Genomic DNA, 282,951 nt, shown 5'->3' with positions numbered 1-282,951 from the left:
AGGCGTGTAGCCCATTGTAAGTGCTATCCATATCGGACTTTAGAACTTCGAAAACGCAGTTACCCTCCTCACTGTGGCCCAGCAAATTTCGCCTACATATCGCAAAAATACATGCGCTTTCGTGAAGCCTGCGAGAAAAGCACCCCCTCCAGAGTACGTAATTTGTCGAAATAGACAAATTTTTGTTGGGCCAAAGCGCCGAGGGTAACCGCTTTTTCGAAATTCTAAAAGCTGATAAGGGTATCACTTACGATGGGTTACACGCCTCTCAATAAATAACAAGACTAACAGTAATAATTAAAAAGTTAAATTCTTAATATTACGACTAGTTAGAAATTTTTGCTGTATTTTGATGCGCTACACCGCTGTCAATGCTATGCCGAAAAAATAGCAGACGGTTTAGCATGGCTAAACGAGGAATATCGTGCAGTAGCTCTAGTTACGGTGGGCACTTATGGTCCTTACGTGCTAAAGGCATTTGACCTAGACACCTTTACCTGGAAGGCATTTGCCATGAAGGCCTCCACCTTAAAGGCCTTTGACCTAAAGGTCTTTACACTGAAGTCATTTATCTTGAAGGCCTTCACCCAGAAGTACTCTTCACCCAGGTGAAGGCCTGCCAAGTGTACGCACATGTCTTGAAGGCCGGCCTTCACCCAAGAGTACTCTTCACCCAGGTGAAGGCCTGCCAAGTGTACGCCCATGGCAGGTTGCCCACAACCCGGTGCACGTGGGCAGCTGTGCCCCCTGCCACAAAGCAGGCTTCAGGGACGTGCTTATGCCCGAAATCGATAAATGTGCCTTGTAGTGCTACCGCACTAAAAAGTGCTCTTCCATCTCAAAAAGCCTACTTTTGAAAATCGCAAAACACCTTATTTGAAACAACCGGCATACATTTGGTACCCAAGTGGCCAACCGGATGCCACCAAACGAGTCGACGAGCTGCTTAACCCACTCACGTGTGTTGTTTCTGGCTCATGTCAGACAGTTTTAAAGAGCACAGAAAAAAATATGTTGGTTTGTTCGAGCAGGAAAAAGATACAGGTCTAACTCCGAATACACCAAGCAAGAACGCAAGACGATACACTACCGCCTCTCACAGGTACAACAGCCACCCACCTCCTGTGAGCAGCCCAAATTACTTTTCAGCAAGGCGCCGTCGAGGCTCGCGCTCAAGACGACCTGTCAAGGTGGCGTTACAAGAATGGGCGTATAAATTTACCCACTCACCACCCGACAGCTAAAACCTTGCAAAATGGATCGAACCTCCCCCGCGTATCTCTTATGGCTGAGTTTCGCCTCACGGGAACAAACCGCCGGAAGTTGCTGCGACTGGACATCCTACTGATCTTTCCGTCACCACCACTTTGGGACGTCGGAGTCGTCACCGTACTGTGTCAAAGTTCCCCGGAAGTCAGCGCTGCTTTCACGTTGGGTCAGACCAGCCAAACAAAGATGACTGCGTAGCAGACGAAAAGAGCTTTATATACAATGTTGCCACACTGCTCACATTCTGCGAGCGCCGCCATGCGGCCGAGCGGCATGTCTGGGCTCGTGTGGGAGCGAGGAAGACGACTTTCCCGCTCGGACGCGCGCTGCTGGTCTTCTCGGCCATCCGATTAAAAGCCCCTTTTGTGTCGCCCTACGTTTGTCGGTGACAATATTTATAACATAACAGCATAAAGTTTCGGCATGTGGGCCGAAAGCATAACGGTTTCTCGAGATGGGGCTCGCTCGATGACGAACGGCGAAAACAAACAAAAACAAAGCTTTGGGTACGCTTAACCATCACCTTTAAGAGAGAACGTGATAGCGTTAACGGGTCTCGTTCGCATCACCGACTCAGTACTCATACAACGACTTATTCCTAATTAGCAGGCTCATTACTAGTCATGTACGCATCTCTTTTTCTTTCTAAGACACTTCACCAAGTCAAAGACCACAACGCATTCACTATAGATCCACCTTTATTCAGCATGAACCAGCCAGCCTTCGTGGCCTACAAGGTAACTTTACCCTGTGGCTCATGTTATGGCTACTCAACCTGATTAAGCACCCTACGGCATGTTTTTTCAATGGACTTCATAGCCTGCGGAAAACGCGCATTTTAGGCACAAAAGCTGACTCTCTTGTTTCACCCAGAAGCTATTTTAGCCGAATGATGTTCCAGCTCAGAGGCATTTGTGATGAAAGAGACTTTCTACCGGACTGGTTTCCGCTGTTGACGCCGTGTCTGTCGTTGCCGCCCTTTTAGTTGCGTTGTCTTCTATCAAGCTAGTGCACTCCACTAGCCGATTGCTTTGTAAATAATTTGTATATAGACCTTCGCTTGGTTATTTCGACCCGCGCTAAAAATCTATTTTTCCTTCACTCTCCGTAAACCTCAATGCTTCGAATAAGTCAGCCCCCTGCTTTCAACTGTACGGTGAAGCGGTTTACAGAAAAGTATCAAGCGTTCAGCCGTTTCCTTCTCCTCTCCACAAGTACCACATAACGTGTGTGCCTCGTGGTACCTAACGATATGTCTTAGTCCGCAATACTCAACAAAGAGCTTCCCCTACATTACAGTCGATATTTTCTGTGGCAATTTCCTGCTTAAACAGTGTTCCAAGTGCCGATTTTGTCATCATCCCTGTTTTCCACAAAGCCCTCTCTCTTTCTTTAACATTTTTCTTAACTGGTAATTCTTGATTTGCACTCCAGATGCTGTCCAGATATTTGCTTCTCCGTTTTGTAGTTCGCTTTCTCAATTTGTTGACATTCCTCATGTATAGTAACTGAAAACTTTCCCACTGCTTTTCCCCCATTTCTCTCAATCGCTCCTCAGATTTTATCTCACTTGCTATAGCTTCTCTGCAACTCTCGATTGACGCCCATCCCATATCACCTTGCACTCCCTGATTTGGTGTATTGCCATGTGCTCCCAAAGGAAGCCTCCCTGCGCCACGTTGTTTGATTTTTAACCTTGCTTGAACCTCTGGTCTCGCGCACAGGACTGCATTGCTGAATGTCATCACCCCTTTCCAGATCCCTCTTACCTGTTTATGACAACTGCATTCGTAATACCATTAGTCACTGCATATTTTTTATGCTCACCGCCCTCATCATTAAATGTCATGACTGCAGATTTCTTACTAAACTTGAAACCTAATCTATCTCCCTCTGTACCGCAGATGTCCATCAACCTCTGGAAATCTTCCTTGTTGTCAGCCATCTGCGTAGTCCCGGTGATGACTGTTCTATCCATAGAGTTTCTAAATATGACAGTAAAAAACTGGATGGTTCAATTCATTCGCTTTGCTTGAAAAATGGAAGGTTGAAGCCTAGACCGCTCCTGTCTATTTGAAGATTAGTTGAAAGCTAGCGCTCTCTAGCGGTTATTGGTGCACCGCATCATATGAAAAAAAAAAAAAAACGCAGCCTACATCGGTACACGCGTGGTTCGTGCAACGTTGGTTTGTGTAGTGGTGCACATGTTGTGTTGGCTCAGTGCAATGTGCGTTTGACGCCCGGTAGCTTGTGTGCCGTGCCTTAGCTTTTGGCGACATGAACACGAACGATTTCTTCAAGAAACTCTGCGTCGGGGTAAACTTCAACATCAATAAGTTTAGACCTGACGCTGAGCGGTTTAAGGTGAGATATGCATACGCCGGGAATAGCCGTGCATGAAGTCACTCTGGTGTTTCTCCGCAGATTGCAAAAAAGCGACCTGAAGATGCCGCAGGTTTGAAAGCGGAGAGTGCTGACAACTCAAAAGGTAAATATGGTTGCATTACTTATTTGTCCCTCTACATTGAATAATGGGAGCGGTGACATCTGCGCTGAGCTTTTGCTGACTTATCAAGCTGTTATTTTCTCTCTCTTTTTTTTTTTTGCTGTGGAGACGAACAATTTCACAATTAAGCAACCTTTCGGGGGGCAGGGGTGCCTTTACACCTCTTTTGCATAGCCTGTTCCTGTGACATTTTACGGGCCACAAAAATGAAGCTTCACAGTGGATACTGTCGGGTCAGCTGTACCAGTACAATGGTGCTCCAATGTGAAATTAATGTTGTGCAGGCTATTCTTTTCACTGTAGGGCTGGATAAGGTTGCGTAATGTTTTACTTAAGAACATCTTGGCATGTTCCTGACCTGGATACTGCTGGTTACTGCTGTTTCTGCAGTAGCTGGCATACATTGAACGTGACCGAGCAGCTTGGTGATATGTGCGACATTGTGTGAAAGACGGACAGAATAATTACACTTAAAAGTAATCACACTGCACTGATCATATTGATGCTGCAGTGAGATCAGGACATGGTTAATGTACAGCTCAGAGCAGACATTCTGAAACTTTTTTTTAGTCAAAGAAGTGAGATTATGAATCATAGACCAACCACAGAGCTTTGAATCCTATGAAAATTATTTACTAATGTTGATTAGAATATGATAATCATTATTCATAAATGATCTTCCTATGCGTAAAATGTGGTATTCTTAAAGAATTATTTTCATGAGTTATGTTATCCATTATTTGAGAACCTTCAGCTGGGCAGCATAGACCTCTCCGGGCCTACTTCATTATAAAAGAATGTCCTGTCCTGTCCACTTCTGTTCGTCCTTGTTTTTTTCGCGCTGCATTCTTTTACCATGTTCACTGACCAACAAGCCCAAACAGCCGCTTTAGTTCATCAGACTACTTCATTAGTGCACACTGACTGGCGGCTGTGGTAGACAAAACATTTGGCTGCTGGCAGCATGGTGAAAAGTTGAATAATTTGAACTCATTTAGTACTCTGTTGTAGTTGTGTACTTTGAAATACGTAGTGCTTTGAAAATGAAAATAGCCTGTGCAATTTTTGTCTACATTTTTATTTTTGATGCCTTTATTGTAGCTGTTACCAACGCTACCACCAAGCGGAAGGCTGATGGGGATGAAACTGGTGAACTGCAGTTACGAGTGGTACGTCTTCGGTTTTCTCCCACACTGGAATCTTCAATTCAGTGTCCAAATGTAACGTTCTGAGTGCAGCAGTGAAAGGTTTTCTCCATTTTCTTTGGTGATACAGTCGAGCCCACACATAATGAACCTGACAGTCATGCCCATGTCAAGTGGCTGGTCTTACTCGTCACGTTCGGTGGCAAAAGAGCATGGTCACTGCAGTCATAAAAAACAGCACATGGTGCCTTGCACGATTGTCGACCACAAGCGGGACCTTCCTGTTTTTTTTTTTCTTTTTTTTACCAGGTCCTTGTAAACTCAACAAGCCACTTAGTGAACATGTTGCTAGTCACTTGCACACCCTATCTAAACTACGCTTAGAGGCACACTCGCGGAATTAAGTCACACACTATCCATGCCTTGGGATCATGCCTGTAACGGCACAAGAAGGTGATTTCCAGAGCACTGCTACTTCGTATCTTCCCAATGACAAAAAGCAACCACCGATAGCTGATGTCCATGCTTGTGCGCAGAAAGACGGTAACGCGAAGCTTGCTGTGCTCTCCACCAACGCTATTCGTTGCATTTGAAGGTGTGCATTTTTGATGGCCGCATCTGGTAAAAAGTTTATTTGGCAATCCACACGTCCTGTATTTTTATTGCTTTTTAGGTAACTTCCTTATTTTCGATATTTGAGCAGGTGTCACGAAGACTTTGAGCCCCTCGTTGCTCTTCACTTCGGCTAGAAGCGGTGGTTTTGGACTGCAGGGCTGAGCCTACAGCACTACCTTGTTTGCTCAAACCAAGTTATGAGACAACAGTTGTTTGTTATATCTGAGACTCAACTCCATTGCCCTTGTACAGGTTTTCACAGTCTTACCTTGCTCTTTCGTAAGAAGGCAGTGTTAGTTGTGACTATGGCCGTTATAAGTGGGCTCAAGTGTAACTGCTCATTTCGGCAAGACCTTTTATTACCTTTTCCAGTGTGTTTTTCTAGTGACCCTCCTTCCAAAAGAGCATTGAAGCCTAAATCATAGATCTCCAGCCAGAAAGCTTTCAAAAACCTTCTTAGGGCATGTTCTACGCAAATCGTTTTTGAACAGATTAGAAGCTTCTCCATGTTTAACCTTTAGATGGTGCTTTTTATTTTTCTTCTTCTCTGTAGCTTATATTTAAGCATAGTTTCACTGCAGATAATGTTTTTTATATAACTGGTGCTAAAGTAGACACAAGAAACCGAAATATTCGGTTCCCCAAATATGGGAAAAATAGAAAACAAACCAACTCCTTGCCTTGAGCTTTGTTTGCTTCCTTGTTCTCCCGGGTGCATTAGTGCCTGAATTTTTCTTAGCAAAGTGCAGTGTAGACAAAAACAAATGGTTGTGACCTCGTGGGTAATGGTTGCGTGTGTATTTTTTTCAACATTTCCTACATCCTCATGATCAAGGAAACATTCCATTTTTTTTTTGTTGCTTTAATGTCTTAAAGGGCCTTGAAGCAGTTGTGGAAATGAGAAAAATTTTTGAAACAGTAGCAAGCAGCCCCACAAAGCTCAGTTTGGTGAAAGCTTGGTCGCTATCATCTTAGGCGGAAAATCTTCAAGCGCCGACCAATCGTTAAAAAGATGACGTTTCGTGAACAAGGCCACCGTAAGCCAGGGCCGAAACGTCATCTTTTTAACGATTGGTCGGCGCTTGAAGATTTTCCGCCATGAACATACCCGACCAAACGGGTTTCCGTCGAACCCTGGATTTCATCGCTATCATCTAAATTTTCCTCTTTAGCTCAGGTCTCATTTTGCTGTCTAAGGCTGCGCCTACCAGCAGGTCTAAGGCATTTTTGGTTTTGACCACTGGATCGTGATGCCTGCAGGCCAAGCCCAGCAAACGACAGCGCATTCGGACAAAAGGCACAGATGTCCCTGCACTGCTTGAAACCTTCGAAGAATTGGCTGATCGCTACAAGGTTTCCCGTGTCCTGCTCCGCAATGTTGCAGCCTTGGGCTACGAGACACCGACACCCGTCCAGCGCCAAGCCATTCCCGCATTACTTGAGGTATGTGCCTGTTTGTCAATTGCTCTGCCCTCAGTCTTGGAAATTTTACAAAGCAATTAGGATTTCTTGCATGTCTATAGTCATGTGCTTCCTCTTAAAGGAGTAAGGTTGCTCTCTTGTAGCTATTCTTTTTCACCTGTGCGCTAGAAAGCTGGTGCAGTTTGATACCTGTAAGTTTATGATGCAGAAGCTGTCTGGTGCTCTTGTTAAAGGACGCTTCAAATGCCTTTGAATATAACCACCACACTTGTGAACTATTGAAAGCATTACCAAAGCTTTCACGACAATTTTAATTAACTGCCAAAGCTAACGGTTCAAGTCAGTCGAGTGTTGTTGATGTGCTAAAAAGAAAGTTTCACTATTGAAATCGCTCCGCTGATGATCGTTAAAATGGTTTAGTTTAGTTTGGTTTAGTTTATGGGGTTTAACGTCCCAGAGCGACTAAGGCTATGAGGGACGCCGTAGTGAAGGGCTCCGGGAATTTCGACCACCTGGGGTTCTTTAACGTGCACTGACATCGCACAGTACACGGGCCTCTGGAATTTTGCCCCCATCGAAATTCGATCGCCGCGGCCGGGATCGAACCCGCGTCTTTCGGGCCAGCGGCCGAGTGCCATAACCACTCAGCCACCGCGGTGGCTGATCGTTAAAATGGGGCGGCATTTATGAGCTCATTGCAGGGCCAAGTGGAAGGGTACCGATACGCAAGCACTAAGTGCACTGCGTCTCTACAGAGCTGCACTTGGGCACAATTCCTCTGCCAGTACTGCTTTTCAGGCATTGTGATGGGAAGTAGAAGTGGTCTTGCCACTCTCATTGTAGCTTGAGCTGCTGCTTCTGGTTCCGACCTGTCTCATTGCGTTTCGCCAACAATGCACCACTTTGTTCCCCTTCGTTAGAGAGCTCTGTTGCCATTCTGCCAGTGGCATTCTCTAAGCTAGATGCACTGAAAAAAGACGTCTAGTACATGGAAGAATTGGTTTCAGTATATCATTCTTGTAATTTGCCTAGAATTTTGTTTTTATCTCATTATTTTTCAGCATAAAGAAAAATTACTCTTCAACAAAAGTTTCTTTTTTCCATTTGCTCCTTCTTTAGGTATTTCTAAGTAAAGAGTTCTACAATGGAGCATTTGGGTTTAAGGATTTTGATTTTTTACTTTACTGTGATCACTGTAAATGTCTTAACTTATCTGCTCCAAAAGCTGATATTTTGCAACTCTTATTGTTTATGTACTAAAGTAGTTGCATTAATGTTACGAGGTGCTGTTTCATCTACAAAAGCTGGCAGGTCTGCTAAAAAAATGCTTTTTTCCTTGCTAGCAAACTTGGAAATTGTTGATTTCTTCTGCTACAAGAAGCCTGTAGTCAGTTTCACCATTGGCTAGACTGAGGCAATGTTTTGTTTGAACACGTTCCTTATCAATACAATGTTCTGAACATTCGAATCACCCTGCGTGGAAAATTGTTTATTATGTGGGCGAGTAGCCGTTCAATATTTTTCCTGCCACGCAGGGTAAAGGTCAATGATACATGTGCTCATACTGCAGCACAGGTTTCACGTTAACATGTTCAAATGCCAGCATGTTAAGCTTTTATGAGCACCTTTCACACTGTTTTGATTGTGGATGTGTACCATTTTTGAATAGCCAATATTATAAAAAAAAAATGCCTTTCTGGTTCACATGCTACTTTGCTGTAACCAGGCTTAAGAGCAGTATTCAAGCTGTAGCGGCAGGTGCAAAAATAACCCTTAGCAGTTGCACCTTGGCATTATACTCCTATTCTCAAGCCACTGCCTGCAACTTGTTTTGTTCTTAATTAGATTGCCCTTGTTCCCCAAACGACAAGGTATTGCCTTAAACCAAGCTAGCTTGATTCTTCTTTCACTGCCTCAGTGCTCTCTTGGAAGTCACAAAAAGGAATAGCTGCGTGTGATGCTATGAGATATTGTTTGTTGTCAAGTGCCTGCCATTTATTGTTGAAACTGCATTCGGCCTTAAACCTACAGAACTCTAAATGACACGCAAAGTTCCTTTTTGTTTGCTTGTTTTTCTTGTCCCTGCATTACAACACTGTATGTACGTCTTTTACATGCTTGGTTCACTTTAAATTTGAACAAGTTAAATCACAATTTGAGGCAATCTAGACCTTCCTTTCGAGACTTTAATTGGCCTATTGAACCAAGTGATAAACGATGTGAAAAGCAATAAAAGTTAAAAAAAACATGTTAAAATGATGTTGCAGAAAACAAATGAACTGGGCATTTCTCTACATTCTCTGCAACTTTTGCACAGAAAAATTCGCAGTAATGTTGGCAGTACAAAAATTTTCTGCCTGGAATCCTGCACCACTGAAATCTCAGTGCTGTGCGATGTCATTTTTTAAAATGTGCCATTCTCACTATGTGACTTCCGCTACTAAACACGAGGAAGCTGCTCCAAATTGAATCTTCGCCTGCTACAAGGCCGGCTTCAAAATGCTCTTAGCCATTTCCCACTAGTGCATTCATTATGGTGTACCCCATAAAGTTCACTGTGATGATGTGTTGTAGCATCATGGCAATTTCTCTCCTGTTGTGCAGCGGAGGGAGGTGCTGTGCTGTGCACCCACTGGTTCTGGAAAGACAGCCGCATTCCTTCTCCCAGTTATTGCACAGCTGCAGGTGAGTTACATGGTGACTGGGCACGCTTCGTATCCTAAAGTAGCTTGAGATAAAGGTGCTTAACTCGCATTCGAGCTTAACCTGCATTCAGCTTAGTAGGACTACTAACTTTATACTTGCCTAGTGTGTTTTGGTGACACTGCAATAGAGGATGTATACCTTAGAAGGCTTTAACAAGATCCTTAGATGTGGGAATGAGCATGTCGCATATTTCTAGCAGTTTTTTTTTTTACCTAGTTGTCTTCTCATTTTTGTTTGTTCTAGAAGTCTGGCATTTATTTTAAGCTTACAATTCTTAACAGGGGGAATTTAAAAGCTTTCAAGAAGTATAGTATGTAAAGTCAAAGTATACATTGCCATGAAACTCAAAATCTGCCATTTCCATGACTGCTGAATCTGCACTGAAGAGGGCTTCTAGTTCCAGCGTCGAGTGTAAGCGTGAAATTGCATACCATTAACGTAATATACTACTGAGTCCTTTCGCTTATAGCCAGCTGGCACTAGCCTATTGAATGCAGAGAACTTTGGGTTTGTATCTACTTCTGGAGACATGAATGGATGCTGTGTTTCTTGTCAAACTATAGCTCTGATGAAGCAGTTGTAGTTGCTTCCACATTATGAACAGCTTATGTGTGTTTACGTGATGTAGACACAGAGAGGGCATAAACGACAGGACAGGGGCATCATTTATGTTTTCGCTCTGTCTAAGCCATGTAAGCACACAGGTGTTTTACAGTCCATAAACGAACTAGCCCATGAGAAAGTCAAAGTCTGCCATTGACTCTTAAGGCTTTGGACCATTGCACCTCCTGCAGAAGCCGCCGGCAGTTACTAAAGGCAAGGAAGGCAGCCAGGAGTCGCAGAAGGGTGGCTTCCGTGCAGTGATCCTGTCACCAACGCGTGAGCTGGCGCGGCAGACGTACCGTGAATGCCTCCAGCTTATCCGTGACACGGGTCTCCACGTCTACCTTCTCAGCAACCTCTCATCTGCTCGCTCACGCCTCCCTAATGCTCAGCGGAAGTTAGGTCAGTTGCAAACCTTATGCTTTTTTTTTTGTGTCCTCAGAGTACTTGTCAAACCTTCATTCATGAAATAGAATGTTGTTGTGCTGGTCTCTTTCTCTCTATAGCAAGGTAGCATGCTGTGTTATATGCGTAAGTGTTAGTCAGCCTTATATCATGCCAAAGACCCTGCTATCTAAAAGATGGAGCTTTGGAAGAATGCAGAACCCACTTTAGTGACCTCAGATACAATGGAAGTGAAAATATGGTCTCGTTTCGCCTTCCATATGCCACTATACATTTTTTTTTTTTCCTTTATAGTAAAGACACTCTAAAAAAAAATGGTTGTAGTAAAGAACATCTGGCCGCGGCGACATGCTTTCTGCGGAATGACATCGCAGCACGTACGCAGTATAGGACATCTTAGGGCTGCAGATATGTAATGGTGTAATTGTGAGGCCAGCATTCGGAGGCAAATATACATAGACGACAATAAAACAGTATATCTTGAGATGGCTTTATCACCATATTCATGAGCTGCGAGGAGAAGCAAACTTTTGGACGTCTTGGAAGTCGAAGCAAAGCATGCGGTGCGCATGGGAAAAAAAAAAACTCATGCTGGCTATGAACGTAGAAAGAAGGTGGCATGGGCCATTGGATAAGGAAAGGCAGTAAAAAAGGCATTGAGGAGTGGGTAGCGTTTGCAGCATTGGGCAGCGCAAAGCACAAGACAGCGGTTGGAAGAAACAAGGGTGACACGGCTCGGCATGTTGCCGCGCTTGACTTTGTCGTGCACGTTTCTTAAGCATTGCCTCTAAAATGACACCGAGGCCACGGAAGATGACACCATGTTTACACAGAGCTTTGGTTTTCATATGGAATAAATGTTGCGTTTTTATCCATAGGCACTTTATATTCGTGTAAATGAAGTACTTCCACAAGACCTAAACGAAATTGAAAACATGACATAAAATGTGCTAACTTAAATAAATAATTGTCACACAAAGGGTCAAAAAGACCAGGATGAAAGGTATTCCTGGGTGTTTCTTTTATAAACCAACATTGTGTTTAGTAAACAGCCAATTACCAGACAGCATCCATAAAGCCATGCCATCACCAACAACTAATATAGTGAAGACACTGATGCAGTAAAGGTTTTTGATGGTCTTAGAAAGTGAGGTGTAAAATGAACCAATACATACACTGCTAGCATGCACTTATTAGCACTGTAGCTGATCTTAATATAAAGGTGTTCGTGCGTCTCCTTTCTATTATAATAAGGTTAGTTAATGGAGGGTTTGCATTCGTGGCCATAAACTAGCAACTCTTAACTAGTAACTGCAGTTTGTTTGCGATCCTTCTCTCATGCTTGCCACATTTTCTCACTAGCCATTTCATCTTGATCCTAGCAGTTTCACTGTGAAAAAAGTTGTTTGCTAAAAGGTTTTTTTTTGCACCTGTTAACCTTGATTGTTGCCTTTTCACACCTTACAGATATACTGGTGTGCACTCCTAATCGCCTTCTGTGCCTGACGGACAGTGGTGTTCTGACGCTTAACAGGTGACCTATCATTTTGCTGCGCAGACATTGTCTTGTTAAAATTGGGAGTATATATCTGTCGTTTGAACACTTGACAGATTTTAATGCGAGAGCGTTAAAGGCTCCGTTACGCAGAAAATTCAGCGGCGGGTAGGTGGCAGGTAGGCCACCTAGGTCACATTACCTTATGGCGTTATACACCCTGCCCACCGGATGGTGAGCAAACAGCTCACTATGGGGTCATTCCATGCCAAACGTCCCAGACGTTGCACTTGACCATCTCCAATTTGCTCAAAACAATTCATGGAAACTTATCCTAATGTGCGTAATCAAAGCCTGATATATTTTTTCCGAAAAAAATTTATTTGTGAAGCGAGGGCAGTTTGAATATTTAGAAAAGGCGAGAAACCAGGCACTGCTCAATAATTAATGAAAAATTCAAATTTTCAGAAAGCACTTCACATTTTTTTTTATTGCCATTTGCACAGATTCTGGCTTTCAATATAATTCGGAGCATGCAGCTTCATACACCATAAATATATTTAAAAAATTGAAAGAAAAAAAGTATGAAAATGCATTATTTTTGTCATTTTTGTTTTAAATATGGACTTGCTCTCGAAGATTCTGAAATAACCGTTTTGTTTTTCTAGATGTCTAGTACTTATAACAAATGTTACAGGTGATGAAACTGCGTACATCGTGGTAAAAAAAATACTAAAGTTGCAAAAAGTGCATTTTGAGTCAAAACACTTGTTAATTTCACCCCGAGGTGGTCTAAGTAAAAATACAAACAATAGCGGGTTACGTAGAGTATTTCTGGAATTTTTAACGAGGTAATTTTCATTTAAAGTGAAAAAAGAATTTTTGAAGTTGAGCTCTCGCTCCGCAAGTTGCGTTGTCTCTTAACGCCTCTTCACCGCAGAGCACGACACTGCCTACACTGTGACTAGATGAAATGTAGAGTTCTTGTTCTTAAGAGAGGTGTGCACTGCACGCAAGCATTGGAACAGTGAGTATTCGAACAGGTATACGTTGTAAAAGATTTCTTAACACTGCCGGGCTGGCACATGCCCAAGTGAGCTAGTTGTTGGGTGTAGTTCTGTCGCACTCAGTCATTCTTGCCAGCACCATTGCAGACGTAAGTACCAGCATAAGAGCTTTGAACTTTCCGGTAACGCTGGTAGCGCGGCACCGGCGGCTGTCGCGAAACGCTTGTCCCGCAACGTGCGGAATTGGAAACCTTGATGAAATGAACTTGGTTCTGAATGTTTTGAGGGGCAAGATGAGCAAAGAGCACGTATCATTGGTATTGTTTGTTAGGACCTCATTGCGATCACAGTGCTGTCGGAACCAATTTTTTGTTTCCACATATTAGCATACTACCTATTTCAGCATGACAGCTTTCAGACAAATGAGTTGTCTACAGCTGAGTCTGTGCCGTTCACTTATGCAGATATTTGTTGACTTTTGTGGGCTCAGCAACCACTAATCCAAGTTTTGGACTAAAATTTTAAATGGCAAGGATGTCCGACAGGATTCGGTACTTCATTCTCACCAATTCACATCTACGCCTGCCTTAGTGGCGAACTGAACCTGGAGAGAAAATTGGAAGAAACTGCTAATTTTGTGCAAGCTGGCGATTAGTTTTTTATACTTCAGATTACGAAAACATCTGAGTAAATAAGTTGTTGTGGTTTTCAGTTTAAGTGGGCCTTTTCTGCTTTGCTTTGTCTGTACATTGGCTGCATTTATCGTAAAAGCCACACATACTTTTGTTAAAAGCTCTGTGTATTGTCTGCAAACACACCCTTGTGACCTGTAAAGGCGTTTTCATTCTTTTGGCTTTAAAAGAGGATGATTTCGAAGCAGTCATTTTTTCTGAGAAAACATTTTTGATGGGTTTTACAAGTTGCACTGCATTAAATGCTTTAACATCGTTCAGAAGCCTGCGCTGTAATTGAAAGGGCAACCTAAGTGTCATTTTTATCGCAGTATTGACTTGTAGCGCGCCCTGTAATGTATAAGTTGTAACTTTTTGAAGTGTGTTCTTGTTCAGAAAACAAAAAAAAACAGCAAAGTTTACAGCAGCAGGGATATCGGGTCAGAACGTTTCGTGGGGCCCCCTGCATTAAGCACCTCGGAGTATGCCTTCGAACTGCTTCAGCTGTTGTTGCTTTAGCCTTGTTGTGCTAGGCAGCATAGCTGGGTAACAAAACCAAGTACCATTAACATTCCTATTTGATACATTCCTGCAGAGACGCCTGCTACATAAGTGTGTGCTGGGCAAGCCTTTTCAGAACGTAATACATACATATTACGTACATGCCTTGTCAAGACACACACAACAGCATGCTCACTGCAGCCATGTTGTGATTCCTGTTCGATCAACATAGACGTGCGATTGTTGCCTGCAGGGTGGAGTGGCTTATCCTGGACGAGTCAGACAAGCTGTTTGAAAATGCGGGAGGCCCACGGGGTTTCCGCGAGCAACTTGCCAAGGTTTGCCAAGCTTGCAGTGGGAGCCCGCTGATGCGTCGTGCTCTGTTCAGTGCCACTGCCACTGACCAAGTCGAAGCCTGGTGCAGGCTTCACCTCGATGCTTTCCTCTCGCTCACTGTTGGCATTCGGTGAGTCAGCATTGTAGCTGGAGTAGCCATTACTTGTCATGGTGCCTGAACCAGTCCCTAGTCGTTCATGAGAGATACCTTTCACACTGCAGCGTCTTACAAGTGATGCGCGGGGTTCGATCCCCAGTGCCGCCAGGTATCCACCCGTGATACAACGGGTACAAGCTTTCCCTGGTCTGGTGCTCGGCTTCTTTAGGGTGAAATGTTTGGGAAATGGGTCCTTGACCCCGCCTTGAGCAGAAGAAAATACCATGTGCCATGGCGCTCTTCGGCTACAGACACCTTTGCGCCATAAAAATGCATCATCATTATCATTACTATCCTGAAAAGATTTCTCCCAGATATGCTAAAGAGGTGCAGAAAAATAAGTGTGCAATATGTTTTTTTGAAAATAAAGGTGTTTATCATTATTATTATTATTACATGCGCTGCCCAAGCCCATCTCTTCCTCTTGATTTCGACTAGGATGTCATTAGCACGCGTTTGTTCCCTCACCCACTCTGCCCGCTTCCAGCCTCGTAACTTTACACCTAACATTTTTCTTTCCATGGCTCACTGTGTTGTCCTTAAGCTGAACCCTTTTCGTTGGCCTCCACGTTTCTGCGAAGGCAAGATAACCGCTGGTCCTTAAAGGTGCACTAAAGAGGAATCTGAACTCGTCTTTCTACCACGGGAACTCTATCTACACGTTCCGGGCATTCTTAGATACTTCGAATTATTGTCCTGTGTGGCCGGTTGCCCTAATTAAATCGGATTAAACGTCACGGCTCCCGCCTTTATTTTTTAACTCAACACGATAGGAACGAGGAGTCAACCAGCGCGTCAGCCAGTCCCGTGGCAGCTTGCCGCTCTGCCATCGGCGGAGTGATACGTAAATCAAAGAGTCCACGTGTATTTTTATTTCTGTAGGCCTAATTTGCGGCTATATTGTCTGTGACTGAAATTATTTATTCACAGAAATATAAAAACAAAATAAAAGTGAATGCGAAGCCGCCACTGGACTGGCTGAAAGGCACTCCGCGCATTGGTTGACTCCGCCTACCTACCGTGTTCAGTTCAAAAAAGGGCGGGGGCTGGAATGTTTAATCCGATTTAGTTAGGGCAATCGGCCGCAGGGGATAATAATTTGAAGTTTGTAAGAATGCCCGGAACGTGTAGATAGAGTTCCCACAGTAAAAAGACGAGTTCAGATTCAGTACACCTTTAAGGGTAACGGAGTGGGTTCCAAGAGAAGGCAAGCGTAGCAGGGGGCAGCAGAAGGTTAGGTGGGTGGATGAGATTAGGAAGTTTGCAGGCATAGGGTGGGCACAGCTGGCAAAGGACAGGGTTAATTGGAGGGACATGGGAGAGGCCTTTGCCCTGCAGTGGGTGTAGTCAGGCTGATTATTATTATTATTATTATTATTATTATTATTATTATTATTATTATTATTATTATTATTATTATATTTTGCTATTTCTCTGACCTTAAATTCTCTCGTGTGATTTCTCTCTACTTGCACCTCCAGCAGCAACACCTCACTACATTGTTGTCACGCCTCCTCATAAAGGCGAGTGCCATTGCATGCAGCAACCTTAAGCTGTTCTGCATGTTAGTGTCATTGTTATGTTAGTGTACTTCCTTCAAATCCTTTAATGAGCCCTAAATCGGGTAGAGAAGCCAGCAGAACAGTACAGCAGAACAGGTGCTGCCAAGAACATTCTGTTGTCCTGGAAGCATGATGAAGAACGTGGTGTCTTGCAAAGGTAAAGTAACATCCAAACTGCAGCCACCTGAAGCAGCAAAACATTTTCACCTCACTGGCACCCTAGCCACTTGGCACATCCTCTTCCCTAACCTCCCCCAATGTCCTCAGGCAGCTACAGGCCTATTTCGCGCTCTTATGTCATAGCAGTGCAGTCGTTCTTTTCTCGCTTCTTTTATGCAAGAAATCTGCGAGTCTGCACTTGCCTGCAACTTCACTATCACAGCTAGCTTCAAACATCGTGTGACAGTTCTGTACTATGCCTTGACATTGCCTACTCTTCGTTTAGTTTCTTTCTACTACTGGCAGGGCATTTCAGGCACATGTCTGTGAGAGTAGTCATACTGTTCTCGTGATGGTTGCCAGGGCCTTTGGTACAGCTAGACAGGCAAAGCATGGTATTTTATTAAAAACTGTTGAGTTCCCTGTGAAGCATGAAACAGCAGTACTTGGTCAGGTTGATTTGCTTGCTGCACTTTTCATTTAAGATCAGATGCCCCAGTGTATTTAAGATCCTTTGAGGTTTCTGTGTAGGAGCTGGCTTGACTGTAAAATTAATTTTTTTTTCTAATGATGTATTGTAACTGTAATTAGCATCAAAAATGTAAAGCAATGAAACTTGGCTGTTGTGCACAGGAATGCAGCAGCAGACCTTGTGGACCAGAAGCTTCAGTTTGTGGGCAGTGAATCGGGCAAACTTCTGGCTATGCGTGGACTTGTCAGAGAGGTGAGGCTTCTTTGTGTAGCATTTTGCTAAAGGATACTGTCGAACTGTGTTCAGATGTTTCTTTTTTTTTTCAACTAACGGTAAGACCTCGTTGCTCCTGATCTGCACTGAAAGTTACGCTGATGACTTGGAGTATAATCTTTCAATCCGTCAGCTGTGCCGATGCATACGTGCTCACTTGTAACCGGGATAGTGGAGACTGACAGCAGTTTACAGTTAGTCCGATGATCTCTTTGCATATGGTATCTCTGCAGCCCACCTGGAGGCCTTGGAACGTGCCAGTCATCACAAAGGAAGCTCATATCAGCATTGACATTTTGTAAACGAGAAACAGATATAAAAGGATAGGGATGTTAACTCAGCATTGAAAATGTTTGTGTGATAGAAAAAATTTCCAGTTTTAACCCTAATGTGCAAAGGTGTGACAGCTTACTGCTGTGGTCACATGCTTCGCATGCACAACCACCAATCTTCGCTCACTGTTCATTTGTCTGACGTCAGCAGTGTGCTGTTCCATGCTTTCTGTGAATCCTTGCTTTCCCCAGCATGCGATGCTAGTCACTCAGAGTAGGGGTCGCAGAAAGACCTCTATCAAATGTTTTGAGTCTAACCACAGTAATGCACGCAAGGCACAGCATCTCCCGTTCCACTTTGCTCCACAAGCCCCGCTTTTGTTTGCTTCTCTTACTTTTGTGATCAAAAAATGAAAGGATCGCTGGCACCCACTGACTTTTGTCGCTGGCACATTCACAGCCACTGGTAAACTGGGTCATGGCATGGTGCTGCACTTCGTTTCCCGGCACACGCCACGGTGGCTCTTGGTGATTGTCAGTGCATTGGTTTTATGTAAGGCTTAACATTACTGCATGCCGGCTGCAGATTCCATGAGGAAATAACAAGTTATAGCCTCACTGACTTTTGCTAATAATTATTGCTGCCAATTACTAGATATCTGTTTCGGTCAACCTTGTTCTTCATAAGTGCACTTGTATTCACTTTTCAGCAGTGGTTGTTTTTGCCTCGTGCCAACTGCTGACTTGTAAGGATGGTGAGGCCCGTCAAGTGGTGTATCATTCACTGCTTTTTTCTCACCATCCCCAGTTTCCATGTGCAAACTGAAATAAAAGATTGATCGGTCGTTCTGTCGGTCGGTCGGTTTCCTTTTTATATCAAACTACACTTTGGATGTAGTATCGAACTCTGGGCGCCCGTAATCAGTCACCTAACGCCCACCAATGCACTGCTGCTCTGGCTCTGTGTAGTTTCCGAGGCAGGCACACTGCCCATCCGCTCTTCAATGAAAATGGTCGGCCAGCCTTGCTTTGCAGCACTCCTATTTGGCAGCCGCCTACTGCGCGATCAAGTACGTGTGAGCAGCTGCAGATCTACTGTGCTGGCTTCGAGAGAAGAAGGCAGCCTACAGACGCTACGAGACATCATCCTTGGTGCTCTCTTTGTTAACGTTTGGAAGTCGTGCTGCTGTTCTGCTCTCTCGACTCTAGCTGTGCCTGCATTGCTGCGCACTTGCTTTCGGTGCATCATTCCACAAAATGGCAATGAAACAGTGGCAAGCCCTGCCACTTTTCAACAAATTTGAGGTTATTTGCCAAGTTGACTTTGGCAAAGAAAAGTTGAACATTGCAGCTCATTTCAAGATTCTGAGGAGCACACTAAGCACCATCTTGAGAAACAAGCCGGCCATCAGAAACAATGTGCAAGAAAGCCCAAATGCTGATGGTCTGGTCGTTGCCTCCGCAAGCTGTCTTATGATGGAAATAAGAAACCCTTGTACACCGGTGGTTCTTGATCATCTGCGCATGAAATCTGCTAGTCTCTAGTCCCATGCTGCTGCAGAAGGCAGAGGATTCACCTACATTTTGGATGTCAAGAGGCAAAGATTTAGGGACCGCGGCTCTATCACCTGAAATGTTGTCGCAGGTCGGAACTATGCAGTCGACACAGAAGGCACAGAGAAGTGGGTACAAAATGGGTGGCCTGCTGTGAGGGAGAGGTACGAACTGTGCAACATTTACAACGTGTACGAAATTGCCCTATTTTGGTAACTGCTGCCGAGTAGGACCTTGGCGCTCATAAATGAGTAGTGTCATGGCGGGAAATTGAACAAGGACTGCATGACAGTCCTCCTCACGACAAACATGGACGGATCTTCAAAGTTGCAACCGTTTTTCATTAGCAAATTCAAGTCGCCCATGTCAACTTGAAACAAGGCTTGGATGACCAGGGCATTGTTAGAGGCTTGGCTGCGCGACTAGGACGAGGAGCTTGCAACGAGTGGGCGAAAGGTTTGCATCCTCATGGATAACTGTTCAGCATGCCATTGCGGCGTCTTGCTCGAAAACATTTAGCTTTGCTTTCTGTCACCGAGCACAGCAGCGGTTTTTACGGCCTCTTGATCAAGGTGTCATTCGTGCATACAGACCAGGCTAGTGAAAGCGCGTGGTTGAGCGGCTCTTAATGAAACTGCGGGTTAATGATGAGCTGAAGCTTAGTTTGCTGGCTGCAGTCGAAATGATCAGCTATGGCTGGCAAGATGTGACTCAAGACAGAATACGGAACTGCTTCCATCACGCTAGACTGTGTCATGAGTGTATGGAAGCTGAGAGTGCAGTGCACGTAATGCAAGATGACAGTGAAATTGCCACGCTGGGTGAAGAACTCGCTGATTTTCCACATGCTATGCCAACAGAAGTTGCCTTTGAGGATTTTTTGATGGTTGACGACGACATAATTGTGACAGTGAGCCCATTAGATTTAGAAATTGTTTCCGTATGCTGGCGTCGGGTGCCACCGAGGAGCCTTTGCCAGAAGATGATCACCCTCGCCTGATGCTTCACGAAACCCTTTCTGCTACTGATGTGCTACGACGATACTGCTCAAGAATACAGGGAAGCGGACTGGAGATCACTGAAATGATGTTGCATGTCGAAAATGTAATTCTCATTGGTAAACCTAACACAGTGTTCAGGCAAAAATCACTTCTGCAAATAGGTGTAGATTTATCGCCAATAAATTACTTTTAGAGAAGATTATTCATGGTGACTGGCATATTTTTTTTCGTCAGCCTGTTTTGCTCCACTGTTCACAAACTCTTGTATAATGAATTTGGGACTGAAATTCATTCTAAGCAAGCTCGGGTATCAAATTTTTTCATGTACTGAACAAATCGCGTTGAATCGCGCTGCTTATTATAACTGAGTTTGACTATAGCAGAAGTGCAGTACGAATCAAATCAAAAAGCAAATACTATTCGCAAACCATGTATTCAAAATATCAAATGTGCCCTCGGGTCTACTGGAAATCCACGTAAATTTTCGTTACGCAGCTGTCAGCTAGCGGGATGATCAGGTATTCAGTGCTCTTCTGCTCTTCCCAGTGGGCTTAACAGGCCTAAAGCTTAAGGGATTGAGAACATATTCTTGTTGGTGGCTGCTTTACATTGTCATAAACTTTGTAGATTCTTATGTCACAGGCATTTCTTCCTTTCTTTTTTTTAGTTTTATCTTCACCTGATTTTTTTCCTAATTCTCTGAACTCTGTGGCTCCTGCGTGTGACATACTACATGCTTTGCGTGTGTCTGCAAGTTTTGCCGTAAAAGTGCAGCACGTTTGCATATCTTGTGTGCATTTACAAACAGTACTTCTTTTGAAATTGTACCATCCTAGGTAATGATAAAGAAGGTAGTAAATTTCCTCTTTAATGTGAAAATCCTGCCTCATTCACCTGTGCAGGGAAAGCTCCAGCCTCCTGTGTTGGTGTTTGTGCAAAGCAAGCAACGGGCCAAGGAGCTCTTTGCCGAGCTTGTCTATGATGGCATCAATGTGGACGTGATCCATGCGGAGCGACCTCAGGCCCAGCGTGACCGCGTCGTGCGGGCATTTCGCTCTGGCCAGGTGTGGGTGCTGATCTGCACTGAGGTCTTGGCCCGCGGTCTGGACTTCCAGGGTGTTGGCCTTGTCATCAACTACGACGTGCCGCCGACTGTCGTCTCATATGTCCACCGTGTTGGTAAGGGACTGCTGATCGAGTTCGTGGTGCCTGCACAGGTGGTGTTGCACCAGTTCGTTTTATTAGTTTGTCCAAGCTTGTCTCTCTAAATTATAGCACACAGGTGTTTTGGCACCATTGTGAGTTTAATGAACTGTGCCATTGAATTGCAGTAGACTCTCGTCAATTTGAACTTGCAGATCTCTAAATTTCAGTTATGAGTTTTGCATGTCTCATAATAAACTCCTATAAATATTTACCATTGTTTGTCACCGCTTGTTTAGAAAGTTTTTTGGGGTATAATTCAGTTATATCAAAGTATGATTTCTGAAAACTATGCTGCTATATTGCTCCTGATGTGCAGCTTTATTTTCTGCTGTACTAAACAGAAGTTCCAATATAAAAGACACTTTTTAGTAAATCTGAAGGTGCATATTTCTAGAAATTTAAGGTAGGGAGGGACAAAGGCCTGGCTTCGTAAGCTTACCCTGCTTACAAATTATTCTAGCTTGGAAATCCCTTGAGATATGGTATATTCACACACCATGTCGAAACACCATGTGTCTTGTCTTAGTACCTCAGTGCTTACTCTGTTCATAATCACTGGTGTCAGCTTCAACTTGTTGACTGCATCACCATCATATCTCTAGGCACCAAAGCCTTTATTTAAATGATGGAGCACTGCTATAACGAGTGCCTGGTGTGCAACCCTTTGACATCTAAACTGCAAATTCTGCCATGCGTGAAGGCTTTGAGGTAATTTGCTAGACTTGGTATTAAACCCCACCACTTGTATGGTGTGTTATGCCATGGCACAGGTTCTGTCAGTAATGTGTGTCTTGAACAAGGCTTTTTTTCTCCTGACCCTGTGATGACAACGTTGTCATTTACACAAGCAGAGTTACTTCAGCCAAACATGCCTGTCACTGGCAGGTTGCCTCATGGATTCTCCTCCGCAAATCCTTGCATGATCAATCTTATGAACTCTCTGGGGCGTCGCTGTCATAGAGGCACATTTAACTTTGGTGTAGAGCTGGGCGAGTCAATACACGATTAAATGAGTGAAATGAGTAAATGAAGACCAGCACGAAAGGCTGGGCTGAGTACTTAATTGTGTCCTGTGTGCCATGTCCTCTGTGTCAGCATTACTTTGCTGGTTTCATTGTTTCAGGATTTGATTGCATATTTCTGTCATTGCCAGTATGCGTGCTCCATTTCATGGCTAATTTTTCTACTGATTTTAGCTGGCAAAACAAAAATTGCAATGGTAATCCCATTTACTACGCCTCGCAGCAACTGAAATGTTGCGCTTTTCTTCACTAGTGCTGAAGGTCACTTTTTGGTGGGAGGTGGTTATTATTACTTCAGCCAGTTACTCTGACGAGATCTGATTTCACTGCCTAATTTCATTTATCTCCCTCCTATTCACACAGGTCGAACAGGCCGTGCCGGTCACCCAGGTCATGCAATCACATTTTTCACTGAAGATGATGTGGCTGAAGGCCGGTTGAAGAGCATTGTGCACCTCCTACGGGAAGCTGGGCAGCCACTGCCAGACTACCTTCTTGGAAAGAACCCAAAGTCAGTTCATTTTCTAACCAAATATGTTATGGAAACAGAAACTGAGAGGACCATAAGTTTCACTTTAGGGAATGATGCGATAACATTAATGGCTCCCTTCAGTGGTGTGAGGTCCTCTTTGCATATCAGTTCGCCTGGGTTCTGCCTACATGTCCACATACCATGTTTACTCACATAATGAATCCACTTTTCTTCGAGAAAAGTTTACATCAATCTGGGGGGAGGGTTCATGACGTGGGCCTTTTTTTTTTTTCCAAGAGTCGAAATTTCAGAGTATGTCTGCCCGCCTGTCCATCCATCCATTTGTTCATTAACAAAAACACACAGTCGCAGTGTTTGTGTTGCCGGTATATAGCATCGTTCGCTTCGAAAATGGTTTGCTATATCAGGGTGTGATCTGGCAATTTTATGATAGTTGACGATGCTGGCCATTTGTGGCGAGATAAAGCAAACATGCTGAACACTGGACCTGCAGGCTGGGTGCGTTTTTTAATACGATAGTGTTAAGGAGCTCGTGTCAACAGAAAGTCCGGTGTCAGCGTCGTTGATCATGAACGAAAAATCCCCAGAGAAGCAACCTAGGAAGCAGGTGGGCCACCTAGGTCACGTGACCTTGCAGCGCCATCACAACCTGCCCACCATAACAGGTGAAAAAAAATTTAAAAGAAAAAACTTAAAAACCACAATGCTTCAGCTCCCTCTTTAAGAGCCCCACTTGGCGGTTGGACAATTTAAGGAAAGGAAATGAGGCCTGTACACATATCTTGACAAATGGGAATGTGGTTAAGGAAAGGAAATGATGCCTGTCTCACATATCTCGGTGGACACCCAAGCTGCTGTAAGGGAAGGAATATTTCCCTGCTGTGGGGACAATTACAACTATGTTCCCACAAACATTAGGTTTGCAGCTGCTTGGAAAGGGGCTGACTTCATTCAAAGTCCTCCTGGGAAGTGCAAACCACATGATGTATGGTAATGGTGCCTGCAAACAATGGGAAGCAAGTTCCTTCTTCCCGCATGTGTTTCCTGGGAAGATTATGGTTGGTTGCTTATTTTGATGTTGTTGTAGTAAACAAAAAACACTAGGCTAAAAATTGAATGCAAACAGCATAGCTTCGCTGTCGAACCACCTTCACAGCATGGATTGGAGCCAAAATTTTTTTTGCCTCGAGCAACCTCTTGCGACCAATCGTTAATTCAATTGCCACCTGCCATGGTAGGTAGTTTGATCACAGTCTGTTGGGCACGTTGCCACCTGGCCCTGTGGGCAGGTCGTGGTGACACCACAAGAGAAGGCAAGCATAGCAGGGGACGGCAGAAAGTTAGATGGGCGGATGAGGTAACCAAGTTTGCGCGGAAATGGTGGCTGCAGCTGGCACAGGACAGGTTTAATTGGAGAGGAGTGGGAGAGGCCTTTGTCCTGTAGTCGGCATAGTCAGGTTGGTGATAGTGACGAAATTACTCACCGGGCATAGGTGAGTTCCACATGGTGATTTATATTTGCTGGGGTCTTCTGGATCACTCCAAAGAAAAGAACACAGAACAAAAATTTGATGCCCCTGCCCATGTAACAGATGTCCCTGCAATCTTGAGAGACAACTGCAAGAGAGACTTCAGCTTGATGATTTAGAAAACCCTGACTTTGGCTTTTGCTTTTTTCAGGCAACGAGTGAGACACCTACCTGTTGCAGATCGCGAGTCCATCTCAACAATGCCTCCAGACTTCAAGAAAAAGAAATTTCATCGCAAGAAAAAGACATCAGACTCAAGTGCCTCATGAGTTTTATTGCGTAAAATAAATCTATCATGTCATACGTTCTCTTACATGGCCTTGTGTTCAACGAAAACCCATACTCGGCTAGTACAGATTCATACTGTCTTTAGAACTGGCAACCTGTCAGTGATCCACACATGCTCACCGCACCATATCTTGCTTATTGAAACAAATGGCTGACTCATGTCTAGTTTGTTGTTCACCGGAAATCTGTAAAGGTTTTGAAATATGGAAGCATCCCCCAGTCTCTTTGATTTGGTCAGTGACCATCATATTGTTTGCATTTTCCTTTGCTGTGTTTTTTGTTTTGTTTTCATCAATACAAGGATGTCACAGTTTCTTCCTTCCTATAATGGGTTCTGTGCTTCAGGAAGAAAGGCCAGGTACATTTGTCCTGATGAGTGTTGTATTGACTTGCATTTATCACATCTAACATCTTTCAAGCACTGAAAAAAAGAAAAACAAAAAGCAAGCAGAGGAAGGAAAAGCAGGGATGTTAACCAGACATATATTATTCATTTTATCGTATTATAAAATACTTTTGACATGATTTTATCCAAGTAGTTAAGGGAAAATACATAAAAGAATACCAGTGATCATGGGATCAGGGACCGATCTGTTTTGTTTTGGTTGGGTGATCTTTACTGGAGGGAGGGGAATTAAGCAGCTAAATAAATGAGAAGGCACAGGAGGTTTAAAAATGGCCCCTGTGTGGCTGTTGTAGTAGTGCATGGTGGGCTATATGTTTATTAGTATTTTTTACTTCTTCATTTGTAGCGCCAAAGTTTTTCATAGTTCTAGTTTGTTCTTGAACTTGAAATTTGCCTTTGCCTTCAGGTTCAGCCAGTGTTTGCACATATATCTTCAGCTATTTTCTTCTTGAGAAAAAAAATGCATATGCATCCTCACTTCCATTTTCTTGTTTGTTTCATTTGTTTGTGTCAGCTAAAATGCAGCTGCATGTAACACAGAAGTGCGAAGCTTCATTTTGAATGCTGGCAGCAAAACCCACCTGCTTAGAGAAAGTGTTGCTTCAGAACACTGACTGAAGCTTTTAGCAGCATTACTTTAAAAAGGCCTAGTACAGCCTTCAGCTCCTCACAGCTGCACGCTGTACACATTTCACGAGCTTTGTGTTTCACTCGGAAACACTCTGTAGCGTTGGGATATCATTCCCCTAGCCTTCACAGATTGCTGCCCAGAGCTTGTAGATTAGATATATTGGAGCATGTGTCAACGCTTAAGAAAATGTGCAGGCAATGTGGAGGACAAGTTTTACATTTAAGTTGAAAACTTAACCACGCATGAACATTACACAATTGCTTTACCTGGGAATTGTGATGTGAAGTGTAAGGATTTCCGCAGCCACGAGCGCAGGGCACAAAACACACCGTGTGACCCTCGCAGGCCTTCTGCATGACCTTTTCATACTTCGCAATAGCTGCAAGCTGCAACATGTTAATGAAATTAGCTGCTTTCGGAACACTTCTCATGCCACATGGCATGCTTTGGACACAGCTCGGCCTGCAAAACGTGCAGCATGAATGCCTCAAACATCCAGCAAAGGGCGCAAAGCCAGCTTTATCTTCATCTTCGTCATGCACTATGCTGTTGACTTGTAAACCTGCCTCTCTCTAAGGTGGCCAGAAGTTCAGTGCTGTCACTGCCATCACTGAATGAGGTACATTGCTACTACGTTCTTCAAGCCAATCTACAGAGTGCTGTACTCTTTCAGGATAAGAGACGGGTCTGTGGCCTGTCTTAAGATCTGAATGCCTGCGATGAATGGACACTCCTGCTCTCTATGCCCCAGCCCAAGCACAGCAACGCTGTCTTTTTTCTTGAGCAATTTTATATATTGGTTATAATAGCAACACTAGATGTTAATGTCTCCTGAAGACTTCCCATGAGTTGCACGTGCAACTCAATATTGCTTTGAGCTGAGCATGTAACGGCGATCCCCAGTTGTCATTGGCAGCTGGATAGAATAGCCTTATGATGACATTTTGTGAGATGCTATATCGCGAGCTGTATCAGGAGCGACAGCCAAGTATGTGGGTGCTCAGTGCTAATGAGTTAATCGATTCATTTTCTTTGTTAGCATGGGTTCCTCGATTTTTTATTCTCTTGCAACCATGGAGTTCACCTCATTTCATAAGAACACAACTTTTTCTCGCTACCTATTAAAACCGAGCAGTATTGCTGGACTCCAGGCTCAACCGTAGCTTCTCACACTTGCCTCTCATTTTAAAGCAGCCTGCTTCTGTACTACAGGCAGGTCACTGTGCCTGTGAGCAATCAGGTTATCATGCCAGCTTGCTAGTTTTCTTACCTGAACCATCCTAATGCTGTATGCTCCCCATATGCACCTTTGAATCCTTTGTTTTTTTTGTTCGCATACAAAAGAACATGAACTGCCTAACTGCTCATCTTTCCTTGATCAGTGACCACTCCATTGATAAAACCACATTGTTGACACCCAACTTGACTGCCGTTTTGAGCAGCTACTTGGAATCTTTGAACATACTGTGGGACCTTCGTGAATGAGTAAGTAAATAAATCTGGCTTTTGAGCTAGTTTATTCCTGCCCTGCTACAAATTAGCCATCCCATATATCTAGTTGCAGTACCTAATCATCAGAAAGGATGAATTCACAAATTAAAGACACTGATTCCTGAAAATTGCGTGACGAGAGTATAGCCGGATGCAACTCGATAGCAAGGCGACATATGCCCCTCAAAAGGCCCTCCACATGGACATGTCATGGCATCACAGTCAAAAAATGCCTTGTACTAATTCCAACTGCCTGCAATGCCATGCTAGCAGGTGCAATTCAGTTGACCATGGCATTGAGAAGAGGTGAATGCCATTGGTTGTAGGGCATCCTTTGAGGGGCATTTATCACTTCATTCTTGAGTTATATATCACAAATGTGAGTATCTACCTCAATTTTATGGGGGAAAGGAAAGAAACTAGGTGTTTATGAATAACCATAGTCACAATACTCTTTTTAATTGCTTTCATTTCAAGAAACAGCATTCCGACATCCTGTACTGTCGTCAGTTGTGTTCCATGTGCATGATTGTATTACACACACGATCGTATTTGTCGACAGCAAACAAAGGGTGCACACAGGAGGTCAAGGTCATTTTACTATGAGGCTTATAAGTTGGTGTAGTTGCAATGTGCATTTTTTTTTTTTGCTTGAATTATAGCTGGTCTGCTACGGTTGTGGCTAGAGTTAGTCACATAGGTCTAAAGGCAGAGAGAAATTTCTTGTTCCTGTTTTTGGCAATTAACTTTATGGAATCCCATAAAATATCCGGGGAAGAGGTAGCTCGATCATTGCGAAATTTACATGTTTTGGGGTTAGCTCTGCGAGAATCTGTTCATTGTGTGGTTCCTGATTCTCTTTTGTACTTGTCGTAGTACTGATCCCTGTTCTTTATTGAGTGATTCGTCTGCACACGTAAGAGCTCGTGAAACATACAAAATCCTGGAGCAAAGGGTGAGATAAGTGAAGGGACTAGTACACAAGCTAGTTGAAATTAATCCGGAGCTATCTGCATTCGCGTTTCTCATTGTCCCGCCTTAGCTTCCAGTGACCTTGTAGCTTTCGCACGTAATTTTTGTTTTTAATAGCACAGGTGCGCTTGTTGATGCTTTAATTCTCACATCCCACCGAAAAGCAACGCAATTTTCGCGCTGACAGCTTTTTGCTGATGCAAGATGAACCTTTAAGCACGCGCCCTTGGTGTAAAAGAATTAGTAGCAAAAATAAAACTCTCAAAGCAAAATGCTGGCAGGCTGGTTTGAATGGCATTTGCCTGTACGCTAAAAAACGAGCCGATAGCTGCGCCCGAAAGCGAAACCGAAAGTTTTCTTCATGCACACTGGATGACGCTACTTGTCTTCATCCTTCATGGATGCGAATCTTGACGCATGTGGGCAGATCTCAAGAATAAACTCGGAGAAATAACCTCGCTTGCCATGGAGTAGAATATCGCTGCTGTCTATGGACGAACACACAATTCTGCAACGCCGTTTTGAACAGTAAGGTTTCTGATCACTTCCTGCTGAGCGTACATGTTGTCGGTAGCGATTAATAGGCTTAAATGAACCTTCGGTACGCTGTGATCGCTATGTAAAGTTCTTCGTTGCTAATTTACAACTAGGATTGATGTTTTCGTTACGTTTGATCAGAACAGCAGTTTCCTCCGGCGAAAATCTTGACGTATTATGCTCTGATCTTATACGGTTGTGATTCGGCTAGCCGCTGTCTCCAAAGCTATCTTGTTTCGAAATCGACACCTCCAACACAGAAATCCATCGCCCACGCATTTTCCTAAACAAATGGAAGTAATTCCGGGGCCTGTTTCAGCGCTTCACCCAACCCCCCTAGGTATTGACGCGCCGTACGGGCGCTCGTTAAGCCGTCTGATCTTTTTCATCGGACCTCGTATACCAGCTGTTTTCGGAGAGCGCTCGTCATGTTACCGCTGGTAGTCGCCGTTCTAAAGTTTGTTTGAAATGTGACGTTTTAGTAATGCGTCTTTCAGGGCTGCTAAACTAGGTCACCTTAATGAGAGGACCCTGCGTTTCCACTGTTTCTGTGGATGCATTGAAGGAGGGGGTACCTTCGCGTGCATGAGTTAATTTGCCGTTGAATTGTGCCACCTTACGAGAATTTGGATTTGTTAGAGTGTTATTTTTTTTTCTTTGTTCAAGACGAAGCTGCACACACCAAAGCAGCATCAGCGGACATTAGTTGCGACCATAAAAACAAACAGCAATCTAGTTAAGATCGAACCTCTGTCACTTAACTGCTTTTCTCGATACAGTTTATGTGTCCTGCCGTCTTTATTTATGCTGTGTACACAAAATATATTACGATGAGCGTTCAGCTGCACATACTAGTCTGTGATTTCTCTGCCGCACTTTTTGAGTCTTTCGAAACGGTTGCAGAAACGAACATTTGACAGCATGGCCTGTGCTGTGCCAGCAGTGGCAAGGAGTCACCATGTGTGGACGACTGTCTCCTAGTGCCGTGTGGTTGGGCTGTGTCACAGCGTACCCAGCCAAAGCGCATGGCCGAAGGTGGAGCAGAGCCTACCCCACAGGCACCATATGTACTGGCTGAGTACCAGTCACTTGACGGCATCCTTGCTCCAATCAGAAACCTCACTAGAGTCAAGGTATCCACCTTTGTACTTCGGCCATACTTTAGTAGCATGCGCAATAGCTGCAGTGTTCGAGCCTGGATGACATTTGTAGCAGTGCAGTCATTTAGCACAAGCTGTTTTGAAACAATTTTTTTTATTTTTCTTTGGGCAGACTGGGACAGTACTGGTTTTTATGTATCATTTCTGGCACAGCCGTGTGAGAAAGTTTACACTTGTCCCATATCACAGTTTCTGCACTGTTACAGTGCATGTTGTGACAGCTTCCTAGCCACTTTCAACAGCGTAATACATTATAAAAACCTGTGCATTATTCAGTCAGGTGCGTTTCAGTATAAAGCTTTGTGACTTAAAAAACATGTGAAAGAGTGCACTCAGGCAGATAGTTTTTCAAGAACACAAGTATGTCTACATGACTGCAGAATATTGAACAGTATGAGAAGAAAATCGTGCACTCCTGCTTCATTTAGCATGTTCTTCTTGTAAAACGTCCTTTCAAAAAGTATCTTACTGAATACTTTTAAACATATTTAAATAAGTAAATAAATAAATAATAAGGTTTTTAGTCATATAACATAGTTTGTATCCAGCTCGCATAAGCATGGGGTCGCTTGTGTGCGAAGCTGGGCATTCCAGCAGCGTTGCAGAACAACTTTATCAAAAGGTCACTGTGAAAGGGTAGTGTATCCATGCAAAGTGCACACGTGTACCTAGCACATTTACCAAGAAAGGAGGACCAGGAGCACTGTACGGTACATACTTAAATGTTATAGTACAGAGTGAATGAAACTTGGGATTGTTTCAATTATGGCTAACCTAAGGTAACAAGTCGACAATGCATTTCTGCCGCAATGCAGAACCAGTAGTTATTTGGTTGGGGCTTACCAGCTTGAAAAGAACATATAGTGATTGGTCAAGCAGTGACTATCGATTGATGGTGGTGCCAGTGATCAAGTGCAGAAGGGAAGCAGAGAAGGTTCTTGAATATCACTGACCAAATGCAGCGCTGAGTGTCTTTTGGATTTTAGCTTTTGGAATGGCTGAGGCTCTCCGTCAGAAGAATTCCTTATCATGTCTTATTCATAGCATTTCAAACATGCATTAGGTACAAAATGAAACTGGTGATAAGGGTGACTTTTCACTGTTTCATGCGGTTAGCCTTGTGAGTACAACACTACTACTGTGTGATTCCACTATGGTCAGCAGTTCCCAGAATACAAGTTTTAAGTTAGAAGGTAAGCAGAGTTCAACATGGCACCATCATTTCCCCAGCTTTTCATACCACTTGTATTGTGCACATGCTATGCTTTATTTGAAACCAAACACAATCCTCATCCATATCTGATGTCGGAAACGGGTTTCCAGCAAAACTCTTAATAGGTGAGGTCATGACTAGAGCTCATGCGTTTTATTTTCATTATTTCATTAGCGCTTCATTCATTGCCATTGATTGGTATTCATTGCCGCTTCATTATTTTGTCCAGTATGCCTGCTTCGATGCATCGAAACGCTACCTTGCCTTTGGAGCCACGAGTGGAGATGTGTTCATGTTTTATCGAGACACCACCGCCTTCATCTCAACAATCACAAACAAGGTCTGAATCCACCGAGCTACTCGTGTTGTTTTCTTTTTTTTTTTTTCACATATCCCATTTCTGGTAGCCTGGAAATTTTGCTATGCTTATTTTCATCAGTGAAATCTGTGAAACAGAGCAAAAGGCCAATGCCATTTTTTTCTGGTTCCTTTTTTATGAGTCTCTGCCCGAAAGTTATTTTTTTGTTGGCCTTTTCTTTTCGACAACGCCGCTTTAAGTGCCCTTATTTGCTTTTGTAAAGCTATTCTTATGCAGTGTGCATTTGTCATGTTAGAACAAGTCAGTGCATCAAGAACGTGAAAGAGTTAAATTTCATTTTTGTCGTTATGAGCTGGTACGAAAATCGCCTGTGGCTGTCTCCACCATGATTGAGGAGTCTTCTGCTGCGCTTCTTATTTCCTAGTTACTGCATTCCTCCTTGTATGTTGTCAAACTGCTTCATTTTTTTAGTATTGATGCTTATTTGAGTCTAGAAAAGCAGCTGTAGATCGGGCTGTTTTTTGCACTTTTGCTTTGCCTCTTCTATTGTCAAAGACACACGGACAGGTTGAAAGGCTTTGTCCCTTGCACTCATGAGATAGGAAGCTTTGTGCATATTTCAGGTACGCATCTATTTTTATCTCAAAACATCTGTCTTCACAGGTGCTGCCTGTGCGTCTTTGAAGCGTGTGCCTTCATATTTTTTTGCCTGCCTTGGAAACAAAAAGTGTGTAACTTGTTGGATAATATTTTTAACTTGGAAAGAGTTAATGTTGAGTGAGTAATGGGCTTTCTTTGCAGTTTCCAAGTTGAGTTTTTGAACCTAAGTTGAACTTGTTATTAGTGGACTTAGAAAGGCTACTGTCAATGCTGTACTAGTGAGAGATGCCCAGGTGACATCATGAATCTTTTTCATGCCTCACATGCAAAATTTCCAAATGTGCCTTTATCTGCTCTAGGATTCAAGCGTGCATGATTACTGTGAATGAATGTCAAGATCTATTTACATTTATATGTGTGCACACTCTTACAGGAGGGTGCAGTGTCACAGGTTGCCTTGGCACCAGATGATTTTGTTCTTGGTATCGCCACTAGGTACGTGACCACACTTTGTCCCTTGAATCAGAAGTTAACTAATTGCAGCTCGTCTCTTCGGCATTTCTTGTAATTCCGCTGCAAGATATTGCTGTGTTTTTTGGCATAATAGGCGTTTGCCGTTTTGTTGTATAAGGTAGCATAGACTATTTCACCTGTTGAATTGCTTTGGTGTTCTCTGTTTCTTCATGTGATACCTGTAACCCTGCCTAAATTCACAGAGGCTCTTTTGTTTAGAAGGTGCTTACAGTATGGCATCTAACCGGCCACTTCGGCATTAGGCTGCTGAGATCTAGTTGTTCAACCCCAGCTGTGGCAGTTACATTTCACTGGAGGCCAAATGCAAAAATGCCTGTGTGCTGAGATTTCAGTGCATGCTAAGGAACCCTTGGCTACTGGAGTTTATCTGGAGGCCTTCATTTTGCTATGCAACATAGCCTGCACTGTTACTTTCGCACATAAAATCTAAACCGTTGTAGTCGTAAAGCATTGACTGGATGCATATTGGCATATTTCTGTTTGTTCGGTTTCAAATCATTGGTGCCTAGCTTTGACAGTGATTTGCTTTTGTACAGCTCAGTAGAGGGAACTTTTGAGGAGGCGGCCTCATTTGTATTGGCAGCATTGTTCAGGGCTTACAAATATGGTCCATGTTCCAGTCGTGGGCACGTCATCGTTGTGGAGCACAATGCCAGGAGACCCGCCCTGCAGGCGCAGCGGCTGCAGTTGTCCTTTGAGCACAAGGGCAGTGTGGTCACCTGCCTGGAGTGGAACGGTGTCGGCACCCGACTCTTTGCGGCTGACAACACCGGGAAGGTCTCCGTCCTTAACGTGTCCACATCCAAGGTCAGTCCTTGCTGGAACAAGGTGGAACGCTGGGATTGGAAAGTTTTCTTTCGTAGTAGCGGTGGTCTACAGGTAGGAGAAACTTGAGGGCTCGGTCATAACGGGCTGTTTATAGAACATGCTTGTGCCTACTTAAGCATCGAAGCAGCTCCTCAGTGGTTATCAAACTTACAGGTGTAGCCAGCATTTGTCAAGTTTCCGTGGTTGTTTAGTTTATTTAGTAGCTTGAGGCTGTCTTCTGTTTACACACAGTGCTTGTGGTTACTTGCGGGTCACAAAGCATTGATGTTAGTAGCATAGTTCATGCTGAAACAGATTTAAAGCGGGCAGATGTATGTCCCAAGACAAAAACAAAAGCAGGGCACAGTATATGGCGTCTTCAGCCACTGTCATATACTGCCTAAAAAATGTGCAGCTTTTTCCTGATAGTAACAAATGAGATGTACTGGCTTCTAAATCAGCTTTGCCATGGCATTTCATAACCTGCAGAACTGTTCTTTTACTTCTTATTCTTCTAGTATTTCTGTATTCCCTCTCTTATTTATCTTTGAGTTGGAAGGAGTGTATTTTGTAAGTACTACTAGGGGTGTGCGAATACTATTCAAAATTTCAAATATGAAGTGCGTATGTTTATTGTTTGCTTTGTATTCGATTTGAGAAATGGATATTAGAAAATTTCTGTATCTTTGGTAACTACTGAACACCGCTGACATTCACAAATCTGACCGTGGCAAAACCACAGTGTCTGGGCGAATTATCCAAAGATCAAGTTAAAAGTGTCAAGGAAAACAGTACAAAGGCATCCTCATCACTTTATTCTTTGTTGTTTTTTGAGTGGACTGGCCACACTCGGACACTGCCAGGCTCAGACTTCCACTAGTGGCTGCCACACTTGATGAGAATAAGATATCCAATCATCCGCATTGAACAATCTCGGTGTGAAGGCGTGCACTTTTTCTGTTTTATCCTTCCATAATGTGTTACATACTTAATGCCCACACCTAATGACACTTGTCCTGTTGCATTCACAACTCTTTTACCATGACCTCCGCCATCTCATTTTGGCCAGCTGTAATATGCGGAAAGGACCACTAGGGGAATGTCGCTTAGGGCTCCCAAATGGAGGCTGAGTCGAGGTGTCACCTGTAGGGTAAGCAATCATGTAATCATACCTGTTGCGCGATACATTGTAGTTTGTCCACATCTTACGTGCACTTAACAGAAAGCTTGACAACGATAGGAGGGCCCATCTCATGTGCCCAAAAATAGCCTGGATGCGGAGTTTTGGTTTCTGAGCTTCGCTGCCCGCTCGCTGTGACGGTGGCAGATGTTGGCTGCACATCGCCAACCGTCCAAACCATGGCCATGAATCAGGTTTGCAAAAAAAAAAAAAACAACTAGAGAAATATTAGAGAAATTGTTTCTTTTTTTAGTTCATTTTTGGATTGTGCCACTATAATTTGGACATTGGAGTGCTAGATACATTGAGCTCAGTTTTCACTTGCCGCCTTGCCAGAATATATTAGTTTTATTAGAGAGTTGAAGCATTGTGGACAGGACACGTCCGTTGACTTCAAAAGGCCCTTGGATGGCCATTTTAAAGCACTGCTTTGAAGCACTGGAAAGAACAGAGAGGTGCACTACATGTTGGGAAAGCAACTGCTATTTTAAGTAGTACTTTTTTGTTACTAGGAACAGCAGTGATGTTTGTTTATGCTCTCCACAAAGGGCCGCATTGTGCAGTCTATGAGCGGGGAAAGCATCGTGAGAAATTTGCGTAAAATTTCTAGTCCACCTCGCTTGATTTGGCATTTGACCTTGCTATTATTCGGAATTAATTTGGTTCTATATCGATTGGTGGGCCCTACTTTATAGCGTGTCTAGCGCTGTTCACCTTCAATATCTCGCGAACTAGCTCAGCATTGTACTTCATTGCTGAATTCAGTTTTTTTGCACTGCTGGCACTGATGTCAGTGGCAGTCTATGATGCGCAACATCATTTGTCATTTCTACGTCTTTTCTTGCTTTTTCACAGCAGTTTGCCTTGAAACAGGCTGTTCATTCTTTCTGTGTTGCAGGCAAGAAGTCTGTTCCAGTCACCACCAAGCACACTGATGCGCCTAGACTCTAGAGTTGTGCAGCTAAGCTTTGCACAGGATAGACTGCTGGCGTCAACGCTCACCAGATGTTACCTAGGGGACACAATCAGGTGGGCTGCTTAGACCCCTGTAAATTTCTGCATATATGGGCGGCACACTTTTGCACTGCAAAAGAAAGCAAATGTTTAAATCTGGTTAGAGTGCGTTCCTTGTGTACCTAGTTGCACATTATGTGCTGTCTAACTTTTTGGAGGCACTGAAATACTCACAGATGCTCACTGCAGTTACAACAGAAAGTATTGCCATGATGCGTTGTTTAGAATGAACTTGTGTGCAGGTTTTTTGCTGCTTTTTTAAAAATTAAAAATAGTGGGAGTCATAAGGAGGAAATTGATGACCAGGGAATACAATGGAGAGAGCAGCTAACCAGTAGCTTTTACTGAGTTGATCCTAAAGGAAGGAGTATATACAGTAGAGGAGTAGGTGAAAGAGAGCCACGGGTGTGGGATGAGGTAGGAAAATATTCTGGGGGTAGGGCTGTTGCAGACGGCACAGGACACAGTTCTTTGTCTTGCAGCGTAATAAGCGGGTTTAATTATGATGATGATGATGTAGAGGCATTAAATGAGGCACAGAACTGCACTTGAGCCCCTACGTATTTGTGCATCTTGTAGCCTGTTTTCGCATGTGTTAATGTGAGACATTGCAGAATTAGCATGGGCTGTGACCCTTTATTTGTAAGGTCACAAACAAGAACAGTCGCATAGGATGTGGCATGGAAGGTGTGTTGCTTTGTGTCTACTAGCTCATTTATCAGATAACATTCACTAGCTGTGGCACTTGTTTTGTACTCTTGTTTGGGGCTCTTATCTTTCAGTTTTGGGCCTTGAGAGCACTTTCTATTATGGGCCCCCCCATTATTTACGTTGCATTGCAAAATAGTGAGCATTGTTTCGTGCTCTGTATGTGTATATGTTCGTTCTTGATAAAGAGGAAAAAAAAATGACTACAGGGCCCGTAGGCATGCCCATAGCCATGTCTATGGTATGGTTAATTGCATTGTCTGCAATAATGTTCGGCTACTTTTGGTTTTGGTGGCTGGCCACCAAGGCTAGCTGAATATTTTTGCAGAAATTGCAATTAACCTCCAAAACTAGCTGCTTAATGAAATGCAGGATTACAGTGGAATCTCATGGATACGATTCTCACGGGCACCGAAAATAAAAATGTAGGTATTATCCGAAAATCGTATTATCCAAAATGGGCTCCAAAAGATCGCAATAATACATACTTGGCATAGAACTTGCTTTTATTAAAGCACTTTAAAATAATCTGTCACTTTGCGCTGCACTTTTTGTTTTTCAATGTCCTGCAGCAAGCTTTTTTGGAACTCGTAGAAACGAGTAGCAGTTTCATCACTGAGTTCTGCAGACGCGACAAAGCCACGAAGCGTGTCCAAAGCTTCGAGTGCACCGTCAGTATTTAATGGCTGACGATCGCCGCTGCAATCTCTGACATCTTGATTGTCATCGTCGTCGCTCTCCCACTTCAGCGGTAACATCTGCTATGATGTCTTGGACAGTCCGTACCGTATTTACACGATTGTAAGTCGACCTATTTTTTTTAGATTTGAAAATCCGAAGGGGGGGGGGGGTCGACTTACAGTTGAGAGGAAAACATCGCACTATAAGTAAAGGCGAGATAAACGAGATATCAGGCATGCTACAGCATGGTTGCATTTTTGCTGCGTGGCTCCATCGCATCACTCTTGGTGCTGGCCTTGAGCAGCTGCAATGTCAACGCACAGAACTGGCATCCCCTCCCCACGCGCGCGGGCGGTGGCCGATGGCGGCTATCGATAAACAGCAAACTGGCACCCCACACGTGGCTGCTGACTGCAGTTGCTGATAAGCGGCGGCGGCCAGATAACGCAATCGCATTCTACAGGAAGCTCAAGCATCCAACAAGTTTTCTTTTTTACTTTCAAATGCACGCTCGGCGCTCAAGGAAGGATTGATAGTTGATGGAAGGGCCGCTGTTCCAATCGAGACGGCACCCTCACTCGGAACAGCAGCGGCGCTGGGGAGTGTCGGTAGCCGACGGAAGAGCCGACGCCATTCACACGTAGTTTCTCTTTGGCTCTGACGCATTTGACTGCTGCCGGCAAGCGACCGGCACTCGTTCACGGCTACATGTAAGATGGCTGCCATTATTTACGCCGAAGAAACGAACAGCTGCCCGCCGGGCCACAAGTTGGACGTTCGCAACGGGTGATAGAGGTGTAGCAGCTGCAGCGAGGCAAAATTTTCAGCGACGTTAGAACGACGTGCTGTGGGACCGCAGCAGTGATCGCAGCAGCAATGCTAGTGAGGACGATGGCGCAAGTGTGGCCGAGCAGTCCAGTGACTAATATATTTTCGTTTTGGAATGTGCTCGCGCGCGGCAGCCGATAGCGGCTGGCGATAAACGGCGGCCACTGGATAATCCTATCGCGTTCAACTATTCAAGGCCAAGCTTAAACAACCTCGGGAAGTTTTTTTTTTATTTTTCGGAAATGTGATTTGGGGGGGTCGACTTACAGTCGTGTAAATACAGTAATTCGCATGTCGCCAGTTGGTCGTCCACCGATACAAACCCTTCTGGAGACACGTCGACGTGTAGGTCACCCCAGTCCAGGATGTTAATCTCTGCACCGTCATCTTCATTTTCCACCGTATCGCCAGACGCACAAAAAAAGCCACACTTCTTGGAAAGTTGACGATGGTTTCGGGTTTGACGCGATCCCATGACATCGCCAGAAAATGGATGGCATCAAGAAGATCCACCTTCAAGCTCGCATCTTTCTGGTCAATAATGGCCAAAAAGCGTCTGAACAACAAACTCCTGAAGTGAAATTTTACGTTTCTTATGATTCCTGCATTTAGGGGCTGCAAGTGACTGGTGCAGTTGGGCAACAGGAAGATTACTTTCACATATTGCTGCCACGAAGTATCGACAGGGTGCGCAGCACTATTGTCAAGAAATAGAAGAATATAATGGTTCCCGGCACGCATCCGGTCATCCAGAAGAGTGAGGAACTCTGTGAAAAGGGCTCCGGTAATCCATGCCTTCCTATTCGGTTTGTAAACGACAGGAAGGCACGGGTTATGCGAGAAGCAGCATAGTTTCCAGAACTTGCCAGTGACAGTAGGCTTAAGCTCCTCAGTCCCATCAGCGTTGCAGCACAACAATACGGTGACTCTTTCTTTGCTTTTTTTTTTTCCTCCTTGACACGTCTCACCTTTCATGCTGAGATTTTTCTCGGGCACAACAAGTGCGAACAAGTGCAAGCAAAACACTCGGAACACCAAAATGGCAACGAGAAATGGCAAGCACAAAGCCGACAAAACCTGCAGCGCATCGTCAATGCATGCGCCAATTGCTGCTTCTTGGTCACGTGATTTTAACGTGAGTACTATGCCTTAGGATAGATGGCGTTGAAAACCACCGGTGCGCTTCGATGCGTTTGGTGCGCGAGCTTGCGAACATTGTTCCCAGAGGCCGCCACCCTGCTGCAGGCGCTTTACTGGGGCACGACCGGACTCGAGCATACAAAGCGCGCGTCGCCGCCTCTTCAGTCCGACCATGCCTGGGGTTTCGCTCGATGCATAATTTCAGTAGCTCTGCCCACCCGCCGCAAAGGGCTGGCTCTGATGTCATCATCATCATTGAAGCGATGTGGTTCTTACACATATCTAGCAAAGGTCATGTCCAACATCGAAAATCGGCCACGAGCACTTGAGAGTTACAACTACTGCAGCTACTGTCGGATCCTGCTAGGACACTTTTGCTGCATCCTGGTGCGAAAATCGAAACCGCGCGCGATTTACAGACATTTCCGCGATCGTATTATCCAAACCCACATGAAAATACGACCGTATTAGCCGTACAAAAATGCATTACCTCTATAGGGCATCGGCCTGGAACGAAAAAAAAAATGTATTATGCCGAAAAACATATTTAGTGGAATAGTATCAACGAGATTTCACTGTATTATAAAGCTGTTCAGTATCTTTGAAGTCAGCTTTGTGTTAAAGAATGTGTCTTGGGTGGAACTTCTGTGCCTACTGTGCTGCTCAGGTGGGTATGGAATGATCCGGAAACTGTTAGACAACTCCAAAAATCTAGAGCGCAAAAGACGAAGATGAAAAGAAACAAGGCGAGACAAACACATGTTTGTCAGCGCCGTGTTTGTCTCGCCTCGTTTATTTTCATCTTCGTCTTTTGCGGTGTAGAATTATGAAGTCGAATTAACTCCTCCAGACTGTTAGACAAGTACTGCAGGCAGATATCGCACTCTGTCTTTCACGGCTTTGTTCACAGGGAAAAGTTCACGCAAGTTGGCAAGAAGCTCAGGGATGGCGAATTTGGCGGCTGTTTCTACCCGGGAAGTAAGCCTCAGGACTCCATGTGCATTTATGCAGCCCGTCCAGGATCCAGGTTGTGGCAGGTAAAGAACTGCTAACTTTTCTCTGATGCGAAAAGAATTCCTCTAAAAACCGTACCTCGGCACCATGGGGGCGGCTCAATAACACTCACGCTCGCGGCCACTCACCCTCACATCCACTCACTCGCACTCACACTCATGTCCACTCACACTCGCAACCACTCACTTGCATTCACACTCATGTCAACTCACAACCACTCCCTCACACTCATGAGCACTCGCACTCACAACCAGTCACACTCACTCTCATGACCACTAGCACTCACGACTTACTCACACATAAGCCACTCACCCTCACAACCTCTCACTTGCACTCACAACCACTCACTCACACTCATGTTCACTCACAACATTCAATTACGCTCATGTTCACTCACATCATAAGCTTTCACTGAGCCCTAGCATAGCCTGGGTTGCACAGATGTGGTGGTGAACTGCCTAGTGCGCTGTCGCTCTCTTAATTTGGCTAATTTTCACAGTTTCGGTGCTTGAAGAAAGTGGTTACTTATCACGCATCTTCCATGGCCCGATCCAATGTTACACACGTGTGCTTCCGCTTTTGTTGCTGAGATGGCGAAAGTCAGCAAAGATCGTTTTTGAATGGTGTCGTAAGTAACAGTAAGGAGTAATGACATGTCCATGATATGCATGGACGCATTAGACGCACGTGGCGACTATGAATACTGTTCGTGGTGTGGGAAATGGAGAGTGTTTTTGAAAAGATCAAGCGAGTTCCTCACGCAAAGAAAAATGTCTTGAGAAATGGTCCAAAGGGGAGTGGATGTTGTCAAATCTTTTAGAACGCCTTCTTGGGATTAATTTGGGCCGGCTTCGTCTAGCCAGAGCAAGTATGCATGACCGACATATAGACAGGCCTGCAGTGCAGTATGTTGTTTGCGATGCACATAATCTATCTCTGAAGGAGGCTTGAGAAACAGCGCGTGGTCTTTGCTTGAGGAAGACGCGTGCAGAGACCACGAGCGCATCTTTTTAAGCATAGGGAGTGCTAACACTGCAGCTATAGTTATTCCCGTTTACTCCGCTGCATTTTTGGTCGAGGAATAGTTGATAGAATACGTATGCAGCCAACTTGTGAACCATTTTGCAGTGCATGCCGTTCTGAAATGGTAGGCCTTTACTGAGAAAAAAAAACCCGATCTAGAAGTTTTTAAAGGAAATCGTATACTATTTGTTTCAAAGGATCCCTCATGCTGGCCAGATATCAGGGGGGGGGTAGAATTGCTGAAATCAGCGAGTGCAGACAGAAGTTTTTCCACTGACAATACGGAAAACGTCAAGATAAAATGGAATCGTATTTCATATGCTCGTTTCACTCGCCCAGTGCCGAATATTTTGACTCACAAATTACAAACACGCCTTGAACGTGTGCAGTGAAAGCTTGTATGCAGTTGTTGACTTGGCAGGGCAGCCTGCGTTCTGCGTATATGATACAGACGGGAACCTTTTCATGACCCTAAAAGAAAAAAAAAACTTTTGTACTCTGGGAGAGAGCATGGGAGGCCTTAGTCCTCAACTCTTTCCTGTTCTATGAGCAGTCCAGTGTCCAGCGTGCCGGCACACTTCGACCTGTTTATGAAGAGTTACCCTGTACCTCCCTCCCGCACCCCTTTTCTACCCACCGCCCCCACTTTCCTGTTCTCTTTTCCTCTCATTTTTGGCTATGGTGTGCATCGGACGGTTTTTTTTCGCTGCCTTCTCGGTATCAGCAGTTTGAACAGCAGCACTCACTTGCAGGATACTTTTGGGCAAAATGAAAACTGTCGCCCCTAGCTTGATTCTTATTAATTTTCATTCGCTTGTACTGCTTTTCTTTTGTAGTTTTTTTCTTGAGCAAAACTGTGACAGTGCTGACAGACATTATATTCTAGATCCCTTTCTCGAATATAGAAGAATCAAGTTCGAGCTGTATTTTAAACCTATTGAAAAGAGTGCGGCCAATCTGGTTCCCACCTTATATCCACTGCCGAAAATCGCCGCAATGTTTCTTCACCATCGGCACGGAACAAGCATTTCTGGAGCAGATTAGAGCATCAGATATCACCATTTCGGCTGTCTCCTCAGCGTCAAGGCATCATCATGCCTTATACTATACGTGCAAAAAATAAAAACCACATGCTCGATTTGGGACGCAGGGCTCCTTCAAGTACATGGTAGAAAGAAGAACCTATGAAGTTACCTAAAAGTGCTGTTGGTTTTCGTGCTGTTTTCGGGTTTTAGCCGAGCTTGTGCAGTGGCCAGGTTCTCCGCTTCGGCAATGGAAGGCTGCTGGTTCCGGGTCTGGTCCAGTTAAAAATTTACGACCAGAGCAGAGCTCTACAATGCACACACTCAGGCACAGAAAAAAACCTATGCGCCCACTGCAGTACTCAAGATCCCACGTTACGCTAGATGTTGCTGACAAGTGGGCACTCATTGTTTAGGCAGCAAGCATTGAAACTCTGCATAGATGCGCTCTGGCTGCGTAGGAGGCGTGACAAGAGACATCTACCTTTCTAGTAGTGGCAATGCGAAATTTGATCAAAGGATATGACGCAACCTGTTGCAGCTCATTACACCAGAAAGGACCTTGGGCACATGCCAGCAGTGCACTAGTAAGGCAAACGGCATAGAAAGATTGCTGTTCCCACGCCGGCGGAATCCTCTGCTTTGGGTGTCCAAAGACACCAGCGTGATGCATTATGCTGTCTCGAGCGCGCTCGGCAATGAATATTCGCTTGGCTCAGCTGTCAACAACATGAAAATAGCCAAGCAGGTACTGTCGTCGTGAAACACAAGTGTCAAACTTCGCTGTCGCGTCTACCCACCACTCACATGCACTCGCCACTCACGTCCACTCACAGGCACTCGCGTCCACTCACGTCCACTCACATCCGTTCACAACCACTCACATTGACTCTCACCCACTCGTCACTCATGTTCACTCACCACTCATCTCGACTCACACTCATCTCTCCTCACACTCACATCCACTCACTCGCACTCACACTCATCTCCACTCACACTCACATCCACTCATTCGCAATCACACCCATGACCACCCACACTCGCATCTACTCACTCGCATCTACTCACTTGCACTCACACTCATGTCCACTCACACACACTCACATCCGTGAGCGTGAGTGAGGAGATATGAGTGCACTTATGAGTGAGTGTGGCGACCTATGCTAAAAACACACTATTTATTTCTTGAACTTCTTTAAACAATCATTGGCTAATGGTAATTCGGCATGGCTGATGGTATTGACTATGCAAGTATTATTTTAGATACCGCTGCTTTTTATAACTCTCATTACGGCTGTGCAGCTAAGATGCCCTAGCATGTATCTCTTTGCTGCTTGTAGTTTTTTCACTTTGCTTTATCGGGTAACTATAGAACCAATAGTCGTGGCATTCAATGCAGGTAGTATGAAAGCATCCTATGTTACTGACCCAACAGTTGAGTTCGGCAATTGTTTTCTTTTTATGTACATTGATGGGAGAATGGAAGGTCAGTGTACTTATACACTTGAACCCCACTGTTGCATTCCCAGCTGTTGTGTTTTCCTTACTGCTACCTTCTCATGAGCCAGTCCCACCAAAGCTCGCACAGAAACCCATTCAGCACAAACTCTGCTGTTCTGTTGCAACTGGCTTTCCCACATGTTACATCATGAATGTTGCTTCTCAATAGTGGTTTATTCCATGCCAGCATTTTGACAGCCTGCATTTAGCGTGCGCAGAATGGTGACGCCATCTTGCACCATACTTGCGCCATCGTCCTTACTAGCGCTGTCTGCCGTCGTAATTGCTGCTGCGGTCCCACAGCGCGTCGTTCTAACGTTGTCGTGTAGCGAAATCCCGCACTTCGCAAACAGCCACATCATGACATCGCATCGAATAGCTGGAAATTTTGCCTCGCTGCAGGTGCCACACCTGTATCACCCGTTGCAAATGTCAAACTTGCACAAATGACGACTGACGAAGCACTGCATTAAAAACTTATGAAACGTGGTCGGCAGTAGTCAAATGCGTGAGAGCCAAAAATAAACTATGCGTGCGTGCCGTTGGCTCTTCCATTGGCTACTGACACTCCCCGGCGCCGCCGCCGTTCCGAGTGGCGATGCAGCCGTAATTGGAACAGCGACCCTTCCATCAGCTATCGACACTCCTTTGAGCGCCGAGTTCGCAGTTGAAAGTAAAAAAAAAAGAAAAGACTTGGAGTACGTCCATTATGAGTAGAACGCGGATGCATTATCGGGCCGCCACCGCTTATCAGCAGCCGCAATCTGCAGCCATGTGTGGGGAGGGAAGGGGGTGACGGTTTGCTGCTTGTCGACAGCTGCCATTGGCCGCTGCGCGGTGAGAGAATGCCGGTTCTGCGCATTGACATGGCAGCTGCTCAAGGCCAGCACCAAGAGCGAGGCGATGGAGCCGCGCAGCAGAAATGCAAGCACGCTTTAGCATGCCTGATATCTCGTTTGTCTCACCTTTATTTATGGTGCCATGCTTTGGTTTCGATTGTAAGTCAACCCCCCCACTTAGGATTTTCAAATTTTGAAAAATAGATCGACTTACAGTCGTGTAAATATGGTACAGGCCAAAGCAGAACTCTAGCCTCCATGGTACCACTGTGTTCGGCAGCTTCCAGTGTTGTGCTCGCGTCGACGCCGTGCTCACTTACTGGCAGCGTGAATCTTGTTGTGGCTTTTGGTGCTGATCCATTGCCACTGCAGTGCTAGTGTGAATGACCGAAGGCTCGAAAACTGAAACTATGCAGCAACAAATGCCGTGCAGGCAGCGCCGTGTAGGGTGCAGTTGTGCAGAGTTGGCTAGTGTTTTACAGTGATAGCTTTTAGGTGCCCGCCCCTGGCTTTCTTGTCGCCGTCGACGCCGGCGGCATAACCGGTGGTTGCACCGGTCAACCTGGGTCACATAAGCCTACGAGTGGCTCTGTTTGGAACAGCCACCTGCCAGTGCAGGAGTGCATCATGTGACCACTACAGCAGTGGTCACATGACTAAATGCCCAAACAGCTATAGCTGAGTCTCGTATTACATAGTCTCAGCTGTCCAGTCTTTTTTTTTTCCCCGCAGTCCCATCAGAAACGTAACAGCAGGGTTCTACAGTGTCGTGGGTGCTCCAACATGTGCAGGCGATCATGTGACTGTCTTATTGCTGCCTAGGCACTGCACCCACCATAGCAGTGTACTGAGAAACCTCTGTGGAATGGCAGGACTTCTTAATGTGTGTCACATAAGCCTGCACAAAATCACTTTGGTTTGCAAGCTTCTATATGTTGCCACATTGAAGCACTGCTTTTAAAAGTTGGCTCTTCCCACAATCCATAACATCTGATTCTGGACATCACAGTACATCAGCGCATTTGTTGCAGGTGAATCATCAGTGCACCCTCACTTGAAGATTTCTTATCATAATTTTTGTAATATTTGGCTGGGACCCTTCAGCAGTGCTGTTGGATTATAAAACGTTTGAATTTTTATGTATCTGCCATAGTATGTTTGCTTATCGGTGCTTAACTTCAATACTACTGTTGCCAGTTAAAGCAAGCTAGAACACACGAGTTTAAGAAGTGGATGGCTTAAATCATCAGCTCGCTCATAGTGTGCAGTCTTTTTATGCAGGCTGATCTCAAGGGCAGTGTGTTGAAGACTCACCAGTTCAAGGAAGCTCTTGCTGTTACACCTGTCAAGTTAGTCACATACAGGTAATCATCATGTTCATAAGAAGGGTGGGCACAATTCAATGATTGCCTCTCCTTGTTTCGTAACCCACGGTGGTGGGCCAGTAGCTTTGGTGTTTGGCACCTGATTTCAACGTCGTGGGTTCGATCCCAGCCGTGGCTGCCACATTTTGATGGAGACGAAATACGAAAACGACCATGTGCTGTGTGAAGTCAGCACATGCCGAAAAGCTCCAGGTAGTCTAAATTAATTCAGAGCCCTCCTCTGTGGTGTTCCTTGTAGTCCATGCATTGCTTCAAGATTTAAACCCCTCAATTAAAAATTTTCTTTGCTTCATATTGAATCAGTTTGATTGTGATATATTTTCAGCATATTTTTTTTAATACTGTCATTCAGGTATTGTTAAATTTTCTTTATGATTTGCTTCCACGATGTTTTCCCCTTAAGTTATACCTTTAACTTGGAGTAAATAAAATTTTTTTAAATCTTTCAGTTGTCTTGATTGATATCTGTGCATTCAAGGTACATTGCAGACCTGGTCGTTGTGTGTGTGTTAACATTCAATAGTTCGAATAGGTTTCAGGTAGGGGTGTGTGAATATCGAAATTTTCGAATATGAATATGAAGAAAAAGTGGCTTCGAATATCGAATCGAATATCTGGTCAGCACAAAAATAAATTCAGAAAAGATAAACAAGCAAACATTGTTGCTCATATTTTTTACAAAATAGTGTATGGCCTTTGCAACTGAAATAAATAAAACTAGACTGCCTGAGCACCGTATAAAAAAAAACGATGTGCGCAGAAATGTATACTACTTAATTGAACAGCATAACAGTATCTAATCTGTAATGTGGTCAGGCAAAATGAAATCCATAACATGAAAAGACTGGAAACAAAAATAACATGATGGCTAGTAAAACTTCATTAATTCGGAGTTCAAAGAACTGACAGAAATGCCCAGGCTATATGAAAGTCGATTTATAAAATGCCCCGCGGCCCCGAAAAAAAAAATACCGAAAATGCGGTAGTCTTATGAGGCGGCTCTATCGAGCAAACACCTGTAATCCCGTGACGAGCACAAAGTTTCGGCGTGCTGGAAGACATCGCGAACGTAAGCGAGATGGGAACGCGCATTGATGTCGGAATGGCGAGACTGCTTCTAAAAAAGGAAAACAAATGACGAGCAACGTGTCAGTCGGCGTCTGAAAGTGGCATGGTGCTGAGATTGGACTACTGGTGAATGCGCAGACCGACAGTTGCCATTGCAACGGGCGAGTGGCCAAGCTCAGAAGCCAAAACTACACGGCCAGGTTATTTTTTTGACCTAGTAACAAGGGCCCTCCGATCATTGTCACGCCTGCCGTTAGGCGCACTTAAGAGGTGCATGGGTTACAGTGCACCATGCAATACGCGGAATTTTTACAGGATCGCTTGCCCTGTTGTGACACCTCGACTCGCCCCTTCGGGAGCCTCATGCGAAATTCCGCAAGTAGGGTTTCCCGCATAGCCTAGTTGACCAAAATAAGATGGCGGTGGTCACGCTCGGAGAGTTAAGTTGACAGAACGAATGCCATGGGTGTGGGCATTAATTAGATAACATATTACGGAAGGATAAAAATATAAACGCGCTTTCGCGTTGCAATTGTTAGAAGCGGGTCGTCCCCCATGTTGTACGCAGCTCATTTGGTATGTGGGGAAGCCCACTTGCGGAATTGCGCACAAGGTCAAGCCTAGCGGCATCGGAATGCGATCGGTCGACGCAATAAATGATGGAGAAGAAAGAGAACAGGGCCTTTATATTGTTTTCCTGGAGCTTTAAACTCTATATTCAGATAATTTGCCCAGATATTGCACTTTTGCAACAATAAGATTTACGAAAGTCGGCGCGGTATACAATCGCTGCCCAGTATTCAGGAATTTTCGAATATTCGGAAATTCACGAATATCATTTCTCGAATACGAATATGACCCGAATATGAAACGTATTCGATTCGTATTCGAAATTTCGAATATTCGCACACCTCTAGTTTCAGGTAATATTTGCTGTTGAATTTGAATTGCTGTGCATGTTTACACTTCAAAAGTCCTTCAGTCTTCCAAGCACTGAAAATCTGAATTTTTATGCTATTCTGAAGTTGTGATCAAGCATGGTAGCATTCCTGAAAGGCGCTCACTTGTTCAGTTGGCAGCATTTTGCACTTGCCATGCCGCCCAGCTCGCTCATTTCTTATAGAGTCGATTGCCATCAAACGGCGAAAGTGCATGCGCAGTTCTGTTAAACCATCCATCTGTGTGCCACTATGTGCCTGATCTGACCCTTCAAACTGACTAGTCAACGACCATCATGAATTGCTGCTGATTTGTCTTTAGTTGCACTGTGCTGACAGATAAGAAACAGAAGGGTGTCACCATCCGGTTCATCATTTAATCGAGTGTTGCTGCAGTTTGTGACTGGGTGTTAACACGCTGGCAAGGCAAGTTAACAGGTGGTGGAGCTTTTTATGGTGCTCCCGTTAAGGTCATGCCATATTTACTCGCATATTTATGCACTTTTTTTCATAAAATTAAGGCTTTAAAAAGGGGTGCGCAAATTATGCGGATATTTCATGCTCATGTCCTAAAAAAAACTCTACAAGAGTCATAATGTGCAATGTTTATGACATATTGCCGTGTATATGTGGACCCTGTGGCTCGCACCCCTCGCTGGCCAAAAGAAGTCGACGCAAAACATAAGTTGATGCATACCCCCCCTCCCCCCCAGCCTTAGACCCACGTTACCACAATATGTAGTTCCCCATGTGATGACATGATGGCACGTGACAGCTGAAAGCAATAAACATGGAACGATACGGTTGCAAGCAAAGCCAGCAGTCAGTTGCAAATGGAGGTACAAGGTGATAAAACACCGCCCTCATATGCGGCCTGTCAAGTAGTAGTAAACAGAGCAGCCAACGGTTCGGTTGTTTGACTGTTCGGTAATTTCGGATTCTGACACGATGTAAGCTCCGCCGGTTACCCGTAGTTTGCTCTCATGGCTGTTCATACGGGAAAGCGACCATCAGCTCAAGCAAGCCGGGTAATTGGTGTGTGCACTTGACTTTTCTTTGCTGGAACCAATTTACAAATGAAGTATCCACTTTTTTTTCACATCACTCACTTGCCTTTCACAGCCGCATGCGGTGACACGGCGATGCGGTCACGTCGGATCTTTCCAAGCCTGCCCTGCACGCACCCGTGTGCATGCGGGTGTGCTTGTGCAGCAGGGAGGGCAAAATATGCGAATAAAATGTAAAAGAAAAATAAATCAGGGTAATAAATTAAGTGTGTGCAAATTATTCGAAGGTGCAAACTATGTGAGTAAATACAGTACATAATTTAAAATCACCACGAGAGACAGTATGCTGCAAGTGGGAGCAGAGTTTGTAGCCAACATCGTAGCTCATGGTGGCGGAACGGGTGAGGCTGTATTTCGTAGCCTCAGTTCTTAATTTTTTGTTTCATAGACACGCAAGGAACGGGACGTTTTGCTTGCTCTTTTGAAAATCTTGAATGGGAGTTTTATTCTAGGCTCTTTCGTTACTCCTGGCAGCAGCTATACTAATGAACAAGAGAAAAAAAAAATGGAATGTTCATGTCTTGATGTTGGCTTACTGACCGAATTTTTGTGTTTTTTGCACTGTCAGGTCTGACGTCAGCACATCTGGAAGTACATCAGCTTCGGCATCTACAGCAGCATTTAGTAAACTACTGACGGTTTGGGCGAGGTATGACAGAGGCAGCATAACATTGTTTCATTTTTTTTTTATTTTTTCACGTGCAGTGTACAGTCAAATTATTAAAATCTTAATTGTACTTTAGTTATAGTATACATGTAAATCATGACCAATGTTTTACCTGTGTCACAAAACTCCTGTCATCCATGGCACATTTACCGGTATGATGCATACTTTCTGCGCTAATGAGCATTTGCTGCTGAAACGTTTCTGCATTTGTCAGTAGGAATAGCTTAACACAGTGCTGCAGAAAGTTCTGAAATCAGCCTCTAAAATTGGTTCGAAGTGGTTTTTTGGGTGCTTTACAGTGCTCAAAGTAGTGAGAAGAACATTACTGTACAGGGTTCTGTTCCATTCCATAATCTCTATTGGATTATTGCACATGTGCATAAAGTGTCAAGTTGGTGCTGATAGAAATTCTTCCGTGCAATTACAATGCTCAGTTTACTGTTGTAGGCCCACTTCTCTACTTGATTAACTGCCATGAATTGGAAGTAACATTCCTGTAAATACTGAGCCAAAAATGTGAGTCCTAGTTTGCTGGATTAGCTTGTCACCATTGCAGCATTGGCAATTGCTCCTTCGATATCAACATGGTTATAGATGCCCATTTTCTGGCTCTTTTTTCTGGTAGTGCCCAAATATAGCATAGTGAAAGGACCACTTATCTCGCTGTTCTCTAACTGCATGTCCCGGTCGGAAGACTTGCATTAAACTTGTATGAAAGATTTATCAGCTGTGGTATATATGGTGTGTGCTTTTTTGATAACACTCCACAGAATCTTCAGGCAAGCTTTTTTTTTTTTCCTTGCAGCAATCAAAACATGCCATTTTTGATTTCATGGAGTTCCAATGGCCTTTATATTATTAATCCTCAAGCAGGAGAGATTGTACTCTGGAATGACGAGCTGAAAGGTGAGGAAATGTGCTGACAGTATTTAGTTAAATTTGGTTAAAACATGTGAAATTTTCAGGCGTTTGTTCATTTTTTGTACATACTGCCTTTTCTTCACTGTGCCATGTGCTCATGAGATATGGTTGCAGACTTCCTGTGCGCGTTGTGCGTAATCCTGCAGATTTTTGAGAAAAAAAAAATTTAACGGCGACTGCACCCGCGGCAGTACACGTGATCAGCGCTAACTGTTCCTTTTTGTGCTTTTGTAGTCGTTGTGTTTGCTTCGCTTGACTGTGTGACGATTGCATTTCTGTTTTGGGAGGGTCAGTGTGAGGCATGGGCTATGTGCGTAGGGCAGTTGCATGATCCCTCTCGAGTGGCACCCTTCCAGCCTCTGGTCACGCTCGGTGGTCACGTCGAACCTTTGCTTTAACAGCCAGCACTCTAAAAGAATTATTCCCCCCTCTTTTTCCCACCCCATTGCAGATATAAAAGACTTGAGATGTGTTCGCAACAGCATTTACATCCAGCTGCACAGTGGTGAATTTTGGGCCTGCTCCCTGCTGACGCCAGTGCAAGCCGTCTTGTGCCTCCTGCAACACAATCATGCGACACTGTGTGGTCAGTTCCTCTGTCAAAACCGGCTCCACATCCCAAAGGCTGCCTTTGAAAAGACGTTACCCAGCGAGCTTAGTTTTGAACTCCATGACAAACTGAAGGAGTCTGGTGAGATCTCTTTAGCCGAGTCTGTTGCGAAGCTGTTGTTTGACAGCTATGACATTGACATTACCAAGAGACCGTCCAAGCCAAAGGTTGACCCCAGCACAGAAGAATGCCTGGGCCCTGCATCGTCGAGTCTTGCGCAGGTCACTGTCGAGCGTGTGTCTGCAAGGCGGCGCTCCAGAGACATCCAGGGATCCAGGGATGAATGTGGAGTAGCATCACCCCGTCACGTTCGATGCCATTCGTCTGATCCAGTCAAACCAAACACACCCAGCCCAAGACCTGTTCGAAAAACTGTGCGGCGTGGGAGCGACCCTCCACCACCAGGCACGTTCGGCAAAGCGCCATCGGCAGAGTGCCCTTTGAAGCCAAAGCCGACAAAGGCTTGCAGTCCAACACCATCTCGGAGGGCTGTAGTGGGCTCTTCAAGCACTCAGAGAGAGAGGAGCTTGAGCCTAGAAGCCCCTCGACAAGGAGTGCAAGAATCTCAGCCGGCGAGGACATTATCGGAGAGGCCACGTCACCTACAGACTGCCTCCAAGAACTCGGGATTCATGGGGCTCAGTGTTGGGAGCAGGGAACAGACGAAAGCTGCAGTTAAAGGTGGTAGCTCCGGTGAAAGTTCGGACAGGGAGACGCCCGATGAGCCTGATATGTCACCGACCCCTGGGTGCTCTGTGACAGATCGAGGGGGGAACAACAAGAAGGCTTACGGGAGTGCTCTGCGGATACTGCCGGCCATTCCGGCATCACCCTTGGATTCCCCCATGAGCCCATTAGACCGGGTGGACCCGGAGGTGTTGGCCAGCATGTACGCCGAGCAGGACGTGGGCTATGAAAGTGTTTACCAGTACCTCAGCCTGGGAGTGTATGGCTCGAGCCTGGTGCCCGCTGCCTTCACCATGCGAGGCACTGACCTGGCACAACTGGCTAATGTTGCTGACCTTGCAAAGCTTCGAGAAACGTGAGTGCTCTCCTCTTCACTCGTGCGAAGGGCCATTCTGGAGACGGGTGCCATGTGTGAGGTGTTATGAACCAAAATGTGTGTGCGGCTGTCGTAAAAGGCGAAATCCGCTGCTCACACAGCAGTCATTTAGCAAAGCTGTTGACAGCGAAACTGTAAGGCAGCATGGGAGAAGGGGAGAGGAAGTGGGGGCAGTGAAATCAGTGAAAACTGTGATCATTATCAGCTAGGTACTAGTAGTAATTCACACTCATTCTGTGCACCCCAGCAAACTTTGTAATTATTCCACCATAGCCTCTGCCATCCTCAGTCGGCTATGTATCTGTTCCTGTGCTATCTGCTCAATCAGTCTGATAGACCATGGGCTATTTGATCTGTGCATCACACACCATGCCTAAGCCCATTTCGCTCTTTTACCTCAAGTAGGACATTGTGAATTCGCATTTTATTTTTTTCTGGTCTTCTTTTTGATGCTACACCTATCATTTTGCTGCGAAAGCAGGGCTACTACATAACCCTTCATCCACCTGAAAAATTCTGTCTTATGCATGAAGCCTTTTCTTTGAGCAAAAGCACTCTGTAGAGTAAAAGTATCAAAGTGAGGGTAACTCTAACTGATTTGCAGAATTGTTGCATCAGATAACTGACCGTTTTGTATTTTTTTCTATCGCGCACTGCACTGATCTCATTTCAAGCTTTTGCTACAGCGAAAGCTGTTGTAGCTTTGGTTTACCCATACAGGCTTGCATTCTACCGGGAAATCTATAGCATCAGCTGTAAGACCTTAATTACTTAGTGCACTAATTTAATTAGACAATAGTTTAATTTAATTTAGTGAATTTAATTCATTTGTCACCTGCTACAGTTGGCAGGTGGCAAAGTGGGGAGGGCAAGTGTAGAGGGAAATCAACAGGTGGCCCCGTCAGATTTCACTGGTTGGCATCAGCACGGCTGGGTTTTCTCTTACGGCTGTCGATGTAGATTCCGCGGCCAAATGCACAGCTAGCTAAACCAAAGCTATAACAACTTTCACTGATTAATGTGCTAAGCCGGTAAGCTTAGCTCCGAATTTTTTGTTGTGTGTTTTGTGCAGGTTTTGGAGCTTAGAATGTAGCCTGTAAATGCACCGCTCGTGTCGTCGTGTTTGTTCCGTCCTCGTGTTTTTCTGCGCTGTTTTACCATGGATAGTAGCCTGTAAGTAGAAATGTAGAGGTTAGTTTCAGTATGATGGGGTGACCCAGAAAGTCATTTGCAATATGGTCCATATGCCACGTGCACCATAAAGCATGGATGTTTACAGCCCTCAGTGCTGAGGCACACAGGCCTATGGTTTTGCAACCCACCGAACACCTGTGGACTTACGGAGTTCTTGTAACGTCATTGACAGAGAGGAAATAGTGTATGTGTTTATGTTGATTGTTTAATTTTTCTTACAGATACTCGGAAGATTTTTGATTATCAATTTGTGCGGTAACCCTACAAAGCAGTGAAATTTCGCTGTTCAGAAACGTGTATGCCTGATTTATTAGAAGTGAAGTATTTTTTTTTGGGCGGAGAGCATCCTGCTGGTTACAGAAGCCGGGTAGAAGAAGAAAGACTTTCATGCAGTTTTGAACTGTTGCAGCGGTTAAACAGCTTTCATTGAGTTGGCCCCTCATTCAGTATACTGTCCTTGTACAGCTCCATGTACAGCTCCGTGTGACCTTATTTTTTTATCTCAAACTTGGAAAATCTAGGCCTGTACCTATTGGTGCTACCTTGAACATCACTCATTCTGTGGGCATCATTTTGGCTTGGAAGCCTTGTTATAAGAAAAACTTTTGTAATGTTGTTGAGATCGGTAATTTGTAATATTTTTAACTATCATACCTGAATGGTCATAAAGTGACTGCACAAATTTGTGTGGTTGTCTTCACTAATGTAATGTGCATGTTCTATTATTCCTTTTTTGAAACCGCAGCGGTAGCCTAGTGGTTGAGTGGTTGAGTGCCTTGCATGCTTGAGGTGCGGGGTTCGATCCCCAGTGCCGCCGGGTACTCACCGATGGTACAATGGGTACAAGCCTTCCCCTGTCTGGTGCTCAGCTTATTTAGGGTGAAAGGCTTAGGAAATGGGTCTTTCACCCCACCTTGAGTAGAAGAAACAGCCTTGTGTCATGGCGCTCTTTGGCCTCAGATGCCCTTGCACCATAAAAATTTATGATCATCATACCTTTTTTGCAGGCTTTCATCGAAGTTGTCGAACGGCAAGGACACAATACTGAAAAACCTTCGAGGCCTGGAGGGAAAACTGAAGTACTTTTCAATGGACCAAGGTGGAGATGTGGGCCTGACATCTCCCTTGTCCGTTGTGCCAGAGAACACTCCAGGTGCGTGCCAACTGCTGAGGCTGATTTTTTGTGTTCAGTTTGTAGAATATCATGCTAAACATTCTTTTACGAATGTAGCCGAACCTGTTTTGAAGCCTGAAGAAGCCAGGAGCAAGCCATTTGCACCCAAAGATGACTTCTGGTCTTTCCTTCCTGCCGCGAGTAACACCTTCATTGAAGCAACACTGCGGGCAAGGTAAAACACAGCTGGATATTTTGGGCTTTGTTTTGTCTTTGTTTTGTTTTTGTTTTTTTTCTTCTTCCACATGAACAAAGCATTCACACAGGTCTGCATGTTTACAGCTGACGAGTTTTATTCACGGCTGCGCAGCCACAGCTTGCTACTCATGATGCATACAGCACAATTGCCGATTATGGTGTCGCTGATGTGCAGGCCGCGTACCACCACTCACTGCTTGCGGTGCGTATCGTGCGGTTAGCAATCATGCCGTCGGCAGTGTGCGGGCTGCGCTTAGAGCTCGAGGGTACGGTCATGGCTCGCGTGTTCGTATCATCTGCAGTGGCGCGAAAGAGAGTTCGGAACATCCGAAATTCCACACATTGTACACAATGCATTCCGCCCGGGGAATTTTGCGAATTTGTGTGCCATTGCAAAATTTGTATCAAATGTTTTCGTTTCACTGAGATTCTACTGTAGTAGCACCAAGCAGTTTTTTAGTGTGTTTGCGATAGGTTGGCAGTTGTTGCAAAAATCCATTCAGCAAGTTTGTACATGCATGTTGGTTAAATGGCTATATGCTCACTGGTCACAAGAAGGCCACAGCTATGTGTAAGTGGTCTCCTGCAATTGTATTGAATCAGGTCAGTGTATTTTGCTATCATTTGGCATTCGCAATACAATATTAAACTTCAGCAGACATATTTTGCTTTTTCTTCCAGCTCAAATGCCAATGACCCTGGTATCTTCTACCACGTTCCCAGCCTTGTTATGGTTCTTGAAGAATGGCTCGATGCACTACATTCCACTCAAGTCGGCGTCATCAACCGAATAGCAACCACGGAGACTGTGAAGCTCCCGTCTGCTATGAGCTACTGTGATAGTGTACAGAAGTCTCCCGAAGAGACCTTTTCTTCTCCCAGCTCCCAAGAGGATGTTGGAGTGAGTGCACAGCTCAGCCTTGTAAAATCTATCTTCACCTGTGATCCTTTTCATCTGCCTCCAGAAGTAGAGGAGAAAGCCCGGGAGTTAGCCATGCTGTGCTTTCAAACAAGTACGCTGGGCAGTGTGGAAAGAATTGCTGCAAAGGTGTCCGAACTCGAAGGTCGTGAGAAGCTCACATCGTCGGTTCATAATGGCAGCTCGGCTGCTACTGACGTGAAGCTCTCCAAGCATAGCAGTACAAACTCGCTAGGAAGCGAGGATACCTCAACACACTGCGACCTGAGCCTTTCGATGCGGTCATCGACATCCGAGAAGTACGGGTTTCACCTTTCGGAGATGCCAACTGTCGACTCCTGCAGCGAATCAGTAATGTTCCAGAGCATGTCCTCATGTGGCGGTCTCTCCATCAACCTGGACTTCCGACCTGAGGAGTCTGCGCATCAGCCCGACACTTCCTTTGTTAGGAAGACCTCTTTCAGTCAGTGCAAGGAGGAGCCAGGTGAAGAGTTTGCCGAGGATGAAAATTGCAGAGAGGATGTGGGAGACCATGCCAACTGTGCTGCCAGCACTTCTTTGCCTGGCAACTTGCCTCCTGTCCAAGGAAATGAACCTGTAGCCAAATCATTGGAAGAGATGGCAGGGCCAACAGAGGGCGGCAGCTTTGGAAACAACGAACATCAGGGTGCCATCAGTGTGAATGGTTTTGCGCCACACGAGCCGACTCAAGCATGCCAAAGAGACAATGTTGTAGCAGAGGAAGGCTCTGCAGGCCAAAGAAACTTGTCAGTTTACAGTGATATATCACCTAGTCAGGGTTCCCAGAGTGAAGCTACGTCAATGTCCTGGATGCCAATGATTGCACATAGTACACACAAGGCTGAGCCACTCAAAAGCCACACCAGTGATGCCAAAACTGCACTTTTTGTGCAGTATTACTTCCATCTTCTCGACATTGAAGTCGTGTGGGATGCTGTGCAGCTTACGGAAAGACCGTGCTTTGAGACATGGAGCACTGTAGTGTTGGGTGTGCTTCAAGGGTTGAGGGCTGCAAGTCGGCATGAAAGTGGACCCGAGCGCCTGGTTGCGATAACGCAGCAGCTTGAGAAAGTGACCAACCAGCCATGGCTGCTCCTGGCTTACCTCTTGTTGTAAGTGTACAAAGGAATCGCAATTTTTGCTCATGGGCGTAGCTTTGAAAGTCAGCTTCTGTAAATGGCAGTGTTCATCTTAACTGCAATTTTTACCTTGAATATTACAGCCTGAAGGCAGAGTAAAACAACTGCTTTCAGTTAAAAATTTCATGTTTTTTTTTTATTGCCCTGTGCACCTTGTACAATTTGAAGGGCTTATGTTTCAAGCACAGTTGCTTTATGAGAGCTCTTATTTCACACCATTCATTATTCCGTTTAGCTTCTCTCGCAGTATTGACTTTATCCACTCTTACGTTAGTTGATTCAGTGTTTTAAATAAGAGCATCCACTCAAGTGCAACATACAGTTGATCAATTCAGTCTTGCCTTACCATCTGGTAGCGGTCCTGGTTAGATTAACTGGTAAAGCCACTGTCCCTAATAGGTAGTAATCCTCGGTTTGGTCCTTGGACCAGGACAAATTTTTCTTCAACTCCAAAGTTTCTGTGAAATCTAGTGCATTTTCTTTCATAATTTTCGCCCTTATGTAATTCATGCACCCCTAAATTATTACCTTAAAAAAACTTTTACTTGCATATTTTGCACTCCCTGCTGTGCCAGACCACACTCATGCGCACGGTTGCGCACAAGGCAGGATTGGAAAGATTGCCACCATTGTGTTGCTGTGTGCAGCTGCGAAAGGTATGAGTGTCGAGGAGACGGATTGCAAGCCATTCACCTGGTTCACTCATTGTAGCGGCTGCTTTCGCGGACGAACAGTTGAGAGTTGATTTCCGGTAACCTCCAGTGCGCACCGAAATCTGAAACTACCAAACTGTTTGTTGCTTGCCACTAGTCAGCTGGGCTGCACATGAGGGCACCGTTTTATTGCATTTTATCTCTGTTTGCCTCTGACTGCTGGCCTCATTATTGTATCATTGTGTGTTTATTACTTTGAGCTACGCACGCTTCATCATGCCATTCCACAGGGAACTAAGTACTTAACGTGGGGAAGGTAGGAAGGGTATAGATGTGTCATATTTGGAGTTAGCTTTTTGTTTGTCCAGCAAGGGGTGTGAGTTGACAGGCCAACATATAGATCTTTGATGAACCAGAGCAAAAGGACAACGGACAAGTAGCTTCAGCGCTTCCATCCACGTCGTCCTTCTTCTACTTGTTCGTTGTCCTTTTGTGCTGGTTCATCAAAGATCATAGAAGACCAACTAGCCCAACAGCAAGAGTTACTCAACGTATAGGCGGCAGTATATGCTATATATTTACGTGTGGTGACCTTTGCAAATTTTTCAATAATTGTTTGTGAAATCATCTCATAATTTGCGCTCCCCCTTTTTTTGAAGCCTTAATTTAAAGAAAGAAAATGTGCAAATTGCGTGAGGGAATACAGTGTATAGCTTTCCTTTCTAGCCATAGCGCTGTGCTTGGGTAGATGCTAATGAGTAATTACTTATTTCAAATCTAGTCCACCTTGGGTGGGTTCCCCTAAGCATATTGGACGAATTCAGTGTTTAAATATCGCTTCTTTAGTTTCCATTTCTTTTAGTCTTCATGAAATGGCATTTGAGGTAAAGGGGAAAACAGTCGCTAGTGTTTTCTCGTATAACACGTCTGGAAGAATGCTTTGCACGCCTTTGCTATGGCCCTGGTCCTCTAGTTATGCTTCTGAAAATTGGCATTCAGTTCTATAAAGGGCTACAAGGCACATGAAACAATGTTAAAATTATTCTGATCTTTTTTCTATGACTTTCACATCCGGCCACACTTCTTTAAGCTTGCTGGTATGCTTCATATAGACACAACTCCTTTGATGCTGCAAATACTCTGAGCTTCATGGCGTTCTATTGCAGACTGCACGAAGTAGCACAGGAGAAAGGGGAGGACATCTTTCCAAAGAAAGCCAGCTGTCTTTCAGCAAGAGACATCCTGTACTTCACCAAGCTGTGCAAGGTGGACCCATCCCTTTTCCTCAGAGCCATGCAGAGCGCCCTCAACTGCTTTGCTCTGCCTCAGATGTGAGCACCTGGCTGTCAGCCATGTTTTGTAGCAGGCTGCTAGTCTGTGTTAAACTTTCCACGAAAAAAAAAAATGCTAGGGTTTTAACATAGTTAAGCCGAGTAGGACGTGCGAAAGTACTTGAGGCAACACACACACACACACTGCCTCATAGGCAACCACATGCTAGATCTTATCATCAGCCACTATTGGCAGCTGTGTGCAGGGAGTTGAGGGGGGGGGCATTTCCACGCGTTGATGGAGCAGCTGCACAAGACGCTCACTGCTGACATTTCGTCAAAGGTTGAGGCTTCACACATACCTTGGATTTTTCAGCTTTGCTAGTAAAGTATTGCTTTCGCACTAAGAAAAAAGAAGCAACCACTGGCCTCACTCGTCATTAAATGTAGGTTCTAGCATGAAAGAGTTGCAGTGGGTACTATGCAATGGCTAGCAATAGTGTCAGTAGCCGGTGCAATAGACAGCAGGCAGTAGAATGCAGTAGGTGGCTACAGGTGGTGGTTTTGATGACCTTGATTGCCTTGGGGACTAACGTTTGTGACTCCCCGTGAAGTTAACTTTAAAGGTGCACTAAAGAGGAATCTGAACTCGTCTTTTTACCGTGGGAACTCGATCTACATGTTCCGAGCATTCTTAGAAACTTCAAATTATTGTTCTGTGCGGCTGATTTCCCTAAGTTAAATCGGATTAAATGTTTCGGCTCCCGCCTTTTTTTGAACTCAACGCTGAAGGTAGGACGAGTCAACCAACGCGTGGAGTGCCTTTCAGTGAGCCCCGTGGCGGCTTCGGTTTCACTTTTATTTTGGTTTTTAGGTTTCCGTGAATAAATAGTTTCAGTTTCAGACAACATAGCCACAATTTAGGCCCACGGAATTAAAAACATGCGTGGACTCTGATTTACGTATCACTTCGGCGATGGCAGAGCAGCAAGCCTCCATGGGACTGGCTGAAAGGTATTCCACGCGTTGGTTGACTCCTCCTATCTTCAGCAATGAGTTCAAAAAAAAAAGGCAGGAGCCAGAACATTTAATCTGATTTAAATTAGGAAAATTGGCCACACAGAACAATAATTCGAAGTTTCTAAGAATGCTTGGAACATGTAGATAGAGTTCCCGTGGTAAAAAGACTAGTTCAGGTTCCTTTTTAGTGCACCTTTAATGTTTCTGAATTCACTTTTCACAAGCTAAAACATGTGTCTAAGCATTTCATGCAGGAAAAGGAAAAGCCATCCATTATTTTAAGTTATTTATGGCTCATCACCATGGCAGGCCTGTGGCCTTGTCATAATGGATGACCGGAATGTTTTGCCACATCTTGGGCTTTTGTCATTGTTTGCTTTGTTTTTTTGTTGCAATGGACTGAAATTTCTTTTCAGGCTGTCTTCATTTCGCAAGTACCTTGAGAATGAGGAAGTTCGGTGGGAATGGGTGACGCAGTGCTTGCAGTCTGTAAATAGCGACAGCCTCAAGTGTTCCTGCGGTGCTCCAAGGTGAGAAGTCATTCCCACTCGGTCTTGTCACAGAGAGTAGGTCACTGAAGGATGAAATGCTTTTCCTTTTGGCGTCTGAATTTGTGCGCAACCCATAATGCTTGGCGAAACTACTAGCGTTTTGGCATTGATCGTTTCCAGCTACTGCTTCTGGTCTTACCCTGAAATGGGAATATCAAAAGTCATGACAGCCTTGTTGACTGCTTCCTCTGACTGTTAGGAACTGACCGTTATTGTCATTTAGGTACATCTACCTGCTGCTGTGAACAGGCGGCAGGTATAGCCGATGTGTTATATTGCTAATTGGATCTGATTTGAAAAATTTTCTGCTTTTTAGTTAAATGGATTTCCAGATGACCTGCAGTTGGGGTAATAAATAAAATGTAAAGAAGCTCAGTTGTGGCATATGCCACAAGGCTGTCAGTGCCCAGCAAATTAAATAATGTGGCTATATGCTGTTCTTGCACATGATATACATTTTCATATAGTCTGTGGCTGTTACGAGATTTTGTGGGAGTGGTACAGGAATTGCAGTGGCTGAAAAGGCAGTTACTATCAGTAATGCATTGCTGAAAAATGTTTACGTAATAACGTACGTATCAGTTCTTGCAGAAGAGCTAAGCGAAAGAAAGAGCAAAATGTGTGACATTGTATGCTTTTTTGTTCGATATTGATTACTTTGCAGCTTGAGTTACTCTCGGTGGGGACAAATGGAGACACTTTTTTGTGCGTGTGTGTTTCAGATACGGCTCACACAAAATGAATTGGCCCATGTATGAGCACCTGAAGGCAGTGTTGTGCAGCAAAGACTGGATCTCGCAGCGAAGCTTGGAGCTTTGTCGAACATATGCGTAAGCAAAGTGCACATTCGATAGCTCTTCTCCTACTTGTAGCTTCAACTCTTGCGACAAGTGAGACTGGCTTTTTGTTTTGGCCTAGGTTTTGGCCTGGCTACCTCTGTGCCCTAAAGCACCTGGGCTTCCGGACAGAGCACCTTGTCAACGTGATACAGTTGGGAGATGCTGAGCTGCTGATGCCCGACAATTTTCTGGGTGTGTCTCCACTGCCTTTGCTTCCATTATTGGTTATGTTTGGAATCATACCTCAGAGCAGTGCAAGCTCTTGTGTAGTAGCTATGTTGATACAGTACCAATCTGTAGTTGAGTGTACTGGGAGAAAGGTAGAGGCAGCTGTGTTTTTTTTTTTTATCGTCAAATTTTAGTGAGGTAGGATGGAGAATATTGAAGCTTATGAAATATGTATGCACATAGATGGCAATTTCTCATAATCCTGTTTATTCATAAGGTCAGTATGTGGACTTGATGAAATCAAAGTCAATAGAAATAACTTTCTTCACCTTATAAAGCATTGAAGCAATGCATAAGACAGGACACAGAAAGAGAGCTGACAGAGCAGATGCTGGACTTAACATTTGTTTTGTGCGCTCTTTTTTCTGTATGCCATTTTTTTTAGACTGGTACATTCTTCTATGTGTTGAACTACCAACTTGCCCAATTCAGTTTTTAAACCATTTTAACGGTCTCTGTTCCCATTGTTTTCTAATAACTATTTCATCCTGAAAATTTTTGGGGCGTCGGAAAGCTCGCTAATCATGGCTGAAACTAACCTTCTTTCTGCATTGTGTTGCCACTTGAATGCTGATTTTTTTTTTCATGTTCTGTTTTCTTGTTTCCTGTCTTGCAAAAGAATGAAGACCATATTCCTACTAGCTTTTCCACTTTAACTTAACATAGAGTCACCGCTGTCGGTACTTTTCAAGCCAATCACATTGTCATCACAATTTCGGCATATATTTCAGATTATTGCTAACTTCCAGCGTTGGCGGCACCAACTCACTGTCTTTATGAAACCACTGCGGTGGTGTTCAGGGTTCGTGCCGGAATCACCGCAAGAGTGGAAGCTGGCGATGGAGCTGGTGGGGAGGCATCGGCCTGAGCGTGTTGTCGTGGTCATGTGCCTCTCCTGTGGCAAGCCTCACAAGTGCAGGGAGAACCAGACACCCCTGACCGTGCAGAGCATAGCGCAGCGCATGCTGGCCTCGCTGGGCTTCGACCAGGCGGCTGCGATCCTCCACGAGCTGAACCTGCCCCGCAACTCCTTGGGCCAGGGCTTCTACCTCGCCAGTGTTCTCCTCACTCTCATCGAGCAGCAGCAGGCGTGAGCTGGCTCTTTCTTTTTTAGTGCAAAAGCACTGCTTCACAAAACCTATCCGGTTCACCGAGTTCGTGCAAAACTTGACCTTGAAGGTCAAGCTTTACACAATATTGCCGCGACTGAAATTCGAACCCGCGCCGATCAGCTGCACTGACTGCTGCACGTGAGCACTATGCCGTTGCCGCAGCTGATCACGCCTCGTGTTAAACTGCAACACACTCTTGCGCTTACATTCCTTCTTGCCTTCTTCAACTAATACCAGTATCGAACTAATATGCACACTCTTGCCCTGTGCATTGCACATCATTATCTTCATCAACTAATACTAGTATCGAACTAATATTGTCGCCAAACGTGCTAATGACCCAGCAAAGCAAAACCACGAGCCAACCAGGCTAAACACATGTTTTCGCACATTTAAGTCTACTTGGTTTAACTGCGTTAAAATTCCTACCACATTTTTTTTTATGATATTTGTAACACACGGCCCACATTTTGTAATTACTCTTTCCAGGTTTATTGTCTTGCCCTTCCACCACTGGTGACTGCAGCAATTGTCATGTGATGACTGAAAATTAAGTATGCAAAGTTGTTCACTGGCTTGGATATTGAGGGCAGTGGTGACCAGTGGTAAAGAAAGAAAATAATAAATCAGCAAAAGAACTGGTACAAAGTGCAGCTCTTGATGGCCATATAATGTAATGCTGGAAAAGTGCTTGTGAGTGCGCTGCAGAGTTGGCACTTCGTAAAACAGAACACGAGCTGTTCACATGCACTGTGGCTCGGCAGTGATGGCAGAATAACCCATGGAGCATATTTTAAGGGCTCTGCACATGGTTGAGATTGTTAGTTTATTGTCCTCGTGGAGGCAGTTAAAATCAGAGGCACATTTGTTTCAGCATTAGTTGTCTTTCTAGTCACCAAGTGCTGCCAGCATGTAGCTGTCTTAGGGTCACTTGAACCACCTGCAGCTGGCACTACTACACCTCTCTGTAAACATTTTCCATTCTTGTACAGTTTTGTTCCGTGTTTGCCTCTTGCCAGTTAGGCTGTTCAGTTAGACGAACCAAGAAGAGAGCTGACAATAACACATTTGTCACATATACATGGAAAACCTCAACTGTGCTCGACAAGTGGTTCAAAATTTGACCTTGCTGCTTCACTTTCCATCTTAACACATGGCTAGTACAGTTGAACCTGGATGTAACGAACCTCCATATTGCGAATTCCTCGATATTGCGAAGTTTCTGAATTTCCCAGTGCCACCCCATTGAAGTACGTGTATTTCAGACCTCCATATAATGAAGGAGTTGCGATGGTCGACCTTGATGTAACGAACTGGCTACGTGATCAATCTGTTGCTGGTGCTGAGCCACTCAAAATTTAGCAGAACGAAGCAAAAGTTGCATGAAAATAAAGCACGAACTGGCATGAGAGGAACGCTGATCGCAACGAGTGGCTGCAGTTGACACAACGTGGCGCGCTCCAGCGCCGTTGGCGCATCTTCGGCGCTTTCTCTTTCGGAGTGTCATACCACATGGCATTTCAACAGTTCATGCTTAAAAACGGCATAATGGGGCACAGACAAAAAATAAACGACACAAGCAGTGCGCAGCCATCGCTGCCACGCGGTTGCTTGCGTGATTCCAGCGCCGGTAGGTCTTGCGCGTCAGGAACGGGGACAGCGGAGAGTGCCTGTGATGCAGGGTGTGGAGTCCGTCTCCTGGGGCAACAGCGAGGGGAAGACCAAGAGAGGGAGCATGTGGGAAGAAGCATATGCCTCCGCGGTCGGTCTATGGCAGCGGCACGGCCGTGCGCGTTCCCCTCTATACTTAGATACAACTTAAGTCTGCTGTGAAGCTCCGCCCACGTTCAGCCGCACTCACAGAATCCCTCCACGACGAAAAAGTAGCGCGTTGCTTAAATGTTTCTCGTTACCTAAACAAGAAGCTTATCGCTAGAAAAAAATTGAGCTCTAGGATTTTGATTAGTGAATTTTTTGATATAGCCAAACACTAAAAAGCTGATTTCGTTTGCTGTTGCAATTGGCCAGCGGAGTTATACAGGATGCAGCAGACGGCGGCCCAGTGTTATGAACTGCTGTTTAATTTTAAGTTGTATCCTACTATAGCTCGGTTGCGGTGCCCTCACCTCCCCAAGCCTCCCCACCCTACTCATAGCGGCGTTGCATGAGCAGTGGCAGAGGTAGCGCTGGCTGCTGCCGCAGTCGCGCTATCAGCGCAATCGCGATAGCTTTCTCTGCGTTTCTGACTTCAAGTTGCGCAGTTTTGTGTAACAATTTTCAAGGTGATTTTATTTACATTTATTTCTTATTTTGGTTTTCATTCTGCAGTGTCCTTTCGACTCTTCTTTTGCAAAAACTGCTTGTAACACAAACCTGGATGTAACGAAAAATCTTGGACTCTTTTTAATTTCGTTATGACCAGGTTTAACTGTACATGTTTGTGGGCTGGTTTCAATGCAAAATGTGAAGCAAGTGATCACAGACAGTGATGGGGCTCTTCAATTTGCCAAGCTCAGCCAGTAAGTTCGGTCCTGACATGGAGTTGCATTATATTAACTTGGTCTGGCAGCCACTGGAGGACCAACTCGTAGTCAGCTCGCTCAGCTGTCCTGGCTACTGATGTGGTCAAGTGCAAGCCACCTCCGCAATGCCGAGGGCAGAAGCTCTCTACTGTGGCATGTGCAGATGCATCTCATTGCAGTGTGCGCATATGGTAAAAATAGGCTTTTTGGATGCGAAAGAAGCGGCGTCCAGTGTTGTGTGGTGAATGGCTTTATATTCCATTTGCATTCTACAGATTTGCTGTCAGACATGAGTATCCGAATGAAAGGCGCTGCCATCTGCTCGTACCTGCCTTTGCCTTATACACAGCATGCATGATGACCCACTCTGGGAAACTTTTTGCACTTCAATGACTCACTTAAAGGTGATGGTGCTTGCATGTGCTTCGCAGGTTTTCCTCAGCATTTCTCAAAGCATGTCTGCTTTTCCTCAGCCCAGAACATGTGGAAGACCGCATGCTCTCGGCACACATCACACGATGGTGACGTGCACGCACATGTGTGTAAGAGCATACTTGGAGCTGGAGCCCATAGCTGCTGCACTCTCAGAAAAGGCCTTGAACTCCATCATTACATGAGTCTGGCGCGTGGGCTTAACAGCGGAAACATGTTTTCTGAATCTAAGCTAAGTGAATACCCTGCTGTTTCCATTCCCATCCAAATTGAAAGGAATGTACATATGCACAAAAAAAAGAGAATGTCTGTGCCTGTGGCTGGAGGCATGAGATAAGAATGCAAGAAAAGAAAACAATAAATAGAGGGAGTAGCGAGGCTGCTGTTAAAGGCAGCAGTGTAGGTTATACAGGCAGAATGTAACATGGACTAGCACAAATAAGTGGCTTCATCGCACTGAATATTAGGACGACTGCATTCAAAGCAGTGTGGGTCTCCTAGCCCCCTAAAAATGGCTGCACACACTCGCCACATCCATGTATGAGAATGCTGTCATACAAAAATTGTCCTGGTGAGTCTGGCAGCCCACTGCGAGCAGCTCGAAACCACCTAAACCAAGAAAAACCCAGTGTGTTTTGGCAGCTAGCAGAAGTGCGCTGGTGCAAGTTGGAGCTACACAAGAAAAATGAGCGCCTAGCTTCATTCTCTCTGCCCACTGGCCGTCAAAGGTGGAGAATTGAAGAGGGCCAGTTTAAGCTGTAGTCTAGGCACCAGTTTTTGCTAATGAATTCAGGCTGTTCAGTACAAAAAAAAAAAAAAAAAAACTCATTTTTTCTCTCTCTTTGTGCAAGTGTGGAAACAACAGTGAACATCAAACAGTGCCATAATGAGATACTATGTGTTGGAGATTGACACTGGAATGAGCCACATAGGAGCTGTGATGAGCTAAATGGCATTTTAGTTTTGGTGTCAAGTTGTGCGCTGACTAGCATGCGTGAACATCATTCTGCAGTGAAAATAATTTTGCGCTCAAGTGTTGCTGAGTCTACGCTGACATCCGTGTTTCTCATCTTGATGGTCACCACCCGTGAATATACTCTGAAAGAACATTGAGGGCAAATTAGAGTTGGCCTACACCGATATTACCGCATTTTATTGAGAAAGTGGCTTCTTTCACTGAATACGGAGATTTTGTAATTTAGAAAAGGTAAACAAAAAAAAATGAAATGCAGGTATTGCTGCCACCGGCCATTGTCACAAGCAAACTGTGACGACGTCACATTTCTTTTGCGCAGATCCCTGAGGCTACGCCGCACCACCGTTCACATCAAATAAGTGATGTTGGAGTCTGTTTTATTAGCCTTGATGTCATGAATTTGAATAGTGCGTCAGGAAAAAAATGTTCTGTATTTAAACTCAATTTTCTCAGCAATAAATTCATCTTTTTGCTGCCAAACAAACATCAAAGCAGCTAGAAAAAGCCATACACTGGATTTTTGCTGAGAGCAAAAATCAAATGCCATTGTCCTTGATGTCCAGAGTTGATTCGACGACGTTCTTTTTTTTCTTCGATTTATTGCGTTAGGAAACCTCATGCTACTTTATGATGATAAATTCACCATAAATGGTGATAATGTAACCTGTTGTCTCCCATGCCCACTTGTAGCTGCTGCACACATTTTGTGAGCTGAACAAATAGTAATTGTTGTGGGGTGCTGAAGAAGGAAGGTAACAACCTAATTACTACATGTTCAGCTGTTCTGCGGTGCACCTTTCTTTTTCTCGTTGATTTTAATGCTTCAGTGCTTGCCTGGCCACTGTTTTTCTGGCTTTAGCTTGGAGAGCATGTGTGCCTTCTGTGCAGTGCCTTAAGCCACCGCATGTTGTCTCGCCTGGAAAGCTACATCTGGTCACGGAGGCCCGTCACATTGCCGCCTCAGGTTGCTGATGTCCTTGACAGGGAGAAGCAGGGTCTGGCTGGCCATGATGACTTGACCGATGTGCAGGTGGGTGTGCATTGTTGGGCCGTGCTTTGCATGCACATGATTTTCTGGTTACACATTCTGGTTTGGTTTCCTCAAACTTTAATGGCTGATGTGCAGCCCTATCTGCAGAAAAGTTTCTCAGTCTGTGCTGGTGTCATTTGTTTCTTCAAGGCCTACCATTCAAAATGCTAGGAACAAAAAGTATGTGGAATCTGCCTAAGAAGTCAACATGTTTTGAAACCAAGAATTTTGCTGCGGAATTTTAATGCACATTCATATAACAGGTCTGTCATCCCTTGTTCCCCTGTATTCTTCATATCACATGCCATTGTAGAGCAAATGCCTCACGTCCAACAGTCTTTTAGGTGCGGATAGCAAAAGGTCAAGCTACCTGCTCCCTACACTGACCACATTTCACGTGGGCACGTGCATTATGGCAGGGTGCTCCTCACCTGTTCCATGGTCACAGGTATCACCAGCGGTGGTCTCAAGGCTAATGGTGAATTTTACTGGCACATCAAGAGTAGCCTGCCTGCTTTATTCTTGTGGGGAGCGTATACTCTTGATGTGCAGTTGATATACTTATGTTCTGGTCAGACCTAGTGGGGGCTGCTCATGTACAGGTAGCACTGGATGTGCAGCCTTTTTTAAATAAGAGCCCAGAGGAGTTTGCATCTGGACTGCACTGTGTGGCTCGTTATGCATTCTCAGCGTTCCAAATCTCTTGAACGTAAGAGGAGCCCTTGAACTCTGAACGTTAAGACTTCCACAGATGCTACGAAAGCCTCGCTGCATGGTTCAGAAGCAAACACCCCTGGGCCCTAAACACTTGACAAAGGCTGTATACAGGGCATCTCGTGCACTTGCTTATGTGGGATGCCATTCTGTCGAAGGACGAATCCCAACATAAAACGTACCAACTGTTTATTAGCAACGGCAGCGGACAAGCATACCCACGCTACGCTCGTCCGGGTAGCGGAAGGAAAACAGCTGCTCTTCCCAGCCAGGCAGCCTGTTTTTGTAGCCGCCGTTGGTGACGCATGCCTCGGGTGACACAGTGGTGGCGCTGTGCTTTATCGTTAACGCGGTCCAGCGTGTGGCCGTGATACGCTGGGCCGGATGATAACAAGGTAAAGGCTGCGCGAAAATATGCGCAGAGTGTGTCACTGCACTTATGTGCATCATCTCAGTAAGTTCTGCTTCTTTGGACTTAGTATGCAACAAATGGAAGCCAGTAATGATCTTTGTACATGGTCATACTTCCATGCCACTGTCTGGCTCAGTTTACAAGTGTGCAGTGATGTGAAGCTGCATCTCTGACTACAGTTTCCTGATGGAATTGTGTGCTGTGGACTGGAAGCAGCAGGCATGGGAGGTAGAAACAGTGGGGGCAAGAGGCGCCCAGTGTAGCTACTTTATAGCTAAGTTAACAGGTGCTGAAGGTGGTATAAAACTTCGATCCTAATGATGCCAGAATGTTTTTTTAAAAGTCGATATATCAGGCTTTCCAAAAGATGAAAATTGCACATAATCAGCTTCAAAAATGCTTGGAATTTTTTTATCGATTGGCACCAGATGTCTGCCTTCTTTCGGCTGAGAGAAATTTTCTACGACAAGCTGGGTCCTTACTGAGGAAGACATTTGCAGACATTTTGTTATGCTAGATTTTTTCTTTGTACGTTGTAAGATGTGCTGCCTTTCTTCCTCCCAGCTGGCAATGGTCTTAAACAGTTGTTGCCCTTGCCACATTTAGCTGTAGTGAGACGCTGTCTTCAAAATGCAGCTGCAAGGATCATATGTGGAGGAGCCCGAGAGCCACTGGGGCGGCAACATTCCTCTTCTCTCCGACTGTGTTCTCTGTGGGCTGCCCTTGGGAACTACTGTTGGTGCGCATTCTGTGGTCATGTGCCACTGTGGTGAGTATAGTTTTTTTTATGTTGTTGTTGGGATTGCATCTATACACATGCCTTCATGCATCGTGGACTATTATTACAGAATTTAAGCATGCCCGCACACACCAGTCACTACACTTCAGTCGTGCCGGTGGTTTGGCGGTGACAGTAACGCTGCCAACTTGGCGCTGTAACTTTCTTGGCAGACCTGCCGCCTCAGTCCTCAAAAGCATCGCGTGCTGTGTGGGTTTGAGGTCACTAAATTCAGGCCGCTCTTCTATGCAACAACTTCGGCGTCGGAATCGTGAAAAGGATCCATCATAACGTTGGAGCTAACGTAAACAAAGCGACGACGGTTGTTAGAGCCCTTCAACATCCAGCCGACAGTAGTTTCCATTTCGACTGCTGCTAGGCGGGAGCGCAGCACTCGCCGCCAGCAATCGCGGAGTCGTCGTTTCCATTTCCACCGCTTTACGTCACTCTTCTCCTATTTCGTCATCAGAGCCTGGAGTTTGAATCATAGCAGCAGGAAAAAGTTTTTCAACTTCGGATCCAAATCTCTTAGCAATAAATGCACCTTTTGCTTCGCTGCCAGACAAGCGGCAGCAAAGTCACAAAATGCCAAACTGTCGGATTTTACAAACAAAAAAATTTCGATAGCGTTGTCTTCAGTGTCCTTTTAATGTGCAGTTACAGTGACGTGAGCACCTACGTGCATCATTGATATCAAAATGCCCACTTATCAGTATGGTTTCACCATAGATGTTTCAGGGATGAAAATGAGCATGCATGCAGATGTGACACAAGAGAAAAAAATTATCCATTTTGACAGCCAGAACAGCTAGCGTGTTGATTATACACACATGTATCCATTACGAGAGTAAATATGGTACATATTAGTTTTGAAATAGTGCAATGTACGGATTGTATGATGATTAAGCATAGTCCCTTAAAGGTTGTATACAGTCAATCCCGGATATGTCGAAATGAAGGGGATCGTGAAATATTTTGATACATTGAAAATTCAATATATAGAAAATGGTAATAGATTACCTTATTTGTAACCTAGAAGAAAGAATACCATGTACATTCTATGTATAGAAAATGGCAATAGATTACCTTATTTGTAACCTAAAACCAAGAATACCATATACCCACACTAGCGACGTGTTTCTGGCTACGCTGTAATGCCCGCCAGCGACTTTGATTATCTACTATTTAATTGCATTGCACCAAGAAGCACTATTTCTGGTTGTGTATGTACTAGAACCTTGTTGATAATTTTTAAAATCTGGAATAAAAGTGCATTATCCAGGAATATGCATCGTTCGAAACCACTAAGGTATTGAAAAATGCGATAACAGTCAAGTACAGGACCATTTATTGACACTTAATTACATTAAAAAGGCTGGTCAGCACAGCTCTTAATGTGAAAGAGGGTTCACAACTTATCTAAACTGGCAACGGCACGTCATGCTTGGCCCGCTTCATTTGGCAACAAATTTACTTTGCAATGAGGAGCAGACCGCTCATAACTGTGTCATTACACAAAATAGTCTGCCCACACTATAATGCACCTGGCCACCTGATATGTTGCTCACTGCGCAGTTGCATCATTCCATCGCTGATGTAGCTGGTGCCATGTGTGGAAGCTTCTTGTATCAAGATGTCTCTAGCAAATTCGTTTTAATCAAGGAAACTGTTTTTGCCTCGTTATGCTAACAATTAAACATGGAAGTTATGTTATAAATATGACTTAAATAGAGAATATTGCCAATGTACAGTGTTTTTTAGAGAAAACTGTTAACTGCAACAGGGCACTGTATTTCACTCTATGCCAAGAGAGGATGTGTCTGAGCTTCGTAGCTTTCTCTCCATTGCCAAAAAAGCTTGTTAACATGTTTGCATATCAGTTTTCTTTTTATTTATTTTTTGTTTAATGCTTTGCCTCATTGCATTTATGCATTATGGAGAAGCCACTTTGGTGGTTGTCTGCCACTGTGCTTGTGTTCAAGTCGCGTGCCCCACGATTGCACTGCTCATATGTTAGCGCACTTTCTCGTTGCTACACATATCATACGACCAGAATTTGACAAAATTATGAACGTACTTGCAAGGAAATCATATTTTCCAGAAGAGAAGCAGTGCCGCTCTATGGGACATATTTAGTTGCTCATGATTTTGAGCACATGGATTGGGAAATTGTACAAACTGGTAACTTATCAACAATACTCTACTGTGCTTTCAGTTTGTGTGTTTGGCTCAAAGTTCTCAGGCGGGCCAATGAATGCGCAGGTCACTGCTTCCACGAAAGCTGTCTTCCTGGTCAGGGAGACTTCTGCGTAATCTGCAAAGAGGAGCAAGTCTGGAAGCGATGATTGCATTTGTGACTGTCAAGGTACACTCGAGTCGATGAACTGCTGCTGTGTGATTGATGCACCTGAGTCCTTAACTCCTGCCAGAATGCCTCATTGGAAGGAAAGTCTTCACGTGGTCCGGATTTTCTGCTTACCGCATTTGTGTGTGCTTCAGGACAAGAGGCAATAGTGGCACTCGACATGTTGTGTGTTAGCCCTTGCGGGTCCTGCCGTGTGTTGTCCAGACACTGTGACAAGCCAGGTTGCATTGGTGTTGGCATTTTGCAAGTTACCTGTTAGCCAGTTCAAACCACTAGGATAGGAAAGTGATGTTCCTTGCCAGAACCCAAGCGCCATTTTCACTTTGCAACATAATGGTGGGCATTAATTGCAGTTCAGGTATTAAAAGGAGTAGGGACTGAAATTCTCATAGCTGCAGTAACTGTTGTATGCCTTTCGTGATGGCAAGGATTGCTGTCATCGTGAGTATGATCAAAAATAGCTGAAATTTGCGTTAATTTCACTCTGAAGGCTCGTGGATTTTAAAGTGGCTTCTGCTGCCACACCAGTTGAAATAACCATGTTTGTGACTTCAGTATAGACAACACAACCTTGGCCAGGTGGTCCGCACCGAGCTAAACTTGATTATCTTCTTTCCTCACTCTCCTGCCTGTGGCAGTAAAGCCAATTAGTGGTTGCTGGTTTTGTCATGCTCACACTTGTTTGCAGATCTGCAGCATACAGGTAGTGGCAGACACTATAAGAAAATGGGAAAAGGAAGTATGAAATGAAATTAAAGTTGCACATTTGTGGCGCATCTTAAACAACGTGTGTCAAGCTGCAGTTTGAAGCAGCTTTCTAGCAGAGGAGTGAGCTGGCACTGCTGTCACGGCACCAAATTTGACATCAGGTTTCCTGTTGGGCATCAAAACCGTGCTAGTACATAGGAATGACAAGTCACATGCAACTAGTATCTGCTTATGGTAACCAAAGCCAAGACTGCTAAGCGTACATTAAGTTATAGAGCTCAAACTTGGTAATTCGAACTCAAAGAGGGCTGAAAGTTTGTTCACATTATGTGGAGCTCGAACTAATTGAGTCTGATTGCAGTGAGTTGCTCATGCATCATGTTACTCAGGAGACAGACATGTACGTGCGCTGCCACAATGTCAGTGCCGCTCGATCACCAAATAAAACCAGTCCCCATGGTGACAGGTGGGCAGGGAAAAGAAGTGCAGCAATATAATGTGCTGTGACGGATGCCACGATGGCATACTCGGACAGCAGGTAGTCACAGGGTTTAATGCCAAGCTGCGCCTGCAGATGGCAGCAGGAGTATCGTGATGGCATGGCAATAATCATGGGTTGAAGCGAGTGACATGATTGGTCACCATGTTTGCTTGGCACAACCCGAATTAAGAGAGTTCGAATTAACGAGATTTTGTTGTAGCGAATTATTGGTGATTGCTTGTAACACCCACGAGTGCTGTCCGCAAAGCGTCTGTATAAATTTCACAATCTGAACATTTTGTTATCACTTCTTTGAATGTGCTGGTACAAAAGCCTTTCTTTTTTTCTCTTGGCGCCCTTGGTCTTGCACCATACGGAGATGGGCAAGAGGTTTTTGATCTCTTGGGTTTTGATAACCATAATATATTATGTTCAGACTTATTTTTTGGCGGTGCTAGTTTCCTCAAGTTCTGTGTCTGTTCAAATTGACCGAACTGCTTGGAAAACTTGAGGGTTCAAAAAGTAGACAGTGGCGACTCACTGGTTCCTCAGATGACATTATTTTTAATTTTATATGTTTTTACATTTGTACATAACAGATGAGCTGCAATACAAAGTATCCAGCACTTCTGTCAGGTCCACGTTACTGTAAAAATGACTCCTCGCTTGTCTCTGTCGAGGTGCACCACGTACAGGTGCACGAACTCATCGATTTTTTGCCCTTTTTCTATGTTTTTTTTTTTACCACATATGTGTGTGTTGTGTTTGGATGCTCTCTTGTTGTTTGTGCACCTGCCTGCAGCTTGTTACGAAACAATAAGCCGCCCATGACTCTTATATTTTTATGTTTAAGAGGCTGTGAATAGTCTTGGCAGTATTAATTTTACATGACCTTTATCTGCTTTTAACAGAGCCACATATTTGTGACGAACATTTTTAACTCCTCTTTGTTGCGTTTTAAGCTGTCGTCTTTCAGGGACAGATGGCGCTTAGAAACAATGGGCTGTTTTCTAGTCGCACCATCAGGATCAAATAGAATGGCTTGAAAGCCACACTCAGCACAGACTACAGCCAAAGAAAAATTGCATTGAAAAACCGGAGCCAAGGTGTCAAGTCGTGTCAAGTTTTTCTCCTGTAGCTGTGTGCCAATGGCAGCATTTGTTTTTCTTTTTACTCATTCCTCTTGCAGGAAGTGGAGATAAACCCAGAGCACCAAAATGCATGTGCTGATTGCTCGACTCATTCCTGGTCATATTATGTGCTGCCGCTGTACTTGTGACACGATGAAAGGCCATTTTTGTGCACAGAAACGCTTTGTCACAGTTACAGTGAACTAGGTACAAGCGAGCAGTGTAGCAGTACACCTGGTACAACGTAGGTGAACATAATGGCAGTATTTTGTTCCTTTTCTCTTTGTCATGCTGGCTGTTCCGCAGACAATAGAGGCAGGTTTAGACACTTCTCCTGCCTGAACTGCTGGCCAGTTTGCGGTCATATTTGACGTGGAGCTGGAATTTTGTTTGGACTGATACTTAACTCCTCACTTGAGTGAGCGCCAATACACCTAAAATAATGTTTACCTGACTGAAAGTTAAACTGAATGTTCACTGTATGAAATAGCACGAAGTGTTAAAATTCTATGCATAGTTTCTTATATATGTTCTATGAAGAAATTATCGCCGACGGTAAATTTTTTCACAACCAGAACTACCACTAGCAAGGGTGGCTTTAAGGAGAGACGGGGAGGTTAGTTGCCCTCCCCCCCGTCCTCCTCCTCCACCTCCTTCAAGAATAATCCATAAATCTGCCCCTGACCACTACTGTGTTAAATAATTGCAATGGAGAAAAAATTATGACATCAACCTTTTTCTTACTAGTAGCAGATGCACTTTGCTTCCGAAGTTTCAAACTCCACCCCTCGGCTTGCATCACTGCAAGCTTCTGTTCTCTGTTTTGTACACCACGAGCAAATATCCAAAGAAAGTAGTAGGCAACACAGTGCAAAAGTAAATTTTATCTCCTGTAGAATTTGGACACAAACAAGCTAGCAGATTGGAAGGAGAAGCGGCTATACCTGTTGTCATTAGCAATGCAGCTGTCCATGTTCATGCCTCCTCAATCTAGTCCTTGTTGTGCTTAGATGGTTCCTAGCCATCGACTTTATAGAGGTGCTAGTTTGTCAGGCTTTTGCTGAAGGGCACACAGAAGTTGCCACGTGTTTGCCTGCAGTGTTGCACTCTGTCGTCTCAAATTTGAAATGCTTGGACTTTGCCCAACACAACATGCAGGCGCGCTGAGAAGCAAGTGTTTGTCAGAGTTGTCCTTCCTGACGAGGGAAGAAGCCACAAAAGACAATGATCACGCAAGTTGTAGTTCTGTATAAAAACATAGAAGCTCCTGTTTATTCATGCCGACTAGAAAAAAAATGCACGCATACGCAAACACACACACATTAGATTCCATCCACTTGTTTATGTACAATATTGTTCTTTTCTTGGCTGTGCACATTGGGTACCTGCATGTGCTTTCTTTTCCTCTTCCCTCCCCGAGTGTTGCGCAGATATGAATGCAAGGCTGTCTTCTGCCAGCTCATCATGCTAAGCAATGAGCAGTGAGAAGCATGATTGTGAGGAATTGCTTTTACATTGCATCATCTCATCTCCGGGGCTTGCATCCTTGTCACAGAAATAAATTACTATGTACATAACCTTGATATCCATGCTGTTTCCTTTCACAAATAACAAGTGCCTGCCTGCAAAATTCGCATACATATCTTTACAAGACAGTCTTTGCAACAGCAGGCATTCAAGCATGTAGGCAACACTTTTGTTGCTGGAGTGACTAGTAGCATGTGTACATGGGAGGCACACTTTACTTTTGTGGTTTCCTAATCAAACACCAATTCTAACGTCTGAAAACTTGGCTGGAACCAAATGGTGTCCAACTTAATTCATTTGGTTCCAGTTGTGCTTTCAAAAGCTACAACTTGAGTTTTTTGACTGCGTTAAGTTCTCAGCTACACTTGTACACCTGCCTTTACACTCTCATGGTTAGATTCTTATTTGATTCTGTGAGCAATAAGTGTTCTTTGCCATATTTTAGCACTTCACAACAATTAGCACTTGTTTTCCAACTTCCTCTCTTCATCTAGCTTCAAAGCAAAGCTTTTGATGATTCCTGTGGCACATCTGATGAGCTGAAAGCCGCTTTTTTTTTTTAGACTAATGGCCACGACATTTAAACCATGATAGACTATAGAACTGCAATGCAAAATGAGTCCCCAGAAATACAATTTCAAATTGAAAACAAAAACAAAGAACAGCAGAAGAGAAACATTCAACACAAAGTGTGTTAAAACACTCAATCTTTTTTTTTCGTATTGTGCTTCAGTTCTACTTCTTCAGGTTGTAAGAAATGTAAAGACAGGGGAAAATGATAAGTTAACAAGTGCACCCTTGATAAAATATTAAGTCTTATTTGCAGAAAACTTGTAACTCTTTTATACTGCGCCAATGACCATCATTGGCCCACTAACAATGGATGCGAATGCTTATTTCGAATGATTCTGTGCCAGTATTGAACATGCTGTACAAATGCTTCGAAGTTAGAAAACGTAGCAGTGATCTTTGAACTCCTTTGAAGTTTTGAATGCCTACCGCTGCTAGCGTGGCATGCACCCTTAAACGCGACAAACCTCGTGATTGAGTTTAGCTGTGTCGATGGTTGATTTTGTCAATGATCTGGGTAGCAATGATTCTGAGGATGCAGCCTCATCATCAGACTTTAGTTCACGGGGCAAAGGAGACCTAAGGAACGAGACCAGTACATCGGTGGCAGCACCTCTGCTGGTCTCTTATTCAGGCCAGTTTTGCTATGCTCAGCAGCTGTTTTGAGAATGGTATTAGCATCAGCGATGTTATTTGTGTCATCTTTAGAGTCTCTACATCATTTGTGCAGGATTTGATGCTGCATGCGCTGCAAAGGGTTCACCCAACTGTTCCGCCCAATGGCAAGCCCAGCCATATAGGGCCTAAAGTGATTGTTTTCTAGCTGGAGAACTGTACGAGATAGAACTTTGATTTTTTAAGAAGTATTTGCTATTGGATAAAAAGATTTTGTGTAATCCAAAGTTTCCTCAAATTTGTTTGTTTTTGAATACAAGCATGTCTTTGCAAGTGTTCAAAGTTCATCTAAAAACATTGATTTCACAAATAAAATTTGAGAAGACAAACACTTTAAGAAGATTACACTACTAAAAAGCATGCTCAAGTGACTTCCTTTTGATGTACTGCATGAAATTTTAAACCCCGTAGTTTTCTGGATAACAAAAATGAAATGATAACCCACGAAACGCGGCCATGGAAAGAGTTGAGCAGTGAGCAGCTACAGTATTATTTGCTACAGCCAGTTATTTGCTGCAAAAAGCATAAAACATAATTTGGTCGTACAAAAGGATAGCACAGTACCAATTGTAACTATACAGTGCAAGTACTTATCGCCACCTTGGCTTGTTCAAAACAAACAAAACACTGATTCTCAGTACTGAAGTACTAAAACCGACATAAGTACATGGAAATGTGTTCTACAGTGCCAGGTGGAAAATGCACTAAATATCCACTCCATTTCAGTCTTAACAGTACTCTTCCAGGAGCAATAATTGTCTTATCACATTTTAAAGTCACCCTGGCTTCACTTCCCTGAAGTGTCAAGCATCCACAGGCATCTTGAATAAGCTGCACAGAAACTTTCACAACCCTGACATGGCAGTCATGCTAATATATTATCTCTACATGAGGTAAGAGAAGTGCAGGGCACTCTGAGGGATGTCTTCATGTAAATATCACAGACTAGATTAGGATCATGTCAGCAGGCACAGTGGTGTCGCGCTGTTAGAGAACGCAGACTTTGTTTGTCGTTAAGGCCTTGAGCGTTTTGTGGCTGACAGATCTGGAACAGGAAAAAAAAAAGTGCAAACATTGGACAAACTTTCCTGCTTTTTAGTGTTGGGAATGAACAAAACAGAGCATTCACACTCCATGTGACCATGGAGTTGCAAGAGATGTTGACGCATCACAAACATGTGAAACCTGCTCATTTCTACAATCCAGTTGCCGCTGCCGTCTCTGGCCTGCCACTATGGCGGCCATGATACCATGTGCAAGCTGTCTATTGGTTAGTGGCAAGCAACCAGTTTTTCTGTCAGTAGAAATCGATTCGAAACCATTTGTGCTTTACACTTGGTTTTTCGCTGAAATCTGAGCCACAGTGGCAGATTTCGCTTGCTCTTGATGTTAAATGCACAAGCTTAAAGGTGCCATAAAAGTACCGAGGAAAGTAAATACAATCCAAGTGACAAGTATGGCTTGCAGCACCAACATTAACTTTAATGCCATGTGGTAGCAGACTAAAACCACACAATAAAAAACACACAGGAGGAGGAAATGCACTTTGATGCTGTATGATAGTGTTACAGATACTTCAAGTGGTTTGGAGCCTTGTCATACAAGCAGCAATTTGTGGCTGGAATCATGACTGCACCAACATCTTATGACCATAACTTTTGTTCCTATTCTGACCATAATGCATTAAATTCACATTTTTAAAGAGGACAAGGGTTGATTGTGCATTGTTTCCATAGCTAAGCACAGTGCAAATACCTTGTATTTTATACCACCAGTGCATAGCACCTCCGCCAGTACATGCTTTTCACATAGCATTCTCTCATGTGCTCAAGGTTGTGCCAACAGGGAGCCTTCTCTTGTTTGCTCTTGCTCTCACTAAAATCAAGGCCTTACCGGCACTTGAGCTAACTCCACAGCTAAGCAAAGCAGCTACTGTGTTGTGTATAGTATTGGTACAAACAAGGCAATTTTTAAATGCTGACGTAAAGGAGAGAAAAATTATCCAGGTTTTTACTTTTGACGATTAGTCATTGCATCTATTTGCCTTAACTAAGCCCTTTTTATTTCACCACTCGTGTTTATTTTAGTTCTTTTTTCTGCCAACAGTCAGACTTCATGCTTCAGAGTATGCTTATCTGTCACGTGCAACCCTTGTGAGGACTCTACGGGCACTGTCTGCATAACTTCAAAAGAACAAATCTATCCAGATCTCTCAAGCTCTTTGCTGACACTTTTGTTGAAGGTATGCAGTACACTTGTTGGCCGACTGCATCATTGCACGCTTGCAAGTGAGGGAACACGCATAATTGTTGTGGAGGAACAATTTTGAATAGAAACACTTATGATTATAGTTTATGGTTTGTGGGGGTTTAACGTCCCAGAGCGACTTAAGCTATGAGGGCCACCATAGTGAAAGGCTCCGGAAATTTCAACCACCTGGTGCTCTTTAACTTTCACTGACATCACACAGTACACGGGCCTCTAGAATTTCGCCTCCATCGAAATTCGACCGCCACGGTCGGGAATGAACCCGCGTCTTTCGGGTAAGCAGCTGAGCACCATAACCGCTTTGTTATGCACAGATTTTACTATTGGGAAAGCCTGTAGAGTTGTCCTCCTCAGCCACTTGAGTTATCTTACATATCCAAGGCCAAAACATTCCTAAGGCACAAATAGGTGTGCAAGGCTTACCTCATGGCAAATGTAGGTATGGATGATGAGAACAAGATGTACAGCTGGTAGTCGCAACTTTGGATGGCGTAATTCTTGTGCGTCTCTGTGCACATGTACACTTCAACAGCCTTGTGGCTTGAACTGCCTGCAAGGAAGAAATTATTTATAAGCCAGACTAAGAGAAAATGGTTGTTCAGAACAAAGTAAGGTGGCTGGCAGCATGCTGCCTCCATCACTTCAGAAGGAACTAGTTTGCCGCATGGTACACTTCTAGTTAGTGACATCCTAGCCGAAATTAAGAAGAAGAAATGGGCTTGGGCAGGGCATGTAATGCGAAGGTGAGATGATTGTGATGGTTCTTAAGGGTAACAGACTGGATTCCAAAAAAAAGGCAAGCTAGCAGAGGGCGGCAGAAAGCTAGGTGGGCGGATGAGATTAAGGCGTTTGCAGGGATAGGGTGGCCACAGCTGGCACTGGACAGGTTTAATTGGCGAAATAATGGGAGAGGCCTTTGCCCTGCAGTGGGCATAGTCAGGCTGATGATGATGACACCTCTTTCGAGGTGTTTTTTAATGTGCTCATGCAATGAGCATGTCATGTGCGTCACAGCTACTGCAGCTGACGCCACACCAATGCAACGCGCACCTGCGTCCGTGGCAGCTGCAGTGTCGTCCGAGGTCGTCTCTCGGGAGCAAAAGTATGTCGAGCTGACAAGCTTGAAAAGGGCACGCAGCATCTCCTGGCGCTTGCGCAGGCTGACGCATTTGCCGTCCTTGGTGCGACCGACCTCGTCCTCCACGGGGTGCACGCTCGTCAGGCTCCGATGCTTTTTTGTGTTCAGCAGAAGGAACCTGCAGGCGACGGTAAGTGGATTAGATGAACTGAACAGACTTTCACTGCACTCCTGGTTCAACAACATGGTGGGCAGTGTGACTTCAGTGCAAGGCATCTAGATCAGGTCATGAGTGGCCGGAGCTTCAGCCATTTATCGCGACTGATCCACGTACCGACCAATTTAGAGTTGGCATTACGTTACAAATACGACATATAATACGCTTTGGTGCCTGATACTTAAGACTTGGTGGCTCAAATGTACCGTTGCCGATGCCGTTAACTCTGCGTAACTGGGCCCGATATTTTACAGCACACTTTCTTTTCTTTTCCAATTTCATTCTTATCATCATCCACGCCAAATCAACAATCTCTGCAGTGAGGACACTGCAGTGTACTAGCAAAGTGATGGAGGACAAAAAAAAATAGGTATAGGAAGAGAATCGCAAAATACATCCTCCGGAAAAGAAATTGAGAGAACGCATGCAGCATGCGTGTGATGTCGTGACAGACTTTTAATTTGGCACAGCCGAACGGCCAATATGGTATCGCATTGCCGTTGCTACCATTGTAGTGCTTGCCTAGCCGCATTTGCCAAACAATCATAGTTGCTGTAGTAAGTGTATTTATCGTATGACGGGGCTAAATCTCTAATATTTGACGAGGTGTCGATGCCACCAGCAAATTAATTCTCGAGCTGAGCAGAGGCCCTGCTTCCATTGAGTGAAAAAAGAAAGCTAATGACTGTTACTTGAGCAGCTGAACCTGCTTTGGTGTACATCCGTGGCAATAGAAATAAGCACCCACGAGCTCACCCGAGGATGTTTTTGTCCAAAGGAGGCAGGGAGACTGTCTTCTTATCCGATGTTGAGCAAAGCGGGAAGTTCCTTGGATGCACGCTGGCAGCAGACTTGAGCAAGTCAAAGGCTTCGTTCCAGAATCTGCAAACCTGCGGCAAAAACGATGACAATGGCACGTTCAATTTTTCTGCCTTAAAACTGCTGAGGAGGAAAGGAAGCTAGGTTGCCAAGGAAGGCCGCTGTCATCATACCTCTTCCTCCAGGACCGATAAAGATGGCGCCGGCCCACACAGGAGGCACAGCTCAACACCCTGTGTCAACTGCAGTGTCACCAGCCGATTGCTAACCTATGGTGACAAGCAAAAGAAACAAGATGTTAGGCAGAACAGCGACTCAAATGGAAGGCGATGCATAGCTATACAAAAATTATCAGCCACTATTCGCTACAGCCGTAGATCTTGGACGTAATATAATGGCCACTTTTATCGCAGCCATCAATACTGTTTAATCTTGCTAAACATTTGCAGTGCTTTTGTAGTCATATCTCATACAGAGTGCAATAGCTCAGGCAAGTCCCTGCAGCTCAAGAAGGTGTGTAGAGCATATTCAATGTGTAGGGCACAATCAATCTAGGGCATATTGGCATAGTGCAGTCTGAAGGAGCACAGCAAGTTGAGCCACTTTCGATAAACACATCATCACTTTCTGCCATGGTGGAACTGACAACTGTAGGCTCACGCACCAGCGGGCAGCTGGTGGGCAGGTAGACTGGCGTCTCCCTCGAGATGCAGCGGGTGCCAGCACGGGCAGCGATGGCCAGCAGAGAGGTCTCCTCGTGGGTGAGCCGCAGCCACTGCTTGGTCGCCACGGCCACCTTGCCCCGGACCAGGAGGCAGCCATACAGGGTGTCCACCTCCTCCACAAACGTGTCCAGGTAGTGCTAAACGCAAATCAAATGGAAACTGGCTGTGAGGAAAGCAAATGCGCAGTAACGGTTCCACTTCTTGGTGGATGCCTAAGCCACCATGCTTTACCAACGCCAATGTAGAAATAACAGACAAGCACTGTGCTGTGTTTGTGTTGTCTACTCTTGTAAACTGCAACCGTGCCATGGGGGAAGGGATGAAGTACTAAGGAGTGAAATGAGAAATAGTGAAGGAGGCACCGTAGTGGAGCGCTCCAGAATAATTTTGACCACCCGGGGTTCTTCACAACTAAGAAACACTATGGGGATTTCCTCAACACCGTGAAGCTATGACGAGGCGTGTGTCTTGAAAATGTATGCTTTTCCAATAAGGGCTCAATGGAAGTCATCATACTGCTCGCTGGACTGTTGTGTGCACCTGGCACCAGCATAGTAGAAGCGGCAGTGGCAACAGTCCAGAGAGGAGGCATGTCGACATCACCCTTGCCTGATGGGAATGTTTAGAGAAATGCTTCTTTCCTTTGCATGCGTAGTGCGGAAAAGTGTACGGTGCCACAGATGCGGCCCCGCTGCGGTGGCTCAGCCGACCACGGTGGCTGCGAGGTGAAACGCTAGGGTGCCCCTGTGCTGTGGGATGTCGGTGCACGTTAAAGAGGAATAGAAATTATTCCAGAGCCCTCCACTACGGCACCTCTTTCTTCCTCTCTTCTTTCACTCCCTCCTTTATCCCTTCCCTTACAGCATGGTATCCGTTGATATGTGAGACAGATACTGCGCCATTTTGGCTCGGGAATAACAAACTAAAGACGGCAATCCTCTAAAGAAAACACTTGAGACAAATAATGCTTGCTGCCATGCACTCCCTCTTTTTCTTTGTGTGTTATTTCAGCAAAAATTAGTTACTTTTCGCGGACATGTAAAAAGGAACTGGAAGTTTCGCTAAGCACTTAGCAACATGAAACTTTAACGACAGACGACGTACCTGGAGCGCCGGGCTTTCTGTACAGAGAATGTAGTCGGTGACGCCCGTAAGGTCCGCCAGCGTGCATGCATCTTGGTCTAGTTGGCACAATAAGTGATCCACAACGGGATAGCAGCTCTGCAGAGACAGGACGAGCAAGGCAACATGAGGGCAGCACTTAATCAAACCTTGTGAATGCTCTGAACAGCCTATTATAATTTGGTGAAAGCCCCCTGCTTACAAGCAACTGTGTCCTCGAGCACACAGATGACTGAATCGACAGGTCTGCAATTTAGTTTTATTCTAAACTCGGCAATTCACAAAAAGCATTTCATGCAAAGCTACTCAAATTATCTTTACGACTTCCTTACGCTTCACCGTTACGGCCACAACATGGCTTTTTTACAACGATAATCATTTTTGCTCTTTTTTTTATCTCTGTGCATATGCATTGGGCAGTGTAATCAACGGTATTTGGAAGTTAAGGCAAAGATTATGGGGGTACAAAGTTTATGGCTGTCCATTTTTTTTGCCTTGAAGGAGGCCGATGGGCCTTTGATCTCTGTCACCACAAGCACTGTCACCACAAGCAATCTAAAAACACTGGCCGGCAAATACTGGTTGTTCACCGATCAGTAGGGAACGTCACAATGTTTGAGGCAAGCGCACTTTGATGCCACTGGATACGGGTAGAAATGCTGAGCAGCTCCTCGGAAAACATTCAGAATCATATTAACTTATGCTCTACTCAATGCCTGCAACTGAAATTTGCTAGCAGGCATCTTGCACCCATGAAAGGAATATTTACCAGGTAGCACCGAAACATTAGAATGTTACAATTTTGTTTGGGTCAAACATTATGCAGTGTTCTTAATGTTTTTTAATGTCTTTGTAATGTTACAAATAAACGTTTGGATAATCTTTCCCTAATATAAATTGAACATTCAAACAACATAGATGTAAGATTCTCGAAAGTCGTAAAGCAACCCTACATAACATGCTTGTGCTCTGCAGGCCCGCCAATTGTGATGGTACACAACTTGCAACGTTTTGCAAGAACCAACAATGGCAGCAACATTTGAGGTCCACTATACAGCTCAACATGTGACTCGTGTACACTCACCTCCAAACGGATACCATGGAGTCAAGCTTATAACCCATATCTTTTTGATGTGTGTCCCATGAATGACAGTGGCAAATTGGTAATGACCAAAGTTTAAAATAATGTGGCTGTGCATGCAATCTATGGTGAGTACTGCCTAAGAGATGCAGTTGTGAAGTACTGCTAGTTGAAAAACATTTTTACCGTAATGTAAGAACAGTGGGAAAAGTTATGGGGACCAATGCTTGAAATATATTTGTTGTGTTGTTTTATAGTTACAACTCAAAAATTATAATAATGCTTAGAAGACTGTATTAAAACAATCTTTATTTAGAGCATTAAAGTATGAGGCCACTTTTAAAAACCAATATTTTTGATATTCAATTTTTCAAATTTTCTTTAATTAAAATGCCAATTCATTCCTGAATGAACTGCAACAAAAGGAATCTTTCTAGTTAACACAGTTAAAAATATTCTTTCTCGCTTTAAACAACAATTACCTTGATAAAAATTTCAGAAATGAAAGGCAATAAACCGTTCTGTCTCGCTATTGTTTGTATTTTTACTTGGACCACCTCAGGGTGAAATTAACGAGTGCTTTTGGCTCAAGATGAACTTTTTGCAACTTTAGTATTTTTTTACTTTTATGTACGCATTTTCATCACCTGTAACATTTATTATGGGTACTACTAGACATCTAGAGGAACAAAGCGGCTGTTTCCGAATTTCCGAGAGCAAGTTGATATTTAGAACAAAACGACAAAAATGGTACATTTCCATACTTTTTTTCGATTTAAAAAAAAAGTATTCATGCCGTGTAAAGCTGCATGCTCCGAATTATATTGAAAGCCAGAATCTGTGCAAATATCAATGAAAAAATTTTGAAGTGTTTTCTAAAAATTTGAACATGTTATTAATTACTGAGCAGTGCCTTAATTGCTTCTCATTTTTTCTAAATATTCAAACTGCCCTCACATCCCGAATAAATTTTTTCGGCAAAAATATTTCAGGCTTTCATTACGCGCACAGTCCGATAAGTTTCCATCAATTTTTTTGAACAAATTGGAGACGGTCGAGCGCAACGTCTGGGACGTTTGGCGTGGAATATTGACCCTATAACATTACTGCAACTTATAGAGCATGTTTATAACAATCTAATGATCGGTGCTACCTGCACTGTTTGCGTGAATCTCTGTGCCTAAGGCCAGGGGCGCCGCCGGAGGGCTGCTCACCCTGAGGTCTCGCTTAAGCCTGTCGACGTTGTGTATCGTCTGCAGGGACTCCAGACCCACGGCCATCACCATGGCGGAGAACACGTTGTCCAGCAGCCGGTGCAGGTGCGCGTCGCTCGAGTTGTCGTTGTTCGTCACCACCAGTAACACCACGCTGCAAGGGAAAAGCGAGAGACCGCGCGTGACGTCACGGGCCCATTATGGCGTCCAACGGGCAGCAAAAGGCTCCATATTTACGGTGCGGTTCTTCGATCTCGGTCTTACTTCTCCTATAAGTACAGATCAATAAGAGCAGGTGCCCACCTGTCGTGGTAGCTTCGCCAGACGGCCTTGGCTCCCCGGGTGGTGGTGCTGTGCAGAGAAGCGCCCCTCAGCTGCGAGAACAGGTGCACGCCGTTGAGCGTGCCCACTGCGGCGAATGGGAGCTGCAGAGGCAGAAGGATTGAAAGAGGGGGCTATGAACTCTCTCCGCTCATTATCATTACGCCCGTGCACACATCTCCACAAAACGCGGCTCACACACGCTCAGGGGACACGACACACGCCGGCAGTGACGTACGTGTCAGTAGGAGACGAACACATACACTACAGGACCCTGCCAAGCAAATGGTACTATGCAAGGTACGTGTTTCACCCAAGACTGCACACAATTTTTTATTTAGAATACGCTTTTTGAGACAGATGGATGGATGGAATAATGTCCAACGAATAAGGTGATCTACCCCCCCCCCCCGACACGCAGGTCAGGGGGCGGGTGCCGCTGCCTCAGATACAGGTTGGGAGGCCTTGGGTCCCAGCAGCCTCTTCAGCCAGTTGGACGAGCAGGAGCTGGAGCTCAGGGTCCGAGCTGCGCAGCAGGGCCTCCCAACTGTCTCTACTGTCTATATTGTGCGTCCCCCCGGGAGAGTACGGGCATTCCCATATTATGTGGCCGAGGGTTCCTCTCGCGCCACCAAGATTGCATTTATCGCTCCTGGCCTCGGGGAACATGTGGTTCGCCATAACCGGGTGCGGATACGTATAAGTTTGCAGCAGGCTCCACGCGACTGTTTGTCTGTTGTCTAATTTCGGGTCTGGCGGGGGTACCAGTCTACGCTCCAATCTATAACGCTGCGTGATCCGCCATATTTTAGAATGCGCTCTCCACTCCCTCGGTCTTCGGGGGGCCCTGTAGCGGCTCAGCGGTAGAGATCTCGAGCCAGCTCGTGGGCCGCCTCGTTGCCGGGGCCGGCTTCGTGCACCGGAGTCCGTATTATTTGAATTCTCCTATCCAACTTTCTCTGGCCTAAGATTCTGGCCACTAAGGGCGAGATCCTTCCATCGGTCTTCGGGGGCCCTGTAGCAGCTCGGCGGTAGAGATCTCGAGCCAGCTCGTGGGCCGCCCCGCCTCGTGGCCAGGGACGGCTTCGTGCGCCGGAGTCCGTATTATTTGAATTTTCCTATCTAACTTTCTCTGGCCTAGGATTCTGGCCACTAAGTGCGAGATCCTTCCCTCGGTCTTCGGGGGGCCCTGTAGCAGCTCAGCGGTAGAGATCTCGAGCCAGCTCGTGGGCCGCCTCGTTGTCGGGGACAGCTTCGTGCACCGGAGTCCGTATTATCTGAATTTTCCTATCCAACTTTCTCTGGCCTAAGATTCTGGCCACTAAGGGCGAGATCCTTCCCTCGGTCTTAGGGGGGCCCTGTAGCAGTTCGGCGGTAGAGATCTCGAGCCAGCTCGTGGGCCGCCCTGTTACCGGGGGCGGCTTCGTGCGCCGCAGTCCGTATTATTTGAATTTTCCTATCTAACTTTCTCTGGCCTAGGATCCTGGCCACTAAGGGCGAGATCCTTCCCTTGCTAAAAGAGAGCTTTTTTCGGCATAGCATTGTCAGCGGTATACCTAGTACATCAGAATACAGCTTAGACGTACGTGCTAACTATCCGGCTGGTTAGCAAATATTAAATAGCTAACTTTTTAACTCTTACTGTAAGGTCAATATAGAATTAACATCTCGCGCGATAAGACGGTGTGTGTGCTCATCTCTACTCCTAGGAGGGGGATGGGCCGCACCATGCCCGCAGTTCACCTTGTTGGCACCCGCCTGTCCTTCAGGCCTGCCGTCAGGGTGCTCGGCGTAGTCTTTGACCGCAGTTATTAAAAGGTGTGTAATCCACCGTAATTAATATCCATATCAGTTTATAGAATTTCGAAAACGCTGTTCCCCTGAGGTCTGTGGCCCAACAAATTTTGACTATTTCGACTACTTTCGTGCACTATAGATCTAGGTTGCTTTGCCTGCAAGGTTCTCTAAAGCGCATATATTTTGGCGCGATGTAGCCAGAATTCGTTGGGCCACAGCGCCGAGGGTGACCGCGTTTTCGAAATTCTAAAAGCTCATATGGATAATAATCACGGTACGCTACACGCCTCTCGATAACTAAGGAGCCTTACAGTAATAGTTAAAAAGCTAACTATTCAATATTAGATAACCAGCCGGATATAGTTAGCACGTGTTAGCTGTATTCTGACGTACTACGCCGCAGACAATGCTGTGCCGGAAAATGGGCTCTTCAATCTCAAAAAGCGCATTTTTGAGAACTGTGTAAAGGCTTAGGTGAAACACCCCGTATAGTCGCATACAACTCATGAACGAAGCGGCAAATGTATATGCCCCTCAAGGGAGTCCCTCCAGCCAATGGCGTCGACTGATTCTCCCCTGGCTGATGGCGGGACAGCGCATGGTACGTACAGTCAATGAGAACAGAACAATGCCAGAGAAATTTAAATAGAATAGAATCACTACGTTACTCTAACCACGAATCGGTACACTTCACTGCTGTTGCGTTGTTCTCGGCTCGCTTCATGTAAACCTAGAAGGGGCCCGCATGACCGCGCTATTTACGGATGAGTAATCATTTTAATCGCCTTCGAAACCCTACAGCCGACGCAGTTTGGTCCACTCAACGTTGGTCTTGCCGAGGGTGCTGCAGATTACTGTCGTTTTTTTAGTCGTCTATTTTTTTCTCTACACTTCTCAGCGCCGTCTATTACCCAGGCACCCGCCCTCACAGCTCGGAAGTGGAGTACGTGCGTTTAGCCCCATTTCCTGGATGCCCTGCCCCCTTCGGTGTTGCCCCTGCAGCCTGTCCCCACGGCGGCACTGTCGCGCTCCAACTCTTCTTAAGCGCGTGATAGCGACGCTTCTCTCTATTTCCGGCTCTCTCCCCCGAAAGAAGCGCAGGGCCCACCCTCATTGCCCCCGAAACACCCCCAGGAAGAAGAGCACGACGCAAGGTGCACCGCGCGTCAGGTGCGCAGGCTCGCAATACGTGGCCGCCGCACCTGCTTCACCTCGCGACCCCGAGCGGACGCGCCACAACACCGCGGTGGGCAGGGCAGGGCGCGCCGAGCGTGAGAACCGCATCACGCCGCTTTCACGGGGCCTGCGTGTGTCCCCTCGCCCCGACGCCTCGCTGTACAACCGTGCAGCATTTAGAAGTCCGTACACCGTAGTCGGCGTCAGCTGTAATCGCAGGCAACAACGGTTCGCGATCGCCTGGCGAGCCTCCGGCTGTCGCGACTGGTCGAATAAACGGCCCGGCCGCCGCAGACACTTTTTAACGCACCAACAACCTTGCTAATCAGACTAGTAATTGGGTGACAATGCCACTTCCACATGTCGCACCGCTGCACGGTTCTAATGGGCCAAGAGAGAACGTACAGCTCCTCCACTGCCGCGGGCACCTTTGACTCCTGACGTTCACGAGACCTCCTCTCCCTTTCGCTGCCGTTGCGTCGTCGTACAAGCCGGCACGCGCTCGTGCGAGCATAACAGGCAGTGCAAGGGCATGAATGGCCAGGCGCACGATCGTCAATACCGCACGCCTCCTCGTGCAGCACGATCGCCGCTCAGCTGGTGCCCAGGACACGCTGCCAGGAGCGATGCGGGACTTTTTTTTTTTTTTTCCCCAGGCTACTCTCTCCGGTTTCTTTGTTTTCGTTTACGTCTTACAAACGACAAGGTTCGACACGGCAGGTACCGATATCGGCGACATGGTTGTGGAGGATGGATGGAAACAACTTTTATTAGACGAAAAAAAACTTCCAGAGTGGTCCCCTACTGGTACAGGAGTCCACGGGCTTGTGCTTCACATAAAGCCCGATCCACCAGCCATTTGTGGCCGGTGGGCTGAGCGGTCCGTAAAGCAGCCTCCCAAGAAGAATAAGTGGGATTAGGGAAGGGGGTTACTGCCTGTGGGGAAGGAATTCCCAAATGTAGTGGAAAAGTGTGGATCTGGGCGCGCCACAGGTGTTACAATGAGGAGGGAAGCATGAGAGACGGTAGGGTGAAATAAAGCAGCCCGTCTGTAATCGTCGCCATGTGTGGCGCTGGATAAGGGCGACAAGGCACTGTGGGGTGGTGGCAGTGTCATGCGGCTGAGTTTGTAGAATGTGGCGATTTGATGATATATAGAAAGGACCGATGTGGCCTCTTGCGCAGCGTCAATTGGGTGCCTGATCGTCCGGGGTCCGGGAGGAGAGTTCTCGGGCCAGCGCGATACCGGAGATCGAGGCATGCCCCCTAGGGATCCACGACAGAGTAACCGTTCGCGGCTAGCCCCTGACGACTGAAGAAAACACACGCTATTTGGATATGAGAAAGGAGGAAGAAGAAACCGTGCAACAGAAAAAAAAATGGCGGTCAGGACAAAACTCACGCAAACACTTCATTGTGTACCGAACAGAGGCCGCAATCGCGCAGGATCGAGCGCATTTATGGGACGCTATCAAAAGGGGCCATAAACGAAATCCATTCCTTACGACTTTTGCCCTGAAAAAAATAGAACTCAGATCCCATGAATTTTTTTTTTTTCAAACTAAATCCGCCCACCAGACAAAAAAAAAATGGTAGGGCTTTTACGCAGTTGAACCGAGTATACGTGCGAAAGCATGTGTTTGGTCTGACTGGCTCATGGTTTTGCTTTGCTGGGTCGTCAGCACGGCTGGCGACTATCTTAGACTCAGGTTAAGCTCCGATAGAGGTCAAGCCGATCTGGTCTGTTCTAGCCGCAGATGGAAGTTGATGAAGACGATGATGTGCAATGCACAGCGCGAGAGTGTGTTGCAGTTTAACACCGAGGCGTGATCGGCTGCGGCGGTAGCATAGTGCTCTCGTGCTGTGGCCAGCGATGCTGATCTGTTCGCGCCACAAGTGGTTCGGATCCCAGTCCCGGCGATATTTATTTATTCAAGGCCAAGGCTTCAGCGATGACCCGGCTTTTCCAGCTCTGGCCGTGAAGTAGAGCGTCCGCTCCAAAAGAAGAGGAGGCGGTCGCGCCCCCCACACCCCCTTTGTTAAATTCCTCCTTCCAATAGCGCACATTCCTTGCAAGAGAGCCACCACAGCGTTCAAGTGTCGCGGTTAACTAATGCTTCTCTGTGTAGCCGGGCCACGTCGAGCGAGTTTGGCAGCTTCTATGAGCGATGGCCTAATCACGGATCTATCGTGCACTCGCGCGGAAAACAATTACGTCCGAGGATAGTGAACGAGGAAAAGAAGGCGCAGCGCAGGGAGCGGCTGTCGAGGCTATCGTGCAGAGCGCTGTATGGTTATAACGATCGCCACACCGCAGACCGGCATAATATACCAGCCAACCGACACCAGAGCGAGGTATGAATACTGCGGCCAGTTATGAACGCCGACGTTGAAGTACGCCAAATACGCATTGCCATCTTCATTTCCTCTGCTGCTGAAAACTAAATGAATACTCCAAGCGGCACAGGTAATCTGCCTAGTATTGCAAATATATGGTTTCACTCTGGTCATTTGTAGGTACAATAGAGAGAGGCCTTTGTAGGACCGGCCTTTGCCAATACATGTCCAATATTGGGCCTATTAGCTGCTGACTGGGGAAGGAAGGGGGGGGGGGGGGGGTGAACAGATTGAAGGCCATATTCTTGCTTGTGCTTTTTGCTCGACAAGCTGGCGGGGACAGCAATGAGACGTCTCACGCGGCGAAACGGGATTGTTGCAAAGTGCGTCTTGCTCTGATGCGATTAAAGAAAAAAAAAGGAAACAACGCGGCGCGCTCGCGTCTCGACGCAAGCAACGTCACGCAGTGCAGCGCCGCTCCCAGTGTCGCTGTTATTTTATCCCGGCAATATCAGTGTTTTCCGCGGGGACTCACACCGGCGCCGACACGAAACGCTCCAAAATGGGGGCTTCGCTCGGCTGCGTCTTCACAGGCTCGTTATGTGTTACTACTCCCCAATTCCACGGAGACGAATGCACAATTCCGCGACTACACAAAACTTCCCAAGGGACAAGACGAGAACGTGGGAATCTGGACTCGCGGCACTTGCCCGAAACCGAACAAGCCGCCTGCCTGCCTCATCACCCGCACCGCCTCCCCCGAGGCAATTTCCGAGACTGCCAGAAGAGCAGGTCGAGTCGGCGCCGCGCATTACCTCCACGCGATGGGAGGCAGCGGCGCAAGCATTACGTTTGCCCGGGGCGGCGCTGGACGCCAAAGGAAAAAGGCGGGCGCGGGAAAGGAGGGCTACGTGAACAATGGTCTTCTTTTCCGCCGAGAGGCTGCAGGCATCCCGAGAGGTGCGCGGCTCGTCGAGGGCGTGGCACCGTCGCGCGCGCAATCGAGATGTGGGAGGAGGGGGTCGGGCTGTCTTCACAGTGAGCAGTCTTTTCTGCCGCCCAGTATTAGCGTGAGGGGGGGGAGGGGGGGATGTTTTCGTGACTGTGTTGGTTGGAAAACGGCTCAGAAGGGAGAGACAGAAGGAACGTCTCGCTCTAACCACCTGAGAAGCAGAACGGGGCTTCATATATATATGGTTTATGGGGGTTTAACGTCCCAAAGCGACTCAGGCTATGAGGGACGCCGTAGTGAAGGGCTCCGGAAATTTCGACCACCTGGGGTTCTTTAACGTGCGCTGACATTGCACAGTACACGGACCTTTAGAATTCCGCATTCATCGAAATTCAACTGCCGCGCCCGGGACCGAACGCTTCATATATATATATATATATATATATATATATATATATATATATATATATATATATATATATATATATATATATATATATATATATATATATATATATATAAAGGGAAGGGAAATATAAAGAAATTTGTGAAGTAAGTGAATGGTCCTGTAGTGAACAGCATAGTAAAAGCGCAAAAAAAAAAACGCATTTGCGAAGCAGTTACGCTGGGAGGAAGGGGTGTGGCGGGAGAACGACCTTTTGGGCGGTCTCCTCCGGAATGGGGGACGCTCTGATGGCGGCGACGCAGTAACGTCGTCGCCGACTGGGACACTTAGCAGAACGGATGCGGTGCCGTTCGAGGGTCCGAGCGCGTGGGAATGACTTCAAACGCGGCCGGCATCACCACACGAATGGCCCTCTTGCCAGTCACCGCTCTGAACGCTGTCAACGAAGGAGGTCGCGCACAAGCGCCGATGAGCTCACGGCTGAAGCATCGGGGTGTGCAGCGCACACGGCTACGCAGCACGCACAGCCTCGGTAAAAATACTTCGGGCCACATGGTTCGCTTTTGAACCGTATAGTGGAGCACCTATGGTCCTGCCCAAAACTAAAACGCCGTGAAAGGTGCGGGCGGGGGGTCTCTTCAAGCTTAGCGGGGTTTATAACGAGAGGTGTCATAAGTGCTCCGACAAACGGCTGAAAGGGAAACAATGTGGCCTGGAGACTTTTGACAAAGGTTGTACACGTGGGTTCGTGTGCTTCAGTATGCAGGTCGCTGTGCGCCTCAATCATAATCATCATCATAACAATAATCTTTATTTGCCGTCATACATTTAGATGGGAGGGCGGCGAGAAAAAAGCTCATCATCACCAGCCTGACTACACCCACTGCAGGACAAAGGCCTCTCCCATGTCTAATCCTGTCCTTTGCCAGCTGCGCCCACCCTATGCCTGCAAACTTAATCTCATCAGCTCACCTAATCTTCTGCCGCCCCCTGCTATACGCTTGCCTTCTCTTGGAATCCACTCTATTACCCTCAAGGACCAGCGGTTATCCTGCCATCGCATTGCATGCCCTGCCCAAGCCCATTTATTCCTCTCCATGCGTCTGTAAAGTTATGTTTCTTTCAGTGCCACTAGAATCGCCGGCGCACGCACTGAGGTGGCCAGAGGCAACAGGTGTCACCACTACATGTACCCCGCTTTAGCGCCGGGTAATTACTTTTGACAAGAGAGAATTGAATGTCGGGTAACCCACACGGCGTTATCACGGACCAACGAACGATCGGGATACCCAGGCAAGGGAACTGAACGCCGCTTCTAGAAATTTTGCTCAAAAATATTATTCCTCCGTCGACTACTTTCGCCGCATACCGTGGACGAAATCGGTGCGCCAGCGCGTGCAGCTTCGTGCCGTGGCAGCAGTTGTACCGGCGTGGTATTCTGTAGCGATACCTCTCCCGTCACGTACTACCTCCGGTTGCCCGTCCGCCATGAACCTGCACCACCTCGCACACCAGTCGTTGACACACATTACTCGCTATCCATTAGTACGGACGAGGCAGGCGGTAGCGACCAATGGCGGAAGAGCGGAAAGAACAAACCGGCAAAGGAATGCCAGACTTTCCGCCGGAAAGTGTGCCGGGCCGGGGCCTGTTTCCGCTCGCTCTTGACGCCGAATGGCTCAGTGCGAACACGGCATTAGTCAGGCAACGTTCTCTTTTTTTTTTTTGCTTACGGTCGATTCAGACACCATGCCACCTATCTCCCGCACGGTCTGTTTGTTGAAACAAAAATAATTAAAAAGAATGTAGCGAGGCAGACATGTCGCTGCCTTACTTTCTTGACGCGTTGACATGAAAAAGAAAACTGCATGCCGCATGACAATACACGCTACGGCTCCCTGCAGAGCAGGTAAGTACTAAGCGCAGGGGACACGCGCATTGGACGCGTTCCGTGGCCGTACCACGGTGAAGCGGACGCACGGGGCTTCCCATGTTCCTGCCTTCTATTTTACTTTCTTCTCATCGCCGCGGGCGGTGGTGTTCGACAGGAGACGAACTTTCGCGCGGCGCCGCGGTTTTTTGCGCCACCGAGGGAGGAAACGCGCGGGGAGACGGAGGAGCGGTCGCGCACCAAATAACACGGCGTGCAGCAAGCAACGCACCGGGGTCGGAGGTCGCCACCACTTCTCTTTTAACTTTTCCGAGAAGGGGATCAGCCCGCCAAGTGGGACACACCATTAGCCCGCTTCCCCCCCTCCCCTCACGCAATATAATGGCCTAACGAAGGAAACGACGTGGCGAAGGCGAGCTGAAGAGGCCTCTCTCGGTCGTCCTCTTTCCCGCTGCAGGTGTACGGCCGGCAGCCATTACCGGCGTTGTCGGCTCTGTGATCCGGAGAGCGCGCGGAGGGTGTGTCATGCTGTGTACTACCTGTGCACCCCCGGGGGGGGGGGCAGAAGAAGATACCGTTTCCTTCGGGCCTACGAGATGTCGCCCGACTGGAGGAGCTTCTCTTTCTTTCTTTCTTTCTTTCTTTCTTTCTTTCTTTCTTTCTTTCTTTCTTTCTTTCTTCTGTGTGCAGGCGCTTAAACTCGCTTTCGCAGGCTGGCGCGGCAAAGAGGGTATTGGAAATTCCTTTTGGAAAGAGCGCAACGACGCGTTCCTGGAAGAATCACTGGCGCCGCTCCGCCCTCTTCCCCCGCGGTGGCTTCTCGGTTCGCCGGAATCGTTCGAACGACATGGCAGACTCCGGGTTCGCACGAGGTTACGTGACCCCCGCATACGTAGGAAGGACGCGTGTGATTTAGCAGCGAGCGAGCCAGAGGTCAGAAGGCGCAGGCGTAGCAGGCCGCTCGGTGAGTTTCGGGTAGGAAGCGAACGTCCGGGCAAGCACCAGCCCAGCCCCCGCAGTTCAGGAGGCCGTGTAGGAGACGTGGTAGGTTACTACTCCGCATGATTATGCATGTTTGGAGGGACCTAATGCTTCAATGCCTCTACCTGAACTAGCAGGCTAATGATTTCAAGGTTTCGGGTAAGGCTAATTCTGTGCAATGCTGGAGGTGTCGGGTAGTCGGTTTACTTTCACGGTGCCAAAACAGCAACCGACACTGATGTAGACGGAAGCAATGTAAATTAGGGATGAGTCGTCAGCGGGCCTGATCTGGTCGGTTTTAATGTTGCAATACGCGCTCTTGTTCCAGTGACTTAAACTCACGGCACATGCAGACATGCTCTTAAAGAAAACCTAGTCGTCCTTTATACCCTTAGAAGAGAACGCCTCTCGAGACCTCCAGTACAGTTCCCGATAGGTAAACTCCCGTCACAAAGGGAAGAAGAAATGCGTGATAACAGCCCGGCATAAGTAATAAGGACAGTCGCTCAGAAAAATGCGAATTTAGGCACACCATTTTACGAGCCTATATCTTGCGAGGTGTGATTATACGGTTGTATAGTGCCGTTAAGTGCGAGAAATGCGACCGTAAAATACCAAATAAGGACTGAAACTTAACCAGCAGAGTAGCAGAGACTTAACCGGTTTACATCTGTTACTGAACAGGTGAAGGAGTAGCCGGGCTGCGCCACGTGAGGATACCACCGTCACCTTCGAAATGTGCAGTGAAACATGTTACGGTCATGCTCCTGCAAGATGGAACTTTTGACCTTAAAACATTCACGCACGCTCGCCGCACACTACCGATAACACACCCACAGTACAGACTAAGTTATCGAGCCAATGATGTCATTTCGGAGATAATCGGAAGTCAGGAGAGATAAAATGTGAAAGACAAAAAAGGGGGGGGGCGCAAGCTCGCCCTGCGTCCTGACACAACGGACAAGCGCACTGCAATTGTTTGAGACAGAACAATGCGTTTCTTCACAGGAACTGGAACAACCATACGGGAGACGAGTGTATTTCTTCACCAGTTACGGGCCACGTTCAACAAAAGCGCGGGCCCCGGTCATCCGGAGCATCGCCATCCGTCTAAGATGCCTACGCTGTCGGTACACACCGGCAGTGGCGGCTCATATTTCATCGACCAACGCTCCCTACAAACGCGCCCGGCGCCCGGGCCAATCTCGCGACAAACACACCAACAAACGAGGACGCGAGCGCCCAACAAACGGGCAAAGAACCCCCGACGACGTATCCTGCGAGTCACCGAACGAACAAGAACAAAGAAACACCTCCTTCTACCCTCGCCCTCCCCCCTTTCGTGTTTCGATCCTGAGCGAACACCGACCTCCGCCGTATAGTCTTGCGCATATTTCGCGTCTCACCGCCGCGCCTGCGCTCGGCTCACTAATTAGTGCCGCACAACCGACGTGCCCTGTGTTACTGGCACGGAGAACGCGCGCTATCGCAGGCCCTGTCAGGCTCATAATGCTCCGCTCCGTCTTAAAGGCTCCAGCAGCAGCAACACCGACTCTGTCTACGGTTCGGCGGCGCGTCGCTCGGTTCGTATGGCGTCCGCGACAGGATCAGATCGGAAGCGGCGATAAATAAATATTGCGCGAGCGGAGGGAAAAGCTTCGTGAGTCGCGCCAGTTGCCGGCCCAATTGCGAACGAGCGTTTCCTTCCCCCTCTTTTCTTTCTACACCTCCCCTCTCCGCCCACATTTTTTTTTATTTCTCGCGCATGCAGCGAAGTAATGAAATTATAGCCCTCCCACTGTGCTAGGCTCAAGATTTTTGACGGCTGTAATTTAAACCAACGCGCATACTCATTTCCTGTCGTCGCACTTTCGAGTCGTGAAATGGATAGCCATAAGCGATGCGGATCGAGTTGGCGGTATACTTATGTATATAATCTGCCAGCTAGGAGTGATGGAATGCCTTAGCGAAGTGCGCGCGCTTCGTCGGCGTGCACTGCTGCACGAAAAAAAAACGTAACGTCTCGCAATTTATCCGATGCGTGGAGGTGGCTAGAGCTGGGGCCACCTGACGCGTAAGAACGGTTCGTGACTTGATCGCACTGCGCGGTGAGAAAGGTAAATCGCGACATCTACAGGCATACGATATAACAATTAAACGTGCCGCACAGTCGCGTATTCTTATCTAGCGGGTGAACAGCTAGTTGGCCCCGACTTATAGCTACAGCTTTTAAACTTCACCGTCAACAAAACTGTCAGCGAGACCATAATCACTGCGCCGAAGGTGTCTCCCCGAAATTCAGTTTCCGCACACTGTCTCCGTTCTGCGTCGTAAGAATACAGAGCTTTGGTATCAACCAATCAATAGCTGAGTTCTCAAAGCTGGACGCACGTGAAAACAATTTGCAGTAGAGAAACTAGTCCGCAAGTTGACTTGACTGTGACTGATGGTCCCTCTGCGGTTAGTCTGATAAATTGTAATGATTGCTTATTTTAAGTACTAATAGTTGTGTAAACACAGTTACACAGCAAAGGACTAACGCCTACGCCACTTTTGTTAACCTGCGACTGACCAGTGACGAAAGCCAACGTGACACGCTTTATGACACCCGAAATGCTTCTTCGCTTTCATTGAAGTATCAGCTTCGGAAAATTCCCGCTGTTTCAAACCACACGAAGGGACTAACCGAACTTGTATTACCCAGCTAGAATGCTATAACGACTCCAATCTTATTATTTCCGATTCTCGTCAAGATTAGTTTTTTTTTTTTTTCGAGGAAAGGAACTAAATGGCGAAGTAACTGTCTCGCATCTCGGTGGGCACGTCAACCACGCCGTGAGGGAAGGGAAAAAGATGGCAATGAAAGAAGAAACAAAGAGGTGCCGTATAGCGGAGAGCTCCGGAACAATTTCGACCACCTGGAGATATTTTACGTGCAGCTGACATCACACAGCACACAGGCGTCTTTTGCATTTTGTCGCCATCGAGACGCGGCAGCAGGGTTCGAACCCAGGAACTCCGGATCAGTAGCCGAGCGCCCTAACCACTGAGCCACCGCGACGGGTCTCGTCAACGACCCCGGCAAACCTGCGCATCCGCTACCGCAGGGATTGACCGCTCTACGCCGCTAATGATAAAAATAGAAAAGAACTGAGTAGAAACATTCGTTGGGGAATTGTACACCATCATCATCTTCGTCAGCTTGACTACATCCATTGCAGGGCAAAGGCCTCTCCCATGTCTCTCCAGTTAGCCTGTCCTTTGCTAGCTGCGCCCACCGTATGACCGCAAACTTCTTAATCTCATCGGCCCACCTAACCTTCTGCCGCCCCCTGTTACGCTTGCCTTCTCTTGGAATCCACTCCGTTACCGTTAAGGAACAGCGGTTACCTTGCCTTCGCATGACATGCCCTGTCCAAGCCCATTTCTTTTTCTTGATTTCGACTAGGATGTCATTAACCCGCGTTTTTTCCGTCACCTTCACTCTTCCCGCTTCCGGTCTCTTAACGTTACACCTATCATTTTTCTTTCCATGGCTCACTGCGTTGTCCTTAACTTAAGCTCAACCCTTTTCGTTAGCCTCCACGTTTCTGCCCCATAGTTGAGTACCGGTAAGGTACAGCTGTTGTACACTTTTCTCTTGGGGGATATTGTTAAACTGCCATTCATGATCTGAGAGAACCTGCCATATGTGCTCCACCCCATTCTTATTCTTCTGGTTATTTCACTCTCATGATCCGGGCATTGTGTACCGACTCTCAACAACTCGCTGTTTCGGCAGCGCACGCGCCACAATTACGGCACGCACCGCTAAAGGCGCGGGCAGGCACTGCGAGGCCAACGAAGGCGCGGAAGCGACGCAGGAAACCATTTCTCTCTCATAAGTATAAGTGACGCAACTGCTAATGGCGATGACCGGTAATTTCCCGTGCAGCGGCGCTTCGCTAATTTGTAGCGTGGCTGGCGCTTTTGCCGCTGCCGTCTCTGCCTGTGCGAAGGTCGCGAGAGGTCGCGTCCGCGCGCCCGCACGCCGGAGGTGAAGGGTCGAGCTCAACGACAGGTCGTTTACACTGCAGACCTGCGCCGAGGTAAAGCCGGCTATGGAGCGACAAAGGGCCACGAGGCAGGATTTTTTTACGTGGCCCCACACAGACCGCCACGCTTGCGCACACAGATGTCACTGCGACCTGCAGGCGAGAAGAAAGACTAAGGAACAAAAAAGCGCTCTGATCTTTCCTCCGCACCGCAATCATCAGGGGTCACTTCAAACTTCAAGAGACAAACGCGGCCTGTCGAGTCTTCGAGGTGAACTTGGACCATGGCCCATGCGACTTCGCAAGTATGCATCCTATTAGAAGCCGCCGCGGTGGCTCAGTGCTTATGGCGCTCGGCTACTGAGCTGGAGTACCAGGGTGCAATCCCGGCCGCGGCGGTCGAATTTCAATGGAGGCGAAATTCTAGAGGCCCGTGTAAGGCGCGATGGTAGTGCACGTTAAAGGACACCAGGTAGTCGAAATTTCCGGAGCCCTTACGGCGTCCCTCATATGCCTGAGTCGCTTTGGGACGTGAAACCCTCGTAAACCAGCATCCGATTAGCTGCCTGAAACTGCTGGGAACTTTCTCTCTTTTATTTCTTTCTCGAAATTTTTTTTGTTTGTGTATACAAGCCAAGCGTCCCTGTTCGGCTTTGGAGTGAACGGAAGGAAAAGAGTTGGTGTGACACGGAGACAAAGCTTTGTATTTGTCTTGGAACCTGATGCCAATCGGGTATACTACACAATAAAGTCACCACGGAGCATTCGCACGCTGAAATCGGCCGGCTAACGTCCCATCGCTTCACTGTAAGGCACACCGAGGAGGAAAATCGGACGTGGGAATCTGGAAGTGTACCTGACACGGTGAAGTAGGAAAGGATATACAAACTAGAACAACAAACAAACACGCACAGAATCAGCAGCGAAATCTCACGAAATCTCTTATTAGGATGGACGTCCACTGCGTACGATTAAGCCCCATGGTAAACCACGGGAAGCTATGCTCCCGACTGCGGGGCATATACATTGTACGTCAGCCGAACAACGACCCGTGCCTGCGAAAAGCGCCAACAATATATCCCATGCATATACTATAGCCGGTCCCGTTCCTCCCGCGGGACATAATGGCTCGTTTGTCTTCACAGTTTGCGAAGCAGCAGCGGACGAGGCAATGTTCGCCAGGTCAAGCGTGCGCGCGGTGCTCTCCGAGGAACTGGACCAGCACCGAAACAGAGAGAGAGAGGAGCCCGCGCCATCATTAACCGAGGCGTGCCCTGTTTACCCGAAATCTTTCCTTCTTCCGTCTGTTTGCCGAGTTCCTGCTTACATTTTCTTCTCCTTCCTTCGTTAATGTGCGCATTACCATAGTGATGGCCGGGGCAGCCCGAGGCAGTGGGTGCCCTCCATTTTGAGCAATGCTGCGCATCCCCTTTTTATCTCCACGGGCGGCGCTACTCTTCATTCACTTGCATTCACTTTTATATTATTTGTGTCTCCCGCGCTTCATTCTTGAACTGTGCCAGAATTCGCCCTTTCTTTGTGGTGCTTCTAGCGTATACAACAGAAGACCTGCACTCTTAGCCAAAAATTGTCAGGCCATGTTCACTGTTGAACTGCATGTTCACTGATGAACTGCATCCCTAAAAACACAGAGCGTATTGAAAGGTGAGGACTGGGGCTCTCCTCACCAAAGAGAGGTTTAGAGCTCCATGTGTGCCACAACAGCCCCACTACAGAGTCTAAAATGCGAACCATACACGGCCAGAAGACTTTTTGACTCAAGCCTGTATGCGCCCAACTCTATACAGCTCAGTTTCCACTTCTGCCCTCCTTGAGCGCCAGCATTTTAGCTTGTTGACTCTGTGGCTATGTTGCAACAACTGCATTTAAATATGAATTCTTTCAATTTGCTTCTTTCTATCTCTCCATTTTTTTTATAGCTTTGAAGTAAGAAAGCACAACGCCTCGGCAGGTATGCTAAACTCATCTAGCAACTCAATTGCCTTGCTTCCGTAGGAGAGAACTTCCCGAAAAGTGCAGTGTCTGTTGAGCCTGCTACAAGCGCAAGCTTTGTAGGACAGATTCTAGCTGGCGCGCGTGTCGCGTGTGATTATTACACGCGCAGCAATAATACAATTTACTAGCTTATTAATTGGTTGTAACTTTTTTTTTAGCAGGCATCATACTGGATAGAGTCAAATTGCGTGAGTCCACCTACTCGGCGGCGGTTACCGCGACATGACATATATAACATCAGCTGGAGAGGGATCGTTTCGGTGACCATAAGGCCCGACTAAAACAGTGCGGCAACCTAAACCGACGGAAGTTAAGTCAAGTTTAACAGGTTAAGTACGTAAGCTAACTCCGATTCGCCCACAGCGCATATTTAAAGATGGCTTGTTTCGAGCCTCTAAGGAGCGATGAAACAATAAGATGGGGAACAGTGCCGGTTTGACTGCACGCAAGATGCCTTCCACTCTCCTTACTACATTTTTTTCTCTGCATTTTAGTCAGTTACGTAAATGCTCTTTTTCTTAGGCTTCTTCATGTTCACCACGGCAGCGAACACGATTGGGGCCCACTAACGCGTGCCCTATAGTCCGTATGTGTGAGGTATGTATACGAGCTCTTCTTTCTCTCTCTCTCTCCAATCTCCCTCACTCTTCCTCCCTCAAGGTCACGCTTCAGGTGGAGTGAGACAGCTACGGCGTATTTAATTCCTTTCTTCACAACCTCCCCCCTCTTCACACGGCTGCAGAAAGTAGACACTTTAGCCGTTGCCTCTGCACAAAAGTGTTGATAGCAGTAGCGCACTATCTTCCTCTTTATTACCTCCTCCCCCTACACCGCTATACCTGCTGCTCATCATTTACCGAAGCGCGCAGATGGCCATCGTGTTTGGGAGTAGCGAGGTTTGTGGAGCCCATAAAAAAAAAATGCCTATGGCCGATGATGGACAACCTTGATGGTAAGCTATGTACGCCTATGCCCTTTTCATAATCATCATCAGCTTGAATATGCCCACTGCATGGCCCTTTATGGTCGTGTATACACACACAAAGTGGTGCTTATTGCCACCTATAGAAAAATCTATGCCACTAGAGCTACAGCATCGGAACCATTCAACTGTTTCAGCTGTATATAAAAAAAATATATCTATATAGAAGGCCACAGGAAAGGTTACAGCTATTTGGACCAATTGATTACAGCCGGCCGCAGGGTACTTTTGTATGGGAAAAGCCTGCCGGCGGAATCTGCGGACGCACAGTGCATTGCAACGTGTCCGCACTCCCCGCACCGTGGTGCATGCATCTTCGCCGCCATGCCCGCGCACGGACTGCTGGTGTGCAACGCCACTGCCTGCCCCGGGGCGCAGCACCCGCGAAAGAAGAGGCGCAAAAAAGGAGCAGCTGCTCTCTCCTATGTGTACGAACAAAGCGAGCGAACGCGAGTGGCGGCCCCGTTCCAACCCGTTCCCATTCCCGAAGAGGCACTCAGCGCGGAGATACTCTTCTTCGGCCCTGAAATAAACAGCAGTAGGCACGCACGTCACTCGGTACCGACACACGTATGCCGAGCACGGGAGCACGGCTTGACCGCAGAGGCCGCGCCGATAGGAGTGCGGGCCTCGGTGCGACACTTCTTTTCTTCCCCCATCTCGGCAGTCCCTTTCCAAGAAGACAGTCTGGCTATAGTGCGACAAACCTGACCCGGTTTATAGCACCGCTTCTCACGTTGTTGCCTTCGGCGCGAGAGCCCGCTAAGTGGATGAGCCGTTACTCGCGCGAGCTTTATATAACCGGGCGTTAATTCGAGGTCGTCGCGGCTGTAATGATAAAGGACCGGTCCTTGCCGATCGATTCACCTTTTTCTTTTCACCTACGCGTCCTAACGGCCCCGCGAACGGTGCGGGGAATCGAGATCCAATTTGGCAGCCATTCTGGTACCGTGTGGCCGCATCTATGCAGAGATGCCGGGTTTTCTTCTTTCGCACCTGCAGCAATAAAAATCCGTGGCGTCGCCGGTTTAGGAGGACGCCAACAAGTCCCAAAGCATTCCGTTCAGAAAGCTGGGCCACTGGTCTTTCTGAGACTGTGGGAAGTACTGGAGGTAGTTTGACAGGGTGTAGTGTTTTCAAACGGCGTTTCCGAATGGAGACAGCCCCAGTTCGACGAGCGCTGGTTGGCAGCGCAGCATATATGCTCGGCGCCACTCTTTCGCTATTACCGCAGTATGCGCGCTATGCCAGGAAAGTCTCTCAGCAAATGATGAAACGTACAGGTTCGGTCAGAAGTCCCCAGGCCACAAGAGTCTGCGCCCGAGCTGTGTAGGAGATCACTTGCGACACCTATATGAAAGCTGCCAAAGGTCCTCAGGGACGAGAATGAAAGTCCTCTGTGTTCCATACACAGCAATTCTGGGTAAAAGCATATTTGAGCGAGAAACATTTTATGCACGCAGTTTTTTCATGTAATGTTAGGTTTCACTATAACAATATGTCCGCAGACCACCTGACGACAGTCTTGAATTTTTGTTTCCATTAACATTTCTGCTATCCTCCAAAGCGTTCCCCACTGATTTTCCATGGGAGTCTTAACTGTTGGATGCAATCGATGGAAACACTTTAAGAGAAATATTTTGCTACATATCAGAAGAATGGACCAATACCTTCAATATTTCCTTAAAAGTACCTTACAGTTTTCAAAAATTTTGTCCGAAATCGCTGGACACGAGAGATTTCGAGCTTGGGGGTTGTCTTATAACGTTACACTATGCAAGATTCAGAAGCAGACCCTTCGGCGGGTGACCCTGTATATGCGCTGTGTACAGTGTTGGAAGAAATGGGCGCTTCACGCTCTCCCCCCAACTTCATCCGGCATGCACGGGGTGGAAACAATTGTTCCTGCTCGCTCCCACGATGTACTTCAGCCATGGCGCGTTTCCTTCCCCGCATCCCCCTTTATCTTTCCTCTCTCAAAGCGCAGAAGCCTACAGCTCATTCCGCGGTTCTGAGATTCCTCCTAGCGTTTTTTTTTTCCTTTTGTTCGCTCGAATGATACGCCCAAATTAACTAGATTACCTCGTTCTCGCATCCCTGCCTCTGCAGCACGTAGTGCGTGCATACATACTACGAGAACAGCAGCAGTGGCAGCCATTAGAGCAAATTTCGCGCGCCTCCAGTTCAAGCGCATCGTGCAAACCTTCCTATTCTCGGAAGGGAAGTAGATGGGGGGGGGGGGGGGGGGGGGGGGGGGGGCAACCAAAGTAATGCCGAGCACGGTGGCGGTCCATCATGGCAGCGTCGTTTGTGCACAGCACGGGGCTGATACACTTACTGCTAGCGCGTACACAGCGCGACGTTTCGGCTCTCCCACGCCCACTTCGCTGGACGCTGGGCGGAGAGCCGACGTCTTGGCTGCATCGCTCGCTGGCGGTTCACACGAGAGTCGCTCAAGCGTCGCGGCGTCTTCGTCGTCCGCCGGCGTCGACCGTTGCCCGCGCTGGCGTACTGCGCCGGCGACGCGGAGGAGAAACTCGAGGAGCACGCGCGTCAAACTACCTATCTCTCCCTCCTCCCCCCTCCTGGGAATTTCGAGCGTGTCCGTGTGCGTGACCGTTTGCGCGCCACGCAACGCGTCGTACACGGCGGCCGTTTTTTTCTCACGGAGTCCGCCTTCTACTCTACAGGACCGGGCAGCCCAACTGGCGGCTAGAGCTGGCCGTCGGTATCTAGACGACCCGCGTTTTGTTTCCCAGGACCCGCGACGTATGCAGTCCCACCAGAGCTTCCTCGCCTTGTTTTTCTTTTCACCTCCCTTTCTTCCCGGCTTTCACTCCTTCCTCCGCAGGTGTATGGGTTTTTAGTTTCTTCATTTCCTCGGCTTACTGCGTGCATACCCCCCAAACCCCTCGTCCTTCCCCTAACACGAATACACTTCCCGCTCAGTCGTTCTTTTTTCCTTTGTAGGCGAGCTATACACGTGAACAGCACTCGGAACGCGCTGCCAGCATGTGCATGCGCTGAGCGCGGCGTCTCACGCGAACGCGTGTTGCCAGCATGTGTATGCAATTTAGATTTTTTTTTTAATAAAATTAAGCGTTGGCTCGACGTCATCAGACTACTACTTTTTTTTTCACACGTCCATATATGTGTGCATCAAAAACGGCTTCCAAGTCTCAGTGTTGAGCACAGATATGGAGCAACCGGACACCACAAGGCGCGACAGATCTATAAACCGCTCTCTAAATCCGGATCGCCAAGAAGATAAAAGTAGTTGTCTTATCTCTCAGAATTATCGTCAGGGTGCTTGAATTTGAGGCTGCTGTAAGCAACAGGCGCGACTATACACAGCCTAATGTTTTTCCCGCCGGCAATTCGTCCACCGTGACCGACAAGTATGTGGCACAATTCTGTGACCTACAGCAGTTCTCTGCAAACACCTGTGCAAGCGCCCAGAAAAGCCCCCAGCTGCCAGCGTCACCATTTGTAATCTAGTTCAGGGTCCCGAAGACTTTTTAGAAGAAACCGGGCGGTCGCCCTCCGATGTGTGCCCAGTATTCTTGCACCACCTGTGCAAGATATTAATTTTCGAGTGTCTGAACAAAAGGTACGTGTGGGCACAAAAATAACGCGATTAAGAATCTGACGCTGTCGTATAGAAAAAAACTCTAGAATAGACTGCCACAGCGCCATAACTTTCAGCGTCAGGTTATACGGCACCGTGGTACAACAACAATGCATCGCTGGCTTGCTTACAAATGAACAGCGCGCCTTCCTCCTATCCAATGATGCTTGCTCGAGAGGAGGCTTTAAACTGATTGCCTCATTCCTCACGGCACAATCGTGCCCCCGAAACGGAGGCCCGAAGTATTTCGACGACACGGCGCGATCGAGTTTGTATCTATCCCGCGGCGAGCACCGTTACGCACGAAGGGCGATTACGCTAACGGGCCCACCAGGCGCGCGCGCAAGGCAGTTTCCAAAACTAGGCCGCCGACGGCTCGAATCGATCTCGCAACGAGCCCCCTCCGCTGTGCCAAAGATGATGCTTCGTCCGTTCATGTCCCGGATTCCCACAGTTTGTTTCAGCGCGGGAGGAGGAAGAGCAGTTTCAGTCTCTCCGAAACGTCGGCGCCCTCTCGCTCGGCCCGCATCATGCTGTGCCGGTCTTTCGCGAGAGCGCGGCGAGCGCTAATCGAGTCAGAAGCACGCGCGCGCGTGCACGATGACCTGCTGGATATCTATAGCTCGCGTCGACGACGCCTTGTACATACCCACCACGACGGCGTAGTGGCGTGGCTATACGGCGTTATGGCTACATGAGAACGAGGTCGTGAGTTCGATCCCGACCGTGCGTGGCAGCACTTTAACGGGGATGGAATTCGAAAACGCTCGCCCACATGATACTTTGGCGCGCCAAAATGGATTGTCCAAATTAAATTCAATGCCTCAACAAACCACACATATCCACTGGATGTACATACCACGAAGGACCACATGTCCAGGAAGTAAAATGACATACCATTCAGCATCTATGGCATTCGTCTGTAGTAATGTGGACGTGGTGAGCATCTAACGGACATTGTTACAGACGTCCCTTGTAATTCCAATAATCTTGCACATAAGGGCCGTTTCTCCTTCCGGACTAGTTAGGTGCTGAACTACACTTCGCATACCATTCCTCCTGCCTACTCCGCCTCTTTCGTCATCTCACCACGCATGCCCACACGCGCGGCGTGGGCGACGACCGTAAACAGATATCCCCGAGCCTGCTCTTCCGCGTGGCGCATAATTTAATCCCGGGGGTCGTCCTTTCTACACACAGCCGCGCCATTGTATGGGCGCACATTGCGCATCCGTTTTTCTGTCGCCAACAACGGCCAAGTTCCGGGCTTACGCGTCTGTTTTTCCTGCTACTACTGTCGCCTTCACAAACGCTGCTTTCCCGCATCTCTCGTGCACGCCTGTCTGTGTGTGCGGATGCGTGCGTGCGTGGACACGAGAGTTTTATCCCTCTCCCTCTGTCGTTACCTCCCCCTCCGCTGCCAGTAGAGCTATCGTGGTCCGCACACGTCGCACTCTCCCCTCAGCGCGTCTCGGTGTCGGCGAAACATTTTTTTTTGTTCCCCCCCCCCCCCCCCCCCGAATGCCTGAGCGGGCTCAGCGGCAGCGAGCCGTCAGCGGGGCCAGCCGCGGACTTCCTGGCATTGTTTTCGCCTGAGCGCCGAGCAGGAACAATTTGGAGCGGCCGAGAGGAGGAAAGCGGTGTGATGACGCTCACGGCAGGGTCGCCCAGGTTTGTAGCCGAGTCTGCCGGTCGGCCGTACCAACGCTACGCATAACTGTCGTGCAGAAGGTTCTGCTGGCAACCTCCTAACGTGCGCCAATGAACGCCGGTTGGGGATCCGAATGAAGCCCGTTGAAACTGTGACCTTGAATAGAGAACTCCCAACCGGGATGAAGGAGTGACGTACTGAGCCCCGCTCCTCATCCTCCCGCGCCCCAGATGGGTATCATCAATGCTTCACCATCAGCCAGCGAGCGGATGTAGGATTTTTCGGTTACAACATCTTACGCCAGGAGCCACGCCGACGCGGTCTGTCGGTAAAAAGCCTCTCGCAGATAGCTTTACGAACACTTTCGTGAGGTATTCATCCGAGGGAAGCGGGACTCTCCCGCCCCTCGCATTTAAGCACGAAATATTCAGGCAAATTAAAGTCGCCCTTCGTTATAACGAAATAATGTATATAACAACGTCAACACGCGCTATAACGAAGCTATACAGCTATACCGGACTAATCGCCGGGCCCCTTCAAATTCGTTATAACGAGGTCCAACAGGTTCAACAGGCAGCGTGAATGAGCCGTCTGCCGAGCTCTATAGCACAGCGTCGCCTTGAAACGGCCCGGCGCCGGTCATGGTTAGCAAAGCGAAGAAAACCGCGCATCGCTCAGCTGGTCGAACTGCGTCAGCCGATCAGAGGATGGGCGCGCTCGGCGGGAGCCACTGCTGACAGCGAAGCGCGCGGCACGACACGTCCAATGGACGATGGAGAATGCTTCATGAGGATGACGGCGTTGAATAAATGAGCGCCATAAATTTCAAGCTCCACTGCACATTTTATGCTTACCTTTATGCTTCCCAATACTGGAAAGTACCGCCGGAGAAGGCCAAACAGACATAGGCTAGACTGTTTGTTAAGCTTGTCTGTCGGCCACTGCTACTAATGACGTTAAAACATTAAGTTGGGCTAGTTGGTAACGGCTTAAAGGAATCATATTCTTAGCGGTAAGAAACAGACACAACACCAAGCTACACACACACAGGACACGGTGTCCTGTGTGTGTGTAGCTTGGTGTTGTGTCTGTTTCTTACCGCTAAGAATATGATTCCTTTATACTAACGACGATACGTGCAGAAAACTCTGCGACCGCACTTCATTCTTTTTATCTTCTTCTGGCCAACACGGGACCGGTTCGCAGTCTGCCAGCCAATTATTACACACAGGTCTCCGTCGAAAACAAATCCGCCCACCGCTTCGCGACTCTACGTGTGTACGATACCTTCTGCTGAGCTCCCGTTAAATACTGAATCCACGAGCTTTCCGACCTTCCTCTGAGGCAAAGAAGTGAGCAAGACAGCTGTATCATTCACGAAGAAGTGAGAGAGATAGCTGTATCCTTCAACCCCCCCCCCCCCCCCCCCCCCCCCCGTATACTATCCGACCAGGTACAAGAGACCACACAACAGCAGAGGTCGTATGTACCTTCCGACTCATGTCCACAAAGCAAGCAACCTGTAAATGGAGCTATCGTTCTGGAAAAAGAGAAAGAAAGCCCAATTAAGACGGCAGAGCGAGGTCGAGGTCCCACGCTCCCAGGGAGAGCGTTCCTAGCGCCGCAGAATCAACGACGGACATTCCACGCGACGGGAAGATCGCGTGATAGGAGCGCACACGCGATACCCTGCGCGCATGTTGCGTCCTGGGCATGGTCCAGCGTCACTCCGTCGTAAACGACAGGCGCGCCCTCTGGATTCGTCGCTGTTGAACCCCAGGCGGTAGCCGTCGCAGAAAATAGAGCCACTCCCCACCTACAATGAAGCGACCAGGAAGACAGGCATGCAGCTGACGGTCTGGGCAGGCAGAAAGGGTCGCGAGAAACGGTCGAGCAAGAAAACGATGCCGCAACTGCCCCTCTAACAATTCGATGCGAGCAACAGGCCAGGCCCTCATCTTTCCCCGCCTTTATCGGTTTTGCCCACCTTTCTCATATTTGCTTGGCGTTGCGAGATAAGTCAACAGGGCCCGTAGTGTGCTGCGCGATGTCAGTGCCCGTTAACGACACATCAGGTGGTCGAAACCCAGGTAATCGAAATGAATCAATCCGGAGCCCTCAAAGACAGCGCCTATTTCTTTCTTGCACTACCTCCTTCATCTCTTTTTTTTTCCTTTTTTCATAAGCAATCTACTTTTATTGAAGGGCCGGGCTGCAAGACGATCGTGTGCGAAATTCAGGACGACAACATTACAGTCGGCAACAACCCTCCCCACTTGAATTAGCGCTCCTATCCCACCTATTTTCCTCGTGATAACACACCACGTGGCTTTCTGCCGCCTCCCGACAAAAAAATTCTCTTATTTTTGTTTGTTTATTTTTGGGCGTGGTGATGTGTGTCCTGCCGCGAAATACGCATTTGGTTAGCGGTTAGTTCGAATACAACGCGCCGTAACTTTCTTCGACGACAGTTCGAAAAACATGTCCCACTCGGACGCTGGCCTGCCGCGGTCGGTTTGCGTAGCTCATGGTTCAGCGACATGACGTGGTCCATTCGCGTGGCGGCGTTCAGAATGCTCATACATGGCCTCCAAGGCACGTGGCGGGGCTTAAACCTGCACTGCTGCACGATCTCGGAGATCACGCCTCATATATACGTTGCTCTCGCCCAACTCTTCCACTGAGATGTGTCGTCATCAGCAGTAAACGGTAATACGTATATGACATGACGGTCACAGACTTCATACATTGATTTCGTGTTGCGTACCTGTAGTGGAGATTAATGTTGCGTCTTCTGACCCGTATCGCAGCGCTATAACTTAGGCTGTTTCGCACGATTATTCGTAATGCACGAATACTGGCACAAGCAGCGAATATTCGTAAAAATATTCGATTCGTGGTCTATAAGGTTTTCAAAAAGTGCTATTCGCAAACCACTAGCCATTTATTGCCGATAAAAAAAAATACATTTAAAGGTGTTCCCGCCCCTCGATTCAAACTCGTGACATCTACAGCAAAAAAGGGCTCCGTGATCGCCGTGACAAGTGGATGGCGGTATATCCTACAGCCTCAGTATGGCGGTATATCCTACAGCCTCAGTGATGCGCAGTTAAAAGAGTGGTAAAGGATCGATTTGGCCGGTTACGGCGACACTTGCATTTTGTCCTTTGCACGTTCTTTTATTTTCCTTCGTAAGAGCTCTTTTACCAGTGAAAGTAACCTCTTTGTCGTTAGGACACGGTAATCTATTGATACAGGCCGACTTCGATTCCTCCGCACTGTCCCTTTAACAAGGCGGCGATTATTTGTTTTCCGCTTAATTATCCCGCATAAAAATATTAGCCAGTAAACCATTAATCCTCTCTAAACGGTCTTATGACACAGGCTTCGGCTCGCCGTGTAAAACAGGTGTGCCGTGCGAACACAACTAATCGCGTTACCGCGCGAAGCAGGTAGACCAAATTCCGCTTAGTGGGCCCAAGTTTCCAACCCGGAGGTGTGTACGGAAGCCCAGTGACACCGTCTAATTGTCGTGCACACGGTCGTTTCGAAGGCTTTCCGACCGACAGTCTATCGACTCAAAGGCCAACTGAGCGCTATCGTGCAACGAAGCAGCGCGGATCCCTATCAGAAATCTCGGGGGCCTTCAAACGGCGGCTCCGTCCACTCTTATCGGACACGGACCACGCTGGGGAATAAAATCAGAGCAGCATCATCTCTGAAAAGAAAATATGCGAGTTTAAAATATACAGCCTACATTGCACGAAAAAAAAAAAAGAGAGAGAGAGGCCCGACTACACTTGCAATACATGCACTGCAGCAAGCTTATTACCATTGTTGCCAAACAAATTAATTTCAAGAGCGATTAGTATGAACATTTTGTGTTTAACCTTTTCAGGTTAAGCTTATAAGCTGATTGCTTGCCCACCTTGAAAAATTATTGGGGCGACGGGGGCGCCACAGTGCCTTGACGTGAGATTATGGAATCTCTCGACGGCGATCTAGTTGGCCGTGTGGCAGTGAAAAAACTCCTTCGAGTTCGATAGCAATTGAGAATCTCGAAGGCTCTCGACTCAATTGCCGTGTGCCCGTGTGAGTAAAGAAGGGACCTGCCATTCAAACGAACAATAGCACCCGACGAAGAGAGAATTCCACGCGTCCGTTCGGGAGTCGCTCTACAGAGGGCAGCTCGTCGTTGTTTCGAGCTGTCGAGAGTGATGTCACGCGTGCATCCCATGCATCAGGGGAAGTCAATCCGCCTGCACTTCTCAAGTGCGACACGAGGCAGCAGACTGCTGCGCATATTGACACAGAGCTGTGACAGTTCGTGAATTACTTGTGCCTCGTTCGATTGGCTATTGTCCTGGAAGGTGGGGGAGGGGTTTTAGAAAACCCTTCGGGCCCAGTGTGAAACAGGGAATTCTCAACTATTGTAATTAGCAGCGTGGACAGCAAGGTTATCAACACAGAGCTCTTATAAAGAGACGAATAAAAATACACAGTTGAACACTCGACTCAAAAGGCACCGTTTTTTACCTCAGGCAGGCTGAACACAGCACGAAACGCGTAACGGGAGACGTGTGCAACCCGCCGTGATGGCTCAGTGGTTAGGGCGCTCGGCTACTGATCCTGAGAACTTGGGTTCGAACCCGACTGCGGAGGCGAAAGGCTAAGGCGCCCGTGTGCTGTGCGATGTCAGTGCACATTAAAGATACCCAGGTGGTCGACATTATTCCGGAACCCTCCTCTACGGCATCTTTCTTCTTGTCTTCTCTCAGTCTCTCCTTTATCCCTTCCCTTACGGCGCGGTTCAGGTGTCCGCCGATATGTGAGACAGATACTGCGCCACTTGCTTTCCCCAACAACAAATTTTCATTGCATCAGACGTATGCACTTAAAAGAGGTGATTCGAACTAAAAAAATTAACAAGTTATGTAGGCATACAATGACATCTTCCGGCAGCCATTCTTTGCTTTTCATTACGGGGGCATCCCGTAGCGACTAATGACGTCGCAACGCGACGTGGTGCGCCACAAGGTTTCGGCTCAAACGTAATGCGCAGTTTGTGATAACGCTAATAACGACAGCGGATGCTCCCGCAAAGCACCACCCGCGAGGCATTTGGCAGCCAGGAACCTCAGCATGCGTTTTCGTTAGTTTTTTTTTTTTTATGCGTGAAAACATGCCCGTCTTGATCGAACTGCGTCCTACAAAAGTACAGAGTCCTTATAAATATGGGTAATCAGCTGGCTAAGTGAAACAGTCGACGCCACGCAGTCTCAATTCTTACCAAGTCAGCTGATGTTCGCGCACCACTACACATGCTGCGAACATGTAATCTGTCGTAGTGCCAACACATGACAATCGCGCGACGTCCCCAGCTTGGCCAAGCTGTTAAGCGAAAGGAGAGACCCCCCACAGCGCACTCGCATATGCGCGCAAGCGCGCCACACGTGCGTTTTGTGTACGAACCATCGGCGCGAAACTGCCGCGGAAGACAGACTGTACACTTCTTCCAGGCGTCGTTAGTGCCACAAACAATCTTTCGGGCCGGCCCGCTATGAAACGCAGCTGCGGACGGCCGTCGTGCCAAGGATCCCGCTGTCAAAACAAACATCCCCGGCGCTCACTCAAGGCGTCTCCACTGAAGCGATCTCATCGCGTGGGCGAGCACATGTAAACGCGGGTCCGTGCGCTGTTTTTTTTTTTATGCCTCCCTAAAGCTGTAAGAGTCTAGAACGGGCGGTGGGAGTAGGACGTGTTAACAAATCTTCGCCAATGCATGAGCGCCAATTAATCGGTCAACGAACCAGCCGAACAGATGGGTTTTGTATATCTTCCTCCTTCAAACGATCAGCCAGTTAACTCATTCGTAGAAAGCTACAGACTGTAAAGAAAATGTTATCTGGCACTTCATTATAGAAAACAAGAAAAGGCACTGAAAATGTCTTTGTGCAATAATAATAATAATTGGTTTTTTGGTGGAAAGGAAATGGCGCAGTATCTGTCTCATATATCGTTGGACACCTGAACCGCGCCGTAAGGGAAGGGATAAAGGAGGGAGTGAAAGAAAAGAGCAACAAATAGGTCCGTAGTGGAGGGCTCCGGAATAATTTCGACCACCTGGGGATCTTTAACGTGCACTGACATCGCACAGCACACGGGCGCCTTAGCGTTTTTCCTCCATAAAAACGCAGCCGCCGCGATCGGGTTCGAACCCGGGTTTGTGCAATCAGCGTGACTTCACTTAGTACGGAGTACGAAGCCAGTTTCCTCAACCGTGGCAGCCGTGGCCTCGGGGTAGAGCACCCGCCTCGGCTTCGGGAGGTGGTGGGTTCGACTCCCACTGCCGCCGGGTACCCACCGGTTACTTAATGGGTACATGCCATCCCCGGCCTGGTGCTCGGCTTTATAGGGTGCATGGCATGGGAAAGGAGCCCGCGCCTTAAAATCCCAACACTGTGTGAGCGTTGCCGCGGAACATGAACGCTCGCCACCACTGCTGAGGGTCAACTGCACCGAACTGTTTTGTTTACGTGCGTCTACTTGTCTCGATCACGGAAAAGGAAACGCGGTCAGGTTCAACCTAGTTGTATAATCACTGCCGTTTAGCAGCAACTTATCGGCACAAAAAAAAAACAGCCTAAAATCTCTTCGCGTAGTTAATGACCGCTGCGGCAGTTGCTTTCGGTTGCAAGCAGCAGTGACTGCGTACAACCGCACTAAAATACATGTGTTGAATACCAGCATATTTTCATCCGATCCGAACTGGCACCGTTGTCTTGTGTCATGCAATGCATTGCGCCGCACAGCGCCACGGCACTGAAATGACAGCATGATCTAGGAGTTTTGGGATGATTCACCCAACGTGTGCCGTGCACAGCGCAGGGCCACGCACCTGAAAAACCCGCTACCTGCCCGAAACGAAGCTGAGATGGCACGCAGTGAGAACACACAGGACGAGTTGCGAAATGACATCGCAATGACGCCGTTAGGAGACGTTGCTGCGAACTTGACGGATGGACGTCGCCACAATACCGTTGGATTCCAAACGAGACGCAAGGAATCTACCGACCGCAAAAGCATAAGAACGCCACTTAAAGTGAAGTGACGGGGAAAGCATCGCTTCTAGAGAGATGCACAGGCCAACGCAACCGCCGTCGGCACTTCGGTATTTCGCCCAGCGAACTCGCTTCGTGACGTCCGCCGCTGGTGCCTCGAGAAAGGCGACAGTGTGTTTGTCGATCGTGAGGGCATCACTCACCGCTTTGACGTCTCCAATCTTCCGGGTTAGTAGCGGTATTCCACCGTCGGCAGTCAGAGCGGCCAGGTGGCCGGCCATCTTGGGCCCCCGCGCTGGCGCATGCGCAGAGGGCACTGCCGTCGCAATTGCCGAGCGCGGACGTTTACCCATGCCTCCGGTGCGCCGAGTCCCCTCCGCGAAACAGGACAGACGCTCCGTCAGAAGTTTGGCGGGTGCGTAGCACTCACAAAAGCCTTTTCATAGACACACTTTACTGCTCTTTGTTGCGGCACAACCACTGTTCTTCTGTGCTCAGACACGAATACACACTCCCAGAGCTACAAGAGCAAGCGGCGGCGATCTCTGCGGCGAGCAGCAGACGACAACGTTGGCGCGTCAAAGGCGACCGGCACTTTCCGACGTCGTCAACGACGCGGTACAAATGTCACCTCCTGCAACGTTTAAGCAAGAAAGAGCGTGCTGTACTGTGACGCTAATACACATCGTCGTTGGTGGAACTCCGAAAGCGAAGATTTAACCCGAAACGTCGGCGCCATAACCAGAGGGACCCTGCTCGAGCCGACCGTTGTCGAATGTCTCTCGCGGGAAGCGTCTGCTCGCGCTCCCGCCCCAACGGGTGCGCGCGCGAATGCTCCGCCCCTTGGAGCAAAACCGGATTGGTTGCTTGCTGTCACGTGGTGTTTTGCTGCGCCAATAAAAGCACGCACAAATTTCCCGCGGTTTTCGTGTGCGCGTTTTCCGCGGTGTCGGGGAGAGAAATGCGCGTTGCTGGCGCTGCTGGAGAATGCTTAATCTCTGACAATTTCGGCAGCTGAGACGTTACACGTAAATGGCATGAAGAGAAAAATAAAACGACATTCACAGATGCCTCGTATTCTTCGAACGGTTCCTGCAGCGCAACTTTAGTTAAAGTCTACATTTGCACATTAATTGTGGAATAAGCAGGGATGAGCTGACATCTTTAACCGAATACTATTCCAATTGCTCAAATACAATGGTGTCCACAGTTTTCGCTTTATATTAAGGCACCTCTTGGTTTGAAAGCTGAAGTGTCCGATCCTTAACCAATGCCCTTCTCTATGACCTCCTTTACAACAACGATAATATTTGGTCGTTTCAAAGCAACTTTTGCGACTGTAGAACCTTACAGTGTCGTTTGGTATTGTAATTGCCCTGGCGTCAAAAAAAAAAAAACAATAATCATCATAATTGATTAACCTTTTGTCGCAACATTGTAACTCTGAATAACTTCGGGTTATCTCGATCGTTCACTCTTGATGACGAGGTGGCATTTGAAACAATAAGCCTATGCGAATGTATACACAATATGAAAGGAAGCACTTCATTTTCACTCAAAATAGTTTTGTTAATTCGGCGTGAAAGATTAATACGGTCGATCATTCGTTCACGGAGACAATAATTAGAAAAAAAATTGGCATATTTCGCATAATATTTTGCGAGCAACTTATCATAGTGTGCAAATCAGGTGTTCCACTTTCATATCGCTTTGAATAGTGCTTTTCAAGAATCATATCTGCACGTAAGAAGAGGTTCCTCTCCTTGTGGACGAGATCAGGTGTGGTGCGCAACCGTCAGGCGTTGCTCTATACACCAGGTCTTTCATGGAATACCGCCAGGTATTTTTAAAAACAGGCTTTTTGGGGTATGAAGGCGGCTTCTACGGCAATAATACCCGCGTTGGCGGACGTAAGGAAACAGCTGAATTATGTTAATAGTTAGTCGCTTGACAAATTCCTGATAAATAACTCTTTAAATATTACATTTAGACAGCTGGCTGTGTTTAGAGATTTGTAGCCAGTCATATACAAAAATAGCCATATCAGTTTTTAAAATTTCGAAATCACGATAACCCTGGGCGCTGTGATTCGATAAAATTCGGCTATTTCGACTAGTTATGCGCACTGGAAAGGTTGCTTTTTCTGCATGCTTTTCGAAAGCGCGTGAATTTTGGCATGATGTAACCGAAATTCGTTGGGCGACAGCGGCGAGGGTAATCGCGTTTTCGAAATTTTAAAAACTGATATGTTTATTTCTGTATACGACTTGCTACAAATCTCTAATCGGCTACGACTGGCTACAAATCTAACTGCAACCGGTCGCCTAACTGTGATAGTTGAGAAGTTAATTATCAGAACTAAGTCAAGCGGCTGCTACAGTAAACTTTATTCACCTGTTTTCAGATGTCCGCAGACGCTGGTATTATTCCGCAGATGCCCTCTTCATAAGCCAAAAAGCCGATCTTTCAAAATTAGTGGCGGGCTTGCCTGCAACACCTGGTACGTGTTTTCAATACCGTTTATGACAGTAAGCTGCATACCATGTATGATTACAAAAAAGAGTGTCAGACAGAAAATCCCCTTGGTTTTTTCATGGTACACTTTTTTTTTTTTTACGGCAGTCGAGTCCTAACTGATTGAGCTATCATGGTCGCGGCCACGCACTTGGGTTTTTAATTTTGTGCGCCACAAGATGACCTAGGCTTCCCGCGACGACATCAGCAGCACTCCAAAGCTCCGACAGTTCGCCATGCGTGCACGTGCGTCTGATCCACGAGTCATTTTCCAACTGGTGATTGAGAGCCAAGATCGTTTGGCTCCTTTAGAAAAAAAAAAAGAAAACGGCGTAAGAGGGAGTGGGAGAGGTTGAAAGCGAGAAGGAATCAAGGCAACGGGAGGGGTCGCCTAAAAACCCCGCGTCCACTGCAGTGAGACAGACGCGCACAATGACACTTTCTGGCCTGGTCCTCGTGTCCCTGCCTTTCTGCTCGGCACTCTTCTCCCGTGCTCATCGCCTACGTCTTCGAGCAGACCATGGACCACGCACTGGGCGTGCAAACAATGGCCACGGCAGTCGTGAATCACGACACGAGCGTGTCTGTCGCACGGTGCGCATACCGTATGCGGGTCCCCCTTAAAGCGACGAAAACAAAGACAAGAAACAACGAAACGTGCAATAAAAGAGCAAAACAACGAAATGTCACGCAGGAGCAGCGGGCGGTGGCTCAGTCGCTCAGCAGCATCGGCGCATTGAAGACGGTCGCAGGACCGGCAGAGGCCGATGGTTTTCGCCGATGCGCGTGCAGCCTTGGAGTGCGTGAGTGCAGGCTGTATGGGATGGTGGTCATTAGGGCCCCTCCGACGCCCAGCAGGGGGGCCGAGGACGCCCGCACCATTCGTCCTGGCTGGACACAGCAGCAGCGCGCGTGTGCTGCTGTGTCCATGCATACCGGTCCTCTGCCAGGCCTACTCCCTTCGGCTCTGTGCCTTCAACACTTTCTTTTTAACGGTTCGCTCTACCGACATGCTTCTTGAGACATTTCATTCAGATATAATAGATCTTAAGGTTTTGTACCCCTGCAGTTCAGTTATATATGCTCTGCGTTTTTCGCCTTTCGTTTCTATCGTCTCCACATTGTGCGTTGAAATAAGCAGTGCAAACAACACAGCACAGTATAAAGAAGGTCGAATGCAGGATACAAAGCCAGCAAGCCGAAACGTCTGTACAACTGTGAAATACTCATCGTATACAACAAACCCAACAATTCTAGACAAAAGCAGCTTTGGACGGGAAAGGATTTATGAGCGCAATTTTTTTCGTACATTGTGAGGTTTCACTATAACAATCAATACATCCGCAGATCTCCTGTTGGAAGGCTTGCATTTTTTTTTTTGCTACTACCATTTTTGCTATCGTCAAGAGCGTTCCCCATTGGTTTCTTTCTGGCAGCCTTAACTACTCTATACGAGCGATGGCAACACCATAAAAGAAAGATTTCGCTACATATCGGAAGAATAGACCATTGCCTCCAATATTTCTATATCAGTACCTTACAGTTTTCCAATATTCAAAATTTTTGTCCAAGAATGTTGGACATGGAATGTCACAAAGACGAAAAAGAGCGCTAGACGCCACTGTCTGTCGTTTGCATAACTGACCCAAAACAACAGGAGACAAATTTAGTCTTCGAGGTTCGCTGCATCAAGGACGCTTCATGCTTGACATGGCATTCCCTGCCAACCGAGGGGAGGTCCCATGGTCAGAAACGAACTGCACAACGCTGAAGGTCGAGTTCCATGCCAGAGGGAGAATATTTCTGAGGTGGGCTGCTCTGTCGGGGCTTAATGTGCTAGCTAGCGCTTAATACGGGGCGAAGGCACCCGCAGATAAGTTGGCAAGGATTCGGAGTAGTGTACTATAAGAAAAGGCATCAAAGGCAACTGGGTGGAATGTTCAGTAAACTTTGCCTTGCTGTAAATTGAATATTATAGAGAATGGCATTTAAAGACGTTGCATTCCAACGAAAGTCTGGGATGCGCTCATCCCCAGGAGTACATCAATTTTGCGCTACCGCCAGTGGCATTCACGTGCCATCACGGGAGCTATTTTGTTGTCTAGTGCGTAACTTCAACGGTGCAGACATGAGCAAATGGCGATAATTCCATTAGAAACGCACTCAGCCTTTCACGACGCTCCGTGTACAAAAAAAAAAAAAATCGCGCCCAGTGTGACCTCGGTATACAGTAAAGTTCCGCCCACGCATATCATATGGTATGGGCCTGTCAGAAAAATCCGCAAATAAAGAGAGTAAATCAGCCAACGAGAGAGGGCTAGAAGGAGACCTTGTCCGGCTGCTTGGACCTTGAGTCCCAGAGGGCTCTGGTTCAGAGAGCGCGGGCAGCGGCTACTGCCAATGGTGTCCCGGTATGAGGACTACCACCAAGGCAATGGAGCGGTGAAACCCTCCACTCTCCTCTAAAACCCGCCCCAGTGCATCCAATAAAGTTTTACGAACACCACACACATTCATGACCGCCACAGACGGCTCCTTCGCGAAAAAGTTTACTAGTCTGATGTTGAACCTTTTTCTTGTTACCTAAACAACAGTATTGATGTTGCCAACTGCTGTATTTCTTTTTAAGTTGTATCTTACTGTAAGAAATCCGATGGCGTGAGATCCGGACTGTCGAAAATCCGTGCATGTAGAAATCTGATCACGGTTCTGTGGTTCAGATGAACACTTAATTATGTAATCCACCATTTTTTCAAAATGCTGCTTCTTCATCAGTGGCGTCACTTGCATGAGAAACTGCCGCCTGAGAGAATAAAATCCAAACATTCACGCGAAGGTAACGCCGTTCAGTTAATTTAGTCGTCAAAAATATCACGGCCCAGGAGGCTAAAATTAACTGGACTACTTTAGTAAAGTCCAGTATTCTAAGTTATACCCCTGTCACACGGCCAGTTTCAATGCCGATCGAGTCGAGGGTCTTCGAGATTCTCAATCACCATCGAACTCGAAGGAGTTGTGTCGCTGCTACACGGCAAATCTCAATGGCCATTGAAATGGTTCTCGTGTCTCACGCTACGCTTGTGTGGCGCCACAATCGCTACTTTAGATTTTACAAAAATAACAAAAATATTTGATAAATGTATACGAAATGCTTAAGTACACGCATACGCGCATGTTGTTTAATACCCTTTTAATTGCACGCACGCGACGGACAGATGCAGACACTGCTGTAGCCACTCTAATACAAGATGAGCCAAAACCAAGCCAGCCCAACTGCGTCGGAGCGCTGCTTCGTCAGGCTTAACACATGGGAAGTCGCCTTGATATCCGAAAAAGAAAAGCTATTTGTCTCTTGGAACTTTATGCGAGGGTAATAATGGGCAAATCGAAGGCGAATACAACAGCTTTTAGAACACGATATTGCTTTGAGGGATTAGCGACGAAGCTGTTATCGCTGCGAAGCGGGCGGGCAGGGCGCCGCCATGTTGTCAACGCAAAGTACGCAAACAACGCAAATACCGCAACGCTAAATTAATGCGCTTAATGCGGTTAAAACCAGTCTGATACAATTTTAGAAATATTGTACAGACTGCTAGCATTAAAGTCTAGGCGAATAATGTTTGTTCATGCTTTTGTACCTTGAATGTGTCGTGTACGAAAGTGCGCTTGGCGCCGCTCGAAGCAACGCTAGCAACCTTGGGCAGCGCTCGAAGACCCTCGAAATCTCGATGGAGTTCCGCGCTGCTCCGTTGACTCGATAGGCTATTGACTCGATCGCCATTGAAACTGCCCGTGTAGCAGCGCTCGATCGCCTTTGAGTCGATAGACTATCGGTTCGAGGGCCCTCGAAATGCCCGTGTGACAGGGGTATTACTAACATATAGTTAGTTTTCTAAGCTACTAACATACAGCGGCGAAGCAGTCCGCCTCGGCCTGTTTGGAATAAGTATCGGCGCGAAATTGAAGAACATCGCAAAGCATATAACCGGCGCCAGCCAGCAGACGCGGCTTAGGCTCAAGTCGGTCATTTCCCGCCCGCGTGAAAAACACGTAGACCAAAAGCTGCTTCCCCAGACACGCAAGGGAAACGACGAACGCACAGAGGCGCTCGAACGTGTATGCATACAGCAGAATCGCGGGGTCGGCCGCCAGGTCGGGTCGTAGCTCCGGGACGCGATGAGAAAGAGGGGCGAAGCCAGGAGGCGCATCCGGTGCCGGGGAAGGGGGGGGGGGGGGGGCAGCATAGGGGTTCTTTTCAGCCGGGGGTCCTTGAACGAGCGGATGCTCTTATTCGGCGCGTGCCGCGTGGCACGTGCGCGGCGCGTGCCGCCTGGGCTCCTTCTCAAGAACAGCTGCTCGCCTGCAACCCCCCCCCCCCCCCCCCCCGCACCCCGACGGACCCTGCCGACTAAACTTGCCCTCCACCACTCATCTCCCTTTCTCCTCGCAAACAGCCGACGTGCCGTCCCTCCATCCCGTCTACCTCACCAACGGCATCCACCTTTGCATCCTGTTCTCTACTGAAAGCTCCCGGCCGCCACAAGTTCTAGCATGCGTCACCCGTGATTTGCAGCACGCAGGGACCCCTCGACCTCACCTATCACTCCGTATCTAGCTAATATCCGTGCAGTGCTGTGGAAGTGAAAGATCTGCTCAGTCCAGTGAAGCGACAGAGACGCATCCGATCTGGATGCGGGGCTTCTTTATAGGGATGAAATAGAGTAGTCATATTAAATGCTGCTGAGAGCACGTTCTCATAAGGGTAATTAGCGGCGCAGTCGGAGCTTTCTTCACGCGTCTTGGGCAATCGACACGGCACGAGTCGCGACTATGTTCTCGAAAGGTACCCGCCTTTGCAGTTGTTAAAAATGTTTGTACAACTACCAAGAAAGCGAAAACCAAGAAATATACCTGTACACCGCATATCATTGCACACAATATATCTTCGTGACATCATCTCAACTTCACACGACAACACAATCATCAAAAGGCTTAAAACCCCATTTGGTGCCTACATGTAGTTTTGAGAACTTGACGCTGTTTTTTTTCCCGAGGAAAATGTGATTAAAAGCCACCTGATCAAAAGCCAATAAGCTTTATTTGTACACTTACAATGTATAATAATCCTTCGGGAATGTCACCCGGACATTTTTTCATCAATAATTTAAGCGCTAAATTTTATCGCAACACTGTACGTACTGATACGAATTTCATTGTGGCACTCACAGGCTGACTGCCACGCCTTTCAATTTTCTCAGTTTGCGTAGCGCTGCACAGAACTCTTGACGATACCATGGCACTAAAGGAGCAAAAACGCATGTCTCCGAATATATACGTAGTACTCTGCTGGCATATGTTGAAGCGCGAAATACGGGACCCCGGGCCGGAAGCGGGCGATCTATTTTTGTGCGGTCGCTACGGCGCTATTCCTTTACCTGCCTTCGTCTACCGACGCGACGAAGCGCCCATATTTTGTCGGGAGTCAGCTAGCCATGCGTCTGGCGGGAGATCTTTGTCTTGCGTCAGTGTCTGCGACTAATGCACGAATTGCACCTGGATCTCATTTAAAGCTTTCTTTCATTGTGCGCATAAATTCAGACAGCCGTGTATTGAGAGGTTCGCTACTAGAGTTGGAAAAATGATTTTCTTTACAGTGCGACATGTTGCAGGCTGGAGCTCTTCTGCTTGAAATGATCTCCTTGCACTGTCAGTACTTGCGTACTTGTTAGGTATGCATTTTGAATGCGCTTACATTGCACAGCAGTACTCTAGACAGGCGTATCGGTGCAGTTCCATGGCAACTATGCAGTGTTGTGAAAGTTGAGAACTAAGAAAAAAAAAAGATTGGTTTTATGGGCTTTAATATCCTAAAACGACTCAGGTTATAAGGCACGCCGTAGTGGAGGGCTCCGGATAATTTCGACCGCATGGGTTTCTTTAACGTGCGCTGACATCGCGCAGTACAGTGACTTCTACCGTTTCACCTCCATCGAAATGTGACCGCCGGGGCCGGTATCGAACCGCGTCTTTCAGGGCAGCAGCCGAGCGCCATAACCACTGAGCCACCGCGGCGGCACAGCACAATAACAAGAACCGAATAACAATGCACTGCCACACGCACAAGTGACTCCTCACCTCGCAGCAAACACGACGTAAGAATGAAGACGTATATCACTTTCACGCCCACATCCGCGCGGCAGGGGCAGAGGAAAAGAATGGGCGAAGCCCGGTGGGTGAAACGTAACGCGTAGAACAACCGGTCCTCGCTTGGTGACGTGAGCTGAATAGTTGAGCTCTCCCGTTTCCGTGCCGTCGCCGTGTCCCTTCGCTACTCGGCTCGTAAATGATGCCGATGGTATATACACGCGTTCCCCACACAATGTTTGGGCGACAATTCGACTCTGTTTGTTTGTTTATTTGTTTGTTTGTTTTTGCGCGTACAGTGTAAAAAAAAGACAAAGTGGGGTAGAAGCAAGACGAGATCGCATAAAAAATTGCGGTAGTTTGCCGGACGTAGCGCGGCAGGCTTCGAACAAACAATCGAGCAGCGAGGGAACGGGACACCACAAGCAAAACAATACCAACAAAAGCTGCGCTTTGCCGGACGCATTGTGTATCGGGTGACCGACAAACAAGCGGCCAAACAAGCGTGCCGATTTATCCGATATGTACCAGCGGTCACTGCTCGCGGGGTCGCGGTCGTGGGGCCCATAGACATCGTCATGCGGGCATCCATCAACCCGCAGCTAGTATGCGATGTAGCGCTGACCGCTGCCCACCACGACTGAAAAGAGATACGGGGGGAAGGGAAGAGTGTCGTTCGCTTTTCAATGAGTCTCGCAGAGCATCAAAGCAAGAAAAAAAATGCCGAGATATTCATACTGCTGTAAACGGTGTTGGGTTGCTTTGGACAAAGAGGATGGCATGCGACTGCGGAGACGCGTCCTCTAGAATGAGTGCGACAGAGCAGGTGGCATTGCGGAGCTGACACCAAACGACTTTATCGTATACAGTGCTTGTTGGGATCTTTCTCTCAGAACCTGCAGTGAGTTGCTTGTTGTTTGTCAACGTTTTGTTTTGTTTATCCTGCCTATATGTAAAGACACATCTGTACAGAGGAGTTGGTCGCGGCCGGCTGAGTCACGATCACTGTGCGTCAAAAAAAAAAAAAATTGTTCACAATTCTGCGTTAGTATAGAGGTGGAAAAATTGGATTTGTGGGTGGCTGCGGTGGGGACGAGCATTCATGCTGAATAAAAAATGGGTGCTTCGTGCGGCGCAGGAGACGACACCGAATGGAACGCAGATCCGCCTCTCTTTTTCTTTTATTTCGGTGACATGGGCATGTAATGGCTGCTGCGGTTCCCTGTGTGATGCTGATCCGTACATCGTCAGCATCCCCCTAACCGCGTCCACTACAGGACAAAGAACTCTCCCGTGTCCCTCCAATGAATCCTTTCCTGTGCCAGCTGCAGCCACCTTATGGCCAGAAACTTGTTCTTAATCTCATCCGCCCACCTGTCCATCTCACGCCCCCTGCTGCACTCTGCAGAGAAAAGAGTAAACAGGGGATAAACTGGCCTCTATGGCGCACGCCCCTTTTTTATAACTCGCAGTGCGCTATAGAGGACAGCTTACTCCTTTTCTACTCCTTTTATAGGCGTATTCGTGTTTAAAGATTACCCTTGTCCTGTCTTGACATCCACTCCTACCTCCGTGCATCATAATTTAATATCAACCACGTACTTTATCCAACAACCATTACTAGTGTGAATCTTGGTGACTAAAGTATATATAAAAGATGTTTCGCGATAAACTGCAGGGAATAATAGTACTTTTTTCCTCAGTTTTGACATCCTTTTGCCGAGGCCTACAACAAAAGTCGACGCATGCCGGCAGGTTTGAAGCTGCCTTGAAACACTCCTCTTCACACATGCTCTGTTTCTTTCAGCCCCTTGTCACACTCGGCGACACACGCGGGTGTCACTGATAATAAACTGCCATGGACCACTCGTCAGTTTACTTGTGTGAAATGAGACACGGGACATGTTTTCGAGCTCATCATCAGAAAGGAAGCGCCACAAAACTAGCACATTGGAAGTCCTCTTTCTACGAACTTCGGATACAACGAACGCCGTCCGCGTGACCGTCTGGTTCGTTAAAAGTGGGCCCGACTATTATACGATATGTATTTTACCGTTTTCTACCCCTTGAACTATAGCCGCCGATTAGGTCAGTTGTATGCTTTGCGCAGTGACCACCTCAACAGCTTCCAGCAGGCCAGAAAGGTCGAGAGGAGATGGTAATCCTGAGAGAGAGAGAGAGAGAGAGAGAGGGAGAGAGGGAGTAAAATGAAACCGGCCTCAACGAAGGGCGCAGCTGAAACGTCTTTAATTCATGCTGGAAACTGAATCGTCCAGTCCACAAGACCGTTGCGGCTCTACTGCGATTTACATATGTGCTACTCCGACACGGGGTAGGCCAGTGTAGGTAACAATTTTGCATTTATCTACACGTAGCCTCGAAAGTCTTCGCTTTAACGACAGACCCTTTCGTGAGGAAAAAAAAAAAAGAGAAGCACGAAAGAAGAACGTACGCACTTGTGAACTACCGTAGCGATCTGCCGGTTGCCAGCGTGTATGTTCACGGCAGTTCGCGTCCCTTCGTGGCGGGTCGAAAGCCGTGACCCTTTACCAAACAGGTGAAAGAGAGAAAGAGAGAGAAATTGTATATGCTTCCGGTGTAAACGCAGGCCACGCCGATCGAACACGCAGCGGAAGCACATTGTGTTTCTTGAACCCTGACCGAACAGCCTATATATTAATTTATTCCTCCATTGATTCCTTTCTTTTTTGGTGTAAACACCCGTGGAGCCACGCCCTGCGACGCCCCACCGGATAATCTGTTCGCGCCTTTCCGAGGGCTCGCATATGCCGGTGTAGGGCCTAACTGACGTTTCGTTGGCGCTGGAGTGAGAGGCACACAACCAAATGCCGCCAGAAGATCAGGGGCCGCATTCTCAGAGCGCCTTGCACTTGACAACGGTAGAGAATCGGCTGGCGCCTCGTATGTACAGCACCCTATCGCGATTACCGAAGTGATTTACTGGATGTGTGCCATACATTGAGGGAATAGCTTCGATCATGGCTCTGTGGCTGGCATAGCACGAGCTGCGCGAGTGCCTTGCAGAGACCATACAATGCCCTGTAAAACTGTATATGCAATCACTCTGTCTCTGTGTGAGTCTACTGCAAGACAAAAGGCCTTGAGATCTCCAATTAATTCCTGTTTTCTGCCAGCAGTAGCCACGTTGCCTAAACAAGAATTTAATCCCCTCATTTCAACTAACTCGTGGCCACCGTCATCATCTCTGCCAACATGATATGGCTACTGATTATGAAAATAACGTTAAGAACGGCGATGGTGACAATGGCCATTATTGGCTGTTATGCAGTTTGCGGGGATACATGTCAAAGCAGCAGCTTCGTCTCAACATGTGCGTTATCCTTCTACAAAATGTAAAGCGTTAGTCTTACCCGTGAAATAAACACAGAAAGACTTCTGACAACTGGAAGTTTGGCAGTGTTTATTTCTCTGACGAAAGTCTACCGCGGAAGTCCATCCGCGTACCGCATACCTCGTCCGAGATGTATCTTGTTGTCCGTCACCTTCTTGATCTACTTATCTCTCCCGGTTGCGCACACCAAAAGTGTCGTGCACAAGGCACACACGTATACGTGTGTGCCTCCAGTTCAGTAACAGGCACTCAAGCTCACACATGCACTGGTCGCCGCCTCTCCGGAGGTAAACATTTCCCGGGTCACTAGCGGATTTAAGTCGCCCGCTATTCGCACCGCCGCTTCCAGCCATGGCTTGCTCGGATACGCTACGCACATTTCGGCGTTACGCCGCCCCCTGGCCCAGACTTAAGTACACGCGTGTCTTTCGCTGCCTCGCGAGAGAGCGTGGCCTCGTTCATTCATCGGAGCGTCGTCGTCCGCCGAAAAAAAAGGAACCCCGTCACGGGCCGCCGAGTCGCCCCGAAACAGCGACTGCGTAGAAGCCAACAGCGTCAATACACACACACGCACGCACCTATGCTGGCCCTCTCCGCTTCAGCGCCCTCAGTGGAAGGTCGACGCGCTGGCGCCCTGGTAGCGAACACGCGGCTGAGCTGTGCGTATCTGCGTTCGGCTAGCACAGGCCGACTCCTTCCCTGTGATTACTGCGCACTCAGTTGTTCTTCTCGCATACTGTACACACACGCGAGCCTGGGCGGTCAGTGCTGCGGGGCCTTTTCGCCTATTTTCGGCCCCGTGCGAGACAGCGAGTGAGTAAAGGGTGGAGGACGAAGACGCGTCGTCGTTTGGAGATCGCCGAAATGGGGCGCGGCTGTGTGCGTGAGTCAGGGGAGCTTGGAAACGACGGATTGTTTCCAACTTTGGAGGTCCCTCACACTACTGTTCGCCGTCCTCGTTCGGTGTTTCTGCGCTTGCGTGCATACCTTCGAAATGCTACTCGCTCATTACTGTTTTTTTTTGTTTTTGAGCTCGATGCACCTGTCCTCGTAAAACAGTCGTTTTTTATATTTTTCTTGTACGTTTATCGGCAGCGGGTCGACACCAAACGGCCTTCGGGGATCGTTTACGCAACGTTAGAAACGAGAGCGCTTCGCTTCGAGCGGACACTGAAGAGCGGAGAGGCGCGGAACAATTGTCCTGAAAAGCGGTTTCTTCTTTCTTGCTTTTCTTTTTTTTTCAGAACCATACTTTTCAGCTATATAGCGCTGCAGCCGTCAGTGACAACACTGGCCGGATTGCGTGCGTTTCCAACGCGCAACATCCATTAGAGTGCGATTGCAAGCGGGTACAAGAAAACGGGGAACGTCGCGTATAGGCACCAAAACTACTGTCCTACACATGGTTTTAGAGCAGTCGGGTAGGATCTTACGTCGGCGGCTCGGTGGCTGTTCGAACGACACTAGTGCATAACTTCATCCCCCTTATTACCTTAATTGCCACTGAAAGTAATCTTCACAAAACTGCTTCACAACCTCTCCCTACCCCGTGCTACAAGTACGGGACGTCCTGTTCTACAGCATGCGCGAAGAATCGCTCCCAGTTTGAACTGCATAGATCCGCTCACCGCCCACAGAGGCCTCAAACGCAGCAACGCATTGATCCGGAAGCGTCACCGGAAGCGAAAGGGACGCCCTGGCGCGTTCTCCACATTCCGAAGCCGCCAGGGCAGCGTATACATCCCGGCGATGCGCCCCCTTGAACTCGGAACGAGCGAGAAGTTATCGGGGCTGGGGGGGGGGGGGGGGGGGGGGGGGGGCTGCGCCGGCGTATAGCGGAATAGATAGCACAGCCAGGCTTTGAAGGGCAGCGGTGCGGCCACTTGACCCTAGTTCCAGGACCTCCGGGACCACACCCTGCCCATGAAGAGAGTGCTGCCTGCCCCGAGGCTGTGGGAGAAGCTCGGTACTCATTACGGACCGCGCCCGCGCGTGGACAATATGTCCCGGGGAAGGCTGAGTAGCACCGCTCCATCAGGGAAACAATCTGCGCCAGTACAGATTGCCGGCGAGCGAAGCTTCGTTCCCGGAGACTGTGAGGGAAAGCCCATGATGTTTCGCTTGGTTGTGAGTGATAGGCAGGGAGGTTATTTACGTGGAGGTCGACGTTTCGTGGTATGTACACGTAGAGCCAACTACAAGGGTTGTCTGCTCCTTTAACTTCGTTAAAGATTGTAATTGTTCCAAGCAATACATTTTCTCGCAAATGGTTATCTTGGCTGACGTTTTATTTGATTTGTTTCCTTGCTACAGCTTTTTCTTGGCTTACATCGGTCAAAAATAGCTTGGTGCTTAAATCGATGCATTGTAACGGCAATTCTTAGTTGTAAACAGGGCACGAGGAAGAAATGCGAGAGACAACGCTTATTTTCAACTGAGCTTGTTCACAACACGAAATCAACATTTATAGGAAACATACGTGAATGTGTTTTCTTTAAATTTCTACTCTGCTGCATCATATCTTATTGCGCTAATTGTATGTCTGCGTTGTTTTTCGTCTTTCTTACGCCACGTTTACAGCTGACAATCCCCATTACTTTTTCATCTTCCATGAAAAAAACAAAAACAAGGGTAGAATACTCAAAGACGGAAGCGAGAGCAAATAAAATGGAATTAAATTTTCAAGTGTGAACGAGACAGCGTGGAACCATCAGGCCTTGATCTCGTACTTGCTCGCGGGGGAGGGGAAGAATAAATGATAAAGCGTGCAGCGTTCGCGAGACGCCAGTTTTCAGCGCCCGTCGATTAACCCACGCCCTTCCGAATGCTTTTCTGTCGACGTCGTCAAGTCGTAAAAGCGAGCCAGATATTCATCGCCGTGGCACTCAGCATCGACAGAAGTCTTCGCTTTTTGAGAAAGGGCGCACCAAGAGAGAAGAGGCATTTCTTTTTGCCTGTATACGATAGTGGCCTTCACTCAGACACGCTCACGGATACGCGGGACTGCGCTACATTATGTCACGAGCATCAAATAGGTGGAACCTTTGTATCACTCCGCTGCACTTTGCGCACGTTATCTCTGCCCTGCTCAGTGTCTGTCCTCTCGTCGCATACTCTTGAACGAGTGCCCTTGTCGTCACGTGGTACGAGGAAAGAGATATCTCGCTGGTCGGAAGGAACACACAAGCGCGCAGCTTGAGTGCCGAAAGGTGAACAAAAGTGCTGCTCCGTTCTATCTTTCATCACAGCAGAGTCATAAAAGAAGGGAGAGCAAAAAAGAACACCCGAAGACAACAAAGCGCCGAAGTAACGGAGGAAGGAAGATGGCGTGCAGTAAACATCGGACGGGCAGAGACAGCGATTGTCACGGCATTCTTGGAAATAGGCGCTTTCGCACGTGTATAACAACGGGGCCGGCGACGAGTAGAGGCGACCGTAAACCGCCACCCGACGGTGGGAACCGATGTTGTCCTCAAGGTCACGTCGAGGACCTGCCTCGGCACACTACCGAGCTGAGTGGGGATCTACAGAGACAAGGCCTTTGGAAAGACAAGCGGCATGACAACAACAAAAAAAGATGAAAAGTAAGAAAACTGCCGCGGGCGGCTTTTTGGGACGCCCTGGCGAAAGCTCGCGAACCGCCTCTTTTCCTGACGTTGATGCATGACCTCCGCAATCGCCATCTCTCTCTCTCTACACTCCGTGGGCGCCCGTCGACGCCTCGACAAGATTCGGGCGGGCTTGGGAGGAGGAGGGGGTCTCTAGCTTTGCCGTTGTCTTCTCGCGTGGCGTCCTGGCTTCGCTCCACAAAAGGGGCGGCGGCCGTGGAACAGTGCCGCATACCGGGGCTCCGGAGTAGGCACGAGTGGGAACAGTCTGAAATTTTGCAAGTACGCGCTGCAAGGACTTCTTTGGTTCAGTCCCAGAAAGAGGTACTCAGTGCAGCGCTAGAGTAAAGTACAGTGTGGCGTAGATTAATGATGCGGTAGAGATGGAGATGCAGAGCGCAGTGCACGCGGAAGGCGCTCGTGTGGTGTAGGCGGTAACCGTGAGGATGGTAGCAGGTGATACGGGACAGCCATTTACAAAAGGGTACGGTACCCCCTTCATCAGGTAACCAGAAAAACTGCGTCTCTGCAGTTTTGTTCTTTTTTGGGGAAAAAAAGAAATAAGGTCTTCAGGACAGCTTTTGCCAACGTCATATGTGAAGGCAATGGACATGACAAAAATCAGAAAAAAAAGAAAAGTATCCGATGACAACGGACATAATAAAACAATTCTCATACTTCGTTTAGCTCTGGAGAGAAGTAGTAGCGACGATAGCTGACACTTCAACAGATGGGGGATGGTGATAAAGAGAGTAAGAATCGCCGTGTATAGCGTAGCACTTCGGATTAATTTTAACCGCCTGGGGTTCCTCAATGTTCTCTTCTCTGCAGAGCACGTGGGCGTCTTTTGCGTTTCACCTTCTTCGGTATGCTGCCCTATACTCAGCCCGGATTGGATCCCGCAACCTCAAGCTGAGCACCAGGGCGACAAAGCCCTTTTTAGGCACCGTGGCGGATACTGTCTTGTATAATTAAACGAATTAATTACTAGTCTACAAAATCGAAGACTGCAATAAAAGCAGAGCATCCCTTAAACCAGCAGCCTAAACGACGTCTGTATACCGTCGGCCGCACCATCGCAAACTCCTCCTCGTAGCCGTTGCAGAGCGCGCGCAAATCGACCGAGTTTAAAAACGCGCCCCAGACCACGCGAGCGGTCGAACGTTGAGTCAAGCGCATTCCGGACGCGGGTTTCCCACGGAGAAGACGCCTCGGGAAAGCGGTTAGCGCGTGAGCGCTGGAAAGTCGCGTCCCCCGCCTGTGGCGTGCAAGAATGTTAATGCCCTGCCATTGACATTGTGCCGAAACAATGGCAAGCGCCATGGCCGCGTTAGGGAAGAAGGCTCGCGGACTTGACTTGCAAATAGCTGAGCGGCCGCGCTTTGCTACGCAGCGGGTCACCACCCGCGGGCCACAAGGGGTAGAGGGGGGGTAGAAACAATGGCTTCACACATCGCCGGGCCGCGGCCCCGCCGGTATTTGCGGACGGCACGGCAGAGCGCACTGCGCTGTTACAGCGAGAGGGAAGGCGGGAAGATCAAGGGCGGTATACTCCTCTTGACAGAGAACTCCATTGTCTCTCCGCACCCGCGGAGTCGCGCTGAACGGGCAACTTTCGCTCTAAACTCTGAAACGCACTTTCCTTGCAGTGGAGGAACAAGAAATGTTGTGTTCGCGATTCGGGTTCGCGGCTATACGTAATTATGGAGATCAAGTACACCTGATAAGTGTATCTGGAGAACATAGAGAAAGAAAAATGGAATTCGTGTTCGCCACTAGCGAAGGTGAGCTGCTCCTTTTTGAAAACATAGAAGCTAATTCATAAAGTCGTCATTAAATACAATTAGAGAGCTAGTGTTCCTTGTGAAGGTAGGTAGAAACAGAGAAAGAAGAGGAGAGGCAGAGAGATCACCTCCTCGTATCTCCGAGGTCTTGATTTAAATTGAATTCAATTGAATTGAATTAGCGGGGCTGGCGACGCCATCTGCGTGGCGGGACCGATCAGTGCCCAGTGCTGCATGCAGAGCGTGATGTGTGTTCCCGCTGTCTACTCGATGCGACGAGGGCGAAGGGAAACAAAGGCTGGACACGGAGAGGGTCAACCGCGCGAATGACACACAGACACGGGGCGTGCATATAAAAGGCTTATCGCAGCCGTCCGCCGAGTCGCCTGTCCGGTCGAACAATGCGGGAGCTGCTGGCTCTGACCCCGACCCCAGCGCGCGGTGGTCAGTTCGCCACGGGAGCCCCCATAAAGAGTCGGACGCTCGAAGTTTCCGTTGTGATAGGAGGCACCGTTCGACGCGCGGGCAGTCGCGTGCGTGGGCGGGCCGTAGACCCTTTCCGAAAATAGCCCTCTTGATCAGCGAACACAAATTAAAAAGAAAAAATTCCCTGCCATAGAAGAAACCCCGAGAACAGACACCGTATAGCACGCACAAGCGGGCAAGGCTGCTGGCCACTGCGGGCTCACCGCTCTCAAGCGTGGTCGTGCTTGAGTAGACACAGATGTGGGGGCGGTGAGAGGGTGGCATAGCGCCGCGACATGGCACGACAGAGTATTTTGTGCCCCCCCCCCCTTTTTTTTTTCGATCAGCACAAGTCAGGCTTATTTTTAGGATCCACACCGTTTTTAGGAACGGCCGCCTGTCATGGTCATCCGTGCTGCTTTGGAGGCTATTGGTCAAGCGGAACCATCGCCATCTGCGAGGAGAAAAAAAAATAGAATGACGCAGGGCTTCGAAAGAACAACCTTGGGTTTTCGAATCTCTTTAAGCAAGATTTACGGGTGTTATACCTACGTGACGTCGTAGTACTAAAAGGTCGAATGTTTTCAATGAAGTATAATGTCCTGATTGATTAAAATCTAGGGTTGAGAAGGAGTGTTTTGAGCCGTTTTTAGTACATTTAGGGTGGCGATTCGAAAACTGACTCTCTCGAGTTCCATTGTTTCCTTCATTACTCCACCATTTTTAAATAATGCGAACGCAACAAATTCGTTTGCTTGAAAAGTCCACTAAACAAACGTGCTATGACGCAATATCAGTTAGCGCTCTCACCGCGGGGAGTTTCTACTTAGCCTGCTGCAAGTGGCGAGGGTAATGCACTGGAAGCTTAAGATCTTTAATCAACCTAATGTAAGGTTTCAGTGGGACTTCTGTATAGTTTCCTGTTTGTGGCTGTAAGAAACACAGTCAGCGCGAAGTAATAGAAAGGTACGGATTGTCCCGACACTCGTTGGACACCGAAACGTCGAATGAATTTCAGCAGCCTTTAGCGCATGCGCGAAACGTTGTATACTTGCACAGCTGCTGTATGCAGAGAAAAAAACAAGTGGCCACTAAGCCGGAACGCAATGTCTGTGAATTTAGTTACAATATGCGGGTGGCATAGTGAGTTCCCATTAGGCGACTCTTCGAGCCCGAGTGCTCTTAAGCGCAGATGCTTGGGGGTGAATCATTTGGCGGCGGGTATGCCCATTCGCGAGCCCCTCAAAATGACCGCTGGGGAGGCGACCCCGTTAGAGTGACCTTCGACTTTAGAGCCGACCTTTGTGTTGGCATCATTCACGCCCATGCGGAGTTTCTAAAGAGCGGGCTGCTGTTGCGATCTGGTTGCTGGGGAACGGTCAGCCCTAACCTGTTCTTGACTGCAGATGAGGAGCGACGGGGGAAACCCTGCCCCTTTTTCCCTGTTTTCCAAAGGAGCGTATTTTGACGCTTTCTTAGTGTGTGCGTCCCTTGCGGCTTACCGTTGATCGTTGGGTTCTGATCAAATGCATGACGTTCGCATACTTAAAGCAGTCTTATTCTGGTAGTAAGGCTGGCACTGGCCATTATATTTGGTGATAGCACTCTCTATGATGCGTTGAAATGTCGTAGCTTTTGTCGTTCCTTACAAAGTGATCCAGCACGAGTGCAAATATATTGATCGGCATCGAAGGTTCTGGCCGCGTAAAAGTAAAGTCTAGCATTAGGCTTGCCCACATGGGAGCGTTGAGCTTGCTACCTGTCCGTAGTTGAGTTGAGTTGAGTTGAGTTGAGTTGAGTTGTTGTATGCTACTGGTGGGATTAGCCGTGCTTAGTCTGCCGGCAAACGCACCACCGTAGCGTCACTTATATGTTAATAACGACCTATAACCTGTCGGTTCTGCCCCGCTATGCGCACAGTCACTTATAATAGTACGTAACCCACTTTCGCAGTCACCATCTATGCACACATTCACTCACAGTAGAACATAGGCCACTCTAGAAGTCACCATCTATGCACATATTCAGTCACACTAGACCATAGCCCATTGCAGTGTCACCATCCATGCGCACATTCACTTACAGTAAAATATAGTCCACTCCAGAAGACACCATCTACACACAAAATCAGTCACAGTAGACCATAGTCCGTTTCTGCTGTCACCATTCAGAGACAAGATCAGTGTCCTGCAGAAATGTTAAAAGAAGGCGTGCTGCCCCCCCCCCCCCCCCCCCCCTCTTCTGCATCTCTGATTTCCACTCGGTTAGACAATCTCCTGAACTGCACTGTGAAAGGCTTCTGTCTTCTTGAAGGAAGTGAACATCACATGCCTTTCCGTGTTGTACTTTGGGCAGAACATAATACAATGTTCGATATCCCCGCACACACCACATAAAGAACATAGCGGAGACGATGCCGTGCCCGTCTTATGCATCCAGGCAGGAGTACGAGCAGAGCCCGTGTGAATTCAATGCAGCAGAGTGGACTGGGATCTTCTCAGTCCCTTGAGGGCTTGGGGGGCGCATTCTGCAGGGTACTAAAATGATCGAGCACCGTGATCCGTAGAATTGCAAGTGAGCAATGGGGAAACCATCCTTCTTCAATGGTCAAACTTCGTGAAGCGCTGGGGGTCAGTCGCATAATGTATCAATTACTTTTAATTTCCCTCTCGGCATCACAGCTTGAACGTCTCGAAGTTTTCCGTAGAAAGGGCCCAAGAAGAGCCATTGGAGTTCCTCAGGCGGCTGCGAACAAGGCAGTACTTCATGAGTCTCTATAGAAACCTTTTAGCCTTGACGCTTCTCAAAGACTACTAATGCATCTTGGCCACCTAGGAGAGAACTGCCAGGCAGAATTCTGGACCCACGCTACTTTCTGAGTGAGCTTTGAAAGCGTCGAATTCGATAATCTCGTTCGCTGGTGCGTATGCATACAAAAAAAAAAGCTGTTGAGGGATTATCGCCACGCCGCAAATGCAACCAGATGTGTCGTACACATGCCAAACCCACCGCACCAATATTGCTGTTACCGCGATGTCTGGAGATCGTCATCTCGCTTATCCTGCGGGTGCTTTGTGGGCGCCTCTCGACACCTCTCATTCTTTCGGCTTCTTTTTCCTCCCTGAAGATGGACGACGCCACCAGACGGTGGAGACGAAACCCCCCTGTGTGGATTGGGGGGAAACGGTTTTCTGGCCCCTGCAGCGTGGATTTTCGAGATGCACAGAATTCCCGGCGCTCGCGCCCTCCATCAGGATCTCGATAGAAGTCCCTCCGTCTGCGTTTCTGCTGCTGTGGAGTGGGAGAGAGCAGCTCCGACAGAGGGGGCAGCAGGCGATTCCAGTTGTGTAAACAACCAGACTAAAACAACGCAGCTTTTTCGGAGGCTGCTGAAGTGGCACGGGCAATGCGCGGGAAAAATCACCGAGCTCTTATTCGCCCTTAGGAATAGTACCTGATAAAGCGGCGCCGGTCTCTTTGTGTAACGAAAATGCTGTGAGAGATATTGTTCCTGCTTCTGTTGTGTGGCCATGACGAATGAAATGCTGTCCATGCTGTAAGGTTGGCAAGGACTCGTCAGGTACTTGTAAGTTTTTTTTTTTTCTGTGACTCCTGAGGCAATTTTATGCGAAATCGTAAAACAAAATAAACAAGAAAACCCATCTCACCCGTGATTCGATAGCCATATAAGCCAAGGCACTGACCAGTGGCAAATATTCGTGCACGTGACGGCCCATGCATGCATGCTTAACTGACGTCGGCTTTAGTTTCCAGTGTGCTGCAGTTTTATGCAATCAAATGAAATCTAATCCCGTCACATCGCATCGCATCAACCACATCAACCACATCGTACCACACCACACCACATCACACAACATCACATCACGTCACATCACATCACGTCACATCACGTCACATCACGTCACGTCACGTCACGTCACATTACATCACACCTCATCGCATCGCATCGCATCCCATCAAACGAAATTAATTTAAATCAAATCAAGTCAAATGAAATCAAAGTCGTTATTTTTTTTTTCGAACCAGAAAAGAGGAAGCCAAAGCGATAGGCCTGTAATCCTGACGTGGCCTCAGCTTCCTTGTCCAGTTTGGAAACAATGCAGTGAAAAAAGTGCACATTATACAAAAAAATATAGAATATTGCATGACAAGCAGTTACAGCAGAGCAACAAAGCATGACACGAATCCAGGTTTCGTTTGCGCTCCGAGAAAAATAAATGAAAAATACCAGACTATGCAGTGATGGAAGTAATAATGATCGCATACAATAAAGAAGAGCCATGTAAGTAATATATAATATGAAAGCGCCAGAACACAAGAATAACACAAATTGTAGAGCTGCATGCATGCAACCGCCTGAGGACATATATCAGCACAGAACGTGTCTTTGCACAGACGTGGAGACGTTCACGCATTTTACCAGTGAAACTACGATACGCCTATAAAGACAACGTACGATATCCACGTTGTATAAAGAATATTACGAAGATATGGCAGAGCACGCGAACATAGTTATAGCTGGCGTGTGCCGGGCACTGTTGTCAGAAAACACTGAAGGAGAAACTAAAATTCCCAGTCCCTCCTTTATTAGCCTTCCTTTACGGCGCGGTTCAGATGTCCGCCGAGATGCGAGGCAGATACTGCGCCATTTCCTTTCCCCAACAACCAATTTTTTTCAAACTAAAATGACCTCAGAACGAATTGCGTTTAGGCTCGACAAACTTGAGCAGCTCTGCTGCTACTGTTGTCTCTCCTTCGCTTCGGCACTCCGTCAGGATCCTGACAGAAGGTCGTCCGAGAGAGCAGAGGAGGATGAAGAATTTCTTAGTTTATTAAATCCGCTACTTCGGTCTGAAAAAAAAAAAAATGTTTTCATATTTCTCTCTCTAGCTATTCCGCATTGGCCTCTTCCTGCCCTTACCGGCTTTCGCCCGATTCATAAAAAAAACACGATATATTCGCTCGGACGAATACCAACGAAGGTTCGAAACGTAGCGAGCGAGGAGACAGTTTCCTAGAGCGAGCGCTGCTGCTGCTGCTCCAGGGGCGTAACCAGGAGCAACGGCTTGGTTGTCCGTCCCGCTCGTCGCTCCAGTCGGGAGCATAGGCTGCGGGGACCGACGATGGCGGAGAGTGGTGGTCCGTGCGCGCAGCTGGTGACGCGCACCGCGTGCGCTTTCCTAGGCACTCCGGACCAGGGTCCGCACGGAGGCCAGCGTTTCCTGCGGGCCTTCGTCGACGACCCGGGGGTCCTGACGCTGTGCGCCGCGCGCTCGCCTGACGGCCGGACGCTGCTCTTCGCCGCTCAGGTATACGAGAGCCGACTGCGCCGACGAACAGAGATACGAAAGCGCTCTGGCACTGATGAGCGTCACTAGCGCACAAGTGTCAATATTGCTTCGGAACAAGCAAGGGGTGGGAGATTGGTATTCGCCCATTCCAACAGAAGAAGCTGGCATAGCCGTGACGAGCAGAAAGTTGGCAGTTTTAGTCGTCTATAACCGCGTCCCGCAATGGAGCAGTGGAATGTCGAGGCCCATTCATTTCATTTGCCGTGTAATACCAGTGTCGCACGGGGACTCTCACGTGTCATTCAATATTGCCTCCGTTAGTGCTGCGCATAAAAAGGAAAAAAAAGAAAATTTTAGCACTGCGTAGCGCCATCAGTTATTCACCGCAGATGACCTATAGATAACAACTAAGTCACAGTGAAAGACGTAAGGTTTTTACGATCTCGCTAGAAAGAAAAAAAAGGAACAGTCACCAGTCATGCGTTGCAGGGACCACAGGAAATATGATACGTGAGTGAAATCATCAGCGTAAGACTGTACATCACACTGTTTACATTCGGCATTGGTTGTAGGCGAGTATAGGTTGGCGGGCCGCTAAAGCGTGCATGTATTGCAATTGTTTTTTGTAGTGACTCCTATGTATCTAAATAACTTGTGAATAATTTACTTGCTCCTATAGTTGCGTTTAACCCTTTGTTTGGCTTGTGTATGGCCGTCTTCAATACTTGGCTAATCACAGACGGGTTCCTCACAAATTCGCAACGAGCGCTCGATAGACACTGGATCTGTCCGCGCGGCGTGCCACGCGCGAACGTTGCCGTGGTGACAGTCGCAAACACGCGAGCCGGCAAAACCGGCGGTTCTTTCTGAGGCACTGAGCAGAATGACAGCGTAGCAGGCGGACCTCTAATTAGTCCATACTGCTGCCCTGCTAGCGAAACTTCTGCGACTGACAGCCTTGCACTATGGTTTGTTTATGGTGTAAATTTATATATTATAATATATTCTCACTTTTGGATTCGTACGCTGCACAGACGTACCTTTTCAGTTTACTCAGAATGACCGCATGGCAATAAATAAACAACGCTTACCTAGCTAGTTTAGCGAGTAAAAAAGGAACAACAAAACTGGTTGATGCGCCCATTGTTGAAGGCATGTGTGTGGTGTGCAGCTATATAATTAGCGCTATCTGAGCTGACAGCAAAGCAAAGATAGTAGTGCTGAAGAGATATAAACTCGATGTAAACTTCAGTATGTGAACTCACTAAGTCTCACAATTACCCAGAAATATTCAGCTTGACGTCAAACCTTCAGATCTAATGTGCGATGACTGACGCTTCTAGTGTCCTTTTATTTTGTGGGCCTTTCCTCGTGACATATGAGCGGGCTTTCAGAGCCTGTAAAACGCAAATACTACGCTCGATATGAATGAAAATTGCGGCTTGACAATCAAGAAAGAAAAAAGGACGAAATGTTGCGGACGAAATTCGAATATTTGGCTTAGTTTTTTCACGAGATGACATGAAAGACCGACATATCTAACTGTGCAATTTTTCTGGATATTTACCTCTGATTTGTAAAAAAATGAAACTCAAAAATAATATCTGTGCAAAATTTCCTCAATTCATTAAAGAAGAAAACGCTGCCACAGACCTCATGAAAATCGAGCCATTTTTAGACACGCTACAGCTTCTGAAAGTTCCCATGTATTTCCTATGGACACTGTCACTGGTGAACCCTCTTAATCGTTTAAGACGCGTCGATTTCTTTTTTTTTTAATCTGCCTATAGTGAATAACGTATAGTTCGTCATCGAGAATAACAATACATTTAAATCTTTGATGTCACCATCTTTTCTTTTATTGCGTACCTCAAAAATTACGGCAAGGGCCAATCTGATCAAACAGACGTGTGAAGATGGCGGCACTGGTATGAAGGTGCCGGTGAGATTCGCCTTATATGTTTGTTTTTTTTTTTGCCGGCAACTGCTCCGCTGGTGTCTCTTTCTACTACCACTGCCCCAATGTCCTTGAAAAGTTTCTAAAGCAGCATATGTGCGAACGCGACATGCATGTGTGCTGTTCTGATACATGATTAGATTACGTTGACACCAACATACAGGCCGGAGGAGAAGGTAGTAAATTCTACTGTCCAGCTTAGGTACTTTCGGTTTTCAGATATTTTAAACTCGGTGCCCTTTCATCTCTATTTTTTAATGCTTTGTTTCAACGCTTAAGTTTCACATATAAGCTTACTAGTAACATTTCCCAATTACGCATTACGTACGAGGTGCAGCTGCCTTTTCTTCTGTTTCCTAGCATGATGCCTCGCGCTTCCTAATTTCACTCACCTTTCGCCTCGCGATGTGCAGTAGTGGAGGAATAGTTGTGCTGCGTGGGAAGTACTCCGTGGCTTCACACAACTGTGATTCCCTGACAGATTAATGCGTGCGTATAAAATGGAATGCTAAATTAACGCAGCAGGTGGCAGAGAAGCGGACACGTTAACAAAAAGGTAAACTTGCATTTTATAGGATGATCACGCACACCTTAACTACGCTATCCTAATAAAATGGGCGCACATTTGTTTTGCAAACTCATCTTCAACTGAGCGTTTGCAACTGCCGGCGTTGTAAACGCTGCAGTGCAAGGTACCTAGTCGAGGTACAAAAACCCCCCCCCCCCCCTTCCCCCCTTCCTCCACTGCTGTTCATTCCTGGATATCACAGTAAACGCGCCAACTAATGAAGAACGAGCGGCCGGCCGCGTTTAAGCTCGTCAGCAACGTTACCTCGTCAGCCATGCTTTTCATATTGCAGCTGTGAACGCTTATCATGAATGTTACGCATATAGTCCCGCAAACCATGGCACAGCTTTCTAGAGACTGCAGCACGAGAAGTGTCGCAGGGCTACGTTCATGATCTAAGCAGGCCCCTTGAGCTGAGTGGGTTCTTTCTCGTTTTGTGAAAAAAAGAAAATAATTAAAGGCCAGAGCTTTGTGATATGCCACGAGAGAGAGAGAGAGACGGAAAGGCAGGGAGGTTAACTAGGCAGCGCCCAGTATGCTACCCCACACGTGGGAAGGGGAACGGAGGGAGAAATAGACAGGGGAGAGAACAAAGAGAGATGATCACTCTTGCACATGTCCGTTGGCCGTTATTTGCAGGGTACACAGGGCACACACGGATAGTTCACAACCTTGCACTCAGTCCTGAGTCCTTAAAGAACTTTAGAAGTGCCTTCAAAGCTGTCCTCTGCGATGAAGGCTTACTCCAAGGGCCCAGAATCTTGGCTTCACTAAGGGGCCTAGGGTCTAAGCGGCGGAGTGTTGCAGCCAGGAGTGCACACTCACGCTGAAACCGAGGGCAGTTACAAAGAAGGTGTTCTATTGCTTCGTCACACCCACAGATCTCACATGCAGGAGAGTCTGCCATTGCGATTAAGTGGGAGTAGGCCTTTGTGAACGCCAATCCAAGCCACAGGCGACACAACAGCGTAGGATCGCGGCAGGAGAGGCCGGACGGAGGACTAAGTTTTAGTAAGGGGTCTAGGGGGTACAGACGGCATAATGCCACGAACTGTGAGGAAAACGTGTGCTGCCGCCAAACTGCACACCGTAACGCGCGATTGCTGCGTGCACGCAGGCATCTGCGCTTCAGGATGGCGGAGATCGGCAGCTGGTGTTCTTCAAGCGGAGGCCTCAGGTGTTGACCGCCGAGAACCTGGGTGCAGTTGTCGGCGTGTGCGCTTTGCTGGCACCCTCGGTAGCAGACTCACTGGGCGCCTGTCTGCGCTCCGTTTTCCAGCCCTTGCTGGCTTCGGAGCCACTTCTTGCCACCAGCCTCGGCCAATTGCAAGTGAGTATATACACTCGGTTATTTAGGGCAACCAGAGTCACTCAGTCTGGTGCAGCCTTCACTGATATTGCTCTTAAGTGGATTTATTGAGCGTCTTTTCTTGTAGATGCGGTTAAGCTCTAATCCGTTTGTTTTAATTGGTTTTTTGGGGAAAGGAAATGGCGCAGTATCTGTCTCATATATCGTTGGACACCTGAACCGCGCCATAAGGGAAGGGATAAAGGAGGTAGTGAAAGAAGAAAGGAAGAAGAGGTGCCGTAGTGGAAGGCTCCGGAATAATTTCGATCACCTGGGGATCTTTAACGTGCACTGACATCGCACAGCACACGGGCGCCTTAGCGTTTTTCCTCCATAAAAACGCAGCCGCCGCGGTCGGGTTCGAACCCGGGAACTCCGGATCAGTAGTCGAGCGCCCTAACCACTGAGCCACCGCGGCGGGGCTAATCCGTTTTCATGAAAATAATGGACAACAGCCGCCATCGCTCTCAAGAAAGGCTGCTGGCTTACCTCGCGCTAGCTCAAGGGCTGTCGTTTAAAACCGCTTGATGAGGCTGCAGGTAAGGGGTATGCGGAAACGCATTACACTCCAGACGAGGCGTCTCTGGGCGCAAGATTAGGTATTTTGGAAGAAGGCGTATGTGGACTATGGAACGCCGCAAGTCTTTGCTTGACTCCATGTTTCTGCAGCTTTACCATTGGTGATGATTTCTAACGCTAACAAGATATACAGGGCGTTTCATCTAAGACTTTACACATTTAAAAAAAATTGAGTTAGAGAGGCGTTTTGAGTTAGAAGAGCGCTTTTTTCGGCATAGCATTCTCAGTAGCGTAGCACATCAGAATACAGCTAAGAGGTGCTAACTAGCAGACTGGTTAAGTAATATTGAATAGTTAACTTTTAACCATTACAGTTAGGGTCATTAATTATTGAGAGGCGTGTATCCCATCATAAGTAACACCCATGTCATTTTTTACAATTTCGAAAACGCCGTTACCCTCAGCTCTGCGGCCCAACAAATTTTGACTATTTCGACAAGTTATGTGCACTGGAGAGGTTGCTTTGCGTGCACGCTAATGGAAAGTGTATGTATTTTGGCGCGATGCACCCTAAATTTGTTGGGTCACAGCGCCAATGGTAACTGCGCTAAGAAATTAAAAAAAATTGTGTGGCTATTACTTACCGTGGGTTACACGCCTCTCAGTAATTAAAGAGCCCAGCAGTAATTGTCAAAAAGTTAACTATTCTGTATTAGTTAACCAGCCGGCTTGTTTGCAAGTCTTAACGGTATTCTGATGTGCCACACCACCGACAATGATAAGCTGAAAAAGCGCTCTTATAGCTCGAAAAGAGTATTTTTAGAAATTATGTAAAATATTAGGCGAAACGTTCTGTATTTTGCTGTGAGAATTGAGGGCCAGTTTAACACCACTGTTGCGTTCCCGCGTACTGCATCTTCTCGGCTGCTGCGTTCTCCGGGCCGCTGCATTCTCGTGAACCAGTCCCGCCCAAGCTCGAATAGAAACCCATGCAATACAAACTCGGCTGTTACGTTGCAACAGTGGCAGCTTTCCCACATGGCACCTTTCAAGCAAGATATGCAAGATATAGTCTTGCTGGCAAGACACCGAACTGCACATTGGTTCATGCTCGTCGCTCGCAATGTCCTCATGCAGGCCGCCCTGGGGACAGCCAGGGACGAACCAACGACACCACGTGGTGAGTGCACGTCAATGACATACTGCGCGCAATTCGCTGCCTGTAGATAGATGGGCCAACCTTGGCTAGAGAGTCAGCAGAGCAATACCGTGAAAGGCGAAAACTGACTATCAAGGGTACAATGTAGTCGCAATTTTTTTTTGGAGAGGCACAGCATCTACTTACCTTGAAGTTTGCATAGACACGTTGTAATGCACCCTCAGCCTTTGGACCTGGTTTTGTCTTATGTCACATGGGTGACCACGTCAAAAAAAAAAATCCTTAGCAGCCAAAACCGCTTGAACGTTCGTGGACGAAGGAAGCGGGGGGTGGGTGGGGGGGGGGGGGTGGGGGGGGGGGTGGGGGGGGTCGAGTAGAGATGGCGCCACGTGGCGAAACAAACAAACAAACAAACAAACAAACAAACAAACAAACAAAACAATCAAGCCAAGGGGCGGTGCGTGGTCGCGGCTTCCATTCTTTGTACTTTTCTGGCTCCCTCCGGTGTATAAGTTGAGAAAGAAAAGGAAGATGACGTTTTTAACCTCCGTTATCTTTGGCGCTACATAAGCTTTATCCAACATTTTTGCGGGAGGATGATAGGCGATTCTATAGTAATCAGTCCTTCGCTTTTCTTACCTTCAGTGCAAACATTTTCAGGGACCCTTTCAAATTTGCAGACAGCAAAAAGGTTTTACAAATAGTGCTTTCGCTAACATAGGCTACTCACACAACAACCTGTTAGCGACATTAAATAGGTGGCCAGGCGTGGGTAATAATTTCTCGTTAGGACTGATGCTTGGGCGAGTTGGTATGCCATGTTCAAGAAGAACAGCGCGAAAAGACAAGGACCACAGGATGATACACAAAGACAAGCGCTTGTCTTTGTATCATCCTGTGGTCCTTGTCTTTTCGCGCTGTTCTTCTTGAACATAATAATTTCTCAGCGTAGACAGGAAATTTGAGCAAATGAGCAACAAGCGCGAAATAGTGCTAAGGACGCGCAGTGATACGCAACGCTAGCACAGGAGCCCATCTAATAAAATTATCGGTCGTTGCAGCGTTGAGGGCGAGTTCGTAGAAGGCGGCGTGGTTAGAAATGGTTTGAAGTGCATTGTACATATATGTTTATGAAGATACGTAACATGTAAGGTATGTCTACTGCCGACTCGATAAAGCTGTAGAGGTGATGTATCACCTCCTGAGAAATTCTGTAGTGAGGAACACCTTCAAGTGTCAATCGCCAACCCTCTAAACTACACTCAAGTATCAAAATAGAGTACGAAGGGAACGTGGAAGAGTGGATAAGAGGAATAATAAAAAAAGAACATTACAAAACTCCTTTTCCTTGAGGGAGCTACATGACACCCAAAACATGAGCGCTAATCAATCATGATAGCTAACGAAAACCTAACTGATAGCCAAATAAAAAGACACCATCTAACGTACTATAGAAAGAAAGAAAGAAAGAAAGAAGGAAAGAAAGAAAGAAGGAAAGGAAGAAAGAAAGGAAGGAAGAAAGGAAGAAGGAAAGAAAGAAAGAAAGAAAGAAAGAAAGAAAGGAAGGAAGAAAGAAAGAAAGAAAGAAAGAAGGAAAGAAAGAAAGAAAGAAAGAAAGAAAGAAAGAAAGAAAGAAAGAAAGAAAGAAAGAAAGAAAGAAAGAAAGAAAGAAAGAACCAACTACGAACCGCAGGTGTGGGCGCTGTTTTTTAAGCGCGCAGACCTTAGGTTCCTGGAGTGATATGACTATGTGTTAACTCACAAGGCGTCATTGTGAGGCAATATTTATCTATTGTCGTCCCTACTTCGCCCCGATTGAGAAACTTGCGCTTTGTACCTTATTTCTTATTTGAACTTAATGACCGCGAACTAGGTCGAATATGGCTGCTGCAATTTTTTTATTTTTCGCGCGACTTGCAGACAAGGATGGAGCGGCCTTAGAGCAGCACTGGTGTGCCCTGGGCTCGGTGAGCCTGGATGACTGCGCTGACTGGCTGGACACGGGTCTGGCCTTGGCGGAAGACCTGCGCTCGTCTCAGCCGCTAGAGTCACTCCACGATGCACTGGGTGAGAGCTTATCTGTAATGGCGTCGATTAGAGAAAATGGCAAGGGTCAGAAGAGTGATCTATGCATCGGGAGTGTTGGAATTGCCTAGGAAATGCGGCACACAGCAGTGTCGATCTCTGTCCGAACACATCACTATGCGGCTTGGCGGTGCTATTTGGCTTTACGCAGGAAAGGCTGGTGCAGGAAATGCGGGCCATTGCTGGAATGAATGAGCGAGTCTAATCATATATAAAGCACCAACGAAATGAACTGAGCAGAGGAACCGCGCGGTGGCGCCACTTGTCAATTAAGTTGAGCACCTACATTTTTTCAAGTTAATCTTCGCCTTTGTGCACGTGTAATGTGCAGTGAAGCCTGTGCACAAACACGCGCACAGTTGGACGATCACATCCCTATTTCTTTTCCGTTGGAATATATAAAGCGAAGTCGCCATGAGGCAGTTCGTTTTTCATAACTGTCTCATTAAATGAACTGAGTAGTAAGGGAAGGGAAAGCCTCTGAAGGGAGGAAAATATTAGCTGCGTGAATCAGAATGGACACTTTATCCACACGAAAAGCGAATAGAGTGTGTAGAAGAAGAATCTACGTTGGGGGGGGCATGGTCTAGGGTGTGCGTTTGTAAGTTCATCGCATGTGCTCTGGTCGGTAATGCCTGTTTTTCAGTGCTTACAACCATTGCTTCAGTTCTTACTTCCAAACATTTGCCAGCGTCTGCAGTTCCAGGATTTCTTTCCAGCCGATCTTTGTCCTGAAAAAAAAAAATGCCCAGTGTTAACACTCTCCTGCGCTAAACTCAGCGAAAGCTGTCGTTGGACTGCTGTCTGCCTTTTGCTGATTTCTAAGATATACAGTAATGTCTAAGGCTTTGTAGCAGCCGGGCTACCATAAAAATCGCAACGGGCACAAGGTCACGAGCCTGGCGCTAGACATGTGATGACACTGACCTGACGTGGCCGTCACGTGATGACTCGGTGGACGGGTGTTGGACTTACGCTGTCACGTGACCGGATGTTGTTGGTCTCTGCTCTGAATTCACCGGGGAGGGCTCCGTATAACAGCCTCGAAAAAATTTGCTCAAGTGAGCATTCGGTTGGCCTTAAGAATTATCCGATTAAAGTCCCACCCGTACTTTCAAGAAATATGTTCTTACAGCGCATCACCTCATTGACGTGCACACGATTCTTATGCAGCCTGCGGCGTTGGTTACATAAACAAAGCATAAGGCAACCGTAGCCTGTCTGGTGGCGCTCGCCTACCGTCGGCAGGGCGGTGAACGCGCCCTGCGCCTATGCTTCCAGCTGGCAAGACACACCGATCCCTTAATCTCCTTCTAATCGTGCACGAAGCGGCTCGCTCATTCGCCTCCTACGGCACACGCTTTCCATGAGGAAAGTGGGGAAACCTGATGGCTGAGGGGTGGTATAGTCTGTTGAAGACCGATCACAACCGAGAACCATGTTAAGCCTTGGGCGTAGAAAAAAGAACGAAGAAAATACTGCGAGATCTTGTCGATCCTCGGTGCGACGAAGAGGTGACCGTGACAGCTGCACCACATCCACTCCCCTCCCCATAAATGAACTCACACTCAGACCCTCCTGGATGACATGAGCAGCGGCAGCACATTCTTGGGAGCGACTACAGTACCGGCAATATTGTATATGGCTCCCTTATGGGGCTCCTTATGGCTCGGGCTCTCCTAGATTACTCTTGTAGCAACAGCGCGGGCCTCACGCAGCCGCCAACAATGAGGCGCAGCTGAAGTGAGCTCGAGCCTCGCGCCGGTTTCACATGCCAGGCGGTCAGAGTCTACCAAAAAAGGCATAAAGAACACTCACCCGATAGAGCCCTGAAAGTACATCACCTCGACCTGTCTCCCGTCTTTATTTCTCAAACACTGAACACTCTTTGATCAGCAGCTGAATAAGGGAGTTTTCAGTTGAGACATCTATTACTACTGTGACGGAATTTAGCCCAAAGAAGGTCTTAGCTCCCACTGTGAAGGATTATCTTTCTCTCGTACTCCGAGGCAGGCAGCTCTGAGTTCTTTCGAACGCCATTCTCAGGGCGCGGCCTGGCGGCTCGGCTGGAGAGCCTCCTTGGCGATCTGGAACCGTGGCGCGCTCCCCTGAGCCAGCTGCAGCAGCAGTTGGGCCAGGCGCTGTCCGCGTGTGGCCGCAGCCCCAGCGCGGACTCTGTGCTTGGCGGCCGACTGCGCGCCCTGCTGCAGGCACGCACGGCGCAGGAGCAGCTGGTGCGCCTGGCGCCTCCGGCCTCCGAGCCCCTGCCGGCGCCGCCGCGCCTCTCGGACCCGGAGCCCCAGTGGAAGGCCGCTATGGCACTGCACGCACAGTGGCTGGCCCCGATGGCTGCACGGGCGGCCGCCACGCTCAGAGACCGCCTGCTCAGAACCACAGGCCTGCCGGTCAGTACCGGCGCGCGCTCCTTGAAACATTTACAGTGCCCAGACATGCCACCATCGTTGGAAACAAAATCTCAATCAGTTTTTCCCTGGGTTCTTTGTACAGCGCTTTCTAGCATGCCATCTGCTAACAGAGAAAACTGCTCTCGTTTCAACTTCGAACGCAAGGTGTCTCTAACTTCTTGCGGAAAGAGAACCGTAGCATGTCCTTAGCTGCTCACTATGATAACACAGGAACTTCGCAGGATGCGCGGGTCTCCACACTCTAAACCCGAATACGTCTATATAGGAGTAAAAAGAAAGCAAACTGTCTTTACTCCCTTTTTACGCTTTTTTGTTTAGAGTGCACTCTCCCCCACTGGCCGAACTCGCAAAGCGTTGCAAATTTGTGGCACCTCTGTAACACCGAGGCAAGACCACGAATCTTTGCGCAGAAAGGCATGCCAACTGTGTGCTCAATGCCGCAAGCCTCTTCATCTCATGCGCTTTTACGTGATCGTCCCTTGCTGCCATTACTCGTACTTAACAATGCAGACACTTTTCCGCTTGTTGTACTTCTAATGACATTCATCCATCGGAACTTATCGAAGCGTACCATTTTCCTTATCTCCCTGACTGCAGGGGTGAAATACTGCGATATATATGGCTCTGTCGCCTGATGTCGCTTGTCACTTTCGTGTGTTGTAGCCATTGTTAATGACATTTGTCAACCTTGATGAACGCGAAAAACTCGATGACAGGTGTGCACAAAAGGTGTGCACAAAAACCGGCAAGAACTTTACCAGCGACGTAGTGATAGAACAACGCTTTCCCTGTGTATAGGTTTAGCCGTGTTCGTTTTTAGGGATCATTAAAATCTCGGTTATTGAATTCTTATTCTTCTTGAAGTCTTAATCTGACTACGCAGTAACCTTACTCTCATTGACTGATGGGTCGCGCACACTTCAAAATGGTAAGTTCCGTGTGATTCATGCTTGCAGCGTGACAATTAATAATAAATGAAGCAATTATTTTCTTATTTCAGCTATTACAAGAATGCAAGTCGTACTCTGAGCTGTTAAAACATCCAGACGTGCAGGCTCAGTTGGCTCCAGAAAGGTACGCACTTGGGAGCATCGTTTACAATCGTATTCTTGCTTAATATTTAACACATCCGTACACCGAGTGAAAGCTGATAACTATTCCTGCCGAGTTCTAAATGCGCATTGTCTACTCGTAGTGGAAGACAACAGTGGCCCCTTTGAGAAGAATTTATTAATATCTTCGCACAACTCAAATATATCTATTAAAACCTCCAAGGTGCTACCGCCAAGTACAGAGGGGAACACGGCGTGGATGAGTTTTAATCAGAACATTTCACGGCGTAGCCCATTCGTTTTTGAGGAAAGGAAATGGCGCAGTAATTGTCGCACATCTCGGTGGACACCCGAACCACGCCGTAAGGGAAGGAAAGTGGGAGTGAAAGAAGAGAGATAGAAAGAGGTGAGTAGTGAAGGGCTCCGGATTAATCTCGGTGGACACCCGAACCACGCCGTAAGGGAAGGAAGGTGGGAGTGAAAGAAGAGAGAGAGAAAGAGGTGACGTAGTGGAGGGCTCCGGAATAATTTCGGCCACCTGGGGATCTTTGACGTGCACTGACATCGCGAAGCACACGGCCGCCTTTGCGCTTCTCCTCTATTGAAACGCGGCCACTGCGGCCGGGTTCAAACTCGGAAACTCCGGCTCAGTAGCCGAACGCACTAACCACTGAGCACATTCTAGTGGAGTTCACGTGCGGTGATGTGGAAATTTAGACATCTTTGGCTCATCCCTCTGTGATTCAGAGAAATGCTTCTTCGTGCCCTGAGCGACTGCGTCGTCGAGGCGAAGAAGTCCTACGAGCAAGCCTCCTGCAGCCTGCAGGGCGTCCCGGACGTCGTCAGGGACATCGTCGGTCTGCAGGAGCTTCGCACGCGGGTGAGGCGACCTTCCTATCCGGAGGGTGCAGTCCCAGTAACCTTCACATATGACTGTGCGTCATGTGCAGCTGGAGGAAGCTCAGGAAGTGGTGCGCTTGCTGCACGATGGCAGCGATGCCTGGGAACCGCTGGTGCAGACGCTCACTAAAGCGTGCGACGAGGCACGGGAGGCGGCGGCCGATCGTCTGGATGCCTGGAGCCGCAGCGCCCAACAGGTCGCCACCAAGACAAGGTAGTGTGCGCAGGAGCAAGAAAGCTGGCTTGGTGCGCACATTTAAGCCAGTTATTTTTCAAGACGATCTACAACTTTCTAACGGGAACTTTATTTTGAAGTGCAGATTTAAAAATTAGCTAGTTAGCATTTAGGGATTGTTTACTTTGGAGAACGAAAAATACTGTAGACTAGGTCATGCAACTCTCAACAACCCTCAATTTTTCACTCGGCTAGGCCACACTGTTTTTTTAAATGTTTATTAAATTTAGCTGGGACAAACGTTATAGCCTCCTTCTTGAGGCTCTGTACGTTTTAGCATTTTAGGCGCTTTTGACGCTGTCATTTTGCTTTTTTTCACATTGATGAAAAACCTTTCTATCATCATTCCTTTCTTTACAATATTTTGCTGGGTTACACAACTTAGACACCTTCCAAGGTGTGCCGCAACTTGGTAGAATGCTCAAGTGTTCAAAATGAGAACGATCTCCGTGTTTTGAGGCCAGCTCGCTGTTTGAACTTGTCGGCGTGTGGCCATTGCTGCTATCACTGTAATAAACAAGAGCCCCACGTTCTATCAGGAACGAATGAACCGGGAATAAGACAAGCGAACCGTGAACAGCAAAACGAGATGATTTTAGATGAGTCAAACTCAATACTAGCTAGCGCACTTTATTTTCATTTCGATGGCGCGAAGATCGCTTCGTGGAAGTGTTGTGCACCTCGTCTGCATTTCTTCACCAGCAACCAATTTTCTTTTGTGTTCTTGTGTTCGGATTTCATTCCTTGCTGGCGGTACATATTGTGCATGTCAAGCTACAGGATGCATGGTGGGTGCTTAACGCTCCAGAATGTGTGCTACTGTTTCATACAAAGCCTGATGCTACCATGTTTGCCATAGCGCTGACTCTTTCTGCTCTTTGGCAGCGGTGACGTCTCACGGCTTTTCGGAGTATTCGTAGCGTAAACAAAAATATTGGAGGGGATACTTATGCTCCGCCTTAATGGTACGGCGCGATAGCGTCATGTGTTAATTCTCACATGTGCAGAAGGTCATTCTCTACTTTACATTCATAGATCTCTGGGAGTCCTCGTACAACTCCTGGCGCAGTGTTTCAACGGTTAAGCGATGCGCCACTGCCCTGCGATTGCAGGTGCTCTAAGTATAGTGGGCCTTGTGCGGACCAGGTTTCTCTTCCCGAGCGACCAATCATTAATTTAACTCCCACAGTTTGCTCACTATCTGGCGGACAGATTGAGATGACACCGCAAGGTCACGTGACCTAGGTGACCCACCTGCCTCCTAGATTGCTCTCTGGGCACCACCTGACAGAGTCATGCTCGTGATTTTTCGCTCACAACGCCGACAACGCCGACGCCCGATTTTCTGGGTAACGGGGTCTTTAACGCAATCGCGTTAAAAGAGTTACAAACGCCTGATATTGCTTAGTTATGCGTGAAGTGGGAAGGAAGCAAGAGCACGCTAGAAGGAAGGATTGCTTGGAATGAGGTGGGCATTGAAAACATTACGGAAAAAAAAAATAAATTCCGCGCTGACGATTTGTGGCTTCACCCTTTTACCGTACACCCGACGAAGGAAAACGACACAGCGCAGTCTGTTCATAGCTTAGAATAATCGCCAGTACGGCATTTCGCCGAGTCGACTGAGTGTTTCAGATGCCCATTGCGACAGTTTCTTACAACGGACAGTAGTGCAAGGAGAACTGTTCTGTCGTCGCAATTGAGCTACATGATGAGAGCGAATCTCTCTGCGCAGCCTGCAAGAAGACGAGCCCGCCCTGATTCTGGGTGCGGGCGGGCGGCCTCGGGTAAGCTTGAGCCCACGGCTAGCGTCGATAGCGGCCGAGGCACGGCAGCTGCGAGCCCTGGGCTGCCGCCTACCGCCTGGACCCCTGCGTCAACTCGAGGACACCGCTGCCCGTGTCGGCCACCGGGCTCGACATCTACAGCAGGTGAGAGATTACGACACTACTTTGAGTTAGATGTTAGGAGTGAATAGCCTATATAACGCTTATCATTCATACAGACCTCTAGCCGTTTCAAGACGGCATTGTAGAGCTCGGAGCCCAAAATTTAGGCTAACGTTCATAAAGCGAAAACTTCTCACTGATTGCTTTCCTCTGCACAAAAACGTTAAAGTAGGGCAGTGGTACGCAGCGGTAAATAAAGAGATCCTTGAGATAACTGGCCCCACTTTTCAAGGTAGCCGCGCTCTTGGAGTGAACCTAAATTGGTCTATATATAGATACACGCCTGGTAACGGTTAAGTGTAGGTACCGTATCTTACAAAAAGTTTACAGTATACGGTGGGCAGTAAACTTTTGCAAGAGATGGTACGTACGGATTTCTCTGCTCAAGGCCTCTCTGCGGACTTACGAGGTCGTCACAGAACACTGGCGTTTGGGCCATTCGATGACCATGCGTCTTAGGACTGCTCTCTGAAGAACCATATGTCCCTAATGTTATTCCCAGAGGTCGCATCATGCGCAAATTACTGCTCGGACACTGCGCGCAGGTGGCCTCGTTCTACAGCTCGGTGGCTGACCAGATGGTGCCGAGCCAGCGGCCACTGATGCTGGGGCTGGCCGAGGAGCTGACCGGGGCATTGCGGCAGCGAGTACCGTGGGGAGACGTGACTGCCCTGGATGCCTTTGTTGCCAGACTGCGTGCCCTGGCGGCCCGTTTGGCTAGCCGGAACCGCCACCTCCGTGCCTTGCATTTGGCCGTTTGCAAGAAGGTACATCTTTTTAAAACACGAGCAGCGTTTGCTTTGATTATGAAGCGGTGACCTTCTCTTAGACGAGGCTCACTCTTTCTGCGCGAGTTATAGGCTCCCGCTCCTTTGTCAGCGATAGCTGTAGTTGTGGCTCTCCTGGTTAATGTCGGGCCAGTGTCATACTGTGCCGTGGCCGAAAACTACAGCGTTTTCCTTAAATTTTTGTCCGTTGTTAGTGATATTATCTCTGCGGGCCAGAGAATGGGTTTCCCAAATAATCTGCCTTTTGTCGTCTCTTTATTGAAATAGGCCTGTTACTTGTAGGTCTAGGAGCAGACACTCTCAAGCGATGGAAAGGGCAAGTGGTGTGGTGCAGCTTTCGGTTGCTGTTTTTCGCCGTAAAGAAAATAAAATGCCCATATCTGCAGCCCGTGCATATAGTTCAGACAAAAGAGCTCAGGACATCGGGGTGAACCAGACCGTGAACCACAAAAGGATACAGAAACATAAGCGGACGCTGCGTTAGAAGGTCGTGGTGCACCGGCATCAGGGCGGCATCGAAGCGATACAATACTCCGGGTGTGTTGTCTCAAGTCGCGAACCGAACAATCAAGCTGATTGGCCTTTAAGTTGCTAGTAATGTCTACTTACGAACATTACATACGCCGTATATGTCGTTTAAAACGAGGAAAAAACTAAGCACTTGTGCTGTTGTGGCATGAGCGCATCCAAACTCAGGCGTGTTATGTGTTTCCTACCTCTGCCCCATTGTTTCTGTGCTGCCATTTGTGAAATCAGTAGAAAACCCAGGACGGCCACAAAATATTGGGTGGTCCGCGGTGCTCCCGAGGGATTGGGGACATCATTAATACTGTGTCAGCTTAACACAGGGATTGTGTTCTAGTTCTATTTCTCTGCCAACTTTAAAACCCTTCGACTTTGATTGAAGCCTCAAAGGGTTCCGGCATTTCTTCAACCATTTTTGCATACAATTTTTAGGCACCGCGGCAGCTATGGGGCTGTTTAAATAAACTCTTTGACTATAAAAAAATTAGTATGATCGGCCACTACTTGCGGATGATTCGAAAGAAAAAAAAGCACTGTATCATACCAATCCTGGTTATTTATGTTATCACCATTTAACTGCGCATTTTCAATGACTTCCCCAAATTAAAATAGAACGAATCGCTATGTCCGGTGATATAATAATGGTAAACAGCACTATATAAATATGCTAGTACTCATCAGCGTGATGGTTCGGATCACGCTGGCCTGTCTCCCAAAACGGATTCAGGTAGTGCATATGTGCACATAAATATACTTATACTGAGGCGCATGAGCTAACTGGGACACGATGCAAACACAAGGGCACACTGCGCAGGTGGTGTCACTGTTCGAGCTGGACCTCGTGCACCGGCAGCAGGGATGGAAAGATGTGCTCGCCGACATCAGGTCCATTATGGCACAGCAACAGGTAGGGTCTGTTTTTGTGCTCCCTTTGTCAAAACTGCCCGGCTCTAAGCGTTCGCTTTCAAGCCGTGTAGCAGGGAAGCCAGGCACCCCTGCAGGTCCTAAACCCTTGAGGGTGAGGAAACCTCTCGTCCTCACCCGCACCCAGTTCTGGTGCTCCTGGTGCGTCGTAAGTATCCCACTAAACATCTCAGCCGGGGATACTGTGAGCCAGGACTTACTTTTAACGAACAACGGTTGAGTTGTGAGGGACGCCGTAGTGGAGGGCTTCAGATTAATTTATACCACCTGGGGTTCTTTAACGTGCGCTGACATCACACAGCACACGAGTACCTTTTGCGCCTTGCCTCCATCGAAACGCGGCTGCCGCGGCCGGGATTGAACCTGGGTCCTCCAGGTCAGTAGCCGAGCTCCCTAACCACTGAGCCACCACGGTGGGTCAGAGACAAAACCCACGCGGTGGTTGCGCGTTCGTTGTCTCTTCAAAAAAATAATGTGGATTAGCTCAGCTAATCCAGGATATGCAAAGCCAAAGATGTCGGCGTTCACTGTGTTCATTGGCGTTGGCGTTGACAATGTTCTAGACGGCGATGGCTTTGAGCAAAGGAAGGGCGCATAACTTGCTCCCTGGATATGCGGACGCCTCATTCGTGCTTTGATACATATGGTGGTGGTGAGAGAGAGATGTGGCCTGAATGCATTAGCGCTGACAGCGTTGTGGCTGACATGTAGCACTGCAGCAATAGCTAAACCGCAGCGTTCATTTGATGATAAATTTCTCGCGATCAACCATTAACTGCATGCCACCTCCCAGGGTGGCAGGGAGGGCGCGCTGTCTATCCAGTGTGTGGCTTTTGAAGTTGGACACCAACGCCACGTACATGAAAGCGAGATTGAGGTCTCCACTGACTAACGGGGCCGATTGTGCGCCTTTCCTTACGTGAAAATGAACGGCCTTTGCAAAGTTGTCAACGCCAATGAACTCTATTAACGCCGTCGGTTCACTTGTTTTGTTTAGTTTTTGAGGAAAGGAAATGGCACTGTAGCCGTCTCACATATCTCGGTGGACACCCGAGCCTCGCCTTAAAGGAAGGGATAAAGAAGGGAGGGAAAGAAGAAATAGAAAACTGAAAATTGAAAGTTGGATTTTGAGGAAAGGCGCGGCGCTGCGCAGTGGCGGAACATCTGTAGCTCGGTGCTACTAGTGGTGCATGCACAGTAGTGACTAGGGAGCGAGAGAGAGAGAGGGGGAAATATCCGCGGCGAGGCACGCGTTGTGACGTCATGTGCCTCCTCGGAGCACCGCCACGGCGAAATCGCAAGTTCGCGGCCAGTAAAGCTTTCGCTTTAAAACTCGTCTAGGTTTCCGTGCCAGGATATTGCTTGGTAGTAAATGCTCTAGAGCCACGTACAGACACGTACAGCGTCTCTGGGGTCGTTTCTTTACCTTTCCTAAGTTTTCTGCCGGGGATGTACCTTACCCTGCCCCTGATTCGCGTATTGGTGAACCCCTATGTTCAGAGAGCACGATTATAAAAACAACAACGAAAAAACAGGTCGACCTATACGCTAATGAATGCGTGCATGTTCATTCCTGGTTATGTTATCTCCCCCCTCCCCCTGGAGCTTTTTTGTTCCATCTCGTTTATGTGGTTTCTGAACACTCAAATTATTTTGATGAATCAGCTTCAACAGCGACCCTCGTGTACATCATACAAACCCGCGAAAACATTTCCACTGTCATTTTACTGGGGGCACATAATGCGCGATGTGCAATAAAGTGCAGCGGGCAAGCTGTCAATTTCTCGGGGCATGGAAGACGTTAAGTGTTGTCCCAGCAAAGTGAGCCTTGCAGGCGAGGTGAAACTGGAAACAGCGTAATAGAAATGGTCATCGTCAATGCCACTTACACACGGTGACCAAGTCTATGGCTGTGGGCAATAGCAGTTCACGTGTGCGCAGGAGAGCCCCGAGCAGGTTCGTCCCTGGCGAGCGCACTGGGACCGGCAGTTGTACAAAGTCCTCGAGTGCCAGTACCTGCGGGGACTCGAGACGCTACTGCAGCACCTGCCCGAGACGCGCCTAGAGCTCACCTGCAGGTATGCACAAAGCCTTATTGCCTCTCAGGCTCCAGTTCGCTTGACATTTTTCAGCCACAATCACACACTTTCAGAGGAAACTAAAAATCAAGAAGCTGAGATAAACTAAATAGGCTTTGAAATGCCTTCTGGGGAGAGTGCATAAACTTGGTCAATCAATAGATTCTGCCGTCATGAAAATCTGAGCCAAATAAAACACTTCTATAGGCAGCAGAGAACCCACAAGCGCGCTTTAAAGTTGGCGAGTCCTTCCGGCGACTTTTTCATCCTCGCGCCCTCCTCCATCGCACGCTGCTGCGTAATTCTGTTCAGAGATGGCTATTGCTGAGATTCTTTCAAGCGTGACGCAGCTACCATGGCCGGGGCCAGTTGGCAGCTTTGCTCTGGCGGTTCAGAAAACTCCGCCCTCCCAGAGAATTCCCTTGCACATCGGCGGCGGGGCCGGCGGAGGAGCGCCGACTTGGTAGTGTAAAAAATTAACGAGAGGATAGGGAAAGACGCGAAGCCGCTGAAATTCAAATTTTGACTACGGATAACTATAAAAAAGCATTAAAAAATTCTTGCTGGAGGATATTTGTGAAGCGGCGTCCTTTAATATCCCAGGAATACCGCACCTTTATTGAGAGCCCCTTTCAGAGCCCCTTCAAAGATGAATGTGGCAGGTCAATTGAAAGCATTGTTCTCACAAGCCGTCAGCAATGTGTGAAGTCTTAATCGTAAGAGTGCGTAGTCTTGTTATATGATATAAATATTTTGAAATGGCCAAGTGCGGATAGAACACCAATTTTAGCTTTTCTAGCGCGACAGTCAGATTTAGACGGCTCGGAACCGTGGCTAAGGAAACAAGTAGTGATATGCGGCAGCGACGTTCTACGGAAGTGATATTAAGGCGAAAGCCTTTAATGGCTCATATTCGCGGTGACCGTCCGTCCGTTACATCCAAAGCCTGGAACAGTGCCAGCTGTGACCCTCCCCCGCACCGGCGCACACCCTCCTCGCCCCTCGGCGAGAGGTGGCGGCACCGAAGCGCATGCGCAGCTGCGCATAGCAACAGTGACGTCACCTGCTCTGGCAGGTGGAGCGAGTACGCGCTGCGACGGCGCTCCTTCGCCAGACGTGTCGCTGCATGGCGCCCACAGTCGAAAGGCCGCAGGCTGTCACCGAACACACTTTAGAATTTCCAAAGTGTCCTCCTAAGTTTTTTTAAAGCAGAATGTAGCGCAGTGCGTACAGTGTGGTACGTCCATACGCCTAACGGAAACAACTCAGTAGCGAGTGAAGTAACCAATGATCGAAGAAGTTGCAAAATTGCCCCGGGAAATAGCCGGGGCCGTATTCTGTAACGATCGATTTTCTTTTCATTCTACTTGTTCCTTTGCCATTGGTGGCTGCTCTCATTGTCTTAAGGCGTTAGAGCAGGCGTCAAGCTGGTCGTGACAGAAACACGCCAATGATGCCACCTGCTTGCATAAACGTGTCTCGAGCCCATGTCATGCGGTCCGACCGGGGCCGACGCAAACGAGCGACGGAGCTCGACAACACGTTTGACACGCCTGACTAGCTTTATCACCGCTAATCCAGTCGCGGAAAAGAGACTGGGTGTCGTGTGTGCAGCGGGGTTCGTGCGGCTTAGCCGACTTAGAAGCGACGTCACGAGACTTGCCACATCGGCCATCTGCGATTAGGCGCTTGTTTTCCCACCTGCGGTTGCTTTCGTCACATTGACGTCACGGCCAAATGAGATAGAAAGTCGAATGGATCGTTATAGAATGCGGCCCCTGGTTAATTGGAGGTATTATCAATCACCGCGCCTCGCGTCTGTGGAGATGGGCAGCCTGTCTGGATGGAAACGCCCTACGAATATCATATAATTTTTGCTTAATTCCTAATCATCACTACGCACAGTGTGTTTTGAACACAGTGTTGTAACGCAGTGGAAAGCAATGGCTGCTCCGAATGAGCCTTCAAGCCCAGTGGTTCTGCGTCGCACGCTGACGCAGGAGCGGGCAGCTCTGCTTCCGGCCACCGCTGGAAGAGGTGCGCTCGAGGTACTACCAGCAGGTGAAGCGGTTCCTGGCGCTGCCGCTGCACTTTCGCGGCGTCAGCGACGACCTGGCGGTGGACCAGAGCCTCGTTTTCTCGCTCATCGTCGACCGGAACGCGCACCACTTCGTTGACCTCTACAGGCGCACACAGCGGCTCTTCGCCTCCGTACAGGCTGCTGCAGGCAGATTCCAGGTCCCGACGCATGTCTAACGTATTTAGGAGAGTCTGCTTTGCGCAGTGGTTGGACGCACTTCGCTTAAAGAGAGAAAGCTCGCTAGAAAACATTTTATGTTTCGAAAAGAGCAGCACGTTAAGGCAGAAAGTATACCACGTTCTTTACGCTGCGGGGTGCCAAATTTTGGGAGGCTATGATTTAAAGGGACCCTGAGGATTACTCTAAAGAATTAATTTTTTCAATAAAATTGATTCTCTAGTTCCTTCTGGTTTTTGTAGCGAGGGTTGTCCGCAGTAAAAGATGCATTTATTGCCACGAAAATTGGTTTAAAAAGTTATCCACTAATCGATTTAAACTCATAACGTCTTTAGGAAAAGAAGAGCTGTCACCGTTTTGAAATTATGGTGGTGTAGCGCTCCGTCTAGGATCAGAGTAAAAAAAAAAGATAATCAGTGTCGACGCATGCATTTTACTTGCAAAATCGGCCGGTGATGGTGACATCTTTATTTTTGTTCTGGTAGTACACACTTTTACCGGCAGCTAGATGCGTGTGTGTTCTCATTCACGGACGATGCGCCATGTTACCTTCTTTAACTGCTTTATTTGCAGGAATGGGTGGCCCTGAGCTCAGTGAATCTACAAGCCTTTGCAGAGAAACTGACCCCGGAGGAATGGAAGATCAACTTCCGCACTGTCAAGGCGAAGTGTCAAGAGTTCGGAAGAGCTCTTCCGTGAGTGCTTGCCAAGACATTGGTTCCGGAGGACAAATAAGCCTTCCTTTTTTTTCGCACTAGCCACACTGTTTATGAATTAAATAATGTGATCCAAATGGGGTTCTCGTAAAAGACGAAACGGAGTACCAGGTGCTACGTTAGGACATAGTTTTCTCCTAATATTAGGGCACTTTACAAACAAATAGTTTAATAATTGAACATTTAAATTTAGTTGCAAGTTGAACAACACCGGGCGGTTGACACCTGCCCCACTTTCCCCAATGCTTTGCATTTAGACGCATGGCGTAGGTCATGAGTCCTCAGTTCCCGTCGATAGTAATTAACCTAGCATGAACCTGGAGACGTGTTCATGTGCTACTCGGCTCGTTATCTGAGCGGTCGACGAAAGGGCGGATTTATAATTGAAGGTGAAGGGATTGTAGGTACAACGTCACTTCCAGTTTTACACCATCAGTAATTCCCTTGATGACGTTTTGTCCTGACCATGGTGTGAGAATGGCGTGGCCTGTATGTTTTCGAAAAGCTATTTTTCCGTGATGTAGCGCTGTAGCAGGCGGCAGAACTAAAAAAAAAAGTGAATGGGTTACTTAAATGGGAAATCCGTGAGATGCATAGCATAGCATCCGAATTTTTTCGATTTGTTGGAATAGCAGCTTTGGCCGTCGTCAATTGGGGGTAAAGACTTTTGACTGCATGTTTAAGTGCGCCAAATCTCAACTTGTTTTTTGAGATCGCGCAAAAAAAAGAACGAGTCACTGCAATAGCGGATTACGCAAACCACACATGCCCATATTTTTATTTGCTTCGAACATGCTTGAATCGGTTCGAGACGAAAAGGGATGCCGCTGCGTGTCCAAACCAGAAACAACCCCCCCCCCCCCCCCCCCCGAAAAAAAAGGGTTATCTTGTCCTTGAGAGCAGATGTAAGAATGAAATGGATTGCGGAATTGGCGTAGCGTTTTCAAGAATGGCTCATAGAAGATGGTAGCCGCAATCGAGTCTCGGAGTCAGTCATCAGCCACTTTTCTTTCTTTAGCTTTCCATAGCGGTGATGGTGATGATGTAAATGATTTATTAGTTATAGTAAGTTTACCCCGTCCGTGTTTGGCCTTCGCCCAGGGCTCCTGCAGCGGCTGCCTTCATCCGAGCGCTGTCCACCAACTTGTGCTGGTCACCCGCGCGCGGCTTTCCATTGGGCAGGGGTGGGGATCTATAGGCGGTGACTTCCGGGTTGAATTTGCATGCCCATGTGGTATGGTTTAGGGAAGGGTATTTGTTACAGTCTGGGCAGAGTACAACGTCGGGTGCGGTTTTCTGGGAGCATGTTAGGGAGCCTTGCAGCCCCGTGCTCGTTTCTGTACTTCGATTGTATTCTTATCAAGCCCGTGAAGTGAGTCAGGTTCATAAACCGTACCTTGTAGCAAACACTCCAGCCGTTTGTGTTTAAAGATTATCTGCAATTTTCCTATTGCCGCTTATTTCCTGAAGCCAAGACTTCACAGTTTAGCTAATTATTCTTTATTTAACAAATTAATATGCAGATTAACTAGCACTAGCGCTAAATAATTGGTTTCAATTGCAAGTGACGGTCCGTATTTGTGGATAAATTGGTTACTTCGAAAAGAGAACTGAGGACAAACTAAAGTATATACACATTACCGCGTCCTGATCACAAAGAGGCTACAGTCACTCAAACGCAGCTTTTATAGGTTACAAAATGCTAGAAAATGTACAGGTGGCGCCATCACCGGCCGATTTCGTAAGCAAACTGCGGTGCGCACAAGACAGCATTCAGGGCATGGATGCCAGAGGCTGCACTACACCACCATTTAGTTCAAAATGCGGATCACGGAGTCATTTTCGGTCTTGACGTCACGATTTCGGCCCTGACGTCATGGCGATAAAACCACCTTTTGCAGAGGGGCAAACATTAGCGTATCCATAAAGAGCAATAGGATTGACTTTTCCCAAGAACGAAGATTTTGACATTAATGGGACACCTCGCACAAGACCTGCACGCCAAAGCGCCCCCTCCAAGAGTTGTCCTCAATGTCCTCCTCTGAATTGTTCGCAGAGAGGAGGAGCACTTCGAGTGCATGGTGGTGAGCTACGCCCCCGTGCGCTCGTACGTGGACTTCGCCCTCTCCGAGCTCGAGTCCGGCCTCGTGCTCGAGCTGCGCGCTTCGGTGGCGCGCGACGCGGCCGCGGTGCGGGCCTACCTGGACGCCTCGCTGGAGGCACTCTCGGGCAGCGCCCAGAGCGCCGAGCAACTGGCCCAGCTGAGCGCCGCCTTCGGCCGCGCGCTGTCCGGCCGCGATGGGGCGGCCGCCCAGCACGCGGCCGCGCAGGACAAGCAGCAGCTGCTGGCTCGCTGGTCGCGGAGGCCGCCGCCCGCCGACATGGACGGCCTGCAGCAGCTCTGGCACAGCCTGGACGAGCGCCTGCACCAGCACAGGGACGTCGTCGCGCACCAGGTCGGTTGGGAACCCGACACCTCAATGGTGCACAAAGACATTCCGAGGTCTTGCACGCGTGATTTTCACAGGGCAACACCTGCGTACACTCTGTTCATGAAAGGAGTAAAGAGGGAATAGCCTCTCCTCTGGCGCACTCCCTTTAAGGAGCTGGGTATGCTGCCAAAGCCCTGGGGTATATTTTGATCCCCAAAAATACGGATTACTAAAAGTTGGCAAAGCAAACACATTTCCTATTCAAACATGCGTAGATCAAGCAGTTACGAGCATTTTAAGCGAGGTTTCTATCTCCTCTGTTTGCTAAACTCAAGACCTACGGCGATGCGTTTGAACGCCTCATCCCTTTGCTACTACTTCAGGTTGCTGCTTTGCTCTGCAGTGGGAAGATACATCCTATGTTAAGAGTAAGTATTCTGTACATTTAGTGATCGAAAGTCTACTCTTGAACTAGTCCAGCATACCAGGCCTCTAATAGAGAGTACACTAGAGGAGAGCTTACTCCCTCTTTAGTACTCACTTTAAGTTTATTCGTATTTAAAGTGTACGCATTGCAAGGCTCACCTGGACAAGAATAAAGAAAACCGTTGTTTTTGTAAGCGACCATGACCATATGGTATTCCAAGCATAAACGTCCGGATAGGCGGGAGTATAGACTACCTCTGTTGTACAGCTGAGTTTGGAAGAATAACGCAGCCTCGACGGAATACAAGAGCCACTGTGGACCATCTGTAAGAATGCATTTCTACCGGGCTTCCATCCAGCGTTCGGTCAGTGTCATTTTGTCATTTCTCTTATTTGGGGCTCGTTCCACTTTCTTCCCGTCGTCCCACTGAATGTTTGAAACTCTTTCGCACATTATTTAACTTCGCGATTTCAATACCTTGCCAACTGTTTAAAATTTTCTAAACCTTCAAAATTAATTCAATGTTTAGGTGAACCCCTCTTGGTGCAGTATATTTTTAATAAGGAAGTAATTACTGATTACTATATCCAACCAAGCGCCGCTATACCGCCACAAAAGAAAGCTATGTAGCTTCCACAGAAACCTCGTAGTTGAAGGAAATTTCGTCCTAGGCCGGAGCCCTGAGTCGCTCTATTAACTGTGCTAACCAAGGCGGCTAACAGATGGAAGGACGAGAGCGAATGGATCAACATGCCGAAGAGGGAGCGGTGTTAGTCTAATGTTTAGGGAAGATCCCCTCGGCGTGATGGATTGGTAATTATTTGGTAGTTACTCATTAGCATCCACGCAAGCTCATCCATACGGCCACAAAGGAACGCCTTTGTGGCCGTATGGATGAGCTTGGGTGGATGGTAATGAGCAATTACTCACTTATTACATCAAAAACACTCATGTAAAGCCCTCGACCAAAGGTCCTTGAGGTATCTTTTATAAATAAATAAGTAAATAAATATACAAATAAATAAATAAATAAATAAATAAATAAATAAATAAATAAATAAATAAATAAATAAATAAATAAATAAGACGCTATCTCGAACTAAACATTTCACCTTTCTGTCCTCGTATTGACTCTTACAAATAGTTTTTTTTCCGCGTACTATAGAAATTTGAAACTTCCTTATAGGATGGCGCTACTTGCTTTTTGCGTTCTAAATAATTTTTATGGTGGCTGTGGTTTAGGGGGGTTTAACGTCTCAAAGCGACTCAGGCTCTGAGGGACGGCGTTGTGAAGGGCTCTGGAAATTTCGATCACCTGGGGTTCTTTAACGTTCATTGACATCGCGCGCTACACGGGCTGCAGTGTGTCAAAAATAAACAAGATTTAATGCAACAGTTAAATAAACTCAGAACTGTACTCGCACACATATTCTCTCCCCTCAGTCTTTATTTTCCGTATCCTCGTCACATATGCACTTGGCGCCGATAATTGTCGCGTTGTACGAAGATCCTGTTTTCGCACTGTTTTCAGTCTTTTTTTCGCCCTGAAAACACCTTTCGAGATTTTTATCTTCACCATCAGAAATTGGGTTTCCCTCAGCGCGGTCTTTCTGCGACTACCCCTTCTCGTATGGAGCTGCAGTGAGGCTCAGTGCGTAGTTCCAGTGAAGTTCGAGGGAAGTTCGCTGGGTAGTCTCCTGGTCGAGTTGGTGTCTAACACGGTAATGTTGGACCATGAATGCGAGGCGAACTGACTCGCAAGGTTGGCGCCACTGCAGATGGAGGTGCTGAAGGCGAACGCGTCGGCCCGCCTGGAGAACTTCGAGCACCTGCGGGAGCGCTTCCTGTCCCGCTGGGAGCAGGCGCGTCCTCGGCTGGGTGACCAGGCAACCAACCTGCTCGGCGAGCTGCGGGCAGAACTGGACGCCCTACTGGACACCCGGCGTCGGCTGGCGTGAGTCGCCGCGCTTGCGAATTCGCCGAGCTGTGTGTCCTTCCACGGCCGGACTGGAGCGGCGGCGTGCTTTGTCCGGCCGTGCTCCTTCAAAGGACAAATAGCCGATTGTGGTTTCCTCTGCAGGTCCGAAGCGGAGCAACTGGGAATGACCGAACCTGGAGAGCTGGCGAGCATCGAGCAGGAGCTACAGGATGCCGAAGCTTCGTGGGCTTTGCGCGAGCAGTTCCGAAAGGAGCTGCAGGAGCTCAGTCAGCAGCAGTGGATTCTCATGAGGCATGTTGGCTGGATAAGGGAGAACAGTGTCCCATGTAGGAATATAAGTGTAGCAGTTCAGAAAAGATCTGCAGGAACTCAGTCGGCAGTGATGGTTCGTAATGAGGCATGTTGGCTGGTTAAGCGTGGACAGTGTCCTGTTACGCGAATACAAGTGTAAAGAGTGGCTGCACCGAGATATATCCAGGACTCTGCTTCGTATACATGTCCTTAATGTTGCAGATGACGCATTTCTCCTTAATTTCCAATCGGATTAAGCATATCTACAAGGCTGCTGCTAGAATGTGTACAAAGTGCTTGCCGACTCCGCCAGCTACGAGTGCATACATGAATGTGCATGCAGAATGAGTGATAACACAATGATAGTTGCATGCCGCAAACTAGCCGCGCGAATAAGCTGCCCTTTGCTTTGGTAAGCGGTCGACTACCACACGCGATTTTCATTTCGCCAACGGACTAACTCGTGGACCATGATCGCTTTCCAGAGGACAGCTGCATCAGCTCGAGGGGTTCCTGGCCGAATGGGGGCAGCGGGCCAGGGATCCCGACACGCCAGCGGCCGTTGCGGCGTCGCTGTACAAGGAAATCGACACGCACAGGGTGACTATGCTCTTTTGTTTAGCGCTAACTGAGGAACTGCACTTTGCATTGTGGCAGTAATTGCGCGATAACGCAAGCACAGCGGTCTTCATTGAATCCAAGAACGTAGCGCGGTCACATGGAAGTTCAGATTAAAACTTTGCTTTCCATTCCGGTAGTGCATTTTTTTTTGTCGCGGTGGCAGCAACGCTCTTTTTCAGCTTGCTGTCGTTACCGGCCAGCATGATGCGCGCATTGATGTCATAGCTAGTTCACTTTTAAAAGCGGATACCTGTCTGCTACCTGCTCGCCGCTAATGTTAATGTCTGCTAATGCTCGCCGCTGGCCACTTTCCGGTTACAACATCGCTGCGACGCCGCCGCGAAAGCATATGGCGATCCCATAAGAGCTACGCGTTGAAATTGACCCAAATATGCTTTCACGGCCTCGTATGGATCGGAAAAGTTCTCGACAAGAGCCGCGACGTGATGCATGCGCGAGACCAGGCCTCGTGGTCGCTGCAGACCCAAGGCCAGACGCCATTCCGAAGCTACTTTTCCTTTCCTCTGTTACCGCTTGGCGCAGGTTTCGGACTTTCGTATTCACGTCTGTTATTTATTATGCTATTATACTGCTGTAATTGGTGAGAGAATCTGCAAATTTCTTTGAACAATCGATTTTCAAGTGGCAGCTGAGTGGCTTCTGCAATAAGCGCGCCGGCGTTGCTTTGGCACTGAATAAATGTTTCTTATACCCTGGATTTCTTCTTTTGTTCTCATGAACGTTGCTATGCTTTGCTATAACTTTGAAAAATGCAGTAATGCACCACTGAGATCTTAAACCCGCCATCCAAATGGTACACTGAAGCAAGAGCATTGAAATCGCAAAACGAATCCTTTATTTTCGTGCGAGCACCGCCTTGCAAGGAAGCGACTCAGCGGGCTCCCCTCCCACTTTATGAAACTCCCGCCAAAGAGGGCGCTGATTGTCCACTACCGGCGCGCCTCCTGGCCGAGGTTGGGATTCCTGTACGCCAACACCGTGCTTTACTAACATAAAAAAGATTCATGACACCGGAGGCGGCCGAGGGCATTGGTGGCACCGTGGTCTGCTTCGCAGCTCAGTTCGATTAGTACGACATTTGAGAACTGCCTTCCTCGTATAGCTGGCTAGCTTAAACGTCTGTGTTTGAGAGAAAACGTAGCGCACGCGGCCGTTTTCTTGATTCGGGGAAACAAGCAGCAAATTGAATGCTTAGACGTTGCGAAAGGTACGTCCGGCATCAAAAAGCACATCTGTTGTGACGTTTGAAAAGAAAATTAGCTTTGAAATAACGGTGGATACTTTTTCATGCTCTTCTTAAAAGTACTCGCCAGCTGTTAATGAAAGACCGCCGTCGTATGCGCACAGTGAAATTAGATTATTTTAGGAAGTTTTGTTTGCATGTGTTTCTGGGGGCCACGCTCCCGCAGGCACATTATTTGGGGCTTTAAATATACATAGACTTTAAGATAGCGTTTTGTCATTTGTTAACTAAGGGACGACCTTGAAATGAGAAAACTGGGAACTTTCGTTTACATGCATTCCTATGGGCCGTACTCCGCAGCTGTTACCCCAACGCACTGACAGCAGTCCCACTGCATCTTGCTTTCGTCACATATCGGTGTTTGTCTATAAGAGTGACCGAATAAAGTTCTCTCGAAGACAGAGAGAAGAAAACAGCAACAGTTTCACTTTTGCCCCAAATGAAAAAACGACCTTTTGAGAGCGCCGGCTGTATGATTCACATGACTCACAGCCACTTGCTTCACAAGACCCACACTAGGAAATTTTCAGGGGCACCCAGTTCATGGCCCCAATCCCCTTGGTCAACAAGAAAAGCTACTTCATTGGATTCAACTGGATGCCGCTCAGCCCCGAAGATCTCCTGTACAGATGTCGCTGTAAAGCACCTTGATCACATTAAATCGATTGTTGGATGGCGCAATACTTCACACGCAGAGCATTCTCGACGTGCCCATTGAGGACCGGCGACTAGATCATTGCATGGCCGTGAAAGGAGCTGCCCGCTCATTCCGGCATCTGGGTCAAAGTACCACTGATGTGAGGCCATAGAGGGGGGGGGGGGGGGGGGGGGGGGCATAGAACAGCAACAGATGCTTGTTTTCTCAGCAAGCATGCTACTACTTCGGTTTGGTGGTTCGGAATCCTGCTAAAGCAGCGGATGAGTCGCTGTACGAGAAGCGTGGACGTTTGGTCCCGGCGTGTAGACCGTTCCAGGAAGAATTCGTTGCCATAGTGAACGTTGCTCCTCTGCGAAAGCAGGCTAGCAAGTATGACTGCAGGATGGGAGTGCAAGAATTCAGGTGTGACCGACAGTTCGAACAGGCAAACATAAGGGACGGCGGAGAAAAAACAGGGGCACAAAAAGCACAAAGAAACGCAGGGCCGGCGCTGTACCTTTTCCCCTGGTCTTGTTGCTCCGTACTATAACTTGCAATCAACAAGACCTAAACCGAAGTGTTAGTACAAACAGCACGAGAGTCGGCTGTGTTACGTAAACAATGAATGTGGACAATGGCTGTCTCCTGAAGAGGGCGTACTCTTTGATGTGGCGAGCACTGTAACGCAGGCGGCGCTTGCTGTTCTCCCGCTGTGCCGTGGCGATGCCTTCTCGGCCCAGCACTGGGCCGAAATGTTCCAGCTGGCCGAAGCGGCCATTCGACCCCTTGAGGAGCTGCGCCTGGCGCACCTTCTGGAAATCGCTCCCAAGCTGGCAGCGAAGAAAGCCCAGCTCCAGGTAACGACGACGCCCCGTTGGCGCCTTGGTCCAATAAACAGTGACCGGGATGTCCCTTGGTACATCACCACTTGCGTCGTTCAACTGCGCAGGACTTGAACAGCAGAGCGCGTTCGGAGGCAAATATACGGGCCATACTGAGTGAATTGGACGTGTGGGGCAGCACAGCGAGGTTCTCCTTGGTGGACCATGCCGATTCGGCGGGCAACCATATGACGATCGTGCAAGAGTGGGCACAGGTTCTTGGAAAGGTGCGTGGCATGTTCCTCGGGGTGCACTAAACTATCGAAAGATTAGTATTCTTGCTTATGAACCTACCTCGCTGACATTTTCTAGATGATTCTCACGTCAAGACGTCTCGGCGGCGTTAGTATTTTCTTTTATGCATGAGTAAACAGAGTTCACTGGCACAGCCCCTTTGCTAGACACGACCATTTTTTTCCACATTATATTCATATCGATCACTTGTTGCGATGTGTAATAAACATTTGAAGAAGGTTACGAACTGTTAATGCCGTCACAGCATTTGTAATGCTTCATACCGTCCTGGGGAACAATGATGTTGACATGTATGCCCGAGTTACACAAACGATCTTTCCGCCTCTGTGATTCCTCGTCGGTCCCGGATACATTGACACCACCTGCGAATGTCTCACATTGATCTGAGTGCAGTGGAAAGAGACACTCGTCACCGCGGCGGCGATGTTCGCGCAGGTGGGCGAGCTTCAGCTGCTGGTGCATTCGCTCGCCGACGCCTGCCGCGGTGGAGTGGGGCCCAGCGCGGGTCTGGCGGACGGCGCCGCCCTGTGGGAGGAGCGGTTGGCGAGGCTGGAGCCCGCCCTGCGCGGCCTGCAGCGGGTGCAGCAGCAGTGGCTGCAGTTGGAACCACTGTTGGGTGCCCCGCGCGCCCTACTTCCCGACCAGGCGCCGCGCTTCGAGGCTGCCAGCCGGCAGTTCAGGTCGGGGCCTTCTCCTGTCCTCGTATCCGCGTCTTGTGTGAGCCAATCAGCCTGCGCGCTGTTTACGGCCTGAACACGGCGAAATGGGCACAGATGGCAGCAGGTGTTCAATGTATTACGAATAATGAAGAGCGAAAAACGGTCACCGAACTAACGGGCATCCGACAGGGCGCAAAGAAGGAACCTAGTTAGTCGTCCTTCTCACTTGCACCTAAGGAAAATGTTTTACAACCAAAGGTGCACCAAGTAGCTTGTGCACAGTTCGCGTCTTCGTATTAATGGTAGCAGTATAAAATGCATGGTCCGTCGAAACAGGCAATTGAATCAGGCGAAGAACTTCCTCTTTGCGCAGAAAAGTCCTGCGGCAGCGGACACGCGGAATAATTCCTCTGTGTGTTCGCACCTTCTGCTCCGTAGTCTAATTCGGGAGAAGGAGGTAAGCGCGCGGCGGATTCAGGCACGGGCGGCTCTGACTTCAATTGGGCGCCATCGGAGGCGTGACAACTGGCTGCCAACGGCTGACAAGGGCCTTCATTCTGGCGCCTCACCGACGGCTATAGAAAGTTGAGGATGGAGAATCGGTACATCGACAACCTTTGTGGATTTCTCACCAACGCTGATCTCGACTCCTTCAAAATTTCACCTGAACCGCTCGTTCCCGTTTGCAAACCAATGACTTGTGGCACATTTGTGGAATAAAATAATAAAATAAATCATGCGGCTGCCTTCTGCCCATTTACGCCTAATGAATGTAAGTCCTCTCTTTTGAAATCTCATTGTGTTTATTCTGAAGGAGGGTGGATGGATCTTTACAGATAACGCTGTACGCCTTTCGCCACACCACAGAAGGGGGAGGAAACAGTGGAAATTCTCCCGAAGTTTCTTCCGATTTTTTTTTTTTCTGAGATTTCATAGCCAGAGACGTATAACTGCTCAAATGTACAAAGATCGTTTATCTCAACCGAAGTTCACGTCAGCGATCAGTGTTTCTGGGGAGCTGGTCCCAGCAGGCGCAGAGTGTAAAGCACCCAGTGTAAAGCACTTGCACCCAGCGATGAGATAGCGTGTATGACATGTCTGCTTAAATCAGTGCCTAATAACGGCGTCTAAGCGCAAGCTCGAGACAGGCGATAGTCATTTTCTCGTGCTGTGGACGGACGGAAGTAGAAAGGTGACAATGCAGCCATTTTATGCCTTCCTGCGTTAAAAGAGATAACACTCTAAAACAAGCTGCTGGCTAAACCAAGGCTAAACTCCTGCTGGCTTCCTGGACGGCATCAAGATGGCGCCGCCAGAATTTAGGGCTACCATCTTCCTGCTCTTTACTCGTTTGTTATTGGTTTGGTTTATGGGTGTTTGATGTGACAAAGTGACTTAGGCAATGAGGGACGCCGTAGTGAAGGGCTCCGGTAATTTCGACCACCTGTGGTTCTTTAACGTGCACTGACATTGCACAGTACTCGGGCCTCTAGCATTTCTCCTGTATCGAAATGCGACTGTCGCGGACGGGATCGAACCTACGTTTTTCGGGACAGAAGCCGAGCGCTATACCACTGAGCCACCGCGGTGGCTCGTCTGGTACAGGTGTATCCATGGGACTCCGGCAGCCTGGCTTAAGAGTCATAGCACGATGTGGGGGATGGACGTTTGGCGCTGTTGCCATAGGAATTGCCGGAATTTTACTCTACTTAAATTTTCGGGATATTTCACAAGGTTCTCGATTTTAACCATTTTTTACGGGCGATAACTATATTGTAGCGATAGACAGTGTAATACCCTTAAAACCCTTAATCTCTGCCCCAATAATGTGCCATGCTTTTTATGATGCTGCAGACGTGGTAGTTGCGAGAAAAACACACACGCACACAAGCGCGCGCGCACACACACACGCACACACACACGCGTGTGTGTGTTTCGCGCTACTATCATGTCTGAGGTACTGAACCAACTAGCCCGACAACACGTTCTATTTATGATACTGGTCGCTCGTTTACAGGGCCCTTATGGCTGCCGTGGCACGGGACGAGCGAATCGTGCTCGTGGGCAGCACCGCAGAGACGCAGTCCCTGGACTCGCTGGCCGACCAGCTGGGCCGCTGCCAAAGGGCCCTGCACCAGCACATGGAGGTGTGGCTTATATGGCATTCACCGATTGATCTCGTGCCATGGGCCGAGGTCGTGTGGTCACCCTCCACTTATTGAAGGGACCCCTCGAACTGGTCCGTGTTGATGGTGCCCCAACAGAAGCGAAACCTGTTAAACGGGATTTCTCCCGGACAGTTCTTATACCTAGCAAAGGCAGTTATTGGTCGTGTTCAGCGTGCTGCCCTCGTATATTTTTAGCACACGCTGGAACAGTGGTTCACTAGCATAGGGCACAAGGTCTTTTATGCCCTTACTGAATGTACATCAATAATGCCTTGTGAGGCACGCGCGAGCACACATCTCGTAATGGTCGGAATTTTTCAGACTGCAGGCGCTGATTATTCCTTATTTATCTTTCTTTGGTGGTACTTCCGGTAAGGTTGTGCTTGCAAAGAACGCATGTGCTTTGTTTTGAAACCCTAGATATTAATCCTGTTGCCCAGAGATTCGGCGACGTTCGTGGTCAGGCTTTCTGTACGCTCGCTCTCGTGCTGCGAGCACAAGCAACCTCAGAATCTCGACTGTATATAGTCGAAGGCAAGGAAAAAAAAGAACGCAGAGGCTTGTGCAGGGAACGACAAAACAGCCTAAAAGTTACAACATTATGCTTCATCCAATTCCACTCACTTACTCAGGACAAGCGCAGCCGCTTTCCCCGCTTTTACTTCCTGGGCGACGAGGACCTGCTGGAGGTGCTGGGCAACCGGCCGAGCGCCGTGGAGCCGCACCTGCGCAAGCTGTTCGCTGCCGTCCACCGAGTCGAGTGGGGCGAGGACTGCGTCACGGCTGTGCTGTCTCCCGAGGGCGAGCGCCTGGTCCTCAGTGAGCCCGTGGCCCTCACCCCGGACCCCGAGGTGAGCGCCTCGAGCACGCCTTTGCTCCGAGGGGGTGATGATCAGACACGTGTTTGCGGACGTCAACTTCAGCGTCTAATGCCTGATTTCGCTGAGAACTGGAAATATTCAATGTTCTAGTTATGTTCGAGTTTCTAGTTAAAGGTCATTTAGCCTTATCTGTTGTTAAAATCCTTTCTAAGTCACTCTATAATAGAAAAAAAAACGAAATGTAAATTAAAAAGGTGGGCCGACTTAATTCCAATATTTTGCGTTCTGTTCAGTTTATTTTTCCGCACCTAAATCAGCGTCTAATATCAGATTTCGCTGAGAACTTGAGATATTCAATGTTCTAGTTATGTTCGAGTTTCTAGTTAAATGTCATTTAGCATTATCTGTTGTTAAAATTCTTACTAAGTAGCTATATAATAGAAAAAAAAACTAAATGTAAATTAAAAAGGTGGACCGACTTAATTCAATATTTTGTGTTCTGTTCAGTTTATTTTTGCGCACCTAAATTTCACCTCCAACCAGATACCGCAGAAATATACGTTATTGGGTGAATTGGTGACTGACAGACAGGCCACTTAGTGGAGGGCTTCGGATCCATGTCTATCACCTGTAGCCTACTGACATTCCCCGGAAAGTCAGTAATGAAGCATTTTCACATGTCTCCACACAAGGATGGTATGATGGGTTTAACGTCCCGAAGCCGCAAATGGGCTGTGAGGCATGGCGTAGTGAAAGGCAGTGGATAAATTTAGACTGCCTTGGGTTCCTTAACATGCGTTGACATCGCATAGCACACGAGAGCTTTTTTGGATTTTCACCTCCATGAAAATGCGGCTGCCGCGGCGGGGTTCAAGCCTTCATACATACATGACCCCTGTGGACGGGAATCAGAGCATGAATTCGAGCTAAGCCGCTATCGCGATGGATGTATCGATCGTTTTCTGTATGCACTTTTGTGCTAATAACTCAATCTTCAATAATTCGTAATTGTGGGATCGGAGCTGGACCACCAGCCGCAGGACACTGCCTGCGCATGTATCGAACGCGCAGCAAATGTGTCAGCATACCAGTAGTTCAACATAAAAAAAAAACGCGACGAGTGTGTTTACGACTTGTAGCGTAACGTGCTAAACTCGGCGAAAGCTGTCACCCTGCTGATGGCTGTTCAGCTGCTCGATTGTGTACGATGTACTGTAAAATCTCAGACCTCGAATTTGCGCCAACCTGCCTTCTCTACGGGCGCTCGGTGACGTGTTTGGCCCTGGTTAAGTGGGTGGCGCTTGTCACATGATTATAGTGACGGTCTTACAGTGTGAATCTTCCTGCGAGGGCTCCGTATAATATTGTGAGTTCTAAAACAGGTAATGAGAACTATGTTTTTAACAAGTTTCAGCTGAGTAACCATGGCCTCCTGTGGTTTCGTGTATGGCTGTGTTGAAAATTCGGCTGAAGCGATGTTTCGCTTACACGGAATGACGTAGGTGATGTTGATGGCTTGCTCACTGAACAGTAGGAAAGTGATTCTCGAAGCATCCTGTCATTCCAGCCCCGTACTAAGCCCGAATGACGTTAAGCTCAGGATGTTTTACTGTTTTACGGCACCTCACTCTCCACATTACTCACGCGTCGTAAGCACTTGATAGTAGGTATCATCACCACCTTCCTGACTACGTCCACTGCTGGACAAAGCCCTCTCCCATATCCCTCCAGTTAACCGTTTCCAGTGCCAGCTGCGGGCGCGTTATCCCCGCAAACTTCTTTATCTCATCCTCCCACCTGACTTTCTGCCGCCCCCTGCTATGATTTCCTTCTCTTGGAATCTAATCCGTTATCTTTAAGGACCATCAGTTATTTTTCTTCGCATTGCATGCCCTGCCCATGCCGATTTCTGCTTCTTTATTTGCACTAGAATGTCATTACCCCGCGTTCCCTGGTCCACTCTGCTCTCTCCTTGTCTCTTAACGTTACATCTACCATCATTTTATTTTTCATATCTTGCTGAGTGGTTCTCAGTTTAAGTTCAACCTTTTTCGTTATCCTCCACGTTTCTACCCTATAGTTAAAAACTGGGTAATAGGCATAAAAACGTGTAAGGAACAGCCTCCCAATGGTCAATTATTCATTTACCAGCATTAGTCGAAATCACGGCTGACAATAGGAGATCCCTAAGCCATGTCGGTATACATACATATTTGCTGGGAAACGGAAAGTGGCTCCTCGTGCTCGACTGTCGTTTCCAGGTTTGGCTTGGTGCACTGAGCCAGCAGATCAAGACCACCCTGCAGACGCTGCTCCGGGACTGCCTTGGAAGCGCCGGTCCGGACTCGTCGCTCTACCCGGCTCAGGTTTTTAGCGCTTTTCCATTGCATTACGCACCGGTAGATGACGTTGCTCGCTCGCTCACTAAGTCATGTGCTTGCAGAAGGTTTTGCAAGGACTGAAACATTCAAGCACAGTTATTTCCCGCGGAGCGCCTGTGACCAGAACTGCCTTCCGCAGGGCATTTTCCAGTCGTCTAGTTTTGGTAAAGCCGTTGTACATGATTTATTTGCGAGAATGGGAGTTGTATCTCCTTTTTATTGTTTGCGACCTCATGAACTGCCATTTTTAGTGCCGATTTTTCTTTTCAAAGTCCTTCCTGCATGTACAAAAAATGTTGGCCTGCAGCATTTTAAAATAACAAAATAAAATAAATGCTTGCCAAAGTCGCTACACGTTCTTAGATGGCTTTGACTGGCCAATCAGGATGTGGCGAGGCGCGCAGTTGCTTTGATCAGTCCTCTTTGGTCCTGCTCCTCCTTTTGTCGTCCTCTCCATCTCTTAATTACGCTCTCATTCTCAGTATACCCGTGCGTGCACTGGCAGGCCACGATATTCAGGGAGCAACGCATATATATAGCGTCAATGATCTTGCAAGCATCGCAACGCAATAGTCGGGTGTAACCTATGATACTAAATTCGTACATAACCGTTTGCTCGAGCTTGTTCATCTCTTCTCTTCTGCGGAGCCCGGTAGCGAACTGTAATTGTCGCGACTGGCCTGACTGCCATTCCTGTCGTTTTGTTGTCAACCCTTTTCCCTTATCTTTGTAGCGCCGGCTGGCATATAAGTAGAATGGATAAAACCACTGCTCGCCACGCTTCTCGCTCATTGGTTTAGAACATAAAATATTCAAAAAGTGTCAGCATTTTGGACCCTGATACAAACGCGATGAGATGCACCTAGGAAACTTCAATCGGAGTCGAGCTAAACTATGTAATGAAGCAATTTGTAAGTCACTAAATGCTCGCATATTACTTTGATTGGTCATTCAAGGTGCAGGAATTTGTCCCCATCTGCGCATGCATATTGGCGGCTGGCGGCTAAGGTGTGCAACGAAGGTAGGCGGCATACACTGCGATAAACCTTTCTACTCACGCCGTCGCCGCGGGCATATGGCCCCCCCCTCCAAGGTATGATGGCAGTTCTCAACAGCGCGTTACGTGAGCCACAGCCACAGCCGCTTTATCCTTCTCTTCTCATGTCTTTCGGCTCCTTCTGTCCCCTCTGTCTGTCTTCGGTCGGTTGCTTGCGGAGCGACCGCTGAGGGAAGCAGTCCTTGAATGCATTCTGAAGCACGCACATTCAGTAGGAGGTGAATTTAATTGTAAATTTTTTGCACGCTGCCACTGCGGCACGGACAGGTGGTGTGCCTGGCCGAGTGGATCCGATTCACGGAGGCTTGCGAGTCGGCCATCGCATCCGGGCGGCTGGCACAGCTCTTGGACGAGGTCCGCGCGCAGCTGGCTGCGCTGGCTGCAGCGGGAGCCGAGATGGGCTCGCTCCACGCGCTTCTCATTGACGCCATCCATCGGCTGGCGGTCGTCGAGGAGCTCAGGGCGCACGACGTGCGCTCGGTGCAGGCGTGGCACTGGCAGAAACAGCTCAGGTGCCGTGCAGGTGGTGCAGCTACTGCACAGTCGCCCTCCCTCATTTGGCATGCGATCTTGGCTCGCTTCTGCGCATCTGAGTCCACGGCTTCAAATAATTTTGGAACACGCTCGTGGCGCTAATAAGAGCTTGAAAAAATTGTTATATTTAACGAGAAAACAACACGATGACACTAGGACACAAGAAACGGCGCAATACACAATGCGCTGGTGTTGTGCCCGTCTTCTTGCATCCTGTGTCGCCGAGCTCTGTTCTCGTCATGTTCTTGAATATGAGCTAACGACAAAGCCAGAGACGGTCATACAGTGCTGTTATCCGCGAGCACTTAAGCCAATGCGTGTTGATGTTGATGTAGCGTTTCCATTTAAATTGTATGAAAATATATTTTGCGTCACACACTGTGTATGGCTACAGTATCAGTGGAGTCATCGGGCAGCCATCGCACAAATGATATCAGGTTTGTCGAGTATCTTCATTGTGCATCTGATTACAATGGTAATTACGTTCGTCGAGTGTCTGATCTATCATCTTGATTGTGATAGGTTTGATAGGATGCCTTTATTTCTCGCCTGATTTCTCTGCGAAGACAAAACTTCAACCACATTCACCTACTCCTTGACTTGGCAGCCTTCGTATTGAGTTTAAGCGGTTTTATTATTTTCTTCGTTTAACAGTAATTTTTGAGCCGAATTCAAGGTACTGCATCCTAGCCTTTGGAACAAAGGCATCTCAAGAGCCTTGATTGGACGAAAACCCAAACCCACACTGTTGTTTCTAGCGCAGCTGCAGATAACTTCTGTCCGCTATAACAAACATTTACATGCTGTATTTTGTAACAGTGGAGGGCCCTTACAGGTTCTACCTGCAAAACGGTTGGGCTGTGGTCAAGATGGTGGATGCCTGCTTTGACTACACGTACGAGTACCAGGGCAGCGCTCCCAGACTCGTCTACACGGCCCTTACGCACAAGTGCTTCGTCAGCCTGACACAGGGTGGGTGTTTTTCCGGAGCTTTACGGAGCGTGCGTTAACTACCCCAACCACAGAGTGGCTCAGCTGCTACTTTAATGCTGCCGTGTGCACTCAGCAACTAGATACTAGCAGCTACACAGACGCAACAACAATTCAAACACGGACACGAGCGCAAGTGCTTAGGAATTGAAGATCATACTTTCTTACGAGACCGTAGGGCACTCAGCTAGTGCACGTCTGCGTAGGATACCACATCCCTGCTATCTATCGCTATCCCTATCTATAATAATAATAATTGGATTTTGGGGGAAAGGAAATGGCGCAGTATCTGTCTCATATATTGTTGGACACCTGAATCGCGCCGTAAGGGAAGGGATAAAGGAGGGAGAGAAAGACGAAAGGAAGAGAGAGGTGCCGTAGTGGAGGGCTCCGGAATATTTTCTACCACCTGGGGATATTTAACGTGCACTGATATCGCACAGCACACGGGCGCCTTAGCGTTTCTCCTCCATAAAAACGCAGCCACCGCGGCCCGGGTCCCTATCTATCATTGTCGGATATTATAGACTGCGCACCTACACTCTAAAATAATACCCGAACAAAAACGGGAGCACGCAGTTTTGTAGCAACCCTTCTCCCGATTTCTTAAATGAAGAAATAATAAACATTCGAAATGGCTTGCACTTCAGATTTTCATCCACTTTTGCGTCCGCACTGCAGTGCTCACGTAGACAATAGTCAAAGACGAAGTTCACCTGGAGAACAAAAAGACTACACCCATGTCTTCAAAAGCTTACCTTCCATATATGGCCACCTAAGTAGGGGGATATGTTATCTGTTGTCTCTTGAAGGCAACATCAGCAACAAAAATACAAGAACTTTATGGGCAATCAATGGCATACAATTTCTGCTGCAGTTGCACCCAGCATTTCGCCACTGTGTCTTCCCGTTTCTTTCGCGTTCATTAGCCTAGCCTTTTTTTTTTTTTTGCCACAGCTGGCGGGACAGTTTACTTCCAAGATATCAGCTGACATCTCACTTCAGGGACTAATCTCTGAAGAATGGAATTACGAATAGTTACAAACGATGGTCCCTGGTGCAGCATAACAGAAGAAGTCGCTGAGTAGCTCAACTTTGACAGCGAATCGCACGAAAACGTTCGAAGTTAGGGCCAAAAGAAGGCTGATGCTCAGTCGCAATGAAGCCAGGTTGTTCTATGCCACGTATGGAAAAGAACCATTGCTTTCAGTTAGTACCAGACCGATGTTGTTATGTAGGCTATAGCCACGTTTGCAGCTCACTCCATTTTTCTCCCATTTTTCATTTATTGTTCAACGGCAGCGTTCGCTCAACGCGAAGAAACAACTTTTGCATACTTTTCACTTTGCAGTCAATTCTAGCTACCAAAGCCACGCAGTCGATGGTGATTCGTCCAGAAGTGTAGCATCGGTTTGCATTGTCCAGAGCATGAGCTGTGAACGCGGGCTGTCCCGTTTTGCCATTGGTGCAGGGATGCGGTTGGGTGTTGGAGGAAATCCCTACGGACCGGCAGGCACCGGGAAAACAGAGTCCGTTAAGGCTCTCGGAAACGCTCTCGGACGGCAAGTCCTGGTGTTCAATTGCGACGAGGTGCGCTCACTTCCTTTCGTGTATTGCGATAGCATGTTCGGTGTATGGTTCAACACATAATTCCAGTGTTTAATGCGACGCCGAAGACCGACATTATGCGACGCAGCCCTGGTGCAGAATGTTTATTAAATGAAACATGGGCTTCGTCAGAAACTACAATTAAGAATTCATGCATTCTGAGGCATTTGCTTTAATGTCTTGAGTGCGTCCTGACAAATTAGCAGGTTAAATTAAAATTTCTTTGCTTGAGTCGTGTCATGCGTATCATGATACCGTTGATAATGTTAAAAAAGGTTAATAGTGTTGAAGAATTCGTTTTTTTATAACCGAGGTGTTGGAGGCAAACAAAAATAAGAGGTCTAAAAATAAAAGTAATAGGCTAGCTGAAGAAGCAATGTTAGCCATATTCCTCCAGAAATGAGACTTCGCATTAGTGCTTGGCAGGGTGACTAGCGGTAGGAGTAACTTGGGTCCGTTTAGAATACGAATTCAGTCTAGTGCAGTCGAGGTAACTAGATCGCCTGTAATGAGTTAAGGGTGACTGCATTCCGCCGACAGCTGATGGGGATGATTGGAACTACACCGCCGCGTGCTCACTGGGTAACCTAGGTCTTCCAGCATAACGCATATCGGGAACTGGTGGTCTTTGGAGCCCCTAGACGCAAGTTTGCGCGGTGAATAGCTCCCTTCATGGGGCTAACTCGCAGAGCATGGACGAGCGCTCACTGGGCCGCCTGCTGGTAGGCTTGGCCCGCAGCGGCGCCTGGGGCTGCCTGGACGAGTTCAACAGGCTCGACGAGGGCGTCCTCTCCGCCATGGCCGCACTCATCGGAGACCTGCAGATGGCGCTACATCACGGACGGACCAGCGTTCGCCTGCAGGGAACGCAGGTATATCACGAATGCATGCATACGGAGGTCCGCTGGGTTGTATTCAGGCAGACATTCCAGCCAATTCAGTATTGAAATATTTTCAATGTTTTCGGGCGCAGTTTCGATATTGAGCCAGAAGTAATGATTTACTGCGTGTTACTGCAAGTAATGATGCGGGCAAGGCTGTCGCGTTGTGACGCGGTGAGCTAGGAAGGAGCAGCGCGTGCCCTGGGCAAATTCGGACGCAGCTTCGTAGGTACAAAACTCCGAGATGATGATACGAACTAGGGAGCGCTTGGCCAGCAATGCTTTCAGTGCCTGCGGGAACGGAAAGCTTTCGCACAGTGTCAGTAAGCCCGGTAGCAGTGATAAGCGGCCAGCATGTCCAGCTAAATTTACTAAGATTACAGGATTGCAAATTGCATTCGTCGGTATCGTCGCGATAGCTCACTCACTGGAAGGTGATGATTCAATGATAAAAGAATTTGAAGTGCTCAGCCAGGTCCATCCATTCGATGTCCATTCACCGAACGCCTTTCTTGTGTTATTGAGACTTTGGTCGAGAAATTTCAGGAACACAAAAACGCTGTACGGAGAATGAACATCCAACGCCTGCGACCTTTTTGACCACATAATCATCACTTTTCTGCGGGCCAGCATGCTGGGCGTGAAACTTGATCCGTATAAGAGGCTTCACCTCGAATCGTGGGACATCGAGAGAACAAAATGAAACCTGGACATGTTCCCGGGGCTCTGCCTTTTGTGTGCGTGAATGTCCTCCGTAAGGAGAGGTCTGCTGCCTGTTGCGTGCTGAGCATTTTGTCGCCTCCGAAGAAGGGACCGAGCTGGTCCCAAAACTCTGAGATTTCCCTTTCAACACTTGGTTGGTGCTAGAGTATCCTCTATAATGCGACGGTGTCCTCGAGCGCGATATTGTATGCATGTCGTGGTCTTTCCACTGCTTAGGTGGAGCTTGACCGGAGCGCCGGAGTCTTCATCACATTGAACCCGGCCGGCAAACAGTACGGAGGCCGACAGCGCCTGCCCGACAGCCTGAAACAACTGTTCCGGCCCGTGGCGATGGCCGAACCGGACAGCGCCGACATCGCCCGGGCGCTCCTGCTGGCCGGAGGGTTTGAGGGGTCGCAGTCGCTCGCCGCCCGACTTGTGGCCGCCTTCCAGCTCGCCAGGCACTGTACTACCATTCAGTGCATTTGAATGCGCCACGCTTTCTTACGAAGTTTTTCTAAAATTCCAAACAACACTGCAAGACGACATGGCGGACGTCGTGTCGGCTTTTAATGCACTTCTGCATTTTCTCGCATTGGCCTACAGCAAGACTGTCACGCAGCACAACAGCTATCCATATTTTCCGCTTATTTATGCATTCTCTGGGGTCTTGCGAGTGATGGCAATGAATGGAACAATGAAGGTAATATAGTCATGAATGGTTTGACTAGCATCCATTGGATGTTAGTGGTCTAGAAATGCATTCGAGTACAAGGGTGAATAAACGTGATAGTGAGGCGAAGGAACTCTCAGGAATAAGATACCCAGAGATGTCTTTGTCTGGCAATGAATTTAACCCAGCTAATTTTTCTGTGACTAATAATAACCTCAGACCGGAAGGGAGACGACCGAGTGATGAAGGCAAGAAAACTACTTAGGCAAGACTACTTACGTGCTATGAATTCGAAAACATTTGTGTGTAATTGTTGGCTACTAGTTAACTATATGTGTTTATTAGTTAGTACTAGTTAGTAACTGGTACTGTCTCAAAAGCCTTTCCAGTAAAGGTCTTAGATCAAGGGCCCTAGGGCGAAGGCCTTTAGGAAAGACCTGCCGACATGCACGCACACGTAAAGCGCTGGTTTACCCACGCCAACATGCCCCTACCGGTTTAGCTAATATCACTTGCGGTACGACGACGTCAGTTCCGGTCTCCGGAATAATGGTAACGTCGCACTGAATTTTTGTGACCCCTTTCGTGGTCTACAACGCCGAGTTTCGCTGTTGGTGAGCCATACAAAACTTTCGCCTTAAAAAAAAAAGATTCAATTTAACGGTAAGTAAGAAAGCAACAGAAGGGTAGTGAGATTTTCACACTCGCGAGACAACGCGCTGCGCGCTCAAAGGTTGCCACTGAGTGCTGTCAGCGTCTAAGAACGCAGAAAGTGCCCGGTGGCAGTCGACACAAGCACAGCTTCAGGCCGCTGAACGAGCATGATTTATTGTTATTTGTTTTCTTGGGGGGGCTGTAGGGGGGACAGTGGCTTATCTGGTACGATGGAGGAATAAGCGACGTAAGTGGGCGTGAGCTGACCTGCCCGCTGCGTGCAGGGAGCTGCTGGTGCCCCAGCAGCACTACGACTGGGGTTTGCGGGCGCTAAAGAGCGTGCTGCTGGCCTGCGGACGGATGCGGCTTTCCGTCACTCCTCCGCAAGGTGGGCCTTCACATATAGGTAATGTTTGGTAGCCTCACTGTATACATACATATATTCGCTGCAACTTTCGCTGTCAAACAGCCGTTGAATTCAACCTTACACCACTGTAACTGCGCGCATTGCGCAATGGTTACGCTGTCATGCTGTTTTCTGAAGTACTTGTGATGCAGGGTGTTCAGTACCGATTTGCACAGAATTCAGGTATTACGTACGCAGCGTCATAAATGTTTGATTCGACAGAAAATGTGCATCAAACACTGTAGAGTTCATGGTGCTCAGTTTTTTTTTAAATATCTCGAGGACAACTGAAGAATCCAACATTTCGAACACAGCCTTAGAAATATATGTAGAGGGAATGTGGCAATTTACCGCTTCTACTGCTGATAATAATTCTGATGAATCAGAAGGCGCGGTCTCTGTGGCGCACATTGAAAGCAGAATTAGGCGCTTCGGCAAGCACGTCGCCGCATCTTCGAAGCATGCTACCCAGTCATAATGGTAAGGGCGCATATGCACGTTGTTTCGCACAGACACCAACGGCCGTCAGGCGTGGGAGCAGGGCCTCGTCGTGAGGTCGGTTCGGCTCCAGGTGCTGCCCAAACTGGCTCTGCGTGACTGCAATCACTTCAACCGACTTTTGCGTGATGTCTTCCCCGGTGCACCGCCAGCCGATGACGCCCTGGGAGATGAGGAAATGTCCTCGGCCCTCCGGGAAGCATACACACACCTGGGACTCACGTGGGACGATGCGCAGGTCTTTCCTTCGGCTAGTCCTATTAATAGCAACGTCGATGTTCCTTTGGAAGAAATAGGTTTTGCTCACTGCGCGAAGTTTTATGGCATCCGCTTCAAGGGCTGAAGCGTTAGATATGTATGAATGAAAATATTAGACGTGGGAAGAAAAAAACGCAGGTAGTAGAAAACAAAGTTGAGAATGGGATCTTCGGATAGTGAGGAAAGAGTTGGAGAAAGTAAACTGATTCCAAAGACTTTCGCAATGCAGCGAATGCCTCTGAAATTAGCCAAACGAAGCACGGGAATTCAACTCCGGTACTTCCCTGTTCTCTGCTCGGGCTATTAGTGCAAGCCTCATGTCCCACTATGCCTTAGTTTTGTTTTGAGTGTGCCTTATCGTGTCTGACTTCACTTTGTTGTGATGGCCAGGTCAGGGCATACGCTCTTCAGGGCACCGCCATAGGAGGTAGATTTTAGCCCATTGTCATTCTTTGCTTTTTGGCAGCGTTGACTTGTCTGGGCTGAGGATAAAATATAAATGACCATTTGCAGCACTTCAATAGCCGGTCGGCTAACTGCAGTAGAACCTTTTGACGGATATAAATTAGCATTCTAAAAAACTCCTCTGAGGCGCTAGAGGAGCGTAAGAAATCTATTCCTGATACAGTAGCAAAGAGACAGGCACTGAGTGTTTCATTCTGGCTCTATCTCCTTTCTTCGATTTCACGTGTAGCAAGCCGGTGTGCTACTAAACTCCACATGTCATTGGCATATCACACAGATAAGAGGCACAGGCGATAGCTCGTCGGTAAGCGTTCCTTTGACGCAGCTACTTGCGCTATATTTCTTCCCGTGAATTTTTATAAAACATTTGGCCTGGCCACATTCCCAGCGGTGTTCGTTAAAATGAATATCTGCCGTAAGGATAATATGCAATGTACGCTCTCTTCTGTTACTGTCGGAAGTCGTTTTCTCCTGAAGATTGTCTACCACGTGTAAGAAGGAGAGACTCGGTTCAAACTAAATAAGTGTACTGATGAGGGCGCTGGTAAGACGGACAAGAACTAGCCAATCAAAAACAGTGTGGTGGGAGTCAGCCGGAATTTGTGAAGATGACAGAAGGCGCAACTTATGGGCTCGTAGCGGAGAGGGAAGGCATTGGGCGCAGCAAGCACGACAGCGTGCAGCGTCCTCAGCGGGCTCTCGCCTTCAGTACAAAAGCAAACGCGTCGGCGAATGCCGAAGTCAGTGTTTGTACAAAACTCCAGAATAGCGTATACCTCCCTAGCGCAGATGCCCCGAGGCGCCTTGTGCATCTGCCTGCGCCTGGCCGGTCGGGGCCACCTGCGCATGCGCAGGGGGCTGAATATGCCACCGTAAGTGGTAGTGCTAGCGGTAAGCTAAAGCTTCCTGCTTCTCGTTTCCTCAATGTTTCACTTTCCCGTGGTCTAATCTTGAGTTCTAATGACGGCGTGCTTCGAGTGCTATACTCTGACGATTGTCCTCGGCGTATGCCTGCGCAACTGCAGGTGCTCAAGGTGATGCAGCTGCGTGAGCAGCTCTCGCAGCGGGCCGGCGTGATGCTGGTCGGTCCTCCTGGTTCGGGCAAGACGAGCGTCTGGCGTCTGCTGCAGCGTGCGCTGCACACGGCCGCCGCGGGACGCAGACCTCCGCCGCGGCTCTGGCTTCTCGGCCCCAAGTCCCTGCCCCGCCATCAGGCACGCAGTAGCTCCGCTCAATCTTGTACTACTGATTGGAACTTCGATCCCAGCTGTTCGAATTCGTTGAAGTGTAAATATTTAATGCAGTTATTTCGAGTAGCGTGTAAGTAAGGGCACTGAATGAGAATTGCAGACGTCCAATGCTCAGTGAACAAATAATTTGAAGCAGTTCAGCAAGACCAAGCAAGTGTATAAGAACTCAGTGATGCTGACTTTTTGAAACTAAGTATGTAGGGTTCGCGCAGAAATTTTTTGATTGATTAATTTACTTCTAAATACATTTAAATGCCTTTAAAGGCATTGCTCAGAGTATTATACAGGAGGGGAGCAGCACACTACAGTTAACGTGTTGTACTGCGTACAAAAAAATGGGAAGGAAAAGAATCCGAAGCAGGATGTAAGCGAGAACACACAAGAGCACAACAGTAGTACAAAAACAAATAAAAAGCAATGAGGTCTTGAAACGAAACAGTGCAAATTCAACAGATGAAAACAGTACTGCTGTACTTATAGTGCTACATTAAACTTAGTAGAGTGTACTCAACATTTGCTGAAAAAAAAAGGGTGTAGGTATGAACAAAGCAGGCTATCTGGGAAAATTGTAAAGCGAAATATGTGAACGTTGGCAAAGCTAGATTCAGACAAACGCTGTAAAAGCGGTCCTCGTGTTCCGCACTTGGACTCATCAGTTTTTTTGGTTTGGATTCCCACAGCTGCTGGGCTTCGTGCATCCGGACACGAGGGAGTGGTGTGATGGGGTGCTGACAGCGAGTGCTCGTCAGGCTGCCAAGGAGCCGCAGGGTGAGGGCAACAACCTCTGGCTGGCGACGGGTGGTCTTGCAAGTGCCGGAGAATGTAAAGTTGGTCTAGTTGGAAGCTGTTCATGATGAAAATGGGGGCTCAAACAAAACGGAGACACAAAAAGAAGACAACAGGACGAGCGCCTTATGTGAAGGTCGCCGCGTGTATTTCAGTGCTAGCTGTATTAGCCAAATTCCCCGGTTTCGCATCGTCGGCGTCGTCCTGTCCGCATGACTCATTCCGAAGTAAAACTATGGACAACTGTACAGACATGTTCAGGTCTCCCTAAAAGGGAACAACCAGTTTGCACAAAAAGATGAATGAATTTTATATCTCTTGTAAAGTTCCAAATGACTTTTGGATATTAAAGCCAAAAGTAAAACTAGTTAGAAAACACGAAAACATGTGCTCATCACACATACCTAGTTTCGAAGTATAGTCAGACATTGAATGCGAAATCTTTGTCTCGCTTCATATTAGAGGGAACTGCACAAAGCTGCCAGCTCGGGAGCACGGTCGGGAGTTGGTCTCCGGCCTACGGCGAAGACCAGCTTGAGCAACCTAATTCGAATACTAACCCGGATCCTGGTTCAGAGTACTCTTGTCCTCAGCGGCGAAACAAATCCGCACAACCATTCATGAGCTAGTCCGGTTATTTGTGTTTGTTGAGCGGCAGTTCAGTGACAGTAGCAGTCATCTGTGACATGAATCACGGCGCCATCAGCTAGCGCTGATCACTCGTCGTACCCTGAGTGTAAGCGGCTGCGAATTTTTTACACCCTGTGCCAAGTCGCACTAGGTTTCTGCCTAGTGAGATTCGCCTTAAAGAGCCGCTTGACAGAGATCGGCGTTTTCAATGTCAGGGGAAGAGTTCCCCGTCTCTCGCAGTGACCTGCTCGTTAAATCGACAAAACCTTTTGTGAGAGCTGTGCTCCGACCCTGCATAATTGCTCAGCTTTACCGGTTTTAGCATAGCGAAGACGTATTACCGTAGAAGCATACCGTATTAATGTATGCCTGCTGCCTACGTGCAGTTGCAGCTTTAGCCCAGGCATACCTGCTTGTGTGCGTGCGCAGCAGGCATACGTTAATTCGGTATAAGTCTACGGTAATATGTTCCGGCTGTGCTAAACCTCTCAATTATCCGGCAAGCATGCATCCAAGTTTGCGAACCCAGCAAGCACACTGTGAGATATGAGCGCTCAAAGGTCTTCCAAAAGCAAATATGTAAACAGGCTGTCAAGTTATTCGCTAATTCTGCAGCAATAACTTCTTGCATATCGCGTGTTGTGCGGTGGTAAGTCACGACATGAAAGAGGTGGTCAGATAAAAGTGCGACTAGACAGGGCCTCACAAATAGGGGTACAGCGCTACGAAGTGAAGTTTACAGCGACAACACGAAAGAATCAGTACTCTCGGTCTTTGCACTAATCTTCGAGGAGAATAAGTAACTGCGATAGTTGCACCATAAGCCGATTCTGAGAGCGCAATTTCATATGAAGGCCCTTATTGGCTTGGCTTACCAGGTCACGAGACCATCAGGGCGCATTCTCGAGAACGCCAGCTAGCCGGAGTACCCGGTTGTGACGCAGTCATGTTAAAGCTGTGCAACTGCAGTTCGGAGTTCCTTGCTGAGGTCTGCTGAGTTCCGGAGGGTCTTCTACCACGCGCAGAGGTGTCCTGCTGGATCGTGTGCGACGGAGACGTGGACCCGGAATGGGTGGAATCACTCAACTCCGTCCTGGACGACAATCGGCTGCTCACACTTCCCTCGGGGGAGCGAATCCAGTTCGGACCCAACGTGCATTTCGTCTTCGAGACGGACAGTCTGGCCGCCGCCTCGCCAGCCACTGTGTCCCGCGTGGGCATGGTGTTTCTCAGGTGAACACAGCGTAGTATGATGCATGACGGCAGTGAGAGGGAGAGAGCGAGAGAGACTGAAAGAAAAGAAGGCAGGAAGGTTAACCACGAAATACCCGGTTGGCTACCCTACACGTGGGGAGAGGAATAAAGAAAGCGAAAGAAAAAAACAGAAGGATAGTTCAGTTTGCGTTATGAAACGTGTCCAAGTTGTTCCTTAGTCTGTATTGCAAAGGATGCCTACAGTGATATTACGGTCTGGCGCTCCAGCCTGTGTTTCTAAAATGTGTTATGAGTGTCTTGATGGCTTTCCTAACACCGGACAGCGAAATTAAAGAGAGCACAAACAAACGCACCCAGACAGGCCTGTGTCTGGTTCAGCTTTAACCAGGTGACCGCAGCTTTGTTACTGCACTAACGGTAACACTGGCTAAAGCCCGTAGGATTCGCCAATTTTATTTATTACGACTATAAGAATAGGGTGCCATTCGCAGTCTATTTCCTGGTCATTCTTGGTCCCTGAACAAGGTCCCTAAAATCGGAAAAAGGGTTCGAGTTAGCCTCGAAGCATTGGGCTGAAAATAAATTATTCGTTGGTGTCATTATTTCTTAACTTGTTTTTCAAAACTCAACCAAGCGAACTTCCGTCGAACGTGTTCTCGTTAAAATCCGCACAAGATAAATTTTACGCGCTTATGAATGCACAATATCCTCACGAGATAACCAAAGAGAGTTGCTTAGAAGACGTTGAAGCTTTTTATTCCTTTCGAACGTGAGAAGGGCTTATGTTTGTGATGTGTTGTTCTCTGGTGTATTCGAGCATGCGTTCATGGCCTTCTTCGCACGTGCTCTTTTCCGCGCATATGCTTCTTTGTAGTGTCATCGCTCGTTCTCTCCGTATGTGATAGTTTTTTGTGTGTGTGGTTGGCTCATAGCGTGCAGAAAATGTGTACAAAATGTGCCTGCGCCAACGATAACGTCCCCGTTCTTTGCGTCCGCCTGACTGACCTCAACTGAACGCGTCGTATACCATCGGGAGGTAAATGAAAATAAAAACAAATATTTGTGCCAGTATGCCTAGAGAAGGCGAAGATTGCAAGTAGACACCTCGTACACGCTACGTCATCGCTGCTGCCACGTGGTTGCATAAAAGTGATGTAACGAAAAGAGAGCATAAAGGCTTTTTTAGTGAAAACCTTCCTTGTGTTGTTGCTCGGGTGTTGATGAGATCGAAACATTGAACAGCACGCATGCATTACTGCAGTGTGGTAGTCTAGGCGTAGCATGGATTAGAACGCAAATTTTTTGTACTAGTGCAGTGTTCACTCTTGCTAAGCCATTTGGCTCACACTAAGGTGACTTGTGTTCGTGAGCGAGAGTAACCTATACTCTAGGGTCTAAAACCACCTGTGGAACGAAGCATATGGCCGCTTTTGATAAATTATTCCGGAGTCCTCCACTACGGCACCTATTTCTTCCTTTCTTCTTTCACTCCCTCCTTTATCCCTTCCCTTACGGCGCGGTTCAGGTGTCCAACGATATATAAGACAGATACTGCGTCATTTCCTTTCCCCCAAAACCAATTATTATTATTATTATTAATACCTAGGGGCTCAAGTGGAGCTACTAACAAGTCTTAGTGTAACCTTTTGTTTCCAGTCCACCCGGGGTGCTCTATATTTTTCTTCGGCTCATCGCTTATGTTATGCAAATTACTCAGATAATATCACTGACTTCTGCACTCGTCATCGCTAACATGAATTTTAATGCCAACGAATTGACAACAAGATGCTCATCAAATAGAAAGTTTGGTGAATTGTTTCTGATTCATACTGTGAAAAGCGCGAAAAAGAAATGCGACGGACACAGCACAGGGACGCCGCAGTGCCTGCGATGTTTCGACGCTCTGTTCGTCGACTTCATTTTCTTAGCACGAAAATGCTTGTAACTGTCGAAATATGTCTCCAAACGGGCGAAAATGCAGTGCTGAGAACAGCCCAGTCAAGGGAATCGTTACGTCATGGCTCCAAGGTCAGCCCCGAGAAGAAGCTGCCCTGGCGGACCTCGTAGAGCAGCACTTCTTTCGGGCCCTGCGCTTCACTCTCCAAATGGTAACCAAACCGCTGCTAGTTTTGTTGTGCAAAAAACTTCTAGGTTTTGTTCTATTGATCGCTAGACAATGTGCTCCTTTTTGAGACTCGATGGCAAGTTGATTCTAAAATCTAAAACGCTTCTCTTTTACTCTTTCTTCATTCTTTAGAAGCGTTTGATCATTTTCTTGAGCATTTCTGACTTCAATGCAGTATTACAGCAAGAGCCATCATTTAAGTTTTTGTCAACCGTTGGACTCACCCATCAAACTGGGTGATCGTAAGAACACGTTTTTGTATGCGTACAGCCTCGGCTCCGAACTTAATCATTTTTTTTATTACGTGGAAATTTAGTGCTGAAAAGAGTTGGTCACATTTTAATACTTCAGCGCTATGGCAGCTGAACCTCTTAGCAAGTCTACGTGAGCAAGCGCGCTTTTTCATAGATAGAGGAATGGAAAAGAACACTGGTCGTAGTCCTGCAAGGTGCGCATCACTGTGATACGCAGTCGTCCTCCGCAAAAATATGAGAATGACGACGAAAAGCTTTTTATACCTTTTTCTCAAGAATTCAAGGCGCTGGCAGTGTGACTATTGCCAAAAACAGTATTCGTCAAAGTCTTGAATGGACCGCCGCAACCTCTTGTTTTTCGTACTTAGCGTTCGCTCTTCTCTGTCTGGCTTTCACAAACCGTTCCTGCGATACTAAATGTGTGTTCCATACCCGTGCAGAAGGATTTTGTTCTTGAGACGTCTGCTGTGGCGGTGGTCCGGAACGCCCTGTCCCACCTTCCTAGAGTAAACACAAAGACTCAGTTTGCTCTGGCGCTGGCCCGTGGGCTGACCGTGAGCTTGGGTCCAAGCGGAAGGGACAAGGTCGCCAAAGAGGTGCGTTTCATGAACAGCTTAAGGTGCTCGTTTCCAATGTAAAACAATCCCCTAGTTTCAATTTATTGGACGTACTCGTAAATACATTCAGCAGACTGACGACATCACCATTACTGGCGTTATTTCCAGTAATAGTGAGCCAGGCAAGAAATGTTCTTAGCATGAAAATTTGAACGTTTATTTTTTTGCTGTTTTTACTGGGCAGTAAAAGGTAGGCAAATTACCTGATGCGCTGAAAGAGAGGAACAGCAGAAAAAAAATTGGAGGGGAGACTTAAGCGCCGCCTTAAATATATGACGAGATAGCGTAATCGTTTAATTTCCATATCTGCAGAAAGTCATTCTCCACATTACATTCATAGCTCCCTGGAAGTCTGATACCTCTCCTGGCGCAGTGGTGCAGCGGTTAAGCGATGCGCCACTGCGCTGCGATGGCAGAGGCTCCTAGCAGTGGGCCTTGTGCGACCCGGGTTTCTCTTCCCGATCGATCAATCATTAATATACCTGTAACCTGCCAAGGTGAGCAGTTTGCTCACTTTCCGGTGGGCAGGTTGTGATGACGCCGCAAGGTCACGTGACCTAGGTGGCCCACCTGCCTCCTAGGTTGATCTCTGGGGATTACAAGCCAGAGCATCGCCCACAATTTTTCGCTCACCACGCCGACAATGCTGGCATCGGATTTTCTGATGACCGCGGCCTTTAACGATACCGCGTTAAAATGCGTCAGCGTCAGTGTCAGCACAGCTAATGCAATGAGCTTGAACTGAATTTTTCATCTGCATAGCACTGATACACCTGTCCCCTAGTATTATCCCTGGGCACCCCACAGAAAAAAAAGTTTAATTGCATTGCACTTCAGTGCTCCTTGTCAGCTCTACAGTTGACAACTTCGCCTCCGTGTCACAATCTTTCAAGGTCTTCTCGTGGTTGGATGTAGCAGCCCCTGACCACAGCCATCCGCTGAACTGCTTCTGGGACACGGAGGCCAGCAGACTGGCCAAGTACGAGCCACAGGTGAATGCGCTGCCTGGATCTATTCGCTTTTCCACTTGTAGTATAGCGGGTGTTGCAGGGAAGAATAAGTAATTTTCAAAAATAGGATTTTTTAGGCAAAAATATGGCTTTGGCTGCATGGTATTGCCATTGTTGGCACACGCCATAAAACCGTTGAATCATCTGAACTAGTAAGCTGGTTAACTAATTTATAATAATCAGCTTTTTAACTATTAGAGTTAGGCGCCTTGTGGAAACTAGAAATCTGTAGCCGATTGTTAGTAGCCACCATACAAGTTTTTCAGAATTTCGAAAACGCGATTACCCTTGCCGCTATGGCTAGACGAAACTTGGCTATTTCGACTAGTTACGTGTACTGGAGGGGTGGCTTTGCCTGCATGCTTTCGAAAGCGCATGTATTTTCGCACGATGCACCCAGATTTCGTCGAGCCACTGCGGCGAGGGTAATCACGTTTTCGAAGTTCTAAAAACTTAAATGGCGGTTACTAACGGCCAGCTACAAATCTCTATTTGCAACCAGGCGCTTAACTCTAATAGTTAAACAGTTAATTTTTGAAAATTAGTTAACCACCTTACTAGTTAAAATAATTCACCGGTTTTCTGGTGTCCACCAACCCTGGCGTAAAAGCATGAAGTAAAAGCCATATTTTTACATCAAAAACCCTACTTTTGAAAATTAGTTAGAATCTTTCCTGTGACACCTGGTATATGTATGTGTATGCTGTGAGTGATTCCCCATGCTTTGTCAGCTTCTGTGTCCCTTACTATGTACAGTCGCTACATGAAATAAGCTTTTCTTCTTTCCACGTTCCCCTGTCGCTTATTCGTTCCTTCTACTGGTTGACTCCAGTGAAATCGTTCTATATGGAATGTTGCCGCCTTTTTTGTTGCTTGCTTTCCCTCAAAAGCGATTTTTTTCCCATTGCCAAAATTTACGAGTACTTCTCATGAAAAAAAATACTTTTAATATTTTGGTAATTGCTCAGAAAGTGTTTTGTCCTTGTTGCTTGCTTCTATACGGTTCCAGCACGTGCGAATTTGTGGTCCTTCTGAGATGCCTGTAACATATGTATTGTGCCTTTCCCACTGACTGATCTCCTACCGCTCTCTGCCAGGCGTCAAGAGAGATCAGCCTGCCAGAGCTTCCAGCGACCCCTGTGGTTGAAACGGTGGACGTCTGCAGCGCCGTGGATGTGCTCACGCCATGGCTGGCGTCTCCGGAGCTGGTGCTCATAGCTGGACCACACGGATGTGGAAAAAGGTTTTTCACAGCGGGAATATTATCTTTTTTTGTCAAGAAAGACGGTTTGGCGTCTTCGTTAACTCAGCGAACAGCCAAACTGTCTAGGCCGAGGAAGAGAAAGCGTCAAAGAATTCCTTTCAGCTTTAGTTTTTCTGTTCCGTTTCATGAGCTACTCAAGGGGGTATTCTTCTCGAATAAACTCCGTGCGCTGAGATGATTCGGCTCGAGAGTAACGACAGGATTACTAAGAAATTACCCGTTATGAATAACAAAACATATGACACTGAATTGTCAGGCCAACTTGTTGAATGCCTCTCGGTACCAAACAATGTTCTATCGGTAAATTTCTTTAAATCAATTTTTGATATCACTTCAAAAACAATATTTGATCCAGGCTTAGATTAAGGAAACTCTATTTAATCTATTGCACAACTTAGCGAACGAATCTTTATTTTCGCCACGCCAGCAGTCTAGCTTTGCATGGAAATTTCTAATTTGCCGAAATAATCCTGTTATTGACATATATTTAGCAAACCGCAAGCTTTCAGTCGTGTTCAGAGAATAAATCGTAACTTAAGATCGCAGAAGAAGATGACACACACGATGTGCTATAACGTCTCTACGGCTGAAAGCTATTCCTGAATGCATAGAGCGATGTCAAACAAAGCGTCAAGCTGTTGACTAAGCTTGTTCCTTTGTGTTCGCAGCGTGCTGCTGTCGCACTGCTTGGCCCGGCTGCCTGCTCCCTGCGAGGTGCGCTGGCTTCCCTGCACGGCGCTGACGGGCGCCGCTCAGGTGTCCCGCGCCCTTCGGCTGGCGTGCGCGCCGTGCGCCGGCGGCGGTCTGCAGCCCCGTGGCGCCGGCTGGCTGGTGCTGTGCCTGCGCGGACTCGGGGCGGCGCGCCGCGACCGCTGGGGCTCGTGCCAGCTGGCTGCCTGGCTGCATCAGGTGCACACCCACGGCGGATACCACGACCCTGGAGAACCGGGATGCCCCTGGGTGACGCTGCAGAGGGTCCAGCTGGTGGCCACCGTGTCCCTGCCAGCCCCAGCGCTGCCTCCGAGGCTCCTGTCGGCTGCACGCGTCTTCGCTCTCGGGTGCGCCGTTTCTATTTCGTGCTCCTCTCGCCACTCCTACATCACTATATGCAGAATGCTCCAGAAGTACGCAGACCAACGGCCGACTACTCGAGGCTACTCCTCTGCTTTCTATACACGGGTATAGAAAACGCAGGAAAGCTTTCTGTGCTGGCCTCAAATATGGCTGCCGCTACGACGTCGGTGCCACCCATGTATAAGAAGAGGGACCGTCATTCTTGAGGGCTACATCTTTGACACCTCGATACTATCGTGGAAGCTTCAGCGCACAGTTTAGCGACTGCTATGGCCGCGTGTGCAAGTCACCTTGCATTTTTAAAGCACCAGACCAGTGGCAAGGTTGCATGTACAGCCCGAAAGACAAATATCTGGACAGAAAGCGACAGCGCCGCGTTTGTCGGGTCGTGTCTTCTTGGCTGATGTTTGTCATTCGCTACGTATGTTAACAAAGTACCTGTGCCATAGACCACGTCTGACGCTGCACAGCATGTCGAAAACGCGCTGGGCGCGCAGATGCGAGTGGTGGCTATGCTCATCCTTACGATGCAAACTTTTGCAGCAGTAAAAATTGTTCTCTGGGTCGCTGCACTCTTGTATTGATGCCGAGTTGAAATATATACTTCTCAGGGCACCACAACCACCGGAGCTGGCGCGAATATGTGCGGCTTACCTGCAGCCGGTGATGCAGCACCTGGCCGAAGGAAGCCTAGCTGACCAGCACGAGACGCTCGGTGCCTCAATGGTCACACTTGTGCAGCAGGTAAGCAAACGCTGTTGCATATCTGCTTTCACTCTGCGCCTGTGCATCCCGTCAGGAATGCTCCCCGAAGGATGGTGGATGTATTGGCACTCGAAAGGTGATTTTACGAAAGCAGATTTAAAGAAGTTCTGAGTTTTACGAAAAAAAACTCTTATTTATCAACTGTTACTCATTGCGTTTAATGCATTTGAAATCTCAATCTTCTTAGTAATAATGGGCACCAAACTCGATTTTACAGAGATTTTCAAAGAAAAAAAGCTGGAGGGGACACATAAGCTTCGCCTTAAGGGTTTGACGCAATAGCGTTAATGGTTAAATGCCCACATATGTGGAATCGGTCCTTGCCTAATTGACATTCATAGATCGCTGGAAGTCCTTACCATTTCTGGCGCGAAGGTGCAGCGCTTAAGCGGTGCGCCACATCCCCGGCAGGTGGCTGTTACAAAAAAAAGTCACAGATGGGGCTTGTGAGACCCAGGTTGCTCTTGCCAAGCAACCTCTCGTGACAAATCATTAATATAACTGCCACCTGCCTGCCACGGTGGGCAGGTTGTGGCGACGTCACAAGGTCACGTGAGATAGGTGACATCTGGGCCACCGGCTTCTCTGGGGATTTTTCGCTCACGCCGACGACACCGACGTCGTGTTTTCCGCTGAACGGGACCCTTAACACTTATCGCATTAATAGGCTGGAATCATATTTGAAAATACCTGTATCACTGAAGTAGCATAATGTACTATTACAAAGACTGTTGTCGCTGTCCATATCGTAGCACGAATGTTCAATTGAACAAATTCATGAATAATCTTGAATTGCAGTAAGTATTACGGGTTCAGGTCATTGTGCCACTCTCGATGGTCTTGCTCAGCTAGCCCCGAGCAGAAGCTTAAAGGGTTCGCTTCCAACTGATGGGAACAGCTTCGCTAGCTGGGCGAAGCCCAGTCTCTGAAGTAAAATTTTAAGAGCCTACGTGGCGCTGGTGCCAACAAAGATAAGACTTCTTTTGAAGGATACATTCTAAATCATAATAGTTCCCATAGGCAAATGCCAAAAAACAACAACGCGGACATGTCGCCATTTATGTGTCTGAAGCTAACGAGATTGTGCATGCCGTCGAACTCTTGAGTCCATGGGCCGACTATAGGGATAGCTCCGGTAGAGCCTGTCACCGTTATGGCCAGCTGCAAGGTCTCTGTAACGTCTTTGCTTGAAGGACACCCCCATGACTGATTAAATGGCTTATTCGTTAGGAAATAATTGCGTTGCCAGCTAAAAGTGTTTTACTATTCGTCCACTGCGAAATTCTGGATTTTACAAAATTTTCCTTCAACATCGTATAATTGAGTTTTAAGTGGAAAGTCATGTCTGAGCAAAGCATCCAGCATGTGTCCGTGAGCAGCGTTTGACCATCACTGATTGTAGTCCTGTCATTACGCCATGCTGCCATCGCCACGTAAAAGTATTGCGTGTGCCGCCCGTTTCCTATGCTGTCAGCAAGTGTTGTGCTGTTCTTGCAGTCTGGCCCGTTCGTCCATGCGTCTTCCCTGTGCTCATGTAAGGGCATGCCCTGGAGGAGCTCTACTAGGAGTAAAGGGTACTAATTAGTTCGCACAATGCTTATTACGTATTCGTGGGTTCATACTAATTAGAGCATTAAGCGCACTCAAAATTGTATGGCACTTGAAAGCACAAGCGCAGGGACTATTTATAATACAGTTCACTTTTGATCCGTCAACTTTCGTGTTTGCTCATATTACGAAGGAGGATTTTTTGGTGAGCATACCAAACAATTCTGGGCAAAAACATTTTTGAGCGGGAAACCGTTTATGAACGCAATTTTTTCACATAAATGAGATTTCGCTCTAACAGTCAATATGTTCGTAGATCATCCGACGGGAGCCTTGGCATTTTTTTCTATTGTCGTTCTTGCTGTCGTCAGAAGCCTTCCCCATTCGTTTTCTATGGTAGTCCTAACTGTTCGATGCGATCGATGGAAACACTTAAAAAAAAAGATTTTTGCTACATATCAGAAGAATGGACCATTACCTTCAATATCTTCATAATAGTGTCTGACAACTTTTCAGGACTACTTCGAAAGGGACTCAACCAGACCTTCACGTCACAAACATAGTAATAGTATCAAGCCAATATTTGCCCGTACAAACTTCTACAAACATTCATTTTTCCCGAAAACAATATCTGACTGGAATTCCCTGCCTCATGATTCACCTCTCCTTTCTTCAACCTTTTGGGAGTCTATACATCTGACTGTACGGTTAGAAATGATGATTATTTATTAACAGTGCATAGTGTGCTTCTTTGTCTACGTGCCTGTGTTTGGGGCATGCACTTTCACAAAGTGTATTCGCTTTATAACCTTGCTTATGTATGTTAATATTTTTCTTGTTGCAAATCGTAACTTCACCATTGTTGCTGATTCCAAGGCATAGTGCTTACTAAGAAATGTATGTACCCTCTCCTGCTTGGACCAATTCGGTCTGCAGTATTCTGTAACTAACTAACTAACTAACTAACTAACTAACTAACTAACTAACTAACTAACTAACTAACTAACTAACTAACTAACTAACTAACTAACTAACTAACTAACTAACTAACTAACTAAACAACTAACTAACTAAATAAATAAATAAATAAATAAATAAATAAATAAATAAATAAATAAACAATTTTTGAAACTTTTCCCCGAGAATGTTGGACATGGGGGACGCGGCTGCCTCGCGCGGCACAGGCGCAGTCCCGGCTGCCGGCGGCGGAAGGGTGGACGGCGCGCCTGCTGACCGACTGGGTGCGTGGCCTGGTTCGCTACGCGGCACCCGCCGACGCGCAAGGCGCACTGGCGTGCTGGGTGCACGAGGGGTGTCGGTTGCTCAGGGACCCCCTTGCCGACGACGCCGATCGCGCACAGCTGGACGCCCTCGTGGCGGGCGTGCTGCGCGCCCACTGGCCCCAGCACTCCGCCCTGCAGCGACAGCATGGTGAACAACTTTAGCGTCCATTTATTACCCCTGACGCCAGTTAGCTGTGAAAATATCTCGAAGAAATAGTTCGATGTGTTCCATGCAGTCTCCCAAGATGAATCGTATAGATTTCAATCAAACGAGCAATTTTTCTTCAGCGTCCCCCTGAGTGCAGCCATCAGGCTGGAAAGAAAATTTTCAACATATTTTTCAGAATATTCCCGGTTGAAGAGAGATTCTTCCTGGTCGGGGCACAGGAAAAAAAAAAAAACGGTAGTCGGGAGTTTGGCATTCCCATTCTCTTTAGTACATAAAAACATTGCAGTAAAGCCGCGTTACAAAATTTAGGATATGCGGTGAAGTTTACTTTGCAGGCGGGTCAACCTCCAAAATTCTATCTTGAGGGATTCCCCCTAAACACGCTGGAATAACATTTTTTCTGCTTCGAGATGTCTGGCTTTTGCTTTGGCTAGCTCCACAGGCGTATGCGGAGGGCAGGGGGGTGGCCGTGGCACGTGTATACTTCTTATGGGGTGCCAGAAGAAAAAAAAAAGTGAATAAATAAGAAAAGGAACACTCCAGGGAAGCTTATTCCGGTTGGTCAAATGTTTAGGGGAATTTCCCAATCTGGAGCAGATTTGTAATAAGGGAGTAATTACTGATTGTCATCCAGCCAAACGTAGCCATACGTCTCCCAAAGAAAGCCATACAGCTTTCTCAGAAACTTCGTAGTTAAGGAAAAATTCGTCCTGGTCCAGAGTCGTGTACCGCCACCTTCGATTCCGCACCACTTTCTTTCGCGGGGAACCCTGCGCTTGCCCTTGGCTATGCTATGGGAGCAAGCATTTTTGTTGATGACGTTTTATTCCCCATTATCGTACTATCGTTGCGATTCTACTTTATTCACAGAGGTCGTCTACGTGTCTGCCGTTGGTGAATCGTCAACAAAAGCTGCGGTGTGGGGGAGTCAGCTCTCAAGGCTTGACTTGAAAGACTGGAACGACGTTGTTATGAAGACAGTCAGAGAATGTGGTACGTGTTTTTAACCTTCAATATATACTCTAAAGTGTCTCTTGACACACCGCATTTCATTTGCACTGAGACATTGTGGTCCCTCGGCATGCAGCGTAGTAAATAACCATGAGGGTCTTTGTGCATGGCTCATCCCTTCCTTTTCCTTCTGAATTAACCGCTCTACTTTTTAGTGTGCAGCTCTTATGCTCCCGTTCCTGCGTTCCGCTTCGTATTCGTCGGCGTAGTCGGCGTAATACGCCACCTGACAGGTGGCGTGTGTAGGCGGGTTGGCGGGCAGTGGCAGAGCGAAAAGCCTCCTGCCCCGGCGAGAACGGAGGAATGGACAATCGGGATGTGGTAGATACGGGACGATCCCGAAAGACAGCAATTAGATAACCACAATACTCTTCTGAAGAGGTGCGCTAAAATTTCACATTACTGACTAGCGTAATCCTCTGTCAATTTTTTTCATTCGCATACAAACAATACTGCATTACAAGACGCCCTGATGCGACATCTTGCACGAGTATAGTCGTTGGGACCGGCCCGTCTTTGAAAAAGGCGCCCCTTCGAATAGAGCCTCGGGTCACCTAGGTGTCTTCAAGCTCAGCTATTCTAGGCGTAGCCAACTAGTGCCATCTGTCGGCAGACAGTAGCGAACACCACGTAACCTAACATCAGTATTTTTATATGTGATTATGAGAGAACTAAAGAGTGTGGAGAAATGGTGCGCTAAGATGACTCTGATTGCCCGTTGCAGAATGGGACTTATAAGGTGCTTCTTGCGCTCGCACCTACAAGTTCTGACGGCCATAAGAAATCAGTGAGGTTAACCAAACATTCAGAATTCCCGCGATAATTCTTGATGTTCAGCGCCGTACATCACGTGCTGACATCCGCACGAATTATAAGTGTTTGTCCAGATTCTCCGGGCCTGGGCGCTAAAATATTCAGCTTCTGAGAATGAGGTCGGGGAATCGAAATGCTGCCGCGGTGGACGCATTTCGATGGGAGCGAAATGCAAAAGCACCCTCTCGCTGAACGATTCCGGTGCACGTTAAAGAACCCCAGGCGTTCAGAATTATTCTTGTGCCCTGCACTGCAGTGCTTCTCATAGCTCAGGTGCACCTCTCAGGCCTAGGCAGACAGAGCGCAATGGTGGGTCTAAAATTTAATACGCATAAATGTAAACTAATGTAAATTATTTTCGGAAGGAAACAAAAGTTTATGATAGGTGGCGAAGCACTAGAACTGGTAAAAGAATTTATCTACTTAGGGCAGGTATAGTGACCGCAGATCCGTACCACAACAGTCAAATGACTATAGGAGAATAATAATGGGGTGGAGTGCATTTGGGATATACTGTCAAATCATGAAAGGCAGTTACCAGTATCCCTCAAGAGAAGAATACACAAAGCTTGTATCTTAATGCTACTTGCCTATGAGACAGAAACGTGGAGACTAACGAAAAGGGTTGACCTTAAACTGCGGAAAAACTGCGGAGTTATGGAAAGGAAAAAAGGTGTAACGTTAAGAAACGGGAAGAAAGCTGAGGGAATAAGAAAACAAACAAGCTAATGGCATCCTAATCGAATTCGAGAAGTATAAATGAGGATGGGCAGGGCTGGGCATGCAGTGTGAAGAAAAGGTGACCGATGGTCCGTAAGGGCAACGTAGTGGGTTCCAAGAGTAGGCAAGCGCAGGCAAGGGGAGACAGAAAATCAGGTGCGCTGATGAGCTCAGAAAGTTTTTAGTGATAAGGTGGCCGTAGCTAGCACAAGCTAGACTTAATTGGAGGTCACTCGGAAATGAGTTCATCCTACAGTGGACGTTGCCCGGTTGATGGTGATGGTAATGGTCATTGTCTGAGCCTCGGCCCCATTACGATCCCCTGCTAGTATGCGGTATGACAGTCCAGAGGCTAGCTTCTCCGCACACATTCGAGCTGGTGGCGACTCGCGCAGGTGCGGAGGCTGTGCCCGTGCGCGAGTGGCTGTCTCTGGTGGCTCAGGCGGACTGGGCGCTGGGGCGGCCGGCCGGCTGGCTCCTATTGGGTGGCGCCTCAGGCATGGCTCGTCGCTTGGCGCTGCGCCTGGCTGCACACCGCGCACGTCTGCCCTGCATCTCGCCCAGGGGACGCTCACTGGCCACCAGTCGGAGCGACCTGCGTCCGGTAGGATTGCTGGCCTTTACAAAGCCGCTGTAATGGTATCACTGTAGCGGTGACTGCCACGAAACCGACTAGCGGTCGAGTAATGTGTTGCATCCACTTTTCAATCGATTGTTACCGAGTAATCGACATTGTTTAAGTTAACTGTTAAGACAGGCCTCGGGTCTCTCCATCAGACATAACGTCAGGCTGCGCCCGTGTTCAAGTTAATGTATATCCATGATGTAAAGACGCAAACGACCTTTTTAACTAGGCGCACGTGCGTTGTTGGCAGTGGTTAGCGTGCCTAAACAGCCCCCACCGCCTTTTTTCCTTCCTTCTCCTCTTTTCGTATGACTTCATTTCTTAAATTTTCCTCTCGAGCATGCACGAATCGCTGTTGCGCTTGGTACAGTCTGTGGCACTTTTGGCATTTGACGCGTAGGCACCAATGAGAACAATGAAATTCTTATGCACCGTACTATACTGTGCTGTTAGAAGGTAGCACTGATGTCTTTCTGGCGATATATTGGCTTCTAGTGATCAGGATTAATGCTAACGTATGCGTGCATATAATGTACATGACACCATTCTGCGAGTCTTGTTGACTGCTTCAGAAACTCGGTAATAGTTATGTACCAACAGCGCTCCACAGTGCTATGGTTTGCGTTACCGTGCAGTGCCACTTATGACCCCACGAGCTGCTCTCTCCATAGCCTGTATATTCTACGCCTTAAGCTTAACAAACTCTCTCGTCTATCTCACGGACTACGGTGCATATGGGTACCCAGACACAAGGCGGCGGTCCTGGCCAGAAAGGCCATCGCTCTCTCTCTCTCTCTCCTAGCTTGTGCAGGCGGCCGGGCTGGAGGGCCAGCGATCGGTGCTGCTGGTCGAGGACCAGCAACTGGACGACGCCTCGCTGGACATGCTTGCCGCCCTGTGGGCCACGGGTGAGGCACCCGGTCTCTTCCGGCCCGACGAGCTAGACCTTGCCGCCCTTCAGCAGGAAGAGCCCGAGGCCGACGGGCAGACTCCCTGGGAGCACTTCTGCCGCCGTGAGCTGCAAATTCATGTCTTATGATCAGCTTTAGAGAAAGCGGCTGACATGGAGGCGGCTACTTGTATATTTGAAGGAGCTTTTTCGCTTAACGCCCACCTCATATGACACTGCAGTTGAATTGAATTGAATTTATTTGAATTGCCTTTACTTCCATAAACATACAATTTATGGGAGATTTAACTAAAAGTTGCTCACGGCAACTTGACGGGGCTTAAACCCAGTCTGCTGGCAGCAGGCACAGGCGCTGATCTGGAATTGACAAAAACAATACATAAACAAAAGCTATAAAAAATACATGTTGATTTACACATTATGTCAGCAAACGGAAATGCAATGTGTACATTTCGCAATCCGCTACGCAATCTACGCAATTCACAGTGTACACCTGAGCAACAAAACCAGCGATCGAAACCATTTATCAAGTTAACATTGTGAGGAAAGAAAAAAAAACATCATCATCATCAGCCTGACTACACCCACTGCAGGGCAAAGGCCTCTCCCATGTCTCTCCAATTAACCCTATCCTTTGCCAGCTGCATCCACCCTTTGCCTGCAAACGTCTTAATCTCATCCGCCCACCTAACCTTCTGCCGCCCCCTGCTACGCTTACTTTCTCTTGGAACCCACTCCGTTACCCTTAAGGACCAGCGGTTATCTTGCCTTCGCATTACATGCCCTGCCCAAGCCCATTCCTTGCTCTTGATTTCGACTAGGATGTCATTAACCCGCGCTTGTTTCCTCACCCACTCTGCCCGCTTCCGGTCTCTTGACGTTACACCTATCATTTTTCTTTCCATGGCTCGCTGCGTTGTCCTTAACTTAAGCCGAACTCTTTTCGTTAGCCTCCACGTTTCTGCCCCGTAGGTGAGTACCGGTAAAATAAAGCTGTTGTACACTTTCCTCTTGAGGGAAATTGGTAAAATGCCACTCATGATCTGCGAGAATTTGCCATATGTGCTCCACACCATTCTTATCCTTCTAGTTATCTCCCTCTCATGATCCGCATCAGCTGCCACTACCTGCCCTAAGTAGACATATTCCGTCACAACTTCTAGGCTCTCGCTGCCAATTGTGAACTGTTGTTCCCTTGCTAGGCTGTTGAACATTACCTTGGTTTTCTGCATGTTAATTTTAGACCCAACAGTCTGCTCTGGCTGTCTAACTCATTGATCATGATTTGCAGTTCACCTCCTGAGTGACTCAGCAAGGCAATGTCATCAGCGAATCGCAGATTATTAAAAAAACATGATGAAGTCTAATATCAGAAAAATTTCAGAAGAAAGGCTAATGTCCCGTTAGCCCGTGAAGAGCTTGCTACCGAGGATTTCGCCTCGCGTTCTCAATTCGTCATGCTACTGATGTGTATGTACAAGCATATTCGCATCTCTCCTCCATCAGTATCGCCACCCGTCACCCGTCACCATTGCAGAGTAGCGAGCTGAATAATGGCCCCTAGGCCTTTACGTCTAAATAGACCTCACTATTTCTGCCGACTTCTGTCTGGCCACTCAGCTGAAAGAAAAACTTTGGACGGCATGTTCAGTTCCTTTGTGACACCGCGCTCTTATACAACATGCAATCTTATCAAAAGAGAAAATGATCTGTTTTTCGGTGACTGTAAACCAGCTCTTCGGAGACGCCGGAGGAGACTGCTGTAGCGCTGGCCAGCGTCCGGACGGACTCCAAATATAAGCGACAGCAAAACTACGATCTTTTGCCAAAGAAAAATAGACAGGACAATCACTCTAATATGGATACCCGCGCATTCTGTCGTCTTTGGAAACGAGGCGGCCCACGAGTTGGCTCGATGTCTTTACCACCAGGCTGGCACGGGGCTCCTCGACCAAAGAAGCGGCGAACGCATGACAAAATATGGAGAGATTACAGTCTATTATCGATTGCATAGAAAACTGGCACCCCCGCCAGATCTCTCATTAAATAATACGCAGGCAGTTGAGTGGATAATACGCATTCTTATAGACGGTCCTGGTAAACCATATTTTACCGGACGTTAGAGATAAGTGTATAAGCTGCGGGTTGAGAGGGTCGCTCGACCATATAATTTGAGAATTCCCCCATACTCCCGGAAGGGCATATAATATAGATAATAAAAAAAGAGACCCAGCTGCGAAGCCCGGACCCTGAGTTCCAGCTCCACCTCGTCTGACTAGCCGAAGACGCCGCCAGGGAACAAGACCTCCCGGCCTGCGTCTAGGCGGCGCCCCAACCCCCTTGGCCTTAGCGCCGGGAGTAGGGGAGGGGGAGGGGAGGAAGCCTTTTCTGTTGGACAATAAAAGTTTATTCACTCACCCACAACAACGCTCAGGGCTGTACTTGAATCTATGGCTGCGGTTACGATAAAAATAATTCATCGTTCCTTGCGCAGTCCTGAAAAGAAACAGCAAGAACAGCCTAGATACTGAACCACACTCAGGACGCATCAGATAACTTAGGCGTGTCGCTAAATTGGAAAATACCTAGTGCGACAACTTGCAGTTGTTCATGACCGGTTTTGTGCCAGAGTTATACGTATGCACTGAAACATCTGTACCTCCGTGCCAGGGTATTTTACGGCACCCAGATGCTCCGCACGGGGACACGGGGTGGAATTCGGCGTTACGTTTTCGGCGGCTTTTTGCTATTGACCATAAGGGAGCCAGATGAAACAGCGGCCGCAGCGGCCATGTTTCGATTGAGGCGAAATGAGCAAAAGTCCCTAGGATCTATGCAATGTTAAAAAATCCCAGGTGGTCAGAATTATTAACAGCCTTCCACTATGGCGCCTCGTTCTTCCTTCATTAATCCCTGATTCTTTCCTTCTCTCACGACGTGGCTGAGGTGCCCATCAGGAGTGAAATATTCACAGCGCCTTTTCTCATAACCAACTCTTTTTGGCTTCCCTCTTCACGACTCTTCTCTTCCCAAGCCTTGGATGTTATCAAGCGAACACACGCGCCTCCTCTGGGTTGCTTCGCCAATAACGACTTTCGCCTTGAAGGAGAGCGTTCTTATGTGTGGTTGGTGGTTTGCGTCGATGCGAACTGGCAGGTGTGCGGAGGAACCTTCACGTGGCCCTGGTGCTGGACGCGTCGTTCGTCGAGCGCCACGCGGAGCGCCACCCTTGGCTTCGCCGGGGTTGCAGCGTGCACTGGCTCGCCTCATGGAGCAGGGACAGCTACAAGCAGGTACGTGCCCCGTGCCCCGAAACGGAGAGAACCTAGCGCTGCTGCTACGAACACGCCATGCTCTCCCTCGCGCAGCGGCACAAGTATAACAGTGCCTCGTAGCCTCAGTTCATGCTCCGTGATGTCACGTAAAGAAAAACAAATAACTCCCAGACATTTAACCCTAACCTGGGAAGAATATATGATAGCAATAATGTACATAGCTCGGGTCGGTGCACTTTTATTTTTAAGCCATTTTTTATTAGTCCTGCCATAATATTAGCAATAATGTACCCCACCCCCTTCTCCCTGCTTCCTTTCTCCCGCAAAGCATCCACTCCCAGGACCGCACACGCCGCAGAAAAGCCTTTTGTTGAGTCTTAGAATATAACACACATGCAGAAAGACAGATAATGCACAGAATTGCCTATGAGAAGTATCGGGCGGAATTGCTGGGAAGTACACATGGCGTACTGTCGGACGGTGGTTTAACGTGCAACAAATGCCTTCGGACAATGCCCTAGAGAGCGTCTTTAAAAGGGTGTCACTAAAATGCGCTGTTAGCTCATACATCAGGGAAAGCAAGAAAAACTCTATTTAACAAAAAAAAGTAACAGCTAAATGTCTTTGTGTTGAATGTACCCTTTCCTCACGCCTGTAAAACGAAGCGTACCATAGTAAGGTAAGATTAGTGCGGCGTCAAGACTGATCCCTTCGTGGACCAGCGCTTAGCTAATAAGCATTTAAAACATATGAATCGGAGGAATTAAGACGTTCGTCTACTCGATGCCAACGGAAAGGGAAAACAGAGGAGCGCTGACGTGTCCATTCCGATGTTGCGCTTTTGTTGCATGCAGCTGCCCGCCCTGGTGTTGGATGCGAGCAGCGTGGGCAGTCAGGGAGCGCCCGACGCCGCGCTGTTCGTCCAGCTGCACGAGGCGTGCTGCTCCGGCGGCCTGGCGGTCGGCCCCAGCCACTACATCACCATGGTGTGCGCCTTCCGCGACATCTTCGCCCAGCAAAAGGCAGAGATGGAGGAGTCCAAGAAGCATCTGCAGGTGGGACATGTGCCATCACTAGCGAAGCATCTTTGTATTTTTATTTACATCGTTTGGCTGCTAAGATTGATGCCGTGTAAAGCGTTTGTCATATATTGCAGTAATCGAGGGTTCTGTATAAGGACAGTTGTTGGTGGGTGCCCAAATATTGTGATACGGTAACTTTCATTGATATCTACTTCGACGACAAAGACACGAAATTAGACGAGGGTAGGCAGTGGGCATGTACGGTACCACGTAGTCTTTTGCCACTCGGCTCCGAATGTTGTCTGCTGTAGTGGGTTTACTTCGAAAACAGTTATCTGATTCGCAGAGTTCTCAATACCTGAAGAGGATTCTGCAGACCTGAAATGAGCCTCATGGGGGGACGTCATATACTGTTCAATGGGGAATTCATTTTACTCAGTGCAGACGTCATATGTGTTCCTGCAATTGTATCAGAAGATAACTGTTGTGTCAAGAGCTGGCTACTCTCTCTTCAGCTGGGCATAAGCAAGCTGAACGAGGCCAAGGAGGCTGTCTCCAAGCTGGAGGCAGAGGCGGCCGTGCAACGCAAACTGCTCGCGAAGAAACAAGAGGAGGCCGACACGGCTCTGCAGCAGATAACAAGCAGCATGACCGTAAGACCCGAGGCGTGCCCGAGCGTTAGTTTTAGCACGTCGGCTGACGGTGAGCGTCCTCGCAGAGCACCAGTGAGCAGAAGGCCGAGATGGAGCAGCTGCGTTCCACGATGCGCCACGAGAGCGAGCGCATCAAGGAGCGCAAGCAGCAGATCGACCGCGAGCTGGCCCAGATTGAACCGCTCGTGAAGAACGGTGGGTACAGCTGCCGCACACCGCGTGCGTCACTGTTGGCGTCGCGTAAGTGGCGGGTAACGCTCACTAGACAGAGTAACTTGGTGTGTTAAGCGAAACTGTGTGCACCACCATTTTTGCCGCAAGGAACCGCCAAGCTTATGTGTATATGATCGCATCTCCCAAGACGGCCACCGGTCAATCCGTCATTGTGGCGCGAGATTTCAGCAGCAGTACACAGCTTACGCATATTCCGTCACTTATCTGAACTGTAAGATGGAAGTCCAGCATCATAACGTAGCTTTTCTATACGTTAAAATTTTAAGGAAATGTGTGAAATGAGGGCATTATTTTTATCTACACTTTGCATTATCATTGAACAAGGTCTGTGAACTTACTATTCTCTCTTTACGGTCCTGAAGGCAAACTGGTCGAATTATCCTGGTCATTGCTGACCTGCCCCGATTCGTTCCAGCTAGTTGCACAAATGACTGCCAAATTTCGCAGTAAGCGACACCGCACATCACGTTCTTTCGGCACTGCGTTAAAAATTGTTGAATTATTTCTATTTGCGTTCAATGCCGAAATCGCAATGTCTGCAGAGTTAGGATACATGGTTCTGAAACTTGTCTTGCGGTTGCGAGTGCCTGTCTTTCAAATGAGATGTATTATTATACTCTGTTTTCTTATTACGTCTGTCCTGTGAAGAGCTTACACGCCCGCAATGCAGCTCAACAGGCCGTGGGGAGCATACGGTCGGACGCCCTGTCAGAGATCCGCTCGCTACGGGCGCCCCCCGACGTCATCAGAGACATACTGGAGGGCGTTCTGCGGCTCATGGGGATCTTCGACACATCATGGGTCAGCATGAAGAGGTGCCGTTTGTTACTCAATCTGCGGCGAATTGTTAAGTAGCTACTCAGATGCTGTCAGGTATGCAGGGTGAAAGGGAAAATATTTTCGGCTCCCTATTTATTTATACAATATAGAAATTTTGCGCAGTGATTTCATCAATACTGAACGATACAATGGTTTCTTTAAAAAAAACGTCGAGGGATAGTTGCTGATGCATTTTCTTTTCTTGAAATTAAACAGCGCTACATATTTAGACGACGCCTGTCCCGTCTTTCTATGTATTCGTCTAAATATGTAGCGCTGTTTAATTCAAAGAAAAGGATTATACAGGGTGATAAGTGTTTCTTCAGAAAGATTCACCGGACGTTTGCCCTTGTGGTGATGCGAACTTCAGCGATAGCTGGAGTGGTGCAAAACGCTGACGTCAGTCGCAATGTTTAGTAGCTCTGGGCACAGGCGCAGATGTGTATTGCTTTTGTGCCGCTACACTCGCATTAGAGCGAAGGCTAAGGTTTAGTGAATGCTTTTTGCTGAAAGGACTGAGTATGCCGCATACAGTAACTAGTCACGAATTGTGGAGGGGCACGGGCGTGACGGACGGTCGCTTATCAATCCACCCATAGAAGGCGGGCGTCCAGCGTGACCGGCCCAGCAAGGGAAAAAGGCGAGAGGGAGAGGGTACGGAGCTGGAGGTGGGGGAAATGCTGATGCCATTCGGAGGGTTAGGAATATGGGCTTATGGGCAGCAATGGGGTAGTAAGGGTGTTTAAGTGGGGGCACACACTCCCACACATTCATAAACCGCACATATTTAGGACGGTGAGGGAGTGAAGCATTGACAGTATTGCAATAGCCGGGTTCAGTAAACAGTCAATGGCTGTGGGTGTGGGAGATAGGGGTGATAGGGTTGGACTAAGTGTTAGGGTCTTATGGCGCATTAGTGGGTCCTGCGCCTCACGTTCACCTCGCGGCTTAGCGAGACGGTTGTGCAGGTTGTATGGTGCAGCTACCGGGGTGCGGCGTATGCTGACGACGCCGATGAGGCATGATCTGGCAGGAGGACACATATATGTAGCTATTGCTGCAAAAAAAAGGAACACTGTGTGATGTGTGAACTAAAACTTTAAGCAAACAGAAATTGTTCATTACCGAAGTGGAAACCCGCATCGATAAGAAGAGCCGGCTCGAAAAGTACTAACGATGGGTCGGTACACACACAGCTTCCTGGCGAGGCGAGGCGTCAAAGAAGAAATCATGAGCTTCAATGCCCGCTCCGTGACCCCCGAGATCAAGAGTAGCGTCCAGGAACTGCTCCGAACGAATGCTGCTTCCTTTGACGCAAAGGTGAGCTTCTGCTCACTTCACTGTATTTTTCAGGGGAAAATAAAAATGTTACTTTAGTTTGCAGGATCTTCGATCGCGCCTCAACAACTCACTCTTCATTTTTTAATACTCTGTTGGAGTACTAAAATTTGATACTAGTGCCAATGCATAATATGTGGCTTATTAACAACACTGATACACCCTTAACCGAAACTTCCAGTGTGTTGCTGCGCATTGCAAATTTTTACTTCCGCCCTATTTACACGCAACGAATATGACAGGAACGTCACGCCGCAATCATACTGGCTCTGCAGCTGTTGGCTCCCGGTTCGCGGCGACACCAAAATCTGAACGGGCGGAGGTCAACACTTCCTAACTCTTCCTGCTTACCATCGTTCCCAACATCATCATTACGCCTTATGGCTCGATTTACTTGCCACGTCACCCTCATTTCATCTCCCCATTCCCCACCCCCTCGTATCAACTTGAGCACGCATTCTCAATTGGCCTCTCGATCTTTCCAATAAACCAGCCAGCTTTCTCATCAGCAGCACCGTGCGTGCATTGTAAGTATATATCCCCCTGAACAAAGGCGTTCGCCATTCTTGCAGAACGCCAAGCGTGCTTCGGCAGCTGCTGCACCGCTGGCCGCATGGGTGCAGGCCAACGTCCAATACGCCGATGTCCTACACAAGATCGGCCCTCTGGAAGCGGAACAGGCGGAGCTGCAGCGGTGAGTCGTACCCGAGATTGACGCAACACGTCGTTCGAAATATCCGCACGCACACAAGCCGGGACATCCATGTGTGCCTTTCCTTGTCAACGGGTTTGTTCGCGCTGCACTTAATGTTTAGACTGATGACCCGACTTGCTCAAGCCGTTACTCTGTCTTGCAGCAAACTGTCTGGCGCCGAGCAGCGCCTGGGCAAGTTGGGCTCTGCGCTGGCCGGCGTCGACGAGCGGGTGTGCGAGCTGCGGGAGCGGCTGGGAGAGTGCACCCGCGAGGCGGCACGCATCGAGCTGGGCTTGCGCGAGTCCGACGCCCGGCTCGCCTCGGCTCAAGACCTGCTGGCCCAGCTGGAGGCCGAGCACGCGCGCTGGTCGCGACGACTGGCGGCGCTCGAGGCGCAACCGCTGGCCCAGCGCTGCCTGCTGGCCTCGGCCTGCGCCGCCTACCTGGCTGCGCTGCCGGCGTCGCGTGAGGAGGCCCGCTCGCGGTTGCTGCACCGATGGCGCCGCCTGTTGCCCGAACTGCAGCAGCAGCAGCAGCAGCAGCAGCGCGAGGGCGCCGCAGAGCTGACGCACCTGCTCTGCTCCGAGAAGGAGCAGCTCGCCTGGAGAGCGCAGGGCCTGCCGCCGGACAGGCTCTCCACTGAAAACGCCGCCCTGCTGAGGCTGCCCGTGAGTGGCCTAGCTCCTCGTTTGTGCGGAGGGGCGTATTGGACGCTACCTGTTGAGGCGTATTCGTAGAAATCAGAAATCGTGGAACATTCCCGGAATAAACGTTCAGTGACAGTAAGGGCTCTAGAGGTACTTTTTTTCCTCTATGAAGGCGTACGATAACCGAAATCTTTTATATATCATAGTGCCAAGCCTTTACCGTCGATCAGTGGCGAATTTGGAAATAAGACTGGAGATTCCTGCAAAGCTGAACAAAGTATATAAAAAAAAATGTGGTAAGTTGCCCCTCGTTTCTATTTGAATCCAACTAAATAAACGAAGCACCGAAATACTAATTCATAATTAAATAATTAACACTGTGGCTATAAAGAAAATGTGTACCCGTGGATTTCATATCAGCTTGAGTGCACCGGCACACGAGTAAAACCACCGTACGTTTTCTGTGTGCAGTTGCCCCAGCGGCCCTTCATCATCGACCCGTCAGGTCAGGCCAGCCGCTGGCTCCAGTGCCACCTTAAGGACCCACAACTGATCACGCAACAGGTATCACATGCGTTTCTTTGCGAGGCACTCACATGAGACTGTGGACAAAGGTGCCGCGATGAATCGCTGAGTTGACCCCAGTCTTTCAGAAGAATCATCTCCAACGTACTCTCCATCCGGGAACAGTTAAGCGTGATATCAGAAAAAGGGAACGCTACACAATTATTTTGTGTACGTCTGTCCGGCCGGCCTTCACGCTTGTATAGCGGCCGCCTGAGATGTTTTGCAGCATGAGGCTGAGGAGTTACTTCGAAATTGCCCCACCGAGATGCTGCGTGTACCGCCAAATAACTGTGTTCGCCTTGAGGCCGCTCTGAGTTGAAAATGTAAAGGCTCATGTGGCAGGCTCCCTGCAACATGACTGACAAACGGTGCATTCATGACTGGGCAATATTCCAACAAACAACATTCATATACTAATAAAAAATCGCCCTCCAAACGTACGCATTTACGTGTGCTTTGCGCGGTAGTCACTGCAGGCATCAGCATCGTGTTTAAAGACCCCATTCCTCTTACAGTCATGAACGACGACGACGGTCTTAACAGGCTGCTGCGCGGTTCACCCTCTTGCTTACGTAGGCGTTAAAAGCGCGAACGTGGAGATGGCTACTTCAGGCTGGAAATCCTTCCTCTTGTACCGCACGTCATTCCCAATGGACGGTACATCAGTAACTAGCTTTTATTTAAGCGAGATTTATCGCCTAAGGGCCTCAATGAGTGAAAGTGTGATGAAGGTTGCAGTAATGATAAAAGTATTGGAAAATTGTTAGCTGATTTTATGAAGTGCAGTAGTGAGCGATGGAATGGACGACAGTCCATTCGTCAAGGTAATATATGAAGCAGGATTTCTCGGTGAAAGACCCGCTACCTTCAGGTATCGGATCCTTGTAGTCTTGAGAGCTGGGCAGTCTCATAGTAAGTGGTGTATGTCGGCTTCAATGTCCTCGCGTTTTTGTCAACGAAGACCATGATCTTTGTGTGTGGTGGTGTGGCAAAAAAGACAACGCTCTATGGCGTCCTCGCCAGGACTCCGCCTTCCTGACAACGCTGGAGCTTTCGGTACGGTTGGGAAAGGCCCTGCTTGTACTGGACGCGCAGGAGATTGACCCAGTCCTATATCCCCTCCTGCGAAGGGACTTGGTCACTCAAGGTTAGTTTTCCCTTACACGCACTGCTGTTCACTTTGACCCAGTTCTTAACAGCATTATTTTGCTGTGTCTCAATGGAAGTGATTCCATGATTAGGGAACGTTATGGCGGCCTACTGGAGTTGGGTTACGGAAGTAGAGACTTCGACGAAAGTGAAAAACAAGTAAAATAAAAAAATGAACGCCGCTCATTGTATTCATTTCCTTTTGTAACGCATTCTTGCTTAAGCCACCACTGCACACCACTTCATTATTATCCAGGTTTCGCCCGGTGCAGGACTAATGCATCTAACCTATGTTACCCCAGAAAATAACTTATATATTGCACCCCACTTAAAACGCTTCGCTTGCTGCATAATCGCTTCAGTAAATGTTGGCCTCTTGCTGATTTCCAAACGAGCCCATGACCCTAACAAGTCTTGGCCAAGCGACTTCTTTTTTTAGGCCAACTTTCAAAGTGCACTTCACTCTGTCCAAGGCTTTTCCAAAACATCCAGTGTTTGGTCCGGCGCGAAATATCAGGCAAGAAGGAAGTTCCTAAAAATAACCTTTCTGGAGATATTGCTGGCCTCAGCGTATCAGCGCCAAACCTCCATGGTTGCGGTGACTGCTGTGCAACCCTGACAATGTGATCGCGCGGCTTTCTCTTCTTCTGCAGGGTCCAGGCAGGTGGTGAACATTGGCGACAAGGCGGTGGACTATAGCGACGATTTCCGCCTTTTCCTGCTGAGCCAGGACTCCGAGGCCGCGTTGCCTCCGTACGCGGCCACCCTGGTGCGAACTCTAGACTTCAGCACCACAGAAGCCGGCCTATGCGACCAGGTGCGTGGCACGCAGGACTTACACACCGTTGGCAACGCAAGTGGAATGCAACGCATGCAATTCACTTGGTGACCTCGTTTCTTTGCAGTCGCACTTTGTTTGGAAGATATGATGATCAACTGTTGATCGCTTTCTCCATTTGCGCCTAAAGGCACCTAGTTTCGGAAATTACACAAATTAGGGAGGAATCCTTAGTATGTGAAGATGGTAAATACAGAGCGTGTTTTATTTACCAGTACAAAATCAAAATCAAGCACAAAATTAACAGTATTAATCCTAACATATTCGGCAATTACTCAATTAATAATCTCAAACATGCTTGAGCGAGACATTTGGCTGTCTTGATACGCTAACTTCGAAAGCAGTGATTTGTTGTTACATAAGTCTAGGATGAAAAATCTATATTGAATAAAATGAGACGTCCTGTATATGCGCACGAGACGGAATAAGCACTGAAAATAGAATCAGCCAAGAACGACTGGAAGCAAAATGGAGCCATTGCTTGAATGCGCGAGACAATAAATTGGCGTAGGAATGGCACATTTTCGGGTCTCCTCTTTTCTGCACATGCAGCTGCTGCAGGTGGCGTTGCAGGAGGAGCGTCCCGAACTGGAGGAACGTCGGCAGCAGCTGTTGCACGAGGCCGACGCGCTGCGGCTGCAGCTTGCCGAGCTGGACGCTCGCCTGTTGGAACTGCTTCTCTCGGGAGACTTCCTGCACAACCAGGAGCTGCGACAGGCATTGCAGGCACGTGGCTGCGCCCCTACATTAGGAAACAAAAAATATGCAGTTCGTAACACTGGGCCACCGTCCGTGGCATCCTGTATTACTCCGCTAGCCAGGCACAACAGTACACGAAATCAGTTTTTAAAACTTTTGACTATACTAAAGACGCCAGGCATCAAAATTCTATAGCTTATAATTTTTTCTTTTCATTAGCTTCTAGTTTAAGGAATAAGAAAAGTTTTAACAACGGACTACTTTTTGGTCGCGGGGGAATTCTGTGCGGCGGTCCTGAATGTATAGAGCCTTTTTGTAATGGTTATGCCTGAAACGCGCGGTGAAACGCCAGTGAATTAAGGGTCGTTGCGGCAAAGGGCGCAAGACTGAACTGTAGTAATTAGCTCGATTAAAGTGCTAACTTACAGAAGGCAAATCATTGAACCGCATGTAAACTGTCAGAGCGCATCGCACGTGCGCGACGTGTCCCTGTGCTTACGTTTTCGTGTGAACTCTGAAGTATAGTATAAGACTGCGACAGGAGACTTATATGTGTATAGGTCTTTTGCGTATTACTTTTTTTGCGCGCTTGCGCAAATCTGCTTACTTGAAAATAGGTTCTAAATAGCTTGCACTACTCCCTGCTATTCTTTCTCATGTCTTTTCCTGCCTTTTATGCGTCTCCCTATTTCTCCACCCTGTTCATTTTAATTCCGTTGGGCGTCTTTCACGCGGCCGACGAACAGGTTGCAGTTTATGCGGTCGGCACCAACCTATTAAGGTGCTCGACTACTGATCCGGAGTTCCCGGGTTTGAACCCGACCGTGGCGGCTGCGTTTTTATGGAGGCAAAACGCTAAGGCGCCCCTGTGCTGTGCGATGTCAGTGCACGTTAAAGATCCCCAGGTGGCCGAAATTATTCCAGAGCCCTCCACTACGACACCTCTTTCTTCCTTTCTTCTTTCACTCTCTCCTTTATCCCTTCCCTTACGGCGCGGTTCAGGTGTCCAACGATATATGAGACAGATACTGCGCCATTTCCTTTCCCCCAAAATCAATTATTATTATTATTATTATTATTATTCACCAACCCGTTTTCCTCCTTTCACGGCGAGAGCCGTTACAGGGAGCCTCTGTGAATCTTCGACAAAAGAACTCGGGTGTCTATGCAGGAAGCCAAGGCGAGCGGGGCGCGTGCTGAGGCGTCCCTAGCGGAGGCGCAGCGGCTGCAGGCGTCGCTGGAGCAGGAGCGCGCCGTGTATGAGCCCGTGGCCAGGCTCGGGGCGCGCCTCGTGGGCCTGCTCGAACCCATGGTGCGGCTGGCTCCCACCTACCGCTGGGGCATGGCCGGACTGGTGGACCTCTTTCGCCGAGCGTTGCGCCTGCAGGTGCGTCGTCGTATGCATTCAAACTTTCTAGACGCGGAGGTCGGGCGACAGGGCTCGCGACCAAGTATAGCAGCAGCTCTCAGCTGTCGACATTCGCACTGGCAAGCGCGACATGCGAGTCACTATCACGTAGACTCTCGTTTGGAACGAATTCTACCGGGATTTACGTGGCCGCCAATCAAAGCCGCATGTCGAACAAGCGCCTTGTCATCGCCACGTCACGACCTGAAGTGACATTGCTTGGATCAGAGTCTTAGCGACTGGAGTCTGGAGCGAGGCAATTCGATTGACTGTCCCATAACTATCGCTTTTCAGCCTAAGCGAATCCAGTGCCGCGTTCCTTTTTTTTCTCGCGCTGCAGGGCATGAAAGAAATGTAGCTGCCGCTGCCCAGTGTTGCCAGAATAGCAAGCACCTAAATTTGCGAGGAATTCTCATTAAGGGGCTAACTTCCAAAGCCCCTAGGCTCTCCTGTAGAACTGGCATACATGCACAAAGTACACCTTAAACGATTTACGGAAATTCTTTTCTTTCTGTTTTTTTTTCCAAGTATCTCCGGTATCAGAAATCTCCGAAGCAAGCTGTGCCAGCCATGCAGTTCATTTATCACTTAAAATAACGCCGCCGCGAAGGCATCATTAATACAAGTGATTGTAAGTGATTTCAATGAGATACACAACACACCGCATACGTGACTGTTGAGCTGGGAACGTTAGACAGCGGCAGCCATGTAACTTTCAAATCCAGTGACAAGGAGAGCAAGATTGCGGCATTCTGAAAAAAAAAAAAACTTCAGAAGCTCTATAAGCGACCATTTGCTACCGCCCTTTCTTGGTCATGATGTTTGCGGCCTCCGCGACTCGCAAGTGCGAATGAATAAAGGCTCAACTCCACATGCAGATGAATCACGTGCCTTCGCGTCTTCCTGACGCAGGTGCGGATAACGACGCGAAGGTGTGTCGTCCTCCTATTTGTGTAGCTTGATATTTACTTCGAGTACGTCGAAGAACGCGAACCTGTGTGAGTGTGCAACGAGCTGTCCTAGAGAACAGGGGCTTGCACTTTACAATGAGCACACGTGGCGAAGCTCATTTCCGTAAGGCTATATTCAGCGAGCCCTTTTTGGGCAGTCATAATAGCAGATAGTAGATGAGTCCAAAGAGGTGGACTCCCCGTTCCACTGCTGTACCACGGGTAAGTCATAATAGCAGTGATAATATTAGTAACAGTAATAGTAGTAGTAATGCTGTTGTGGCGAGGACAGGTTGATTAAAGAGAAAACTAGAATTGTTAAAGCGACATCGTGTTTGAATTGCAGTGGCTGCTTGTGGCTAAACAGTTAAGCTAAACAGTTACGAGAAAAAAAAAGTTGACTAGAGTGCACAAAAGCTGAAGCTTGAGAGCCTTTAAACTTCATATTCAAAACATTGTTTGTGCGCCAAGCTGACCGTAAACATATAACTGCATATAACATGCATGCATACATTATACCGGGCGTCCCAGCTAACTAGAGCCAAGTGTTAAAAAATCACTTATTAGAGGCAGGCGAGTGAAACCAGTTGCATATTGGTTGCAGCCATATTACGCAGCACAGGCAATTTTTTGTATATCAAATAATCAATAAGTTAATTAAGTTTAATTACCTAAATTAATAAATATTGACCTTAGATGACAAATTGCATTTGATGAGTGGTCGAGCACCTTCCGAAACCCCCATTCCACCTTTTACGATAAGGAAATTCTCGCATGAGTCTTTTTTCCCAGGTCCAAAGAGAGCCCGTGAAATACAAAATAAACCACGTGACTGACGCACTTGCGCGCCACGATCGTGATGCCCTCAAGCGTGGTTTGAGCGAACGAAATCGCTGCAGCCTTGACTCGACGGCCCCGCAGCACGGCAGGCCGATATGTTGGCAATGGCAACTCGCACCGTCATGTGTGCCACTGGCTGACGCAGACGAGAAACCACCGCCAACATATCGGCCTACCGCTGCTGCGGGGCCGTCGAGTCAAGGCTGCAGGCGATTTCGTTTGCTGAAACCACGCTTGAGAGCAGCACGATCGTGGCGCGCAAGTTCGTTAGTCACGTGGTTTATTTTGTATTTCGCGGGCTTTCTTTGGAGCTTGGGAAAAAAGACGCACGTGAGGACTTGCTTGTGGTAAATGATGGAATGGATGTTTCTCAAGGTGCTCGACAACTCTTCGAATGCAATTTGTTGTGTAAAGTCAATATTTATTCATTTAAATAATTAATCTAATTAAACTATTAATTAATTGTGAAACAAAAAAAATTGACTGTGGTGCGCAAGGTGGCTGTCACCGATATACAACTGGTGTCAATCGCCTGCCTCTAATAATTTATTTTTTAACCCTTGGCTCAAGTTAGCTGGGACACCCGGTATAAACATTATTGAATTTTGGCATATTTAACTATGCCTAAAGTACTGTACTTCGCTTGGACTCATTCTGTGTTTCTTTTTTTGCTACAAATTGTAGCTGTATACTGTTTTTCCATTTCCGGTTATTCTTTTGTGCAGATGCGATGTAAATGTTTGGTTCATCAAACTTAGGAACGGCCATTGTGTGTGAAATGTGTATTGTTTCCCAACTCATGCCAAAGCCTCTTGAGAGGCTCGTGCAGTATGCTTCCAATAATGATGAAGATTTTCGCCGGCTAACAAGACATGTAATGGCGAATTCTTCGCAAGCGCGGTAACTCCGAAGATAAGCGTACAGGAAGAGTGAAGTAGGAAAAATCACCGGCACATCAAAAACTCGAACTGCAAGGACGAGGAGGCACACTCGTGATTAACTCTTCAAATTTTGCATAAAGAGGAGTTTATGGGACACCTTCCGCCGCTGATGACGCATAGCTTTGTACTGAGAGCGGCAGTTGGCAGGGGAACTCGCAGCGCCGGCTGTTGTTGTGTGGCCGTAAAAGAGGTGCCGTCTGTGTTGCTATCGCATTACGTGCGGAGTGTGTGTGTATGTGTAGGGGGGGGGGGGGGGGGACGTGTGGAGGGGAGGTCTACTTTCTCAGTGTAATAATTTACTGTTTCTATTCTGTCAGCGGTCCGATGAAGAAAAACATATAATTTCCCCTTCCGGACGGCACTCATGTGTGTGCGTGAATGGCGCGCGCCCTCTATGTCAGTTCTTTCGCTCCCCTGCGTCGGCGTCGGACATAGCATGTGCTCTTTGTATTCGTCAACTATCAAGCAAAGATGCAACAAGTTCCCGTTGAGTTCAGTGCATTACCTGACACTGTGTAAATGTCTAGTTTTTTTTTTTATCCACAGCTATGCACGTACCTGCGTTGATATTGTAACCAGACGCCCGAAAACGAGTAGATTTTGCATGAAATAATAAAAAACTTAATACACACAAAAAGTATACCAAATAACGCAGTGGTACAAATAGATAACATTGTAAAATAAATAAAATAGCATAGAATTTCTAGCTTCATGCAGGCAGTCTTATTGTCGTACGCCAACTTCCAGGCTACTAATGGCAAGAAGAAGGATCTCAAGTTGGCCGAACGTACTCTTGTGCACCATGTCTACGAGCACGCGGCACGGTCCTTGTTCAAGAAGGACCATCTGACCTTCGCCCTGCACCTGATTCATGGTCAGCGACCCGAGCTCTTTAAGGAGAATGTAAGTACACGTCCATCTAATGGCAGATGTGTCGTTATTTATTGCTTCGACTAGAACGAAGCATGGAGTGAAGACTGGTGTAAAAACGGTCCACTTGGAATAATCTCTCCCGCCCCCTTTTTTTTTCTTTGCCCCTCTCCTTTTCATGTTGAGGTGGCACACATATTCTCACTGTGCGAAGGATGAAACAGTGTGTCTATGACAAAAACGCGTTTGCCGAGGAAACTACCATGACACATCTTTTCACACCAACTTATGCACGTAAATCAGCACGTTCTTCAACATCGTGTAACAACTGTTTGATAAGCTACAAGTGGTGACCTAGTGGTTTAAGCATCCGCCCCGCATGCGGAAGGCATGGGGTTCGTTCCCCAGTGCCGCCGGGTACCCTCCGGTGATACAATAGGTACAAACTTTACCTTGTCGTGGTGCTCGGCTTCATAAGAGTGAAATGCTTAGAAAATGGGTCTTTGATCTCACCTTGTGTAAAAAGGGGCCACAATGGGCTTTACCGCACAAGGCGGATTTCGGTTCCTCGCGGATAGATTCTCCATCGAGGGAGGAGTAGGTGACGAAATGCCCTTTTCTAAGAATTTCGTCCCAAAAGAGTCGAGCACAAGGCCCGGAGAAATCTTCTACGGTGGAGCATCCACCTCGGGTTCGGGAGTGAGTGGGTTCTACCCCCACTGCCTGCCGGCCACCCACCTGTTTATTAGAATGGGTACAAGGTTATCCTCAAGCATAGTGCTTGGCTTTCCAGGGTGAATGGCTTGGGAAAGGAGCCTGCGCCCTCGAATGCTGTCACTCGAGCTTGAACAGGCGGTGGCTTTGTGGTAGAGCATCCACCTCGGATTCGGGAGGCGATTTCAGAGCTGACGCGCGGCGTTCCCTCTCGCTTCTAGGAATGGGAAGCACTGACTGGCACCCTTGTGAAGGAAGCGGCGACACAGCCCGAACAGCGGCCCAGTTGGCTCATAGAGGACCGGTCGGCCGCGCTGTCTCAGCTCAAGGTGAGTGTGCCGCAGCGGGCAATCGCGTGCTTGAAGCGTAGAGTAGTATTTAGGGGAGGCGTCCCAACAATGTTAAAACGCACTATAAATTGAAGTAGTGGCTGTCATTAAAAAAGAGCTGAGTGCATAATTTTGTAGACAAGGTGCACTGCAGTAGCGCTTAATTATATCACATGCATGGATGTACGAATGTAGAAGAGTGTCAGCGTGCATGCGTTTGCATGTCTTGTATTAAGGTAAAGCCTCCTTCCTGCACCAGCATTCCAATCAAAACAAGTTGGCATGAGCGATAAACTACTGCATTCTAAAGATAAAGAGACCAGGCTCACTAAAAATTCAGCTTTAACAAACTAAAAGAAGCAAGCAAACAAAATATTGATGTCGCCACAACGGTCGATTTCGAAAGTAAACTGGGTGCGTTGACATTGAACTTTGGGCGCTGATCCCAGAGAATATGCTGCACGGCCTTTTACTTCAAAACGAAGGAAACTACCCTTCCCGGTGCGGACGTCATCAGTTTGATCGAAGGGCAGGAAAATTTTAAATTCAATTTTCTCACCCCCAAGATGGAATTTTTGCTGCCCCACAACCGTTAAGGTACCCAGGAAAAAAAAACACAGAATCAATTTTTACTGAGAACAATAATTAGATGGAGCTGTCCTCAAGGTTCCTTTAACTATTAGCGGCGTTGCCTTTCACTCAGTAACACCGGCGCGTTTGAAGCTAGTTTCAACGCAGCTCAAGTGCGCTGAGTACGAGGTTAGGCCGCTTGCAACGCTCAAATGTCGTGCATGCAAAGCACGTTTTACAGAGAAAGAAATAGGGAAAAAAATGAAAAAATCTGGTCTGACATCAAGCCTTGGGAGTTGAGGACACATATGACATAAAGAAAGGGGGAACGAAGACATAGTGGGTGAAATCCTGCACAAGCAAAGAAGCCGGTCACCTGATGCTCGAGAATTATTTCGTAAGGAGTTTGCATGTTGTCGAAACATTCGTTAGATTGCTCTGGGGAGTGGCCGTAAGAAGTAAGAGAAGTTTGTTCGAATGATGGCTGGGTGCTAAACATGGTTTCAATAGCATCTGTGTTGATCGCACAGGCCACACTGGGCTCCGAGGTGTGGGCTGCACTGCGTCTCGAAGATGCCTCCCTCTGGCATTCGTTTGCCAAGAGCGGTCGCTGCGAAGAGCACCTGCCCGAACACGCGACCCGCTGCCTGAGCCCGTTCCAGCAGGCTCTGCTGGTGCAGAGCCTAAGGCCCGATCGGGCTCTGTCGGCGCTCGGCCGCTTCGCCTGCCACGCCTTAGGTGAGCGTAGTCGTGTAGCGTCATGGTGTCTAGCGCATTAGAAAGGATTGTAATAAAGAGCACAGCACCGGATGAATTACTTCCCCCTCTTTGCTCCCTCCAGGCCTTTACTCTCTCGAAGGTAGTGCAATATTTCAGGCAGGCAGGCATAAATATTCTTTGTTCCTGTTTTTGTTTTTCTAACAATGAAACCAAGCTTTTTTTCGATATGTCACTCAAGGCACTAACCATTGCAGTTGAAACTGTTATGATTGAGTCGTCTTGACATTTTTAATTGCCTTCAGTATTCAGGGTATGAAGTTACCAAAGCGGTTACGAAAGAGATGCGACCAGATGGTTAGAACACAGTTTGCACGGAAATACCAAAGCGGTTCCGAAAGCTGTTTCTCAGTAACTACTAAAGCGCGCCCAAAGCAGCTCTTTATCGCAGTAGACCGTCCTGTTTATTGCGTGAGGGGTTCTTCTTTTTCTTATGCATTCACGCAATACTGCTTACTTTGGGGCCACAATGAGCTAGCTGCAAAGCCATCGCGTGCATTTACGGTTCCCGTGTACGGTAACTATTTCAGTGTAGCCTAAACTGAATTTTACCATGTTAAACCAACTGTCGCAGTGTCAGCTTCTGTACTATTGTAATGTCCGTAGTAAACGTCTTCCCACACCCTGTGAGACGTTTGATAACTGCGTGCAGTATAGACGCCACTGCGTTCGCATGCAGGACTGCACGGTCTCAGTCCCGCGGCTGTGCCCCTGCAGAGGCTACTGCAGGACACAGGCCAGCCGCTGCTGCTGGTAACGGCGCCAGGAGCGGACCCCGGCCAGGAGCTGCGCGATGCTGCCCAGGGACGGCTACAGCAGGTCTGCTGCTTCCGCGCTGAAACCATTGAACTGCATGGAATGGCGCCATTGATGGGCGATATAAAGTAAAATTCGCACACCTCTCCTGTCTACCCGGTGCCCATCCTCTGGATCGTTTATCCTGAAGAAATTACTTCACGCAGTCATCGCTGCAAAATCATGCCTCCGTATTACACATTTCTAGAGCACCAGACAATAGCAAAAAACAAGAAAACAAAACAGAAAACAATGACACATAATGTAAGTCGCTGGACCGGAAATTGATGAAGCTCGATTGTCCACTGGAAGCGTTAAGCTTAAGCAATCCCCTCAAAATTTTTCCAGTTTTCTAGTGGCGCGACTCAAATGCTGCGGTACCATCACAGCTTTGACGCGCGGATTGTCGACGGGTGCAGGTCTTCATGGGCCGGGGAGCACAACAGCAGCAGGCAGCTCAGGAGGCGCTGCGGCAATGTGCCCAACAAGGCACCTGGCTTTGGCTCGCCAACCTGCACCTGGCAACCCAGTGGCTGCCCTCCCTAGCGCAGGTCTGTGGGAACGGCTGTGCACGCTGTGATGGGGCGGCAACATACCGACACACTGTGCGTGATTGCAGGAACTGGCACGTCTCGAACGGCACCCCGACTTCCGGCTCTGTCTGAGCACCGAGGCTCACCCGGCCATTCCGAGTGCGCTGCTCAAGGCCTGCATTACAGTCGTGTACGAGGCATGTATGCCCCACGATTACGTACATGTAGTGAATGAAATGGGTTTAGCATCCACGCTTGCGCTTTCCCCTATCCGCGCATTTCTGTCTGTTCGTCTTTCTCGTAGAGTTTAATGTTACCTTTCTTAACGTTACCAGGTCGTACCTATTGGCAACAGAACCAACCAAGTAAAGCGTCTCGGCAACCGGTTACGCCACCTATATCGTAGTAATTCCTCAAAAGGGGACACCGTTTTGCAAATATGAAGAACTGCAATTCTTCATATTTGCTAAGCGGTGTCATCTTTAGGGGAATGGCTATATGTACCCAAAAGGTGGAAGAGCTTTGCCCCGCCGCGGTGGCTCAGTGGTTAGGGCGCTCGACTACTGATCCGGAGTTCCCGGGTTCGAACCCGACCGCCGCGGCTGCGTTTTTATGGAGGAAAAACGCTAAGGCGCCCGTGTGCTGTGCGATGTCAGTGCACGTTAAAGATCCCCAGGTGGTAGAAATTATTCCAGAGCCCTCCACTACGGCACCTATTCTTCCTTTCTTTCACTTCCACCTTTATCCCTTCCCTTACGGCGCGGTTCAGGTGTCCAAAGATATATGAGACAGATTCTGCGCCATTTACTTTCCCCAAAAACCAATTATTATTAGCGCAGCACGAGCGACTAATACAGTGTCCTGTAGCCGGCGTCTAGTCTTTATTTGTGCTAAGCTCGAATGCGCAATGCGCCGACCACTGTTGGTTGATTAACGGGTGACGGTTTACTGGCGCCATGTTAGGGTAAGATCAGTGAGCAGCTGGGCTAGCCGGCAGCTCTTAGATGGGCGAGGACCTGAGTTTTTCTCTGCTGCACGCAGCCGCCTGCCGGCGTGCGCAGGAGCATGCGACGCACGTACGACGCCTGGGGACCCTCGGCGCTGAACGGCACCAGCCTGCTCTGCGCGCAGGCCCACTTTGCTCTGGCCTGGCTGCACGCGATTATTCAGGAGAGGCTCGCCTATGTACCCCAGGTATGAAATCCGGTTTCGCTATTTGCCGAGTCCTTGATGGCTGCACCCGTCACCGCTTGAGTAACAAAATTAGCATATGCATAGTTAACGGCCACTTCTACCGAGGTCTGGCTCTCGCTGTGGCTGCCTCCCGCTTTGTCTGGCTTATACGTACCTAGTGATACCTGGTAATACCCGCCATCATGGCTCAGTGGCTAAGGACTAGGCTGCTCGGAACGTTAAGCCCCGCATACCATACCGTACCACACTATGCATCATCATCAGCCTGACTACTTCCATTGCAAGACAAAGGCCTCTCCCATGCTGTGTTACTTATGTTACTGTGGAAAAACCATATCTTCTTGAAATTACTTTTGGTTTCAAATAACCGTAAGCCGTAGCATAGAGACGCAGTTCTATCGTGTTTTTGATCAGTTGTTTCGATGCCCGCGCTTGCAAGAGCTGAGCGGCCGTTAACTCTTCCGGGTTCTGTACAGCGTCAAAAGCGTGTCAGAGAGCGTATGCACACAGCAAAGGTACGAGGGACCACTGGTACGTCAGTTCAAGCAATTACACGAATTCATTACGACCTGTAGATATGTGACCATCAGAATAAGCTCATATCACGTTCCTGACGCCTCATTTAAGTAATTATCATAGTGATTGTGTGTATTAAGCTTCTGCGATGTGTGGCCGGAGCCCAGCACAGCTCTTCCTGTGTTTTATGTGGCCGCCCAAGGGCTGGACCAAGCACTACGAGTTCAGCGAGGCAGACCTCCGAGCCGGCGTGGATGCCGTACGGCGACTCTGCGGAGGAGGAGGCGGCGGCGGAAGCGGTGGTCCGGGCCCTTGGGAAACACTCCGGGGTCTGCTCGAGCTGTCCATATACGGGGCACACCTGGATGACCCGTTCGACCGGCGGGTGCTGGGCGCCTATGTGCGCCAGTACTTCGACCGCAGCACTCTGCCAGGCACGGACCGCCAGGAGCCAGCGTACTTGGTCCAGGGTGTCCGCGTGCCATCGTCCACTAGCTTCCAGGTATACTCCTAGTGGAAAGTGTGCGCAGGCGTCTTCGAGCTTGACGTGGCCAGTCCCTGAGCAGCGTTTGTAAATCTTGGTGCTCTGCAGTTCTGAACTGCAATGTTCTACACTGTGCCTCTCGCCGCTAATACGGCCTCTAGCGTCAGAAGCGTCATATGTTTACTGACCACACGTCAGTGGCGAAATTATAAAAGGAGCTAGGGGGGGGGGGGGACGCCGCACCCTAACCCCCAAAGTAGTGTGACCCGCCCCTGCCACACACACATTGCCCCAGTCAGACGCGAATAAGCATACGCACTTTTGACAAGGCTTGTAATCTGCTTGTCATGGAAACACATCCCTCCAGTATTCCTTTTCTTTCTCCTACCTAACAAGAACTACACGTCTGTTCTAATTTTCCTAAGATACTCGCCAGCGTAGAGCACATGCCAGCACACTGCCCAGTCTAACTTTCCTCCTTCTTTTAACCGGATTCACCGATGGAAGGACTGACTCGCCAGCCGCGATCTAGATCTCCAGATTCTGCTGGCGCATCAGGTCTTGCATATCTTAGTGACTTTGAGAGGCTTGCAGCGCCAAGAAAGTTGTGCCTTTCTTTAACACTTTTACACAAAAGGAAAAAGAATTGCAAGGTTTGGTTTCCAAAGTTTTCACCAAAGTTCGTCGTTATTCCATGTTCTCGGCACCACTGTAAGCGTTTCTGGAAAGGCCTTCATGGCAGGACCGCAAATGCCGGGCAAAGAAATTGATAGCGCGATCTGCGGGCACCTGCAGGCGCACGTGCAGCTTATCGAGCAGCTTCCTGACGATGAGCCCGGCGGCTACCTCGGGCTGGCGGCCAACGTGGAAGGGTCGGTGCAACGGCTAGGCGCCGTATCCCTGGTGGCTCAGCTGCGCCGGCTACAGGCCGGGGTCGGCGGATCTCGCCAGGCTACCGGAGCAGACCAGCTGGCACCACTGCTCAGTCTCTGGAAAAGTCTGCACCAGGTGCGTGCCTCCCGGGAACGTGGGGACGTCATCGAACCTAAATGGCCCAGTAGTGACCAGACTTGTTACGCCTAAATCTGCCGGATCATCGGAACAACGATCCTAAATCGTTGCCGGAACAACGGAAGATACTGGGGTTCGCCTCGCTTTACCCAAAAAAGTCCGGCGATGTTTAAAAGGGGGGAGGGGGAGGTGAAGGAGGAGGCGATGTTTAAGAGGAGGGGAGGAAGGCTGGGGAGCAAAGGTTCTAACGAGAAGAAACAACACAAGTTAGTGGTATCAGTAAGAGACAGCCCCAGCAATACACGAATTGCAAAATTGTTGGATCTGATTCTCTTGGCCTGAAAACTTAGTCATGGAAATCCAAGCATGCAGAAAGGCCAACCTTGTGGCTATGTAGCTATTTACGACATACGTATTCCAGTTCGAGACACGTGAGGGCAAACACCGCGACAAGTGATTGCCGCAAGGAATAAAGCATGGCGGACTATATAATTGTAGCCGTACTACCTGAGTATTCGCGGCCGGCGGACGCAGGGTGGCCTTCAAGCGCCCTCGGCCACTGAAGGGGACGGAGACGAGGACGCCGTGGCGAGCTTCCTACGCCAGGAGCGGGCTCACGCGTCCAGACTGGTGCTCGAGGTGCACTCGACCTTGGCTGCTGTGAGCAGGGCGCTCCGCCACGCCGGTTGCGCGCTGCCCGAGGCCGCTTCGGCGTTGACCAACCACACGGTAAGGGACGGTTGAGGCACGCCACGCGGTCCTTGTGGACTTTGGCACCTGCCGCAGCCGGTGCATTCAGTACATGTAGGGTGAGCCTAGATGTCACTGTAAACACCCTGAAAGCAAACGCTGAAGCCAAGTGAACGCCACCGTGTCGTACAGCCTTTCCCAGTCTTGCAATGCAGCTGAGACTCGACGCTAAGCGAGGGCTGCTCCATGCGGCCATTTGGGTAAGGCACGCAAGCAGCTTTAAGTAAGATTTGTATACGCATATTTCATCGCCAAAGGTGAGGCACAAAGTGGTTATCGATTGGAACAAGGGCGGCACATGTGCAAAGAAATTCTTTCTAGCAAACGCAAACTGCTACCGCTCATATCCTCGGTGTATCCACCCTCATCGCGGATGAGCGGAACTTACACTAGGGCTCGTACCACAGCGTATGGGCACACAAGATATCCGTTTGTTTTTCGCATTACTATATATGGAGGTTTAAAAATAGCAGTGGATTAGCTCTGGTTAAACCTGGAGTGAGGCGATAGCTATAGCTGGCTGTGTGCATGGAACTCGCTCATTCTAATTGCAAAGCACACGGGCGCCTTAGCGTTTTTCCTCCATAAAAACACAGCGGCGGCTGTGTTTTTTTATGGAGCGCTAAGGCGCCCGTGTGCTGTGCGATGTCAGTGCACGTTAAAGATCCCAAGGTGGTCAAAATTATTCCGGAGCCCTCCACTACGGCACCTCTTTCTTCCTTTCTGCTTTCACTTCCTTCTTTATCCCTTCCTTTACGGCGTGGTTCAGGTGTCCAACGATATATGAGACAGATACTGCGCCATTTCCTTCCCCAAAAACAAATTATTATTATTATTATTATTATTATTATTATTATTATTATTATTATTATTATTATTATTATTATTATTATTATTATTATTATTACGAATTGCAAAGTCAGTCTTTCGCCGCTCCGTTTCGCTGGGCGTTCCTTTATCTTCGTCCCTGGACGTGGATTCACCATCTCCCCGCTCTCCCCTCTCCACTCCCCCCTCTCACTTGGTTTCGCCGGCAGCTGCTCCGCACCACGTGACCAACCACGCACCACGTGGTGGCGCCGCCACCCTCACGGCGCCGCCACAGTGAAGGCTCGAAATGCTAGCGTAATCTAGCTATCGCTGCAAAACAAACATAGCCAGTGCAAGAATGGAAAGACGGCTGGAGCAGTTCGCAAAACTGTGCACATTCCCTTCGGCTCTAACGTGCTCCTTACATGCGTGTCAGGCAGAGACGCAACCATGGTCCTTATGTGGCGGTGCAGGTTCCCGACGCGTGGCTCTCCCTGTGGTCGGCCGGGCGGCAGTGGGTGCCAGAGGCGTACCTACGGGCTGTGGCGGGTCGCGCACAAGCCATTTCTCAGTGGAGCTTCGTCCGAGGCCAGCCGTTGCACCTGGGCCAATTGCTCCGACCGGGGGCCTTCCTCAGTGCCTGGCGTCAGCAGACCGCCCGGTATACGCTTGAATGCTTACGCTGGCATCTTTTGCCACGGCGCAATACGAGTGGCCGAGCTCATCTGTCTTTCTTTTCGCTTCGTGCGAGCTGTTTTAAGCAGAATGGTTATGTTATAGAACGTGCTTCCGCAGCAATTGTTTAGCGTTTTCAATATGACTAGCTATGTTAATCCGGATAACATTCATCAGTGCACTTCCAGAACTGACGCTGCTCTCCGGCAGGTATGCAAAGGGAGCTGGTGAAAAGTGAAAAAAAAATGGCGATGGTTTAGCTCTGGTTAAACCTGGAGTGACGCGATAGCTACAGCTGGCCGAGTGGAACTTGCCCAGTCGAATTGCAAGGTCAGTCTGTCGCCGCTCCGTTTTGCTGCACGTTCCTCCTTCATCTTCGTCCCACTTGACACGGCGCATGCGCACAGCTGTTGCAGCTCGGATTCGCCGGCGCGCCGCGCCGCCGCCGGCAGCAGCAGCTGCTCCGCACCACGTGGCTGGTCACGTTACCAACCACGTGACCACGTGGCGATGGCGCCGTAGCTGCGCCGCCACCGTACACCGTAACGTGCCGCTGCCACTGTCACGTGCCACTGCCACGCTGAAGGCTAGAAATGCTACCGTAATGTAGCTGTCGCTACAAAATCAAAGGCAAAGAAATAGGTCTGAGCTGAGGTCTTTTGTCCCACTACACAGAGAGGGAAAGGAAGGGGGAAAAGAGTGGTTATAGGTTTTGACAGTGCAAAGGGAAAATGTTGGTGCGTACGACCGCATGAGCAATGGAATTATAATCTCAGCCGTGAATTCAGACCTACATGCTGCGTAGAAAGCGAAGAAAACTCAAACGGTGCCTGAAAACCTTGCGAAAATCGAGTGGTCTTTGTGCAAATTATTGTCGACTTTACTACATTCCTTCGGCTTTGGCTTTCTTTCGATTTAATGGCTCTGCATGAAGGTTATGTATGATGTATATCAGATTACGCTTCAGACCTGTCGGTCTTAGTTGGACGCCCAAGACAACAAAATCTCCAGCGAGAAACTATATCTCGTCTTCAATACTGGGTGTATCGGCCACTGCTCTTAAGTCCATAATAGGGAGCCTCATCATTACAGATTCACAAGAAATTTTTGCAAACGAGGAAGTGCGAAAGCATTACCATTCCCATAACGAGACAAGCCACCAGCGTGCGTTAGTGTGTGTACTCGCAGATGGTATAGAAAATCGCAGCGATGGCAAGAAAAATAGGGCGACATCCTCAAGTGGCCATATGACGCACACAGCAAGCCGAGAAACGCCAACTGAGACAATCATATACATGTCGTTCGTCTCTATATACTTCCTACTGGCCGACCTCAATGTGGCGTTAACGTGAGAAGTTGGACTAGCTGTTCCGTATTCAGGATTAACGAGCGCACAAAAGACGAAGACGCAGAGAAAAAGACTACAACACAACACAAGCGCTGAGGCGCTTGCTCAGTGTGGCGCCAGTTTTCCCCGGCAACATTCGTGCCAAAACTCCGGGTGGTGTCATATAATTTCTCGTTGCATATAGCTTACATGTGCTATTTAAGTTGGGGGCTAGCTTGCGACAGGGATTCGAACCCCTTCCCAGACTACCTCTTCCCTTAAGGAGCGGTTGAGATATTCACAGAGATCTGAGACAGTTACTGCGTCATTTTCTTTAATAAATTTTTGTATCAATAATTGTGATGCGACCGTTCGTCATGCAGCGTTCCGGGTGGTCTCATAAACGCGCGGGTGTGTATGGGTGGTGTGTGTGTGGGTGGTTGACAATTCACCCAGGGACAATAATGCTTTCGCATTCCCACACGTAAGCAGTCTTAAGTGCCTCTTCCGAATTTTTTCTAGGCAGCCCAAAGATGCAGCCGTTGAACTGAAGGCTGTGCTCGGCATCTCCCTGCACACACTGCATAGCGCACCCTTCGATGCCAAGCCGCGTCTCTAGGCAGTGAACATACGAACCTTCACCTTTTTAATGTGACAGCAATAAAAGGCCTGTGAGGACACAATGCGTCTTCATTTATGAAGTTCCCCAAATGGCTGAAAAGAAGTGCCGTCACCAGACCGGTAGTGATGCCGTTTTGGTATAGTCATCAACAGCTGCTAAGGCCATCCCATTGATAACGACGATGGGATTAGGCGTCCCTGTAAATGGGCTACTACCCGCTCTGGTGGTGGATTGGGCTAGTCTGTGAAACATAATGAGGGTGCACAGCGTGGAAGGAAGGCTCGTTCCGTGTCCCAGTTTTTCTCTTTTGTTCGCCCCGCTGAGCTCTCTATTGCGGAGGCCCACCATAAGCCTCTCATTGTGAATCACAGGAGCTGCGCGCACACGGTCCGAGACAGTTACCTGAGCGTTTGTGTCGTGAAACGCAGAGAAACGGGCCTTCCCGTGGACGAGCTGCAGCTGGAGGCGTGGTGGGGGGCGGCAGACGAGCGACCTCCGCTGTGGGCGACCCTAGTGGGACTCCAGTGCGAGGGTGGCCAGCTGGAGGAAAAGCGGCTGCGTCCCTGCCGCCCAGGTGCACCCAGCGTGCTGCCTGTGCCGCCCTGCTCCGCTGCCTGGGTCCCCAAGGTATAATTGCAGTGAGCTACAGTATGATCTACATTTCGCGGTTTGGCGCAAAAGCCGTGAGTGCAAATTAGTGAAGGTAAGTGCATAGCTACTAAAGCACCCTATCATGTAATAAATGTTCTCAGCTTCCATTCTCGGTAAATTCAGGCGGACATCATCCGGAAACCGTAGCGAATGTGAGTCCGAAAACTAAGGTGGCCGAATACGAAAGCTTGGGAACTTTCCCGTCAAAATGTACCCAGTGTGAAAAAAAAATCGAGACAGCTCACTGGAGGACGGCGATACTCGGTAAAGCGAATTTTTAGCACCACTGCACAGGTATTTTGATTTAGCGTTAAAATGAGGAGAATATTTCTAGACAAGTATATATGTACAGTTACTGACCACTCTTTTTTTTTCCCACACATACTCGTCATTCGATTTGCACTCCTCTCCAGTCCCCTGCTCCAAGCGCACGGCGTCGCCGCCACTTGGAGCAGCCGCCGCAGCAGCTACCGCAGACGAATCGTGTCACATTCTCTTCCCGTAGCTTTTTCCTTCAACGGCAGATACCTTCCTGCATTCGCTCTGCCGGTTACTACGACTGCTTAGTACAGCGACGCCGACGACCAACCAAAGACCTCTGCCCTGAGATGTATTCGGGCGCCAACAGTGAATCTTCCGTTTTGCAATGCCTTGGAACACTCGACCATCGTTGCAGCCTCTTACGTGCTGTGTTCTAACTGGTTGGATCTCGCGCTGCGTGTAGTAAATCATCGTTTGCTTCATCTTTCAACTGGTTATTCTACGGTTCCATATGATTGGTGTCAGTAATTATATGACGCCGTGGCTGCGCAATCGAGCCGATTGAGTCGAGATACAAAGGCACCACTGTGTCGCGAACGGTAGCTTTATGTAGATGCTCAAGACGTTGAGAGGGCAGCCAAGGCGGCCGAACACACCTCCAAGGCAGACAAAAAGCCGACGAGCACTGGGGTGCGTCTAACAGCGACAGCAGTGAGGCATGCAGAGCGTGCTGCCGGTCACGAAAGGCAGTAGCGGCCGAACGCGACGAAACGTCAAGCACCAAAGACGGTGAAAGAAGTCATGAAAAAAAAAATATGCCTATCGCGGAGGCTGGTGAAACCGTGAAAGAAAGCTGGGTGCGCTACACAGATCGAAGAACAGAAGCGGGCAAAGACAGGAAGGAACACGTTTAGCAGCTAAATGTCGTGGCATATACCATTGTAATAAAGGCGAAATTGTTCGTTAGCATCTACCCAAGCTCAGGCATGCGGTTTACCATAAGACAGTTTAAGCCACATGGACTGCCACACAAAAACCATAAGACTTTGTTATGTTGTGTTTTGTGACCCATAAGCAACTAAGTCTATAATGCGCCAAGCACATGGCTTAATGTTTTGTAGTCGTATGGAAAAAAAACTAACGAGTAATCAGTTTCTTGCCACGAATTTACTCCTCGTCTACCCCGCGGGATAGCCTTAAACTTTGGAATATACCAATGTGCGGTTACCCTCATCTGTGAGTATAAGGTGAGATGATTGTTCTTATGTGGCTCAGTCACCAGGCTTTTTTTCTTACCCTCGTGGACGTCAAGGGGGCCCTTGACAATGTCCCCCATGAGGCCATTCTGGGGGCGTTCTCGCTGTGTACGTGCTGGCGAGGCCACGTGCTTTCCGAGAAGAACTGACCGAGTGGTTCCTCAGGGCAGCGTCCTGAGCACATTCCTTTTTCAACCTGGTGATGGTCTAACGGCCCGGAAGGCTTCCCAGAGACATACACCTTCCCGTCCGCACAGCTATCTGCATGGAAACTGCAACTTGGTGTCGTAGCTCTCGGCGACAACGGTCTCATGTCATTCGGGACGTCCACCTGGCCGTCATCAGGGTGAGCTTGTTTCTAAACAGCGTTGGGTTTAGTCCCTCTGCCAGAAAATCAGAAGCCGGCTGGCAGCTGCCTTGGATGAAGATGGTGTAGTGCCTCGGCCTGCAGGCCGACCGCCGTCTCACCTGGCAACCCGCTGTCAACACATTCTGTAAGCAAGTAGTCCAGAAGCTTCTGGCACGACGCAATGGCATCGTGGCGCAACATAGACTCCGCTTCTTCAACACCATGGCGGTATCGCAGTTCCGGCACGCGCTTTTACTGGTGAAGCTCATCATTGCGCAACATCTTGCCACGAACGGCGTTAGAGGACAGCCATCCACCTTTTCCCCGGACTCCAATGACGCTCTCTGGTTGCTGCCACTTTGACCTGGGGCCTAGCAGGGACCTGGCCAATAGAGCTTCGGGCGAAACAGACAGCATCGACCGTGCACGAGACGGCTCACCTCTTTTGGAGCACCGCCTCAACATGCCCCATTGAAGATAGGAGGGCAGCCATGCAGTTATCCTTCTCAAATTCTTTGCACTGACTTTGGATTTCAGTTCAGAGTCAGTCTTCGTCTCCCAGGAGCCAGGACGAAGCAAAACACCTATTCTGTGGGAAATTAACAGCTGGTGGCCGCAAGCTTATAGGAAGAGCTGGCCAACCACCGTCACCTCGTCACGGACGTTCCGTCATTCCCGGCAACTAAAAAATAAAACACTGTACATCGCCACTAGCTGCATGTGTCGCAACCTCCCTTTGCAACAGCAAAGGTGGCAGCTATTCACCTAGCAGCCAACATCCTCATCTCCTGCCCAGCAGTCCCAGTCGCTGCCATATGCACAGACCTCCGACGTTGCAGCTGTTGCTAAATCCATGGTGTGGCTTCTTCATGGTTCGAAAACTATTCGTCAGTCTGGTTGTGTTGTGCTTGCAGGGCTACTCCATCCGCTTGGTATGGCTCCTTAGTTAAGTCGTGGCACCAGATAACTAAGTTGTCGACACACTGGTAAAAGGAGCTCACGGTACACGCCCCCCCCCCCCCCCCCCCTTCACCACCGCGCTGTGGCTCCCCTGGACTTGCCCAGCCCTTTTACTGAACGCATCCTCGTGATGAAGCTCCCAGACACTAGGGTCTCTAACGGAACATCGCGAAGGCTGCTCCCGGCAAGGGGGCTCACTTGCCAGGAAAGATCACTCCTCCTTCGGATGACAGTGGGCTGCTCCTGGACAGGCTCACGGCTCTACAGCAGTAGCCTCTCCAACACCCCCGACTGCCCGCGGTGCGGGCACCCCGAGGAGGCACTCTAGCAAATGGAATGGGAGTGTCCAACAGTTGCCACACAGCGAGCAGAGCTGACTACAAGCTTCGCGTGCCTGGATATTCCTGCTGACACCATACACTAGCCCTTTTTCTCTAGTGGACACAACGCTGTCAAAGCTTTCCAGCGCCTCCTGACGTTCCTTGAGGACACGGGCTTCAGCAGCCCTCTTCGAGAGGTACAAGAAGAATGGCAGGTGCTACCTACCACCCATCATTGCGATGGCACGCGATGCATATTCCTCTGCTTCCTTTTGCCTTTCTCTGTTATCGTCCATTTTATCACTGATCGTGTCTGCACGCAGTCTGTGGCAGAGGGAATAAGACACGAGTCACAGGCCTGTGCACTTTGCTGTTTAGAGCGCCGCTCTCGGGCGCCCGTTAATGCATTCCGCGTCGTAGTCGTCGTCGTCGTCGGCGCAGTAGGCGTAACGGGCCACCACACACCCGTGTCAGGTGGCGTGTGAAGAAGTGTCCTCAAATTTCGCATTATCTATCATCGTAGTCGTCCGTCAGTTTTTTTCGTCATAACGGTCTCTCTCTCTGCCATAGCTTGTATACGCAAATGTGGTTGTGCTTGCAAGCATTGTCTTTCGAACCTGGTATCTGTGGCCAGATCTAGTTTTTTTCCGCCGCGCAGTGCGCCTCTCGAAAGGTCTACACAAGATTGACGCTCACTGCATCGGACATATAACTGCCATACATTGCGACAATATAATTTTTTCGAGTTAGTATCTCCAACTCGCCAAGTGTGGCAATATCGACAGAATTGGGGATAAAAGCCGCGCAACCTCTACGTCAGCCATAACCCGCCAATCAATGAAATCACGTGTGCTACTACCAAATCTCTCGTACACTAATGTGACATGCAGACGCTTAGTGAATGCCAATAGACGCGGCTTCCGCGGCATCGGGCCTCCCCCACAGCTGCCACAAAATCAAAGCCCCAGAGAGGCATGCCGGTGCGGCTTGTCGCGAGCAGACCACTGCGCAGTGGCTACTGCCAGCAGGCTAGAACAACCAAGCGCGGGACAAGGACGTACCTCCCAACGCTCTGCTGCGGGTGAGGAGAAAAAGTAAACAAAAAACTTCTTTTGCAGGATTACTGCACCAATCCGCCTTTCTTTTCAAGGCCTACAAGATATTCTCGCCACTGCATGATAGCAGGATTGCCGCCAGCCAGCAAATGGCTTCACAGCCTTCGTGAGTGCTTTCTAATCATGGCAATCAGGGACCCTGGAACAGGGGGAGGGAAGGGAGGTGGTCGCCCCCCCCCCCCCCAACATTTTTTCAGAGGGAGCTGAGGGATTGAGTCAGTGCACATCGCCACCGGAGTAGCAAACTCTTGTGACTCTGTCGCTCCCGCTGGCGGCGTTAAGATCGCGTGCTGCACAGGCTAAAGTTTGTAATTAGGCGGCAGTCGCAACTCTTTTTATGCGAAGCATACTAGCCGCACAACCGAGCTCTTCCTTGCTGCGCCGCGCGCGGCCGCGTAGCTACCACTTGACCTACATCGGCGCACCACGTGATATGACGTCACAACAGCTGTGAAAGCTGGGGCTCAACTCGTGTGCTCGCTTGCGGACGCGCAGCCTCCGCCGGCGGCCTAACTGCCGCTCCTACCGCTAGGAGATACTGACGTCACGCAATTGTATAAAAGGTGACGCACTCGTTGAGTCAGTTGAGCAGCGAGATGTCGGCCAGGGAGAGGGCGGCTCGCCAGACCGCAAAGAGCAAGTTACAAAGAGCCACGGAAACGGGAGAAGAACGAGAAGTACGGCTTGCCAAGCGACGTATGGTTCGCATCCTAGGCTTAACCATAAGCTAAGCCAGGCCATTTTTTACATCAGAGCTGCTGTTCACTTTCTAGATGCAGGTTCCGCCCCTGGAGTGAATGAAACTATCCATGCGCAGGGCTCCCGAAATCGTTCTGCGGGTTCAACGGTGAGCCTGGCTGTGTACACCAACACGGAAAGACAAGAGCTGGTGGCCAGCCTGACAGTGCCTTGCGAGGGCAGCCCGCAACAATGGCTGCTCAGTGGTGCCGCACTGTTCCTCTCTACGCTGGACTAACGACGCAAGTGGCGGGAAGCAGAATGGTGCACTTCTTGCTTCGCAACCCCATAATAAACGTCTGCTATATAGTTTTAAGCGCTGCATTAGTACGAACGTCGCGTTCGTTATCCGCACTTCTTACAGCACCCATAGCATGCTTTTTTCTGGCATGTGTACCTTAAGGTAAGCTGCACTGAAGTTTGAGTTGTTTGGAACTATGAGACTGCTGCTCGAGAACGTGCCCCAGGCGTCTTTTCTTGCAGCGGTGAAGCTAATTTCAGAAAGATTTTTTTTTACATTGTCCTTCGTTTTGCAGAGGCCAAAGCCATTTATGTATCCTAGTCAGACCTGAACAAATATTCGGCTGGTCAGCATTAAAGGGACTATGCAATGAATAAAAAGTCGCTTGCAAATGTTTTCAATGCTTAGGAATGCTGCTAACAAGCATTCACACCAAGTATGAGTCTTCGGAACTGAACCGGCAATTTATTATGACTTTAAAGCCTGGACTCCATGTACGCGAAAACTCACGCGAACGCGAAGGCGACGGCGGCAAGCGACGAGCGACGCCGTCGCGCGAAGCAAAATGCATGTGTCGCTTGCCGTGTCGCTCGGATCTGCACCCACAGAAAATTTCGCTCGTCGCCCGGAAGTCCCCCACGCGACTGGCCAATCAGAGCCCCCCAAAGCCGTTTCCGGTTTGTCCACGGTTTCTCACGGGCACATCTCACGAAACCCTACCAGCCCGTCGTCTTGGTCATCGCCACCGTCGATAAAATATTTGGTTTTGTAGCTGAGAGGCAGACCCGCATGATGTAAATAATTAAAACAATCTACTTGTTGGGTGCGGAGGGCTAACAGCATTTGGAGCGGGCTACGCGAGCGGGCGTACTGCAGGGAGAGATGCGTGTCGAGCCGCGGGTACCGGCGCTCGATCCACCATGCCGCTGCGCTCCAACTGTGCAGAAACACTCGCGGCGCGCATTCTCAGTGGTATATTATAGTTTGCTCACTTACAATCAGGTTGCGGTGACAGTTTATGGGAGTGTTTTTACTAAGCCGGAGTGCACAGGCACCGAACGAAAGCACACCTCCCCCGTGAACCCGTGATGTGACTTCGTCTCCGCAAGCACGCCTGTGGCTATCTCCACTGCCGCTACACCGCTGCCGTAGAGGAAATATTCCTTTGGCCCTGACTATGAGGCACACTCACAAAATTTTAAGAGAGAGAACAGGTTACGGGCGTGTTTCTAAGCTTGAGTGCGCAAAGCACGGAATCCGCTGCGCACGTCGCGGGTTCGCGTCGCCTGCCGCCTTCGCTTGCATGGAGGTTGCCCACAAGCGACAGAGCGAACGCCAGCCGTCGCCGCCGCCGTCGCCTTCGCGTTCGCGTGAGTTTTCGCGTACATGGAGTCCAGGCTTAAAAACGACGTTTTTTTTAAATTCGCGGACCGATCGGTGTGCTCGTAGTGACCGATTTTGAAACTAAAATCGTGAAACAAGACGTCACTGTGCCCATGACGTCACCAGGCCACCACACGATCTCATTCACTGGAGCCACGGCAGCCACGACGTCACGAGCACATTTCCGGTAGCCGTGAATGTCGTCTGCTCGTGCCGCTGCGCGACCCTCTCGGGCAAGCGCGAGCCTTCGCGCATATGGTTTCAATTTTCCTTTGCCGCCTCCTTCTGTCGGGAGTTCCGGAGCCACTCGCCGTGGCTCGCCGAGTCGCTTCTGTCGTCGCTGGCGTTCAGCCGGTACGGCGTGAACGCATAGGGCTCGATGCCCATCGCGGCCGTAAGAGCGAGCAGTCGCGCCTCGAGCTCCGGGTCCATTACTGCTAACTGCAACAGGCGACAAGCAAAAAAACCCGACGCGCGCCGCAATCACGCCGCCGACGCTGCTGCTGGGATGCTAGGAGCGACAACCGGAAGTTGCAAAAGGAACGTCAGCGGATGACGAATACATGGGCGGGGCCCAGTCCCAGAGCTGTTTTCTTTATTTTTGTCTGGTGCCCCGCGTGTACGAGTTGAGGGGGGAGAGGAGGAGCGTAATTTTTAATCGTCTATATCTTCGGTGTTATTAATGCTAGCTTAAAAATTCTTGCGTTGGGGTGACGAGCGATAAAATGCCTATCTCTAGTCTGCTTTCAGTAATCTCAATTAATTTATTGCATAGTCCCTTTAATAGAATACATTTCTCCGGCCCGGGTGTACCCACAAACATACATAAAACGTCTTGCAACCGTAGGTGCTACAGTGGTCTTTTTCCGTTCACGGTGCTACGAGTCTGCCTGAAGAAACATACGTTTTCTCACCCTTATTTATAGAAACACATGCGCGGAAGAACACACTTTTAAATAAAAATTACAAATAATAGACGCCTTTAGCATACCGTGTACCGTGCTACCGGTACCGGAGTACCGGGAGACCGCCCACCACAAGTCCGCACGGGCTGATTGGTCCCGATGCTGCAGGCGCGAGCGCAGCTGCCGGGTACCTGGCGCCGTCATGGTGATTTGCGCATGCGCATTGACTGCGCGCGGGCTTCCGGCTATCCGGTACCTGTAACGGTAGCACGGTACACGGTATGCTAAAGGTGTCTAGTGTCTTGAGGAATCAGCAGGACCTTGAGAGTTTTTAAAGCGAAAGCTTTACTACGCCAGCCAGCGAGCCTCGTCGCGCATTTCAGCCGTATGTCATATGCGGTGGCCCACGAACGACCTTGAGCCGCTGTTGCCTAGCAACACCGCAGCCGCGCTCCAACAGATGGCGCCGCCGTCGACTTCGCTGCCGTCGCCGCTCGCTCCGCAAGATGTGCTCCGCTGGGGTAGAGGGAGAGGAGGTGTCGCCTCGTGGGGGGTATATATATATGCTCTTTGCCTTAGTGTATTGTAGTGGTTATGGAGAGCGCGAAAGCGGCCCAGCAACGACAGAGCGGAGCGTGTAAGAGACAACGCGCTCAAGAGACGCCAGAAGAACTCGCCGCACGACTCGAGAAGCGTCGTAACGAAGATGCGGCTAGAAAAAGTCGGCCACGTCCCGGAGTGACTCTTCAACTGCGGAAGAGGCTGATGTGGGTTCTCAAGAGTGTCGGAATGAGACGCTGCGTAGACGACGTGCCGAGGAAACGAAGTTTTCGCAGTTCAACTAGGGTTAACCGGCGCTAAACTACAGCCAATTTTTCTGCTGCCGTTTCGACGCTGGGAGTAGGGAGTCTACATATTAGGGAGTTGATTTTGTTTGGTTTACGGGGTACAACGTCCCAAAGCAACTCAGACTCATTAGGACAAAACAACAAACTGGAAGGACTGCTGAAAGAACAATTCATGCTAAGCAACTGCCAGGACAGGACATTAATGCCAGGACGTTAGAGTAAGACTGTAAGGACTGGTGCAGAGAGTATATGTCATTCTCGGAAGGCAATGTCATCTGCATACACGTAGTTTGCCAATAGGGAATACAGCCAAGTAAGATGTTGAAAAGAACAAGGGAGAAGACCGCACCTTGAGGCACTCCTCTCAGCTGTCGAAATCTGCTGGAAGAAACACATTCTGGCAGCAATAAAATTCTCCGGCAGCCAGAAATTCAGCACTCCGTGCCATACATTAGCTCGGAACTACTACGGTCTGGAATCTGCGCAACAGCTTATAGTGCTCAAAGATGTCATAAGTTTTGACGCGTCCAGAGCCAGAAGTGCGGTGTATTGCTTTAGGCGACGAGCAAATTGTATGCGGCTCTCGGGGTTGGTATGAGCTCACCAGATAGACCATCTTGGCCAGAAACCTGTTTGGCAACGATTCAACAACCCATCGTTTAAAATTATTGACATTATTCGACAACGCAACACCCTTTCAATGAACTTCACGAAATTAGAAGTTAAAAAATCGGCCTTATATCGTCTAACACGTAACCGTCTCCCTGCTTTTTAAGCAAAGGGACAGCCTTCACTATAGACGCCGCTCATTTGGAATCCATGGCCCTTTAAGAGAGTAATTTATAAGCGCAAGTATGTTGTGGTCAGTGCCCCATTAACCATTCTTCGTCATTCATTCTCGAAGGTCATTGCCTTTACTACCTTACTGATCCGCCACCAAAATTTCAATAGAGCTTTCGTTGCCGAACGATTTTTGCGCACTAGTCCGTTTGTAGGCTGTTCAGTCGTCACCGGATTCGTCATCAGCACTCTGTAATTAGTTGTGGTTATCAGCCACGTACGACGGAAATCACTGCGTGAAATTTAGAAGACGATAAGAACAACGTTCGCTACACGTTCCCGTCACGAGCCAAGAAGACGATCGAACGCCGCTCGCGAACAGTTCCGTCTAGCTGCTGCTCTTCAAGAAGCCCGCAACGGCCATCAATGGAACCAAGAGCTACTCTCTCCTCTTCCCGTGGCTCCGAAAAGTCGCCCTCCAGGCTGTCAAGACGCAAGAGGGCGGTTTCCCCGCCAGGCCACAACCGGCCGCCCGGCAACAGCCGTTTTCCGGGCAGCCATGGAAAGCCCTCGCTGAGGTCTACGGGTGAAGGCGGCACAACCTCGCTCCTGCAGCCGGCCGTACACCGAAGAATGATGCCAGGTATGTGCGTTCGAGCGGTCAGTTGTTGGCGCCATTCACTGCACTGCGCGCTGTTCTGTCTTCCTGCAGTTCGCGTTGCAATGTGTGTCGAGAACCAGTCTAGATACGTACAGCCTTGGTGAAAAGTCATCAGGCCACCTAGTTTGTTTTTGAGTCATAAAGTGCAGCACTCACGGCACCTAAAAGGTTCTGAAAGATGAAGACGAGGTTCTGCTCAAAGAACAGACATTTAGAGCTTATAAGTGGCGCCATCCCCACTATACACGGATTTTAATGAGTTTGATTAACGTTGTACAGTACTGAGTAACTCTGGACACTTGCATGTGGCTGCTAAGTACCTCTTTGGCAGCACAAATGAGGAAACAAAAATCTGTGCTTAGGCACAGATTTGTCTGCAGCGAAAGAAAAACATCCACATGATGTTGTCGACTCCAGTACTGTTACAGTTGCCGTGTCAATTGAAGGTTATTCGCCTAGGAATTCTGCGCGGATCTGGACGGCTGAAGGCGCGCTTTGTTCCAGTTTGCACAGCGAGCAACTAAACAAATTCCACGCACGTTTACCCTCATATAGTAATGTGAATTTAGAGAAAGCAGGGTAAGTGTGATATGCTGATGTGGGATTAGGTGTGGGGTGTTGTCGTAGGACAGGCGTGATGCGCCCTCACGCTCACTCTCCCGCAGGGTCACGGCAGACGCCCGCCTTATTATAAGCCTTAGCATTAGTACGGTCAGTGCAAGTGGAAATGGCGACCGCCGTCTGTCAGCAGCCGCTGGCAGGTAGCCCACCTGCCACGGTGGCCAGCTGGCAACCTGCCCACCGGGCTACGAGCGAGCTTGTTTGTCTACGGGCTTAGAAAAAAAAAAACACTCCGCGTATCGTTTGAATTGCATAACCACGCCTAGTCGTCGGCGTAACACGCCACATAAGAGGTCACAGGTCACCCTGTCACTTGTAGGTGACAGGTGGCAGGTAGTGGCAAAGCAAAGCGTCACCTTCCACGGCGAGAGTGGAGGAATGGAGAACCGGAAGGTGGTTGCCAGGGGAAGATCCCAGAGGGTGGCTTGCAGAGAAACATGCGTCCTGCCAGCCGTGGCGTGAAAATACGCAAAGAGCTGCGCTCAAATTTCCCATCACCGGCTGTCCGGCTATCGTAATCGTGTGTCAATTTTTTAACAGGCCATCGATCATTGGGGAATGCACATACCACAGCGACATGGTTCCGCCACACTTGCCATAGAGAGCTGTCGCTGTGAAACAACCACGGTGAATTTCCAGCCCTCCGGATAGCGTTTGCGACAATACAAATCCTGAATATCAGCTACGATCCCTTTTGGAGGACATGTGACAGCCCCTCTGGAAAACAGAAATTTAAGGCATTATATACCTTCGTCGCCATTGGATGAAGCCTTAGTTGTGAGCTCATACTTCGTTAGGACTCAGTAAAGAACACCGAATTATTCCGGAGTCATGTCGTGTGATGTCATTAAATGACATCCTACTCGAAATCAAGAGGAAGAAATGGGCTTGGGCAGAGCATGTAATGCGAAGGCAAGATAACCGCTGGTCCTTAAGGGTAACGGATTAGATTCCAAGAGAAGGTAAGCGTAGCAGGGGCCGGCAGAAAGTTAGGTGAGCGGATGAGGTTAAGAAGTTTTCGGGCATACGGTGGGCGCAGCTGGCAAATGACAGGGTTAATTGGAGAGACATGGGAAAGGCCTTTGTCCTGCAGTGGGTGTAGTCAGGCTGATGATGATGATTCTGGAGTACCCCCCACAGCGTCCCTCATAGCCCACAGTGTAACCGTGGCATGCAAATATGACGTTCCTCCCCCCCCCCCCCCCCCCGTGGGTACGCTTTTAATACTTCACACAAGTATACTCTATACATTGCTCAAGATGACCAACAGGGTATACCTACACTTGGTTGCTGGTTTGCCGTGCCCTTATCGGCAGGTCGGAAAGGTGACCGCGTCCGACCAGCTGGCAATCGCAAGGTGGGCACCGACGCTGGAAGCACCAACTTAGGGAGCACCGATCCAGCCAGTACCGCGGACGCAGCGCCGCCCGCCGTGGGTAGCCAGGGTGGCGTCGGGACCTCAGGCAACACAGAAGGCGCCATGCTGTCGCCGCCACCGGCCAGCGGAATCCATTCGGGTGCGCTCAGCACCATGTCGCCGCTGTCAACTGGGAGCAGCCCGACGAACACCGAGGAACCGTGCCCTGGGCAGCCCGCCTGGCACAGCAATCCGCACTCCGACCAGGATCGCCCAAAATCACCCCCGGTGTGTGCTATTTCTCGTGCTCTCGACGTGAGAAACACGTGATAGCTTGTACTGCATTCAAATGTTTGGGGAGAAAAATGACGCACGGTTTTTGCGCGGTTGGTATACTGTGAAGGATTCGCCGCTTGGAGGTCCAAATTATGCAAAAATACGGGTATGAGGAATTCGACAAGATGGAAACTAAGCACATTGTCGTTGAACCCAACAATTCTGCACAAAAGCGTTTTTGAACGAAAAAGAGTTCATGAGTGCAGTTTTTTTTCATATAATGTGAAATTTCACTATAACAATCAATATACCTGAAGATCTCCCGTCGGCAGGCTTCCATTTTCTTGCTAATAAAGTTTTTTCTACCGTCAAAAGCTTTCTCCATTGGTTTTTTATGGCAGTCTTAATTGCTCTATGCGAGCCATGGAAAAAGTTTAAAAGAAAGATTTAGCTACATACTGGAAGAATGGACCATTACTTTAATTCTACACAAGTACTGTACAGTTTCCAATATCCAAAATTTTTGTCCAGGAACGTTGGACATGATTAATAAGACGCTTCTCCACGTGCCATTGCATTTGAAACCGGTTCTTCCGTTGCACCGAACGTCAGGTGCAACGCTTAATTGGGCCCTAAAGCCCTTTTCAACACATATGTAAGATGTCTGAGGTACGAAGGCATCCTTCGTTGTAAAACGAAGCCGAAATTGATCACTGAAATTATACGTATTAAATTATCCAGTATGCAACGGTCGATAATATATCATGCTCCAGGCTTACTGACACTGTAAGCACTGTCTACATTGAGGAAATTCGACTAGTAAACATGCCATCATAGAGCAAACAAAGCGCTTAACGGTTGAAACGCAACGAATTTGGACACCTTGGTGTTATCTCCCCACAACACAGAAGCAGGGCCAAAATGTAAACAGGTCCAGTGCTATATAGCGATTCTAATCCGACTCTATTGCAGGCCAGATTTTCTCGGACCCAATTTTGCGACCGCACTTCACGCCAGCACTTCTGAATCAGCACTGCAGACCGTCACCTGGCTCCTAAGCAGTGTCCAAGCTCGCTCATTAGGATAACGAAGCCACTTCATACGCACACTTCATACGCGGTCTCATATGCATGAGAATAAGCCATTCATGCTATCCAGATGAACTTGAAGCATGACGAACAGCAGGACGGAGCAGTGGGCGAAGCTGTAGATAGCCTCGTGTATAGCAGGGACCTATGAAGACAGTTAGTGGGAACTCAATTATACAGCTGTGGCACTCACAGATGAGCTCCTGTATCAGAAATTTTTTAGTGCCATTAATGGAAGAGACGCTACCACTCCCCACGTTCGCTCATTGGTATGGGCAAATGCCGAATGATTGGGGGACGATGTAGATGATGCTTCAGTCAATTAAAAAGAGCGCGAAAAGCAAAAACAACGGAATCCGTGCACAATCATTATATTACAGCGTCCCGGCTACTCTCTAATCGGCCTTCTCAGTGTTGCACGAAATTTATTGGTCAGGCTTAACTGGCGGAATGGTCATTGGTCGACGTGAACGTTGTTCTGCGTGTATATAGTATATTTGCGAAACCATTACTACAAGGACTGGGTCGACATGGAAAGCATGTCTTGTCCTTTTAGTCTATTAATTATGTCCCGTTGTTCTGCATGTATTTCAATTACAATAACAGTCTTTAAAGCAACAGCTGTTAAGCGCCCGTTTCTGGGTTTAGTGCCGTAGAGATAGTCGTAGTAGTCGGCGCAATTGGTGGGTACGTTGCCATGGAAACCGCTAAGAGAGAATGGTTACCATGGAACATGAAGTGAGCAAAGTAGGCGAATGCGTAACCGCTGGGTAGTTTCCACCAGGGAAATCGGGAATGCGGTTACAGTGGAAGGAGGGTGTGGTGAGAGCGGACGAATCCCCAACCGGAGGATATGGTTACCCTGGAAAGAGGAGGGTATGGCGAGAGCGTAAGAATGCGCGACCGGCGGCTGGTTGACACGAGAGCCGTCCTGTGGGTAGCTACCCTGGAAGGAGGACAGTATACGGCAAGACCATAGGAAAGCTTAACCAGAGGGTAGTTACCGTGGAAGGCGCATGCGGAAGTTGGTTACCCTAAAAAAAGGAGGCGGAGTGTTACCATGGAAGGAGGAGGGTATGCAGAGAGCGTAGGAATGCTTAAAGGGGGCCTGAAACGCCTTCCGAGGAGAGCGAATTAACTCACTGCACTGCGTTGCCATGAAAACCAGAGCCAAGTAATACTCTTCTACACGCATCAGACGACCCACAATCACGCGTCAAAGTTGGCGAGCCCTTCCCGGCGACTTTTTCATGCTCGCACCCTCCTCCGTCCCCCGTATCAGCGTAGACAAGGCGAGAGGTGGCCATTGGTTAGATTCTTTCAGACGTCAGGCAGCTACCGTGGCCGCGGCCAATAAACCGGTTAGCTCCGGCGGATCGGGAAGCTCCGCTCCGGCGAAGGAGCGCCTACCTTCCAGAGTGCAAAAAGTGACGAGAGGAGAGGGAAAGGCGCGAAGACGCTGAAATTCAAATTTTAACTACAGATAGCTCAGCTTCTACAAAGCGCATTCAAAAAATCCTCGCTGGACACTATTCATGAAGCGACGTGCTTCAATATCCCAGGCATGCCGCAACTTTATTAGAGCCCCCTTCTCAGCCCCTTTAATTGGAGGATGCTTACCATGTGAGGAGGAAGGAGAGTATGACGAGAGCGGAGGATTGTAGCGCGGTACATCTGTGGCAGCTGCTATGAATCGCGCCGCTCGAGAAGGTAGTCATCGGTGGCGCCAGCCGCCTATAGCGGGGGACTGGAGAGGAGAGCTAGCCAAAAAATAAGTATGCTCGAAAACCTAAAAACAGCGCTCGAGAACTACACAGGTACGAAGTCGCTCTCATATTATCTACCTCAACACAGCATAAAATATAAATACCTTAACAGCTGCAACTAAATCTCCCGTTACACAGTGGTAACCGTCCTGCCACTTTTCTTTCCTCTCTCTCCAGACCGCACAGAAGCCGACATCGCGTGTCAAGCTCACTCTGTGCGCACTTGCGGCCGTTGCCCTTACGGCGTTCGCGGCACTGGCGATTGCCACTGTTGCCTGGTACTCTCCAGAGACCCTGTCCACCGCATGCAAGACGCACGCCTGTCTCGCCTACGCGGCCCGGATCCTCCTGTCCATCAACGAATCGGTGAACCCGTGCAAGAGCTTCACGCGCTTTGTTTGCGACGGCTGGCAGAAGAGAAACGAGCACGATGTTTGGGAGAGCCAGTTCCTTTCTATGCTCGACAAGGTAACTATGGCGCTGAACAACATCGACGTGCCAGAGTCGGGACAGAACCAGGAGCAACGAGCGGCCATCATCTACCGCAGCTGCGCCGACGTGCTCGAAGGTAAAGGAGACGAGCTCTCTGTCGTCAAGGCGGCGCTGTTAGAAGGAGGCATCGTGTGGCCGCAGCCTTCAAAGGATGCAGACGTGCTGTACACACTTCTTCACAGCTCTCTGAAGCTGGGCTGGGATGTGCTGCTCGACGTTGATGTGGAACCCAGTGGCGGTGCGATTACGCTATTTCCGGGCCAGTTCCTCCGTTTCGTACTGGCCAAACACGCGCGCTTGGAGACAACCAAAAAGAGCGAAGACTATTTCGAATTCCTCAAGAAACGCTTCCAACGTGAAGGTACGTTGACGGTAACGTACGAGGAGAATCAGGCGTTGGTGGAGCCAGCACTGAGCGAATTGTTCCTTGCTCATAACAAAATATCTGGCGAGCAAATATACGTTGACATTTTCCTAAATGCGTCAGATGTGGGTCTAACCGAAGATCGTTGGACGGCGACGCTTCAAAGACTTAACATCACCCTGGCCCCTAGTCTTTTGCAGACGACCACGACGCCTTACTATCTGGAGACACTCTTGAGCCTCTGGAGACAGAACAGCTCAGACTCATTCCACACCTTAGTCTCTTGGTGTACGATTCAAGTTGCGGCTCTTTTCGCAAACAAGGACCTGATATTCAACTATTACGACCAAGATTACAGGACGGCGCATATATACCACAAAATTTTCTGCTTAGCCAAAGCTATGTTCTTCTCAATGCGTGCTCCATTCGAGCAATACAACGCGGACGTTCTGCAGGGCAACGCGCTTGCGGTCGCAAAAAGGCTTGCCATGTCGGTGATTAATTCTTACTTCCGCCTACTTTCCAACTGGACCTCCTTTGACATAAATATAACTGGGATCCGTACCGGAAGGCTCCATGAAAGGGTTTTCCGTAACTTCGAGCAGCACATCAAGGAGGATGATATCCCTATTCGAGGCCAGCTACCAGATATGACTGATTCGTTCGTGTGGAACTGGCAACAGTCTGTACACATGAAAAGGGTACCAGAAATAGACGGTGCGGTGCAAGCCATATACAGCCTGAGGTACTTCATTGTGTCCTTCAAAGACCAAGACTTCCAACTGATGCCGTACTCTCTGTCCTACCCACTCTTCGATTCTCAGCTGCCCTCATCTGTGAACTACGGCGGCCTCGGAGCCGAGATCGCCAGAGCACTGGGGGGATTATTTCTTCATTTAAACTCAGAGAATTCGTCCCAAGTTCAGTCTGCCATCGACTGTATAAAAGCAGGCCCGTTCAGCGACATTCACAGCATTGAAGAAGTCCTCACAGAAGTTCTCGGCTATGAAGTTCTGGCGGACGCCTACGAGATGGAAGACCCTGCTTTGGATAACACGGTGCTCGGGTTGGAGAAGTACAGTGGTGTTCAGTTGTTCTTTATCGCGCTGTGTTACATCGGTTGTGATGGCAGCAGCGGTGGCATTGATGGCGAAGCTGTGTGCGATCTACCTCTGCAGAACGTACCAGAATTCGCCAAAGCGTTTAACTGCAAACCCGGAGACCCAATGAACCCTACAAGGAAGTGTCAACTCCTGTGAACATAATATGAGTGTGGTCAGCAGTTCTCGAAAGACTTTTGCACTTCAATTCTGGACGTGAAATTTAATTCCGTTTTATTACTTCTTTTGTTTCTATTAACGTTGGTGTCAATCGCACCCTGGCGAGAAATGCTTTCGTATATCTGACTCGTTTTTACAGATTTAGAAAGAACTGTTTTAACATAACCAAGAGTAATTACCAGGCGCGCTACTGTATGCTTTTGAAAGTAAGCGAGCCGGCAGATTGCTGAAGGATTCACGTACTCGGACTAACATGGTTTCTATTACCCGCGGGTGCTGCTGGGTACGCACCAAGTTCTGCTCTGCGATGCTGAGATATTTACAATGTATATATTGCCAGGCGATGTCAATGTCAACTAGCTGGACTGAGCGTTCCGCGGGACTCTGCATGCAGTACTGTTCAGGTCGGCTAATGTTAATGTGACGGCCTTATTAGCCTGCTGTGGGCATGTTATTCAAGCCGGTTCTCGAAACTGGCTTAAGCCTGCGCCAACTGTGCACACAAAAATTATAATACGTGGCGCTTATCGTAGCTTTTGTGGCCAGGTTGTTCATGTAGTTTCGTTTTAATCTTGTTGAAATATGAGACGGAGTCCACCCTAAATTCGGGCTTGTCGATGCTGTCAACATTCTGGGGAATCTGGGCGCCGACTTCAGCTAGACTGCCGGCAAAAAGCCACTGCCACAGAGCGAGTGGAAGAAATGTCCAGTGCATAATTTCGCCCTTCATCTCTTCAAGGGCGCCGATTCGTAAAGTTAACCCTGACATGATTAATCTGCACCCCGGTGATCTGCACTCAGGGCTAGAAAAAATTCCGTTCCTTTTAGTATACTATGCAAAATAAAGCGGTGGCTGCCGTAGCGGTTAACTTGTTCTGCTGCATACCGACTATGCAGAGTAGCACTGCGAAAACACGTTCTCCAGCATGATTCGAAATGTATTACCGCGCACCGCATAATAGCTTCATAACTTAAATTTTAGGCTAAATTTTAAAGTTCCATCACACAGGTTCTTTCCAAACAGAAGTCCAACAATGTGTGCTCGTTATTGGTTTTCTGCGAGCATTATACGTGTTCTGTCGAACTGGCTACTGCCTTGGAAGCGTCTTCCAGAGCACGTGGGATCAAATCCCGCCACTCCATGTTCCGCCACGACGGCCGCGCTTCGATAAGGGCGAAGTGCAAAAGCTACCCGAGTTGCTATGCAATGACACAACATTAAACTCTCATGGGGAAGAGCTGATGCGAAGTCCACGACTATGGCGCCTTTCTCTCTTTTGCCACCACCACATCCCTTCAGTCACGCTGCGTGGTTGCTAGGCAGTGTCCACTGAGACTACCGAGTTTTTCATTTCTCCAAATTCAGCTGGCATCCTAGAGGTTTGCATGATGATGATAATGTGAAGCAATTATTGGGTCCAATGAGCAAATTTGCGCCGTCCTGGAGGGGCCCAGCTAGGCCCGGCTAGCATCCAGCGCTTGCAGCGGCTGCCGTCAGCCGGCCCGATTCACCAGCTTGCACTCGGCTTCCAGGTTCGAGCTGGTCAGCACAGCTTCCCATTAGGCGTGGGTGGGATAGGACAGAGTGGGGGAGTTTGCCAGGTTGAGTTTGCACAGTGACGTCACCGGAGCGGCGAAAATCGCACACGGCACTTTTGCTGTCAGTGTGTTCATAACCGCAGTGCAAAGCGTTGCTATCAGCCACTGTAGAGGCACGTCGTTAGTGCTGATCTTTTTTGCTCGCGACTGTAAAGGGAATGCTTTGCCCAGCAGTGGTTGTAGCCAGGCTGATGATGATGATGATAGTTTGTGTAGGAAGCACAGATGAGTATATCTATTGGTTTGTGTTGTTGCCAGGGTATACGCTCTCGTTTCGAATGAGTCGTTTGTGGTGTGGTGGATGTAGACGCTTGCATATACATTGGCGCTGGAGCTAGACGCGCACTGGTTCCGTACATGCATGGCTCCGGTAAGGGAGTGCGGTCGATGTCGGTTCCTGCAGCCGGATGGTGCTTGCGCGGGCGACAGCGTATGCAGTATGGTTGTCCGAAGGTGACTCATGGCCGGAAATATCTTGGACGAGGTGGTGACGTAGGATCTGAGATTTGTGGCCGTGTACGGGAATACGGGGATGTGCGGTAATTTTGACATTCTGCTTGCGAGTCTTTGCTGACGCATGTGCCACGCAGTGTCAGTTGGGGGACTGGAGACAGTAGCTAGCACTATGGCTGCTTCCTCCGCTTCCAAGGTGGTGGTTGGGATCGATGCTGTCGCGACCGTATCTAGCGCTTGGTCGACTATGCTGATGGTGGTGGCTTTGCGGTCCGGGTGGTGAGCTGCATCTGTGTAGCAGACTTGTGTAATTTGCTGTAGATGCGGCCCAGAGCTATTGGCTTGCACCTTCCTCCAGCGCTATGTTAGGTGTATTGCATATTTCTGGGAATGGGTGCGATTCGTAGGTGGTACTTGTGGGCGCTGTTGAGGAGTAGTGGTGGCCTGCCGACAGAGGATAGCCAAGACATTGCAGCAGGCGACGTGGTGAGGGTCAGGCGCTGAATTTGGCTTGCAAAGTGGGATTCCATTAGTTCTGTGGCCTTATGAAAGAGCCGACTTTCAGAAAGATTTTTTCCCCGCAACAACTCTGCTCCACAGGTTTTGTCTTCGCCCGCTGCTCCGCAAAAAAAAAAAGAAAAAAAGGCTGAGAACGCGTGGAGTGACGCGTCAGTCGCCTTTCATTGCATTCCTCTTCGACAAATTGATAGACGATTAGGATTGTCGGAAATGCGAAATTTGAGCGCAGCTCTTCACACGTCACATGCCACCGCTGGCAGGTGGCGTGCTACGCTGCTAGCCACCCTCCGGTTGTCCATTCCTCCACTCTCGCTGTGGCAGGTTGTGCTTCGCTCTGCTACTACCTGCCACAGTTGCCAGGTGGCGTGTTAAACCGACGACGACGTTTACGACGCGGAATCCACAAACGGGCGTGTAAGAGCCACACAGGAGAGCAGCCCCTTAATAAGCGTGACCCTACGGTTGCGGACTTCTTCCGAGATCGCTCGTAGAGGGCAGTTGTCGAAAGGGTACAATGGTGCCTTTCATCTCCTGCCCGTCTCTAGCGCATCAGCAACAAACAAAACAGAAGTAAACTACTCTTACTACCAGAGTTTCAAGGACTGCAATACAGGGCGGCTCGCTCCTCGGACAGAGCAGGGGTCCACAACATTCGCAGGAACATAATTATTCAGTCGCACTCTAACATGTCGTTTAATTATATGACTGAAAGTTCATTACTGCACTATAAATCGTTAACACGTGAAAAGAAGAGGATGTGCACAGTTTAATGATATCTCTTTTTGACAAGCTAGTTCAACCAAGCACCAAGAGAGAGGTAAGTGCAGTATGCGCGCATGGAGAGGGAGGCGCGGGTACCAAGGATACCAGCAACAATAACTACTCGAAGAGTACTAAAGCCGTATTTAGCAACCTTTGTTGTTGTTTTTTTTGAGGGGGTGGGGGGGTTCATTCTTATGCTTTCTTGGCACTGGAGAACACCAGTTTCGATACCGAAGCCAGCAGCTGCCATTGTTTGTCATGAAAACACGAGTCACCAATGGAATATGGCGACTTGTGGTCCGGCGCTGTCTCTCGGCAGCTACTACCATATTCTTTCACATCGACTGGCACAAGACTGTTGCGCCAGGAGTGATCGAAACACTTTTCCTGTGCAGCACAATGCCGTTATTAATATGGAGTGATAACGTAGGAACCAACAGAGGAAATGAGGGAAGGAACAGGCTGAAGAGGCATTTGGAGAGACACAAGGCCTGCCCGCTACAGAAAAGAAAATAGAAGGAGAAGAGACGATATAGAAACATTGAGTGTAGAGAAAAGATGCTATGCAACAACATAGCAAGGACATTTAGGATAGGGTGACCCTATCAAGTATCGTAGGGGAATAGAGGGACGCCAGTGCGCATGCACAGGACAATAATTGAAGGGTCATTATTGTCCTGCGCTGTGGAAACTGCTTCCGAAGCTCATCGGCAAGTGGCAGCGCAGGCTCGAACCCGCAGTCGGTTGTTCACTAAAGAGCGCAAGGTATGCGCTGTCGAGATCATGGCCTTGACGAATCATATGCGATGCAGTAACACAGACGAGCCAAGAAAGGTGCTTTCTACACACACCCAACAAGCAATCACAGCCAGGGGGCAAGCGACTGAAAAGGCAAGGCAGCATCCCTTTCGTGGCCTATTGGGTGCTGGGAATCATCCCGGACAACCTCAAGGCACTCCTGTGGCCGTGCCTGCACCCACGACAGAACAGTAGTGAGCCTCTGTGCATACATCGAGTAAACGGGCTTGATGTGAACGCTCAATGTGTGCTTCATTAGGTAATGTGGCCAGGCGCCCCACTCTGGCCGCTTGTGCAGTGCGCTGCATGCACAAATCATTAGTAACAGCATGCTACATGTGTATGGCTTTGAATATACGGTGTTTCTATGTTGTTTTAAATATGTGCAGTGGTCGCTTTCACGCGGTTATAATTCGTATGGTGCATGGGCTCTCACGTGCGAGTGGTGCAAAGTTATTAAATGTTGCAAATGGTGTAAAAGCTCTCCCCTGTCCTTTCTCGCTGTCGCTCCCCTCTATACTCCTTTTTGCTATCCTCTCCCTGTCCCTTTATTTCCGGCAGCCGCAGGTCGGGTGCTTAACATATTATAAACTGCCACGGCCGGCAACATCTCTTCCCTTGTTTTGCTTTTTTGTAATAATAAACCACTACTTACCGCCACTTTGCAACAGCCATTCTAATCGCTCTGGCCGGGGGCAAACAAGAGAAGAGATTTCTAGAGATGGGGTATGTGTCCTTTGCGTCATTCAGGAATTACTTCCCTAAAATGTCTTCCCCTCGACAGCGATGAGCGGAGAAGGTTCGATCCCCACGGCAGTCCCGCATGAAGACAATGACCATTCTTCTGGAAAATGAAGTGTGGTTGTGCACTGAACCACCTGTTTGCAGCAGCTATGTCATCTTAAGGGGCACAACAATATTTGCCCTTCAAGTGTTATAGAAGCTGTAGTAGTCACGATGAAAAAAGATAGCGTGCCAGTAGTGACGTGCCACTGAAGCAGCAGGTAGCAGCGCTCAGCGCTGCAGTTATGAACACGGCGATAAAAGTGCCAGCCGTGTTCGCAAAGCACAGCACTGCGATTTTCATCGCTACATTTTTTTTTCTACACTACTGGCAGAGTGAACTAGTACCCCACAAGCTTTGCATTAGGTTTGGTTTATGTGGTTTAACGTCCCAAAGCGATTCAGGCTATGAGGGACACCGTAGTGAAGGTCTCCGGAAATTTCGATCACATGGGGTTGTTTGATGCAAACTGACATCGCAGAGCACATGGGCCTCTATTAGGTCAGTTGACCTACTGCTATTACTACTACTACTACTGCTACTACTACTTCAACTGCTACTACTACAACTACTAGCAGCAGCAGTGGGAGTACTAGTAGCAGTAGCTACTAGTAGCAGTAGTGGTGGCAGTAGTAGCAGTGGTAGTAGTAGTAGCAGTAGTAGTAGGCCAACTGACCTAATGCAAAGCCTGTAGTATAGTTCACTCTGCCTGCAGTTGAGAAAAAAAAATGTAGCTAAATCACTTTAAGAGCTCCGGTCATAAAAATACTGCTCTGATGTGTTATGAGCCCTAAGGATTTCACAGTACTAAAAAAAAATGCTGCAAGCACCAAATTTTGTGGTATAAAAATACAAAAACATTGATAGCTAGCATGAAGCATAGAAGAAAAAAGACTAGGTAAGGTGAACACTGCTGAAAGATAGCAGATACATAAAGTTTAAATAGTATGCATTTCCCCCATGTGGCACTCAGTGTTTCCATTTAGGTAAACAGAACTGGTAATCAGCAATGCAACAAATGGTGGCGGGCAAGGCATCAATGAAACTTTAAAAGAGCTGTTTGTTTATTTGTAACAGAAAGAGACAGGCTTGCAAGCCTGGCTGCCAAACAGCATACTGTGTTGACCGATCCTAGGACAGGTCATTAAGTCAAAGCATTTTGTTTGCAAGGCAAACAGTTTGCCACATCATGCCTCAAGGCCAGCAAAGAAGTCTTGGCTGCGTGGCCGGAGGTTGTCCACAGCAGAAATGTCCCAGAACTTGACGCGCTGGTCATGTGAGCAGCTGGCCAGCAGTTGGTCGTCACGAGACACCGACAGGCTTTCGACTGGGAAATTACCGTGCGTGCCCAGCACTCCCAGGCACTTGTTGGGTAGAACACTAGCCACCCTGCAAAATAAAACCAGCTACACTGTAAGTCAATGCCACTTTAATGTTTTGCAGAAGCAAACAGACAGCAAAAGTTGACAGAAGCTATTACAACTTCAATTCTCAAGAGAGATGGCAAGTAAAAGCTTGTTGTTAATGTGAACTTCATTTCTTCGCATTTCTGGATAATTTGAACTGCATGACTTGGTCCTTCCACACCCCATTGGTGTCTTAACGAAGCCCGTTATTTCGAACTTGAATGGGTTGCACCACTAATAATTCGAATCATGTACTGCTGCACCTGGGCAGCCTGGGCACATGGCCAATCAAGCAACGCTCCCGTGAGACTTCACTGCCTCTTTGGAGATGTGGAGAGAGTAAAAATGATATGCGACTTGAGAGGCTGGGTAAATGGGGGAGGAGAGCTCTCTCTCCTAAGGTTACTCGAAAGCCCCCCCCCCCCCTATTGTACAGGGTGGAGACATTGTGGTGTTTGCCACGGTCATCCACCATTTTGATGCCTACTCTGTGGGCAGCCAATGGGCACCGTGCAGCTTCATGCAGCATTCATTGTGCAAAAAGGCGTGCCGCATTGAGGAGACAAGGAGAACACAGAATTTAAGCATCTGCAGTGTATAAGGTTGACAGATTGACATTCTATCATTTTTATTTTCAATGCGAAATCGACGACTGCCTTTATTATGGAGTTTTAGCTCTGCCGGACCGCAGTATGGTTGGTTCAGTAACACGCTGCCATTGGCACCATTGCCGAGCCTGCCTGGCCGCATTAGCTGTACAGTTATAGTTACTGCAGTTCACGCATTTCCCGTACGACAGTACTAAAGCTCTCAATTCGTAAGAGTAAACTGCCATCCTTGATTGCTGTGTCGAAGCCAAACCATTTGGCTGCTGGCTGTATGATTTACTTGGTTATGAAACAGTGCCTATACATGGGGCACACGCAGAGGCAACACAGGAGATGTTGTTTTCTTAGCTGGCACTTGAGCTGCAGTGAAGGTGACTCTTTTTTTCTGTTAAGTTACACCGCGGTCTTTGTCTAATGCCAAATTTTTAAGTGTTGAAAATGATTTCAGATGGTTTTTAGGTGGACTTGATCAGACAGATCATGCACGCCTGACACGTCCTTATTTTGCCTTCAAGTTGCCGCTTGTTGTAGCTCTGTGCTGGTTACATTTGTTAAATGTTTATTGCATATTTGCACCAATAATTACCGCATACTTCATGATTATTCTTGGTGGCTATTTTAGTTCTTACACGTACGGCACACACAAATTGCCTTATTGCAACGATTAATGTCCTTTCTTCTCTTTTTGCATGCGATTTATATCGCCATATACAGTCATGCCCCATTAATACAACCCCCTGTTAGTATGGATTACTTTAATTATGGATTTTTTTTTCTGGTTATAAAACTTTTTAAATGTATTTAAGCTTCGTTAATACGGAGACCCACTATCAGGACAATGGACAGGGGGAGAGTACACGAAGTACACTGAGGCCAATGTATTTTTGTCGCGCTAATATGGACAGTGATAAGACCAAAATCTCTACTGTCCCAACAAGGATGTTCCATTTTCAGCATTTTTATAGCAGGACACCAGATGAATGCAGTAGAAATGTTCTGGTTCAATACTTTACATTCCCTTCTGGTTCAATGCTTTACAGTGCAAAGTTTCAAGTCGAAGCACCTTACCATTTGCTGTATCGCATGAATGGCTGTAGAGAAACATTCTCTGCAACGGTTTGTTCTACGTAGAAATCCTAATTCAGCAGCAGTCAGCTGACTAAGTCATGGCGGCGTCAGATGTGAGCAGTTGTAGTAAATGTCATGTCATCCAGCCACGAGATGCCATCAAGAGTATCATACACAGATCACTACTGGTACGTCAAGCTGCACCACATTATTTCAAGGATAATGTCGCCCAGGATAATAGCCTTGGGAGCTGCCAAAATTGTGTCTAATTTCAACTTCAGTGACCATTACTATGCACAGAAGAAGACCCTAAACATAGCATTTATTTAAATATTTTTTTTTCGTGATTCGTTATTACGAATGACTCGCTTTGTGGACAGATTTGCTTGGGAACCAAAGTGTGTATATTAACGAGGCATGACTGTATTACACATTATAAAATCTGTCTGCCTTTGCCATACTCTTTATCTTCAGGGTGTGTATAAATGATGCGCGGTCATTTCTCTACAGTTCACATTATTTTGTGTTCCTATTTCTGACAATGAAGTGCTTTCATTGTTATTATGAATTTCTTCCTTTATTCGACTACCTAATCTTAAAAAAGCAGTAGACTGCTGCCACATATTTGGGAACCGTCCTTCAGCACCGTAAACTCCAGATGCGTGCTTTGCATAATAAAATACAAAACTTCTAATATGGCTAAGGTCCAGGCTTTTGCAGCAGGTATGGCTCAGTATAAGGTCTAATCTAAGCCAACTGAAGCTCACCACAATCGCAGTTCATCGAGCAAAACAGAAAAGCGGGCTTCAAGCCCCTTGTACGCAGCACTACTTCATGCACATATTCTTTTCAGTGAAACACAAAATGTGCAAAAGCGAGTGACAAGGGTGGTGCAGAGTTTATGCTTATGCACAAGCTAGCCAGTATACAAAAAGTGACTCAGAGAAATAAACCAAAGTTACACACGTCCACATATACAGAAAATATCAAGAATACATAACTGATAAGTGCAGTGACAATTGTGTACGCCAATCAACTGCAATGACTTATGTAGAAAACCTGTGTATGGGCCACACCCTGTTTTCCAGAAGGAAATAATAGAAAAAAAATAATATCCTACTATCCACACGGCCCATGCTAGAATAGCCTTTGAAATGTACGCGCCGTGGCCTCCGTGATCAGCTCCGGCCACGAGCAATGGTGCGCTTCATCGCGGAGGCGACGCATGCGCACAGGAGCTTCCAGGTGCCGCCCATGGATGGCATCAGAGGCCGCGGCTCATTATCATCATCGTCAACTTTTTTTCCTCAGCCACGAGCTCCCGCTACTCATATCGGCATCAGTATCACCAGCTCTAGCGTTTTGTTGCTGTCAAAGGCACGGGTGGCACGGTTGTTAGTTATGGCTTTCGCGTGCTGCCGCGGAGTGTTGTAGTTTTAGCAGTTTTAGCACGATAAGGCAAGCACCTTAATAGCTACACGGCAGGGAGTTTGCTATCGAACACGGCAAGCGTGCGGCGGGCAGGAAATTCGACGTGGCCGAGAGGTGCGTCCGACGATGGTGCAACCAAAAGGATGCATTGAGGAACACAAGCTGGAAAAAGCGCGCTTTCCGAGGCAAGCCGTGTAAGTTCCCTGAACTGGAAGAAGAGCTGCTCTGCTAAGTAATGGAAGCGCGGAACAACGGTTACGCGTTGACAGCGGACGTGCTGTGCGAATTCTTGTGGGATGAGCGTGCACCGGAGCACAGCACCAGCTCGGAGTGGGAATACACCGTGAGTGGCGACTGAATGTAGAATAAATGCCGCTGATTTCCTGATTGGTGTGTTTTTACTTCAAAAAAAATTTTTTTTTTGTAGATCACGTGCATGGGCCGCACCCCGAAAATTGGCCCTCAAATCTGGAAAAAAAAGTGTGGCCCTTACACGCGTTTATACGGAAATGCATTGCCATTTCACCCAAAGCGCTTCGAGTGCGTCTCCCGACTTGCAGTGGTAAAGTGTTGGGAATGCAATGGCCGCTCCGTTTCGATGCTAGCATTTTAATAAAAAGATAAAGCACAAAAGAGTGAAGAAAGAGAAAGGGTAACTAATTTTAACGCTATCCGGTACTTTCTTTCAGTCCTTATTTTCATTGCATGCTAACAGTTTGTTTCAAAATAACCATCATCATCAGCTTGACTACGCACACTGCAGGTGAAAGGGCTCTCCCATACCTCGCCAATTACCTAACCCTGTCCCCATAAACTTCTTAATCCGCCCACATAACTTCTGCCCCCCCCACACTATGCTTGCCTTTTCCTTTTCTGGAATCCAGTCCCTTACCCTTAACGACCATGGTTATCTTGCCTTCATATTATTTGCCCTGCCAAACCCCATTTCTTCCTCTTCATTTTGAACAGGATGTCACTAACCCACGTTTGTTCCCTGACCCACTTTTCTCTCTTCGTCTCTTAACATTAAACCTATCATTTTCCTCTCCATAGCTCACTGCGTTGTCCTCAACTTGAGTTGACCCGAGAAAACCGGCCAAAAGCGCTTCTAGCTATTTATGACTCGTGATCCAGATCTGCTGTCACTACCCACCCTATGCAGACGTATTCCCTTACCACTTACAGTGCCTCGCTACCAAACCCTTCTGAGACTGTTTAACATTACTTTAGTTTTCTGCATAATTATTTTTAGACCCACCATTTCTGCTCTGTCTCTCTAAGTCATTAATCAAGCTTTGAAAATTCATCTCCTGAGGGACTTAGCAAGGTAATGTCATTAGCCAAGCGCAGATTACTGAGCTATTCTCCATTAACATTACCCCAACTGTTCACAATCCAGACACCTGAATACCCCCTGCAAATAGGCAGTGAATAGCATTGGGAAGACTGTGTCTCCCTGCCTGACACCACCCTTTAGTCCTGGAATTTTATTGATGACTTTATGGAGGACTGTGCAGCCATCATAAATATCTTCCAGTATTTTTACAGAAAGTTCATCTACACCCTGATTCTGTAATGACTGCTGAGGTTTTAAGTGAGTCAAATGCTTTTTTGAAATCTATGAAGGCTATATGTAAGGGTTGGTAATACTCTGTGCATTTCTCTTATCACCTGATTGACAGAGTGAATTTAATCTATTATCAAGTAGCCTTTACGAAAGCCTGTCTGATCATTTGGTTGGTCAAGTCTAAGGTTGTCCTGACTGTGTTAGTGATTACCTTAGTAAATACCCCGTAGGCAATGGACAGCAAGCTTATCCAAGTAATCTGAATTTTTTAAGTTCTTAAAGTCTCTTTTCTTTTGGATTAAAATGACGTTAGCGTTTTTCCAAGCACAGCCTCCTGACCATTCTTCAACAGATCTGCTGTTATCTGATCATCACCAACTGCTTTCTGCCTTTGCACTGCTCCTAAGACTTTCTTTACTTCGCCTTTGTTACTGGTGGGATGTCGAATTGTTGTTCACTACCACCTCTCTCAATAATATCTTCGTCACATACTCTACTGTACAGACTTCTATAGAACTCTTTGGCTACTTTAATTATCTTATCCATATTGCTAATGAAATTGCCCTGTTTGTCTCCAAACGCACACGTCTGGTTTTTGCCTATGCCTAGTTTCCTCTTCACCGCTTTTAGGCTACCTCTGTTTATTAAAGCATGCTCAATTCTCTCCATATTTAACTTCCTTATGCAGGTTATCTCGCACTTATTAATAAGCACAAGGTAAGCCTAAACTAGTGTAGCCTGCAATTCAGCTTCAGCCCTTATTTTTTTGGCACTGCCTATGGAGTAGAAGCATCAATTAATCATTCAAGTATACCAAAAGCGTCCAGATTTTGTATCTTTGCTGCTATTCCCCCTTACTAACTCATGCTTTTACAAGGCATAGTAAAACATCTTGGCCAGGAAGAACAGGAGTACAGGTACTGCACCAGCTCCCACAAGGAATGTGAACGCACCTAATGCGGCCATCAGCAGTGCCCAAGCAGAAGAGATCTTCGGTGATGGCAGCGAGGCTGTCTACAGCCTGTGAGCGCCCCATCAGAAGTCGGTCGCCCATGTTGTCCCAGCGGCCCCAACTGAACAGGTTCACACTGCCGTCGCCTGCGCCCACCAACACTTTACGGCCATGCTGCAGAGAAAAATTATAGTGCCTGTTATGAAGTCAATGTTTTTCCCTGGAAGAGCAGGAACATCATGGAGATGTAATATTACTGGCTGGCTGCACTTTTAATGTTTTGGGGAATACGGTGAAGCTAGCCATTGCAATTCCTTTCCTGGTAATGGGACAGTGCAAAGGGACAGGCACAACAAAAAGCATGTAAAGCAATGGCACTGAACAACACCTCAGCTTGCTAGCTTATCATCTGCCCAGTTCAGCAAAAGGAAAGCTGCCTCATATGGCCTGTATGGAAACATTGCTGAGCTCTAGAGATGGAGACTACTCTCACTGATAGCAGAGATTTTATAAGCCAGGAAATGTAAAAAAAATTAAGTACAGGTATCACCGCAACTGCTGTTTTCATAGGCAATCTGCAGTGATGCCAAGACCAATTTTTGCATGTGGATCTGTGTGGCTAACTTACACCGCCATTCATTCCAAAACAGTGGCCATGGAGTACTTTACACTCTTGATAAATTATTTTTAGAATGCCTAATGTGCCGTTCAACCTTTTTTGTGCTTTAAGACTATCTGAACTATTTCTTTCAAAATTATTCGAAGAAAATTACTATTCGATTCGAATTCATTTCGAATGAAAAAAAAATCACTATTCACAAATGCCTAACAAATAGCTATCCATGCGAACAGTGGCACACAAGCATCGTGGGAATGATAATGCTCGTCATTATTAAATGAGCCTGAAATAGCTGATTAATGTTTTTAAATTTATTTGCTGCTAGACTTAATCAGGCCAGTGTCCCTACAAATCAATAGTAGAGAACAGAATGCTAGATTATGCTAGACCCCCCATAATCATCGTTAATGTTTACGGCCCTTCATTTTTAGGTGAAACCTGTTTTCACCCTATTTTTTGCACGTTGAGTGAATTTCTGAAAAACCAGGTTAAACCCAGTTTCTACCAGGAAATGCAGTTTGCCAGAGCCCGGAAAACAGCATTTATCTTGTGCTTATTTCAGAGCAGTGCTTTAGTTGCTGGTTTAAAGCCTTTTCGAGGCCTGTTATACATGGTGCGGCCGAATCCCAAGCAAAGCCCGAAAAATCTTTTCTGGAATGAAGTGGCCAGAAACACATGGATTGATTAGACACCTTATTGACATCAATGTTTCAAATGCTACCCATGCTAATGACGTCATGCTTCAATGTGGTGATGCATTTAAAATGGCTGCTGCAGTGTGATGTTGAAATGCTTTCACAATGCACAAAAGTCTTGTACACGAGCATGGCAATAAATGTGATGGAATTATTGCAGTAAATGAGCAAAAAAATTTATCTTCTAAACACGTTGTTCTGCATCCAGCCATTTCTTGTGTATTTTTTGGCAAAGATAAACCTATTTTGGCCAAGCAGACGAGAGCAATAACAGTGAAATATTGTACCTGGTTTCAGGTAAAAAAATAATGCCAGATTTTTACCCACCAAATTCTGAGAAAAACAAAACAACAACAAAAAACAAGGTGCCTTATTTGTATTAGGTGCATTTATAACGAGCACAGTCTTTTATTATAAATGGAATTTCGTCACCGGAGCTGACATGACATAGTTCCGCTGTGATCTCTAACCAATGATTTTACAAGTTCACATGGAAAGTTCACACCTGCCTTGAGTATGGCCAAGGAGAGAAACTCATCCTCATAGGGCTCTGACTGCAGCTCTAGTGCTCGCTGTCGCAGGTTGAAGGCTGTCAGGGTTCCATCCCCACTGCAAAGACACCACAAGTTATGTTCAGCAAGCCGTCCACTAAGCTTGACAGCCACATACAGGTTATCCATTACAAGTAGAAAACTAGATCATTACTCAGCACCAGTCTCTTAAAAATCGTAGCGTAATAAAATGGTTGATTTATTTTTAAATTAAAGCACCAATAAAGTCTTCCTAAGTACTGGCACCACTGTCTACATACTTCCAAGGTGGTATCAAAAAGTTTTGAGACTAGCTCTGTTTAAAAGCAAGTGCTTTATTTATCTGCGTTTACACACTATCACCTTGAAAATAATCCCCTTGGGCAGCAATACAGTGCTCTCAACATTCCTGACTACTGGAATGCGTCCTTGTTTATGAAGTGCATCAAGCACCGTTTGCAATTTGTGCTAGTTCTCCGCAGCGGTGTCAAAACAAAAACCTTTGAGCTGGATCTTTAAATTTGGGAAGATGGCCAAGTGCACAGGAGCTAAATCTGATGAGTAGCGGAAGCGAGATGATGCTTTTTTTCGGGCGATGAACAGTTTCAGACAGGATTTTACTATCGAACTTAGTTCTAACATGCTGTTTGTGATCAAATTGAGGACTTGGGAACACACGTGGTCAGAACAGCATCAGCTGCACAGCTTCCGATAAACAAAGAACGATGCCTTTTGACAAACTGACTTATGAAGGCTGGTGCTTCCTCTGACTGTGCACGCAGCCTTGCGCTGCCCTTTGTTGGTGTTCTGGAAAACTTGTCTCAAAACTTCTTGATAGTACCGCCTTGTATTTCCTGGCCCCCATGCATGTTCTGGCCCTGTAGGCAAAAGATTTTTTCCCATACAGAACACCAAGTGATTCTTGAGAGAAATGCCACAGTAATTGGCATTGTACAGTTCCTTACTTAAGGTGCCTACATTCTTTTTTTTTTTTTTAGCATATACATCTCTGACATCATCTTTGAGGATATGTAGTAAGGAAGCAAGTAGCTGGCGCTCTTGGCATCGAACAAGTGACTGCAAAAGAAAGTGTGTGTGACTACAGTGCAGCTGTAAACAGAATCACAGAGAGGACGTTATCAAGCTGGCTTTGCTTCCACAACAATGACGAGAAAAAGCAGATGCAAGAACAAGTTCGAGAGTAGTAATGGCAGTAATTTAGTTCATACCTGAAGCCTTATATGTAAAGGGATAAAATACATCATGAATGGCCATGCACTGCACTCAGGGCACAATGCAACTGGGCCTCTAAATTTAATTCCTGTTTTACCACACAATGCTTGTTCACAGTGCAAAAAAATTGTTCACATGAACAAAAGCACTATGGATTTCAAAAAGCAGTAATTCCTCTCTTGCCATATGATGTATTACCAATCTCGTTTCTTTCCTACCTCATATACATGTCCTTTTTCACGTTTTCTGATAGAATGCTTGGATAGAAGGGCCCTATGTCACCTTTGATATGCGATTAACCCTGCACCTATAAATGCAACACGTTGGTTTGCTTCAAAATAAAGTTGAAAGTTAGCATCATGAGTTCGGAGCATGCATAAAGGAACACCACTTGCCACACAGCGGGCTCGAAATGCTTTTACTGCTGACAGGTTTGAGAAGGCTTGTGCCTGCTCTTTGACTTGCACTGGAAGGACGCACTGTTACGCTCACATCACATGGCACATGACTGTGCCACCAGAAGGCACCAAGCCATACCTCAGAGTTAGTTTACAGCCTGTAACGGTCCAGCGCAAACACCTCAGGCCCCAAGCAAATGATGGCAACTGGAGCTATTGAAGCTGCAGCTTGAGTGCCGTGAGGCGCCTCAGGTGGTGAGTTAGTGCCGACACTAAAACCTGGATCGTCTTGCTGTGGTTGGCCTCCGCTCTCTTGATCAGCTGGCAATGCTGTTGGAGCTCACGGCCAGCCTCCCTCATCATATCCCAGGGAAACAGGACAGAGAGGGGACACTGCTAGGCCTAGTGATGGCTTCAGAGAAACCAGCATACCCCAACTGTGATGCATGTTTTTGCAATTTGTCTGCACCCTGTATGATCGCCGAGTCTCGGCTTGCTGCAGCAGAGCAGTATTTCTTCCTCGCAATCAGTCATCCACCCATACTCGAGTCATCGGCGAGAGAATTAGCAGCCCTTTGGCAGCGAGCCGAAGGCTGACATTTCGCCTTTGTCGCTCTTTGAGTTTATGGTCCTCTGCAGTTGCCCTTTTGATCTCAAAGCCCCATAAGGGGGGGGAAAGAGAGCTGAGAAACGCTAGAACTGTGCATGCAGCCGTTGTTTCATAGGCAATTCTGATGTGCTGAAGCCTGTTGGTTCCGGTGTATGCAGGCCAAAAAAGCACTATAGAGGTCTTCAGCCTTCCCCAGCAGGCATTTTATGGTTAGCACTGCTTACTCTGTTTCACTGCTGGCCGGTAGATGTAAAGGAGTACGCATTTGGTGATTAAATCTGTATTTCCTGGCGAATTTTGTGAAGCCAGGAAACAGAAATTGAGGGCCGCTGTCCAATACCGCAATCGCAAGAATGTCATAATGAGCGAAAAAGTTCTTGAGGTCGTTTATCACTGCATCTGCTTCTGTGGAAGCCAGCAGTGCTACAGCATAGACCACTTATGACGCATACTGCGGGAGTCGGGAAAATCCGCATTATAAGTGGTACAGCACCACCATCCAAAACGTAGCCTTTCCATGCATTCGTGTTTTCAGAATGGCGAGCCTACCTTTCAAAGCGCACCTGGCAACGCATCAGATGTACAACACTGCAATCACTGGCAACAAAGAAGTTTATCTTTTTGTCGAAGTGTTGTAGATGATGAAAGAACGATGTTATTTTAGTCTGGCACTGTGATTGAAACTGCATTGCTAATGACTTCATCTTCAAAAACAGCGAAGCACTTCAGCGCCTGTCCGCTGAGGTTTCTCTGAGCACAGTTTGCTGCAACAGTCGAGCGCATCTTTGCAAGAACCTTCTACTGCACTTTCATTCACTTCGTCATGCTCATCCTCGAGTAGAGGCTCATCGCGACCATGCAACACTGCCACGATGTCTTCATCTGCGGTGGCTACTTCACACACAACGCCGTCAAGGTTGGCGACGACGAGCTTATCTCGTGCCGGTCCTTGAAATGCTATATCCAACCGTTCAATAGATTGAAACCATCATGCCCCAAAATGTTTGCAAGGCGCCTGGCCTTGGCTTGCATTATTGTGCCACTCATGGAACGCTCTGGGCCTGGACCTCGCGAAACCGTGCAAACAAAGCGGCGACATCTTCGTACTTTGACACACGAATCCGCTTCCTTGCAAGCGATGCGGAGTATTCCTGCAGCTGTTGTCGCAGCTTGTCATGTTCTTCCAAATCACAGACACAGTAGCGTCGGCGACACCATACTTTTTTGCCACTGTAGCCTTTTTCAAACCACTCTCGACATCCCTCACAATGCTCTGCTTGGTTTCGAGTGCTTGCCATTTCCTGGCTTTCGGAGGAGCGGACGCTATCAGAACTGAAGACAGCCGAGGCTGGTAGACTTGCTCACGTTGTCAGCTGACTTGCCTACGTTGCCAACTTTTCGCTATATGCAACGACACATATCTCGCTCATGGACTCGGGTGTGACAAGATGCTGCTGCACGCGCGAGCACTTGCAGCATCATGCCATGCGCTCGCCGTCGCCGCTCTAGCATGCTTCAGTCTGGCCGTGCAATTGCGTGCTTTCAAGTTCTGTCCAATCAGTGTGCCCAATGGAGGCGCATCGGAGAGTGAGAGGAAAAACTCCGGCTTTGCGACTTCTATTTTTCTTTTATTCTCTCCTGCCTTCTGCCTTGCCCTGACCCATCCTGACAACGCTTCCCTGCCCCACCTGTTGCCCCCTTCTCGCACAATTTGGGAAGCACGCTCGTCGTACCCACCAGTAACCACGGGCTCGCGCCAGTACGTGGGCTGCCAGGCTTTCCAGAAACCGCACTATATGCGGTCTCCAGTAACGCGCTGCCGCGTATTAAGCGGCATGCCAATACATTGAACTCTATGGATTGTCACAAAAAGCCTCACATAATGCGGTCCCGCATTATAAGCGGTTACGTTATAAACGGTCTGAGCTGTATCTCCGAGTGCCAAAAATGGCAGTCCACACAGATAACGCGTGCCTTGAAGCTGGAAGAGATCAGGCCAACCATGTACCAAGGAAGCTCAGGAATGATTGTTGGAAGGAGAGGCCCAGCATTTTGCTGGCAGGTTTTGATGCAGATTTCATATTTCGAGACGACTTGGCGAAGTTCAATCAATAAACCCAGCCACCATACACACTGCCTGGCACTGCAGTGATCAATCCATTGGTGCCCTCCGTGCAGAAGAGCGAGAATTTGCTTTCTAATTGATTAGGGGACAATCAAGCACATTTCACATCGCAGGAGGCGTTCGGATTTCCGATAGACTTGCTCAGTGTTGCAAAAAGAGTAATACAGATGGGGGAACTTGCGTTTTTTTTTTTTTGGCCATCTGTGCATGCACAACCACAGATGATGCTGGCACAGTTTGTCTCTGTTCTGGGCTTTCTTGATCGAATGAAAGTGCAGCTTTGAAGTGTCATAACAGCCCCCTGTATATAGACACTCACTTCGTTGCAGGTAAGCATCCCTTGCAGCAAGGCTGCTAGTTGCAGGTGCCCTGTACAAAGCATTGGCTGTTGCACATACTGCACTGTGCAGGTGACGTGCATCAGATGCATGTGGAAGAAGTGAATGCATGGCAGCAGCAGATCTAGAGACACCTCTCCTTCAAGAGTGAGCGAAGGCTAATGGTTTGCCTCAAATGTTGCTGTGAGACCACGGAGGAGTTTTTGAAGTGTTCAGCTGCCCATGTTAGTGCCAGGGCTTTTTTTTTTACCTGTGCATAGCGCGTTTCTGCCAGTGTTAGTGATCTCGAGGTGTACGCAAATGGCCATTCATATCCATATGGCTTCCTGCAGCAGAACTAAACCCAAGCCATAAGCTGATGCATCTGCTGACTATAGATAATATTTGGCTAAACACCTGCCTGAACACAGGAGGTCATTGATGATCATAAAAGCTACTCCCTCAGCAGGCACCCAGATACGCTGATATGTTCTTTTGAGGAGATTAAGAAGTGCTGTCTTTTTGGCCAAATGCGGCAAAAACCTTGCCAAATGATTCACCATTCTCAAAATTCAGCAAACTTCGTTGACGTCCCCTGGCAAAGGAAGAGACTTCACTGCCTCAACTTTTTCAGGGTCGGGACAGATACCCTGGCCACTGATGACACATCCCAGGAAACTGACATAATTAACAATGCATAGACACATGCATGGAATCAGCATAGACATGCCTTCTTCTATGGACCAGTATACGTCAATTGGTGGTTTTACAATGACACCTTGCAAAATTACGAGCAAAGAAAAAAAAAACTTGATGAAGCCAGCCAACCATGTGTAGTGAAATGTTAGGGACACGAAAAAATTCCCTTGCTGACAACAGAGTCGAGAAAAACCAAGTTAAAGAAAAGTTTGGGACATAATGAGATATATCTCAGGAAGGAAGCAGGAAATGCCGCTCAAATGAAGCCTTCTAGCTAATGGCCTCCACCTGTTTTTGTGGTGATGTGATCAATCACCTTAGACCTGCTAGACACCAGCAATGCCCTGCTAGCTGGTGCAAGGCAACAGTATGACATAGGTTGGTGCCACTGGTTGTGGGTACTCCTTTGAGGGACACTACTTTGTATTCGAGTTGTGTCTCGGCATAGATGAGGATGCCTTCCTTAATAGTAAACAGCAACAGAACACTAGGCAATGAAGGAAAACAATGAACCGTAGATGTGTTGGCAAGGGGTGGGGTGGGGGTGGGGGGGGGATGCATTTTCAGTACTACGTACATTCACACCAAGCATTGTTGTCGGACCCACAGATGGAGATAATGTTGATCTCTTAATCACGACAACACCATGAACTGCACTCAGAGGAAACATTCTTTGGGGCACATGACGTCTACTGGCATTCTTCACACAAGCCACCATTTCTAAGCCAGTATTGCTTTGCAAAAAGCATGCCAAAATCTTGCCTTTTCCCAAATCCTGCTACTTTCAGGCGTTACCGAGAACAAGCCTGGTGAGCTAACTCTAGTATGACTTTCCATGCCAGGCACAGCTTGCGCCTGGGAGTTGAAAAAGGATATAGAAGAAATAACGTGGCAAACCAGCAGCATTATAACTTAAGTCATGCTTGATATGGTCCTTAATAAGTTGTGGAAGGCACACATGATATGCTCTGACACATCTAAGCAAACAGCTTTCTTTTCAGAATGGATCAAATCAAATCAAATCAAATTATGGACTGCCTCCCACATCCTTAGCAAGCTGACTCTTGCAGGGTGCTCACCAAAGCAACACTTTCAGGCATCCTTGCAGACTGACCTGGTGGCCAGCAGGACTCTCCGGTTGTCACCAGCAGCCAGGTCACTGATGAAGTCGTCGCTCTCTCGGCAATCCATGATGGCGGTGTTGCGCCGCCGATCCCACACCTGAAGAGGCAGTCATCAATGCCTCTAGTGGCGGCCTTCACCAGTTTCCACTCACTGACACACAATATACTTTTCCCATGAGTGAAACACATTCCAAGACTGAAACACTGCACCAGTTACACAGGTGTAAAAAATACAAAAGCTTCCTCAAGTAGGTAGCCCACCATCTGTATTGAAGTTTTCTTGCTACTGCTAGCAGCCCTCAAGTTGTCCTGTCATCCCTTTCACGTGTTTCTATTAATAACAATTAGAGATCTGTCACAGGTTCTCCTGCATCAGAATAGCATTGTTGTCCAGATATAAACAAAACATTACTACTAATTGCCTTCCCTCTACATATAGAGAAAAGAGCATCGGCGACTACATTCTGAAAACGAAAATAAAGAAGCAGCATAATGAAATGTGGCCGACTGTGATGACACTGCCTATGCGGCATCACGATTGCTGCTGTACTTTCTAGCAATTCAGCAATTTTAACAAGAGAGGAAAAGAAACCCCAGCTTTTAAGTAACTTACTTCAGGGCACCCTAAAATATTTCTAAAAACCTTAACCTTTTGGAAGAAAACAGCATGACATATTTCCATGAATCACACTATACCAAAGATCAAAGCCAAAGCTACATTAAGTATCCCAAGCATCCCTTGGCGACTTTGGTGGCTAATTAGCGGTGTTCCCGTAAGCATTAGTGTGCCCATTCTTCCTTTCGGTGTAGCAAAACAAAAACAGGTTTTGTAAAAGTGTGCTGTTATGCTGCACCCGAAGAGAAAATGGCCACATGAACTTCAAACAACTACAAGTACACCGCCAATTAGTCGCCCAACCCAAGTCACCGAGTAGTGGTGAAACAAAGTATGGCCTCAGATGTCAAACAAAAAAAGGGGCCTCCAGTGTGTACATAACAGCACTGTGACCTACTTGCATGAGACAGCGACACCAAATGCCTATGACAAAATCCTTAGGAAAGATCGAAGTACAGCCTAGCATCCCAACAAGCAGGTCATGCGCTGCTAAATACCGTACGCCACTTCGCAGACAAAGCGCCTTCCCAGGAAGGGACAGAGGGACCTGACTGCCCTTTGCAGGCCTAGCTTAACAGAAAGGAAAAGGAACAGAGTGAGGACTTGTTGCTCCCTATCATCGACCATACTCGGGTCCGATAAGGAAGGAAGCTTAGTTGTGATGCCAAAGTGCGCCTTCAATCAAAAAGCACTGGCATCCGTACACAAAAGTGATATGAAACCCAAGACAAGACCTGCAAGAGCAAGAGTAGAAGCCATGAAGCTTCTCCAGAAGTTAAACTGGCCAGCCATTGCAAAGGCAAGAAGCTCCTCGTGTTTTTCATAGCAAAAACATGCAAAATTGATTGCTTGCTGATAACTGTCATCGCAGAGTGGGGATCGTGATAAAAAGTGGTTGGACAGTTTCCACAAACCAAAATTTCCACCCTGGAACTTTGTGACCCATTCGTAGCAAATAATTCAGAGGATTTGATGGTGACTTTCATAGAAAAAATTCAAGAGGCTAAATCAGTCATTTCCACAGACATCCAGGAGCTGTACTACACGGCGCCCCATGGCCAGCTACTGCGGGCAGTGCGCAACCTTACTGAACAATCTGGCGCGGTTAAGTTCCGAACGTATGTAGGAAGCTCTGTGGATCGATTCTTTGAACTTCTCACGGCCTACCTGTCTTTGACGATGAATGACTTTATTGCTGGCATGTAGTCCAGAAGAATGGAATTTGCATAGAGTGCAGTGTAGCACCAATCTTAATTCACATTAATTTGGCCAGTTTTGACCCTTTACTAAAAGAATGATTGGACATGAACCATGTGACTGAGTTATTCAGATATATAGATGACTTTTTAGTTTATTTAAATGTCTTACCCAATCACAATCTATGTAATGTAGCTAAAACTTTAGACTGTTTTAGATCATGCTCCAGCTCACTCAGTTTTACCCAAGAACTCTAGACGATAATTCTACTGGATTTTCAGACCTCATTTTAGCCTTAAGTGACAATGGACACCTTCATTGGACCTACACCCCATAAACTAAGAAGGCCTTGTTACCATATAGCTCCTACCACTCAAAAGTTACCGAAAGGAGCATAGCTATCTTACGTCTCAAAAACACACACCAGAAAATATATTTTCACACATGTAAGCTAGCTTTCTGCAGCAGGAGCAAAGACTAAAAGAAGCAGGTTTTCCTATGCACGTCACCAAAGCAGCCTCTGAAAAGCTCCTGAAGAAAATAATCGTGAAACCAACAGAGATGGATCCAGCAGGTAAAGTGGACAAAAGATCGTCTTACGTGCACATACTTTCTTTTACAGTAAAGAAGGTCGCGAGCGAAGATGGCGTAGAAGCAATTTTTTCAGCCCCACAAAAACTGGGCAGTTTGTGCAGGAACACTGGCCAGAAAAAGAACAGAAATTCACAGTGCACTGTCAACCATGAATCAAAGTGCATCACCTGTGCAACACGTCATGTATTGTATTCCCTTATCTTGCAGAAAAATGTCTGTCAGCCAAATGGGCCCCACTGCTTAAATGTCCGGCTTAGAGAGCATGAAAAGTTTGTTTCATTCGATGACGGGGTGAATTCGCCTAAGCACTGCAGAAAGCACAAGTGCATCCCATTCTTTAAGAGCCCTGTCAACCTTGGCTGTGGAAAAGTAAGGAGAAAGCATGAAATTTTAAAACGACATCATACCATAAAAAAAGCAGATACACATGTCAGTGATCAGTGAGCCTGTTCGACAAGGAATTTTTCAGAGAAGACAAAGATGGCTATCGAAAGCACACTGTGACGGGTGTCTTTCCTCTGTTGTATTTTCTACGTTTCGCAGGCGTATTTGGTCTTCTTTCATGTGATCTGCCATGTGTACATATGTCTGATTTCATTGCTGGAGGGTATATATGTGATCTTAACTGAAATACAGTCAGCTGATAATCAAGCATCGTCCTGAGTCTCTGCATCTTTTCTGCTGGTTTTTCTTGTCACTGTGTAAAGCAATGTTTATGAAGGATGCGATGTGGGGTTTCACGAAGGCTTGAGCTGCAGATCCTTTGATCATTAAAGCTCGAAAAATTTGTATAAGGTATGAAGCAGCAACTGCCCCACAAAGGAGGCCCTCCAACTGATGGCATCAGCCTGTGGTCATTACACTTTGGCCAATCCGCCTTTTTCACGACGCGACTGCGCATGCGCCCATCCCCTGGCGGCGGTGTAGTGAAACATATTGGAAGGGTCGCTCGCTCCACTCGAGACCGGTCGTGGAAGTGTAATCAAACCGGCTTCCTACGCAGGGTGCGTTACTGCAGCCGTCAGGCGTTCAGTGCGACACATTTGGCAATGCCTACGACATGTGTTGCATACGGCTGCAGTGCCCAATATATAAAGGGAAGCAAACTCGGATTTTTTCGCTTTCCAAATACTTCCCGGGACCGCCTTCGACGCGAAGCGTGGATAAAAGCCGTTCGCCTGCTCGACGATCGTGGCCGCCATTGGACACCGTCAACACTGTGCGGGAATCACTTTGTGACAGGTACGGACGAGGTACTGTGTTTAAATGCGTGTGCAGTCTATCACGAAGTGTTTTATTCATGGGCAGGAAGGCCTCGAATGTCACCGTGGCACCCAGACTTCGTTCCGACGCTTTTTGCTTTCTCAAGCAAGAAGGCCAAATGGGCAAGTGCTGTGAGCCGCTTTCAACGCGCGATGGAGCGGGCAACGAAAAAGAAGCTACGAGAGCATTCACGCATGGTGCTAAAATTTTGTCATAACCTCCTATGGAAATTTCATTGTTTATGCCACTACACACTGCCCAATCCTCCCGTGTGGGTATGTGCCATGTATTAAGAGGCAGAAGAAGAAGAAGGTGCGTAATGCGTGTGTTCGAATCATATCCATGATGAAGAGCTCTGCGTGGTACCGCCGGAATGGATTAATGTGCGCCTCTCGCGCTCGTCTTTATGGACGCGCATGCTTGTTTAACCAATGCAGCGGTGTGTTGTGGGAAAATACAGTGAAATGCTAGCAGAGCTGCTTTGTTGCGAGTACGCTTGTGCTTTTATAGCTCGTGTAGCTATTCTGCAGCGCTTGAGCACAACGATTGCTTGTGAAAACTGTTGTCCCCAGTCGTTTTCGGTACTACAACGTGCACGATGTAGTATCCACCTTACATGAATGGCAGGCATATACAGCGGAAAACGCGAACCTCACTGATCGAGGATTTTTCATTGAACATTATGTTCCGAATGTAGCGTTCAGAGAGCGGCGGCCCTTGCTAGCTGGTGTTCGCATCGCATGCCGGATGATCGGAAATACTGAAGAATTTGCTCTTCGGTTGGCACTACAGCCTGTCTCGGACTTCGCACCAAGCCATCAGTCAACCCTAGAAATCCTCCAGGTACCAGGTGCTGCCCAGGACACGCCATCGTTGACAGATTCCAACAAAACGTGCTCCGCAGCGGCACTCAGTCCGGCCGGGTTGGGCGCGCACTACCCTACCAGTGAGCTTCCAGCGTTGTACGCGCCGTGGCAGCACAGGAAAATGAAAAAGGCGGATTGCCTAGCACCTGCTAGCAACCATGCCAGATGCAAGGACCATGCATGGCATCATGGTGAAGGACCAATGCCATTGGTTGCAGGGCTCCTTTGGAGGCACATTTGCTGCTTCATTCTTGAGTTGGACCTGACTATACTGTATTAGTTGCTTTCTTACTTGTCACATTAAATCCACTATCGAAACGTGATATCCTGCACTTGACTGACCAGATACACATGCATTCTCCCTCATAGAGATTGAACTAACCAATAGAGTAAGTACAGTGAGAAAAAGAGCTGGTCAAATGTTTAGGGGAATTCCCCAAGGTGGAGCAGAGCAGTAATATGGGAGTAATTACTCGCTGGCATCCACCCTAGTGCAGCCATATGGCTACAAAGGAAAGCTATACAGCTTTCCCAGAAACTTCACAGTTAAAGAAAAATTCGTTCTGGTCCAGCATTTAAACCCGGTACCACGCACCACTTCACCAGAGCAGTCGCTTTACCAACTAAGCTAACCAGGACGGCCCCAACTAAGCTAACCAGGACGGCCAACACTGTTCCCACTTCAAGTTATTGATCTATTCGCTCTCGCCGTACCATAAGGTTGCCGGCCTGGTCAGCTCAGTTGGTAGAGCGACTACTCCGCTGAAACAGTGGTTCCGGGTTCAAACCCCGGAGCAGGACGAGTTTTTCTTTAACTGCAAAGTTTCTGAGAAAGCTGTATAGCTTTCCTTTGTAGCCGTATGACTACGCTTGGGTAGCCACCCAATGAGCAATTACTCCCATATGAAAAAAACAGCATGTTTCAGGAAAGAGGTCACTTGCATGTGTGAAATACCTTGACATGGCCATCATCGTCACCAGAGGCCAGCAGGTTCTCGTCCACGATGCATAGGCTGTAGATGGCCGCACTGCACCACAGTATTAGTTTAGGTTGGTTTATCAGCTGCTACTAAAGGTGTACATAAGAGGGACACCCACCTGTGGGCTTCAGGGAGGTGCTGTGACACCGCACCAGAGTTCAGATCCACCATGCACAAGGACTGGTCCTTGGAGCCCGTGATGAGTACTGAACCATCAGCTGAAAAGCGCACCTTGCGGCAAGATGTACGGTGGTGTGTCAAGTGTAGCAGCTCATGGCTAGGACTATCCAAAGCATATGAATGGACAAAGACATCACCATCCACAGTAGCAATGGCCACTGCATCACGGGTTGGGTGGCAGCACACGTCAGTGAGCAATGTTTCAAAAGCTATATCTGCTGGCGAGTCCCCACTGCCAATGTGCTCCTCTGATGTGGGCTGCTCTGGTGCATCTTCACTGCTGCTGTCACTGTTATCACTGCTGTCAGACATGGCACCTGCATGAGAGACAGTTTGTCACTCTTCTGTGAAGCGTCCAATGGACACATGCCGACAACTCATCAGGGATCCGTCGACAATACAAAGCGTTTCCAAACAACTTGTTGACAGTGAAATGTGCAAAGGTACAGCCGTGCGTCAAACGGACGCTCAATGCTGGTCACTGCTATGCAACCACGTGCGTATAGCCACAACGCCATGCGACGTAAATGCTCAAGTATGCGCGCAATCATAAGCATCACAGGGCGCATTACTGGTATTATGCCGACGCAACGCCTCCGCGGCCAGCCCGTACCAAACATTGACGTTGCTAGTGACGCGCCGGCGTCTAACCGCGCTTGGGGTAGGTACTGATCACTAAATATGTTTTTAGAAATACAAATACCGGAGGCAGCTTAGACAAGTATCCCGCTGTCGGCATGCACGCGGCATATTAACACCGCGGCAAATATTGTCGACTCGCTTACGGTTTTAGAGAGCACAATTAAAACAAGTGCGTGCTGATAACTGCTTATCCGTAGCGTTCACAATTCGTTTGCGTTCGCAATAGCGCCGTCACTCAGTGGGGCAGATTTTATTCATGTCAACGTGATCAACGTGCTTGATACATGACCGTGAGGAAACACTTGCCGGAAGCTGCAAGATGACAGGGTGCGAACTATACGAGGCAGCACAAACCGCTGGCTTCACGTGAACAACTTTTTGTTTTCAGCAGCACCATGAGAGTTTTTCCGCGCGCAACACCGCAGCACGCGACGAGTCAACAAGAACGGCGAGCTACCAGCACGCGAACCCTGCGTGGTTTTCGGCCACGACTAGAGAAAGCCAGAAAGCAGCCAAGCAAAGCCAAAGGCCAAGCGCTGCGCGTAGCCGCGCTGGTGGCGCCCCTCGCCGGCTGTTTTCGTAGCTGCAATGGCCGATCGGTGCTGATGGTAGAGCCGCTTTTGTCCGCAGGCGTCGGTTAGGTTTTCCGCCGAATCAATGTGCCGCGTAGAAAGCTGGAGGCCTCTAGAAATTCTGTTTGGACAGCGGCTGATTGCATAATGACCCGCGGTGCCAAGTTCAGGCGCTAAATCCCATGGCAGCGGGCCCTGGGCCTCGCCGGCGAGCAGCAGCTTCCTAGCCATCCTGAGAAGCGGACAGCCACAGCGTCCCAGTGCGCGATGGATACGTTAGTACCGATGGAGCACGTGCTGCTCCGGATTAAGGTCCTCAACTTGGCCTATCTGACTGTCGCGCTGCCTCTGTTCACACTGCTGTTCTGCTTTGCCACGTCGATGTTGTTCCAGTACACCGCCGTGAACACGACGGTTTGCAAGGTAAGCCCGATAACGCTCCCTCGGTACGCACGTAACGACGTTGATCCGCTCTAGTAACGCGATTGATTTTTGGCGCATCGAGGTACCGTTTATTTTATTCCTGCTTTCCGTATAGCCTTGAAACATCTCCCTCCAGTGCACCGCAGGTTGTGGTCGTTGTTCGCCGAAGTTACCTTTGCCACTTAGCTCGAGTGTCGTGTGCAGAAGCCTCACTTATGCGTGAGACTGCGCGCAACGGCTGAGAGGTCGGAAAATTGCTATGCGTTCTCGCTTTCCACGCATTGAGTAAAACATACATGAGTTTTTCATGCACAAATATAAGCTTTCATTCATCAAATAAAAACTAGCGTCTTCTGTGCGACGCCATTATATTGGATGACTCTTTAATATACTATTGTTACTAGCGTGTAGCTTCTAGAAATGGCGTGCGCGAGCTCAATTTTGTTACGCGAGGCAGCACGTGGTTTTCTTACGGTAATGGTAGCAGCGTCGGATAGGTAGAGTTTGGAGCGTTTCGAGTCGCTATAAAGACTAGTTCCGCAATCGCGATGAGTCTGCATGCTATTTACGTAGCGCACGCGATACTTTCGGAGCTCATGCAGTGAAGCCATACAAAATTGGCCGTGGCGTGCTTGCTTTTGGTTCGCTTAAAGTTAACTCTTACGAGATTCTGATTGAGCTAAAGCTCCACAGGACGCAAGTTTTTGGATTTTAACTTAGTCGCCTGCTGCCGGGAAAGCAGTCAGAATCATGGCTATTTTTTACGTCTTTACTGCGCTCTAGAAGGCTTGACGTACGGGACTCCTCCCGGTCTTTTTGTCTATAGAAATGTTCACCGAATGAGGTTACAACTACTTTGCTGCGTTCTTTTTCTTTTTTATATACTACTACTGAGCATGTTTAGAGTGAACAGGAATCGTGCAGTTTGTCTATACTAGGTATATTGAGTACATTTTTTTATTACTTAACTAATAACATTTAAAGGTGCGGTTAAGCAATGTTATGCCTAGTAGAGGCCGGCGAGGCAGAAAACATATCATTATTGGCAGACTGCTAAACTGAAAAAAAAAACAAATACTGCCAGGCTTAGGAGAACATTCTCTTTGGCAAGAAGGGTGTGAGGGGGGGGGGGATCTCTTTGGCGAGCGTAGGGGCGGGAGGGGGGAGGGAATAAGTGATTATAACATATGTATTGACGTCATGATCCCAGAAGAATCCCTCATGCATTTATTGATATGAAATAAAATACGTGGATGTTTGAGTTGCTCGGGTTTTGTTCACGTTCACTCGGGTTTCATCAAAACCATGGTTTTGCAGCTCGAAAACCAGTTCACACTTAGAGTGGAATGGTTGACAGCCGGTTTTAAATTCTGACACCATTTCAGGGTACAGCACACTGCCGTGACACGACAGTAAGCTCAAAAAGAGAACAGCTCTAAAAAATTGAAAGGGCAATAAATGCTAAAAATGCTTTTTGCACTGCGAAAGGTTGGCGATTCTAGCTTGCACATAAAATACTTAAAAACGAGACTTACGAAAAAAAAACAACAAAGACCACTGACGCTGAAACAAAAATTTAGTAAAAAAATTTTTTCAAGAGGGCATCTGGCAGGAAAATGGGTCCTAAATAAAAGAACGCGATTGTGCGCGTGAATAAATATACATGAAATGGCTTCAATGAATAAGGAATGGATCCTGTTAGAGCAATCTCGCTGAAGACCAGCAGAACTTCGCCTAAAGCGTGAATTTTTCACGTAGACACACTTTGTATGGGTTTTTTGCTGCGGCCGCTAGGCACACTTCGGGCAATAAAGCCTTTTATCAGCTTACTTTGAGAGCCTGTGTTCACGACGCGGTGATGTACGCGGTAATGGCGTGAATTTATCGAAAGTGCGAAAATCCGCCATGCTTTTCCCGTATGAGCTGTTCAAAGTTCCAGGCAAGTGCAGGAAGTGCAAGTCGGAGAGCGTCGTGGAAAACTTTTGCGAGTATTCGAGGCCAGACACGGACATTAAGCTTTAATGAGGAGCCAGCAGTACGGAGGGAAGACTGTTATTGCAAACGCCGGCACCTGCAGCCGAGGAGGTATAAGCAGGGTATGCGAAGCAGTTTAAGACCCCCTCTTTCTACTTAAATGAAGCTACGTATAGACCTCAGAACTCCAGCCTCCCATGCCTATTTGTCAGGCACGTCCAAGTCTCCCCCGCCCCCTCCATTTCCTGTCTGAATAAAAAAAGTTGACAAAAATTGCTACTGCGCCATTTCCTGCTTTCACTGATGAACGGAAAAACCGTGAAGTGCCAAGCAAGACCGTGGGCCCTATCATAAATAAGAAAGGCCCTGAAGCCGGGTCTTTTGCGCCTATCAGCACAAGTCAATTCCTAAGGGCCCTTCGTCCTTTCCGACTGATAAGATAAACTATACTGACATTGATGGGCACCGATATGGCGCCGTGAGAGGAAAGGTTCAAGTGAGGGAGAAGCGCCGGAGTGAGGAAGATGTTGGTACTTAACACAAGTGGTCTAAAATGAGTTATATTGTTGCAGGTGGTTAATTCGGTAATGGTGCAGCTACCGATGCGCGCTAACAACCAGCGCGCCTGCGCAGAAGCCGCGTACTATACCTGTGCGCATACATGCTGGCGCCGTATATCAGAGCCGGATGCGCCGGTAGATTCCCCTAGTACCGTAATCCACCCAAGCGCAGCCACACCGCTACAGAGGAAAGCTATACAGCTTTCGCAGAAACTTCGTAGTTGAAGAAAAATTCGTCCTCGTCGGGGGTTCGAACCCGGGACCAGCGCCTCACCGGAGCGGTCGTTCCACCAAGTGGGCTAACCGGGACGGCTAGCATATACCGTATTACTTGCCATGTGTCGCGGTCGTCGTCACGTTAGATATCTGCACGGGACGTTACGTTAAGCACGGTGACCCACTTCTCTGCGTGTTGCTATGTTTGAGTCCTGTAATGGCAATAGTTACGTAATCCCTGTTCAGAGCCCGACATCTCCTGCGGTCTGTTGCAACAGCTTGGCAGAAGGAGGGCAACCTATCCTGCAATTATGCGCCTCAGTATGCGCTCTGGCGTCAGACAGTGGCACTGCCATACAGTTTTCGACTATTTTTGAGCAGTTCCCTCCAAAATGACAGGCAACGCTACTGCTCCCAGACCATTCAATTTTAGGCCAATCAGGGCGCCGGATGTTGAAATATGGTATATGCCAGAGTCTTTCACGTGATGTCACAAACATCATGGTGGTGAAGTTTGTGACCCGTACCCTTATAGCTTCTCCGGGTGCTCTCGTTGATAAGCGAGCGAGATAAACTTCCCCTGTAGCATTGCGTTCGTCTTGTCATCCAGAATGGCAACCGAGTTCATGTGTCACGGCAAAACATCCGTACGCATGTTCACCCTCTGCCTTTTACAAAAGTTCGCAGCGTTTGCAGAATTCACTGTGCTGTTAGAGACGAATACAACTTAAAAACGCAGCGGCTTTTCCCCGTCAAATGACCTCCTTACAGCCAATGGCTAGCAGGCTCATCAGAATCGGCCGACGTCATTGGCTGGAAGGAGGTCCCTTGACGGCGAAAAGCCGCTGCGTTCAGTCAAGAATGGTTCGTGATTGGTCAGCGCCTCGTGGCCAATCGCAGGACGAGAGTAGGTGGCCACCGCATTTGTCCCGCATGGTCGCAGGTGTACAACTTCTGCCCGTCGGTGAGCGCCATCACGGGCATCTCGCCGCAGCGCTACGTGTGGCGCATGGGCGTGGCGTTGCACACGGGCCCGAGGCTGCTGCTCGCATCGCTCTACCCGCGCTACTTCGCGCGGCGCGCCGCCCTGGTGGCACCGGCGCGCCGCGCGCTCTTCTCGCGCCTCACGCGCGCCACCTACGCGCTGCACCTGGCCGAGGCCCTGTCCCTGGTGGGCGTCACGTACGTGTCCAACCGAGAGAACTACCCGGTGCACGAGAAGATATTCATCGTCTTCATGGTCTCCTCGCTGCTCTACATGCTCGGCACCTGCCTGGCGGTGCACATGTGCGCCCACAAGGACGACACCGAGCTGGTGAGGGCTGCCGCTGGCACACGGTCGGTAGGTCGGGTAGAAACAACACTGCCCTGCCCGCAACTGCTGGTGGGCGTTAAGTAGTGTGGGGAGATAGAAAAAGAAACAAAAATGATGGTCGATTTGTGTAGCTAGGCCAAATACGAATTAGGTGCGCTAGCATTTCGGTTTTCGCTTCAGTTCCGGTGTTAAGATGCAGTGCTCTCTGATGGCAGTTGTTCGGATTGCGATAATGGGTCAATGTCCATATATGCGGAATTGGTCATTATATACATTCATAGATCCCTGGGAGCCTTCCTGCCACTCCTGGCGCAGTGATGCAGCGGTCAAGCGTTGTGCCACTGCCCTTGTATGGCAAGTGCTGCCATCGGTGGGACTTGGTTTGTTTGGGTTGCGTATATTGGATATATATATATATATATATATATATATATATATATATATATATATATATATATATATATATATATATATATATATATATATATATATATATACACGCACCTGAGCAGGTTGCCCAGCACCCGATGGGCAGGTGAGCAGCCCGCCACAAAAATTTCTTCAAACAAACAGACAAACACACAACGGCTAAATGCGAGGAATGGCATCTATAAGTGCTAGCTCACTAAAATAGTATTGCCCAGTGTTGGTGCACAGTCAGAGCTAACGGAAGGGAATCACTTTAGCCATAGTCTGCCCGGAATAAAGTGTCCTGTACCGAAGTTTATTCTGCAAGAAGGCTGAACACAATACGTGATCGTAGCTGACAACTTGGTTCCCCTATCTTGCACCGTCACTTGTACTGGAGAGCAAGTGACAGCCGCACCAGGTGTGAACCGTCGGTCTGGGTCGGCTGATGCGAAACCGGCAACTTGCATACCGTTTGTGACGTGTCCCGCTGTATTTTCGTACGGCACCCTCACATGTCGCTGCTGCATCCTCGCAGGAGCGCAAGTCGCGGCGTCTCAAGCTGTCGCTGCTGGTGCTGACTCTGGCAGCCAGCGCGGGCATGCTCTTCTTCTTCTACAAGCACCGCATCCACTGTGTCGAACTTGGTGAGCCCAGCTTCGTATGGCTGTCGGAGAGAAAGATTCCCTCTCTGTTGTGCTTTGTAAAACCCTGTGCATGTACTATCGCGAGCAAAAGTAACAGACCCCCACTCCAACTTCCGATCGCTGCCACTCTGCGTGGGGGCGCCACCTCACAAAGCACTTCTGCTCTTGAGACCGGCGCCGAGGGCCCTTCTCGAAACCAGAAGTGCTTTGTCAGGCGACGCTCCACGCAGAGTGCCAGCGATCGGAAGTTGGAGGGGGGTCTGTTACTTGTGCACCATGTTGCGTGATTGAATGTGGAAGCTTCCGTATGGCAGGGTATCTACATAGGGTTAAAAAACGTTGAGCATATTTTCGTCCTTTTTTTGTTTTCAGGTGAATGCTAAGAAGATAAATTCAGCCTTATGTAAGGCTTTATACATGGGGAACGCTAAGCCTATCATCGTTACCATCACGAGCAGCGCCACCAGCGAGCTGGGCAAAGGCGTGTCCTAATTACCTTAGATTGTTCCTGGTCCCCCCCCCCCCCCCTCTCTTCCATAGGTATAACAGGAAGGTGAAGGGTATTGCGCTGCTCGAGCGTGCGGTCATCGCCTCTCTCAGCTGTTCACCTTCAAGTGCGCATGCGCATAAGGTGACAAGGGAAAGGCATTGCTGCCCAGCTTTACGCTGGTTCGCAAGGGAAGCGGACGAGGAGAGACGTATCCGGTGTACCGCTGAGCAAAGAAACAGTTTGATTTTGCTGACGCGCAGTAGCATTGCACCGTTGTCAGAACAAACTGTGTGTAGTACCCTTGAGATATAAAACTGTCCTGAAGTTAACAGCGCACCATGCAAAGGTGAACACGAGACGAAGACACGGCGAGCGATGGAAAACCGCCAAACCCAAGCTGCTGTCCTGGAATTCTAACTGTGCCACTGCGTAATGAATTCTTGCTCCCACACATTGCGTACTGTACTCATGAGGTGGACATAATGACTGTAAGGAGTAAGTGAGCTTCAGTGGAACAAATTCGAGGGTCGCTGTGATATTTGTAAGGTCCTCCCAGTTTACTCTGCCGTTAGAGTTCGCTCCTCTGGTCAGAGTCGCGCCTCTCACACAGCTTAGATTGCAGCGGAAACCGTTATCGTCGAACTAAATAGTGTGCTGGAATTTCGGCGCATTCGCATCCGTGCACGCCTGTTGTGAGAAAGGTGAGCAGAGTCTTAAACTACTTCGCTAAGCGCGCTTTTTCGTTACATCTGAGCTTAGTATAAGATGCTGTCCTTTATATTTTTTTTTGCTCTGAGCGTAAAAATTCTATTAAAAACCTGCCCCCCCCCCCCCCCCCCCCGCCCTTACCACGACTTCCACTCAAATGCTTCCCAATCGAATCTGCGTCGCAATGCCGTAGCCGCCGTGTCGGGTGGCGTTGACCACAGTAGACATGAGTTTCGAACACTCGCAAAAATAGCCAGAGCAGGGGTATTTTTTCCCGTGGTATATTTGCAAAGGTCACTGTATTGGAAATGTGGTCGATACGAAACGCTGCCGCTGTCGGCCGCGTGCATCATCATTCACCGTGAGTTAGTGAGTCCGCGAGTTAGCTAGATGGGCTATCACATACAGGGGTTCTCCGCGCAGGAGCCAGTTCAGGCGGCCATCGTGGAAAAGCGACCGTGGTTTTTCATGCCACAGCGACCACTGACTTTTTCGTGCTCGCTGTGCCGGTCTTTTTACCGCGGAAAAAATAGTATCAAAGGGACCCCTGTCGTTTCATACGCGAGTGACTGGCCGAAGCACGAAAGGGTACGAAGCGCTATAGGCCTGGTGACCTGGCGCAGTTGCTGTGGCGTTCAGCTACAATTGGCAGGCTTCGAACCCCCAACGCCGCGGCCGCACTTAGATGGGGGCGAAACGCGTAGCAGGGGGCGGCGGAACTTTATGTGGGCGGATGAGATTAAGAAGTTACGGGGAAAGGGTGGCCCCAGCTGGTACTGGACAGGGTTAATTGGAGAGACGTGGGAAAGGCCTTTGCCCTGCAGTAGGCGTAGTCAGGCTGATGATGATGTTGATGATGAAATTTTAAGCCACCCGCGCACTGTGCGAAGCCAGAATTCATTAAGGTACACCAGGTTGTTACAATTTCTCCGGAGTTCTCCGCTACGGCGTCTCTCACAGTCAACATGTAGAATTGGGACGTAAGACTCGCATAACAGGTGCAATACAATATAGCGATACGTTTGAAGAAAATTAGCGTGGGCTGTGAGCGAGCAGACTAGTGCTCTCCTTGTTGAGGTTACGTATAGTGGTGTTGACCTTTGGCCTTTCCTCGGTTTCTCGCAGCGTTCAGCTGGTTCTCCATCTGCGAGTACGTGATCTGCTTGTGCAACATGGCCTTCCACCTGACCCTCGTGTACGACATTCCCAACGAGGAGCTTCTCGTGGGTCTGCCCGTGACCGCCTGCTCCGGAAGGACCAATGAGACATGCCGCTAGTGCCAATGGATGCGTGATCTCTTCCACCCGCACACACACCTCTCTCTATTTCTCTCATTCTCTCTCTCTGTCTGCGTCTCTCAATCGAGTCCTGCCCCGGTCTTTAGCGACCGCTGCCGGCCGCGCGCCCCCTTTGAGAGCGAGTGTGTGCGCCCGCGCGCGCGTCTCGATACACGCGCTCCGGGTAAGTATGTATACGCGAGCCGCAGTTCGGTACCACTTGTAGAGAGAGATTCTATCCGAGCTAGTCGCAGCACCGTCTCCGTCTCACGCGTACGACGACGACGGATGGCGACGAGAGAGAGCTTCATAAGTCGTCGCTGGGTCGCGCGTTCCGGCGGCTTGTCACGTGATGCACGTGTGCCTGTCCTGACCAGCGGAACGGAACGAAGCGGCGGCGGCAGCCTGACGGACGGATGGTGGAATAAACTTCCGGGGGCAAGAGCGCCCCCTCTCTCTCTTCAGGCACTCTCTCCCAATCGTCGACGTCAGCGGGGCGACTAGTCATGTGCTCAAAGAGACTTCTCTAATAAAAGTCGCAGTTTTGTCCAAGATCGTGCGACGGCTAGTCTCTTCTTTGTGCGTGCGCTCAGTGGTGCTGCTGAGGCTGCCGCAAGCGGCGCGAAGCGATGCAAGGGAGAGGTTTTTTCGACGAGAGTGCGCCACAGAACTCCTTTCCAGAAATGTGGTCTCCACCACACTTCACTACAAACAACACACTTTCTCTGCGTCGTGTTTGTCATCGATTTGCCTTAAAATATGTCCAACAGTAAACACGCAGCAACAAGTTCCTCTCAATCACGCTTAACAGTCACGAAAGCCGGCAGTAAGGGGCGCCTTGTTTTAACGGTGAGACGAGCTTTCCTGCTGAATTTCTTATTTACCGCTTCCCATACTAGCGCTGTTTCCCCACCATCTAGCAAACGAGCCTGCTACGGCTTCTCTAGCTAGGTTGCGCATTCAGGGTCGTTAATTTTCCTGAGTTCATTAGCGTCGTCCACTGGCAGATAGCCTGCTTCCGCTGAGCCGTTGCAGCGTAACCACTGTGGGGCCGGGAGTTTTGTTCGTCGGCTGGAATGACTGCGTCTCCAGACGTCTTGACAAATAGAGTCATTGCGTTAGGCTGGCGCGAGGTGTACGCTGTGCACCGGCGAAACTAAAGGGTGTACAAGCGATACAAAATGGTCGCCCGAAGACTGTATACTGCGGGGCTCCATGGCAAGATGACTCGTTCCCAAAGTTGCTGGAAACAATCGAAGTTTCTGTGGCCTGTAGCTGAAAAAAAAAAAAAGACTAGAGAAGG

At 48.0% G+C, this 282,951-nt stretch overlaps 6 protein-coding genes across 6 annotated transcripts; 4 read left to right on the top strand and 2 right to left on the bottom strand.

Moving 5' to 3' along the window:
- The first annotated feature begins 3,395 nt into the window (after window positions 1-3,395).
- On the top strand, window positions 3,396-24,694 carry ais (DExD-box helicase 52). The gene is made up of 12 exons (XM_077662170.1): window positions 3,396-3,633; window positions 3,694-3,757; window positions 4,877-4,944; window positions 6,796-6,978; window positions 9,562-9,642; window positions 10,458-10,668; window positions 12,139-12,205; window positions 14,599-14,811; window positions 17,193-17,283; window positions 21,034-21,310; window positions 22,723-22,870; window positions 24,533-24,694. Exons 1-12 carry the CDS (start codon window positions 3,547-3,549, stop codon window positions 24,648-24,650), a joined length of 1,608 nt encoding a protein of 535 aa, XP_077518296.1. The 5' UTR covers window positions 3,396-3,546; the 3' UTR covers window positions 24,651-24,694.
- A 3,859-nt stretch (window positions 24,695-28,553) lies between these two features.
- p (WD40 repeat domain-containing protein pink) lies at window positions 28,554-75,457 on the top strand. Its single transcript, XM_077662168.1, has 22 exons — window positions 28,554-28,697; window positions 29,610-29,839; window positions 31,309-31,419; window positions 32,432-32,493; window positions 33,153-33,339; window positions 35,418-35,548; window positions 39,801-39,927; window positions 45,570-45,652; window positions 49,315-49,395; window positions 50,219-50,319; window positions 50,786-51,986; window positions 54,209-54,354; window positions 54,433-54,550; window positions 55,255-56,625; window positions 58,472-58,636; window positions 60,013-60,126; window positions 60,870-60,977; window positions 61,066-61,178; window positions 62,016-62,304; window positions 67,145-67,286; window positions 69,049-69,181; window positions 71,453-75,457. The coding sequence occupies exons 2-22, from the start codon at window positions 29,732-29,734 to the stop codon at window positions 71,533-71,535; spliced, it is 4,974 nt and encodes a 1,657-aa protein (XP_077518294.1). The 5' UTR covers window positions 28,554-28,697; window positions 29,610-29,731; the 3' UTR covers window positions 71,536-75,457.
- Window positions 75,458-75,979: 522 nt separating this feature from the next.
- fy (fuzzy planar cell polarity protein-like protein) lies at window positions 75,980-115,187 on the bottom strand. Its single transcript, XM_077662169.1, has 10 exons — window positions 114,607-115,187; window positions 85,474-85,595; window positions 85,171-85,324; window positions 82,858-82,974; window positions 81,693-81,890; window positions 81,202-81,297; window positions 80,966-81,099; window positions 79,965-80,170; window positions 79,338-79,464; window positions 75,980-77,691 (listed from the first exon to the last, which is right to left on the bottom strand). The coding sequence occupies exons 1-10, from the start codon at window positions 114,754-114,756 to the stop codon at window positions 77,634-77,636; spliced, it is 1,362 nt and encodes a 453-aa protein (XP_077518295.1). The 5' UTR covers window positions 114,757-115,187; the 3' UTR covers window positions 75,980-77,633.
- A 22,248-nt stretch (window positions 115,188-137,435) lies between these two features.
- Window positions 137,436-234,652, top strand: btv (dynein cytoplasmic heavy chain beethoven). The gene is made up of 70 exons (XM_077663964.1): window positions 137,436-137,621; window positions 141,246-141,458; window positions 143,133-143,175; window positions 145,075-145,221; window positions 147,286-147,644; window positions 148,666-148,739; window positions 149,465-149,597; window positions 149,668-149,831; window positions 151,588-151,783; window positions 152,347-152,568; window positions 153,929-154,021; window positions 155,980-156,116; window positions 158,117-158,354; window positions 158,947-159,068; window positions 161,146-161,545; window positions 163,727-163,902; window positions 164,029-164,178; window positions 164,664-164,778; window positions 167,390-167,557; window positions 167,650-167,808; window positions 168,272-168,516; window positions 170,513-170,642; window positions 171,296-171,514; window positions 173,746-173,850; window positions 175,190-175,434; window positions 176,292-176,428; window positions 177,918-178,036; window positions 178,744-178,926; window positions 179,875-180,098; window positions 181,249-181,352; window positions 181,883-182,106; window positions 183,617-183,805; window positions 184,522-184,609; window positions 186,283-186,490; window positions 188,454-188,580; window positions 189,292-189,447; window positions 190,362-190,460; window positions 191,576-191,721; window positions 192,411-192,800; window positions 193,428-193,560; window positions 196,314-196,560; window positions 197,452-197,574; window positions 199,521-199,729; window positions 200,553-200,763; window positions 203,817-203,953; window positions 204,790-204,990; window positions 205,473-205,610; window positions 205,676-205,805; window positions 206,515-206,659; window positions 207,860-207,983; window positions 208,574-208,695; window positions 208,859-209,363; window positions 209,814-209,906; window positions 210,933-211,056; window positions 211,712-211,875; window positions 212,449-212,622; window positions 213,767-213,982; window positions 217,482-217,637; window positions 218,540-218,647; window positions 219,748-219,955; window positions 220,674-220,813; window positions 221,209-221,340; window positions 221,409-221,519; window positions 222,364-222,516; window positions 223,235-223,534; window positions 224,312-224,524; window positions 225,062-225,256; window positions 226,561-226,748; window positions 229,140-229,338; window positions 234,441-234,652. Exons 1-70 carry the CDS (start codon window positions 137,436-137,438, stop codon window positions 234,597-234,599), a joined length of 12,291 nt encoding a protein of 4,096 aa, XP_077520090.1. The 3' UTR covers window positions 234,600-234,652.
- A 17,726-nt stretch (window positions 234,653-252,378) lies between these two features.
- On the bottom strand, window positions 252,379-273,551 carry LOC144128625 (WD repeat-containing protein 55). Its single transcript, XM_077662166.1, has 7 exons — window positions 273,365-273,551; window positions 272,355-272,733; window positions 272,212-272,284; window positions 266,711-266,817; window positions 260,194-260,293; window positions 258,372-258,544; window positions 252,379-252,727 (listed from the first exon to the last, which is right to left on the bottom strand). Exons 2-7 carry the CDS (start codon window positions 272,726-272,728, stop codon window positions 252,526-252,528), a joined length of 1,029 nt encoding a protein of 342 aa, XP_077518292.1. The 5' UTR covers window positions 272,729-272,733; window positions 273,365-273,551; the 3' UTR covers window positions 252,379-252,525.
- Window positions 273,552-273,632: 81 nt separating this feature from the next.
- LOC144128626 (post-GPI attachment to proteins factor 2-like) lies at window positions 273,633-282,202 on the top strand. The gene is made up of 4 exons (XM_077662167.1): window positions 273,633-274,053; window positions 277,747-278,118; window positions 279,065-279,173; window positions 281,497-282,202. Exons 1-4 carry the CDS (start codon window positions 273,898-273,900, stop codon window positions 281,646-281,648), a joined length of 789 nt encoding a protein of 262 aa, XP_077518293.1. The 5' UTR covers window positions 273,633-273,897; the 3' UTR covers window positions 281,649-282,202.
- Window positions 282,203-282,951: the final 749 nt, after the last annotated feature.

The sequence above is a fragment of the Amblyomma americanum genome, chromosome 4, assembly GCF_052857255.1.
Source record: "Amblyomma americanum isolate KBUSLIRL-KWMA chromosome 4, ASM5285725v1, whole genome shotgun sequence".
Taxonomy (NCBI): Eukaryota; Metazoa; Arthropoda; class Arachnida; order Ixodida; family Ixodidae; genus Amblyomma; species Amblyomma americanum.
Note: the sequence above shows the minus strand (reverse complement) of the source record. Positions and strands in the feature narration are given on the sequence as shown.

Excerpts from the sequence above, each read along its gene's own strand:
- LOC144128626 (XM_077662167.1), top strand. The coding sequence starts at position 273,898 with ATGGATACGTTAGTACCGATGGAGCACGTGCTGCTCCGGATTAAGGTC. Across the intron at positions 274,054-277,746 it reads TGAACACGACGGTTTGCAAG|GTGTACAACTTCTGCCCGTC; the intron begins GTAAGCCCGATA and ends GCATGGTCGCAG. Across the intron at positions 278,119-279,064 it reads ACAAGGACGACACCGAGCTG|GAGCGCAAGTCGCGGCGTCT; the intron begins GTGAGGGCTGCC and ends GCATCCTCGCAG.
- LOC144128625 (XM_077662166.1), bottom strand. The coding sequence starts at position 272,728 with ATGTCTGACAGCAGTGATAACAGTGACAGCAGCAGTGAAGATGCACCA. Across the intron at positions 272,285-272,354 it reads CACCTCCCTGAAGCCCACAG|TGCGGCCATCTACAGCCTAT; the intron begins GTGGGTGTCCCT and ends ACTGTGGTGCAG. Across the intron at positions 258,545-260,193 it reads TCTCCTTGGCCATACTCAAG|CATGGCCGTAAAGTGTTGGT; the intron begins GCAGGTGTGAAC and ends TTTTCTCTGCAG.
- ais (XM_077662170.1), top strand. The coding sequence starts at position 3,547 with ATGAACACGAACGATTTCTTCAAGAAACTCTGCGTCGGGGTAAACTTC. Across the intron at positions 9,643-10,457 it reads CAGTTATTGCACAGCTGCAG|AAGCCGCCGGCAGTTACTAA; the intron begins GTGAGTTACATG and ends CACCTCCTGCAG. Across the intron at positions 14,812-17,192 it reads TCGCTCACTGTTGGCATTCG|GAATGCAGCAGCAGACCTTG; the intron begins GTGAGTCAGCAT and ends TGTTGTGCACAG.
- btv (XM_077663964.1), top strand. The coding sequence starts at position 137,436 with ATGGCGGAGAGTGGTGGTCCGTGCGCGCAGCTGGTGACGCGCACCGCG. Across the intron at positions 209,907-210,932 it reads CACAACTGATCACGCAACAG|GACTCCGCCTTCCTGACAAC; the intron begins GTATCACATGCG and ends CGTCCTCGCCAG. Across the intron at positions 221,520-222,363 it reads GCATTACAGTCGTGTACGAG|CCGCCTGCCGGCGTGCGCAG; the intron begins GCATGTATGCCC and ends TGCTGCACGCAG.
- fy (XM_077662169.1), bottom strand. The coding sequence starts at position 114,756 with ATGGGTAAACGTCCGCGCTCGGCAATTGCGACGGCAGTGCCCTCTGCG. Across the intron at positions 81,100-81,201 it reads TATCGGTCCTGGAGGAAGAG|GTTTGCAGATTCTGGAACGA; the intron begins GTATGATGACAG and ends TTTTTGCCGCAG. Across the intron at positions 77,692-79,337 it reads ATACCTACATTTGCCATGAG|ATCTGTCAGCCACAAAACGC; the intron begins GTAAGCCTTGCA and ends TTCCTGTTCCAG.
- p (XM_077662168.1), top strand. The coding sequence starts at position 29,732 with ATGGCCGAAGGTGGAGCAGAGCCTACCCCACAGGCACCATATGTACTG. Across the intron at positions 62,305-67,144 it reads CTCATCGAGCAGCAGCAGGC|TGCCTTAAGCCACCGCATGT; the intron begins GTGAGCTGGCTC and ends CCTTCTGTGCAG. Across the intron at positions 67,287-69,048 it reads ATGACTTGACCGATGTGCAG|CTGCAAGGATCATATGTGGA; the intron begins GTGGGTGTGCAT and ends TTCAAAATGCAG.